The 288,358-nt window shown below is 42.4% G+C and overlaps 2 protein-coding genes and 2 non-coding genes across 4 annotated transcripts; 3 read left to right on the top strand and 1 right to left on the bottom strand.

The window, feature by feature from the left end:
• Window positions 1-65,662: 65,662 nt before the first annotated feature.
• On the top strand, window positions 65,663-192,050 carry LOC124595668 (pickpocket protein 28-like). The gene is made up of 11 exons (XM_047134514.1): window positions 65,663-65,711; window positions 75,249-75,446; window positions 94,148-94,381; window positions 111,996-112,095; window positions 136,611-136,762; window positions 154,545-154,749; window positions 157,418-157,688; window positions 163,398-163,457; window positions 177,199-177,391; window positions 182,057-182,148; window positions 191,336-192,050. The coding sequence occupies exons 1-11, from the start codon at window positions 65,704-65,706 to the stop codon at window positions 191,476-191,478; spliced, it is 1,656 nt and encodes a 551-aa protein (XP_046990470.1). The 5' UTR covers window positions 65,663-65,703; the 3' UTR covers window positions 191,479-192,050.
• Window positions 192,051-238,656: 46,606 nt separating this feature from the next.
• LOC124594449 lies at window positions 238,657-278,104 on the top strand. Its single transcript, XM_047132825.1, has 3 exons — window positions 238,657-238,711; window positions 248,772-249,055; window positions 277,990-278,104. The coding sequence occupies exons 1-3, from the start codon at window positions 238,673-238,675 to the stop codon at window positions 278,102-278,104; spliced, it is 438 nt and encodes a 145-aa protein (XP_046988781.1). The 5' UTR covers window positions 238,657-238,672.
• Window positions 244,817-244,891, bottom strand: Trnat-ugu. The gene has a single exon. It is a non-coding gene; the product is annotated as a tRNA-Thr (tRNA).
• On the top strand, window positions 245,379-245,453 carry Trnat-ugu. Its single transcript has one exon. It is a non-coding gene; the product is annotated as a tRNA-Thr (tRNA).
• Window positions 278,105-288,358: the final 10,254 nt, after the last annotated feature.

Here is a 288,358-nt window from a genome sequence, read left to right as displayed (position 1 = left end):
ACAGTCCATGGTTTCACTACAGTCCATGGTTTCATACAATGCTGTGCTCCAAACGCAAAGTCTTAGAAATTTGTCATGCCGAACAATCGGCTTTCTTGCATGATATTTCAGTTGCGTGACTCGCAGTCTTCTTTAGGAGCTGTCAGTGCACGAAAGTCGCGAATAATCGGCAGAAACCCGATTGTTCAACATGACAACGATTCGCCGGGAAAGCCTGAAGAATTTCTTAGAAATTTCTTCCTGAAAACAAGGCCTACGTATGACACTAATACTATTGGCCAGGAATGGCTGTTTTGGCAATTCTAGTCTGCCTTTATGTCCTTCTTACTCCGTTCGTCATGGGTTATATTGCTACGTAGGTAGCAGTATTCATTAACTTCGTCTATTTCCTGAACCCAATTCTGGTGTTAAGATTCTCGCTGTTTTCAATTCTGCTACTCCTCGGTATATTCGTGTTACTCTTAATCTATTTTCTGTACTCACTAGACTGGTCATTCCATTCAGCAAATCATATAACTCTTCTTCACTTTCACTGAGGGTAGCGAAGTCATCAGAGAATCTTATCATAGATATCCTCTCACCTTGAATTTTATTTGCCCTCTTGAACATTGTACATCATGGTACGAACAATACATGAATAAATTAGTAGGTAAATTGAGCTTTTGTGCATGGTGCAGAATTAAGTACATAGAGCAACCACCCACGGGCTCTTCAACAGTTTTAACCCACTGGGTATCGAGTCGAACTGACCTTGGATGACACAACCGGAAAAGTCACTTCTCGCGGCTTCAGCTCTTTGCCAGAAAAGTGGCTGGCAATTTGTACTGTCTCTAAGTAACAACTTGTACTGTCTCTAGGTAACCCACGTCCAGATGTTTTCAGTGGGTGACAGACCTGGAGAACGTGCTGATATGTCCTTTCTTTCTGTTATATCACCCGAAATTTGCGCCGTGTATACCAATTAAACAGTTTTATTTGCAACACAAGAAATAACTGCACAGATTTGGTATGAGCATAATAACTAACTCCTGAAGAAAAAGAAAATAAAAACCTTCTTGACTGAACGAGTGCTCAAATAACTGAGTTCCGAAAAGTAACAGCCACGTGTCACATGTAACTTGTCTTGTAACTCATTGACTTTAGCCTGTTCATTAATTTGTGGTGAGCCTCTAACTTTTACGTATTAGACCCCTGGAACACAACGCAGCCACAGTTGGTGTCTCTGGTATGGGTGGTCTGACTGTTGTTACTACGTGAATTATGTTATCCAGCATCATTGCAATTGTTTTACTATTTGAGTACGTGGTAATTACTTAACTTGTCATCCGCAGCAAAGATTGTTACCTAAATGACACAGCGAATGCCCTCCTTGTAATCTAACTTCTTCATGTTTTTACAGTTTAATAAGTTTGCACTTATGTCTGCAGCCGCGCGGGATAACCGCGTGGTCTAGAGGGCGTCTTGTCACGGCCCGGGCGGCTCCCCCCCTCTTCCAACGACGGAGGTTCGAGTCCTCCCTCTCGGGCATGGGTGTGTCTGTTGTCTTTAGCGTAAGTTAGTTTAAGTTAGATTAAGTGGTGCGGAAGCTTAGGGACCGATGACCTCAGCAAAAAAAATGGCTCTGAGCACTATGGGACTCAACTGCTGAGGTCATTAGTCCCCTAGAACTTAGAACTAGTTAAACCTAACTAACCTAAGGACATCACAAACATCCATGCCCGAGGCAGGATTCGAACCTGCGACCGTAGCGGTCTCGCGGTTCCAGACTGCAGCGCCTTTAACCGCACGGCCACTTCGGCCGGCTGACCTCAGCAGTTTGGTCCCATAAGACCGTACCACAAATTTCCAAAATTTTCCCAAGTTTGCAGTTTTTTGTAAAATAAAAAAATGTCGTCACACAGAAGGTTATTTTATATCAGTTTGTGGAAACCGCAGCTGGTTGTAAAGCAGCTTCTACCTAGGCGCACATATGCAAGTGCATAATAAGAATAATTTTTAGTTTCTGCTTTAATAACTATTATACAATAATTTTAAAAAGTGTTAGGGAATCTTTTATCGATACGTAACGGGAATCGTGTTGTTCAAATGGTTCAAATGGCTCTGAGCACTGTGGGACTTAACATCTGAGGTCATCAGTCCCCTAGACTTAGAACTACTTAAACCTAACTAACCTAAGGACATCATACACATCCATGCCCGAGGCAGGATTCAAACCTGCGAACGTAGCAGCAGCGCGGTTCCAGACTGAAGCGCGCAGAACCGCTCGGCCACAACGGCCGGCGAATCGTGCTGTAATTAAAATATATAAATAATGTTAAGTATGATGTACATGAAACACTAGCCACACATTGCGATGCCAATTTTCAATTTTCGTCTACTAGCGGCCAGCACCTGCCGGTCTAGTAGTGCCCGGACTGCAATGAAGTACACAATAGTGTGTGGCGCGGAGCACGAACGTTTCACGAATTACTTTATATGCTGTAGTTTTAACTTCGATTTGCAAATGCATCCTTCGTCTTGCCCCTCACGTACCTGGCCATGTTTTAGAACGTTTTACTTCGCGTCACTTTTATTATTTGTTTAGTTTTGTTTTATTATTATTATTCGCGTAACAACTCATATATTAAATGAAATATGTTACTACGAAAAGAGACCCGAAATACCTTTTAGTAATGCTGTGCTATGCCTTTCTTTGGATCATTAATTTTCAACAAAACAGAATATATTGTGTCCTTATTGTTCTGGATCTGGCTTTCTATTAAAGGAACATTTTTCGTTACTGTAACTCGCCCTAAGGTTCAACATATCTTCCTTACTTTATAGTTATTGAAAATGTTAATGAAACTTTCGTCGTTATCAATACCGATGTTACAGTACGCAATGATTGTTCAACATCATAATTCTGCAGTGGATTTTTGTTAACAGTAAAATAACAATAAGTACCACGGCTAACACAAGAACATGAGACTATTATCGGAGAAAAAAGATGTTTCTATTGTAAGGTTGCCAGACCAGAGCTACGCACAGCAAGATTTCTTTTATGTGATGACAATAAATTATCTTTTTGCACTATTAGTAATATATTATCAGCAGCCCGCGTCAACCTGTAAAACATATCATAAAATCTGCTGCTCTGCTCTGCAACTTCGAAAGCTGAAAGAAAGAAATTTTACCTTCACTATTACCTGACCGCTTCTTTGCGGTATGATAGATTTCATTTACTGCAATTTAAATGAACCGCGGCAGCGGCTGGCTCGTTCGTAGCGCCGCTCTGCACCACGAATAATATTTAAACAACTGAAAATGTCTTAAAGGGATGGGATAAAACACCAGGCAAGCTTGATATAAATTATAATGCAAGGTTTCACTAAATAACTCTATTCAAAACATTTAAACAATTTGAATCATTACACACCTTTTTAACATCTCGCTTAATGGCGTCCCTCTTACAAACTTGACAAAAGAATGCTACGCTAGCATACAATATCACGTCACAGGCTATCCTTCTCACGTAACTCCAAGAAGAAGACAGAGAAATTAATGTTCGTTCTGTATTATTTATACTAGGCACACATTCTCATCTTTGTTTGATATTTATCGTCTGTGGCGGTTTCAGTACTCGCCGACACAGATATTATCTAAAATAAATAATAAAAAAATACATTATTTTATACAATAACAAAACATGATACACAATGTTTTTCTCTTTATCACATAATATGTCTTTTGCTAAGAGACGTTACAACACCCCCTGGCAGCAATTGACTAACGTTAAGAATGTTCGGCAATATGCTGCCACTAACGTTCGTTTTGTCATTGTCTGTCAGCTTATTTGGAATATTCACTATTCACTTGTTTGCTATTTTGCATTATAGTTTTAATCACACTCTTTATGGTTTTCTCACACTTTGCGAGGTGACCGTAAAACTAGTCCCAGGGTCATTACAGTTTTTTGGCTCCCCCATTCGGGCTACGTGCGGTCAGAAAACCTGGGAAAACTGCGCCGGAGCTATGGTCATCTCGCCTGGTTTGTCTTAAAACACAGTTCGATTGTTCATCAAAAAGGGTTGGAATTTATCCAATGTTCACAGATAACAAAGGTTATTTATGACAAAATGTTAAACTTTTAGTCTCCTGTTAAAAATGTACCTACTATACTCTTTCACATTTGTGTTCTGTGTCACACTGAAAGTCAACAGTTTTACAGTAGTGTAATGGACTGTCTCTGCGCTTACTCACGACAAATGTTCTACCATGGTATGACATTCGTGTCAGTTTGCTTCACTAAAATGACGAAAACATACAACATACATCATCGAACAAGTGAATGTTTTGAGTTTATACACAGTAAACTAAAGAAAAAAAATGTCTGTCACGTAATTTCGTGTCCAATAAATCATTTTCATGTTAGTACATTCACAGCGTAGTTGGTAAAGTTCGGTTGAATGTCAACAATGTTGTGCGGAGCGGGCGGCGCGAAGCAATTGTTGCGTAGCGTCGTCTGGAACGCAGCGTGCCCACGACCGCTGGGGTCGACGACCTGCTCGCCGTAACAGCGACGGTGTGCTGGGGTGGCGCCCGAGCAGTCGCGAACCGCGCCGAACCATTCACCAATGTCGGCGTGTTGCAGTGGTTTCCCGCGACCGGCTGGCTGGCGGCACGGCACCCGTCTCTGCTTCTCCGCATGGCTCCCCGTCACAATGCACGAAACAAATATTCCACAACGGTGTACTGTCTTTAAGGATACAGATTATTCGCTGTGGAAGAAAATGCAACTTGGTTAAAAGCGTTTATTGTTCAGTAAGCCGTCGTTTCGCTGGTATGCACAGGATGTTTTGGCGTGATAACAGGTTTCTTGTGACACTGGTATTCAGGGTTCGTCACACATACGTTGTACTACACACTTTTATTTGTTCTTACGGTCGATACGCTGCCAGAGCGTCTCTCAACACGCGAAAATGTTTCGGTTCACACACACTAAATGTTTCCGTCGAGCGATGTTTGTTTGAATCGACTCCGAACGGATCACTCACTACCGTTTTTACACACAGTAAATTTATTGTTCGTTGAGCACTGCACTATGACAGTTAGTCACTCAACACACGACTTATACCGACGTATATATTGGTGCAGATACAACAGTCATTTTCTGTCCCTACTACACACAATATTCCATCCTTTCCTAGATTGTTTATGCACACAGTTTATTTTTAATGCATGTCAACTGTTCTTAGCATAATCACTCTCATCTACATTGAGTCCATTGTGTTTACAATGTCATTACACATTTTTAATACTGTTACTAGGCATATATGGCTTTTTTGTAATTATTTAAAGGTGTGTGATTTGTGGTACATAGCTTTCTTTTCCTTTTTTCAGTGTAGCTTGCCAGGTTATCACCCATCTAGCAAACAGATTTTACCATGTGCATGACAGCTTGACTTGGGCATATTGCTCAATAAATACTTCATTTAGTACTAGTATTATTTTTAACGGTCTCTCCTACAGGACTACAGTGTAGTTTCCGCGTTGTTTGACTTGATTCGCGTACCGCGTAATTAATATTCAAGGACGTGTACCAAGTACACGGGCTTCAATCTAAGCATCGATACATACAAAGCGTAGGTTACACGGAACGGGTTTGTTTTTGATTGAATTCTGCTCCAGTGTCGTTCTCAGATCACTACTGGCAGTAAACGTTACATCACATAATCGTGTCGTACTGCAAAGTCAATTTTTGGCCAGTAGAGACTCTCTCTCAGGGTTCCTGAATTCTAATACAATTACATCTGTTACATTACTATATGAGATTGCATCATTAATTGTACTTACTTACTACAAATGAAAAATGATTCAAGAAATTAATCATTATTTTATCAACAAAAAGATTATTCATTGCTTGATAAGCATATATTATTTTAATGACACTAATTGTCTGTAAACAAGTCTTCCATTTGCATGCTATTGCACAGTTTACTGATTCTACTTTCATGCTATGCTTACTTATTTATGTCTTGCTTCCTCAAAATTTTAACTACACACAAATTCTTTCTTAAAACTAACATACTTATACTCTAAAACACAACTGAAATCGTCTTATAACTACTACTATTTACATCAGACATGTCATTTTTAGCCACTACTTCCCTCCTCGACCAAGGGATGGAGTAAGATGCGCGACAGTATGTTTTGTGGGGCATCACCTCTATGTGATAGTGGTACCCCTTGACTATTCCTGGTCGGTCGGTAAATGCCATGGTATATTCCGATAACAGCTGCGTCAACTGTTGCTTTTGTATGTTGCTTAAACTGTCAGATTCCTGTACTTTGGTCTGAAATGCACCAACATTTGTTTCAGAATTTCTATCTTCTATACTCGGATAATAGAGATCTGCCACAGGTGAGTAATCATCGAGGTGTAGTACCCAGGGATTCCTACATTTGATATTAATTCGGTTGCAACATGGCACAAGTATCTCCTTCGATTTCATCATAGACAACTCAATCCTCCTACCTTTATTAACTATGCTTAGTTTTCCCGAGGAGAGGTCGATCACTGCGTCCCTCTCACGGAGAAAATCTACTCCCAGAATGCAGGCCACCTTTAACCCTTTAACAATGAGGAACGAGCTCACTATGGCTTCGCCCTCCTTATAAATCTCCACCTGCACCTGGTACTTAACTAATTGGCTCTGTGCACTTATAGCTCCAGACACCTTGCAATTATTAACCGGGAAAGTCGGTATGCTACGTCCCTTCCCCAGCGCTTTAAACAATTCTGTACTCATTACACTCACTGAGGCACCTGTGTCGATGATTATATTCACGGCAACATCATTGATTTTCGCTTCTATTATGGCTTGCACATTCTCGTTGCTATCTTTCTTACATTCATGCGGTTCGGGCAGTAGATCTTTATCCATACTGATACCGTCGTTGTATCGCAGCACATGTACTCCAGGGATATTATTGTCATTCGTGTTGCTCTCACTCCACCCCTCGGCCAGCGATGGAGAGCATATCGAGGCCGATTCTAGTTTGTTGGATGGCTTGCTTGCGAGGTACTTGGACGGCTATTGTCCGCGACCTCTACTATGTTTACGTTTTGATTTGTAGGCCGCCACGACTGCGCAATAGGCGCGTTTTGCAGTGGTGGTCTGTTGTTGTCGTACCGGTCATTACCCTGCCGCTCTGGGCTTGGTCGCTGATTCTGATTCCAATTTCGATTACTGTCGCTGTAATTGCTATGCCACTGACCTCGCGCATTTTTCCAGCGGTTGGTCCCTGGCAGTCCGGAATCGTACCGGTCGTCAAATCGACGCTTTTTATTATGGGACGGCTGCCCATACCCGTTCTGACTTCTCCCATTATTACAATTTTGCGAGGCTCTTGCCGCTTGTTACCACCCCCACCATTTCCATGTTTGTGGTTTTGTGCACTATTATTTCTGTCATGTTTACACCCTGATCTATTATTCCGCGAGTTATCACACGCTGCTTTTGCGTCTTCCTGGATTAAATCTATTGAATCTAGAACAGACAGGAAATGTTCCATGTCGCTCTCTGATACGTGTATTAATTTCTCTTTGATATGAATGGGTAAATGCGATTTTAGGAGTCTTATTATGTCTCTTGGTGAGATAGGCTCGTCCCAGTAGCGCGTTTTGTTTATATACTTCTCGAAATACCGTCTCAGATTCCCAAGACGGGGTGAGTACGGTTCGGGATTGTATACTTCTTTTCTTAGCCGCTCTTGTATACACGGCGACCAGTATTTCGACAAAAACGCCCTTTCGAACTGTTCATACGTCATGCAGCTGTCCGCTACTTCCGTAGCCCACAACGCTGCATCACCCTGAATGTATGACATTACGTATTGAATTTTCTGAGCTTCGTTCCACACACTAGGCAAGATATTTTTAAAGCTTTTTATGAATACTACTGGGTGTACTGACTTCCGTTCAGTAGTAAACGTTTGAAACTGCCTATTTTTTATCAAACTTTCTTCAACCAATATTTTTGGACTATACTGGTTTGCTCCTGGGACATAGGCTGTGTGCTCCGAACCGAAGCTACAGCTCTTCACATTATCGCCTAAAGATTCACCATTGTTGCGTCGCGTATAAGTTTGTGCGTTGCCAAAAACATTGGCTGTTGGCGACATAGTTTCATGTTCAAGATGTTTGCTGCTCTGTGCTAAACCCTTTTCCAAGTCGGATATCCGTTTACTAATATTCACTTGCCACTGCGGAATATCCTCACTGAGTATTTGTTTGATGGTTTGCACGTCGTTCTGTACCTGACTATTTACTGCGGTACTGAACGATTCGGAATCTCTATCTGCCATGGCTGCTTGAACCTTAGAATTAATATTTTTGTCAATCTCACTCTCCTTCGCTTCTAGCCATGAGTTGAATTCGGTTTCAATTTTAGTCGCTTGTTCGTTCCACTTCTGCTCTACAAGCTGTGTGGAATCTATTTCTAGCTTTTCTAATCGGTTGGCCAAGACACCTATCTCGTCTACCCTGTTAGTGTTTGCTATTTGCAGGTTGTTGACCTGTACAGTCAACTCCTGCACGGTCTTAGGTATCGACTCATAATTCTGTTTCATACAGGCAATCTCTTTTTTCATAATTTCTAACGATTGCACAAGTTGCTGGTCCCGCTCAGCTTGCTGGCGATCCCGCTCAATTTGCTGGTGATCCCGCCCAGCTTGCTGGCGATCCCTCTCAGCCTGCTGGGCAAGGAAATTTTCTGTTAACTGGCGATCTCGCTCAGCTTGCTGGCGATCTCGCTCAGCTTGCTGTGCGAGAAAGATCTCAATTTTTTCGTCCTTTTCAGCTTGTTGTTGTGCAAATTTTGACTGGTAATCCAGCACGCGCTCTAATATCGCCTGAAGTGAATACCCACCAGGCAGATTACCACTCTCTGGTTCCTGCTTTTCTGGGGGTGGTGCAATTTCTTTATATACCTCTCCTTGAGCACTGGTGGGCGGTGGCATCACTTCCTGTGCCCCTGCCCCCACATTTTCGCATGGTATATCCTCAAAGAGAGTACTTGTCCTGCTTAATGCACCTGTTTCTACATTTCCTGCACTAACTAATGGCTGTTCCTCAGTGTCCATATTGCTCGGACGTTGACTACGCAATTTAACCATATTCATAAATTACCCACTCGGACACAAGATCTGACAGTAATGCTACTTGCACACAAAATACGTTAATTTATCTACAATACACTGCACACTAAAAATTACTATCTACACTCAACTTTGCCCTGTTATAAACACTAACGTCAAACTACGCACACCACTAGCGATATGAGACCACTTCACTGGAGTTAAGCTTCTACAAACAGGACAACTACACCGTAGTCTTACCTTTAGTTTATCTGATTTCGGGGTTCGGCTGCCCCCGGATTATGTAGTCGTTACAGAGTCTCAGTACTATCAGGATCGTTTCCTCTGACTCGCTCGCAGTGGTGCGTTTTTTCATGAAAGAATGTTTGTACATTCATTAATACATGGCATTAATCATGATACACATACATACATTCATCACTAAATACATACATGTATATAACAATAGACACTGAAAGAAAACACATAAAACAGTTATTATTTTCGTGGCCACTGCAAATTCGTGCCCCACGTTGGGCGCCAGTTTTACTTCGCGTCTCTTTTATTATTTGTTTAGTTTTGTTTTATTATTATTATTCGCGTAACAACTCATATATTAAATGAAATATGTTACTACGAAAAGAGACCCGAAATACCTTTTAGTAATGCTGTGCTATGCCTTTCTTTGGATCATTAATTTTCAACAAAACAGAATATATTGTGTCCTTATTGTTCTGGATCTGGCTTTCTATTAAAGGAACATTTTTCGTTACTGTAACTCGCCCTAAGGTTCAACATATCTTCCTTACTTTATAGTTATTGAAAAGGTTAATGAAACTTTCGTCGTTATCAATACCGATGTTACAGTACGCAATGATTGTTCAACATCATAATTCTGCAGTGGATTTTTGTTAACAGTAAAATAACAATAAGTACCACGGCTAACACGAGAACATGAGACTATTATCGGAGAAAAAAGATGTTTGTACTGTAAGGTTGCCAGACCAGAACTACGCACAGCAAGATTTCTTTTATGTGATGACAATAAATTATCTTTTTGCACTATTAGTAATATATTATCAGCAGCCCGCGTCAACCTGTAAAACACATCATAAAATCTGCTGCTCTGCTCTGCGACTTCGAAAGCTGAAAGAAATAATTTTTTACTTCACTATTACCTGACCGCTTCTTTGCGGTATGATAGATTTCATTTACTGCAATTTAAATGAACCGTGGCAGCGGCTGGCTCGTTCGTAGCGCCGCTCTGCACCACGAATAATATTTAAACAACTGAAAATGTCTTAAAGGGATGGGATAAAACACCAGGCAAACTTGATATAAATTATAATGCAAGGTTTCACTAAATAACTCTATTCAAAACATTTAAACAATTTGAATCATTACACACCTTTTTAACATCTCGCTTAATGGCGTCCCTCTTACAAACTTGACAAAAGAATGCTACGCTAGCATACAAGATCACGTCACAGGCTATCCTTCTCACGTAACTCAAGAAGAAGACAGAGAAATTAATGTTCGTTCTGTATTATTTATACTAGGCACACATTCACATCTTTGTTTGATATTTATCGTCTGTGGCGGTTTCAGTACTCGCCGACACAGATATTATCTAAAATAAATAATAAACAAAATACATAATTTTATACAATAACAAAACATGATACACAATGTTTTTCTCTTTATCACATAATATGTCTTTTGCTAAGAGACGTTACATAAGAGTACTTGTACAGTTGTTATAGGCAACATGTAATAACCTTTTATGGAGGTACGTTGTGACAAGGCTTTGCTGTTATTCGAGGTACGTTGTAACACGGTTTTGCTGTTACAGTACACCTGATACTACACTTAATTTTATCTCCGTATAATTTCACATTTAGTCGCAATAAAGATTGTTTACAAGCGACTTTGGCTAAAAAGTTCACCTTTTCTCAAGTAACAGGCACAGGTTCTACATCTACATCTAAGTGATTACTCTGCTATTCACGATAAAGTGTATGGCAGAGGGTTCAATGAACCACCTTCAAGCTGTCTCTCTACCGTTCCATTCTCGAACGGCACGCGGGAAAAACGAGCACTTAAATTTTTCTTTGCGAGCCCTGATTTCTCTATTTTATCGTGATAATCACTTCTCCCTATGTAGGTGGGTGCCAACAGAATGTTTTTGCAATCGCAGGAGAAAACTGGTGATTGAAATTTCATGATCCCGTCGCAACGAAAAACGCCTTTGTGATCGGAGGCTTTCTCGGCGTATGTGTTGTTTCCAGGGCTCTCGGGTGTCCAGCCGGATGCGATCGTTGAAGTCCCACGACATTTCGCCGAATAACCTTCCCGCCATCATCAGGTGGTTCCGATGGAATGGTCTGTCTGCTCATTGTCAGTGTTATTTATGTCCGTCAGTCGGGCTTCGATTCCCTGCGCCGCAAACGGAATGTTGGCGGCCGCAACCGGAAGTTCGACGGCCGCAATCGGACACCCGGGAGCCCTGGAAACAAAAACGCCTTTGTTTTAATGATTTCCACTCCAATTCACGTATCATGTCTGTGACACTACCTCCCCTATTTCGCGATAGTACAAAACGAGCTGCCCTTTTTTGTACTTTTTCGATGTCATCCGTCAGTCCCACCTGATGCGGATCCCACACCGCACAGCAATACTCCAGAATAGGGCGGATAAGCGTGGTGTAAGCAGTCTCCTGAGCAGACCTGTTGCACCTTCTAAGTTTTTTCCAATGAATCGCAGTCTTTGGTTTGCTCTACCCACAATATTATCTATGTGATCGTTTCAATTTAGGTTATTTGTAATTGTAATCACCAAGTATTTAGTTGGATTTTACAGCCTTCAAATTTGTGTGACTTATCACGTAATCGAAATTTAGCTGATTTCTTTTAGTACTCGTGTGAATAACTTCACACCTTTCCTTATTCAGGGTCAATTGCCACTTTTCGCACCATACAGATATCTTATCTAAATCATTTTGCAAGTCGTTTTGATCATATGATGACTTTACAAGACGGTAAATGACAGCATCATCTGCAAACAATCTAAGACGGCTACTCAGATTGTCTGCTATGTCGTTAATATAGATCAGGAACAATAGAGGGCCTATAACACTTCCTTGGGGAACGCCCGATATTACTTCTGTTTTATTCTATGACTTTCCGTCTATTACTACGAACTGTGACCTTTCTGACAGGAAATCACGAATCCAGTCGCACAACTGAGGCGATACTCCGTAGGCACGCAGTTTGGTTAAAAGACGCTTGTGATGAACGGTGTCGAAAGCCATCTGGAAATCTAAAAATATGGCATCAATTTGACATTCCCTGTCGATAGCACTTATTACTTCATGAGAATAAAGAGCTAGTAGTGTTTCACAAGAACGATATTTTCTGAAACCGTGCTGACTATGTGTCAATAAATCGTTTTCTTCGAGGTACTTCATAATGTTCGAATACAGTATATGTTCCAAAACCCTACTGCAAATCGACGTTAGTGATATAGGCCTGTAATTCAGCGGATTACTCCTACTTCCCTTTTTGGGTATTGGTGTGACTTGATCAGTTTTCCAGTCTTTAGGTGCGATCTTTCTGTGAGCGAGTGGTTGTATATAACTGCTAAATATTGAGCTATTTTATCAGCATACTCTGAGAGGAACCTGACTGTTATGCAATCTGGACCGGAGGCCTTGCCTTTATTAAGTGATTTAAGCTCCTTCGTTACTCCGAGGGTATCTTCTTCTATGTTGAATCCTTTTAAAGCCTGTATGAATGAATTTTGTAGTACTAAGTCCGACACTTTCCATTGTAGCAAAACTGGATACCAAGTCCTGTCCACTCGGCGGCGTCTTGTTTGGCGAAGTCCTACTTTACGTTGACAGCAAAGAGCGGTGGAGTTTAACGTGGTAGCATGTCACTAAGGCGAGGTCTACCCGATGCGATTAGTTGCGTTAGAACTGTCTCGTGGAGCGACACCTCTATTTGACTGGCTCAAACTTAGTTTCGGGGGAAGTAGAAAATAGTTCGGCCTCCGCGCGCTGATCGGAACTACACGCGGGCCTTGGAGACGCTGCACTTCCCGCCACTGGCGTCGTCCTCTGTTGATCGGCTAGCAAGCTGGCCGCTTTGAATTTGCGACTGATGTGAACTGGAGTACCGCCGCCGTGATGCCTGTTGCACCTGTCGCCACAGCCATACTGTTAACAGCAACAGTCAAACACTCCTTTCTGTATCGAGGCACGGGCAACAAGCGTTCTTTCGTTATCCTGCTCAAATACGAGGACAATTTCTTTTTTTATCCTGTGATTAGCCCGGAAACGGAAACCACAGTGAAATAAAAAAAATGTTTTATTTGCAACTTTTAGCGACACATTCCAGCTACTTCTCTAGAAAGTCACCGCTACGAAAGGTTCAAATGGCTCTGAGCACTATGCAACTGAACTGCTGAGGTGATCAGTCGCCTAGAGCTTAGAACTAATTAAATCTAACTAATCTAAGTACATCACAGATATCCATGCCAGAGGCAGGATTCGAACCTCGGCTCCAGACTGTAGCGCCTAGAACCGCACGGCCACTCCGGCCGGCAGTCACCGCTACGGCTTAGACATTTATCGTAGCGTCGTACGAACTTTTCAAGACCCTGGCCACAGATGGAAGCCGCCTGTGCGTTCCACCAATTCCCTATGATAGTGTACAACTCCCTGTCTGCGCCAAAATGCTGCCCTCTTAGTCAGCGGTTCATGTGAGTGAAGAGATGAAAATCAAAGGGAGCCAAGTCTCGGTTCTGCGATGGATGATGAAACACTTCCCGTCAAAAAGGTTGCAGGAGTGTATTCGTTGCACCTGCAGTGTGTGGGCGAGCATTGCTATGAAGGTGGAAATACATGACAGTTACGTTACGTGTGTTGCGTGAAGTCAGGCTGAACACGTCAGCAGGCACTTCACACATGACGGGAGACTATTGTTCTAAGCACCTTTACATGCTCACTGTGCACTCAGAACTGAAAAGAGCGACATGACGCGATCGACGGGCATACGGGAACACAAAGCTTCATCGGATTTTCACTTTGGTTTTAATTTCGGGAACGACCTGTGGCTAAAGGAACCTTTATGTTTCACGGAGACCTCGAAGATAGGGCACAGCCACCAGAAATGTTACACTTATTCTCCAAATTACCGGCTATGTGAACGAGAGACGATCGTGTTATGTACACCCAACGGCAGCCCATACGATTGATCCAAGCGCTGGGCACATTATTGATGACAAATGCAACCTAGCAACGTTCGTTCTCTTTGTGGCCTCTGAACACGTACGCAATCATCGTGATGCTGTATTCAGAAGTGCAGCTCTGAAAAGTGCCATTCCAGTTTGTCATCAGGCGATCAACTGTCGAAGTGCCTCTCTCTGCAGCCGCATAAAGGTAATCCACAAGAATGGCGACGGTGTTAAGAGTTAGTATTGCTCCAGAGGTCGCACTGACCGTGTGGATGTCTTGCTGCAAATATGCCCATTTCCTGAAGCAATAGATACGAATATGACGTGGCTGTACTATCCTGCACATTCGGGTGTAGAATATTCCTCTTGGGCAATATGTGGGGCCTTTATGATCATACACGGCGTTGAATATGGCACACCCGAACCCATCGATTCCATATTTACATGATAGCCATAGGATCCTGACCACTACAAGCAGCAATATCGTGGAACAATAAACCACTCTCGATAAGCCACGTTCCTGCTACTGTCGATCGCTGACATGTACTGGAAGACGCTCCTCCCTTTTACACGAGGCATACCACAAACAGCTCTCAAGCAACCAACATTCAGATGCAATGTCTGAATGACAAACCCTGCTGCGTTCTCTTACCTTATGTACAGAATGTATAAAGGCCAGTCAAATGAAAATGAGATGGATGGAAAAATGAGTATGTTGTTTATCATTTCAAAAGTAATCACCGTAACTGTTAATACATTTATCCTACTATGAGATAAGATGATCAATGCCTTCATGAAAAAATGTCTGTTGTTGCATATGGAATATTTTTTCGCCCGAAGCCAATCAGAGACCACAAATGTCCTTCTACAGGGCTCCAAAGATATGGAAGGCGCATGGGGAGCGATCAGGACTGCATGGAAGATGTGTAAGGACTTCCCAGCGAAATTTATGCAATGTTGTCGATACAACCTTGGCAGGATATGGGCCCGGCCACATGTAAAGGTGCAATAGGCCAAGGTCGTAAAAATTTTCCTCCAAATGTATTGCAAGGCTATTATTACTATACCAGCCAGGTCGCTTACAATCGCCGAGGTTATAGTCTCCATCCAATGAACGTATCACCACAATAGTTTCACAGGACCTTGTTTCATGAGAAATTGTGGAGAGGTTTAGAATTTAATCCAGGATATTGGCCCAAAGTCTTCTATTCAGGAAGTTTATGCCACCAGCTCTCCATCCCTTGCTGACAAAAATACTAAAGAAGTACAAATTCCGTCCATGACCAGGATTCGAACACACCGGTGCCACCGAAGAGGCGTGCGTTAACGACCTCGACTATGGAATCATATGAAATCTACAGCCAACTTAGAATAAACATAATTTCGCTTAAGTGAAGAATAAAATGATGGAGAATAATAAAAAGAAGAAATGTGACTTGTTCTTGTGGAAAGTGAAGTAATTCTTCTATTTAGAAAAAAAGATGGCACAAGATGACCAATGCAAGGGTTACCCGATTTTTCACCACTAGATATCCTATTTTAGAGATGTCTAAAGACTCATGTCGTCGAACCCACAGTGCCATAAAACGTCAAACATCGCACTCAGAAAGCTTGTCGTTCCGTGACACCAGCAACTTCACACCTCGTTTGTGGACCGTAGAGAAAGCGTGCTGAGCTGTGCATTCAGGAAAGCTGGTACTCATTTGAACACTTCACTTAATGAACATTCTGCCACCATGACATCAATCTGAACGCAACCGATTAAGATACATATAATTCCAGTTATACATGGTTATGATTCGCTCCGTGTGTTTATTTTGCTCTACAGTGAGGTGGGATGTCTCCTAATATCGTGTGGGACCTTCTTTTGCCCGTCGCAGTGTAGCAAATGGACGTGGCATGGACCCAAAAAGTAACTGGAACTCCCCTGAGGATACAGTATATTAAGCCACGCTGCATCTATAGGCGTCGATAATCGCCAAAGTGTTGCAGGTGCAAGATTTAGTTGAAGAACTAACCTCTCGATTATCTTCCATAAGTGTTCGATGGGACACATAGCGGACGATCTGGGTGGCCAGATCATTCGCTCGAATTGCCCAAAGTGTTCTTCGAATCAATCTCGTACAATTGTGGCCCCGTGACATAGTGCATAGTCATCCACGAAAATTTCATCATTGTTTGGGAACATGAAGTACATGAATGGGTGCAGGTGGTCTCCAAGTAGCCGAATAGCCCTTTCCAGTCAATGATCGGCTCAGTTAGACCAGAGGACCCAGTCCATTTCATGTAAACACAAACCACGTCGTTACGGAGTCACTACCAGCTCGAAAAGTGCGTTGTTGACAACTTGGCTCCACGGCTTCGTGGGTTCTGCGCCACACTCCAACCCTATCATCATCTCTTACTAACTGAAGTCAGCCTCATCTGACCAGGCCACGGTTTTCCCGTCTTCTATGGTCCAAATGATATTGTCACTAGCACAGGAGGGGCGCTGAAGGATGTCGTGCTGTTAGCAAAGGCACTTGAGTCGGTCGTTGCTGCCATAGCACATTAACGCCAAATATCGCCTCTCTGTCCTAACGGATACGTTCGTCGTATGTCCCACATTGATTTATGCGGCTATATCAAGCAGTGTTGCTTGGTCTGTCAGCGCTGACAACTCCACGCAAACGCTGCTGCTCTTGGTCGTTAAGTAAAGATCTACGGCCACTACGTTGTCCGTGGTGACAGTTAATGCCCGAAATTTTTTATTCTCGGCACGCTCTTGACACTGTAGATCTTGGAATACTGGGTTTCATAACGATTTGTGGAATGGAATGTGTGGTGTCACCGCCAGACACCACACTTGCTAGGTGGTAGCCTTTAAATCGGGCGCGGTCCATTAGTATACGTCGGACCCGCGTGTCGCCACTGTCAGTGATAGCAGACCGAGCGCCACCACACGGCAGGTCTAGAGAGACGTACTGGCACTCGCCCCAGTTGTACAGCCGACGTTCATAGCAATGGTTCACTGATAAATACGCTCTCATTTGCCGAGACGATAGTTAGCATAGCCTTCAGCTACATTTGCTACGACCTAGCAAGGCGCCGTATTCAATTGATAATTAATACAGGGTGATTCAAAAAGAATACCACAACTTTAAAAATGTGTATTTAATGAAAGAAACATAATATAACCTTCTGTTATACATAATTACAAAGAGTTTTAAAAAGGTTTTTTTTTTCACTCAGAAACAAGTTCAGAGATGTTCAATATGGCCCCCTCCACACACACGAGCAATATCAACCCGATACTCCAACTCGTTCCACACTCTCTGTAGCATATCAAGCGTAACAGTTTGGATAGCTGCTGTTATTTCTCGTTTCAAATCATCAATGGTGGCTGGGAGAGGTGGCCGAAACACCATGTCCTTAACATACCCCCATAAGAAAAAATCGCAGGGGGTAAGATCAGGGCTTCTTGGAGGCCAGTGATGAAGTGCTCTGTCATGGGCTGCCTGGCGGCCGATCCATCGCCTCGGGTAGTTGACGTTCAGGTTTCATAACTAACCTTTTTCGTAGGACTCTCCATACAGTTGATTGTGGAATTTGCAGCTCTCTGCTAGCTCTGCGAGTCGATTTTCCTGGGCTGCGAACAAATGCTTGCTGGATGCGTGCTACATTTTCATCACTCGTTCTCGGCCGTCCAGAACTTTTCCCTTTGCACAAACACCCATTCTCTGTAAACTGTTTATACCAACGTTTAATACACCACCTATCAGGAGGTTTAACACCATACTTCGTTCGAAATGCACGCTGAACAACTGTCGTCGATTCACTTCTGCCGTACTCAATAACACAAAAAGCTTTCTGTTGAGCGGTCGCCATCTTAGCATCAACTGACGCAGACGCCTAGTCAACAGCGCCTCAAGCGAACAAATGTACAACTAAATGAAACTTTATAGCTCCCTTAATTCGCCGACAGATAGTGCTTAGCTCTGCCTTTTGTCGTTGCAGAGTTTTAAATTCCTAAAGTTGTGGTATTCTTTTTGAATCACCCTGTATTATGAAGCATGTACCGTAACGAGAGATGTTCTACAATTGTGGACTAAAGTTAAGTATTACATCATCAACGTACTTTATTTGCAGTTCTCAAGATATTGTCCTGTTCCAGACCTCACGCCAGTCAGCGTGTAATTAAACGCGTGTCCCATGCGTCTAGCTCCAACTACCATTCCGCGTTTTAAAGTCTGCTAATTCCCGTCTTGCGGCCATAACCACGTCGAAAGCCTTTTCACATGAATCACCTGAGTACAAATGTCAGGCCCGTCAATGCGCTGCCCTTTTATATCTTGTGTGCACGATACTACCGCCATCTGTATACGTGTATATCACTATCCCATGACTTTTTTTTTACCTCATTGTAAAGTATGTAACAACCTTCAACTTCTTGGTAGGTCGATGAGTCGAACTGATGAACACTTCGAAATATATGTCTACGGTACATTTAACAGCTATGCACGTGGTAAATGCGTCAAGTTCATCTCTGTGAGAGAGAGCGTCAAGACTGCAGAAGATATCTCCTACATGTGGGTAACAATGTGATAGCAGGAGGAATACTGGGTAAAATCAGCAAGAAAGCATCTAAAAGACCCTTGATCATTCAATATAAATTTGGCTTAGCTGACGTTAAAATTGTTGCTTTGATGGAACAGCTGTCAGGAAAATCGCAGTATGTCTCGGTTCTTCCTCGGTGCCACATGATCAACTGTACGTCAGTAAGACTGTAACTTTGTCTTACCGCTTATCAGTCCAACCATTATTGAACTTATACTCCATTAGGTTCTTCTTTCCCTATAGCTTATGCTTATTTTCTTAGAATTTCAAACTTCTTTTCGCTACCTTGTCGAAAATTTACCTTTTTGACAGTCCAATATGCCACATACTATTCCCATCACTGTAGGAATGTGATAGGAAGATGCCCACTAATGGTCATATGTTGGAATAAACTGCGTGAAGTTGAACTAGAAAGTCTAACTCTTCCACCTTTCGTTTCATGTCCATACGTATACCGTGATGGTTTGGGGAATTATTTACCGAAATACTGTACCGGGTTGTCGTATTTAAACTTTCCCTATATCACGGAAACTAATTACCGTACGAGCACAAAACTTGGTAGCATTAATCTCAAGGAATTGGGAAGAGAAGAAATGCAGAATCAATTCAATTGAAACACTTCTAATGTGCTGCTACGGCACATCATACCGTTACATACTGGCACCATTATTGCTATAAAATGGGCTCAATATGGCGACCATCAGTGTTCAGAAGAGTCTGTGACAGGCAGAGCGAGAGCACCAGCAGCAGCGAGTACTGTTTGCATAAAGCGTTTATTTTGCATTTTATTTACGACCTTCCACTAAGGAAGGGATTCTATTTGTGTTTATCTGCTCTGCATAGTAACTAACAGTTCTTGATAAAACTTTACGTAGTTTTCGTGTTAGATTTCTTAGTGTTTTCTTGATCGTTTAGAACAGAAAGCGCCCTAAAACCGTCTTTTGTTTGTTTCGCGGCCGTTAGCCACTAGTCACTTGAATCAGCAGTTGTCTTGTGACAGGCAGAGCGAGAGCACCAGCAGCAGCGAGTACTGTTTGTATAAAGCGTTTATTTTGCATTTTATTTACGACCTTCCACTAAGGAAGGGATTCTATTTGTGTTTATCTGCTCTGCATAGTAACTAACAGTTCTTGATAAAACTTTACGTAGTTTTCGTGTTAGATTTCTTAGTGTTTTCTTGATCGTTTAGAACAGAAAACGCCCTAAAACCGTCTTTTGTTTGTTTCGCGGCCGTTAGCCACTAGTCACTTGAATCAGCAGTTGTCTTGTGACAGGCAGAGCGAGAGCACCAGCAGCAGCGAGTACTGTTTGTATAAAGCGTTTTTGTACTTATTTGCTGCGCTTAGCTTTTAAATAGTTTTTCTGGGAAAACCTAGCGTAGTTTTCGCGTCTCGTATTTCAGTGAGTGTTTCTTGATTATCAGAGTAGCTCATCAGAAGATTATCTTGGGAATTTGTCACCGTATTGAGTAGGGTAAACAAAGTCATGTGTAGGGACTGTGGTTGTTGTGAGCGGACGCAAGGAGAATTGGCCACTCTTCGGGGGCAGGTGGAGGCTTTGTCTGTTAGGCTCATCGAGCTCGAGGCGCAGGCGTCGGCTCGTAGTGGCGTTGGGGCAACTGTGGTGAGACCTATGCCTACTTCGGTGGCCTCGGAATGACATGGAACCCCTGATGTCGCTGCGTCTTCCGGCAGTGAGCATCTTACCAGTCCGCCATCACTCCAGGGTGAATGGCGGACAGTGGTGGGCTCGCGCGTGCCTGGCCGAAAGGCGAAGGTGGGATCTGGCCGCGTGGCAGCTGCCTTACCCCTTTCCAACAGGTACGGGGTGCTTCCTAGTGGTGATGACATCGTTTCCGAGCCACCACAGGATGCCTCGCCTGTTGGGCCAGTGGCCGATTCTCCGGCAAGGTCCCGACAGTCACAGAGGGCGGGCCTATTAGTTATAGGGAGCTCCAACGTTAGGCGGGTTATGGAGCCCCTTAGGAAAATAGCGGGTAGGTCGGGGAAGAATGCCAGTGTGCACTCGGTGTGCTTGCCGGGGGGTCTCGTCCGTAATGTGGAGGAGGCCCTTCCGGCAGCTATTGAACGCACTGGGTGTGACCGGCTGCAGATAGTAGCACATGTCGGAACGAATGACGCCTGCCGCTTGGGTTCTGAGGCCATCCTTGGTTCCTTCCGGCGGCTGGCTGATTTGGTGAAGACAACCAGCATCGCACGCGGAGTGCAAGCTGAGCTTAATATCTGCAGCATAGTGCCCAGAGTCGATCGCGGTCCTCTGGTTTGGAGCCGTGTGGAGGGTCTAAACCAGAGGCTCAGACGACTCTGCGACTATAATGGTTGCAAATTCATCGACCTCCGTTATTGGGTGGAGAACTGTAGGGCCCCCCTAGACAGGTCAGGCGTGCACTACACACCGGAAGCAGCTACTAGGGTAGCAGAGTACGTGTGGCGTGCACACGGGGGTTTTTTAGGTTAGAGGGACCCCCCCCTTGGGCGAAACGATAAAATACCTGACGGCTTACCAGAGAGGACATTATCATCGTTGATAAAGAACGTCCGTCCTCAGAGACCAAAAACAGGAAAAGTTAACGTAATATTGGTAAACTGCAGGAGTATCCAGGGCAAGGTTCCTGAATTAGTATCTCTTATTGAAGGAAATAGTGCGCATATAGTATTAGGAACGGAAAGTTGGTTAAAACCGGAAGTGAACAGTAACGAAATCCTAGACACAGAATGGAATATATACCGCAAGGATAGGATAAACGCCAATGGTGGAGGAGTATTTATAGCAGTAAAGAATTCAATAATATCCAGTGAAGTTATTAGCGAATGCGAATGTGAAATAATCTGGGTTAAGTTAAGTATCAAATGTGGGTCAGATATGATAGTCGGATGCTTCTATAGACCACCTGCATCAGCAACCGTAGTAGTTGAGCGCCTCAGAGAGAACCTGCAGAACGTCGTGAAGAAGTTTCGTGATCATACTATTGTAATAGGGGGAGACTTCAATCTACCAGGTATAGAATGGGATAGTCACACAATCAGAACTGGAGCCAGGGACAGAGACTCTTGTGACATTATCCTGACTGCCTTGTCCGAGAATTACTTCGAGCAGATAGTTAGAGAACCAACTCGTGAAGCTAACGTTTTAGACCTCATAGCAACAAATAGACCGGAACTTTTCGACTCCGTGAATGTAGAAGAGGGTATCAGTGATCATAAGTCAGTGGTTGCATCAATGACTACAAGCGTAATAAGAAATGCCAAGAAAGGAAGGAAAATATATTTGCTTAACAAGAGTGATAGGGCACAAATCGCAGAATATCTGAGTGACCACCATCAAACGTTCATTTCTGAGGAAGAGGATGTGGAACAAAAATGGAAAAAATTCAGAAACATCGTCCAGTACGCCTTAGATAAGTTCGTACCGACTAAGGTCCAAAGCGAGGGGAAAGATCCACCGTGGTATAACAATCATGTACGAAAGGTACTACGGAAACAAAGAAAGCTTCATCATAGGTTTAAGAGTAGTCGAATCATAGCTGATAAGGAAAAGCTGAACGAAGCGAAAAAGAGCGTAAAGAGAGCAATGAGAGAAGCATTCAACGAATTCGAACATAAAACATTGGCAAACAATCTAAACAAGAACCCTAAAAAGTTTTGGTCATATGTAAAATCGGTAAGCGGATCTAAATCCCCTATTCAGTCACTCGTTGACCACGATGGCACCGAAACAGAGGACGACCGAAGAAAGGCAGAAATACTGAATTCAGTGTTCCGAAACTGTTTCACTGCGGAAAATCGTAACACGGTCCCTGACTTCAGCCGTCGCACGGACGCCAAAATGGAAAATATTGAAATAAACGATATCGGAATTGAAAAACAACTGCTATCGCTTAGTAGCGGAAAAGCATCCGGACCAGACGAGATACCCTTAAGATTCTACAGTGATTATGCTAAAGAACTTGCCCCCTTTCTATCAGCAATTTATCGTAGATCGCTGGAAGAACGTAAAGTACCTAGCGACTGGAAGAAAGCGCAGGTCGTTCCCATTTTCAAGAAGGGTCATAAATCAGATGCGAATAATTATAGGCCTATTTCGCTTACGTCAATCTGTTGTAGAATAATGGAACATGTTTTGTGTTCTCGTATTATGACGTTCTTAGATAATACAAATCTCCTTCATCATAACCAACATGGATTCCGCAAACAGAGATCATGTGAAACTCAGCTCGCCCTATTTGCCCAAGAAATTCACAGTGCCGTAGACACTGGCGAGCAGATTGATGCCGTATTCCTGGACTTCAGGAAGGCATTTGATACGGTTCCGCACTTACGTTTAGTGAAAAAAATACGAGCTTACGGAATATCGGACCAGGTTTGTGATTGGATTCAGGATTTCCTAGAAGAAAGAACACAACATGTCATTCTTAACGGTTCAAAATCTGCAGATGTAGAGGTAATTTCGGGAGTACCGCAGGGAAGCGTGATAGGACCTTTATTGTTTACAATATACATAAATGACTTAGTTGACAACATCGGTAGCTCCGTGAGGCTATTTGCAGATGACACGGTTGTCTACAAGAAAGTAGCAACATCAGAAGACTCGTACGTACTCCAGGAGGACCTGCAGAGGATTAATGCATGGTGCGACAGCTGGCAGCTTTCCCTAAACGTAGATAAATGTAATATAATGCGCATACATAGGGGCAGAAATCCATTCCAGTACGATTATGTCATAGGTGGTAAATCATTGGAAGCGGTAACGACCGTAAAATACTTAGGAGTTACTATCCGGAGCGATCTGAAGTGGAATGATCACATAAAACAAATAGTGGGAAAAGCAGGCGCCAGGTTGAGATTCATAGGAAGAATTCTAAGAAAATGTGACTCATCGACGAAAGAAGTAGCTTACAAAACGCTTGTTCGTCCGATTCTTGAGTATTGCTCATCAGTATGGGACCCTTACCAGGTTGGATTAATAGAAGAGATAGACATGATCCAGCGAAAAGCAGCGCGATTCGTCATGGGGACATTTAGTCAGCGCGAGAGCGTTACGGAGATGCTGAACAAGCTCCAGTGGCGGACACTTCAAGAAAGGCGTTACGCAATACGGAGAGGTTTATTATCGAAATTACGAGAGAGCACATTCCGGGAAGAGATGGGCAACATATTACTACCGCCCACATATATCTCGCGTAATGATCACAACGAAAAGATCCGAGAAATTAGAGCAAATACGGAGACTTACAAGCAGTCGTTCTTCCCACGCACAATTCGTGAATGGAACAGGGAAGGGGGGATCAGATAGTGGTACAATAAGTACCCTCCGCCACACACCGTAAGGTGGCTCGCGGAGTATAGATGTAGATGTAGATGTAGAAAGCGCAGGATTGCATTTTGCACAGCAGAACAAAGCATGTCAATACGTATACTGGCTACCTCTCTTGATATGTTGTCCTTCAGATCAGAACATGTGCGAATGTTCCCCTGGTAAACACTGTCCTTCGCGTAGCCCCACAACCAGAAGTTACAAGGAGTGAGATCAGGTGATTGTACCGGACAAGCATCTGCAAACGATCAGCTGATAATTCGATCGTTTCCAAATGTGTTTCGGAGAAGCAGGTGAACTTCACGAACGATGTGCGTTGTGGCGTCATATTGCATGAAAACTGAGTTCAATTCATCTCTCTCATGTAGGGCGGGTATGAAATGGTGGCGAAGCATATCTCAGTAACGCTGGCCAGTCGCACTGCACCTCTTTGATCCTCGAGCGCCAACCTGTTAAAAGAAAGAATAGGCCAATGATGACCGTATCTGTGATGCCACACCATACACGTTCACAGTACAGAGGGATTTCATCCACAGTGACTGGGGGTGAAGATTCCCACACTGGACAGTTCTATGTGTTCACCTCACCCGACGGAGAAAAATGAGGTCGTCTGTCCATAGGAGAGCGAAGTCAACACGTCGTTGTACGTCTTGTGGTGAAAGCTGCTGTACGATATGGATTTTGTTCGGATACCATTTGAGAATGGTTCGAAGCATCTTCCGTACAGTGGACCGTGGTATGTTCAACTGTCGTGACACAGCACACGCGGTGCCTGACGATCGGGAATTGCGCATAGCGTTGTCTGTCATAGCAACAGCGATTTCATCAAGCACCTGTGGTGCAACCGGCCGTCGGCCTTTTCCCGGAGCGACGCCCAGTTCTCCAAAAAATGGTTCAAATGGCTCTGAGCATTATGGGACTCAACATCTTAGGTCATAAGTCCCCTAGAACTTAGAACTACTTAAACCTAACTAACTTAAGGACGTCACACGCACCCATGCCCGAGGCAGGAGTCGAACCTGCGACCGTAGCAGTCCCAGTTCTCCAGTTGATTCGAACTTCTTCATCGTGCTTCGCAGAGCAGGTAGAGAAAGAGGACCCTTCCGTAGTCCTTTCAGCCGGCGATATTCTCGAAGTGCAGCTGCAGCATTACTGCTGTTTTGATAACAGAGCTTCACCAATAATGCCCTGCTACTTGCGTTCAAGCTCATATTGACACGTCAACAAGTGCACTGCGACTAGTCAGGTGTGTGAGACTACGAATCACGATGACTGATCACGGCACCTAGTGGCTACATTTGGAACCGGACAGCTGCGCTGTGACACACGGAAGTCAGCACCCCGTGCTCTGGACATTAATTCTACCAAGTTTGGTACTCGTACGTTAATTAGTTTCCGTGTTATAACGTATTAAATAGGGAAAGTTTAATTATAGCCACCTGGTACTTAAAGGTTTGTTCTATGATATTGCGAGGCACACACGGGAGTGCTACTGATACAACAAGATAAAGTGCACTTGTCGGTGACTGACTTACGCTGTCATTACAGTGGGAACTATCAGACACTTTGATGAAGCAGATTCCTGCAAGTTAATACATATACGGTAACGTCAAGAAATACCGTAACCATGTTACGTCGTTTAACACGTTACGTTGCAGGTGAGCAAAAACGTGTTTGTAGACTTGAAATAGTATGGGGAAGGGAGTAGGACAGCTACAAATAGCTGATGGAATTAGCTTCTTGTTTCGATATGGCCATGCTGGTTACTACCTGTAGGGTAACGATATAGGGGAAGGTAGGCTAGAAATAGCACAATTCCATGTGTCCTATTCCAGTGCATCATAGAGCTTGTCTGGTAGCAATTCTACGCGCTGGTCAAATATATATGTGACGCTGCATCAGCTGTATTCATTTCAGATTTTTAGTTATTCTTCCTACATTAGGAGTTCCAGGAACTATGTATGCTGCCGTAACAATAGATACTGTACCTCTATATGCTTCTGGTAGATCTGTCACGGTTGTCTTCCGTTTTTCCCTGGTTCAAGTCCGTTAGTTCTGATGTTACGGACTATTAACGGCTACAGACGTACTAACAGTTACAGGATCAAGTGTGTGCCTAACTGGTGATCTGAAATTACACTCCAGAGAAGAGGTCGACTATAATCAACTGTTGTAACACAATTGTATTCTATGAGTTAAATTTCCTCGAGAAAAGACTTAGTACGTTTAGTATAGGACGGTTCAGAATGCCTCAAATTCTTTGGATACTGCTGATCACACCCAAAGATATTTTTCAGCTTTATATAAGATTTACACGCAAAATATTCTATTCTGCTGGCGTGTATGAAAACCGTTCTCATATTTATAATGTGGCTACGTCTTTCCAGAGACATAACACTTCTCCATCAACCGCTTTCACCACGCCATCTTGCATCGTTACTCGGTATGGTGTTTCCAAGAGACATGTATATCTCGATGGATATGCGCCTCCATCTCCAGTTTGTATGTCTTCTCTGATCACAAACCTATGACACTTACCTCAGTTCACCTAATAATCAGCAAGGTATAAGTTTCACCAATAAAAAAGGCTATTCTGTCACGTCTACAGTTATGGGCAACACTTCAGTATAAGACTTTCACACTTCTTCTACTAAGGTACAAACAGTGACCCTATAAAAGTGAGTATACGGACTGTGACTGTATACCAGTTAAAGAACACTACTCGAAAACTTTTGTCAACGTTAAATTCCTTGATTTTCAACAAAAAATTGAAAAATCAATCGCACTCCATACTGAAGTTAGTCTGGAAAAATCCATTGTTTTGGATCCATGAAATTCCATTTAAGTTCCTGGTGCTTATCTCTCACACTTTCATATGGGGTCGTGTTATAGGCATTATCACACAATTTATCCTTGTTTTTCTGCAATTCCTTACGATGTCCATCGTCACCGAACAATCTTTTAATGCTATTAATCCTACCTGCTAAATCGTTTGTGTACACTGATACGTGTGACATTCACCATCCAGTAACCAAAGGAAGTTTGCGTTTATGCGTTTGAACCACACAATAAGATTTTTCAGCCCTATGTAAGATTTACTCAGCGAGATTCTTTTTCCCTGCCATGCATGACAATGACTCTTAGTATTAATAGCGAGTGGGGATCAGACGGTCATGGCAGTGGAAGGTTTGTGCACTATAAATACCTCAAGTCAGAAGTGTATTGCTGAAAATAGCTTCTACAACCTTTACATCGTATTCCTTCCAGCACAGAGGACAGCTATCCAGCCCTGAGTCTGCGTTGTGACCTGACTTCAGCCCTAGGCGGCTGCAGTTTGCAGTGAATTTATGAAGTGTCATGACTAATGGAACATACAACTAAACTGCTACTAGCAACTCCACGCTAGGAACCAGTATTTGAAACGCGTCCTATGCCATATGCTTCTATGTGATGTAAACTGAATATTGTCTGCCAGTCTCTCGTGCATTAGCGGAGGGGTCGTAGTCTTCTGTGGCAGTCACTACAAGTCAACTCTGCTGTGTCCACAAGCGTTCGGGACACGATAGTGGCGGCCTTCCTTCTGCACATCGATGGATGTTGCAGTCTGCTGACGTCCCGGACAGACTTCTAAAATTATAAAATAAAATGTACCTATCCTATTACATACACTTGACGAAACATCTTCGGCAATGACGCAGCAGGACTTGACGGTGTAGCAATATCGACACGCGTTCTCTTTTTTCCCAGGAACAAACGTTCCTGCCCTATTCTATCGTAAAACAAACATACATACATCGTTAATGACATGTGCTGTAAAGAAAGACGCTAGTACGATCAATTACAGAGTGCATGACGGCAGATGGAAACAAATCACTGACATGATGTTAGGATCATAACATTTATGTATAGTCCAGACGAAGGTGTAGCGGTATGACGCAAAATTCGCTTCTTTATGTACAATTTTCGTTGATTTAAGCATAAAATTGGCCGATTTGGCTTGACGGTGTGCTGGATGAGCGAAAGTGATTTGTATTGCGAGTTGTGCACTGTGTTCTGGTTTCCAGTGTAGATTTTATTGGTCAGATTCAGATTGTAATCGTGACAGATCTGAGATAGCATTACTAGTGTGCAGCTGAAGATTGTGCCCCCCCCCCCTATTTAGTACCTAATTGCTCTCAATAATGTCTCGCGAAAAGAACGGCTGTACACAATCCAAATTGTTTCGACGTCTTCCTGATGTGTAGTGGGGAGCATGGCAACCAGGATCGATCGAAAACAGAGGAGTCTTAATTCAATGATCTGTTGTTGTTATTTTACGTATGCACTACTTTGTGTACGTCCCACATTGCTAATAGAAGCACCACTCCGTACCAATCGTTTACGAGCGCGATTCATAACGTGACCGGAAGGGTGTGAGCTGTCAGCAGTTGCCGGTCTCGTGTATCACGCGACTGCGATGTTTTTATAGAGGACGCCAAACTTTCTCTCATCCTGGGACAGCGCCAACCTCGAATGCATATTACGTCTGTCTTACCCCGAGTCTGCAGAAAGTGGGAGATTCGGGAGAAGTGGCATGACAGCAAGGTCAAATATCAAACATTTAGTATAGGAGACCTTCTACCATTTCGGAACCATCCACTGTCCGATGTACTAGAAAAGAAAGTGACGAAGTTCTATTTATTAGTTGACGGTCGTTTCATGGTAAAGAAAGTGGTAGGAGACTACTGTAACTTGTTGGGAGTTCCTGAGACCGGATCTGAAATGGGTTTTCAGGCTATTAGCAGTCTAAAGAAGTTTTTCAGTTAAGTACTAGCAATGAATAAAGTAAGGTCTCCCTTTTTTCCTTCCCTGATGACGCGTAGGAGATGTGGATTACATACTGAATTGAGTGCCTAGTTATTTAAATTATTGCTTGTATGGCGCTATAGAGAACAGAGTGTATCTTTTAATAATCTTGTTTTATTTAGCCGGCCGCTGTGGCCGAGCGATTCTAGGCGCTTCAGTCCGAAACCGGGCTACTGCTACGGTCGCAGGTTCGAGTCCTGCCTCGAGTATGGATGTGTGTGATGTCCTTAGGTTAGTTCGGTTTATAGTTCTAAGTCTAGGGGACTGATGAGCTCAGATGTTAAGTCCCATAGTGCTTAGAGCCATTTGGACCATTTGAACCTTCGGACAGGCATGCATCGTAAATCGGAACAACACTGTCACCGGTGTAGCGTATTGACCACGTAAGAGTTCTGCTGGCGAAGCATCGTAAGCATGCATGGGGCGACAGGTGCACATGTACAACAGAAAAGCATTTTCCCTTGAGCGCGAATGAGCCTTGGAAGTGCGAATGAAACGTTCGGCTACACCGTTCGATTGAGAAGAGAACGGTGCATGTTGCATATGTAGAATTATATATATATTCGGTAAAATTGTTTAAAGTCCGAGAAAGAAAACTGTCCATTGTCCGAAACAGTTGTTTCTGGCAATCCTTTTGTACAAAAGAAAGACAGAAGCGAGTGCTTTGAGGGCGCTAGCGCTAATAGTCGAGTGCATTGGAATGCCAAAAGGTTAATTAACCCAATTATACAATAAACTGCAGAGAACCGTCAAAGTTGAAATATTAATTTTCTTCATTACTTGATGACTGGTTTCGAGCCCAATCTTAAATCATCCAATAAACTACCCAGTAACGTACGTTATGACAACGACATGAATTTTCGTTATGGTTAACAACATGTTTAGTATAAAGCAGTAGAGGACTGAACTTCATTCGCCTAACTAGGTGAATGAAGCAGCTAGATTTCTGACTGAAGTTCAGCCCTGTACTGCTTTATGCTAAAGATGTGTCCAACCACGATGAAAATTCATATGGGTTTCGTAATATACGTTAGTGCATACCTTACTGGATGATTTGATAATGAGTTTAGGCTCAAAACTAGTAATAAAGGAAATTAATATTGGAAATTTGACGGTTCTCTGAAATTTGTTGCGTAATTGCCTAACCGGAATAGTTGCTGACGTCGTGCCTTCCAGACTTCTGGGAATTAGTAAAAAAGGAGAACTGCTGTGTGCGTCGTCGATAATGAGCCCTCTTGTGCTCCACAAAGGACAAGCATAATCTACTTTGCCATGGACCAACAGGTCGAGTCCAACTGAAAAATTCTTGGCGCGGCACTGCACAGTTATCGGTGGAGCGCAGCAACGGGTAGTCGTACCTTCTCTCTATTTATCAAGCTCAAACCACGAACAATACTGGCATTGTAGCTGCTTATTCTAGCAATTTCCCAAAGCCCTGCATGTAATAGTTGAAAAATGTGATGTTGCAAGGATGTGGGAATCAGTACTTGCGTTTGTAGATTAGGCAAAAATAAAACGACTTAATTCTTAAGCGAAAGGCAGTTGCGTTGTGCGAGCAATCGTAGTGACTGATAGTGTTCAGTAGCCTGTACAGTCAGCCGAGAGTCAATGGGAAAAGCATGCAGTGCTTGCGAATCATAGTGATGAATTTGAAGACAAGAAACTACTGATCATCAAAATCCGGATTACTTCCCATTGGTAAGCGAGACAGTGTCAGCATTTGCAAGCTGTGCAGTAGGGCGATAAGGATTTTCCCATCGATGATTCGAAAGAAGTAGTGACCAACGCTGTAACTTCTTTGCTGTACGATCAAGTAGCTCTGTCGTTGGATGAAAAGAGCAGGCAGCGGCTTATGATCCATCATAAGAAAAAAAAAAAAAAATTCTAGCGTGAAGATACTGATGAAAATTTGTGAGACCGTAAATGATGGCTAAAGCTCCCTTTTACAGTTTGTAGTTGATTTTGGCGTTGTTCAACGGTTTAGACATGATGTGATGATACGTCAATTGCAGGCACTAATGGTTTTTGCGGTTCGACATGCGTAAGACATGGACGACTAAGCGCTGCACGTTTAAATTTCTGAAAAGATTATCTGCATTCTCCAGTCCGTTTAAAGGAGATATTTTTATGACGGAGGCGACGCAGAGGAACGGCTACTTGCGCTGTGTTCTCAATGAGTTTGATGTGATATTCAGTTTACCAAAAACAGCTTGGAGTTCTCATGCATTTCTAGGAGAAGATGATCCCCGTCTGCCATCTAAACGCTTAGTTGAAGGACAAGCGCCCAGTGTAAGCAACTCCAAGTAAGATTAGTAACAAAATATTTTCATGAGGATCACTATATACAAATACGGGTCTGAAAATGCGTTGTTTCCATGCTACAACTCATTTTCTCCAACTCATTAATCAAGAGAAACACACAAGAAAAAACGCACCAGTATACCACATGCAACTCTTTCTCACAGGAGATGTTCAGTATATCCTCCGTGGGCATTGATAAATGCACCAACCCGCTGCCTTAGTGAATCTGAAAATGTGCTGATGTATCCCTGGAGTACTCTGCATGGTTTCGCAGCCTTTCATAACAAGGGCACGGAGACTCTGAATATCTTGTACCGGAGTTCCTTACACAAGAGCTTTCAAATGCCCCCACAAATAAAAGTCCAGTGGTATTAGATCCGAAGAGCGTGGAGACCAGGCAGTTGGTTCATTTTACCTATCCATCTGTCTCCAAATCCGTTATTTAGAAGCCGACGGACGGACATTAAAACTTAAATGAGGAGGTGCTCCATTGCGTAGGAAGCACATGTTTTGCCGTACAGCTGAAGGCACATGTAACAGATTAGGTGGAACATTCTCTACGAAATTATGATAATTTTGGCTGTTGGAAGAAAGCGAGGGCCTACTGAAAAGTCACGAACAATGCCCGCCCAAACATTAAGAGCAAATCTTTGTTGATAACTTGCATCAGCAGTTGCTCGAGGATTGACGTCTGACCATACAGGCTATTTGAAAATTTACAATCTGATCTCGCTGAAACGACGCATTATCTGCGAACAGCAACGTTGCACTAAAATTTGGGTTGACACTTTGTTGAAATTACCATTCGCAGTAGATTACCCGCGCAGGAAAATCACTTGGCCGCACACGCTCTAAATGGTATGTATACATCTGTGTAACCTCCCCACAAAATTTTTCAAATGACAATGATTTGATTGACAATGAAAATCGTGCTAAGTGTAACCTCCCAGCAAAAAAACAAAATTTAATGACAATGAATGAGAACTAGCAATCTGAGCCATGTGTAAGCTCCCCACAAAAATGAAAGTCAATTCAATAAAAAATGAAATCTCAGTGACAATGAAAACGCAAATAGACCGAAATGTCGATCTTAGGCCCTGTTCTTACCTCAGTAAAATTGCACTGCTCTTATTTTTCGCCATAGCTTGGAGGAAATGCATCGCAAAAATTCTTTGAACTTAAGTAAATTTTTTCTTTAAGGAAATGCATGGGAAATTTTCTTTCAATAAAATGTTTGTTTTGTTAAAATGCTTGGTTTGAAAACAAAATTATTATTGGGGCGATTCTTGAACAAATTAATTACACTTAAGATACATTACATTATCAGATGAGCGCAATGCTGCTTCATTACCTTATTTAAAAAATATACCTCGTCCTGAATCTTGACCACCCATGTCGACGCCCGCCGACTCCTCGCACACAACTCCGACTGTCTCTCGCGCGCTACTACATGCTCTCGCGACTCGCTACGTACAACTGAATTCTCTCGCAACTCGACCGCAACAGCAGACTCCCTACATGCAACTGAACTCTCGCGCGGTCAAGCGCAGAGTAGCAACGATAAATAACTCTCTGGTCAGAGATTCTGTCATGCCTCGCCATCGCTGTACTAAATACACACGCGTTTCATCTGGTCCTCGTGTAACACTCGCCAGTTATGGGGTCAACATTCAGTGTTGCAGCTACATGTCTTGTACTGACATTATGGTCGCTGTGAACCGCACAAAGTAGTGCCTCCTCCCGTGGCGGTGTCCTCGTCCTTCCGTATGCCCTAAGCCGATGATCAGATGCCAGTTGCTGCAAATGTTTTCCTGTCCAGGCACATTCATCCTGGAAAGCTATCCCTGTACAAACGCTGAGCGCGAGCGCCATTACTTGTAAACAAGCAGTGACGTACGTCGCAAGGCAACAGGAACATGTAAAACAAAACAAACATGAAAAACAAAACACTGCCGGTGCGCAATGTAGCTGGACGTTACCAAGAGTGCATGTTCTACATGATTCTAACGTTCTGTTATTGTGGTATTCCCATGATTAATGGGTTGGAGAAAATCAGTTGTAACATGGAAACAATGCGTTTCCAGACCCATTTTCATGCAACATAATGCCTTCGGCTACGTGTGATGAATGTGTGCTGCAATTTGTGTCGCACATTTTTGTTACACATAGATACGGTATGTTAAAGGCACACTGTTCTTTTATTTGCATAATCTTTCTGTCCTCAGACAGCTGAGCCTTAATATTTCCTTATCACGTGAATGGAGAAATTCACTCCATATGAAAAACAGATATTTCAGGCTCATACACTTCTTCCACAAATTGTGTTAATATTGGCCGGCCGCGGTGGTCTAGCGGTTCTAGGCGCTCAGTCCGGAACCGCGCGACTGCTTCGGTCGCAGGTTCGAATCCTGCCTCGGGCATGGATGTGTGTGATGTCCTTAGGTTAGTTAGGTTTAAGTAGTTCTAAGTTCTAGGGGACTGATGACCATAGATGTTAAGTCCCATAGTGCTCAGAGCCATTTGAACCATTTTTTTTGTTAATATTGAGGGGTTGTAACTATAACGCCACTACTCTTGCCATAGGATTGGATGGTATGAAGAAACAAACAACATTTATTTTATAAAGGAAGGTATTTTAGAAAATTCGCTACATTTAAAAATTGGTGCGGTTATTCAATTTTTTCGAATCTTACCTATTTTTCTCAGACCTGCATCTTCCAATTGAAGGTTGTCACAGCACATTCCGAGGTGTCGAAGGCCAGCACGAATCGTCGAACTACAACTGAGCAAGCCGTTCCCCATCCTGTTCCTAAACGAACGTTTGGCCACATACGTTTCACTAAAGCACCTCCATACCTCTGCACTTGACCAAGGCAGCACCACAAGTATCTCAGCAATATTTCAGAGTTCACTAAATGGCTTTTGTTTATCTGCTTCCTCATATTTTGACACTACAGACGAAAACCCAACCATGTCTGTCACATTCTCCCGCTCCGCGAAGTTATCTTCTACGACAGACAGGATGGCCGTTCTGATACCTATTTCAAAGCTAATGATGTGATCTTCTCCTTTAGTCTTATTAAGCAGTTTTCTGGTGCTGTAGATGATACCTTGCGTTGGACTTCAACATTCTTCAGGGAATAGGATTTAGACCTCCATGACAAGGGGTGCAATGAAGTAATGCCAATTTTTCGAATTCCCGTTTCATATCCCCTGTTTTTCTATCATTGGTACGCAAAATTCCTACTTGATTTGTAAAAGTGGAAATCACATATGGCTCGGGACAAAAACAAATCTTATCATTTACTAAACGCAGATCCTCTTTACACCCTTGTACGATTGCTATTTGTACAAGTGTGCGATTAAAATAGTGAGATCTTGCAGCAGCTTGATGGGCTCGGTAGATCTATACCAGAGGGTCGTATTTACTTCGCGCTCTCGCAGAATTTGTCGTGGAAATATGAGAAACAATTTGTTGTTATTGCCTTTAAACTCGCACGTTTTACAGTGTCTGAGAGGTATAGCATATTTCATTTACTTAGGCTTCCTTGAAGTACTCTGTTAGAGCCCCCCACTGATTAAGTACACGTTTACGTACAAGCTCAACTGAGATCCATCGTTTTCCGGCGATTTGTAGTATCTTCAACTGATCCTCATCATAAAGTGTGTTATACAAATCATTGTAGGAGTTTTGCCTTATGGGTGAAGAGCGGTGAAACCAGTATTGTCAGTTTCTGAAAAAATGAATCCCAAATGGGCTTTACAAGAACGAGAAAGGGCCTGCTGGATGTAGTGACAAGAACATGGTATGGGCATTAGATGTGGAATTTCTCGCTTAAGGTTAGCATAAACTCCGTTGTCTTTGCCGACGATAACAGATGCATTATCTATGCCTATACCAAGCATTTTCTGCAAATTCAGTTCAACGTCAGCTTATATAAGTTTCACAACGTCAACAGTTGTTTTGGCATCACCTGAGTCAACCTCTCCAGTTTGAAAGATGTTCTAACCACACACTCTTTGTTTTCTGAGAAGTACAAACTACAAACATCCAGTTGTTTCGTAATAGTAATGGTGCTCTCATCCACAAATATACTAAACGAAATATCACCAACATCATTTTTGAACAAAACTTTAAAGTGTTGATGCATTACATTTTTTATCACCTTACTGAATTTTGTGTGATGCATTTTCAGATCACTTACTTGAAAACACCTTTTGTTCAGCTCGCTGAGACGATGAACACACTATATAGCACAGTGTATGCTCGTATCTTTCCGGCCTCGGCCGGGAACAACATTCCTCAAGCCCTTGTGACTGACGGAACTTACGGCTGAAAATACAACTTCCACTGTCTAGCGCAAGAAAATGGTTTAGCTGCTTTGACATGCTTGTCGGATTTAGAATGATCTCTCAGTCTTGAATACTTGTAATTGAGAAGCCATTGACGAAAATGACATCACACCTTTTTTTTATCTATCGGCACCTTTTTAACTCATCCTTGAACCATTCAGATATGGGCGTGTGTTGTAAACTGTTGCGTGTTTGGAGACTTCTTCCACATCTTTAACGATGCGTTCACACGACTAAGGAAACTGACTTCTTATTCAAAATGAATATAGTTAAATAAAAACACTGAAAACAATTACAGACCGCTGCCTGTGTACTGTTGATAATAACAATGGATGTAATAGCACTGCAGACTGTATTGTAGAAAGTGGTCCAGCTGCAGTCTATTATTGCGTTAGCTGTCACGCAGTAGGTAGTAACAATCAAAATATTGATTGGCAAACAATGTAGTTCTACAAGTGCATCGAAAATATTAATTTCGTTATTAACTCAATGTAATTTCTTATTTGAATGTTAATTTTAATTAATCGCAGGAATTACGTTACTTAAACGAAACCATTTATTTGATTATATTTAATTTATTAAAATAAGGTAAAATGAGAAATCTACCAGATTCTCGGCTGTCGGCTGAGAAGAATACATTCAGGTTTAAGGAGTACAAATGTTACAGAATACTGTGAGCGCCTTAGGCGACAGTGACATGCCCAAATATTCATTGTGAGTACGGAAAAATGAACGTTTATGTAAACTACGTTTGAGTCCTTGGTTAGTGAAAACCTGAAAAATGGAAACTCCAAATTTTTGAGTTGCTGTTCCGTTGTTTGCCCACCTACAGTGATGTCGGCTAAGTAATTTGATTAGGAGGCAACTTTCGACGTCAGTCATCAAAGAAAGTATCGAAATAACGCAGGAGCAGAGGTGCTTCTGAAGTGAAGGCGCTATTATTGATACGAGCCGACGTGTGTGTTAACCACCATAATTTGTTTTTTGTTTCTTCGCCCAGGGGAAGTTGAAAATGGCTTCAAATGACTCTGAGCACTGTGGGACTTAACTTCTGAGGTCATCAGTCCCCTAGAACTTAGAACTATTTAAACCAAACTGTTGTTGTGGTCTTCAGTCCTGAGACTGGTTTGATGCAGTTGTCTCTAATGTAACAATGGTATTTCTACTGAGAGTTCAGACTGTAACACTAAACATACTAGCGACGCTATTTTACAATATCTGCCTTCTCCAGATGAAGCTCGTGCAATATAAACTCAGCAGACATCACTTTCAATATAAATCTTGTAAGGTACGCGTACTAGCGCTGAAGTCCCATTCAGCGCCGGCCGCACACCATGCCATCCTCTACCAATGGCGTCATTCGAATGCGGTATGGAGGTGCATAGGGTTAGAACATAGTTCTTCTGCCGTTGTCCTTTCCCACACCTTGCAGCGACTACTCTCACTCAAGAAGCTCCTCAACTGGCATCACTGGTTCTGCACTCTGTTCCCTTCCTCCCACTTAAATCCTTGGCATTACTTGGAATTGAACCTGGGGAACTTCTCATATCAGCCAGACACGCTGACCTCTTTGCTACGGAGTTAATTATCGTGCTCGTCAAACCAATGTAGCACGATTCTGTCATCGTAACATGGACAGTTATCTTGTTGGAAGATACCATCGCCCTCAGGGAAGACGTCAAGCATGAAAGGGTGCTGGGTGCTGTTCACGTTTATAAATGCGTTGTCTTCCATGTTGTTGTTGTTGTGGTCTTCAGTCCTGAGACTGGTTTGATGCAGCTCTCCATGCTACTCTATCATGTGCAAGCTTCTTCATCTCCCAGTACCTACTGCAACCTACATCCTTCTGAATCTGCATAGTGTATTCATCTCTTGGTCTCCCTCTACGATTTTTACCCTCCATGCTGCCCTCCAATACTATATTGGTGATCCCTTGATGCCTCAGAACATGTCCTACCAACCGATCCCTTCTTCTGGTCAAGTTGTGCCACAAACTTCTCATCTCCCCAATCCTATTCAATACATCCTATGTAGTTATGTGATCTACCCATCTAATCTTCAGCATTCTTCTGTAGCACCACATTTCGAAAGCTTCTATTCTCTTCTTGTCCAAACTATTTATCGTACATGGTTCACTTCCATATATAGCAACACTCCATACAAATACTTTCAGAAATGACTTCCTGACACTTAAATCTATACTCGATGTTAACAAATTTCTCTTCTTCAGAAACGCTTTCCTTGCCATTGCCAGTCTACATTTTATATCCTCTCTACTTCGACCATCATCAGTTATTTTGCTCCCCAAATAGCAGAACTCCTTTACTACTTTAAGTGTCTCATTTCCTAATCTAATTCCCTCAGCATTACCCGACTTAATTCGACTACATTCCATTATCCTAGTTTTGCTTTTGTTGATGTTCATCTTATATCCTCCTTTCAAGACACTGTCCATTCCATTCAACTGCTCTTCCAAGTCCTTTGCTTCTCTGACAGAATTACAATGTCTTCGGCGAACCTCAAAGTTTTTATTTCTTCTCCATGGATTTTAATTCCTACTCCGAATTTTTCTTTTGTTTCCTTTACTGCTTGCTCAATATACAGATTGAATAACATCGGGGAGAGGCTACAACCCTGTCTTACTCCCTTCCCAGCCACTGCTTCCCTTTCATGTCCCTCGACTCTTATAACTGCCGTCTCGTTTCTGTACAAATTGTAAATAGTCTTTCGCTCCCTGTATTTTACCCCTGCCACCTTTAGAATTTGAAAGGGAGTATTCCAGTCAACATTGTCAAAACTTTCTCTAAGTCTACAAATGCTAGAAACGTAGGTTTGCCTTTCCTTAATCTTTCTTCTAAGATAAGTCGTAAGGTCAGTATTGCCTCACGTGTTCCAGTATTTCTACGGAATCCAAACTGATCTTCCCCGAGGTCGACTTCTACTAGTTTTTCCATTCGTCTGTAAAGAATTCGTGTTAGTATTTTGCAGCTGTGGCTTATTGTTCGGTAATTTTCACATCTGTCAACACCTGCTTTCTTTGGGATTGGAATTATTATATTCTTCTTGAAGTCTGAGGGTATTTCGCCTGTTTCATACATCTTGCTCACCAGATGGTAGAGTTTTGCCAGTACTGGCTCTCCCAAGGCCGTCAGTAGTTCCAATGGAATGTTGTCTACTCCGGGGGCCTTGTTTCGACTCAGGTCTTTCAGTGCACTGTCAAACTCTTCACGCAGTATCACATCTCCCATTTCATCTTCATCTACATCCTCTTTCATTTCCATAATATTGTCCTCAAGTACATCGCCCTTGCATAGATCCTCTATATACTCCTTCCACCTTTCTGCTTTCCCTTCTTTGCTTAGAACTGGGTTTCCATCTGAGCTCTTGATGTTCATACAAGTGGTTCTCTTATCTCCAAAGGTCTCTTTAATTTTCCTGTAGGCAGTATCTATCTTACCCCTAGTGAGATAAGCATCTACATCCTTACATTTGTCCTCTAGCCATCCCTGCTTAGCCATTTTGCACTTCCTGTCGATCTCATTTTTGAGACGTTTGTATTCCTCTTTGCCTGCTTCATTTACTGCATTTTTATATTTTCTCCTTTCATCAATTAAATTCAATATTTCTTCTGTTACCCAAGGATTTCTACTAGCCCTCGTCTTTTAACCTACTTGATCCTTGCTGCCTTCGCTGCTTCATCCCTCAAAGCTACCCATTCTTCTTCTACTGTATTTATTTCCTCCATTCCTGTCAATTATTCCCTTGTGCTCTCCCTGAAACTCTGTACAACCTCTGGTTCTTTCAGTTTATCCAGGTCCCATCTCCTTAAATTCCCACCTTTTTGCAGTTTCTTCAGTTTTAATTTACAGGTCATAACCAATGATTGTGGCCAGAGTCCACATCTGCCCCTGGAAATGTCTTACAATTTAAAATCTGGTTCCTAAATCTCTGTCTTACCATTATATAATCTATCTGATACCTTTTGGTATCTCCAGGGTTCTTCCATGTATACAATCTTCTAACTGACCTAAGGATATCACACTCACCCATGCCCGAGGCAGGATTCGAGCCTGCGACCGTAGCAGCAGCGCGGTTCCGGACTGAAGCGCCTAGAACCTTTCGGCCACAACGGCCGGCTTCCAGTATGTGACTGAGATGGTAAAGATTGACTATAAATTTGCAGAAAGGTGAACAGTTTGTCCTCTGAATGTTACTATCTATTCTGACTTGCGGAAGACTGTATTCGTCTGAGATGCGATTGACGGAGCGCTTAGCTGCACGTCTATTAGAGGAAAGCTGGTAACCATGAGGCAAGTTTTTTACTGTGCTTCCCACTGTACGATTCTGTCGCTTTCTTACACGGTTGGATTGCCAGGAGAAGCGGACAGAGGCTCAGGCTGAGAGATCGTATGCATTTCCATTTGTATGGAGTGGAATTTACTTTGCATTTCTTTTGCATGCTCACTTTCTGTGTATGTCTTGAGTTATGGTAGTGTCGGCATTTGTGTGGTAGTGAAAGCAGTTTTTGCGTTTTTGCGGTCACACGTTACGTAACATGTCACACAAGACTGCAGAAGGTGTGAACTAGCCGAGAAAGTGTCTGGTCGCCTCGTGCTGTGCTTATGCTGTCGCTTGTGGCGGCAGCTGTTCCGTGTCATACCAAACTCGGCCGGTGCGAGCTATCTGCAGTCAGCGTTCCAACAACAGGCACATTAAAAGACGAGTTATGAAAAATCTGGTTACCATGAGGCAAGTTTTGTACTGTGCATCTCACTGTGATATTCTGTCGCTTTCATCCGCTGTTCATTTGTGGGTTGCCAGGAGAAGTAGGTACATATTCACTCTAAGAGATCATATTTATTTCGATTTGTATAGAATACAACTTCCAGGGCTTTACTATAAGCACGCCGGCCGCGGTGGCCGAGCGGTTCTAGACGCTTCATTCCGGAACCATGCGACTGCTACAGTAGTAGCTTCGAATCCTGCCTCGGGCATGGATGTGTGTTATGTCCTTAGGTTAGTTAAGGGGACTGATGACCTCAGATGTTAAGTCCCATAAGGCTCAGAGCCATTTGAACTTTAAGCACGTCATTGAAATCAGGGCTACGATGCTTCAGAATCTCATCCCATATTCTGTTATCAGCAAGGTTCTGAATAATGGCATCACGAAGCAATTCATCCTGAAATGCGGCTGCACAAGAGTAGTTAAATTTACAGTTGGTAGTCACGCCCTCCAGCTCAACGATCCATTCTTAGTAAGATTTGTTATTATGACGAAGCGTACGAAACAATTTGAAACGAGCAGCAGCAACATGAGTCTGAGCTTCAGAGAAGTCATTCAGTTTGCTAAAAGTGGCTCCGTACGGTAGAATTTGTTGGGGCTCTGACTCAGGGAACGACTTCCTTCCTACTAACGAAGAAATGAAAGAGCATCGTGATACACCTGTTATGTTGTATACTTGAAAATGCTGTTTGAGCCGCTGGTTCTGTCCATTCTTCTTGTTTTGGATCAAAAGACTGGAAGGGAGGAGATAGCTCCTATTCGCTGGCATTCTGTACTTCAGTTGTGGCTTGCTCTGAGGCTGTTGTGCGACCATCAGCCTGCCAATAGCAGTGAGCAAAGAGGTGATTTGTTGGTTCTGAAACTGAATAAGTGCAGCGAGCGATTGCTTCTCAGATGTTGTCATTGCGTACAAAAATTTATTTATTTAATCGTATGGCTAGGGCTCCCCGTCGGGCAGGCTGTTCGCCGGGTACTGGTCTTTCAATTTGACGCCACTTCGGCGACCTGCAGTCGATGAGGATGACAGGATGATGATGAGGACAGCACAACACCCAGTCCCTGGGCGGAAATAATTCCCCGACCCAGCCGGGAATCGAACCTGGGCTCAGAGGATTGACAATCCGTCACACTGACCATTTTTTTAAAATCTCATTTTGTTCGTTTTTATTCGTTGTATCTGCTCTGGGCGGAAGTCGAAAGACACCCGTTTCAGTTCGTTGTTGATCCAGTTTTTTTATTACAGAGGGCATCTAGCCTTCTGAGGCTGAGCTACCGTGCCGGCTTCCATTGAGCTACCGGGGGCGGACGTACGGAAATTAAACACTTTTTAAAATATATTCCTAAAAAAAAAGGAATTTGAAAATTTTACGAATTTCCGACAACTGCTGTTCCGGCGTAACGACAAGCGGCGGCACGAATATCAAGAAAGTTACAGCAGAGAGGGCTGTGAGAAGACGTCAGCCAATAGTACGCTGTTTAGGAGGACACCATGACTGAAGCGGCATCTACACGAAGGGAGTAAAAGCGACGCGCCGCCTAGCCTTGACCGCACTATAGTTCAATTCTTTTATCTTGGTGGTTCGCAGACGCGGGAGATTGCTGCGTTGCCAGCTGCACACGCCAAGCAAACTTACGTTGAGGGGGGAGTGCGCAGTTTATGAAGTAAAGCCACCACGGCCGCTTTAACCCTGTCGCTGTTACAGAGACGTGCTCCCTGCATTCCGCGCTGTGCGTGATTTTGTCATCACTGCACTGCTCGCCTGTGCAGACACATGGTGTTCCGACTGCTTTGACACACTTATCATTCGATTTCACAGGAACTATTTGGCCCAAAAATTTGATTTTTACACATCTTCTTGACTGATACCTTCCCCCCATAAATGACTTAATTTTGTTTCGATGTTCAACGCAGTTATTGTGCAGCATTAAATGTAGTAAACCACTGCACGAAATTTTGAAGAGTTTGCAGAGGTAAAAGTCCATAGCGTATACTTTCCGTATGGTTGATTTCAGTTGCCACTAGAAATTTCAAAAAATTACATCAAACGAATAAAATTCACGAAGTAACACACTTTGATATTGTTTTTAAATAAAGAAAATATTAAGCACCAAACAAAGTTTGAACTCGAAACTTTTCCCTTAGTAGTCAAATACTTCAACCATTACGCCAATGTGGCTCATCTTTCAAGACACTTCCTGAAGGATTTTAAAATGGACGCAAAATACCGACAAACACTGTTGGTATGACTGAATTACTCACGTTTCGTCGAAGTTCAATAGGAAATAAACAATTACCGCTGTTCTTTATTGCGAAAAATCGGGTAGTGAGAATGATACAAACACCTTTGCTTGCTATCGCCTGAATTAGGAGGCTTATTGCTTGTTTGGTTTAATTAATTCGTAGAATATGAAGCCATTGGTATAAAAAATGCTTATTCCAAACTTTCTATAAAAGAAACTCTGCTATCAAGACATTGCTTTCGTTCAGTTACTTTATTCATGACTGAACGTATCTAAAACTGAAGACACTTGTCTGTGCTCTGTACTGCAGTCGAGCTCTGGCAACGTCGGTCTCTGTTCATTGCCTGACTGTGTTTTGTGACGTCAGATGCGCAGAACGAACCTAAACTCGGCCGTCGTCATAAATGACGCGCACTTTAGTAGATCCGCACTAGAAGAGCCGCACTGGAAGGCGAGGTGAACAGTACCATTTACTCTCATGGAAATTGTATACATTGAAGGCCATAGATTATTTGCATGTCGCCAATTGGTTGCGACCCATCTTTGTAAAGACGCCAAGTTAAGTATTGTTAGTCAACTTAATTGTATAAAAACCATCAATGTGACTTGCTTGAATTGTTGTTTAGCTATTCGAGAAAGCAGCATCCTAGGCACCCTATAAGAGATGAGTGGGCAGGGTTCCACAACTGCCACGCCTGCATCTAAATCTACATGATTATTCTGCAATTAACAATTAAATGCCTAACAGAGGGTACATCGAACAACGTTCAAAGTATTTCACTGATATTCACAACATGTAAAGCTTTCCGTAAGTCCTGATTCCTCTTACTTTACGATGATGATCATTTCTCCCTAGTTAGTGGGCGCCAGCAAAAATATTTTCACAGTTTGAGGAGAAAGTTGGTGATAGAAATTTCATGAGAAGATCGTGCTGCAACGAAAAACGTTCTTGTTTTAATGATTGCCACTCCAATTCGTGTATCATATCCTTGGCACTCTATCCCCATTTCGGGATTGTACGAAACGAGCTGCTGTCTTTGAACATTTTAGCTGTCGTCTGTCAGTCCTATGTGATGCGGATCCCACACCGCACAGCAGTACCCCAAAAAGAGGGCGGACGAGCGTAGTCTAAACAAACTCTTTCGTAGACCTCTTGATTTTCTAACTGTACTGCCAATAAATCACAGACTTCGGTTTGCTTTCCCCACATTATGTGATCGTTCTAACTTAAGTTATCCGTAGTTGTAATCCCTGAGAATTTAGTTGAATTTACAGGCTTTAGAATTGCGCGATTAATCGTGTAATCGAAATTTAGCGGATTCCTTTTCAAAAATGGTTCAAATGGCTCCAAGCACTATGGGACTTAACATCTGAGGTCATCAGTCCCTAGACGTAGATCTACTTAAACCTAACTAACCTAAGGACATATCACATATCCAGGCCCGAGGCAGGATTCCAACCTGCAACCGTAGCGGTCGCGCGGTTCCAGACTGAAGCGCCTAGAACCGCTCGGCCACAACGTCCGACGGATTCTATTTAATGCTCAACTAGATGAATTCACATTTTTTAATTATATCGACTCATTGCCACTTTTTCACCATGCAGATGACTTATGTATATCATTTTGCAGTTGGTTTTGATCGACTGATGACTTTACAAGACGGTAAATGACAGCATCATCTGCAAACAATCTAAGATGGCTGCTCAAATGGCCTCCTACACCTTTCATGTAGATCAGGAACAGCAGCGGCATTATAACAATTCTTTGAGGAACGTCAGATATTACTTCTGTTTTACTCTATGACTTTCCGTCAGTTACTACGAACTGTGGCCTTTCTGACAAAAAATCATGTTGAATGCTGCCTACCCGTCGCATATTGGGTGTCTAGGAAACCTGCTTTCTCGGATCGCTGTACAAACAGTTCAAGTAAATGAGTTTCATTACGTAAAGAAAAATGACAATACTTAAGGGAACTCGGGGCAGAACGGGATAGTGGGATACAATGGGAAATTGCTTTTTTCTAGACTGGACAGTGCTGCAACCTTTTGTATGGGCATGTAACTATTTCTCCGAATGGAAGGGAAGTCAGGGCAACCATTTTGATTTAGTTTGAAGTGCGAGATCTAAGTGAATTGTTGTCCGTCACGTTTCCACTTGCGTTGTTCTAACGTTTGGTGAATTTCAACGCCAGGTAAGCTGTTAATTGTTAATTGTATACCCTAAGTGCAGAGCATTTGTTATACTTTAGTTATTAAATGCGTTTAAATAAGTCAGTTATTACACTTCATAGAAGCTGTTAACCTCAAAAGTGCTCTTGGGGCGGAACGGGACGGGGCAGAATGGGATAGTGTCCCGTTCTGCCCTGTCATACTTTGATGCAAGTACAAAGCAAACTATATTCTTTTTTCTTTCCCCCTTGCTGTTCCAGATGGTGCGAATGTACATGAAACAGACTGATAGACAGCAGTGGGACGTAAAAGCGATGGAAATGGCAGTTTCAGCCCTTTCATCTTCCCAAATGGGATTCTTAAAAGCATCTAAACAGTTCAACTTACCGAAATCAACATTGGAAATCTTGACTACATAATCGACAAATAAAATAGGAAATTTAAAAAGGTGTTCACTGCAGAGCAAGAACATGAGCTGGTAACATATCTCAAGTCAATGGAAAGCAGACTTTTTGGTCTAACAATGACTACATAATTGACAAATAAAATAGGAAATTTAAAAAGGTGTTCACTGCAGAGCAAGAACATGAGCTGGTAACATAACTCAGGTCAATGGAAAGCAGACTTTTTGGTCTAACAATGAAAGATCTCAGATCACTAGCCTATCAACTAGCCGAAAGAAATGGCTTAACACAGATTTGACAAACAAACTTGTCTAGCAGGAGAAGACTGGTTTAAGGGGCTCAAAATCATGAAATGTTCAATTTTTACTTTTTTGCGTTTTCTGAATCTGCAGACTATTACCTTTTAATAGATATTTAATTTATTCAATTCCGAAGACTACAGCTATTTTTAAATTTTTTTTGAAATGTGTTCTACATGGGCATGACCCACTGTGACGCTGTTAAACTGCTGTCAAATGGTGTTATTATTAACGTCCGTGTTCATCAGGTACATTTTAGTGATGTGAGATAAAGTATGTGTTGTGGCTAATCTGTGATGGTTCAATATATATCGCTGGTGTGATCGTCGATTGTTTCATGTTTATTTACTCTGTCGTTATCTCGAAAATATTCGTAATTAATTCTGTTTCTTGAGTCTCTGTTTTGTTGAAGTATAATAATGAGTAAAAGTAAAGTTATTAGAAATCCTCTGAAGGCTTTTAAGAAAAGGAGAAATGTTGGAAAGCCAAAGGTATGTGTTATTACTGTAAACAATAAAGACGATAACCAAGTGAGTGAACCTAACCTCTCAAGTACACCTGCCCATAGCAGTCAAAGTATCAGCGCACACTCCGCTGCAGAGTGAAAATCTCATTCTGGAAACATCCCCCAGGCTGTGGCTAAGCCATGTCTCCGCAATATCCTTTCTTTCAGGAGTGCTAGTTCTGCATGGTTCGCAGGAGAGCTTCTGTAAAGTTTGGAAGGTAGGAGACGAGGTACTGGCAGAAGTAAAGCTGTGAGTACCGGGCGTGAGTCGTGCTTCGGTAGCTCAGTTGGTAGAGCACTTGCCCGCGACAGGCAAAGGTCCCGAGTTCGAGTCTCGGTCGGGCACACAGTTTTAATCTGCCAGGAAGTTTCATATCAGCGCACACTCCGCTGCAGAGTGAAAATCTCATTCTGGAAACATCCCCCAGGCTGTGGCTAAGCCATGTCTCCGCAATATCCTTTCTTTCAGGAGTGCTAGTTCTGCATGGTTCGCAGGAAAGCTTCTGTAAAGTTTGGAAGGTAGGAGACGAGGTACTGGCAGAAGTAAAGCTGTGAGTACCGGGCGTGAGTCGTGCTTCGGTAGCTCAGTTGGTAGAGCACTTGCCCGCGACAGGCAAAGGTCCCGAGTTCGAGTCTCGGTCGGGCACACAGTTTTAATCTGCCAGGAAGTTTCATATCAGCGCACACTCCGCTGCAGAGTGAAAATCTCATTCTGTGTAAGATGTACTCATTGTAGTGAAGTTGGTCTGGAACTCTCCATAATAAAGCACGTAGGACTTGCTAGTGAAATACAACTGAAATGTGATAAGTGTTCATACACGACCACCTTTTGGAACAGTGTTGCAGTAACTGCAACTGAAGAAAATGGTAGCAAAATCTACGAACACAACAACGAGCGATGCTTGCTTTGGACAAGGAACGCCTTCGGGCTGCAGACAGGGCTGTAAAGAGTCTAGAAATACAAGCAAGAGTAAACAGGAGGAGGAACAAGAGGAAGCTGGAGGAGGAGTTTGCAGAGGATGAAGATAATCCATCCTATGGACCTGGAATGCACTAAAAAGTTAATCCAATCTTTGTCGCTCGATTCCCAAAACTTTTATTTTCTCATACTAATTACATGTTTTCTAAGGATCTTCCAAACATATTTGTTTCAAACTTTCAGTAAATGTTACACAGTACCTTCTGCATAATTTAACACAGCCTTTTTCCAAAAAACTGTATATTTTTGAATATATAAATAAAAAATTGCAAAAAAATGTTGTGAATTTTCATTACAATTGAAAAAAATCATCTTCAATAACTGAACTAAAATTTTGTAAAATCCCTGTGTTAAGTTGTAGCCCATATTCCAATAAATAATCTGTAAAAAGTTCAACTTCCTACCTCAAATACTTTGTGAGGAAAGATGTAGTTTATAAACGTTATTTTAACATTGCAAATATAGGGCGTTCCGGAGCCCCTTAAAGGATTTATTACGAGGCATCCTACATTGTCTGTTCGCAAGCCAGAAAATACTTCTGGAGCTCGAGCAATGGGATTCAACAAAGTAGCAGTTTCACAGTTTAACTCTCTTCTCAATAATGTTCTTGATGAGTAAAAGCTGACTGCTGACAAAATATTCAACTGTGATGAAAGTGGCTTGACAGTTAATCCTAAAAGTCACTCGAAAATAATAGCACATAGGGGAAAAAGGCAAGTAGGAGCGGTAACATCTTCAGAATGTGGAGAAACCGTTACAGCAGTCATCTGCATGTCTGCATCTGGGTTATACATGCCGCCCATGCTTATCTTTCCAAGGAAGAAGAAGAAACAAGAATTTGAGCTTGGATTGCCTTCAGGAGGCTGGTCTGAAGTTCGCCTTCGGGGTGGATGACTAGCGAATTATTTCTAGTATGGTTTAGAAAGTTTGTGGGATTTTTTAAGGCCACAAAAGAATCACCTGTGCTTCTAATTGTTGATGCACATTCACACTAAAATCCTGGAGCTGCTTGATATGGCTCGAGACAATGGTGTAGTCCACTTTGTTTACCGCCACACACCTCACATAAATTACAACCCCTGGACGTAACATTTTTCAAGCCCCTGAGTTGTTATTACAGTGAAGAGAGAAAAAAATGGCTATGGAGCCATCCAGGAAAAGTTGTCACTCTTTTCCAAATATCATCGCTATTTGGGGCCGCGTTTTTACTTGCTGCAACGATGCCGACGGCTATAAATGGCTTTAAGAGAACTGGAATATGGCCGTTTGACCTAAATGTGTTTTCAGACGCAGACTACCTCCCATCAGCGCCAACAGATATTCAGTTCGAAAACTGCGAAAGCCCCACTACAAACTCGACAGACGGACAATCTAACACATTGATTACAGTCTCTCCAGTGTCTACTGAACCTGCCACTAATAGGCCTACGACTAGGACTGACCAAGGCTCAATCATTGACCCCCATCTTGGATATTCATGGATGCCAGACTCTCCCAACCAGCTATGTTCGCCGAACTCAGCCAACTCAGCTTTCCAGATATCGCCTGACGCTGTCATTCCAATCCCACTAATCTGTCGAAATACTCGGCGGACTACAAGACGAAAAGGAAAAACCGTCGTATTAACAGATTCTCCTTATAAGAAGGAACTGCAGAATGCTGTCGCACGTAAAGTAGGCCTACAGAAAGGAGGTGGGTGCACAAATATGAACAATGTCAGGACAGAGACGTCATGTGCAATGCAACGAAGGCAAAAATATCAAACTGTACACACAAAAAAAGTAAAACAGAGGACCTCAAAGACCTTAAGGAAAATAAAAGGAAGAAGATGATACAGAAGAGAGAATCAGAGAGAGAGAGGATGCTGAGTGTCTCTACTGTGGGGACTTCTACTCCGTTTCTGATGAGGGCTGGGTCGCATGCCAGAGGTGTTTCAAGTGGGCACACAATTCATGTGCTAGCATAGATAGTGAAGATGAAAAGGAAATACTGATTTGTGACTACCGTCGAAAGGACTAGTAGTTAGTCGTTTGGTGGTTGTTAAGCATTGTTCATTTTTCAGAATGACATTAAAATATTTTCTTATTTTGAAGAATGATTTTTTAATTGTTTAAATTACACATTCCTTGGTCTGAATTGCCTTTGATACAACATTTTGTCATAGTTTAATAGGATATTCGTAATTCAAATTCAATGTTTATGCAATAATTTAACAAAAAATAACCTTATCTCTTTCTGCCCCGTGGGTGGGGCGGAAAAGGAAATGTGCAAGACTTTCTTTGAAAAACTGTAAAAACTGCAAAATGTATTGTTTTAAGTGATTTTAAAATAAGGTACATTAAGTTACACTACAATTCGTTTTTTTTTATAACTTTAAGAAGTGTTTCCTTGTGTTCCCTTGTTTTATACAAATTGTTAAATATTAAGTACCCCGTTCCGCCCCGAGTTCCCCTATCTTTGGCAATAACACGGAAGCATCGCACTGAAGAAATCTCTTCAGTATATACAATTTCTAAGTCGCTGGTCTTGAAGTGCCTAATGGTTCAAATGGCTCTGAGCACTATGGGACTCAACTGCTGAGGTCATTAGTCCCCTAGAACTTAGAACTAGTTAAACCTAACTAACCTAAGGACATCACAAACATCCATGCCCGAGGCAGGATTCGAACCTGCGACCGTAGCGGTCTTGCGGTTCCAGACTGCAGCGCCTTTAACCGCACGGCCACTTCGGCCGGCTCGAAGTGCCTAATCCTGACGCAGTTGTAGAACTGGGCCGCAACCAGCCGGCGCGGCGCGCATGTCCTCCCGGCATAGAGGTCGCTGCTATCGTGTTGTCGCCCTAGAGTGCAGTCGGCCAGCGTGCAATTGGCTTACGTCTTCTTCACACTCCTCTCTGCTCTCTCGTTTCCGACTGGCGTTCCGGCGCTTGACTTTACGCCGTAACAAACCACGTACACAGTCGCACATCGGAGACGATACTCCAAAGGCACGCAATTTGACTAGAAGTCTCTTGTGAGGAATGCTGTCATAATCTGAAAATATGGAATCAATTTGACATCCGCTATCGGTAGCACTCATTATATCTCGAGAATAAAGAGCTCGTTGTGCTTCACAAGAATAAGGTTTTCTGAATCTATGTTGGCTGTTTGCCAATAAATTGTTTTCTTCGAGCTGATTCATAATGTTCGAACTCAGTATACGTTCCAAAATCTTACTTCAGATCGACGTTAGTGATATGGGCCTATAATTCATTGGATTACTCCTGTTTCCTTTTTGGATATCGGTGTAACTTGCGCAACTTTCCACTCTTAACGTACGAGCGAGTATGGAGCTATTATATCAGCATAACCTGAAAAGAAACTGGCTAGTGTACAATCTATACATCAGGCCTTGCCTTTATTAAGTAATTTAAGGTGCTTCGCTGCATTGAGGATATCTGCTTCTATGTTACTCATGTTGGCAGTAGTTCTTAATTCGAATTTATTACTTCGTTTTCTTTGGTGAAGGAATTCGGGAAAATCGTGTTTAGTAACTCTGCTTCAGTGACACTAGTCATTAGTAACATCACCATTGTTATCGCACAGTGAAGGTATTGATTGCGTCTTGCCGCTGGTGTATTTTACATACGAACAGAATCTGGGCTTTCAGCCATATTTCGAGACATAGTTTCGTTGTGAAAACTATTAAAAGCATCTCGCACTGCAACAGTGTTCTGACCTATTTTGTGTACCTTGGTGGATCAGTGCCATATATTATTAATTTATTTGGTATATGTCTCTCAGCTGCCGTAGATGTGATTTCTTTGAATCCAAACCACATCTGGTCTCGCTTACATAGAGTGGAAGGAGCGGAGATTGTATCTTAGGATGGAATCAAGCGAATTTTTATCTGCTCTTTTTAAATAGACGTATTTTGCAGAATGAGATTTTCACTCTGCAGCGGAGTGTGCGCTGATATGAAACTTCCTGGCAGATTAAAGCTGTGCGCCCGACCGAGACTCGAACTCGGGACCTTTGCCTTTCGCGGGCAAGTGCTTTACCATCTGAGCTACCGAACCACGACTCACGCCCGGTACTCACAGCTTTACTTCTGCCAGTATCTCGTCTCCCACCTTCCAAACTTTACAGAAGCTCTTCTGCAGAGTGAAAATCTCATTCTGGAAACATCCCCCAGGCTGTGGCTAAGCCATGTCTCCGCTGTATCCATTCTTTCAGGAGTGCTAGTTCTGCAAGGTTCGCAGAAGAGCTTCTGTAAGTTTGGAAGGTGGGAGACGAGATACTGGCAGAAGTAAGGCTGTGAGTACCGGCCGCGAGTCGTGCTTTGGTAGCTCAGATGGTAGAGCATTTGCCCGCGAAAGGCAAAGGTCCCGAGTTCGAGTCTCGGTCGGGCACACAGTTTTAATCTGCCAGGAAGTTTCAGACGTATTTTGCATTTATTTTTGGTGGTTTTGGCTGTTACGGTATTCAGTCTCGCTACAACAATCGTGTGGTCACTAATCCCTGTAACCGTCATGATGCTCCTTATTTGTTGAGGATTATTTGTTGCTAAGAGGTCAAGTACTCATATGTTTTCGCAGCCATTTACACCTAGCGTGGGCTTCCAAGCTAACTGTTGAAAGTAATGTTCTGAGAAAGCATTCAATTCAATTTAGGAGACAGTTTTATGCCTACCATTTTTATGTCTAATACCGACATTAAATGTGCATTTTGGCCAATAGGTCGAGGGTGGATTGAAGTCACCACCGACTATAATTGTATGAATGGGGTACCTATTTGAAATGACACTCAAGTATCCTTTGAACTAACCAATTAAGCATCAAATACACCGCAAATCGATTTGTCGGTAGCTGAGGTTACCAATAAGACCTCCAGACATCTAAAGAAAGGTTTATTTACCAATATGTGCACTTAATAATTAAGATATACATAAGTTTGAAGTGCTGCGCGTCCTTTTGTGGTGCTGAATTATATACGAGGGGCGTTCAATATCTAAGGCAATAAATTTTTTTTTCGGTCAGTTTCGCTTGAAAAAATGAGGAAGTTGTTGGACATCGCGAAATATTCGCGCTTCAGCCCCTGTAGTTTCATGAAGTTTCGATAGGTGGTGGCGCTTTACGTAATGGCTTCTGTAATGGTGGTGCGTTCCAAGTTGAGAGCTGTCATTGAGTTTCTTTTGGCGAAAAACCAGAGCATTGCAATTATTCGTAGGCGCTTGCAGAATGTCTATGGAGAGAAGATGGTGAACAAAAGCACGGCGAGTCACTGGGCGAGGGGACAAGCAAACCTGTCCGATCTCCCGCGTGCCGATAGGTCGCACACAGCTAAGACTCCTGCAACGTTGAAACGTGGGACTCTCTGATTCGAGGTGATCTTCTCCTTCTCCCTGTCAAAGCAGAGCCACACACAAGTCTGTAGACCCGAAAGGAGCTCACAAAACATTATTGTCCTGTCTTCCCTATCCACCCTACAGCCCGGATTTCCGAACTGCTGTCTGTTTGGCCTAATGGAGGATGGAATATGTGGATGGTGGAGAGGGTATTGGTGGAGTAAGGCGTTGGCTTCAACGTCGACCAGTAGATTGGTTTAGGCCATCCTAGTAAGGTGGCACAAGACCATCGCATTCAACGGAGATTATGCTGAAGAATAGGGTATTGTATTCGAAAGAGCGGTGAATAGTAGGGAGTATTGTAACTCTGAATAAATCCAACCTCCTTTCAGAAAAAAAGTGTAGCCTTACTTACCGAACGCCCCTCATACAATGAGAATGATGTTCTTGATTGAAACAAATTATCTTGAAAGCTGATATAGTCAGATAAATTAATGATAACGCATACATTTTTGCTCACTGGAGTACTAAGCTAAATATGAGTCTGTAGATTCACTAAATCTGCGGTGAAGCCTCATGGAGGCCTTCAGTGTACTTTTTACACCTATCCGCTATCTCCTCTGCAATTAACAGTGGAATTGCTTCTGCACTCTTAATGTTACCAGCCTTGCTTTTAATTTCGCCGAAGCTTGTTCTGACCCTCTGTGCAGATTTAGTCCTTCCAACAATCATTTCTTTTTCGATTTCTTCACATTTTTCATGCAGCCATTTCTTCTTAGCTCCCCTACACTTCTTATTTATTTCATTCCTCCGTGACTCGTATTTATTTATTCCTCAGTTTCCCTGAACATTTTTGTACTTACTTCTTCCATCAATCTGTTCTGTCAGCCATGGTTTCTTCGCAGTTGCCTTCTTTGTACCTATATTTTTCTTCCCCACTTCTGTGATTGCCCTTTTTAGAGTTGTCTATTCCTCTTCAACTGTATCGCCTACTGAGCTGTTCCTTATTGCTGTATCTATAGCCTATCTCGCCATTACTTAGCACTTCAGTCTCCCACTTCTTTGCATATTGATTCTTCCGGACTAATCTCTTAAACTTCAGCCTACTCTTCATCACTGCTACATTGTGACCTGAATCTGTAGCTGCTCCTGGGTACCCCTTACAATCCAGTATCTGATTTCGGAATCTCTGTCTGACCACGAAGTAATATAACTGAAATCTTCCGGTATCACCCAGCCTTTTCCAAGTGCACCTCCTCCTCTTGTGATTCTTGAACTGAGTATTCTCTATTAATAGCTGAAATTTATTATGGAAATCAACTAGTCTTTCTCCACTCTCATTCCTTGTCCCATGCCCATAGTGTCCTGAAACCTTTTCCTCTACTCCTTCCCCTACAACTGCGTTCCAGTCTCCCACGACTATTAGATTTTCATCTCCCTTAACATACTGTATTACCCTTTCAGTATCCTCATACACTTTATCTTCCCATCTTTAGCTTGCGACGTTGGCATGTATACCTGAACTATCGTTGTCGGTGTTGGTCTGCTGTCGATTCTGATAAGAACAACCCTATCACTGAACTGTTCACAGTAACTCTCTCTCTGACATACCTTCCTATTCATAACGAATCCTACTCCCGTTATACCATTTTCTGCTGCTGTTGACATTAACCTATACTCATCTGACCAGAAATCTTTGTCTTCTTTCCACTTCACTTCACTCACCCCTACTATATCTAGACTGAGCCTTTGCATTTTCCTTTTCTAGCTTCCCTTCCACGTTCAAGCTTCTGACATTCCACGTCCCGAGTCGTAGAATGTTATTATTTCATTGATTATTCAATCTTTTTCTCATGGTAACCTCCCCCTTGGCAGTCCCCTCCAGGAGAACCGAATGGGGGCTATTCCGGAATCTTTTACTAAAGGAGAGATCATCATGACACTTCTTCAATTACAGGCCACATGTCCTATGGATACACGTTACATGACTTTAATGCAGTGGTTTCCATTGCCTTCTTCATCCTCATGCCGTTGATCTTTGTTGATTCTTCCGCCTTCAGGGGTAGTTTTCCACCCCAGGACAAGACAGTGCCCTGAACCTCTGTCCGCACCTCCGCCCTCTTTGACAAGGCCGTTAGCAGAATATGGATGACTTCTTATGCCGGAAGCTTTCAACCGCCAATGCTGATTATTAATCAGTATTAAAGAGCTGCTGTATTTGAACCCACGACCGAAAACGTTTTGATTATGAATCAAAGACGCTACCCCAAGACCACGGGTGCAACTGAGTTACTGCTCCATTAATATTCCTAGTACTGTGCAAAGTCCGCTGAAGGGGCAGAACCACTTGTTATGGCTTGAGAACTCCAGGCAAGCAGTTTACGCCCGGCTGCGCACCGCTTAAGGACACAGCAGGAAGGGTACAGTCGTCGCAGATGGAGCATTTCTTGTTACAGGACCTTCAAGACAGGCGTTTCATGTATGATGCAACAGGATGTATTGCACGGAAATCAGAAAGAATGTACTCAAGAAATCTTCGCAATAGGCTTCACCCTAAGCTAGCCATATATATATCATTATGTCAATGCTAGGCAGTCACTGCTCCATAGGCAGATAGCTACTCATCGTAATTAGTAATCTACACCAGCATATAAAGAGAAGTCGTTGTTAAACATTGTTACCAAAAATCTCGAAAAGCTCTTGATGGATTTACTTAAAATTTTTCACGATATTCTAATAAACGTTCGGACAGACATAGGCCACATATTTTTAAATATATATGGTATATAACTATATATGTATTACCTATAAATTTGAAACGTTGTTAGGAACAACCCGAAAAGTTTTTGGCTGGTTTACTTCAAATTTTTGCACCATATCATGATAAAAAATCTGATACATATTATTATTAGACTATCGTGTAAAAATTATGTATATAATAAACACTTGGACGAAAGCTGACTATATATTATTTAATATATATAATTACATATATTTCACGTAAAAGAGAAACTTTATTAGGAAAAATCTCGGAACTTTCTGGAACGATTTACTCATAAAAATTTTGGAACGATTTACTCTAATAAATAGTTGGATGGAGTGTGTGTGTGTGTAGCTGTATATATATATATATATATATATATATATATATATATATATATATATATATAGGTAGCTCATTCCATCCAACTGATATATATAAAAGAACGGAAGATGGATACAGGTTACAGTCTCGGAAAACTACAGAAAAATTATCTAACCTCGCCGCAGACATCCGGAAAAGAAGACTAAAATTTTACGGTCATATCCACAGACTCCCAACACCCAGACTCTCCCACAAAATTTTAATATACATTGAAAAATTGAAAACCATACCCTGGATACAAGAAACCAAAACAGATCTAGCAAATGCACAAATAAATTCTTCAGAAGTTATAAACAGAAATGTATACAGGCAAAAAATCAATAGTTGGAAAGTACAACCCGAGAATGAAGTTTGCAAGAGACAGGGGACAAAATGGACAGAGGAAAGAAAGAGAATTCATGGGGAAAGAATGAGAGAAGTTTGGAGAATTAAAAAATTGAATCGGAAAAGCTTTGCGTGATCCGTATGGGTCCAATCGCACATAATATATATATAAAAACCACTCGCAAGATTTTCATATTCTCTCAGTCGCTACGCTGAAACTATCAGTTCTACAAGAAAACAGGACCTTCTTCTAGGAAATTACAAGTAGTTAAATTTTGTACTGGATTGCTTTTGCGCTTGAGGCCAGTTTTTTCGAGTTATTAAGGAAGAACGTATGAAAGTGACCTTGAAACACACCTACACCTCCGTACTCATCACTCACCAATCTGAAGTTCTATATGTCGTTCGTGGCACCCCCTCCTACCACTGTAAAAAATTTCCAACTACCCGACGGGTTCCCGGTAATACACCATTTTTGGCCTCTATTGATTGGGCTATTATGCCACCAGCATAATCTGCTATTTCGTTAAAATATGCCCTTGAAGGTAATGAGAGAAAAACACGTTTGTAAACGTTACGCTAAAACTAATTACATTGACATTTCTATCCATACTTAACCCTTACAAGCACTTTAGTTTTGTAGTCAGAAGGCATGACGGATAAAATGATGTAATTGTTTATTTTATACTGTTAATTCTCTAAACTATTAGGTAAAACTTACAGTTTTTTCGACTAAACCGGTGGCGTAAAATAGGTAGTCAGTGTAGACTAACAGAGGTCGTACGTGTGAAAAAATTCGTGCAGTCGCAAATTGTTTCATGGTGGTAGGAGGGAGTGTAACGAACAACATACTAGAAATCCTGAGCGATGAGGGAATAATTTGGGGTAGAGGTGCAGCTGAAGGCCAATTTATACGTTTTTCTAGAATAACTCTAAAACTGTGGTGAGGTACACCAGTACAAAATTTAATTACATTAAATTTCCTAGAAAAAGGCACTGCTCATTTTTTTCTGTAGCACTCATCGTTTGTGTTTGGTGAGCGAGAGAATATGAAAATCAAGCACATGGTTTTTGAAAGCGTTGCGGATTGCATAAAACCCAAAGGTAGGGGTAACTGAACGGAAATATCGTAGCCAAAAATATTGAAAAATTCTTGACCGATTTACTTGAGATACTTATATGGTACTCTAATAAACCTTTCGGTGGATGTAGGCTATATATTTTTTTAAACAACGTTGTACAGATTTTCAGTTACAAACGACTGAGGGAAAGAAAATGCTCTGCTATACTGTGCTGTAAAAATGTGGGGTTTCAGTTTCATTCTCGCAGACGATAGCAGGGTATTTAAACCGTAAGACAAATAGTTTCTGTCATGTTTATTTAGTTCATCGTAGTCGGCATTAACAGACAATAGGAAAGTTGTATTTGTATCTTATCGGCTCACACTGAGGTGACAAAAGTCATCGAATGCCTCCTAATATCGTGTTGGGCCTCCTTTTGCCCAGCGCAGTGCAGCAACACGACGCCGGCCGATGTGGCCGAGCGGTTCTAGGCGCTTCAGTCTGGAACCGCGCGACCGCTACGGTCGCAGACTCGAATCCTGCCTCGGGCATGGATGTGTGTGATGTCCATAGGTTAGTTAGGTTTAAGTAGTTCTAAGTTCTAGGGGTCTGATGACCTCAGATGTTAAGTCCCATAGTGCTCAGAGCCATTTGAGCCATTTTTGAGCAACAAGACGTAGCATTGACGCAAGTCGTTGGACATACCCAGCAGAAATACTGAGCTGATATCCCTTAAATATTCGATGGGATTCATTTTGGGGGATCTAGGTGGCCAAATCATTCGCTTGAACGATCCTGAATATTCTTCGAACCAACCGCGAAAGATTGTGGCCCAGTGACACAGTGTATTGTTGTCCATAAAAATTTCATCATTGTTTGGGAACATGAAGTCCACGGATGGCTGCAAATGGTCTCCAAGCAGCCATTTGCAGTCAATTTTCCATGTGAACACAGCCCACACAATTATGGAGCAACCGCCAGCTTGCACAGTGCCTTGTTGATAACCCGGATCCATTGCTTGACGGAATCTGCGCCACATTCGATCCCCATCATCAGGTCTTATCAACTGGAATCGGACTGATCTGACCAGATCACGGTTTACGAGTCGCCTAGGGTCCAACCGATACGGTCACAAGCCCAAGAGAGGCCCTGCAGACGATGTCGTGCTGCTACTTAAGGCACTCGCTTCAGCCGTTGGCTGCCGTAGCCCGTTAATACCACATTTCGCGGCACTGCCTAACGGATACGTTCGTTGTACGTCCCACATTGATTTATGCGGCTATTTCATGCAATGTCGCTTGTCCATTAGCACTGACAACTCCATGCAATCGCCACTGATCTATATAGCTAAGTGAAGGCCGTCGGCCACTGTGTTGTCCGTGATGAGAGGTACTGCCTGAGGTCTTGTGTTCTCGGTACGGTCTTGAGACTGTGGATCTCGGAATACTGAATTCCTTAACGATTTCCGAAGTGGAATGTCCCGTGCGGCTAGATGCAACTAGTATTCCGCATTCAAAGGCTATTAATTCCCGTCGTGGCCATAATCACGTCGGAAACCTTTTCACATGAATCACCTGAGTACTCATGACAGCTTTGCTTTTTTCTTATTTTTTTCTTTAGTGATTTTCGATTCCCCCCGAAGGGGGCGGGCTGGCAGCAGCTTAGTACGCCGCTCTTCAGCTTACAGAATTTTTAAAACATAAGAAGAAGATAATAAACAATAAAAGCAGGCGACGAAACGGCGACTTAAATTGTAAAACGGCGGAAAATTGTCGAAAGTAAAAATTAAAACAAAGGGTTGGCGATGCTAATAAAATACACAGGAAGCAGACAGATAAAATAGTAGACAGACATGTAAAAAAACACGGCGATAATCTGGTTTCTGTTCGCAAGAGATATAAAAATCATACCCAGCGACAGTATGATTTCCATTCGCAACACTTAGGAAAAGACACACAACACTAAACACTCACTAGAAACACTGCAATAAAAAGTCGGCACGAAGATGACACACCGCAGCCAAGGGCAGTTGGGGGGGGGGGGGGAGGACCTGCACAGATGAGGGGAAAAAAGGGGGGAGGAGAGGAAAAACGAAGTGGGGGGGGGGGAGAGAACTCATAAGGGAGGGGGGGCAGGGCAGACGCAAGGGGCATGGGAAAAGGCAGACGGGAGGGGGGGGGGGAATGCAAAAAGACTCGGGGATGAGAAGGGAGGCAGAGAGAGGGTAAGTGGGGAAAAACAGGATGGAAGGGGGGGGAGAGGGAGCCCAGGAAAAGGACAGAGAAAGGGAGGGGGGTGAGGATCAGAGATGATAGGAGGGATAAATGGAGGTGGAGAGGGCATCATCCAGGAGGGGGAGTTGATGGAAGCCACCTTGGGAAAGGAGATGAAGGGTGTAGAGACAGAGGGTATGGGGGGGACAACGGTGAAGGCATGGCAGAGGGTGGGGGTTGGAGAGGAGAGGAGCAACCAGGGGATGGGGGCATCAAGGCGGTGGGAGGTACATGGATATGTTCGAGGAATAGGAGCAGATGGGAGAAAGGAATCAGGTCCTAGAGGATCCGCTTGGGGGTTGGGAGGCGTATATGGAAGGCGAGGTAGAGTGCATGGCGCTCGAGTACCTGGAGGGACTTACAGAATTTGGGGGGGGGGGGCAGATATCCAGGTAGGACTGGCATAACAGAGGATGGGACGGATTAAGGGTTTTTAACTGTAGGGAATGGTAGAGAGGTTCAACCCCCATGTCTGGCCAGATGAGGTGTTGACAGCTCTGCCGAAGCACTGTCCTTTTATACCTTATGTACACGATACTACCGCCATCTACATGCGTGCATGTCGCTATCCCACGACATTGTGACTTCAGTGTATGATTAGAATACTGCTATAGAACCTGAACTGCCAGAAAATTTGTAATGCCATCCACATTAAGATTAGAAGTATGCTAAATACTGTCATTGAATCTACTATCTTCAGAGATCCAGCAGCAGGAGAGGTCTTTCGTAACCCACATACCAATGATTTACCCATTCATTTTAAGCGACTTCAGTTATCAATAGGGTGTTCGCTGGCTATAGCAAAACATAAGGCTCAAGGTCTGAGAGAAGGGAAAGAGGGCATGGACAGAGAGGGAGGGAAGGTCGAGAGAGATAGGAAAGAGGAGGACACACACACAGAGAGGGGGAAGAGGTTGTGGGCACAGAGAGGGAGGGAGGAGCAGGATAAGGATTAAGAGAGGGGGAAGAGGACGAGATTAACAAAGAGAGGGGGAGGAGACAAGGAGAGTCGGACATATATCCAGTTCTCATACATATTTAGCAGTTTTGGAGCATTGCCGGGCTAGCTAGTATAGTCATAAAAACTGCCTAAAAAATAACACAGTGTGACTCATTATGGTATACACATTGCCTATTAAGCAGTTTAAGAGAGGCATGTACCAACGTAGTAATATTAAGTGCGGACAGACTTCAGAAGTAGTCTTGGGATGTGAAAGAAAATTGTTACATTATTTTAGATGTAATATTCGACGCAAAAAAAAAAAAAAAAAACATTAGCTGTCCACATCGTGACTTCTACACTGCATCACTGAACCAAAAGTATTTGCAATTTACATATAAAGGCGGAAGAAGAAGCTAAAAGTTGTTACAGAACCCTAGTAAGAGCATGTAATATTTAATTAATTAATCAAATGAGAGGATTAATTAACTAAGAGGAATTACATACATTGGTATTAATAGAAATCAGTGGGGAAATTTGGATACATATACAATGAAGCGGCAAAGAAACTGTCATAGGCATGCATATACAGAGATATGTAAGCAGGCAGAATACGGCGCTGCGTTCCCCAATGCCTATGTAAGACAGTTGTTAGGACGTTCACTGCCGTTACAATGGCAGGTTATCAAGATTTAAATGAGTTTGAACGTGGTGTTATAGTCGGCACACGAGCGATGCGACACAGCATCTCCGAGGTAACGGTGAATGGGGATTTTCCCGTACGAACCTTGGTCGGCCGTACAAGAACACTTGCAGTGATCAGTAAAGACAAACAACATCAACCCATAAATCAGATGCAACTTATTGCTACAACGGCACAACATAGAAGCGTTTTTTCATCGCTTGGTCACTGGAAATGAAGTACGAGTCCTCTATGACAATCCAAAACGCATAAGGCCGTGGCTCCCTCCAAGTGAAGGGAGGACGACGGTTCAAACCCGCGTCCAGCCATCCTGATTTAGGTTTTCCGTGATTTCCCTAAATTGCTCTAGGCAAATGCCGAGATGGTTCCTTTGAAAGGGCACGGCCGACTTCCTTCCCTAAGCCGATGAGACCGATGACCTCACTGTCTGGTCTCGGCCCCCAAACAACCGAACCCAACCCGTATTGCCTCACCCGCCACACTCGTCCGCTGCTGCGTCATTGGATTTCCATTTATTCCGATCGCTACAAAATTTTCTAAGTAGCAAAAAATTTGAAAATGTGGATGACACTCAAAATGCCATCTCCGGATATTGTGCTCAAGAACAACTTCATTTTTATCGATCGGGGAACGAAAATTTTCACACTAGATGCCAAAAGGTTGTTGATAGCGCTGTTGATTATATCACTGAATAAAAAAAAGTTTGTTAACAGTTTATATGTTTGAATTTAATGTAAATAAACGACATTACTTTCCGGTCCCCCTTATATACAAAGGGCGTTCAAGTAATGCAACACATTTTTTTCTGAAGGCATGCTGGTTTTATTCAGGAATCCAATACACCATATTATTGCACCATGCTATTTCCCACTCTTGTGGTTAAAATGCTCTGTCTCTACATAATCTTCGTTAAATGAGACGACCGTATGCCATCTTACTGGCAGGGTCTGTATGGCCTCACGGTACCACTCTACTGGTGGACGTCGTAGCCAACGTCTTGGTGCATCAATAACCTGTCAGTGGACAGACAGATGGAAGTCGGCAGGTGCGGGATGCGTGCTGTAGGGTGAATGAGAAAGAACAGTCCAATGAAGTTTTGTGAGCTCCTCTAGGTTGCACGGATTTGCGTGAGGGCTTGTTCTGGAGAAGGAATAGTTCGTTTGCATTTTTGTGGCGACGAGCACGCTGAAGTCGTATATTCAGTTTGCTGAGTTGATCGTTGTACCATTAGGGAGGACATCAGAGTCCCAGAAGACCGTCACCATGGGTTTACCGGATGAGGGTGTGGATGTGAATCTTTTCTTCAGAGGAGAAGTGGTATGGCGCCATTCCATGGATTGCCATTCTGTTTCCGGTTCGAACCCATGTTTCATCGCCTGTGACGATGTTCGACAAAACAAGTGACACGCTCAGCCTCGTAACGCGCAAGCAATTTCGTACAGACGGCACTTCGTTGCTCTTTATGGTCTTCTATTAAGCAGCGAAGAACGCAGTGGGCACATACCTTTGAGTACCCATCTGGTGGACGAGGGACGTCCAGTTGGGCAGAGAGGTGTTTGATTGTGATCCATCGATTATCTCGAATTAGAGTGTCCGCACTATCCAACATTTCAGGAGTCACAGCTGCTGAAACATCCCCTTAGAAAAATTTTATAAATGACAATGCTGGAAAACCTCTACGTTATTTGATTTTCAAACAGCTGAGCAAAACTGAACGTACTCAGACATTTCTCTCTTTACTTATTCTGGTCATCACTAAACTGACTTTCAATAATCCCTACAAAGGAATGGCCCTAATACCTTTCATGAATCACTTACCTCACAAAAATCTTTGTTACTCAAACTACTGCAATACAGCGTGCGCCAATGCTGCCAGCTGAATAAAAAATTCTAACTACTGAAGGCACTAGCTACTGATAGGCATAGTTAGCAAATGAAAGATTTTGATGAAGAACAAACAGTGTATTTACCTAAATAATATTCAAGTCATCATATATATACAGGGCTATTACAAATGATTGAAGCGATTTCATAAATTCACTGCAGCTCCATTCATTGACATATGGTCACGACACACTACAGATACGTAGAAAAACTCATAATGTTTTGTTCGCCTGAAGCCGCTTTCAGGTTTCTGCCGCCAGAGCGCTCGAGAGCGCAGTGAGACAAAATGGCGACAGGTGCCGAGAAAGCGTATGTCGTGCTTGAAATGCACTCACATCAGTGTCATAACAGTGCAACGACACTTCAGGACGAAGTTCAACAAAGATCCACCAACTGCTAACTCCATTCGGCGATGGTATGCGCAGTTTAAAGCTTCTGGATGCCTCTGTAAGGGAAAATCAACGGGTCGGCCTGCAGTGAGCGAAGAAACGGTTGAACGCGTGCGGGCAAGTTTCACGCGTAGCCCGCGGAAGTCGACGAATAAAGCAAGCAGGGAGCTAAACGTACCACAGCCGACGGTTTGGAAAATCTTACGGAAAAGGCTAAAGCAGAAGCCTTACCGTTTACAATTGCTACAAGCCCTGACACCCGATGACAAAGTCAAACGCTTTGAATTTTCGGCGCGGTTGCAACAGCTCATGGAAGAGGATGCGTTCATTGCGAAACTTGTTTTCAGTGATGAAGCAACATTTTTTCTTAATGGTGAAGTGAACAGACACAATGTGTGAATCTGGGCGGTAGAGAATCCTCTAGCATTCGTGCAGCAAATTCGCAATTCACCAAAAGTTAACGTGTATTGTGCAATCTCACGGTTTAAAGTTTACGGCCCCTTTTTCTTCTGCGAAAAAAACGTTACAGGACACGTGTATCTGGACATGCTGGAAAATTGGCTCATGCCACAACTGGAGACCGACAGCGCCGACTTCATCATTCAACAGGATGGTGCTCCACCGCATTTCCATCATGATGTTCGGCATTTCTTAAACAGGAGATTGGAAAACCGATGGATCGGTCGTGGTGGAGATCATGATCTGCAATTCATGTCATGGCCTCCACGCTCTCCCTACTTAACCCCATGCGATTTCTTTCTGTGGGGTTATGTGAAAGATTCAGTGTTTAAACCTCCTCTACCAAGAAACGTGCCAGAACTGCGAGCTCGCATCAACGATGCTTTCGAACTCATTGATGGGGACATGCTGCGCCGAGTGTGGGAGGAACTTGATTATCGGCTTGATGTCTGCCGAATCACTAAAGGGGCACATATCGAACATTTGTGAATGCCTAAAAAAACTTTTTGAGTTTTTGTATGTGTGTGCAAGGCATTGTGAAAATATGTCAAATAATAAAGATATTGTAGAGCTGTGAAATCGCTTCAGTCATAGCCGCCAGCAGTGGTGGATGTGGGGAGAGAGATGGCAGAATTTTGAGAGCGGACGATCTGGACGTGTGTCCATCAGATATATATATATCATGACTGATATATATATATATATATATATATATATATATATATATATATATATATATATATATATATATGTCATGATATATATATATATGTCATGATATACAGTATTACAAATTTACTGATGGACACACGTCCAGATCGTCCGCTCTCAAAATTCTGCCATCTCTCTCCCCACATCCACCACTGCTGGCGGCTCACCTCGAACTGCATCTCGAACGCTACACGCTGTTCACATCCAACTGCCCAACACAGCAATAGCAAAAATTCCAACAATGCAAACCAGCCACAGACTGCACACAGCACAGTCAGCGATTTTCATACAGAGCGCTACGTGGCGTTACCAACATAAGAAGCTAAACAGCCTACTTACACTGTATGCGGCCGGCTGATATGCAGGAGATAAAAAAAAAAAATGGCTTTGAGCACTATGGGACTTAACATCTGTGGTCATCAGTCCGCTAGAACTTAGAACTACTTAAACCTAACTAACCTAAGGACATCACACACATCCATGCCCGAGGCAGGATTCGAACCTGCGACCGTAGCAGTCGCGCGGTTCCGGACTGAGCGCCTAGAACCGCTAGACCAACGCGGCCGGCTGCAGGAGATCGGACTGGTTTACACGACCTTGTTGCGATGATGACAAACTCTTCGCCCAGCAACTCATCGTGCTTTTTTTCACTGGCAGCGCCTCTGAATATTTGCGATGCTCTGGCTTTTCTGGCAAAAGAAACAGCTCTCTGCTCGGAATGCGGATCCGTTACAGACACATTTTGAAGGCGTACAGCTCCACCATGTATTGGAACTTCGTTAAACTATAGGGGCTGAAGAGTGAGTGTATCACGATGTCCTACAACAAATTCAGCATTTTTCCAATCGATATTGGCCGAGAACGAAAACTTGTTGCATTACTTATTTATCGCCCCTCGTAATTTTAACCGTAAAATGCGCAGATATCTTGTATAATTCGTTTAACAGCTTATTGTAAAAAATATATAGTTTTTGAAATATCATTAACGCTTTTGGTACCAACTGCAATTTCGTATTCAACGATTTCCGAATATGCAATCACTGGTTATTAGTAGTAGAAGGAAAAACTTGTGACCGTATTGCTGATGGTAGGATGGTGCTCAGAAACGGATGGTCGCGTGGAGAGCTTTTTGGCCTTTCGGTCTCGTGCTTGCGAAAGGAACGAGGCGCACGGATGCCTTTTGATCGTGACGTCAGTGTGGATGGGCGTGCGCACAGCAGTGGTTGGGCGGCGGCCTCGGAAGCAGCAGGGGTGGCGTGCGTTGGCCAGTTCACTTGTCGGCAGTGCGTCCAGCAGAGCGCGCCGCGCACAGCACACGGCCGCGACGCGATGAACGGGTGAGTCCACGACGGGGGTTACGAGAGGCAGGCTTCACAAAAGATGTATGCAGGAGTCTGCGGCTCTCAAGCCCCTGTAGAGTTTTCTACAAGAAACGCAGCTTCTGAGTGCATAATAGCACATAACATTATTCACGAAATTAAGTAATTTATATATTGTTTCAGAGTATGCTTCCTGGGATTATGTATGAAATTACTCAAATGCCCTCCACGACTCTGGATGCACCCTCTCGTTCTTTCGATAATTTTTTTCATAATTTTAGGGTTCCGTGCCTTTGTTAGTAAAAACGGAACTTTTATAGGAAGCTTTGCTGTCCGTCCCCCTGTCTGTCTGTCTGTTGGACTGTTAAAAACCTTTTTTTCTCAGGAACGGATAGACATATCGATTTGAAATTTGATAGGCCCCTGGCGGTTTAATAAATGTAAGCTTAGCGGTGCAAAAAATTGAAGCTTCCAAGTTAACGCAGTCAAAAGATAAGTCCATTTATGTCACATATTTTAATACTCGCTAATTCACTCACTTTTTCTCAGGGATGAACACACAGATCAAGTAGAAATTTATGTCCCGTTGGCCTAGAATCACGAAATTTGACAGAAAGGGAGGTTTTACAATACAACCAAAGGAAAAATGTCCGAAAACAGTAAATTTGTGACTATATTACACGAGAGATTATTGTTCGTTTCTTTTCTGACTTTCTGTTTGTTCGTCTGTCGGTTAACACCTCTTTTTCTCAGAAAGGGATAGTCGTGTCGTGTTGAAATGTATGTCACGTACTAAGGTCTATATGCCCTTGGCGATGTAACAAATGTAAGCTTCTAAGTCAATGCAGCCAAAAGCTAATGCCACTTGGGGTCACATATTTTGATACTCGCAAACTCACTCATCAAAACCTATAGGGTAGTTCCAGTTCGCCTAGTATCATGAAATGTGGCAAGAACCAGGGTTTCACAGTGCAACTAAGGGAAGAAATTCTGAAAACTATAGATATGTAATTACATCACACGAAAACAAATTTTTGTCATTTGTTATACGACTGTGTCTAGCCGTCCGTCAGTCTGTTAAGAACACTTTTTCTCAGGGATGAGGACACACATCAAGTAGAAATTTATGTCACATATTAACGTCTACGGACCCTTTGTGGTATAATAAACGTTAGCATCTGAGTTAATTCAGTCAAAAGGTACGGCCATTTATATCATATATTTTGATACTGGCGAACTCACTCCACAAAGTGCATAACGGGCTTCCCGTTGATCTACAATGATGAAATTAGGGAAGAAGTAAGGTTTCACAGTACAATTAAAGGAAAAAAATCGAAATTTGTTAATCTGTAGTTACATCGCACGAAAAAAAAACACATTTCTCTTGTTATTTCTTATCCGAGGTCAAACTTGAAATAAAAACAGTCTGTATTTCTGCATTCCGGCGGAATGGGTCGCAGTGGTTAAAGTCAAACATCAGGCAAGGAATGACATTATTGCTCATGTGACGACTTTCGGAATTTATCCATCATCAGATATCCAAGAGCGATTAGTGTACGCAGATATGGCGTTTCAAGCTGTATGTGAAACAGATTATCTCAGACTATTCTGCGAATGTTTGTTTCACATAAAACCTGAAACGCCATAGCTATGTGCAGTAATCGCTTAAGTCCTGTAAAGCTCTCTTAAATTCTGATTCTAAAACTGGATCTCTTATATCTACTAAATCGACTCCTGTATCATCTCCTATCACATCGGACTATCTTCCCCTAATAGAGGCGTTAAATGTACTCTTTCCATCTATCCGCTCTCTCCTCTGCATTTAACAGTGGCATTCCCGTTGCACTCTTAATGTTACCACCCTTGCTTTTAATTGCACCGATGGGTGTTTTGACTTTCCTATATGCTGGTCAGTCCTTCCAACAATCATTTCTTTTTCGATTTCTTCACATTTTTCGTGCAGCCATTTCGTCATCGCTTCCCTGCACTTCCTGTTTGTTTAATTCCTCAGTGACTCGTATTCATGAATTTCCCTCAACATTTCTGTACTTCCTTCTTTCATCAATCAACTGAAGAATTTCGTCTGTTACCCATGGTTTCTTCGCAGTTACCTTCTTTGTGCCTGTATTTTTCCTTCCAACTTCCGCGATTGCCCTTTTTAGAGATGTCCATTCCTCTTCAACTGTACTGCCTACTGAGCTATTTCTTATTGTAGTATCTATAGTCCTAGAGAACTACAAGCGTGCGTCGTCATTCCTTAGTAATTTCGTATCCCACTTCTTTGATTATTGATTCTTTCTGAATAATCTCTTAAACTTCAGCCTCCTCTTCGTCTCTACTACACTGTGATCCCAGTCTATATGTGCTCCTGGGTACGCCTTACAATCCAGTACCTGATTTCGGAATCTCTATCTGACCGTGATGTAATCTTCCCGTGTCACCCGGCATTTTCCAAGTATACGTCCTCCTCTTGTAACTCTTGAACAGAGTATTCGCTATTACTAACTGAAATTTATTAGAGAATTCAATTAGTCTGTCTCCTCTCTCACTTCTTGTCCCAAGCTCATATTCTACTGTAAGCTTTTCTTCTACTTCTTCACCTACAACTGTATTCCAGTTCCCCATGACTATTAGATCGTCATCTCCCTTTACGTACTGTATCACCCGTTCAGTACCCTCATATAGTTTCTCTGTCTATTCATCTTCGGCTTGCGATGTCAGCATGTATACCTGAAATATTGTTGTCGGTGTTCGTTTGCTGTCGATTCTGATAAGAACAACCTTATCACGGAATTGTTGACAGTAAGACACACTCTGCTCTACCTATTCATAACGAATACCGCTCCCGTTATACCATTTTCTGCTACTGTTGATATTACCCTATACTCATCTGACCAAAAATCCTTGTCTTCCCTCCACTTCACTTCACTGAGCCCTACTATATCTAGATTGAGCCTCTGCATTTCCCTACCACGTTCAAGCTTCTGACATTACACGCCCAGACTCGTAGAACGTTATGCTGTCGTTGGTAATTCAATAGTTTTTCCATGGTCACCTCCCCCTCGGCACTCCGTTCCCGGAGATTCGAATGGAGGGCTATTCCGGCATCTTTTGCCAATGGAAGGATCGTAATGACACTTGTTCAATTACACGCCACGTATCCTGTGGACATACGTTGTGTGTCTTTAATGCAGTGATTTCCATTGTCTTCTGCATCCTCATGCCGTTGATCATTGCTGATTCTTCCGCCTTTAGGGGCAGTTTTCCACTCCAAAGACAAGAGAGTGCCCTGAACCTCTGTCCGCTCCTCCACCCACTTTGACAAGGCTGTTGGCAGAATGAGGGTGACTTCTTGTGCCGACTATTAATCAGAATTTAAGACGCATTCATTACTAATCAATGACGCTACCCCTAGACCACAGGTACCCTACCGAAGAACTAAATATCCTTAAAATAGCTGCTTACAATAATGGCTACAATCCAGGTTTAATAGACGAGTTAAGGTCCCACATGACAAAGACACAACCACCTCAGATAACACCACAACACAGCCGACAGAAAGATACATGTACGTGCCATAATTGACAGAACTTTCACTTAAGTTACCAAAACTTTTCGAGATACAACTATCAGATTACGCAGTTACCAAAATAAAGGTGAAAGCCATCACAGTATTAAAAACACCACCAACCCGTGCAGTAGATCAGGTACATACAGAACTGCAATTTATGTACGAAAAATTCCATATTTCAAAATACGATTCTGCGGACACACGTATGCGCTTGGTGTAAAAACCTAAGCAAATCCACCTTTGTCTTACATGTTGCTGCAGATGAACATCATCGAAAAGCAACATGCAAAGAGTAAGTCTGGCAAACAAAGTCAAAAGAATGAATCTACGCAAAGAAACAGATATTTATTGGCGCATGCGCATATTCCCAAATGAGATTCGACATACTCAAAGAGAGTTACTCATCAAAATGAATCTTAGAAATTTCCATAAATCATTTATGTAACCTGCACATGACATACAGTTGTGAAATAAAACGTAATTGTAATAATAAAGAAAAGACCACAATTTTCTGTTCTCCTTCCCTTTGCGACAAGGTATTCATTCTAAAATATTAATCCACTGTGTAGTTCTAATAATGTGTGTAGTAATAACTCGGCTTACAAGTAAAATATCTCATAACATTTTAGTAACATTCAATATAATTCAGTTACAATTCTGTCAATGCTAGTCACTGACTACTCCACTAAGTGTATAACCAATCATCTTAAATGCCGATAGTCATTTTACATCATTAAAAGAACACCTGTTCGAACCATTACAGTATATAAATTGTATATTACGCAGTTTTTCACAGGATATCTGCTGCATTCAAAAAGCAGTCGATAAAATAGTTGTACTGACGAGGATATAAATGTACTACGTGAACTGAAGATGCGCGAAATCCCGAAACGTGTCTCGGCATAAATAAATCAATGCAGAAAAGATGCTGATTACTACATTTCTTGAAGTAAGAACATTACGTGTATAGTGTCTAAATTAACGTTTGATGTCGATTCTCTGTCCCCTCGTAACAGAGGCACTGAATCTCTTCTAAATTTACTGAAGTACAACGCACTAGCTTTGAAATGCGACGTAATAAATGACCGACGACTATGAGGAAGTATCCAGGATAGATTTTCATTCTGTGGGCTGATCTGAAACTTCCTGGCAGGATTGAAATTAAGTGCCGAGCCGGGACTCGAACCATGATTTTTTTTGTATTATACGTACTGTGTGCTACGCTAGAGAACTTCTGTGAAGATTGGTTGTAAGGAGAAGAGGTTCTGGTGGAAGTAGAGCTCTGACGGCTACTGATAAGTCGTTCTTGGATAGCTCAGTCGGTAGAGAACTTGTCCGCGAAAGGCAAAGATCTGTTTCATGTCTCAGTCCGGCAGACAGTTTTAATCTGCCACGAAGTTTCATGTCAAAGTTCTGGGATTTGTCGTATCCTCGAGGTACGCCTTGTTACGTTCGAATTAGACATTAGGTTTTGAAGGTTCTGGGCCACATTCGTTATTGAGCGTTTGTGGAAATCTAACTGCAACTTTTAATGGCTCCGTGAAGCGTGCCCATGTAGTGCAATCGGCAGCGCACTGTGGAGGAAAGGCACTCATTCTGGTTTAGAGTTCCAGTGCGGCAAACTACAGCTAATATAAGACAAAAACAGCCCCACATCAATAACACGCACATTCACTCATAGAAAAATATCTTTTACTTAAACCTGGGGAACGCTTATAAAATTACAAAGATTCTAAATCACAACATACACTATTCTGGTAGCCTGCAACTCTATCTAGTTTTGTGCTCGTAATATCACATTCAAAGTTACTGTACGCGGCAGATAATTTTCAAACTAGGGAGCCACAACCAAAGTAATTACACATACTGATTGACCATTCACACAGTGTTTCACAGGTTTTTATATACACGTGTTCAAATATAAAAGCGAATCAAAAGTCCCATAGTCCGCAATAGCTGTATTTACTGCAGTCGGTTAGAGACTCACACAACCGGTATCGCAATTTTAAGTTCCATCTTCTGGCGTATATACTGCTATATCATATGGTATAGGGAGCTATTACAGAATGTCGCAGAGTAACGGCTGGCGTGGGTAGGCAAAGTTCTCAGCCTCCTTCTGTTGGTAAACCACCATCAGTAATGAATGTCCAGTCTGTGTTAAAATCGCGGCGAACTCTTATCACAAAATGGTCCAAATGGCTCTGAGCACTATGGGACTTAACATCTGAGGTCATCAGTCCCCTAGAACTTAGAACTATTTAAACCTAACTAACCTACGGACGGCACACACATCCATGCCCGAGGCAGGATTCGAACCTGCGACCCTAGCAGCAGCGCGGTTCCGGATTGAAGCGCCTAGAACTGCTCGGCCACAACGGCTGGCTACTGTTGTCACCAAACCGATTAAAGTACGAGGGTGAGTCAAATGAAAACCTTAAATATTTTTTTAAATATTATTTATTGTGCAGAAGTGATACAAAGCTGTATCACTTTTCAATATAATCTCCCCCACGCTCAATGCAAGTCTTACAGCGCTTGCAAAGTGCATAAATTCCTTTGAAAATTAATTCTTTTGGTAGTCCGCGCAACCACTCATGCACCGCGTGGCGTAGCTTTTCATCAGAACGGAACTTCTTTCCTCCCATTGCGTCTTTGAGTGGTCCAAACATATGGAAATCACTTGGGGCACGGTCTGGTGAGTGTGGTGGATGAGGAAGACACTCAAATCGCAGGTCTGTGATTGTTGCAACTGTTGTACGGGGAGTGTGGGGCCATGCATTGCCATGTTGCAAAAGGACACCTGCTGACGGCAATCCACGTCCCTTTGATTTGATTGCAGGCCGCAGATAATTTTTTAGGAGGTGTGTGTATGATGCACTGGTGACAGTGGTCCCTCTAGGCATGTAATGCTCGAAAATGACGCCTTTTTCGTCCCAAAAGAGAGACAGCATAACCTTTCCTGCTGATGGTTCTGTTAGAAACTTCTTTGGTTTTGGTGATGAGGAATGGCGCCATTCCTTGCTCGCCATCTTCGTTTCCGGTTGGTGGAAGAGAACCCAGGTTTCGTCCCCAGTAACGATTCTTGCAAGGAAGCCATCAACTTCTCGTCCTAAGCGCCGAAGAAGTTCTTCACAAGCATCAACAAGTCGTTCTCTGATTTCAGGAGTCAGCTGCCGTGGCATCCACCATACAGGCACTTCGTGAAACTGGAGCACATCTTGCGCAATGTGGTGTGCTGACCCATGACTAATCTGTAAACATGCTGCAATGCCATTCAGTGTCACTCGGCGGGTTTCTTTCACTATGGCTTCAACTGCTGCAATGTTCTGTGGAGTCACAACTCGTTGTGCCTGACCTTGACGAGGAGCATCTTCCACTGAAGTCACACCGTTTGCGAACTTCCTACTCCATTCGTAGACTTGCTGCTGTGACAAACATGCATCACCGTACTCAACCTTCATTCGTCGATGAATTTCAATAGGGTTCACACCTTCACTAAGCAAAAACCGAATAACAGAACACTGTTCTTCCCTGGTGCAAGTTGCAAGTGGGGCGGCCATATTTATACTGATATTGCGACGGTATGTGTGCATCTGCAGCATGCTGCCACCTACAGGCCATTCTGCACGCTGTTTGTAGCAGGCTTACCAACTTACAGGATAACGGCGCGAAATTTCGATATGTTATTGCAAATTTAAGGTTTTCATTTGACTCACCCTCGTATGTTCCTATGGGCCTATGCCAAGCAACGGACGCTGCCTCTGGTAAATGCTATCCAGGAAAATATTGGATCCGGAAGATGACACGCTTATGTGCGTGTGTCACCAACGGCTGACAACCAGTGTGTTGCTGGAGCTTGTGCGGTGGCTGCAGTCCGGGTACTGACCGCTAGGTACGAATTCTACAAAGATATACATATACAGGTTGAAACGTCCCCTTAGAAAAATTAATGAATACTGTGCTGATAAACCCCTTACTTTATTTGATTTTCAAACAGCTGAGCAGAACTGAACGTACTCAGACATTTCTCTCTTTACTTATTCTGATCATCACTAAACTGACACACAATATTTTTAGCGCAACACAATCTGACTTTCAATAATCCCTACAAATAAATGGCCCTGACTAACAATAACCTATACCTTTCATGAACCACTTACCTCACAAAAATCTTCATTACTCGAACTACTGCAATACAACGAACGCCGATACTGCCAGCTAAATAAAATATTCTAACTAGTGAAGTCACTAACTACTGATAGGCATAGTTAGCAAATGAAAGATTTTGATAAAGAACAATGTATTTACCTTGATAGTGTTCAAAAGTCATTATATATATATATATATATATATATATATATATATATATATATATATACTTTTTCTGATGGACACACGTCCAGATTGTCCGCTCTCAAAATTCCGCCAACCTTCTCCCCACATCCATCACTGCTGGCTCAAACTGTGCAACGCTACGCGCTGCTGTTAACAGCCAACTGCCCAACACTACAATAGGAAACAACAATGCAACCCAGCCACAGACTGCACACAGCACAGCCAGTGATTTTCAAACAGAGTGCTATGTGGCGTTACCAATAAAAAACCTAAACAGCCTACTTACATAGCCCCCATGCTCCCCACAAAAAATTTTACAAATTGTTTTGGGCAGTGGCCTATGCAGATTTGAAAAATTTTTTCGTAATTACAATAACAAAGATATCAAATGCACACACTTATTGATATAATGTTGGTCAAAAGCTAAAATTGTTCTCATAAAGACAGTCCTGATCTTTTTTTTTTTGCCAAGTCTCATTAGTAAAAGAAAATACACACAGAAGTAGTGCATTTCCATGCAGTCTTGAAGAAGTAGTGTTGTCCTTCCAACAGTGCTGACTCTTGACATGCAGATAGGTAATGGGCCCCAACAGAGCAAACCCACAGCAGAGTCAGTCGAAGTTGAAGAATATTGGCAAGTAGGTCATCACAGAGCAGACCACTGTAGTCCTGTTAGACATTACGGTAGTGGTGGGCCACCAGAGGTGCAGACCCACTGGAGTCCTTGTAGAAATAATGGTATTGGTGGATCATCAAAGGTGCAGACCCACTTCAGTCCTTGTAGAGACGGCCAGCAGCCATCTGTCGCGACTGTGCAGGTGCCCAATCACCATCGAAGAGTCTTGCGGACAATATAGCAAGTCTATAACCACCACTTGTGGACTCACAAAGTTTTTGGAATTGTCCTTAGAACCAGCAATGCTGTTAATCAGTCCCTTGCTGAATTATTAACACACGTCAAGATCGTCCGCTCTCAAAATTCCGCCATCTCTCTCCCCACATCCATCACTGCTGGCCGCCGGCCACGGTGGTCTAGCGGTTCTAGGCGCTCAGTCCGGAACCGCGCGACTGCTACGGTTGCAGGTTCGAATCCTGCCTCGGGCATGGATGTGTGTGATGTCCTTAGGTTAGTTAGGTTTAAGTAGTTCTAAGTTCTAGGGGACTGATGACCACAGATGTTAAGTCCCATAGTGCTCAGAGCCATTTGAACCACTGCTGGCCGCTCACCTCCAAGTGCGCAACGCTACGCGCTGTTAACAGCCAACTGCCCAACACTACAATAGCAAACAACAATGCAAACCAGCCACAGACTGCACACAGCACAGCCAGTGATTCTCAAACAGAGCGCTACGTGGCGTTACCAATAGAAAAACCTAAACAGCCTACTTACAAGGTTTAGGGGGGTGACTACTAATTTGTGCTGTGAGCTTATTACTTAGGTGTCTGGTGATGATCTGTAATGTCAGAAACTGCTACCGTGAATCTCTTCATCTTTTGATATCAGTTTGGTCCTACATAACGTTCATGTAGCCTACTTGATTATCTGGTGTAGGCTGCCTGCCTAGATCAGAGAGCCTTGGCTCGGACACTGCATTGACCGGTACACATACGGCAGCGGGTCTGAAGAGCGGTGTGGCGGTCTTTTGCAGACTGAAGGAAGGCGCGCTGGACGGCGCAGTGAAGCGCGTCGTGCCGCCGCTGGAGAAGCTGGACTCTCGCCGCAGCCTGCGCAGCATCCCCGGCGTCAGCGTCAACCACTCCGTGTCGCACTTCTCAGAGTACTGCCGCAACACCAGCATACACGGCCTGCGCTACGTCGGCGAGGTCGGCCGCCCCGCTGCCGAGAGGTCAGTACCTTACCAAGCTACTAGCACTGGCATAAACTGTTAATTACAAGTACTATTAGCAACAGTCCACTTCTAACCATCTACGTCAGTGTTCCCAATCTTTCTTAGACTATTACTCCTGAGTGAAATCAGACATTACCTAGTAACCTCTTCCCCCACCCTCCCCCCGCCAATCTGCCCCCCCCCCCCCCCGGCATGTGTTGCCTCCCTCTCCCAGATTATCACCAACTTTAGCACCTAACGAAAATGTAGAATGAATGTCTCCGTGGAATACTTATTTTTAAAATGATTAATGATAATTTGTGTCTGTGTGTGTGTGTGTGTTATGTATGTATACCACTGGCCATTAAAATTGCTACACCAAGAAGAAAAGCAGATGATAAACGGGTATTCATTGGACAAATATATTATACCAGAACTGACATGTGATTACATTTTCACGCAATTTGGGTGCAGAGATCCTGAGAAATCAGTACCCAGAACAACCACCTCTGGCTGTAATAACGGCCCTGATACCCCTGGGCATTGAGTCAAACAGAGCTTGGACGGCGTGTACAGGTACAGCTGCCCATGCAGCTTCAACACGATACCACAGTTCATCAAGAGTAGTGACTGGCGTACTGTGACGAGCCAGCTGCTCGGCCACCATTGACCAGAAGTTTTCAGTTGGTGAGAGATCTGGAGAATGTGCCAGGGCAGCAGTCGAACATTTTCTGTATCCAGAAAGGCCCGTACAGGACCTGCAACATGCGGTCGTGCATTATCCTGCTGAAACGTAGTGTTTCGCAGGGATCGAATGAAGAGTAGAGCCACGGGTCGTAACACATCTGAAATGTAACGTCCACTGTGCCGTCAATGCAACAAGAGGTGACCGAGACGTGTAACCAATGGCACCCCATACCATCACGCCGGGTGATACGCCAGTATGGCGATGACGAATACACGCTTCCAATGTGCGTTCACTGCGATGTCGCGAAACACGGATGCGACCATCATGATGCTGTAAACAGAACCTGGATTCATCCGAAAAATGACGTTTTGCCATTCGTGCACCCAGGTTCGTCGTTGAGTACACCATCACAGGCGGTCCTTTCTGTGATGCAGCGTCAAGGGTAACCGCAGCCACGGTCTCGGAGCTGATAGTCCATGCTGTTGCAACCGCCGTCGAACTGTTCGTGCAGATGGTTGTTGTTTTGCAAACGTCCCCATCTGTTTACTCAGGAATCGAAACGTGGATGCAGGATCCATTACAGCCATGCGGATAAGATGCCTGTCATGTCGACTTCTAGTGATACGAGGCCGTTGGAATCCACCACGGCGTTCCGTATTACCCTCCTGAACCCACCGATTCCATATTCTGCTAACACTCATTGGATCTCGGCCAACGCGAGCAGCAGTGTCACGATACGATAAACCGCAATCGCGATAGGCTACAATCCGACCTTTGTCAAAGTCGGAAACGTGATGGTACGCATTTCTCCTCCTTACACGAGGCATCACAACAACGTTTCACCAGGCAACGCCGGTCAACTGCTGTTTGTGTATGAGAAATCGGTTGGAAACTTTCCTCATGTCAGCAGTTGTAGGTGTCCCCACTGGCGCCAACCTTGTGTGAATGCTCTGAAAAGCTAATCATTTGCATATCACAGCATCTTCTTCCTGTCGGCTAAAATTCGCGTCTGTAGCAAGTCAACTTCGTGGTGTAGCAATTGTAATGGCCAGTTTATGTATGTGTGTGTGTGTGAGAGAGAGAGAGAGAGAGAGAATGAGTGACGGAGGAATTCGTAGTGCATCGGAAGTGCTACCCACAACTCCTTCTCAGAAAAGAAAGCTGAGTATCCCCAGTGAGGGTACACACTTGCTACAAAACGTGCTTCCTCTGCATTACTCCTTACCATTGTGACACTTACGTGACATGAACAGTGCAACCCCATTTAAAATCAAACAAGTTCACAAGTCTCCACTATACTTGTTGTTGTTGTCGTAGTCTTCAGTCCTGAGACTGGTTTGATGCAGCTCTCCATGCTACCCTATCCTGTGCAAGATTCTTAATCTCCCAGTACTTACTGCAAACTACATCCTTCTGAATCTGCCTAGTGTATTCATCTCTTGGTCTCCCTCTGCGATTTTTACCCTCCACTCTGCCCTCCAATGCTAAATTTGTGATACCTTGATGCCTCGCATCATGCTCTTTGTAGTAGCTTACCCGCACTCCTGTTTTTTAATTCATTATTAAACCTACTCCTGCATTACCCCTATTTGATTTTGTATTTATAACCCTGTAATCACCTGACCAAAAGTCTTGTTCCTCCTGCCACCGAACTTCACTAATTCCCACTATATCTAACTTTAACTTATCCATTTCCCTTTTTAAATTTTCTAACCTACCTGCCCGATTAAGGGGTCTGACATTCCACGCTCCGATCCGTAGAACGCCAGTTTTCTTTCTCCTGATAAGGACGTCCTCCTCAGCAGTTCCCGCCCGGAGATCCGAATGGGGGACTATTTTACCTCCGGAATATTTTACCCAAGTGGACGCCATCATCATTTAACCATACAGTAAAGCTGCATGCCCTCGGGAAAAATTACGGCTGTAGTTTCCCCTTGCTTTCAGTCGTTCGCAGTACCAGCACAGCAAGGCCGTTTTGGTTAGTATTACAAGACCAGATCAGTCAATCATCTAGACTGTTGCCCCTGCAACTACTGACTGTTCATACATCACTTCGTTACTTCTGATCTGGCAACCTAAGAAAACTGGAAACATGTAGACCACATTTCATCCAGATGAAAATAATGAGCCTACCGAGCCTTTACATATATGAGTGTATGCTGTTCGCAAATGAGTATCTTTTAAACCAAACTGGACATCTTCAATAACTTAAGCATATATACAGTCACAACACCAGAAACACAAATAATATCCACATGTCACACTGTAGAACAGCACTGTACCAAAAAAGTGTATCACAGATAACAGTTCAGCTATATAACAGCCTACCCAGTGACTTAAAATCGCAGCAACATAAATTTTTTTTTAAACATAATCTTAAGTCGTTTCTAGTGGAAAAATGTTTTTACTCTGTAAAAGAACTTTTAAATTGCAAAAAAAAATAGCTTTGTAAACAATGATTATCTAATAATGGTTAAATTCAAATTTTCAAATTGCTATATTTGTCACTTGTAATTTATGATTGTTATCTGTAATTAATTTTGTCATGCGCTCTCTTTCTCTCTCTCTCTCCCTCTGTGTGTGTGTGTGTGTGTTTCTGCTCATTTCGCAATTTTGACTTGTCTTATATTCAATGTACTGTTTAAGTATGTAATGGATCAAATGGATCAATAAATAAAATAAAAATAAACTGGCAGAAATTGGAGGAGTTCAGGCTGTTAAAGCTTTGTGTTTAACCACTCTAATAATAATAATAACAATAATAATAAAATTTTGTGCAGCACTATAGTAGCCTTTGTGTAGTTACCGCTGTGTCGTACTATCAATAAATTCATTTATTTGTTTCGAAGTGAGTAATGAAGCAAATTCTGGACTACTGCAGCTACTATCTACAATTTGGAGAAGACTATCTACAACTTGGAGAAGTTTTCTTGAGATATTTAGCATTTGTTGCGTGTCTGTCTCACTTTTATCTTCTGCATTGTACTGGACAAAGTATAAAATATGTGTGTAGTGGGTGGACTAAGTGAGGAACCTGTAACCTTCACGACGTTAATGCTGCTAATTGATAAAAATTTCTTATTGATAACTTATATAAATAATATGACAGTCTTACAAAATTGTAATAATAATGATGATCTTTTGAACATAGTTTAGTTTCTCGACTAAAACAGAATCGAATTGTTTAGTTTTTACCCCTAAAATTTCATTTTATCTCTCAGGGGGTGATTACCCCCATGTTGGGAGCCACTGATCTAAGTGGTTACACAAATCTCTGAATACAGTACTGGTTGTTAAAATTATAACACCAGGGAAAACGGTGAGTAACCAAATGTTACTAATTATCTATACGCAGTTGAGTCGGCCATCTCAGCCTTCAGACTCGCTCGTAAGTCCCTCGCCAAAGAGTCGCATACTCGCAGCCAGAAGAGGTGCACTGGGGCCAAAACTGGCAGTCGGTAACTGGAGCAGCGAGCCAGTCAGTCCCCACTGTGCTCATAGAACTCGAAAGACATGTTGACATTCGAGTGCCGCTTGTGCGAAGGACGTTCTACGAAAGTTAACAGATAGGAATTGCATCCTTCTGGAGAGACCCGAAATAAGACGGTAGTTCCAGCCGCGGGAAAACCGGAAAAGAAGAAAACAGAAACTGTTTGAGATGCGATAATGTAGAACGATGTTGAATATTGGGTTGCCTGATTAGAAATGAGGAGGTTCTCCGCAGAAACACCTAGGAAGGTGACACATTGAGAACAGTAACAAGAAGAAGCAGCAGCATGATAGGGCATGTGTAAGACACCAGGGAATAATTTACGTGGTACTTGAAGGAACTGTAGAGGGTGAAAACTGTAGGGGAACACAGAGATTGGAACACATCCATCACATAATTGAGTGTGCAAGGTGCAAGTGCGAAGAGCGAAAAAAAAAAAAAAAAAAAAAAGAGAAAGCTTCGCCACGAAGGAATCACCTGAATGGATGGAAATCGGTGGACATGATGTACGTGAACAGACAGACTAATTATTACAACGTCAGAAAAATCGGATGATTTATTGAAGAGGAAGAGCCTCACAAAATGAGCGTGTCAATATAACGCGTTGGTCCACCTCTGGCCCTTAGGCAATGACACATTCGGCTTGGCATTGATTCATAGAGTTGTTGGATGTCCTCTAGACGGCCTTTTTCCTTGAAGGGAACCGGCCGGTGTGGCCGAGCGGTTCTCGGCGCTTCAGTCTGGAACCGTGACCGCTACGGTCGCAGGTTCGAATCCTGCCTCGGGCATGGATGTGTGTGATGTCCTTTGGTTAGTTAGGTTTAAGTAGTTCTAAGTTCTAGGGGACTGATGACCTCAAATGTTAAGTCCCATAGTGCTCAGAGCCATCTGAGCCATTTGAGCCTTGAAGGGAAAAAAACGGGGCGTAGAATATCGTCGGCGAATAGCTGTACTGTAGTGGTGCTGCGGAAAACAATTAAAGGGGGTCCTGCTATGAAAAAAAATGGTTGTGGGGCCGTGTGGCGAGCGACAGTGAGGTTTGTATCCACCACTGTCCAAGGGGTCTCCAGATACATCTCCGGTCTGGAATCTCAATGAATGGAGTAGAATTAAGTGATGAGTCCCGCTTCGAACTGAGCCCCGAAGACCAGCAAAGACTTGTCTCGAAACGCCCTGGGTAGCGGTGGGGTACCATACCAACATGCCAGTCGTCCCCTGTATGGTCGACAACCAGCAGTGATGGTCTAGGGTGCCATTTCTTTTCATAGCTGGATTCCTTTGATTGTCATTCTCGGCATCCCTACCGCACAGCTGTACGTCGACCATACTCTACGCCCCGTTTTGATGCCCTTCATGGCAAGCCATCCTGGGCTTACGTTTCAGCAAACTAATATCCGCCAATACACGGCGATGTTTTCTACAGCTGGTCTTCGTGTTTGCCAAACCCTACGGTAGCCAGTAAGGTAGCTGGATCTCTCCCAAATTGAGAACGTTTCCATCGATTGGCAGAGTCCTTCAAGCAGTTCGGGATTTTGACGATCTAATGTGCCAATTGGACAGAATTTGGAACGATATCCCTTAGGAGCACACCCAAAAATTCTATCAGTCAATTCCAATCGGTATGACTACTTGCATAAGGGCCAGAGGTGGACCAAAGCGTTGTTGACTTGTTCGATTTAAGTTCTTTCTCTTAAATAAATCATCAATTTTTTGAAATTTTAATCATTTGTTTGTCTTACATGCGATTTCCGTTCTATTCCGAAATTCGTACATGGTCTACCTTCATGGTCTTAGAGTGTGGCCAGTATTTGAAAAAGTGCGATGATGATCTCTCCATTGGAAAAAGAATCCAGATTAGTCCTCCATTCGGATCTCTGGGAGGGAACTGCCAAAGGGAGGCACGAACGAAGGAGTTACCTTCTGCGAGTCGGAGCCTGGAATGTCGGAAGTTTGAATGTGGTAGGTAACCTAGAAAACCTGATAAGAGAAATGCAAAAGCAGAGTCTAGATAAAGTGGGGGGTCACTGAAGTGCAATGCAAAGCAGATCAGTATTTCTGATAAGACGAATATAGGGTAATAACAGTAGAAGAAACTGGTGGAACTGGAGTAGGATTTGTTGTGAATAGGAAGGCAGACCAGAGAACGAGTTACTGCGAACGGATCAGTGAAGGGGTTTGTCTCATCACAATCGACAGCAAACTAACGCCAACAACACTAGTTCAGGTATACATGCCGACGACACAAGCAAAGGCTGAACAGATAAAATATGTGAGGATACTGAATAGGTAATTTCGTATGTAAAGGAAAATGACAATATAATAATTATGGGGGACTGGAACACGGTTGTAGGGGAAGAAATAGAAGCAAGAATTGCGGGAGAATATGAGTTTGTAATTGGAATGAAAGAGGAGAAAGATTCCTTGAATTCTGTAATAAATTCCAGCTAGTAACAGCGAATACACTGTTTAGGAATCACAACAGGCTGTACTTGGAAAGCCGGCCGGTGTAGCCGAGAGGTTCTACGCTCTTCAGTCTGGAACCGAGCGACCACTATGGTCGCAGGTTCGAATCTTGCCTCGGGCATGGATGTCCTTAGGTTAGTTAGGTTTAAGTAGTTCTAAGTTCTAGGGGACTGAGGACCTCAGATGTTAAGTCCCATAGTGCTCAGAGCAATTTGAACCATTTGCATTCGGAAAAGACCGGGAGACACGGGGAGATTTCATCTGGATTACATTATGATCAGAAAGAGAGTCTCAATTCAGCTATTGGACTATACTGTGTATTCAGCAGCAGATATAGATTCAGATCACAGTTTGCTAATGATAGAGAGGGGACTTAAGTTTCAGAGAAATGTGCGAAAGAACCTATGTGGAAGGGGATGAGATACTGAAGTACTGCGGAATGGTGAGATTTTTTTGATGTTCTCTAAGCCTGTATGCACTGCGATAATGAAGCTGAAGAAGAGTGGACATCTATGAAAAGGGCAATCACAGATGTAGGACAGACAAACATAGTTACAAAATGGTTCAAATGGCTCTGAGCACTATGCGACTTAACTTCTGAGGTCATCAGTCGCCTAGAACGTCGAACTAATTAAACCTAACTAACCTAAGGACATCACACACATCCATGCCCGAGGCAGGATTCGAACCTGCGACCGTAGCGGTCGCTCGGCTCCAGACTGTAGCGCCTAGAACCGCACGGCCACTCCGGCCGGCCCAAACGTAGTTACAACGATGGTAACTGCGAAGTGTCATTGGATAACAGAAGAAATACTTCAGCTGACCGACGAAAGAAGGAGGTTCAGGCAAAGACAGGAATGCAGCTATATATAAATCACTTAGAAATGAAATAAATAGAAAGTGCAGGGAACCCAAAGCTATATGGCTGCTGGAAAAATGTGGAGATATCGAAAAGGAAATGGTCCACGGAATGACTGATTCAGCGTACAGAAAAGTCAAAACAGCCTGCGGTAAAATTAAAAGTAAGGGTGTGCACTGTGTATCGAACCGGCGACCTAGAAACGAGGGAGCCCTTAGTGTTCCACAACGCCACAACAAGCCACAGCAGTCCACCCATCACCGATCCCTCCGCCGCCCCACACCGAACCCAGGGTTATAGTGCGGTTCGGCCCACAGTGGACCATATCACCCCCCCCCCCCCCCCCCCCCCCCTACGGGAACGTCTCAGACCAGACGAGTGTAACCCACCAAATGCCAAATGTTTGCTTGGTAGAGTGATTACGGTGTACACGTACGTGGAGACAGTGTCTGCGCAGCAATCGCCGACATAGTGGAACTGGAATAACTGGAACCAGCCCCCATTCGCCGTGGCAGACGGAAAACCGTGTTAAAAACTACCCACAGGCTGCTTGCACACCGGACCTCGACACTAATCCGCCGGGCGGATTCGTGCCGGGGACCAGCACCGCGTGGCTAACCGGGCGGGCTAAAAGTGAGGGTGGCAACATTAAGAGTGATACGGAAATTTTGTTAAACGCAGAAGAGCGATTGGATAGGCGGAAAGTGTACACAGAACGCCTCTTCGGGGGCGAGAGCTACGACATTCTGTATTGTTCACATTGTCAGTGTCATTAAATACAAAATGCTTCTGTGTGCTAAATTGCTATAGCTTCGATCAACAGACACCGTAAGGGACAGTATCTCGCATTATGTGCAATCGTTAATGGTCTCATTTCTGAAAAATCTCGGTAGTACATGTCGTATGTCTGTTTTTTCTCTCTGTTGGCTGGCTATTTTTTGGAACCGCTGAGGCCGCACAATAATTCACACCATGCACGCAACACAAATTTTTTGTTTGGGTCAATTAAGTGAAAAAAGTATGTCAAACAAACGGCCATTTTGTGAATTAACGGCTCCCCAGAGGCTGCTGGTTCTACACATGAGTCCGCTCGCAGAGAATCCAGTGCACCTGCCATTACGACAAGATGGCGCACACATGCTAACCCGCCACATCACGCCACCCTCTTTGCATGGCTGTCAGACTGAAAGCACTCTGCCGAGTGCTTTTATTTAATTAGAACGCAAGAGGCTTTGGTGAGGTCACCGCACTGCGACGCATAAATGTGTCGCGCAGTGCGTTGTTGACATGGATTTCATTACTCACAAAACTCGCTTGGGTCACTGAGAGGATGTACAGTGGATCGCTGATCTTGTCTGTTTCATCGTTCGCAAGTGGTTGATTACGGGATTAGTGGCGAACTACTGGAGCACGTCGCAGCTTTTAAATATTTAGGAGCCGGCCGAAGTGGCCGTGCGGTTAAAGGCGCTGCAGTCGCAGGTTCGAATCCTGCCTCGGGCATGGATGTTTGTGATGTTCTTAGGTTAGTTAAGTTTAACTAGTTCTAAGTTCTAGGGGACTAATTACCTCAGCAGTTGAGTCCCATAGTGCTCAGGGCCATTTGAACCAGTTTGAAATATTTAGGCTTAATGCCAAGAAGCGATATCAAATAGGACGAGAACTTAAAATGGGTGTTAGGGACGGAGAATGGAATTCTGATATGTTGGATTGATTCTGAAGAAGGTGCATTTCGTCTGTGAGAAAATCATACAGAAGACGCTAGTGCAATCTATTCTAGAGTATTGCTCCAAGTTTGGAGTCTTTATCAAGTAAGCATGTGCGCAAATATCGAACGAATTCGAATGACGAGCTGCTAAAGTGTAACAGATCATAATTGACCATATGAAAATGTAAGAGGCAGACTCGGGGGAATTAAATGGCAATAAAGAAAACATTTACCTCACGATACTGTGTTAATTTATTAATTTATGAAATACATATCCGAGTAAGACTGAGCACCAATTCAGTTGCCAGCTTTATATATAATGAAAATTTCGCCGCCGGTTCGAATCCTGCCTCGTGCATGGATGTGTGTGATGTCCTTAGGTTAGTTAGGTTTAAGTAGTTCTAAGTTCTAGGGACTGATTACCTCAGATGTTAAGTCCCAAAGTGCTCAGAGCCATCTGAACCATTTTTGAAAGTTTCGCTACTTGAGTCAGTGTACTGTTTACCGTACAGGCACATGTTAATGACCTAGTAGATAGTGTCGGAAGTTCCATGCGGCTTTTCGCGGATGATGCTGTAGTATACAGAGAAGTTGCAGCATTAGAAAATTGTAGCGAAATGCAGGAAGATTTACAGCGGATGGGCACTTGGTGCAGGGAGTGGCAACTGGCCCTTAACATAGACAAATGTAATGCATTGCGAATACATAGAAAGAAGGACCCTTTATTGTATGATTATATGATAGCGGAACAAACACTGGTAGCAGTTACTTCTGTAAAATATCTGGGAGTATGCGTACGGAACGATTTGAAGTGGAATGATCATACAAAATTAATTGTTGGTAAGGCGGGTACCAGGTTGAGGTTCATTGAGAGAGTCCTTAGAAAATGTAGTCCATCAACAAAGGAGGTGGCTTACAAAACACTCGTTCGACCTATACTTGAGTATTGCTCATCAGTGTGGGATCCGTACCAGATCGGGTTGATGGAGGAGATAGAGAAGATCCAAAGAAGAGCGGCGCGTTTCGTCACAGGGTTATTTGGTAACTGTGATAGCGTTACGGAGATGTTTAGCAAACTCAAGTGGCAGACTCTGTAAGAGAGACGCTCTGCATCGCGGTAGCTTGTTCGCCAGGTTTCGAGAGGGTGCGTTTCTGGATGAGGTATCGAATATATTGCTTCCCCCTACTTACACCTCCCGAGGAGAACACGAATGTAAAATTAGAGAGATTCGAGAGCACACGGAGGCTTTCCGACAGTCGTTCTTCCCGCGAACCATACGCGACTGGAACAGAAAAGGGAGGTAATGACAGTGGCACGTAAAGTGCCCTCCGCCACACACTGTTGGGTGGCTTGCGGAGTATGGATGTAGATGTAGATGTAGATCGAACACAGCACTGCCGACGGAAAAATGCTCCTATCGGAGCACAAAAAATGGCGAACGTCCTATCTTCCTCAGCACCTTTGAAAATTTTCCTAGAAATTCTGGCGTGCAAACATAGTCGCACTTTTTCTAACAGAAACTCGTCTCAAACTTCCACAAACTCCCCAAACTGTAACTCACTCACACACATTAGGCCATCGCTATAAATTGCTCATACCCATCCACTCCCAGTTTCTCTTTCTGTCATTCAGTTTAGCTCATTGTCATTATCTCTTTGTGACTCTGTGTCATTGTGTCCTGTGTCACTGCAACTGTCTCCCTCTCTCTCTCTCTCTCTCTCTCTCTCTCTTACTGCTAATATCTGATTCCTTCCTTCTTACTGTTGCTCTCACTGTCACAATCTCTCTCTTCCTCTTTGTCATTCTCATGTACTCTGTATCTCATTATCACTGGCTCTTACCCACTTTCAAGTCCACTTCCGCTTTCTCTTTCTCCTTATGCCCCCCCCCTTCCACCCTCCCTCCGCATTGTCTCCTTCACTCTTTTCCTAGCACTGTTCTGTCACTGTCAACTGTGCTCCACTGCCACTATGTCCCTCTCTTTCTCTCACACTGCCACTGTCTCCTACGCTCTTTCAGTAGCACAACCACTGTCTACTACCTTCCAATATTCATTACTTATCCGTCTCTTTGCCACTGCCAGTGTTAGCTTCTCTCTTGACATAAAAAAAGTAAGTCAAAATTTTTAAAGGTACTGAGGAAGGTAGAATGAGACTGAGACTTTTAAATAAACACGAACGTATTCATATTTTTTATTCTCCGATGGGAGCATTTTGCCGCTCTTTCCCTTCTTTTCCCTACTGCAGCATGGCATGTATATCATGTGAAAGAAATGTATTGACGGTAAAATTTAGAAAGTTTACTTACGTAGAACTGCAGTAACGCAAAATTAATTTTACACCTTGGACAGGATTTTACGTGCAAAAAAAAAAAATGTTGTATGTGCCTCAGTACTACAACATGGCGTTCACAGATGATAACTGAGAGACCTCTCCGTGCTATGTCACTTTATATACTACGTTTTCGCCTCATATCTGATTTTACGTGTACGAGTAGGATAACTTTGAACCTCTGTGTCTCGGAAACGGGTAAAGATGTAAATTTTCAATGTTGTTGAAGATTGGGATCTTCAGAATTCATCGTAAAAATTACAACTATTTGCTGCTCATAGCCGTCTCGAAACCTGCGGTTGGGTTTTAGTGCCGAAAAAACAAGTTTCTCAATAACGGATAAAAATTTTTCAAAACGGGAGATGACTCTTCTAGATAGATGCCTAGAGTACATAGCATTAAAATCTGAGCAATGTTCTGCAATTATTTCGTGTCACACCAGATTTTACGTGTAGAAGCGGGGTAACTTTGAACCTCTGTATCCTGGAAACGGATAAGGTTCATATGGCTCTGAGCACTATGGGACTTAACATCTGAGGTTATCGGTCCCGTAGAACCTGGAACTACTTAAACCTAACTAAACTAAGGACATCACACACATCCATGCCCGAGCCAGGATTCGAACCTGCGGCCGTAGTGGTCGCGCGGCTCCAGACTGAAGCGCCTAGAACCGCTCGGTCACAGCGGCCGGCAACGGATAAGGATTTCAAGAAAATTTTCAAGGTTGTTCGAGGTCGGGCCTTTAAGGGCTTTGGCTGCTAGAGATTTACCATAGTGTCCTGTTGATACTAACATGTGATATATTTGCATCTGTAGGGACCTTATACATAATAAAATTATTGTTGCTTTCACAAACAACGGTCGTGGATGTACTTCATTCGTTACAAAATAAATTACTACACGTTACTATGGCATTCTGTGATCTGTCAAAGGCATCTGACTGTGTAAATCAAAACATTAAGTAAATTATAATTGTGGCGTAACAAGAAAGGCAGTAAATGGTTCAAATAGTATCTGCCTGACACGAAACAAAAGATTTTAATAGTAAATTGTTCTGTATTATGTTCTCAGTCCTCATTCAACTGGGAACTAATTACACGTGGTGTTCCCCAAGGCTCCATTTTAAGGACATTATTTTTTCTTGTGTACTTTAACGACCTTCCATCAGTAATACTAACAAATGCCAAATTTGTTTTGTTTGCAGATGACACAACATTGCAGTCAACGGCAAGTAAAGTTTAGTTTTAAAAAGTGCAGTTAACGAAATTTTTGTAGGATGTTTTCTAGGCAACTGTTTCTCATTACACTCTGAAAAGACACTTTATACGCATTGCATTATACGCACCTGAGACTTATAAGGGATCTCTTCTCAGTGTATGTCTAAAACATGACGAAAAGAAGATAGAAGATATCGACAATGTTAAATTCTTGGAATTAAGTCTTGATAATAAATTCAGTTGGCAGGAGCATACCACATAACTGCTGACAAGCTTAAACAAATATTCATTTGCAGTGCGAAAGTTGTCAGGCACAGGTGACAAAAAATAATAAAAAAAAGGTAGCATGCCTGGCTCGGTTGCTTCCAGAATGTTAAGCAGAATCACCTTTTGCGACAAATCATCAAGCCAAACTAAAGATTCCTGAGCTCAAAGTGTGTTTCTGTGCGTAAGAATTACTTGCGGTGTAGGCTCAACAACATTCTGCAAGGCCTTGAAGCTGGTGCCGGGTTGTCGTGGTCTTGTCTTGACTGTAGATATTTTAAAATGTGGTTCTGTAGTATTCTTGGGCTGTGACGTCATCGTGTGAGCAGATCTCGACCTAAATCGTACGCAGTGTTGCCAGAGTATGCTACCTCTTTTTTTGTTTTATCTTAATTACACGGCGACGAAGCTGGTTACTAATAAGAACACAAATTAAGAACCAACACCTTGCCTCAAGAAGACACGGGTCGTTTAAGTTTAATTTAAATAGTTTGTAGTCCTCGTGCGATACTAATGAACCGTTTGAAAAAAAAAAAAAATGTTCAAATGTGTGTGAAATCTTATGGGACTTAATTGCTAATGTCATCAGTCGCTAAGCTTACGCACTACTTAACCTAAATTATCCTACGGACAAACACACACACCCATGCCCGAGTGAGGACTCGAACCTCCGCCGGGACCAGCCGCACAGTCCATGACTGCAGCGCCTGAGACCGCTCGGCTGTTTATTACAGACACTACAGAACAGGCTGCGTCGACGTAATTATATAGCACGTACTATTGACTCTGATCTTTAATTGTAGGTTTAGCAAAGTTTATTGTTGTTTCTATTTTTAAGTTCTTTATATAGGCCAATAAACGTTCGTTAACAAGTTATCAAAATGTTCCATCTAGCTCAAAGTTTACGTCCGACGAGAGATTCTAACAGTCTTGAATACTGAAATTTTATACTTATACTTGAATGTCGATATGGATACTGTTTGAAAATATTCACTCTAAAATGCAGTTAATATCTCCTTTTACTTTTCTCTTATAATTTCATTTAGAGTCAAATATCTTCAGTTCTAATCAGTGAAGAATCTATCTTTCTCTCTCTTTAAATAAATTCAAGTCACTGAAACATATCTTTGGATGATGAAAATTATGCCACTTGGCGCAGGCAATACTTTTGTAAAATTATCGATACAGGAGGAGGGGGAGATTAGTGTTTAACGTCCCGTCGACAATGAGGTCATTAGAGACGGAGCGCAAGCTCGGGTAAGGGAAGGATGGGGAAGGAAATCAGCCGTGCCCTTTCAAAGGAACCATCCCGGCATTTGCCTGAAGCGATTAAGGGAAATCACGGAAAACCTAAATCAGGATGGCCGGAGACGGGATTGAACCGTCGTCCTCCCGAATGCGAGTCCAGTGTGCTAACCATTGCGCCACCTCGCTCGGTTTACCGGTACATTTTTTTAAAATAACGTAGTATATTTTCAGCACTTCACTCTACACAACGCGCAGTATTAGCAGCCGCAACAACAGTAATAACAGTAATCACAGAACAGGACTCGGAATAGTAATCGGAATAGTAATGAGCTAACAATAATCGTTACGTACTTGTATATGCAAAAACAAACTACGGTATTACAGCTTGCTTCACTTATAACTTTGTGTTCTTGTATTGTATGTTAACCGGGGACCTAGAAACGATGGGGAGGCTCCGTCCACGCCGCAGCCGCAGTGGTCCACAACCCCACGACGACTACTGCAGTCCACTTCACCCCTCCGCCACCCCACACCGACCCAGGGTTACTGTGCGGTTCGGCTCCCGGTGGACCCCCCAGGGAACGTCTCACACCAGACGAGTGTAACCCCTATGTTTGCGTGGTAGAGTAATGGTGGTGTACGCGTACGTGGAGAACTTGTTTGCGCAGCAATCGCCGACACAGTGTAACTGAGGCGGAATAAGGGGAACCAGCCAGCATTCGCCGAGGCAGATGGAAAACCGCCTAAAAACATCCAGAGGCTAGCTGGTTCACCAGGCCTCCACACAAATCTGCCGGGCGGATTCGTGCCAGGGACCAGGCGCTCCTTCCCGCCCGGGAAGCCGTGCGTTAGACCGCACAGCCAACCGGGCGGGTCACTTTGTGTTCTTACTCACTTTAATTCCTTTTAATTAAAATTTTTACTTAAATATTTCAAAAAATTCTTATTAAAATTATTGTGAAAGAAAGAATGACTGTAATATAACACTGACGGAAATAAGAGATTGGTTACACCCTGCTGAATAGACTGGGTATACCAAATACTGCTCTCAAATATATTTTTTCCGTAATGAAATTGGTCATAAAAATACACCTCTTTTCAATTTAACAGCTCAGGTCATGGTGTTAAATAGTAATAATCTTTATAAAGCTTTCAAGTCATATAGTTTCGTCCAAAAAGGTGTCCATTATTAAGGAACACTCATTGTCAATAACTTGCCAGCAGCCATAAAAAGTTTGTCTACTGGTAGCGTTCAGTTTAAAAGGAAAACCTTCTGCAAATTTTTAGTAGAAAAATTAAGGTCTGTATTGTAAATAACATCGATTAACGCGAATGTTACATAAAATCAGACCTCAGCTCATCTTCAGTGCAGGAATATGGCCACAGTTATATGGTCAGTGAAAATAAGTGTTATAAACTGCTTGTCGCCTGATGATGTGTGGTTACAATGGCTCAAGATTTACCTTACATGCCTTCGCATAAATAAATTTAGATGCTCGTGATAACTTCATTATTCCGCTTTGAAAGAAAATGTGTTTAAGATCTGATAAAAAGTATTTGGACACCTGTTAGAGGAAATTAATATGGGGTGAAACCAGAGGAGGCAGTAATGATGAACTCTGGGATCATCTCAGAGATGCTAATCACAAAGCTATTCGATTGGGTTCAGCCCGGGACTCTGGGCAGGCCAATCCATTTCAGGCATGTTATTGTCCACAGACCACTGCCTCACCCATGCTGTTGTATGATAGGTTATGTTGTCATGCGGATACTATCATCGTCCCCGAACTTTTCCTCTATGGCACGCACAATCTTATGCTGTAAAATATGTTCATATCCTTTCGCATTATGTATTTTCTCAAGAGCGAGAAGACCACATCCCCAACGACGAAAAACACTCCCGTACCTTAACACCACTTTCTCCATACTTCACTGTTAGCACTACACATGACAGGTAACGTTATCCAGGGATTCGCCAAACCCAAACACTTCCATCGGATTGCCACGGGTATGACGTGTTTCATCACTCCAAGTCACTCTGTTGCAATTATCCATTGTCATCTGGCATCGCTCTTTACACCATCTCAGGCATAGTTAAGTACTGACTACAGTAATGTAAGGCGTATGAGGACTTGCTCGACCATCGTACCCAATTTACACATAGTCATTGCACTAGCTGAAATGCTAGTTGCACTTTGTAACTTCCGCTGATTTTATGCGATTTTTTATAACCACTCTCTACAAAGCTCGACAGTCCCTCTCCGTGCCACGTGGGATTAGCCGAGCGGTCTCAAGCGCTGCAGCCATGGACTGAGCGGCTGGTTGCGGCGGAGGTTCGAGTCCTCCCTCGGACATGGGTGTTTGTGTTTGTCCTTATGATAATTTAGGTTAACTAGTGTGTAAGCTTAGGGACTGATGACCTTAGAACTTAAGTTCCATAAGATTTCACACACATTTGAACATTATTCCCTTCCGCCCGAGTGGGATGTCCACCTGGTCTTGGTTAGCTGTGGTTGTTCTTTCCCGTTTCCACTTCACAGTCACGTGACTAGCAGTCGGCTTGGGCAGCTGTAGAACTGTTGAAATGTCGATGACGGATTTCTTACTCAGGTGACATCCAATGACTAGTCTACGTTCGAACTCACTGAGCTCCCCGATCGACCCATTCTGAGTGTTATTACCTCTCTACTGACAACAAAATACTCGCCGCCTACTTTTATACTAGCAGGTCACCGTCCCATAACATCTATTCGTCAATCCCACTTAGCAGAGGAATGTTTTGATCGGATAATGTATTCTACCCTACTGGCCATTAAAACTGCTACACCACGAAGATGACGTGCTACAGACGCGAAATTTAACCGACAGGAAGAAGATGCTGTGATATGCAAATGATTAGCTTTTCAGAGCATTCACACAAGGTTGGCGCCGGTGGCGACATCTACAACGTGCTGACATGAGGAAAGTTTCCAACCGATTTCTCATACACAAACAGCACTTGACCGACGTTGCCTGGTGAAACGTTGTTGTGATGCCTCCTGTGAGGAGGAGAAATGCGTACCATCACGTTTCCGACTTTGCTCAAGGTCGGATTGTAGCCTATCGCTATTGCGGTTTATCGTATCGCGACATTGCTGCTCACGTTGGTCGAGACCCAATGACTGTTAGCAAAATATGGAATCGGTGGGTTGAGGAGGGTAATACGTAACGCCGTGCTGGATCCCAACGGCCTCGTATCACTAGCAGTCGAGATGACAGGCATCTTATCCACATGGCTGTAACGGACCGTGCGGCCACGTCTCGATCCCTGAGTCAACAGATGGGGGCGTTTGCACGACAACAACCATCTGCACGAACAGTTCGACGACGTTTGCAGCAGCATGGACTATCAGCTCGGAGACCATGGCTGCGGTTACCCTTGACGCTGGATCACAGACAGGAGCGCCTGCGATGGTGTACTCAACGACGAACCTGGATGCACGAATGGCAAAACGTCATTTTCTCGGATGAATCCAGGTTCTGTTTACCGCATCATGATGGTCGCATCCGTGTTTCGCGACATCGCAATGAACGCACATTGGAAGCGTGTATTCGTCATCGCCATACTGGCGCATCACCTGGCGCGATGGTATGGGGTGCCATCGTTTACACGTCTCGGTCACCTCTTGTTCGCATTGACAGCACTTTGAACAGTGGACGTTACATTTCAGATGTGTTACGACCCGTGGCTCTACCCTTCATTCGATCCCTGCGAAAACCTACATTTCAGCAGGATAATGCACGACCGCATGTTGCAGGTCCTGTACGGGCCTTTCTGGATACAGAAAATGTTCGACTGCTGCCCTGGCCAGCACATTATCCAGATCGCTCACCAATTGAAAACTTCTGGTCAATGGTAGCCGAGAAACTCGCTCGTCACAATACGCCAGTCACTGCTCTTGATGAACTGTGGTATCGTGTTGAAGCTGCATGGGCAGCTGTACCTGTACGCGCCATCCAAGCTCTGTTTGACTCAATGCCGCGGCGTATCAAGGCCGTTATTACGGCCGGAGGTGGTTGTTCTGGTTACTGATTTCTCAGGATCTGTGCACCCAAGTTGCGTGAAAATGTAATCAAATGTCAGTTCTAGTATAATATATTTGTTCAATGAATACCAGTTTATCATCTGCATTTCTTCTTGGTGTAGCAATTTTAATGTCCAGTAGTGTACATGCATGGCCACTATTTCACTAATATCATGTGGAAGCAATATTAAAATTTTTTTTGTAAATATGTACTACATATTCTTGTTTTGTCATGTTGCATACCCTTGAGGATTTTCTCACTATGAATCTATCGGTTTATAAGTATAATCTAATCTAATACAATAAAGACTAGTTTCGAAAGATCCGTATAGCCTAACATAAATAAACTACTACCATTTGTTCTGCACACGGTGCTTTGGATTTCCCTAGATTTCTGTGGCTGATGCTGTTCGGCCTGAGCCTGGGGGTGTGCAGCAAGCTGATCAACAACGTGTGGATCAAGTGGGATCGGTCCCCCGTCATCGTGACGTTCGCAGAGTCCTCGACGCCCGTGTGGCAAGTGCCGTTCCCGGCGGTCACCATCTGCAGCGAGACCAAGTCGCGCCAGAGCATCTTCAACTTCACCGACGCCTACAACAATGAAGCCAACCTCACGGAGGAAGAGTGAGTACAGCGTTGCCTATAACATAATTTTCGTCAAAGAGTTTATACTTCCAGGCTGACAGGGCGATGTATGAAAATAATTTCGCTGACGTTTCGTCCCCATCTGCGGGAAACGTCTTCAGAGATAAACTGTCCCGGGAAGAATAGTTAATAATCAGGGATTTGACAGGAAGGATCATTCGAAGCAAAAAAGTCTAGTAAACATAAGCTCTGAAAACTTCCATACTTGTGAGTGTACAGATGTCGATCCCAAACCCGGACAGATCGAATCTAGCATGATGCATCTTTGATGCACCGAGTTAGCGGCGCTGACTAGGAAGTCTCATTGTCTTAGAAGAGTGATCCTTGGTACCCCTCATTTGCTCTTGCAGGTAAATGGGTCACTCTGCCTAAGCCTTCTTAAAGAGAGAATCGCGAGAGTGCGTGCGGTACGCAGTTCGAATAAAAGACAATAATCTTTGGAAATTTGGTTATTTATACAGTCAGGGGATGATTTTAAATTACAGACAACCAACAATGACATCTATTCAAAAAGTGTTAAGCGCATGAATACCTTTGCAGAGCGAAAGTGACTGGGCTCTTAGGGATAATCTTGCTTGTGACTCAAATACAGTAAACCGAGTGCTGTCAAATTAGTGTGAGCTTCATTTAACATTGTCATTTTAATGACAGAATTTTGAAGGGAGTTCAGATTAACATTATGGGAACTGTAGATAGGGCATGTATCAGCAGGCCCACGGTTAAGAACTATCTCGTTGGGAGTAAGTAAGCCGTCACAGCCATTAAGTTCGATTGTCTATTAAAATTCAGACAACCCAAAATATGCGTGTTAGCTCAAGAGCGTCAAAAAATTTCTTTTACTGTAAGCTTTTTGCTTTCCATATTTGCGGAGGAGGTAGAATGGACCAAAAAAGAAAAAGTCTAGTAAACATGAGATCTAAAATAGATACCTTAACGGCTACGAGCACTTGTTCAGTAGCAAAGATTAACAAGTGCTCATAGCTCATGAACCATGCACTTTAGAGCCCATGTCTCCTGGATGTTTTTGCTTCGAATAATTATTCCTTTCATGGCCCCGCATACGACCCTCCCTCGAGGGACACCCTGTGCATGAAGCACTACACTTCGTCATATAATTCCGACTATGTGGTTATCTCTTGCTGGCAACATTTTTCTCGATTGAAAGTAATCGTTTATTACTCTCTTGGCGCAGACTCAGAATTCATCTTTTACTTTCTTTCAATTTCTCGTCTTTTATGTGAAAATTATAATGGTGTTTATAAATTCCTACTTCTCCTCCACATCATCATGTAAAGCATGTTCCCCGACGGTCGATTTAACAGCACCACTGCCTTTTATGCCTGTCTAAGCGAGTTGTAGCTCAACTCTTCGTGGTTGTGATACATACTTACAAAGTGCCAGTAGAGAATCATATACTGTACATCTTTTGCAGTTATCAATTTTTTTTACTTTCCTCTTGAGGTTAAAAATTGCTCGATGCTTGGCTAGAACCTTTGCTATGGGCTCAGTAACTTTGTCGACAAAAGGGAGGAAATCTTTCCCTGTTGTCGGCCGTTGCTCCTCATTAGCCATGTAATTCTCTCTTCTTGGACGTGTGTTCATTGCAAATTATTACTGGAGCAACCATTTTTCTTAAAAGTCGAAAAACGTGGAGCAGCGCAACAGCTGTTCTGAAGATCCCCCCACCTCTCGTTTTGACTGTTCCTTTGTGATTGCCAACCGACTGAGATGGCGCACTTGTAAGACAGTGGAATCGTATTCGGAAGGACGGTTGTTCGAATCCACGTCCAGCCACCCAGTTTTAGGTTTCCCACAATTTCGCCAAATCGATTAAGACAGATAACAAGGGCGATTTCGTTTTGCGTCCTTCCCTAGTCCGAGGTTTTGTGCTTCGTTTCAAATGACTTCGTCGACGATGGAATGTTGAACCCTAATCTTCTTTCCTTTCCAGTTTGCAGAATCAGAATATCTGCGGTAGGTACCTGCTGATTTCTTGTAAAGAGTCGGCTGCCTGTAAACCCCTGCCGCATATGCTCGATAATGTCGTAGTTGATTTAACGGCGTCCACTCGCAGGGTCTTTGACTTTCTACGACTTACGAAAACTACCTGCGCCGTTAACGCAGCACCTTCTTGTTCATCTTGTCATACTAGAGGAACCTGACAAATTTCGATAGCCACAAAGTACTGTGCTCTCAAAGATATAATCGTCGACCTACGAGGGTGATTTAAAAAAAAACCTGAATTATTTATTGTTACGCAGATGGTGTAATACAGAATCCCCACGATGTGTAAAACACACATCCATCGCTTCGGAAGTACTCTGGTATCTTGTGAGAAAAGTTCTTCTGGTTTTGAATGCAGCCACTTACATCTTCATCGCTTCTAAAACGCCTGCTCCCAGCGCCTCCATGAACCACCGGAACATATGGAAGTAACTCGGGGTGAGGTTTGCAGTGTTATCTGCTGCAACAGTCTCGAAATAAGGAGACAGGTACTCAAAAAAGCAGAAGATGGCAATAGATACTTAGACATTCTATTCTCCATTCTAATACTGGATTATTATACATTAATAAATATAACATACATACAAAACTCGAATTAAATTAGGAAATTACTACTACAGTGGTTTCATAAACAACTTAAAATAAAATTATCGCCCTTTTACTACATAACTGTTAGCAGTATGCACATCGATAACAGAATATATTTGCGTTTTTAAACCCTTCACTCATAGCACTCCAAAAGCTCTATACAGTTGACACGAAGTGACACATCTTACCACCACCATTATCCTAAAAAAATTTGCTTCACAAGCATGTCAATCACTCTTATCCACGTTTTTTCGACAAATTTTACCAGTGAAAATACAATACAGACACCACGTGAACAGCTTTACTTTCTTGGAATGAATAAGGAAGGGGCTACAGCACACTTATTTTGACAACACTGTAGGGAAATAAATGACAGAAATTTTATTTTCATCTCCGACCGTTATGAGTCGTTACACAGTACTATAAGAATAGTTTTAGGGTCTCGTGGTCAGGCGTAGGGAGGGTTGTCGGTGGCCAGGCACCTGTTATGAACAGATACATAGATGTTTTAAATAACAACCATGGGAGGAATAAACTAACAGCAACTTTTTGACCCAGCACTTGGAGCCGATAAGAGAAAAATGTCTCTGGGGTGAGGAATTCACAGGAGGAATGTTCAAAACTTAATTAGTACCTCAAGGAATAAAGAGTTAATCAGCTGCTGTACCTACATTCAACAAAATGAAAATTGCTTTGAAGGAACAGACATGAATGTAATAAATAACTAGAGATTTGTCCTTTATTTGGCTTTTTAAAAAGCAGGAAATCTCCTGCAGAAACAGTACACCTGATAACTCCGGCCGGCCGGAGTGGCCGAGCGGTTCTAGGCGCTACAGTCTGGAACTGCGCGACCGCTACGGTCGCAGGTTCGAATCCTGCCTCGGATATGATTGTGTGTGTTGTCCCTAAGCTAGTTAGGTTTAAGTAGTTCTAAATTATATGGGACTGATGACCTCAGAAGTTAAGTCCCATAGTGCTCAGAGCCATTTGAACCATTTGATAACTCCGGAAGTCTGGTCATTAAGTTGGGTGTTCGACATACGCAGAGTTGTTGCTACAGTTGAATGGACAGGGCCGGGACGAGCACTGTCGTGATGCAACAAAACACCTACAGTCAGAAGTCCTCGTCGATTACTCCCCATTACAGGGTGAAGGTGATTTCGTAACAGATTTGAGTATGAATTGCTGGTCATGTGGTGTTCCAAAAGTATCCATTTTGCATCCTAAAAGAGAGTGAAGCATTTTTTTCCAGCCGTGGGATACTTTTTTTCGATTTGACGAAGAGCCACGGCACAATTCCTAAATTGATCTTTTCGTTTCAGGCTGGTGATAGTGCATCCAGATTTCATTTAGTGTAACAGTTCTGTCCAGAAATCTATTCATCTACATCTACATCTAAATCTACATCTACACGATTACTCTGCAATTGACAATTAAGTGCTTTTCAGAGGGTTCATCAAATCACGTTTAAGCTACTCCTCTATCGTTCCATTCTCTAACAGCGCTCGGGAAAAACGAACATTTCAGTCTTTCCGTGCGAGCTCTGATTCCTCTTATTTTATTATGATCATCATTTCTCTCTATGTAGGTAGGCACCAATAAAATATTTTCACTCTCTGACGAGAAAGTTGGTGATTGAAATTTCATGTCAACGTCCTGCCGCTTTTGTTTTAAAGACTGACACCCCAAATCGTGTATCATATCCATGGCACTCTGTCGCCATTTCGCGATAATACAAAACGAGCTGCCTTTCTTTGAACTATTTATATGTCATCTATCAATCTTTAGTGATGCAGATTGTACACCGCACAGCAATACTGCAGAAGAGGGCGGACAAATTTAGTCTAAGCCGACTCCTTAGTAGACCTCTTGAATTTTTTTAAAACTACCCTGCCTATAATTCACAGACTTCGGTTTGTTTTTCCCATAACATCATGTGATCGTCCAAACAAAAGTTATTCTTAATTATAATTCCTAAGTATTTTTTGAATTTACAGGCTTTTGAATTGTGTGATTAATTGTGTAACCGAAATTTAGTAGAGTCCTTTTAATTCTCACGTGGATGACTTCACATTTTTCGTTATTAAGAGTAATTGCCACTTTTGGCACCGTATAGATACTTCGTGTAAATGATTATGCGATTGGTTTTGACCATCTGATGACTTTACAAGACGGTAAACGACAGCGTCTTCTGCAAACAATCTAAGGTGGCTGCTCAGATTGTCTCCTACATCCTTTATGTAGATCAGAAACAGCAGAGGCCCTATAACACTTCTCATTTACTTGATGACTTTACGTCAATTACTACGAACTATGGCATTTCTGATAGGAAATCAGGAATCCAGTCGCAACAGGACAAAAACACGAGCAGGAAACGAACCAGTCACAATTCAAATTGCTCTAAGCACTATGGGACTTAACAAAATGGTTCAAATGGCTCTGAGCACTATGCGACTTAACCTCTGAGGTCATCAGTCGCCTAGAACTTAGAACTAATTAAATCTAACTAATCTAAGGACATCGCACACATCCATGCCCGAGACAGGATTTGAACCTGCGACCTTAGCAGCTGCGCGGTTCCGGACTGAAGCGCCTAGAACCGCCAGTCACAATTATCACGCTCACAGCGGGGAGCAGGTTCAGTCTTTACGAATGCTGCTTGGTCTCGGCACCGAACGAATTAAAAGTAGCTCACCGAGCATACAAAGTCGCTGTTCAATGACGAACAGTGGAAAAACTTGGAGCCACCAGGAGATGCGTAGATGACGGCAACCCACCGCTCGGCTCCAGACCTGTTCGTTCAAAGGAATGTGTCCACTCCAGTTTCCGGAGCACATCCCTCGTGTCCGGAAGATGCTCATCCAGACAAACTTGGAAGTCCCACGGGCGGTAGAGCAAACAGCTGGCCCGTTACCCCGCAGACCTGCGCTGTGCGTGCTGCGTCAATGTTTGCGTCTCCCGTAAAACGGGCTCAACACCATTCGCAGCAAATGTGCAAAGCCCCCTTCACGGCAAAGATGGTTTCCCAGGAGGCGTGGCGCGAGCTATCGATCGCGCAGGGGTTTATCATCCTCCACATTTAGACAGTTGGTGTGAGACAGAACCATAGCTACCATTTCAGCCGCTACTTCCAACGATAGGGAATTTCTGTCGAATCCTACAAGCCTTACGAATGCGCGTTCGGTTTTATCAATGATAGGGTGCCATCTTTAAGCAGAGTAGGCATCTTTCTTTCTGGCTAGGTCTAGTGTTTCCGTAATTCGTGGTTAGTCGAATTTCAGATTCTAATACAATTGATGTATTTGCAATATGCTCACGCCAAAATCCCATTGCAGGTTACCGATGAAGGACGCTGAAGGTATCTTATTAATAGGGAACGGAGGAGGGCGGGGTGAGAGCGAAGGAAGAGTTTTTACTTATTTATAGCGGGGCTTTCGGATTGGTTCTAGCCTTCAAAGAAGACGTCATATCGGCACAACATTCAGCTTAATGCCATGTTTGTTTACTTGGTAGAAAAAAAAAAGAATGAAACTAGAGCCCTGCCCAGTGTCTACTATCCGCGAGAAATGTCCGCCACGAAAGCTGCGTGGTCAGCACGACGGATTACTGACCGAAGAGGCACGAGTTCGATTCCTGGCCAGTACTGAGATTTTCTCCGCTCGGGAACTGGGCGTTGTGTTGTCCTTACGTTCGTATCGTTATAACTGACATTCCACTATTGAGACAGCTGTATGGGAACGGGAAAAAAGTCAATAATTAAAAAAAATATTGTTCTTGAGTAGCACTGTGAGGTCCGCCAAGGTTCAGGTCCACATTTGAAGGACAGATAGGTGTTACGTAGCCTCACTCCACGAGATATTGCAGAAAGAGTTGGGATTTAATCCACGACACTGGCACAGTGTGAATCTTAATTACATTTCCTCACACTGACAGCCAAATACTGGTGAGAAATATTTCTTGCACCATCAGGATTCGAACTAGATACCTCCAGCTAGAGCGCATCTAACAATAAAGTAACTGTGTTAGTGACTGTGGTTATAGAAAAAACGTGATACAGAGATCAGTCCGATGCACATTATAAATACCGTAGAATATTACCAGCCATGGTGCCAGAATAATACTATTGGCCTGACTGCAGCCAGAGTGTAGCCTTTCTTCGTCGCGGCTCTAGGAGGGGGAGGGTGGCGGGCCAATGCCCCTGACCACCTTTTACCCCCGGGAAATATTACAGTAGTCATTTGATAGCAGACTGAGTGGACCTGTGGCCGTACAATGTCTCGAATACTTGGGTTAAATTCTGTTTCAGCGACCTAAGCAACTCTTTTTACCTTTCGCTCTCTATGTCGCAAGCAACCGATCGCTGTGGCTTGGTGGCTACACACTCAACTGCAAACTTGACACTCACACTTGAAGAAACATTTTATATAAGCATGCTTGTTCGTCTGTAGGACAATTCTGAGCAAGGAGTTTTACTGTTTACGCTTCCTGCGGATTGATCGGTTTTTTATTAATGCGAATTTGTCCAAGCCTGCTTAATACACATGCCTGAGAGCGCGTACTGACATTGCGAAGACTTGTACAAGCAATCGCCTGGTGTGAAGCAACTTTCTTGGCGCATTACATCGAGCGACATAAAGCAAATTAATCGCAGACTGTTGGCAAAATTTATGTGACTGAGGGAAAACCAACCTAGCTTCAGAAATAGTAAATCGAATGCTAATCACGGGAAGCCGAATAATTATTCCATTTGCTATATTGCTAATAATATAAGAAACCGAACAAGTGCAAGTAGGAATCGCGCTCTGAGGGTTCCGTACAAACTTAATTATGTACACTCACGTTCAGAAAAAAAAGCAGAACACTTTGAACGATTAGGGATAGGACATTCATATTCGCAGGACATATACATTCGTATGTTCTGCAGAAATAAGCACCACTTCAGTCACCTTGGTTCAGCATGTTTGCCGGCCGTTGTGGCCGAGTGGTTCTAGGCACTTCAGTCCGGAACCGCGCTGCTGCTACGGTCGCAGGTTCGAATCCTGCCTCGGGCATGGACGTGTGTGCTGTCCTTCGGTTAGTTAGGTTTAAGTAGTTCTAAGTCTAGGCGACTGATGACCTCAGATGTTAAGTCCCATAGTGCTTAAAGCCATTTGAACCATTTTTCAGGATGTTTTCTGTTGCCTGATAGGCACAGGGTCCGCCATGGGCCCTGATAACTTGTTCCACGCGTGATAGTATCGACACGTATAACACGCGACTGGCGGCCTGTGGTATAGCTATCCATGCTGCATTCACTTGGTTCCAAAGTACATCTGTGGTGGTTAGTATTGGGTCACAGGGCTGCAGCCGTCGTTTCGCCTTATCCCACACATTTTCGATTGGCGACAAGTCTGGTGATCTGGCGGGCCAGGACAAAAGGTTGACAACCTGTGACACCAAGAAGGCAAGTGTTCTTACAGCAACTGGTGGTCGTGCATTGTCTTGCTGAAAAATGGGGTCTCGGATGTACAGAAAGGGTATGCCTACAGGTAGCAGGATGTCGTTCACGTAGGTCACACTGGTCGTAGTGCCCTGGACACGCACCATTTGTGATTTGTAGCTGTAGCCAATAGCACCCCATTGCAAAAGGCCTTCAGTTGTCAGTGCGATGCCGCTCTGCCTGTCTGTGGCGAACCAAAATGAGGCCATCATTTTCAAACAAGCAAGCAAGCAGTCTGACGCCATCCCTGTCCCCAGCAGCGTCGTTCCATAACCCATTGCCGTCTAGCATGTTTCTGTTCGCTCGCCAAAGCTTGGCAGAGAAGTGGACGACGCGTACGTAACCCATGCCATAGTAAACGGCGACGGATTGTCACCCCTGATAGCGTTCGATGTGTTATACTGTTCCGCTGTTACGCCAGAGCAGAGAAGGACGTAGATCTGTCCTGTAAAGCCATTCGAATGAGATTCTGCACACACCGTTGCACCGCCGAAACACTACGTCCCACATGAGTAGCAGTTTCCAGGATGGATGGATCACATTCTCTCAAGCCATTAACGCACCCTCTGTCGAACTCACTGAATTGACCGTACAATTCGCGCATACGTCTTCAAGGCATCCTGCACGTCAAGTCTCACTGATCCATTAGATTCAGTTATAGCGACGAGAGCCACTTGCACATTTTACCGGTGGATGGTGTTGCGCCTCGCTATCGATGTTGACGTTGAACCCGCGGGCCGCCATGAGTATAATGCTAATCATTTCTGCAGAAAATACTAATGTACACTACTGGCCATTAAAATCGCTATACCAAGAAGAAATGCAGATGATAAACGGGTATTTATTGGACGAATATAATATACTAGAACTGACATCTGATTACATTTTCACGCAATTTGGGTGCATAGATCCTGAGAAATCAATACCCAGAACAACCACCTCTGGCCGTAATAACGACCTTGATACGCTTTGGCATTGAGTCAAACAGAGCTTGGATGGCGTGTACAGGTACAGCTGCCCATGCTGTCCATGCCCACAGTTCATCAAGAGTAGTGACTGGCGTATTGTGACGAGCCAGTTGATCGGCCACCATTGACCAGATGTTTTCAGTTGGTGAGAGATCTGGAGAATGTGCTGGCCAGGGCAGCAGTCGAACATTTTCTGTATCCAGAAAGGCCCGTACAGGACCTGCAACATGTGGTCGTGCATTATCCTGATGAAATGTAGGGTTTCGCAGGGATCGAATGATGGGTAGAGCCACGGGTCGTAACACATCTGAAATGTAAAGTCCACTGTTCAAAGTGCCGTCAATGCGAACAAGAGGTCACCGAGACGTGTGACCAATGGCACCCCATACCATCACGCCGGGTGATACGCCAGTATGGCGATGACGAATACACGCTTCCAATGTGCGTTCCCCGCGATGTCGCCAAACACGGATGCGACCGTCATGATGCTGTAAACAGAACCTGGATTCATCCGAAAAAATTACGTTTTGCCATTCGTGCACCCAGGTTCGTCGTTGAGTACACCATCGCAGACGCTCCTGTCTGAGATGCGGTGTCAAGGGTAACCGCAGCCATGGTCTCCGAGCTGATAGTCCATGCTGCTGCAAACGTCGTCGAACTGTTCGTGCAGATGGTTGTTGTCTTGCAAACATCCCCATCTGTTGTCTCAGGGATCGAGACGTGGCTGCGCGATCCGTTACAGCCAAGCGAATAAGATGCCTCGACTGCTAGTGATACAAGGCCGTTGGGATCCAGCACGGCGTTCCGTATTACCCTCCTGAACCCACGTATTTCATATTCTGCTAACAGTTATTGGATCTCGACCAACGAGAGCAGAAATTCCGCGATACGATAAACTGCAATCGCGATAGGCTGCAATCCGACCTTTATCAATGTCAGAAACTTGACAGTACGCATTTCTCCTCCTTACACGAGGCATTGCAACAACGTTTCACCAGGCAACGCCGGTCAGCTGCTGTTTGTGTATGAGAATTCGGTTGGAAACTTTCCTCAAGTCAGCACGTTCTAGGAGTCGCCACCGGCGCCAACCTTGTATGAATGCTCTGAAAAGCTAATCATTTGCATATCACAGCATCTTCTTCCTGTCGGTTAAATTTCGCGTCTGTAGCACGTCACCTTCGTAGTGCAGCAATTTTAATGGCCAGTAGTGTACATGACCTGTGAATATGAACGTCCTATGTCTAGTCGTCGAAGATGTTCGGTGTTTTCTGAACATGAGTGTATACGAAAAATTGTTCAAATGGCTCTGAGCACTATAGGACTCAACTTCTGATGTCATCAGTCCCCTAGAACTTAGAACTACTTAAACCCAACTAACCTAAGGACTTCACACATATCCATGCCCGAGGCAGGATTCGAACCTGCGACCGTAGCAGTCGCGCGGTTCCGGACGGTAGCGCCTAGAACCGCTCGGTCACCCCGGCCGGCTGAGTGTATACGGTCAGTTCATCTATAAGTTTTTAACGAGTGGGTTTGCAACTATCAAAATATGGGACATAAATGGCCGTATCTTTTGATTGCATTGACTTAGAAGCTTAACTCGTTTACACTGCCAGAGAATTATGGATTTTAGTATTTGATATAAATTTCAACCAGATACCTCTATCCGTTCTTGAGAAAAAGTGGTCTTCACGGTTGAACAGACAGACGGACAAAAAAGAGATCCTTTAAGGGTTTTGTTTTTACCGATTGAGACGTCGCGCCTTCAGGTGGCAGGGCGTCATAGGTCAGAGCACCATGAGTTGCAGGGTCGTCATCCTGTGCGGACACCCGATGGACGCATTCATCAGACGGGGCGTTGTCTCTTCCTTTTCCTCGACGACGTTTGATTTCTAACATGCTGTTCCCTGTCGGATGGCGGGCGGCTATCGTCCGACATGTGGCCAGATGGCAGAAAGGCAGAGGTAGGTCCATTGTCAACAATCATGGAGTCGGGGCAGACAGTTTGTGCCTGCTGACGGTCGTCATTCATTTGTAGCAACTCCGGCAGGGGTGTAGGAGAGACTGGCGAAAAGACAATCGCGTCATCGAGAGGGGCCGACACGGTTACCGACTGATTCAGAGGGGGCGTAGCAGGCAGCACCGCCGCAGACGCGTAAGTCAGAGTAACACAGTGGGCGCCGCAGCGAGAGCGACGTCTTCGATCGGCGTCTGAACCGGTCTACGTCGCAGGCAATCAGAACGGACATGGTCTTCCTGGTCGCAACCTCAACAGGTGCATTCCTGGCCACCGTACATGACGACAGCCCGCAGCCGGCAGTAACCAAGTAGCAAGGCACATGTTTCGGTAGTTCAGTTTTTATCTGACGGACACCATTGGAAATGGAAATGTCGTGTGGCTAGGGCCTCCCGTCGGGTAGACCGTTCGCCTGGTGCAGGTCTTTCAATTTGACGCCACTTCGGCGACCTGCGCGTCCATGGGGATGAAATTATGATGATTAGGACAACACAACACCCAGTCCCTGAGCGGAGAAAAATTTCCGACCCAGCCGGGAATCGAACCCGGGCCCTTAGGATTGACAGTCTGTCACGCTGACCACTCAGCTACCGGGGCGGACCACGGACACCATTGAGGACACGGTACGTTTCGAACGTCTTCCACGTTCGTGAGTGACGACGTTGCCGTATGGTTTAAAAGCGGCCACCACAGCGTCCGACGGTACTTCAAACGGGAGTTCGAAATGCCGCAACGTTCGGAGGCCAAAACCAGCGTGATCAACCACTACAGTCGCTGTATGTCCGTCAGAGTATCGGAACTTGAGGTCATTAGTGTGGCGTCGCACAACGTCGGCGTACAGCTCGTCATTCGCCAGCTTTATGTACGCAGTAGTACTAAGGATTGAAAAATGTATTCCGAGAATGTCTTGTGGCGGGAGACGCATTTCATCCCAAATAAAACATTCAACTTCATACGCCTTCTGTTGTTCGTGATCTAAGGGAAAATTTAATTTAATTGTGGCGTGGGGGTAAGAAAACGCCGTGGTGGTCAGTGTAGTCGGACTCTGAAACAAGCCGCTACGCGGAAGTAAACAAACGCGCGCTCGTTCGCAAGCAGGACAACAGGCGAGACGCAAACAAGGCGCGCGCGCCTCACCACAGCCAAAGGCCGACTGCCACTTAACCACAACGCGCCTGCTAGTTCAGTCTGCCTCATATTGCATTTCTTATACTAGGACCGCCCACTGTTTTTCGCCGTTCAGCACACCTTCTTTTGTTTTCATGCTTGATCTGTGTTCAGTTTTTGACGGATCATCCACTGGGCCATGTTCCCACTGAATCTGACGGATGTGCGAAGGGGAGTTTCCCTTGTCAGTTACACAATTCGCAAACATTTCTTAAACTTTTTCACACTTTCGCATGGATAACACTATACGCAGACAGATGGGGTACATGTGTTTTGCCACGGTCGGTAACGAGGTGACGGCGGGAAAGGCATGTGGCCATTCTCTACCACCAACTTCTCTAAATCCAGGATTACATACTGACGCCGCCAAGACTTAGGATACGAGTAGGAAAAAGAAGAAGATTAACAAATTTTTTCTGGCATAGAGAAGCTTGTTAAAGATGAAAATGCGGAGAAAGAAGCAACCATATATCATCACAGCCAAGGGAAGGAGGTGCCAGAATAACGAGACAACAGTTCCATATATTTCGCTATATGCGATCCAGTATAATGAACACCTGTAGGTTACAATACAGTATGCTCATTGTAAGAAAAAAGCATGTCTACTGGAGGCCTTTCTAGAGAAATGATTTTTTTAGTCTGAACGAGATAAAAGCTAAAACACATCTTAAGGAAAATTTAATTTCATCTCTTTTTCTTTTCTGTCTCTTTGTTATCACCCTCTAGACACTATTATTGATTTCAGTTCTGTCTCATTTTTGTTTCCTCTTCCTCCAATATTTACACGTCATTTTACTGTCTATTCCTTTGAAAAAGAAAATCACTTCACTCCTGTTTTATTTCTGTGTTGAAATCGTACTTCTGCCGCTTTCGTTCACCTATACCACTCCTTTTTCTTCCGTGTTGCTTATTTCTACGTCTTTTCAAACTAGTTCTTCGTGGGACTAAAATTTTATTTATAATTGTTGTTCCCAATATTACTAATATCCGTGATACGTGTTTTAATGTTAACCAACCGTCTGCACAGATGCATTCTGTATTCAGTATACAGGGTGGTCCATTGACGGTGACCGGGCCAAATATCTCACAAAATAAGCGTCAAACGAAAAAACCACAAAGACGAAACTTGTCTAGTATAGCGTCCCCAGTGCCATATTACGAAAAGACCATATTTATAAAGAAGACATTCATAATTTGTAAGAGATTTTTTTTCTCATGTAGCCTTAAAATAATAATTTCTCTGTGTAGGTTTAGATTGCAAAGAAATAATTTATGACAGAATGATCTAAAGAGACGCCCAGTTACACTCTTTTGTTAATTTTTTAGTCAACCTTACTTCTTCGCTTGTCTTGAATGTGTCTAGAGGGACATCTTGCGTGTGCTGACAAATGTAAGCATATTTGTATGAGTTAAGCAGATAATATATTAATTGAATGTTATTGTGCACTTTTAATTTGTAAGAGGTGATCCCGATTTCATGTCCGCCTTCCTTGAATTAACCTGCATTCAAGTAATTTACAGCTCAACAATCGCAGCGGCCGATGCAGCCAACGACGCCATTACGTGGCGATATTAACTTATGAAAAATTAGCGGAAGCGGAAAACTCGCCCGCTATTAGCATAATATTAATTTTTCTCCACAGCCGCACAAAGTTGCAGAAATACTTAGGTTTAAGATTCTTATTTTCAGTAGCATAGCCGAGACCCAGAGCCAGGACTCTGACTACAATACAATGGTTAACGGAGGTAAGAAAAATACTCTCGCGCGTGTGTGGGCCGCAATTGTAATTAATAACTAAAGATCTTTTGCTTTAACGTCAACTGACTAGCCGAGGAAATTTATATGAAAAGTTTATTACACTGTTCAACTTAAATATCATTTTTATGAAGGCCCGCCACGTAAGTCGGCAACAATCAAAAAATAATAATAACAATAATAATATATTAAATTACGACGGCCGACGGACGCGAGACTAGCTTGAAGGGGGAAAGCAGATGGCGCTATGGTTGGCCCGCTAGATGGCGCTGCCATAGGTAAAACGGATATCAATTGCGTTTTTTTAAATAGGAACGCCCATTTTTTTATTACATATTCGTGTAGTACGTAAAGAAATATGAATGTTTTAGTTGGACGACTTTTTCGCTTTGTGATAGATGGCGCTGTAATAGTCACAAACATATTGCTCACAATTTTAGACGAACAGTTGGTGACAGATAGGTTTTTTAAATTAAAATACAGAACGTAGGTACGTTTGAACATTTTATGTGATACATGTACCTTCGTGAACTTATCATTTCTGAGAACGCATGCTGTTACAGTGTGATTACCTGTAAATACCACATTAATGCAATAAATGCTCAAAATGATGTCCGTCAACCTCAATGCATTTGGCAATACGTGTAATGACATTCCTCTCAACAGCGAGTAGTTCGCCTTCCGTAATGTTCGCACATGCATTGACAATGCGCTGATGCATGTTGTCAGGCGTTGTCGATGGATCACGATAGCAAATATCCTTCAAATTTCCCCACAGAAAGAAATCCGAGGACGTCGGATCCGGTGAACGTGCGGGCCATGGTACGGTGCTTGGACGACCAATCCATCTGTCATGAAATATGACCGCACGCGAGCTATGGCTCGGCTCTGAGCACTATGGGACTCAACTGCTGAGGTCATTAGTCCCCTAGAACTTAGAACTAGTTAAACCTAACTAACCTAAGGACATCACAAACATCCACGCCCGAGGCAGGATTCGAACCTGCGAGCTATGTGCCGGACATCCATCATGTTGGGAGTACATCGCCATTCTGTCATGCAGTGAAACATCTTGTAGTAACATCGGTAGAACATTACGTAGGAAATCAGTATACATTGCACCAATTAGATTGCCATCGATAAACTGGGGGCCAATTATACTTCCTCGCATAATGCCGCACCATACATTAACCTGCCAAGGTCGCTGATGTTCCACTTGTCGCAGCCATCGTGGATTTTCCGTTGCCCAATAGTGCATATTATGCCGGTTTACGTTACCGCTGTTGGTGAATGACGCTTCGTCGCTAAATAGAACGTGTGCAAAAGATCTGTCATCGTCCCGTAATTTCTCTTGTGCCCAGTGGCAGAACTGTACACGACGTGCAAAGTCGTCGCCATGCAATTCCTGGTGCGTAGATATATGGTACGGGTGCAATCGATGTTGATGTAGCATTTTCAGCACCGACGTTTTAGAAATTCCCGATTCTCGACCAACTTGTCTCCTACTGATGTGCGGATTAGCCGCGACAGCAGCTAAAACACTTACTTGGGCATCATCATTTGTTGCTGGTCTTGGTTGACGTTTCACATGTGGCTGAACGCTTCCTGTTTCCTTAAATAACGTAACTATCCGGCGAACGGTCCGGACATTTGGATGATGTCGTCCAGGATACCGAACAGCATACGTAGCACACGCCAGTTGGGCATTTTGATCACAATAGCCATACATCAACACGATATCGGCCTTTTCCGCAGTTGGTAAACGGTCCATTTCAACACGGGTAATGTATCACGAAGCAAATACCGTCCGCACTGGCGGAATGTTACGTGATACCACGTAATTACACGTTTGTAACTATTACAGCGCCACCTATCGCAAAGCGAAAAAAGTGGTCCAACTAAAACATACATATTTCTTTACGTACTACACGAACATGTAATAAAAAATGGGGGTTCCTATTTACAAAAACGCTGTTGATATCCGTTTGACCTATGGCAGCGCCATCTAGCGGGCCAATCATAACGCCATCTGGTTTCCCCCTTCAAGCAGGACGAGTTTCGTTCTTTGTAGTTTTTTCGTTTGACGCTTATTCCGTGAGATATTTGGCCCGGTCGCTATCAATGGACCATCCTGCATATTATAACTGCTTATTTTTACGTTTCTAGAGATGCAGCTCTTTATTGTAAACAGTCTTAGTTATTCTGTATGCTCTTCCCATTTTATGGATTCTATAATATGTTGTTGATGTTTCTCATTCTTTTCTTGAAGTGTTGCTCCACGGTACCTTTTGCTCTTTTCTGTTTGCATAATATTTGTTTCTCAATATTTTAGCGCGCTTTCCACGTCCATGAAGAATTTAATTGTGTCTCTGCAGATTCTTAAACCAACTGGACGAGTACTTGCTGTCTCTTTGAAGAGACTAATTATCTGTTTGTTGTACATGAAATCCGACGAAAACTTACTGGGATTTCTCCTATCACACTAGAGCACAATGTAGACGAATAGCTAAGAGAAGGCTTCATACATCATTATATCGATGCACTGTTCTGTAGAGTGATCTTGATCAACAACAGAGGCGCTAAAAAAAGAAAGTTAACTCGAAAATATTTTGCAAGAATATCACAGAGCTGAAACCAGCCTCCGTAGCGAAGGTAGCTAACGCACGCCTGTGCGGTGCCGTTCTGCTTGAAGATAAGCTGGTCTGAATCCTGGTGATGGAAGAAAATTTCACTGCCAGTATCAGGCCGGCAACACGAGAGCAGGTAGTTCTACATCACATGTCTTTGCGCAAGTGTCCAGCATAAAACTCCAAAGTTCTCCGCCGTGCCTCATGAAATGAGGGCATGCGACACTGTTGACGGTGATCCGCCAATCGGATGGGGACGTTAACCTTGGCGGCTTCCTTAATCGAGAGAAATACGCTATGTGTGCCGGGACCGAGTTTCACCTTCTTCCTCCTCTCATCGTCATCCTACAACAAAAACTTAACACTACACTATACGCTCTTCCCTTACTCTCATCTGCACTTCCTAAGAACGTACGACACAACTCTCACATACCCCTAAGCAGAGACCAATGCGCGCGGAGGAAGAACTCATTTTCCAACAGACAAGTTCATCCCGTAGGATATAAAGTTTTTGTCTAGGTCGAAAATTTATACAGTGCGAAGACCGGTTTCGATTGCGTAACAATCATTTCAGATTTACAGTAGATAGAAAAACTCTTGTTCATAAAAAGTTCTACCTACTTACAATAAATACGGTATAAACAGCAGATAAAGTGACTGAGAACGTAACATAAAGTTATCCATACCGCGTGTACCTCGCGACATTTTGTACAATCGAATGCCGCGGGGAGTGGCCTCGCGGTTTGAGGCGCCGTGTCACGGATTGCGCGGCCCCTCACGCCGGAGGTTCGAGTCCTCCCTCGGGCATGACTGTCTTTGTTGTTCTTAGCATAAGTTAGTCTAAGTAGTATGTAAGTCCATGGACCGATGACCTCCGCAGTTTGGTCCCTTAGGAATTCACACACATTTTAACATTTTTGTACAATCAATTACTGATTCATTAAACATAATATGTTAACTGTCGTACTGTTTATCTCTTTTTTGTAGGCAGAGAATGTACTCGGACGTATCCCTGGTCTGCGATGCTCACGTCTACAACAAAGGAGACTTGTTCACCAACTACAGCACCGTCGAGTTTCTCAAGGAGGTACGCCCAGCTTATAACAGCAGACGTGACTCTCTTTGTCATCCCATGCTACTTGCTCGTTGTACAAAAATTAGTCATCCACATAAAAGAACAATGGTTGGTTTGGAGGAGTTGTAAAAGGTGGTGTATAATTGGTACCGGCGGACATGTAACCCTTCAACAAGTAAAGCCATCGCAGTGAGGTGATTAGTATTTGCCAGGTTGTTTTATGGAATCGGTGGATCGGCGCAGTAAGGTGATCGAAATGGACACGTCCCAGAATAGCAGAAACGAGTTACCGCGTTTGGACATGCCCAAGATCACACCATGAAATGAAGATGGCCGATTTTTAGTTCTACCAATGCGAAATGTCCAACGTGACCACAAACAATGGTCTTCGTTGATCCATTATGGATCGTGGGACGACGGCTGGCATGAACTTCTTGATGCAATAATTTACCAACAGCCGTATGTACTGTAGAATTTATTTTATTTTATGAACTTCTACGTGCTACCAGTTTCGGCATTTCACTGATGCCACCTTCAGGCCCCACTCGTCATAGTCGTAAAACCGCTATACACGGAAGGAGCCATATAACTGGACCCGTGAATCGCCCGTCCTGCAACAGCTCTTGGTGTCCAGGCAACATGGACTGAGCACTTGATCCATTATGGATCGTGGGACGACGGCTGGCATGAACTCAGTTGCAGGACGATTGATTCACGGATCCAGTCATACGGCTCCTTCCGTGTATAGCGATTTTACGACTATGACGAGTGGGGCCTGAAGATGGCATCAATGTAATGCCGAAACTGGTAGCACATAGAAGTTCATAAAATAAAATAAATTTCTACAGTACATACGGCTGTTGGTAAATTATTGCATCAAGAAGACAAACAATGGCGTACGACTTGAAGCCTTGTAGCATGGGAGAAGTTTACTTGCCGGCTCACATGTCTGCTCGCAAGCAGGCGTCGTTGACTGCTATGCTTCCTGGCCTACCTTTCCGATACATACAGCACTGCTTCAGGGCCCTATACTTTACAAATAATTGTACATTCTTACTTGTCAAAGTAGGTGGTCTGCATGTCATATATTTGGGACAATTCTACACTTGTCTAGCAGTGAGCAACAAATTCTTTCAAACACCCTTGGATCATCTCATAAATCCTGTCAGACTTGTAGAATTCGCTGCTCCAGTTCTTCAAACGTAGCGAAGGAAGCGCTGTACACTTTACTTTAGAGGCGACCACAGACAGTAAAATACAGAGGACATAGCTAAGGTGTTTTGGAGGCCAACGGACAAATGCTCCTCAACCTATTCATCTTGAACCATAGTGGCGCTTTAGGGTCGTTTACGCTGCCGCCTCACTGCACGCTGGCACGATCCGGCGATGATGAAACAAGCCCACTGAGTCTTACTGGCCCATTTAACTTGCACCAGAGCTCCTCTCTGAGACCTTTGCCAGGCGATGATATTAACGTGGTTTGCCTTTCGCGCTGCGATCATCACCGTATATCCTGAAACTTGAGGTGAGGATGTAGCGTAAATGAAACACGGCTTCCGGGTACCTGTGAGGTAGAGTGTGCCAGCGGCGAGCAGCGAGAGGCTAACAGCGAGGCTGCGGCATAAACGGACCCACAGATGTCGTCTTACATCAGCAGAATAAAGTGACTCTACCTCATCACACGTGTACCACATTCCCCAATGTTGTGCACGGTGAGGTAGTTCATGGCTGAAATTTGAACCCAGTTTAATGAGAAACTTTATATACACTATTTAAATCGTTGTAAGTAGGACGGTACTCCATACTCAAATCGGTGGTGGCCATAACTACACATTCGCAGTTTTTGCACAAATGGCTAGTTAGCGTACTCGTTTTTAATGATATCACTTTAGCTACCAAGTAGTGTTTCGTTCCATGTGAGGCACATCCGTTGAACATCGTCGTGAACGATGCAGTGCTGTTATGTCCTGTTGTGAGCTTTGCATAAAAATTTATCTGTAGTTGAAAAAAAACTGAATATTCGTTTTTCGAAAACATTCTCCGCGTATGACACGTGCTTTACATATCGTATTCAACTGTTGAGCAATACTCGTTGTTAGCCCTGTGTTGCGCTTGTGAACAGTGTCGTGAAACAAAAGTTTAATCCAAGGGAAACGATGAATTTGAAAGAATGAAAATAAATCTTATTAAATTCCAAAATAAACTAACAGTATACTCAGTGAAAACTATTTAACTGTAACTCAGTACTGAAGCCCGTTATGAAAGTTGCGCCGCACGGGATTAGCCGAGCGGTTTGAGGCGCTGCAGTCATGGACTGTGCGGCTGGTCCCGGCGGAGGTTCGAGTCCTCCCTGGGGCATGGGTGTGTGTGTTTGTCCTTAGGATAATTTAGGTTAAGTAGTGTGTAAGCTTAGGGACTGATGACCTTAGCAGTTAAGTCCCATAAGATTTCACACACATTTGAACATTTTTGAAAGTTGCGTAACATGACGTGCACAGTTTGGCTTGAAATATCTTCGAAACAAAATACTCCTCAACACGGTTCAAAATAACTGTTTACTATTACCTACACTGTTCACTGTAAATTAATCTGCTTAATAAGCACATTTCCAGAAAATTCTGATTGTATGCTATTTGCTCAGAACACTGCAAAGTGAATCTGCCGTGCAATAAAAGCAACTTACCTGATGCACAGCATGCTTTTTTGTGTCTGCTGTGCTGACGTTCTCGGAAGCAAATTGAAATCAGCAGAAATCAGAAATCAGAAGAAAAATAATCTACTCACTACAAAATTAGTTTTTTGCTTTTCAGAAACAGTCTGTGGCTTCGACTGGCGTAATATGCAGTTCACACACGACAGAATATTCAACACTTTACTAAGGATGATGGAAGAGGGTTTCACTTTAAAGAAAAACGCGTTCTTGAAAAACTGAACTCTGATTATTGCCAAAAAGATAGAACAACATACGAAGACTGTAACAACTACAAAATTCTCTCTTTGTTAAAAAGATTGCGGACATTTAAACTGATTGTCCTACTTGTGATGTAACCTAAACAAAGAGATTAAATTAACGCTGACCATGAATATTTTTAGTTATTTAAGGGAGTAAGACTTCTTGCAATTAGTAGCTCTGACAAACATACATTTCATTCTTGCATATGCATTGGCTGCCTTGAAATATTCCTTCAAAAATCTTCTTCGTTAGTAGAATGAGTAACACATTTTTACAAACAAGTTTTCATATCCATAATAAAGTATTTCAGATAATTTTCCCCGAATTCACAAAAATTAATTCTCTTTCTCCGAAAACAACTCTTAGCTATTAAGTCTCAAATAAGAATACCCAGGCACTGCACAACTGACCGGCGACCAGCTGCACCACAGATTACATTCAACACAGAGTCGAGGATCGTATCCACTACTCAGGCAGGGACCTCATACAACTTTCTCCCAGTTAAGTTGAGTTATATACAGTGGCAGAACACAGATGAAAACCTTACATTATTCCCTGAGCCCCAGAAAAAGTTTCATACGGATTGTCTTAGCTCTGGTGGGACAAGGAGAATGATTTTTCTTAATTACAAAAAAGTGAGTACAATAAACTACAATTATAAATAATATTAGAAGTGTTAGGACCTTAGATTACGAAAGGTACAAGAAAATACTCCGAGCTGTTTTTTACATGTGGAGATTGTCTTTGCACAGGAAGGGAGCTGACACACTATTTGTCGAGTTCTGTACATTGTAGATACATACTGCATCAGTTGTGACCCTTGAAGATTTGCTTTAATGTCTCATATCATTAATCCTGAGGCTACTATGGGAATACGCTTGAAGGTAAAAATGTTGCATCACTTAGCACCAACAAAGATACTGTTCAATATCTCTTTTCATCATGCGTGTGGGTAAGAAGGGGAATGCAACTACCACCATACTGACACATTTCCTGAAGATTGATGAAGTTTCATCAGAGGCAGCCTCGGTAAGGCACTTGTTTACCCATTGCAGACAACACTCTGAAGATTGATAGTAAATGTAGAATCTAATTTGAGCGGACTCAAGGAAATAATTTACACTGACAGCTCGTGTGTCCATTTGAAGGCTCATACGTATCTTCGCACTCAGTGCTACTATTTCCTTTAAGTGTGTGCAAAAATTAGTTCAGCTCATAGTAACTTCATTGATTTTTTTTTACATGACAAAAATCGGAACTGGACATGCAGTATTGTCTCTAAGAAATGACCTATAAATATCTATGTGAAATAACCAAAATATATGAAGCTTTCATATATAGTAAAATACGACCTTATTCCTAGCGAGTACGTAAAATGGTACAAGAGTGTTGCATGAAAATGTAAGACGAAGCTTATGTACAAAACACGAATATTTTTAGATTACAATAATCAGTGTGATAAAAAAACATGTATACACACAAATAATTGTGCAGTAGTCTGTGCAAGACACAAAAGTAAAGTTTAACAAGTGGAGCAACTGGAAAAACAGCAACATCTGTTGATTCATCGTGGATACGGGACAGTGGCTGGTCAAATATTTATCAAAGAGAAATCGCCAAACAACCATATGTTTTCAGAATTTATTTTACGTAGAGACCAGTTTCGGCATCTCATTAATGCCATCTTCAGGCCCCAAGTCGTCAAGTCTTCAAAATAAACACTCTAAAAACGAATTCACGGAATCCAGATGTTGATGGCTCCAGTTATGCAAGTATCGATATGTGTGATTGTCTACACATGGAGTGCACAGGCACCTGAAGAGGGCATTAATGAGATGCGGATACTGGTCATTTAAATAAAATATTTTCTGAAAACATAAGGCTGTTTGGTGATTTTTCTTTGGAGAACATCAATATCTTCTTACGGTGACAAATGACGATGATACTGTACGAGAAAATCTAAGTGGGCAAAAATATCTGATTACGCAGAATTAACGATTAACATCTAAAACATAGGAACAGTGGTAATAAAAATACATGCATGAAAACTACTCACACAACGTAAGAGCAAGAAGGTGTACAGATCATAAATAAAGGACAAACAAAAAAAATGTATGATAGTTCATGTATTGGGAAAGAAAATGAACTGAGTGCACTTCAGAGTCAAAGTCTCAGTCAGTATGTGTGATATTCTATGCTAGCATCATATACTACTCCAATATACTGACCAGCTTTCTAACTTATGTATACGTACTTCATAAATTTATTATTTTGCTGAATTCTCATACTTTTTAGTAATATCTTCTATTTCAGTTTACCTGCCCCAAATATCATATTCAATCTTCCTTCAAATATTTCGTTATCTCACCATTATAATCATATAATATAACCATTATTCATCCTGGGTACAAGCATTTAAATTTCCATATTGCAATCAACATCTTTCTGCAACCAAAGAATATGTGCAATTTTATTCGACCTTCCTGCTCACACATTTTACTACTTCCATTTCTATTTCATGTCAAAGTACACCTGCTATATTCTTTATTTACTGTCTTCCTGTACCCATTTTTCATCATTTTCTTATTAGTCATGACATTTACCTTATTTATAGCCTCTAACAGTAATCACTTATCCTAAATGAACTCTCGTAAAACTATAGGCGCCACAATATACACATATTCACAAAAATATTTCATAGACTAGCAATGTAGCCAAATTCATTGTTGTACCCAAATGAACATGACAAATGTTTCATCAGAAGAGCAATACAGCGAAGTATCTTATACTACATATATGCAGCAAAAATTGTTGTAAAACAGTAAACAAAAAGAAGTACACATTCTTATGCTAAGACAGAACACAAACAACACGTTTCATCATAAAAACAATGCAGCAAAAAAAGCAAAGTGTATTATCACAACCGGCCGGAGTGGTCGAGCGGTTGTAGGCGCTACAGTCTGGAACCGCGCGATCGCTACGATCGCAGGTTCGAGTCCTGCCTCGGGCATGGATGTGTGTGTTGTCCTTAGGTTAGTTAGGTTTAAGTAGTTCTAAGTTCTAGGGGACTGATGACCTCAGAAGTTAAGTCCCTTAGTGCTCAGAGCCATTTTTGTATTATCATAAAAATGCAAGGTACCAGCGTCATCACAAAATCCCAATAATAAGTCACTGTTAAAAAGGTATGGTGGTGCACCAATAATCATGTATTGCAATAGTTCACTTTATTATACATTACTATACAACACTGCCTAAGGTGTACGTTTGACGTTAAACAAAGTGTACTATTCAATGTATATGGGTGTACAGGTGTGATATTGTTAATTACGTAAGCCTATCCATCACGGCAAGATCATATCACATCGAATGGGAAAAATCGGTTTTTTGCTATGTTAAGCAATAGCTATATTATGCAAGGAAATTATATACATTTCACAAAATTAAACTAATCCATGGCAAGATAATTAGTTAAGCGCTAAAAATGTGAAAAAGGGGGAAAAAGCATTACGAGTTGGTAGCATATGTTCATTAAAATACTCATTTTAGCACAAAAATACATCTGTATATCAATCAATAGCCTTCTCATTCATGTTTTCCATCTCCGCCTATTGTCATCATATAGTACTAAACAAAACTTTTCATTCAACAGTGCGTGTCTCATATGTCTACAATATGTGCATAATTACCAAATTCGTTTCAACATATTGAATTTTATCATACTTGTCATAGTATGACCTGATGAAAAAAAGTGCGTAATTAGTTACAACAGAAAGAAGTACATATTTCAACAGGATAATGCTCTCGTATCACATATACTGCAAGTAAAAACAAAATTATCACAAAACATTATAAAGAACATAATATGTCAGAAATGTATGCCATACCAATAACGCTTCACGATAGTATTCAAGACGATCATACCTGAGCGAAATACAAAAGTCACTATTCCATAAATGGTTTGATATATATTACATGATGTAGTCCTTTACTTTTTTTGGTACATATTGTTTATTGTAGCCATTTCTACTGCATTGTCATGTGCTATTTGACGAATTCTGTAATGTTCATTGTATATCAAGAACAACCTATGACTTAGATGCTTATTTTTCTGTGATACAGGATGAGATTTCACAAGTACTTCCTGACCAATGTATAGCTTTTTGGCATTTAGCTTAGCACATTGTGAGTTCTTCCTTCGCTCTGTAACTTCCTTGATGTTAGGTTAGTTATCGCTGACTCTGTTGCCTCCTTCTGATGTAGCCTGCGTGAGTCAGGAAATGGTAGAAGCTCTCTAATCAAGGATGTACCCACGATTTTGTCAAAGGGACGGTCCAATCTGTTAAAGAGGATCTTATAAAGGCCCATGTTTTTCATTTTATGCTGAAAACACATATATTTATTTATTAATTTTATGTACATAATTTGCTTTTTGGATATATCAAGAAAATGTATCGATAAAACGGCGGAAAAATTATCGACGTAGCTGCCTATAAAAATATCGGCTGTACATTGTAAGTATACTGGCAGTTTTAGGGCTGTATATTTAAGTATTGATTTATTATTAGATATTCTGTAAATCAACAAGCTAGCAACCAGCCCATCCACCTTAGAGCAAGAATTGAAAGAAAAACGATGCACGTTCGCGCTTGCCGATGGCCACATTGCTAACAATGCACTCTGCATGTAAGTGGCACAATAAAACGTATCTGATGGGTCCATCGTTCGGCCTCGTCACATATCGGATTTGTCAGGAGCACTTCATGTCGACTTCACTGTTTTTTCGTTTCTTTAAAAGCCAGCTACCTAGCAGTTGTAGTATCAGAACTACATGGTGAAGCTAAAAGCTTCAGTTTCTGTTGGTAGCGCCGAGCGCCGATTACGTCAGCATTTCCCGTCACACGTCTCCGCCCACCGCAACGACGAATTTAGATTTTTGTCCATCATTTTCAGCAGCTGCTTTTGAAGAAATGTCGATGTCCAGCAGAAGTAGCCGACTGGTTGCCTTGAAAATATATTGTAACACGACTGGTGTGCTGTCTCTTCACATCGGAAGTCTTATTATTCCTTACCCCCCCTCCCAGTGCAGCCGGAGTTCCTCTGTGTGCCGCCTATACTTCCTTCACACAGTCAAAGAGAAAGACTGGGCGTGACGAACGCTTAAAAGGTAGTAAGACTCCCTTCTCACCATGAAAGTAAAATTATGTCCTACTACAATTTCAAAAGGACAACTTCATATATTTTCCGAAAATTGTGAAAAAAACGTAACGTAAAATAGAAATATCGGTACTGTCGGCACTCGATATTGTCGTTTCGATGTCGATATATCGGTAGAAATATTAGCGCCGTTATACAGGGTGATTATAATTAAAATTAAACTTTCTGACCACTGGCCAGAATGACGCCAAATTGCAACGGAATATTTTCGGAGAAGGGGGTAAACGTATGGCAGAAGAAAAATAAATAGCTATAAAATGTAACAACAGATGGCGCTGTAAGCATCGTAATTTAATTGTGGTTGATCAGAAATGACCAATGAATTATACAACACTGCCTAAGGTGTACGTTTGACGTTAAACAAACTGTACTACTCAGTGTATATGGGTGTACAGGTGTGATATTGTTAATTACGTAAGCCTATCCATCACGGCAAGGTCATATCAAATCGAATGGGAAAAATCGGTTTTTAATTGTCCTGTGCCCAAAATCGGCATAAAAAGCATCAATCACATCGGTTTTTAATTGTTCCTAGGCCAAAAACCGAGTAAAAGCATCTATATAAATCAAATCGGATTATTAATTTCCGTGGGACTATCGCAAACCATGTTTAATATGCTGTTCACCGTTTTCTGCAACAAGTTGAAATCGAGAAACAACATGTTCCACAACTGATCGAAGTGTTTCCGAGGACATGTTCAGAATCTGTTGTGGAATGCGTGCCTTCAGTGCAGCTAAGTTTGCAGTCGGAACACTGAACATATCTTTCAGATAGCCCCACGGCCAGAAGTCACAAGGATTAAGATCAGCTGATCGGGACAGCCAGGCTGTAGGGAAATGGCGGCTGATAATTCTAGCATTTCCGAAATAGCGTTTTAGCAGCTGCTTAACTGGATTTGCAATGTGTGGAGATGCGCTATCTTGCATAAAAATGATATCCACGCTGTTGGAGAGCTGGAATGACACGGTTGCATAAAAGACTTACAGCGCATACCAGTGAATGTACAGGAGACTGGACCGGAAGCACTTGTCTCTTAGAAAAAATATGGCCCAATGACAAATGACGCCGTAAACCCGCACCACACAGTGGCCTTTTCAGGATGAAGTGATATTGGTTGATTTTCGTATGGATTTTCCGTTGCCCATATTCGACAATTCTGTATACTGACATATCCTGTTAGACGGAAGTGGGCTTCGTCTGTCTACCAAATTTTCCATGGCCAGTCATTGTCCACTACCATACGAGCAAGATATTCTAAAGCAAAGGTCTCTCTTGCTGGCAGGTCAACAGGAAGCAACTCGTGCACATGGGTAATTTTGAATGGATAGCGAAGGAGGACGTTTTGTAGGATTTTACGCACCGTGGCCAAGGTATGTCCAATGGTCGGGCAATTCTCCGTGCGCTACACGTTTGCACACCACTACTCGTCTCCTCCTGAATTGCTGTGTGAACTGATGTTGAATCAATTCGTCTCCTCCCTCTACCAGGTTGCACACCAAAACAACCTGTCTTCTCCAATTTCCGAATCATTTTCTCCAGACCCAAGGCAGTCATCGGACCAACGCCTTTTTCCAAACCGTTCAGTGTCCGGAACTTCTGCAGAGCCAAATGTGCACAGTCATCATTGTTGTACTTGTAATAGAGCTTTACAAGCAGAGCGCGATCCTGCATTGAGACAGTCATGGCGAACGTCGCAGACGCGAAAGGAGGAAAAGCAGTGTACCCGGCGTACTTATACCAACTGCAATGGGTCGTGCGCATAACAGGTCATTTCATTTACTTATTCTGACACACACAGCGCCTTCTATTGATCAATTTTCACACTGTTTTTTTTTTCTTCTGCCATACGTTTTCCCCCTTCTCCGATAATATTCGGTTGCAGTTTGACGCCATTCTGACCAGTGGTGTCATTTCTACAGCGTTTTGAAAGTTTAACTTTAATTACAATTATAATCATCCTGTATATTGATATTTTATAGAAAAAAATCTATATAACGATATTTTATCAACAGCACTACTAGGAAGGCCTTTGGTTGGGCTTTTATCTCACAGTGCCTTTCAACTATCGCGGATGCCTGCACAGTGGAAGGAAGAAACTATTACTGAGTTGATTGATGCGTATAGGGAAGAATTGTGCTTATTTGCTGAGAAAACTCACAATTACTGTAACAAACATGTGTACCTGAAGCAGCATTTTTTAATCACATAGCTTGTCGTGTGACAGCTTAGGGAACGACCTAGCCGTCCCCGATGCCTGCTAGCCAACAGGTTTCCGCCCCGTCAAGCAACTTAGGGCAAAACGTGTCCGTGTTACATGAGCTTGGAAATTATGTACACAAGCACCTCCTATCTTAAAAGAAAATGCATCATCAGGGCGTCGATACACGCGATGCCTGCATCACTTGAAAGGAGACGAAATCGTGACTCATCGCACCGTACCACGCGTTTCCTTTCAGCTACTGTCCAGTTTCTGAATTGTTTGGCTTCTGAAGACATGCAGCTTTGTACAAATTGTTAATCTATTTTTTCAGAAATAAACGATAGCTTTGGACTCTTTTTGAATACAGTTGGAGCCGTGTTGATGATTTACCTGATCCTGTGAAAGAAGCACTCCTGTTCCCTAATACAGACTTCAAGAGGAACATATTGAGAGTTGCACTTCTGTTTTATGGCAACAGGATATACTATTGGGCTGCAAGACTTGTCTTTTCCGACGTACCAGAGTCCAGATGTCTACTGCGTGCAGTTCCCTTAGCAGTGTTGGCTCAGAAACAAAAACGGTTATTGTTATCTCGTCAGACTGCTTAAATAACACTGGAATACTGCTCTCTTACATTCTACGTCTGGTGGAATGACTGACAACTGTCACTATCAATGCCTGACGCTTGAATTACCACCTGCACACCAGCTTCTGTTTTTATTAAAATCAGTCATATCTGCCCAGATGCCTTAACTGCACTCGTACGAAACCAAGCCTCACGTTCATACTTGCAGCTGAACAGTACACCAGAGTTCACACACAGTCTCAGCCGTACATAAACAGAAACAAATACAGCATAACAGTAAGGTTTCGAATTTTATTATGAAGAATGAGCAACGTCTTGCTTCAGAGAGAGGTAGTGTGTATTAATGTTCCTACGGCAAATTTTCCTCTGCAAACTGATGGTTGCTAGACTTGCTAGAAACTTATTAGAATTTATTGAACAATTTGTATGTAAATGGTTGCAAACCGAATTTAAACTGTTCTGTGGGATGACTATAACAAAATCATAACTGCTGCGTACGTACTTGCATGTGTTCACTGCCGTCTTTGAATGCTATATTGACACAATGGCAGAAATGCATCAAGCTCTGGAAACAAAGTTAAATTACGAAGTTGAACTGTCTTAATCTAGCAAGATGTAATAGTACTTCTTCGAGAAAACAAAGTTTCCTCACTTGACTTTTACCGTAACGAAAATATTCTGCTGCAAGTAATAGTCTGTGACTCCTGTAATTCTTAAATGCTCTTCACTGGTGGTGACTGATTGCTAGTGAAAAATTTTACCTCTCGAAGTGTTTTCAATAACTGAGCTTATAATTGTCATTATGGATCTGTTGCGTCTTGGCCGGCCGGTGTGGGCGTGCGGTTCTAGGCGCTTCAGTCTGGAACCGCGTGACCGCTACGGTCGCAGGTTCGAATCCTGCCTCGGGCATGGATGTGTGTGATGTCCTTAGGTTAGTTAGGTTTATGTAGTTCTAAGTTCTAGGGGACTAATGACCACAGATGTTACGTCCCATAGTGCTCAGAGCCATTTGAACCATTTGTAGCGTCTTGTGCTTGCGACTGTGTTTCTGCTGCATTTGTTCCAGTGAGAACTAACTAAGATTCATAAAACGTACTGCCAATGTTCCCTTGTCTCCGCTCGTTGCGAGGAACGTCTCTGGTTGCCTGCTCTGCTGCCATCAGCCACTTGTCAGTATGGCTATGATGCGTTTCGTAATGATAAAAATTACACTTCTGGCCATTAAAACTGCTACACCACGAAGATGACGTGCTACAGACGCGAAATTTAACCGACAGGAAGAAGATGCTGTGATATGCAAATGATTAGCGATTCAGAGCATTCACACAAGGTTAGCGCCGGTGGCGACACCTATAACGTGCTGACATGAGGAAAGTTTCCAACCGATTTCTCATATACAAACAGCAGTTGACCGGCGTTGCCTCGTGATACGTTGTTGTAATGCCTCGTGCAAGGAGGAGAAATGCGTACCATCACGTTTTCGACTTTGATAAAGGTCGGATTGTAGCCTATCGCGATTGCGGTTGATCGTATCGCGACATTGCTGCTCGCGTTGGTCGAGATCCAATGACTGTTAGCAGAATATGGAATTGGTGGGTTCAGGAGGGTAATACGGAATGCCGTGCTGAATCCCAACGGCCTCGTATCACTAGCAGTCCAGATGACAGGCATCTTATCCGCATGGCTGTAACGGATCGTGCAGCCACGTCTCGATCCCTGAGTCAACAGATGGGGACGTCTGCAAGACAACAACCATCTGCACGAACAGTTCGACGACGTTTGCAGCAGCATGGACTATCAGCTCGGAGACCATGACTGCGGTTACCCTTGACGCTGCATCACAGACAGGAGCGCCTGCGATGGTGTACTCAACGACGAACCTGGGTGCACGAATGGCAAAATGTCATTTTTTCGGATGAATCCAGGTTCTGTTGACAGCATCATGACGAGCGCATCCGTGTTTGGTGAAATCGCGGTGAACGCACATTGGAAGCGTGTATTTGTCATCGCCATACTGGCGTATCACCCGGCGTGATGGAATGGGGTGCCATTGGTTACACGTCTCGGTCACCTCTTGTTCGCATTGACGGCACTTTGAACAGTGGACGTTACATTTCAGATGTGTTACGACCCGTGGCTGTACCCTTCATTCGATGCCAGCGAAACCCTACGTTTCAGCAGGATAATGCACGAACGCATGTTGCAGGTCCTGTACGGGCCTTTCTGGATACAGAAAATGTTCGACTGCTGCCCTGGCCAGCACATTCTCCAGATCTCTCACCAATTGAAAACGTCTGGTCAATGATGGCCGAGCAACTGGCTCGTCACAATACGCCAGTCACTACTCTTGATGATATGTGGTATCGTGTTGAAGCTGCATGGACATCCAAGCTCTGTTTGACTCAATGCCCAGGCGTATCAAGGCCGTTATTTCGGCCAGGGGTGGTTGTTCTGGGTATTGATTTCTCAGGATCTATGCAGCCAAATTGCGTGGAAATGTAATCACATGTCAGTTCTAGTATAATATATTTGTCTAATGAATACCCGTTTATGATCTGCATTTCTTCTTGGTGTTGCAGTTTTAATGGACAGTAGCGTAGATGAAATCTTAAGTATCTCAAATATGGCTCCGTCTCTCATTCCAACCTCCGGAATTTCATTAAAACACTTCAGATAGGATCTCAACATGGTACTAGCCAGGCTATCTACATATGTACGCAGTTCTACATCTACATCTACATTTATACTCCGCAAGCCACCCAACGGTGTGTGGCGGAGGGCACTTTACGTGCCACTGTCATTACCTCCCTTTCCTGTTCCAGTCGCGTATGGTTCGCGGGAAGAACGACTGTCTGAAAGCCTCCGTGCGCGCTCTAATCTCTCTAATTTTACATTCGTGATCTCCTCGGGAGGTATAAGTAGGGGGAAGCAATATATTCGATACCTCATCCAGAAACGCACCCTCTCGAAACCTGGCGAGCAAGCTACACCGCGATGCAGAGCGCCTCTCTTGCAGAGTCTGCCACTTGAGTTTATTAAACATCTCCGTAACGCTATCACGGTTACCAAATAACCCTGTGACGAAACGCGCCGCTCTTCTTTGGATCTTCTCTATCTCCTCCGTCAAACCGATCTGGTACGGATCCCACACTGATGAGCAATACTCAAGTATAGGTCGAACGAGTGTTTTGTAAGCCACCACCTTTGTTGATGGACTACATTTTCTAAGCACTCTCCCAATGAATCTCAACCTGGTACCCGCCTTACCAACAATTAATTTTATATCATCATTCCACTTCAAATCGTTCCGCACGCATACTCCCAGATATTTTACAGAAGTAACTGCTACCAGTGTTTGTTCCGCTATCATATAATCATACAATAAAGGATCCTTCTTTCTATGTATTCGCAATACATTACATTTGTCTATGTTAAGGGACAGTTGCCACTCCCTTCACCAAGTGCCTATCCGCTGCAGATCTTCCTGCATTTCGCTACAATTTTCTAATGCTGCAACTTCTCTGTATACTACAGCATCATCCGCGAAAAGCCGCATGGAACTTCCGACACTATCTACTAGGTCATTTATATATATTGTGAAAAGCAATGGTCCCATAACACTCCCCTATGGCACGCCAGAGGCTACTTTAACGTCTGTAGACGTCTCTCCATTGATAACAACATGCTGTGTTCTGTTTGCTAAAAACTCTTCAATCCAGCCACACAGCTGGTCTGATATTCCGTAGGCTCTTACTTTGTTTATCAGGCGACAGTGCGGAACTGTATCGAACGCCTTCCGGAAGTCAAGAAAAATAGCATCTACCTGGGAGCCTGTATCTAATATTTTCTGGGTCTCATGAACAAATAAAGCGAGTTGGGTCTCACACGATCGCTGTTTCCGGAATCCATGTTGATTCCTACATAGTAGATTCTGGGTTTCCAAAAACGACATGATACTCGAGCAAAAAACATGTTCTAAAATTCTACATTAGATCGACGTCAGAGATATAGGTCTATAGTTTTGCGCATCTGCTCGACGACCCTTCTTGAAGACTGGGACTACCTGTGCTCTTTTCCAATCATTTGGAACCCTCCGTTCCTCTAGAGACTTGCAGTACACGGCTGTTAGAAGGAGGGCAAGTTCCTTCGCGTACTCAGTTAGAATCGATTTGGTATCCCGCCAGGTCCAGTGGACTTCCCTCTATTGAGTGATTCCAGTTGCTTCTCTATTCCTTGGACACTTATTTCGATGTCAGCCATTTTTTCGTTTGTGCGAGGATTTAGAGAAGGAACTGCAGTGCGGTCTTCCTCTGTGAAACAGCTTTGGAAAAAGGTGTTTAGTATTTCAGCTTTACGCGTGTCATCCTCTGTTTCAATGCCATCATCATCCCGTAGTGTCTGGATATGCTGTTTCGAGCCACTTACTGATTTAACGTAAGACCAGAACTTCCTATGATTTTCTGTCAAGTCGGTACATAGAATTTTACTTTCGAATTCACTGAACGCTTCACGCATAGCCCTCCTTACGCTAACTTTGACATCGTTTAGCTTCTGTTTGTCTGAGAGGTTTTGGCTGCGCTTAAACTTGGAGTGAAGCTGTCTTTGCTTTCGCAGTAGTTTCCTAACTTTGTTGTTGTACCAAGGTGGGTTTTTCCCGTCCCTCACAGTTTTACTCGGCACGTACCTGTCTAAAACGCATTTTACGATTGCCTTGAACTTTTTCCATAAACACTCAACATTGTCAGTGTCGGAACAGAAATTTTCGTTTTGATCTGTTAGGTAGTCTGAAATCTGCCTTCTATTACTCTTGCTAAACAGATAAACCTTCCTCCCTTTTTTTATATTCCTATTAACTTCCATATTCAGGGATGCTGCAACGGCCTTATGATCACTGATTCCCTGTTCTGCACTTAAAGAGTCGAAAAGTTCGGGCTGTTTGTTATCAGTAGGTCCAAGATGTTATCTCCACGAGTCGGTTCTCTGTTTAATTGCTCGAGGTAATTTTCGGATAGTGCACTCAGTATAATGTCACTCAATGCTCTGTCCTTACCACCCGTCCTAAACATCTGAGTGTCCCAGTCTATATCTGGTAAATTGAAATCTCCACCTAAGACTATAACATGCTGAGAAAATTTATGTGAAATGTATTCCAAATTTTCTCTCAGTTGTTCTGCCACTAATGCTGCTGAGTCGGGAGGTCGGTAAAAGGAGCCAATTATTAACCTAGCTCGGTTGTTGAGTGTAACCTCCACCCATAATAATTCACAGGAACTATCCACTTCTACTTCACTACAGGATAAACTACTACTAACAGCGACGAACACTCCACCACCGGTTGCATGCAATCTATCCTTTCTAAACACCGTCTGTACGTTTGTAAAAATTTCGGCAGAATTTATCTCTGGCTTAAGCCAGCTTTCTGTACCTATAACGATTTCAGCTTCGGTGCTTTCTATCAGCGCTTGAAGTTCTGGTACTTTAACAACGCAGCTTCGACAGTTGACAATTACAATACCGATTGCTGCTTGGTCCCCGCATGTCCTGACTTTGCCCCGCACCCGTTGAGGCTGTTGCCCTTTCTGTACTTGCCCAAGGCCATCCAACCTAAAAAACCGCCCAGCCCACGCCACACAACCCCTGCTACCCGTGTAGCCGCTTGTTGCGTGTAGTGGACTCCTGACCTATCCAGCGGAACCCGAAACCCCACCACCCTATGGCGCAAGTCGAGGAATCTGCAGCCCACACGGTCGCAGAACCGTCTCAGCCTCTGATTCAGACCCTCCACTCGGCTCTGTACCAAAGGTCCGCACTGTCGACGATGCTGCAGATGGTGAGCTCTGCTTTCATCCCGCTAGCGAGACTGGCAGTCTTCACCAAATCAGATAGACGCCGGAAGCCAGAGAGGATTTCCTCCGATTCACAGCGACACACATCATTGGTGCCGACATGAGCGACCACCCGCAGATGGGTGCACCCTGTACCCTTCATGGCATCCGGAAGGGCCCTTTCCACATCTGGAATGACTCCCCCCGGAATGCACACGGAGTGCACATTGGTTTTCTTCCCCTCTCTTGCTGCTATTTCCCTAAGGGGCCCCATTACGCGCCTGACGTTGGAGCTCCCAACTACCAGTAAGCCCACCCTCTGCGACCACCCGGATCTTGCAGACTGAGGGGCAACCTCTGGAACAGGACAAGCAGCCATGTCAGGCCGAAGATCAGTATCAGCCTGAGACAGAGCCTGAAATCGGTTCGTCAGACAAACTGGAGAGGCCTTCCGTTCAGCCCTCCAGAATGTCTTTCGCCCCCTGCCACACCTTGAGACGACCTCCCACTCTACCACAGGTGAGGGATCAGCCTCAATGTGGGCAGTATCCCGGGCAACCACAGTCGTAGTCCGATCGGGGGATGCGTGGGACGAGCTGGCCGTCCCCGACAAACCCCCATCCGGACCCCCACAGTGATGCCCATTGGCAACAGCCTCAAGCTGTGTGACCGAAGCCAACACTGGCTGAAGCTGGGAGCGAAGGGATGCCAACTCAGCCTGCATCCGAACACAGCAGTTGCAGTCCCTATCCATGCTAAAAACTGTTTTGCAAAGAACGTCTGAACTAATCTACAGAGAGCGCAAACAAATCGACAAAATTTAAACGGTTATTAAAATACAAGATTGCCTAGTAAATGCAGTAATGCTGCTACTTGCGCACTGCTGACACTGCTCGGCGGCGGAAGGAGACTACGCGATTTTACACTATTCAGGTACTAAAACGCGATGCTACAACTCTCAAATACTATAATACGCCCGAAATTTATGAATTAAACAATGCAAGTACCAAAAACACGCAAAGAAATTAGGAATTAAACTATGTAACAAATGAGTGAGCTAGGAGTAAACGACTTGCTGCTGCAGCTGCTTATCCAACGGCGGCAGGGAGCACACTGTTGTTATTGCAACAATTGGCGATCATGTAATAATTTGAATAGCGTGGCCTCAGCTTATTAAAACTTCCACTTTCAGATCATTGAGTGCTTTGGCCCCCCAGAGTAAATGATCGTAGCAAATGATGTACTGTTCCGTGTCTGTTGTCAGTACCGCAAAGATTACTTAATAGTCACTGTCTATTGTAACGCTGTCACCGCCACTTATCTCACCCTCTCTCTTCACCTATCTTGGCCAAAATAAGAGTTGCCGTCAACACTATACACCATCGCTGTCAATGCACCATATGTGTACTCGCGTTACCTTCGTGACAGGCGCTCACGATCCACGTTCTTTCGATATCTTGAAATCGTCCTCCTGTCGTCTTCTGCTTAGATTTCACTGCTGAACCTTCGGTTCGTCTTGTCTTCAGTCTCCAGCTTTCTCGTCGTCTCTCTTTGTTGGAAAGCTTCGAATCAATTTTTCTTCTTGAAATTAATGATTCCTTGCAATAATGATGCCCTGATGTGTCTCTGGAAGATTCCCCATTACGTTTACCATGTTCTATAAAAAACTGTTTCCGTCTCCTTGTTCGGTATGATTGTCCCTTCTCGTTTTCATCTGCTAACTGCTGTGTAAACTGGTCCTGAAAAGAAATTTATGCCGAACGTAACTTCAGCGAAGACGGTATCGATCTTTCTCCGAATACCGACTTTCAACTGTCCGCACATCAGTTTTTTAATTACAAAGTCCTGTCCTACCGGGCCACAGCATTTTCTCTTTACAGATGATGCTTATACAGAGCTTTACATTTGATCGTACGTAGACATATATTTGGAAATAACATTCGTAAGCAAGAGCGAAATAAAAATATCGTACTGCATTCGCGCGTATATTGCAATATTAAATGTAAGATATACACTAGGGACAAAATCTCCGTCACAAAACCAGTTGAAATGGCCGTTCAGTCAGTGACAACATCATTTGCAGGTTTGAAACTACTTGTCACTGACAAGGAGCGATAATCGCTCCGGTCTTCTCTGTTAGGATTTTTTAGTGCACTGTTCTTACGCTGTGTTGCAAACTTTCGAGTGGTACACCATTCCTGTAAACACGTTGGCCATTCTGCGCCGATACGCAAAGATGGCCAACTTCACTCATGATGTGGTCATTATTACGTCCAAACACGATAGCTCCTTTCTGTCATTCGCCCCATCTTCATGAGGACTGGAAATTAGACTGTATGATAACAACTTCAGTAGAGGCACCTGGTATACACTTAGCAACTCACGGTAGAGTACACCTGATGAAGGGTCACTGAGGAAGACTTCATACAGTGTACCGCCTGACATGATTTGTGTTGCTGCAAACGTCACTGGGCAGCGGGCACTAACATAATCTGTGGACGTAGAGGATGTCACTTCAGAATTTGCCACCTCCGTGACGTAATCTAGCCAACCAGTTGCCATAATCCGGGCATACAAGTGTGCGCCTCTCCTGTTCCACGACGGTCTTAGCTTCTGACGATGACAATGGAGGCACTCAAGGAACTTTGCGATTTTATCCGGAAATTTGACGCTGGAAGTTAATTGAGAGCTTTTTATTCATAGAATTTACTTCTTTGTTGTGTGAAAATCAGTAACAGTTTTGTGGGCAGATGATGGTTATTAAAAATGATGAAATGTCTTTTAACCAGAACATAGTACACAAGCAGCTGTGCAGGAGGAGAGGAATGGAACAATGGTTTACCATTAGCGGTTGCTGAAAGGCTGTTCATGGTGTGAATGGCTTGCTGTTTCTCTGCCTGTATCTTATTTGTTGAAACCATTTCACTGTACGATGGCTGCTCAAAAAATTTTGATTATCAATTCGAAAAAAGTCATGGTGCGGCCACGAAACTTAGTGAGGTTTCTCTCATCTACGTATTCACCCTTCAATGCGACACATTTTTCCCAGTGATGGCTGACTTGGTAGAGCCCTCCATTCTAGATATCTGCATTTTGGCTTTTGAGACAACGTTCTACCCGTAAAGCATCTCTTCGGCATTCTGGAAATGCTTCCCACACAAGGTTTCTTCATCCACGGACTAGGGGAGAAGTCACTGCATGCCATGTCCATATAATACAGTCCGTGAGTTCCGCTCGGATAGCCGGATAGCACCTAGTTCCGGGATGGTTGAATTTCGCTGGTACCGGTTCGAATCAGCCCGGCGGATAAACGACACGGTCCGGTGTGCTAGTCAGCCTGGATTTGGTTTTTAGGCGGTTTCCCACATCTCAGTAAGTGAATACGGGGTTGGTACTCGCGCCCTGCCTCAGATAGACGCTACGCAAACATTTAGAAAGCTTTCTCACACTTACACATACATCTATAACTAGATGGCTACTTTCAGATTACACTTAAGTACCTGGCAAAGGGTTCATAGGACCACCTTCACACTAATTCCCTATTATTCCACTCTCCAACTGGTGACAGGGAGGGGGGGGGGGGGTAGGAGGGGGGGGGGACGAACATCTATATCTTTCCATGCGAGCTCTAATTTCCGTTATTTTATTATGATGATCGTTTTTTCCTGTGTAGGAAGAAAGTTGGTGATTGACATTTCGTGAGAAGATCCCAACACAAGAAAAACGCCTTTGTTTTAATTATTTCCACCCCAAATCCTGCATCATGTCCGTGACGCTCTCCGGCCTGTTTCTCGATAGTACAAAACGTGCCGCCATTCTTTGAACTTTCTCGGTGTACTTCATTAGTGCTAGGATGTACGCCGGCCGGGGTGGCCGAGCGGTTCTAGGCGCTACAGTCTGGAACCACGTGACCGCTACGGTCGCAGGTTCGAATCCTGCCTCGGGCATGGATGTGTGTGATGTCCTTAGGTTTTTAGGTTTAAGTAGTTCTAAGTTCTAGTAGACTGATGACCTCAGAAGTTAAGTCCCATAGTGCTCAGAGCCATTTGAACCATTTTTTGCTAGGGTGTACAAGTGCAGTGTAGGCAGTTTCTTTAATGGATCTCTCTCTCTCTCCTTTTTTTTCTATCTTCAGGCAGATGGGGTACATTGAGTCCATCCTGGGAGGTGAACAGGTGACAGGTGACCAGAGGCAGTCAGCTGCCATGTGCTACAACACATTGTAAATATCGATCTACATTTAAAATTATGCCATTTCTCTTCGAATGCGAGCCAGATATGTCATAATAAAACAGACGAGAACATATTTTGTAGCGCTCTCTCCGCGATATCTAGAAACCAGTGTAAAATGATGGTCAGCCGCACTACGATCAACTCAGAGAAGGGACACAGCTGTCTGGTTTCGAGAGCGCATGCTCCGATTTGACGTCATCCCCTCCGGCATTATGAGATCTACGTTGCTCACAGCACAGTGTCAGTATTTTTCTTTGAAACTACGTATAGAGTACTGTGCAGGTGCAGATGTATGACGGAGTTTTGAGGAGCCACTGTCGTAACCGGGCTGTGGTATAATGGTCTAATGCACTGACTGGCCGTTCGTCGACTCGGGTTTATTTTATTCCCCGCATTGTTAAACGATTAATTATAAAATGTGTGAGTATTTAAAAAAGTACAATTTGTACACGTAAAATTAATATAGTCTATGTAGTTATGATTACTGTCCTTGAAAGTGATAAGCTTATAGGCCAACACTTTGTAGCTCACTGGTAAAATTCTCCACGAGCCATCATTGCTGCTTGTCTTAGATGTTTAGTATCTTTTCATTATCGGCAGCAGCAATGAAGAGTTGCGCGAAATATGATACTTCAAAGAATCAGCATGTGTATATCGTGTACAGAATGGGCCAGGGCATTATCATGGAGCAAAAGTTCCCCCTCGAACAACTGTCCGTGACCGCTACATTAAGGCTATCCAAAAAAACATTCTGCATCGCCTTGCCCGATGCAGGCTGCGTCTTCGCCTTTCCGGTGTTTTCCACTTTTTGCTGTGCTCCTCTCCCTTGGGGTCATAAATCTAACTCTTCCATGGTGATGTTACATAATCTGAGGCTGAGTAAGAGCATTCACCTCCCAGGACTGAAGCTGTCTACCCAGTCTGTCTGCATACAGAGTAAATTCTGTGTGCAAGTGTGAGGAAGAGTTTTAAATGTTTGCGTAGCTCGTATCTGAGGTGTAGCCCGGTATCACTTCTCTTGTGAGTCCCAGTTCTGCAACAGTGAGATGTGACACTTTGTTCTCTATCATTCAGTCTTGTTTGACGACACTGCAAGTGTCTGCGCCACCTAAGCATTGCGTCATTCATGGTGCATTGTCGCGCTACACTTGCACCAAGTAAGCATACACCGTTGCAGCGTAGATACTATTCAAGTGCAGGAAACAAATCACCGCACGATAATACAAGTTACCAATGGTCTCCCAGCCGCGTGCTAGGGTACGGTGGCACGGGGGTTTCAGTATGTAACAGGGCTGCAGACATGTACCTCCAAAAAAATAAAAAAGTAATTGCGTGATCTTAAGTTTTTCTGAGAATGTAGTTAAAACTTTATACATACCCCTCGAACATTATAGTTTTGAACGAGAATCAAAAAATTGCCTGCAGAAGCTGTCAGTTCATCTAAATGCCTAGGAATTACAATTCCGCGTTACTTAAACTGGAACATACTACGTAGATACTGCTGTGGGGATGGCAAGCTGCGTTTTACTGGCAGAACACTTACATCTACATCTACATCTACATGGTTACTCTGCAGTTCACACTTAAGTGCCTGGCAGAGTGTTCATGGAACCATTTTCATACTACTTCTCTACCATTCCAATGCCGAATGGCGCCTGGGAAAGAGGAACACCTAAATCTTTCCGTTCGAGCTCTGATTTCTCTTATTTTATTATGATGATCATTTCTCCTTACGTAGGTGGGTGGCAACAAAATATTTTCGCATTCGGAAGAGAAAGTTGGTGATTGAAATTCCGTAAACAGATCTCACCGCAAAGAAAACCACCTTTGTTTCAGTGACTGCCACCCCAACTGGCGTATCATATCAGTGACAGTCTCACCCCTATTGCTTGATAACACGATACGAGCTTCCCTTCTTTGCACTTTTTCCAAGTCCTCCGGCCGTCCCACCTGGTAAGGAGACCACACCGTGCAGCAATGTTCCAGCAGAGGACGAACAAGTGTAATGTAGGCTGTCTCTTTAGTGGATTTGTCGCATCTTCTAAGTGTTCTGACAACAAAGCGCAGTCTTTGTTTCGCCCTCCCCACAACATTATCAATGTGCTCTTCCCAATTTAAGTTGCTCTTAATTGTAATTCCTAGGTATTTCGTCGAATTTACAGCCCTTGGATTTGTGCGATTTATCGTATATCCAAAATTTATCGGATTTCTTTTAGTATCCATGTAGATGACCTCGCACTTTTCTTTGTTTAATGCCAATTGCCACTTTTCGCACCCTGTAGAAATTCTATCTAGATCATTTTGTAACTGGAATCGATCGTATGATGATTTCACTAGACGGTAAATTACAGCGTCATCTGCAAACAATCTAAGGGGGCTGCTCAGATGATCGCCTAGATCATTTATATAAATCAGGAACAGCAGAGGGCCTATGACACTACCTTGCGGAACGCCAGATATCACTTCTGTTCTACTCGATGATCTACCGTCTATCACTACGAACTGTGACCTCTCCGAGAGGAAATCACGAATCCAGTCACACAACTGAGACGATACTCCATACGCACGCAGTTTGAATAACAGTCGCTTGTGAGGAACTGTATCAAAAGCCTTCTGGAAATCTAGGAATATGGAATCGATATGAGATCCCTTGTCGACAGCACTCATTACTTCATGGGAATAAAGAGCTAGCTGTGTTGCGCAAGAACGATATTTTCTGAATCCGTGTTGGTTATGAATCAATAAGTCATTTCTTTAAGGTGATTCATAATGTTCGAGTACACTTAGGAGATGCTACAGATCTACCAAAGAGGTCGTCTATACTATGCTCGTCGACCTGTGCTAGGGTATTGCTGTGCTTCATGGGATACTCACCAGATAGATTGCACGGAAGATACCGAAAGGTCCAAAGAAGAGCAGCGTGTTTTGTATTATTGGGAAATAGGGAAGGGAGTATCACCTATATAATAAGTGAGTTGGGGTGGCAATCATTAAAACAAAGGCGTCTGTCATTGCGGCGAGATCTTTGCACTCTCTCTTTTGAATGCGAAAATGTTTTACTGTCGCCAGTCAACATAGGGAGAAATTTTTGTCGTGATAAAATAAGAGAAATCAGAGCTCTCGTGGAAAGATTTAAGTGTTCATTTTTCCTACTCGCTGTTAAGAAGGTAGAACGGTAAATTAGTTCCTCGATCCACCTCCAGAGTACTTCTGCTCTTCCAGGCATGCAAGTGTGGATTGCAGAGTGGTCGTGTAAATATAAATGAGATGTGGATCGTAGCACTTGGTCCGCTGATAAGCCACGCCTGAATGACGCTAAAGATGCATTTGAAATCAGTATTTTTTATTCAGGAAAACGTAACATAGCATAGTTACCTTATCGAGCAGCGGAATGGGACTGAATATTACTCGCGCTAACAATAAAAAATTAATCAAAAACTGAACGACGATTTGTTCTAATTTCTTCTTTAGCATCATTGTATTTAGTAAAATGTAGCTGTCGTTATCGTTTGCAGGTAGCTCCGCCCTTTGATGAGATGATGTTCATCGTCAAGTGGAAGAACCGTGTGGTGAACGCTTCCGACCTCTTCAAACCTCTGATTACTGAAGAAGGACTCTGTTACTCATTCAATATGCTGGACGCCGAGGACTTCTTCACCGAGGAAACGTAAGATACTTTCAGACACCTGCATGCTGTTTGACTGCATTTGTTTTTTTGAGTAATTCAGTTTACGTGATGTTTCATTATTTTCCTTTAAATACAAAGGAAGCCTTGTTGTTGTTGTTGTGGTCTTCAGTCCTGAGACTGGTTTGATGCAGCTCTCCATGCTACTCTATCCTGTGCAAGCTTTTTCATCTCCCAGTACCTATTGCAACCTACATCCTTCTGAATCTGCTTAGTGTATTCATCTCTTGGTCTCCCTCTACGATTTTTACCCTCCACGCTGCCCTCCAACACTAAATTGGTGATCCCTTGATGCCTCAGAACATGTCCTACCAACCGATCCCTTCTTCTGGTCAAGTTGTGCCACAAACTTCTCTTCTCCCCAATCCTATTCAATACTTCCTCATTAGTTATGTGATCTACCCATCTAATCTTCAGCATTCTTCTGTAGCACCACATTTCGAAAGCTTCTATTCTCTTCTTGTCCAAAATATTTATCGTCCATGTTTCACTTCCATACATGGCTACACTCCATACAAATACTTTCAGAAATGACTTCCTGACACTTAAATCAATACTGGATGTTAACAAATTTCTCTTCTTCAGAAACGCTTTCCTTGCCATTGCCAGCCTACATTTTATATCCTCTCTACTTCGACCATCATCAGTTATTTTGCTCCCCAAATAGCAAAACTCCTTTACTACTTTAAGTGCCTCATTTCCTAATCTAATTCCCTCAGCATCACCCGACTTAATTAGACTACATTCCATTATCCTTGTTTTGCTTTTGTTGATGTTCATCTTATATCCTCCTTTCAAGACACTGTCCATTCCATTCAACTGCTCTTCCAAGTCCTTTGCTGTCTCTGACAGAATTACAATGTCATCGGCGAACCTCAAAGTTTTTATTTCTTCTCCATGAATTTTAATACCTACCCCGAATTTTTCTTTTGTTTCCTTTACTGCTTGCTCAATATACAGATTGAACAACATCGGGGAGAGGCTACAACCCTGTCTTACTCCCTTCCCAACCACTGCTTCCCTTTCATGTCCCTCGACTCTTATAACTGCCATCTGGTTTCTGTACAAATTGTAAATAGCCTTTCGCTCCCTGTATTTTACCCCTGCCACCTTCAGAATTTGAAAGAGAGTATTCCAGTCAACATTGTCAAAAGCTTTCTCTAAGTCTACAAATGCTAGAAACGTAGGTTTGCCTTTCCTTAATCTTTCTTCTAAGATAAGTCGTAAGGTCAGTATTGCCTCACGTGTTCCAGTGTTTCTACGGAATCCAAACTGATCTTCCCCGAGGTTGGCTTCTACTAGTTTTTCCATTCGTCTGTAAAGAATTCGCGTTAGTATTTTGCAGCTGTGGCTTATTAAACTGATTGTTCGGTAATTTTCACATCTGTCAACACCTGCTTTCTTTGGGATTGGAATTATTATATTCTTCTTGAAGTCTGAGGGTATTTCGCCTGTTTCATACATCTTGCTCACCAGATGGTAGAGTTTTGTCAGGACTGGCTCTCCCACGGCCGTCAGTAGTTCCAATGGAATATTGTCTACTCCGGGGGCCTTGTTTCGACTCAGGTCTTTCAGTGCTCTGTCAAACTCTTCACGCAGTATCGTATCTCCCATTTCATCTTCATCTACATCCTCTTCCATTTCCATAATATTGTCCTCAAGTACATCGCCCTTGTATAGACCCTCTATATACTCCTTCCACCTTTCTGCTTTCCCTTCTTTGCTTAGAACTGGGTTTCCACCTGAGCTCTTGATATTCATACAAGTCGTTCTCTTATCTCCAAAGGTCTCTTTAATTTTCCTGTAGGCGGTATCTATCTTACCCCTAGTGAGATAGGCCTCTACATCCTTACATTTGTCCTCTAGCCATCCCTGTTTAGCCATTTTGCACTTCCTGTCGATCTCATTTTTGAGACGTTTGTATTCCTTTTTGCCTGTTTCACTTACCGCATTTTTATATTTTCTCCTTTCATCAATTAAATTCAATATTTCTTCTGTTACCCAAGGATTTCTACTAGCCCTCGTCTTTTTACCTACTTGATCCTCTGCTGCCTTCACTACTTCATCCCTCAAAGCTACCCATTCTTCTTCTACTGTATTTATTTCCCCTATTCCTGTCAATTGCTCCCTTATGCTCTCCCTGAATCTCTGTACAACCTCTGGTTCTTTCAGTTTATCCAGGTCCCATCTCCTTAAATTCCCACCTTTTTGCAGTTTCTTCAGTTTTAATCTACAGGTCATAACCAATAGATTGTGGTCAGAGTCCACATCTGCCCCTGGAAATGTCTTACAATTTAAAACCTGGTTCCTAAATCTCTGTCTTACCATTATATAATCTATCTGATACCTTTTAGTATCTCCAGGGTTCTTCCATGTATACAACCTTCTTTCATGATTCTTAAACCAAGTGTTAGTTATGATTATGTTGTGCTCTGTGCAAAATTCTACCAGGCGGCTTCCTCTTTCATTTCTGTCCCCCAATCCATATTCACCTACTATGTTTCCTTCTCTCCCTTTTCCTACACTCGAATTCCAGTCACCCATGACTATTAAATTTTCGTCTCCCTTCACAATCTGAATAATTTCTTTTATTTCATCATACATTTCTTCAATTTCTTCGTCATCTGCAGAGCTAGTTGGCATATAAACTTGTACTACTGTAGTAGGTGTGGGCTTCGTATCTATCTTGGCCACAATAATGCGTTCACTATGCTGTTTGTAGTAGCTTACCCGCATTCCTATTTTCCTATTCATTATTAAACCTACTCCTGCATTACCCCTATTTGATTTTGTGTTTATAACCCTGTAGTCACCTGACCAGAAGTCTTGTTCCTCCTGCCACCGAACTTCACTAATTCCCACTATATCTAACTTCAACCTATCCATTTCCCTTTTTAAATTTTCTAACCTACCTGCCCGATTAAGGGATCTGACATTCCACGCTCCGATCCGTAGAACGCCAGTTTTCTTTCTCCTGATAACGACATCCTCTTGAGTAGTCCCCGCCCGGAGATCCGAATGGGGGACTATTTTACCTCCGGAATATTTTACCCAAGAGGACGCCATCATCATTTAATCATACAGTAAAGCTGCATGCCCTCGGGAAAAATTACGGCTGTAGTTTCCCCTTGCTTTCAGCCGTTCGCAGTACCAGCACAGCAAGGCCGTTTTGGTTATTGTTACAAGGCCAGATCAGTCAATCATCCAGACTGTTGCCCTTGCAACTACTGAAAAGGCTGCTGCCCCTCTTCAGGAACCACACGTTTGTCTGGCCTCTCAACAGATACCCCTCCGTTGTGGTTGCACCTACGGTACGGCTATCTGTATCGCTGAGGCACGCAAGCCTCCCCACCATCGGCAAGGTCCATGGTTCATGGGGGGGAAGGAAGCCTTATATTACTTGATTAGGTAGTATTTTTATTTTCGATTCGCTCTAAATGTTTTATTTTCTTCTTGTGTATTAATAAACCACTTCACCTGTATCTAGATCATTACCAGTTTTGATGCACTTAAAGCCACATCTTCAGGTGAACATCTGCATAACAGTAAATTCAGAAGGAATAAGAACCCAGAAACATCCATTGATATGATAATTTTCTAAAACTATTTTTAAATTTTAAATATTTAAAAAAAGCATTAGAAATTTTTGCATGAAAAATTCACAACATTTGTACTCACATAACTAAAATGTTAGAGATAGAAAGCTCGGAACTTTGTACCCAACATTCGTTTTCCGTCAGAAGAACGGTATGTCAGGCCACATGTCGTGGAATAAACAGCCGGATTCGAATCCAGTATTGTAGATGGATCCTAAACAAATTATACCACACTGGTCCACTGATAAGGTGAAAATTAATGAACAACTGTTAAATTCTAATTCGCGGCTAGCATTAAAAACCAAGAAGTCTTTGCAACAACATGGAAGGATGTTCCACCTGGACCAAACCCGTCATGTAAATAGCTACTGATGGAAAAGCAGTACCTGAAAACCGCACTTAATGGTTGTCCGGTGTATCCGTAATCACCAGCAGGGGACGCGGTCGCTTATTGTGTTATACTGACGGCAAGAAAGTAAACAGCTTGCCTATAGACGGCACTGATGGGGCACGGGCTCAACCGAATGATCGGCTGTCATTAGGGGGTCACACGAATGGTGAATGAGAACAGCTGAATTATATTTGCACATGAAGAGGTGGCTTTTAGTGCAACGAAACCAGTAGTGATCTAAAAATAAAGGACTAAATACAGCTGAAGAGGTTTATTAACACCCAAGATGATTTCTCATACCTGTGGTTGCTCTACCTACAAGGTTTTCTCAAGTTTCATTCTCTATTTTCGTCTATCTTACTGCATTTTGTATTTTAAGGAGTATATATACATTTCTTGCCCTCATTCCTCTGCCTGTCCAGTAGATTGCATTCGCTCGCTTTCCGTAGGAAAGTTGGCTGCCTGTGATTTTTATTTTTCCTTTTGAGAAGGCATTTTACATCTTTACAATACTGTAGATCTTACTGAGCATAGCACACTGGACCTGCATGCGGGAGGACGACGGTTCAATCCCACGTCTGGCCATCCTGATTTAGGTTTTCTCATGATTTCTCTAAATCGCTTCAGGCAAATGCTGGGATGGTTCCTTTGAAAGGACACGGCCGACTTCCTTCCCCATCCTTCCCCAATCCGGTGAGACAGATGACCTCGCAGTTTGGTCTCCTCTCCCAAATCAACCCAACCCATTACTGAGCAACGTTTCTTTTTATTCTTGTGTGTTAGTATTCGGCACAACGAACAACATGTCTATTTAAATCACAATATTTTATTTTTATGTCATGGTCTTCAATGTTATTATTTTATATTTACTAAAATAACTATAAATTACAATAACGTAGGAAACTAGTCAAACCTGTATTTCATGGAAATATAGCGAGACCCACTGAAAGTGGCAATACGTGCTGAAACTTGTCTGCGCAAGAAAAGAAAGGAAAACGTTTGGAGTTTTGCAGGTTCCACCTACTTTTTGCGATATGGCATGATAGTTACGCATTGTAAGTTTACAACAATAAGCTCATAGCAAAACATCGCTAATGCGCCAATGTTGTCTTCAACTGAAAGAATCACAGTGCTCCTTAGTACTTATCTTTGTCCTCTTGTTTTCTTGGTTGTCGTCGTTGGTGGTGCTCTATAAATTTATTACAAACTAGGTTATTTGCTGGCGTGCGAGAAAAGAATATTAGGCCGGGAAACAACAATACTAGCATTGTGTAACATATCTAGTCGCGTCACTCACTACTGTCTAGTTATAATTGTGTCATAGCTGAAGACACACTCGAGCCCCTAGTCCTAGCGGCAAGGAAGCCATTCGTAACTTAAAACGTCATGTGTGCCATAACATTTACGTATGTTCTTCATCCCTTTTCTACTTAACTAACGAAACAGTTATTACAGTTTTGCGTCCTAAGCGCCAGTAAGATATGGAGAGGATTGAATAATCGTAATATAGGAGTATTCGCAAAGTAAGTTCCGGTCGGCCGCGAAATGGAAACCAGAGCGAAAATCAAAGACGTTTCATTTGCAACAGTCAGCGACAACTTCCAGCTACTTATCTACAGAGTCGCCAATCCGAGTTAGACATTTCTCTAAGCACTGTACCAATTTTCCAATCCCTCGTCATAGAAGGCAGTCGCCTATGATTTCCGCCAATTCTCTACGCTGGTCTACAGCTCGTTGTCTGTGCCAAAATGTTGTCTTCATGGCCTGCGGTACATGTGAGCAGAGATGCAACGCAGAAGCAGCCAGTTACGGGCTGTATTGTAGGTGAGGAAGCACTTCCCATCGAAAACGCAGTAGGAACATCTTCATTGCCCATGAAGAATGCGACTGGGAATTGTCTTGAAGAAGGAATCGCATGACAGCTATGTTATGTTGGTTGCATAGCTTCAGGCATAATTTCTCTCCAGGCCCTTGTAGTTAGCGGGAGATCTTATTTACTAGGCATCTTTACGTGTTCACTGTGCGCTCAGAACTGAAGAGAGCGAGGTGACGCGATCGGCGAGCGTGCTAGAGACACACTGCTCAACACATCTGTGCAAAGCTTCATCGGATTTTCACAGTGGTTTCCATTTCGCGACCGATCGGAACTTACTTTTCGAATAGCTCTCGTAATTGTAAACAGAGCCAGAAAGTAAGCCGGCCGGGGTGGCCGACCGGTTCTAGGCGCTACAGTATGGAACCGCGCGACCGCTACGGTCGCAGGTTCGAATCCTGCCTCGGGCATGGATGTGTGTGATGTCCTTAGGTTAGTTAGGTTTAATTAGTTCTAAATTATAGGGGACTGATGACCTCAGAAGTTAAGTCCCATAGTGCTCAGAGCCATTTGAACCAACCAGAAAGTGAAGACTGAAATAACATAAGCTACAATGTCTTCATAAAGAAATATTCTCGAAAATCCGTATAAATGGAACTTATACCTACTGAAAACACGGTCAGGTTGGGCAGCACTTTGGAGGAGTAGCTATCGCGTGAATCTAGTAAGAGGCGCTATTGTGACATGGGGAAAACAGTCATCACTCAGACGAGTGTTAGGGCGATACACAGATTGATCGAGTGATGGTGTTACAAGCTTTCAGGGGTGATAAGTGTGAATGTATCAAGATGAGATAAGGGACCCTGGTCCAGAAACGGCCGAGTGGCAAGTTAAGAGCGAAAATCATTCTGATACTTCTGACAGTAGAACACAAGTACTGGTACTGTTGTTGCTAAGGTTATAGGTTAGGCAACTTGCAGAGGTAGTAGTAAGGACCAAAACAAGCAAAAAGCGTATAGTAAACATGAGCTCTAAAATGCATAGCTCAAGAGCTATGGGCACTTGTTCAGCCAAGGAGATATGTTTCCTGCATAACTTTTTCTTGTTTAGGTCCAAATCTGAAAGTTGCCTATCCTAAACCTTAGTAACAGCAATACCATTACACGTCAGGTTACCTTCCATTAGTAAAGTGGGTGCACTCAGCGACTGTTGCGTAATTCATAAATGACTGAGCGCAGCAATCAGTCGTCCTTTTGTTTTTGCAGATTTTATTACGCAAATCCAGATTTGTAAAAAAAAAGAAAAGAAGACGACTGATTACTGCGCTCTCTCATTTACAAACCATTACATATGTTCCACTGCCAGAGGTATCAGAACGATTTTAGCTTATAAATTTCTGCTCAGACGTTTCCGGACCGGGATCCCTCATCGCAAATGACACATTTACCCTTGCCCACAGTTCCTGAAAATTTGAAACATCATCACGGACTCACTCTATGTAAGCGAGATAATCCGGAATAGCCGAAGCCTAGGGCGATAGGTATCGTGATTCCCAAATCCGGAATCCTGCCGAGGCATGTCCAATCTGTGGTCTGCAGGCCACGCCAGCAGTAGGCAACACTGAAACGGCGGGTACGTGCAAGATACTGACAGGACGTCAGCAATTCACACTGAATTCACGCTTTAGAGACATGCGGGACGGTCGTGCTGTGAATGAATCAGAACATGACGTCTTCATCAGATGAAGATATTGGTGCAATCGATCTTTTGTAACTTGTAAACGTTAAACACCGAAGAACATACTGGATACATACTTTATGGCTGAAAAAAGGGAAGAAATGTGGCACGGTGGATGTAATGCAAGAAATGAACATGTATCCCGATCGTTTCCAGCATTTTTACACAATATCTCAAAAGCGCTTCTACACTGAGTTAGACAAAGTGAAGGACACAGCATTCAGAGAAAAGCAACGAAACTGTAATGTTTTGATCGTAACTCCTAATTTTCACATGATTTTCATTTGAACGTAAACCTAAACATTGCTGATTTTTTGAGAGATATTCAAAATATAACGACACTTTTCAAAAATCTGATCATCCATAAATGTTTCACCGCTACAGACCAGAAATTCCTCTTTACAAGACATAGTTTCCTACCATGAGTTAAAAATTTTGTCCTTACAGAGAGGAACAAAATATCCTGTTACCCAGAAAACTGTATTCCAGTCATTGCTAACGCCAAGAACAGCGGATTCCTTCTGCGCGATATCGAACCAGAGAATTTCGAGGATCTTAGCGCACTGGACCACGGGCTGCACAGAGGCTCACTGAAATAACTGAGTTTGTTTGGCTACACGTCTCATGTGACAACCCTACTACACTAAGAGGAAAAGGCTAAACATCCAGCAACCGTGCATTTGTCGAAGCATTGCAAGGAGGCTCAGTGGTGCTGTGAAAAAAAAAATCTGGCGCTAGATAACATCACAGTTTTCCCTATCTTGTGTGATAAAATTCTGCCAGTTAAATGTGCCATGTGACAGTATACCCCCATCTGAGAAAAGGTATTTCTGTGAGCAAGTCACAAGCGAATAGTGGATTTCTCCAGTTATCGATTTTTAATAAGACGTTGATTTTCTGCACGGCGGTCGGAAACGGTGCGAATGAACTGACCGATTTAATTGCTACGCGCTCTCATGGAATGCTGTAAATCCCAGGAATTCTGAGCCCCAGACTATCGTTAACAGGGAGTAGCATCTGATTTATCTTCTTAGGAGTTCGGAAAATTAATCTGCTTTTGGAAAAACAAAAGTTTTGTCTCAGGCCACCACATACTGGGACTCTATAATTAAAGAGGCTGTAGGAATAATAATGTGTGAGGAAACCCTCGAATGGGACAGCGAATATTTAGCTACTGACGAAGACTAAGGTAGAAATCATCGAAAACTCGAGGTTTCACCCTGAAACGGCGCGACAAGAAGTCCGACAACGTTTCAGACAATGTCGTCGCGAAAGACTTCATTCTCGCGTTTAGTGTAATTGTAACACGAATAGTGTTAAATTTTTCCGTGTCTTTTGCTGATGTTTGTGCAGAATTGTACTGCAGTAAACACTATGTGTTTTGACCTGTGTACACTACTGGCCATTAAAATTGCTACACCACGAAGATGGCGTGCTACAGACGCGAAATTTAACCGACAGGGAGAAGATGGTGTGATATGCAAACGATTAGCTTTCCAGAGCATTCACACATGGTTGGCGCCGGTGGCGACTCCTACAGCGTCCTGACATGAGGAAAGTTTTCACCCGATTTCTCACACACAAACAGCAGTTGACAGGTGTTGCCTGGTGAAACGTTGTTGTGATGCCTCGTGTAAGGAGGACAAATACGTACCATCACGTTTCCGACTTTGATAAAGGTCGGATTGTAGCCTATCGCGATTGCGGTTTATCGTATCGCGACATTGCTGTTCGCGTTGGTCGAGATCCAATGACTGTTAGCAGAATATGGAATCGATGGGTTCAAGAGGGTAATACGGAACGCCGTGCTGGATCCCGACGGCCTCGTATCACTAGCAGCCGATATAACAGGCATCTTATCCGCATGCGTGTAACGGATCGTGCAGCCACGTCTCGATCCCTGAGTCAACAGATGGGGACGTTTGCTAGACAACAACCATATCCACGAACAGTTCTACGACGTTTGCAGCAGAATGGACTATCAGGTCGGAGACCATGGCTGCGGTTACCCTTGACGCTGCATCACAGTCAGAATAGAAGCGCCTGCGATGGTGTATTCAAATAGCAAAACGTCATTATTTCGGCTGAATCCAGGTTCTGTTTACAGCATCATGATGGTCACATCCGTGTTTGGCGACATCGCGGGGAACGCACATTGGAAGCGTTTGTTCGTCATCGCCATACTGGCGTATCACCCGGCGTGATGGTATGGGGTGCCGTTGGTTACACGTCTCGGTCACCTCTTGTTCGCATTGACGGCACTTGTAACAGTGGACGTTGCATTTCAGATTACGACCCGTGGCTCTACCCTTCATTCGATCCCTGCGAAACACTACGTTTCAGCAGGATAATGCACGACCGCATGTTGCAGGTCCTGAACGTGCCTTTCTGGATACAGAAAATGTTGGACTGCTGCCCTGGCCAGCACATTCTCCAGATCTCTCAGCAATTGAAAATGTCTGGTCAATGGTGGCCAAGCAACTGGCTCGTCACAATACGCCAGTCACTACTCTTGATGAACTGTGGTGGCATGTTGGAGCTGCATGGGCAGCTGTACCTGTACACGCCATCCAAGCTCTGTTTCATTCTGTGCCCAGGCGTATCAAGGCCGTTATTGCGGCCGAGATGGTTGTTCTGGGTACTGATTTCTCAGGATCTATGCACCCAAATTGCGTGAAAATGTAATCACAAAATGGTTCAAATGGTTCTGAGCACTATAGGACTTAACATCTGTGGTCATCAGTTCCCTAGAACTTATAAACTACTTAAACCTAACTAACCTAAGGACATCACACAAATCCATGTCCGAGGCAGGATTCGAACCTGCGACCGTAGCGGTCACGCGGTTCCAGACTGAAGCGCCTAGAACCGCACGGCCACACCGGCCGGCTGTAATCACATGTCAGTTCTAGTATAATATATTTTTCCAATGAATACCCATTTATCATCTGCATTTCTTCTTGGTGTAGCAATTTTAATGGCCTGTAGTGTAGTTGTGCTTTCTCAAAACAAGGTTTCTATTTCCACAGTGAGACACAAAACTAGAGTGTTTCAGCAGCACAATGTTGTAACTGGACGTATTCTTCGTTGTTCATCCACAAAAATAAAAAAGATAGTACTATTTTTTCAAAGGTAACAAAGTAATTGCATAAAAACTGTTACAAAAATATGCAGAATGGTCTCATCAAGAAAAGCCAAATATGTGAGCAGAAAATAGGTACGCATAAAACATCCAGAACAAAGAACGCTTTAGTTATATCAATAGCAAAATCCTATTTCTTATTCGTTGCTCGCTGGAACACACGCCGTTTGTTCGACAATATTTAAGCGAAGACAGGTATTCCATGTTTCATGAACGAAACTCTGAGTGTAGACAAGGGAAATTTATCTAATTCTGCCGCTGCATTTGTGATTGCCTACCACTTGTTTTAAAATCAGAATGACTCTTATGGCAGTATTGAATTAGAATATGATTGTAACTGACTTAATAAAGCACATACGAAAGAGAAACACGAACCCAAATCCGCATAGCGCGCTCCCATAAAGTCGAGTGTAGCGCGTCGTAGCTTGTCGAGCCAAATTTCACACTAAATCATTTATTTAGTCGGAATTGGAAAGAGATATCGCACACCTTCCACACTGAAAACAATTTCGATATCTTAGCTGCATTTCGTATGCAGCAACCTATGTCTTAAAACACACTAAACGTAAACTGACCAGCTACTACATTCTTCACTGCGAATGCAAGACATTGTGCGCATTGTGATGATGTAGAGAGTGAATTACGACACTAGATGGTGACAATTAACGAAATGTCATCGGATCTACAGCGAGCAAAGACGGTACCAATGTCATGAACTAGACGAGATGTGGACTGGGAGAGATATTCCAGATACCTAAACAACACTACCCTCGATTTGTGAACACTAGAGTTTCAGATCAATAGACTATACGAGTCAGAAAATAAAGGACCTAGCATCTACTGCAATACGATCTAATGATCTAAAGAATGAAGCCTCACCGCCGCTTCAGTAGGAACTTAAGCAGCAAGAAAATATAATCCGTAAGCGTTTGTAAGAATTAAGAGCCCTTAGGGACTGCAGAGAGCACTTGGCAAACTCTTGATAAAATGGAGATAAAACAAGTTGGACGAAAGAATGACTAATTTTCTGTTACAAGCACAGGAGGAGGAATGGCAATCACTCAAAAGATTACGGTCGCAAAAGCTATCCAAGAGCTCTCTCCGCACCAAGCAAGGACACATAACAAACAGTTTCGCCAAGGCAGAAACCTTCGCAGGTGCATATGAAAAGCAAAGCACACTTACTGAGGAAGACCTCACATTGAAATAAAGTGAACGGTAGAGCACAACCAACTAGAAAGCGGCGAGAATAACATCTACGGACATAAAAACAACCGACTTACAACACCAAATGAAGTAAGGGTAACGATAAGAAGAATGAACAGCTCCAAAACAATGGGACCAGACCGGAAAAACAACAAACAGCTAACAAATGTACAGAGCAGACCGGTGGCCCTTTAAACCTGTATTTTAAACAGCTGTTTACTGAACTGCTACTTCCCGGAAAAGTGGAAGTCAGCATGTCCCCACTCGTAAACCGAACAAGGACCTCTCGCGAGCTGAAAACTATCATCCAATAAAACTTCTTAGCAATATAGGCAAAGTGTTTGATAGTAATTCAAGTAACGGGTCCTAGAACCATTCGTCAGCAATAAAACCATGAGAGCAGGACAGTTTGGTTTCCAGCACAAGGCTACTGCGGAGCTCCAAGTACGTAGGCTTATGGAACACAATACCAGAAACCTTCCAGCGACGGTGTTACCCGGCGTCGAGAAAGCGTATGATAAGTTTTGGCAACCTTACATGGAAGATACATGAACAAACCTCAATACAAATCTGCTGCACCCAGCTTGTTAACAATTTCCTAAAAGACACGGCGATGATAGCTGAAATCGAGGGAAAAAGTCAGCAGCAAAAAGGCTACAGGCATGTTAAATCGTAAGATTCTGTCTGATCACTGATTTGTACACAATTTACCCTCAAAACATACCGACCATAAGGCATCAGGGAGAAACTATGAACATACAACTCTCTTTCCATAACCATGTACAAGACCTCTGGCACAAGGCACCAGGGATGGTAGAACAATTGCTCTCTCTATTTATAAGTACTGAGGTTTCTACCCACATTACAGTGCGATTATATAGGCTGCCATTCAGTCAAAAATTTTATGTGGTAGCAGTACATGGGGCCTGGCCAGCAAACACACAGGAGAAAAATACAGATCGCGCAGAACTAGAGCCTCTGGTGGATTTTGACAGAATTCAGACACGCCAGAATAACAGAGTTCTATGCAGAGAACAAACTGGAAACTATAGATCAGATAATACAGAAGCGTACCACCACAATACACAAAAAACTAGACCAGTTTAGATGGTTCAAACGGCTCTGAGGACTATCGGACTTAACTTCTGAGGCCATCAGTCCCCAAGAACTTAGAACTAGTTAAACCTAACTAACCTAAGGACATCACACACATCCATGCTCGAGGCAGGATTCGAACTTGCGACCGTAGCGGTCGCGCGCCTCCAGACTGTAGCGCCTATAACCGCTCGGTCACTCCGGCCGGCACCAATTTAGAAACACAACTCGATATGTCCAGTACGTCGGAGTCATCGATGTAGCAATTTGGCACAGATTTAAAACACCCGACTCCCTGATACAAGAGGACTAAATAAAAAATAGGAATTATACATAACTGAATAAACAAAAGCAACAACATAGGGGCAGGTTTTCATATTGGTTATCATAGAGCACAGATTATTAGGACAGGTATCTGATTGCTATCATAATATCGATGCTACGTTTCCTATCTTGTGAATGTACACCTGAGGATGTGATATGAAGTCACGAAACCGGTCGTGTTCCTGTAAAAGTTCATCTACGGCTGAAAGTGGTATATTTCAGAAACACCATTTCGCACTTTTCTCACATAACATCCTGAAAGCTATGGATCAAAGCTGTCGGTCAGACGCAAGTACTTATCGATTTCCGAAAAGTAGTTGACACAGTACGACACCTACGCTTGTTATCAACAGAACGGACGCATACGAAACGAAGAGAAATTTATGTTGAGGATTTCTTGGTAAGGAGGACGCAGCATGTTATCTTGAATGGAGAGTCATCGACAGTTCTACATCTACATCTACATCCATACTCCGCAAGCCACCTGACGGTGTGTGGCGGAGGGTAACTTGAGGACCTCTATAGGTTCTCCGTTCTATTCCAGTCTCGTATTGTACGTGAAAGAAGAATTGTTGGTATGCCTCTGTGTGGGCTCTAATCTCTCTGATTTTATCGTCATGGTCTCTTCGCGAGATATACGTAGGAGGGAGCAGTATACTGCTTGACTCCTCGGTGAAGGTATGTTCTCGAAACTTCAACAAAAGCCCGTACCGAGCTACTGAGCGTCTCTCCTGCAGAGTCTTCCACTGGAGTTTATCTATCATCTCCGTAACGCTTTCGCGATTACTAAATGATCCTGTAACGAAACCCGCTGCTCTCCGTCGGATCTCCTCTATCTCTTCTATCAACTCTATCTGGTACGGATCCCACACTGCTGAACAGTATTCAAGCACTGGGCGAACAAGCGTACTGTAACCTACTTCCTTTGTTTTCGGATTGCATTTCCTTAGGATTCTTCCAATGAATCTGAGTCTCGCATCTGCTTTACCGACGATCAACTTTATATGATCATTCCATTTTAAATCACTCCTAATGCGTACTCCCAGATAATTTATGGAGTTAACTGCCTCCAGTTGCTGACCTTCTATATTGTAGCTAAATGATAAGGGATCTTTCTTTCTATGTATTCGCAGCACATTACACTTGTCTACATTGAGATTCAATTGCCATTCCAAGCACCATGCGTCGATTCGCTGCAGATCCTCCTCCATTTCAGCGCAATTTTCCATTGTTACAACCTCTCGATATACCACAGTATCATCCGCAAAAAGCCTCAGTGAACTTCCGATGTCATCCACAAGGTCATTTATGTGTATTGTGAATAGCAACGGTCCTACGACACTCCCCTAGGGCACACCTGAAATCACTCTTACTTCGGAAGACTTCTCTCCATTGGGAATGACATGCTGCGTTCTGTTATCTAGGAACTCTTCAGTCCAATCACACAATTGGTCTGATAGTCCATATGCTCTTACTTTGTTCATTAAACGACTGTGGGGAGCTGTATCGAACGCCTTGCGGAAGTCGAGAAACACAGCATCTACCTGGGAACCCGTGTCTATGGCCCTCTGAGTCTCGTGGACGAACTGCGCGAGCTGGGTTTCACACGATCGTCTTTTTCGAAACCCATGCTGATTCCTACAGAGTAGATTTCTAGTCTCCAGAAAAGTCATTATACTCGAACATAATACGTGTTACAAAATTCTGCAACAGATAGACGTTAGAGATATAGTTCTGCACATCTGTTCGACGTCCCTTCTTGAAAACGGGGATGACCTGTGGCCTTTTCCAATCCTTTGGAACGCTACGCTCTTCTAGAGACCTACGATACACTGCTGCAGGAAGGGGGGCAAGTTCCTTCGCGTACTCTGTGTAAAATCGAAGTGGTATCCCATCAGGTCCAGCGGCCTTTCCTCTTTTGAGCGCTTTTAAAATGTTTCTCTATCCCTCTGTCGTCTATTTCGATATCTGCCATTTTGTCATCTGTGCGACAATCTAGAGAAGGAACTACAGTGCAGTCTTCCTCTGTGAAACAGCTTTGGAAAAAGACATTTAGTATTTCGGCTTGTAGTCTGTCATCCTCTGTTTCAGTACCATTTTGGTCACAGAGTGTCTGGACATTTTGTTTTGATCCACCTACCGCTTTGACATAAGACCAAAATTTCTTAGGATTTTCTGCCAAGTTGTAGAAGTAACTTCTGGTGTATCCTATGGAAGCGCGTGGTGTCCCTTGTTATTCATCTTATATATTAATGATATTGCGGACAATATTAATAGTAACCTCAGACTTGTTGCAGACGATGCAGTTACCTGTAGCGACCGAGCGAGGTGACGCAGTGGTTAGCACACTAGACTCACATTCGGGAGGATGACGGTTCAATAACGCGTCCGGACATCCTGATTTAGGTTTTCCGTGATTTCCCTAAATTTCTGCAGGCAAATGCCGGGATGGTTCCTTTGAAAGGGCACGGCCGACTTCCTACCCCGTCCTTCCCTAATCCGATGAGACCGATGACCTCGGTGTTTGGTCTCTTCCACAAAACAATCCAATACCTGTAGCGAAGTACTATCTCAACGAAGCTGCAGAAATATTCAATCAGATTTCGATAAGATTGCTTTAAACGTTGACAAATGTAAAACTGTGCACTTCTCTAAACGAAAAAAATAGTATCTTATGAATATAGTACCAGTGAGTCACATGTGGAATCGGTAAACTTATACAAATCTGGGTTCAACACTTAGTAGGGATATGAAACGGAACGATCGCATAGCTCAATCATGGGTAAAGAAGGTAGCAAACTTCGGGTTATTGGTAGAATACTGGGGAAATGCAATCAGTCTACAAAGAAGATTGCTTACAAATCACTCGTGCGACCCATCCTAGAATATTGCTCAAGTTTGTGCAACCCATGCCACGTAGGACTATCAGGGGATATTGAACGTATACAGATAAGGGCAGGACGAATGGTCACAGGTTTTCTTTGACCCACGCGAGAATGTCACAGATTTGTTGAAAGAACTGAATTGGCGGGAACCATCCCAAGAACTCTATAAAACATTTAAAGAACCGGCTTTAAATGATTACTCTGCATATCTCCCCCATAGGGATTGTGAGGACAAGATTAGATTGATTACAGCACGCACAGAGGCATTTAAAGAATTATTCTTCCTGTACTCCATACGTGAATGGAATGGGAAAAAGCCTTAATAACTCATACCGTGGGATGTACCCTTTGCCATGCACTTATTAGTCTTTCGAAGCGTATCGATGTAGATGCAGATGCAAATGCACACAAACATTCACCGATTCCTAGGAGCCTGTGAGATCGATAATCCCTTCGCCACCCTTCAGCTGTGTTGCTATGCCTCTGCACTAGCGCCGTTTGTCGCATGTAAAATCTGAGCTGTGTCGGAGGATTTCCTATTCTGCAGGTGCCTGAGAATTGGTGAATACTTGTCTCTGTTCCGGTACATTTTAAAAGTGCATTTGGGACCGAGCGGGTTGCCGAATTGGGGGGGGGAGGGGGTTATTAGAGGGACCCTTTGCCCTTTTATTTACGAACATGTCAATCTCGCACCGTCCCCCTCACATCCACATGCCACAGAAGGGCGCGAAAAACTATTTTGATCGGTCCCTAATGATTTCACCCTCCATAGCAGAGGAAACATTTCGTTTGCTACAATCCAAAAGGACGAGATCGTGTTCCATGAGGTTGCAGCTGGACGATTTACGTAGAGGAGGGGGGTGGGGGGGGGGTATCAGCAGTGTCAAAGATTGTCGAGGACGTCGTCCTACTGCACATTATATGGTAAACTATCGTTTTTGGTGGCGAAAAGTATGAAAATGAATGTTCCAATTGAAAGGATCATTTCATTGACACCCTTTATGAGACCACTTGAGACCTCCTCTTGCCGATTCTGGGCAGCTGTCTGTCCCAAATGTTTTCCTCGTTACCCACATGAAACTCGTCTGATTTCAACACTGTGCATCACGGTTCCAACTTCCATCACAACAGAGTCAGGAGAAGGGGTGAGATGTGAGTAAGGGGAGGTGAGATGATCTTCTCACCGTGCGACACCTCCACGGTGGCGTTGGGTAGAATTGTGATGAAATTTTGTGCCATTGTGACACCATGAACCCACCCTCCACCTCACATGAACTCTGGCCTTGTTTTCGCCTCTGTCAACACGTTCTTGCTTGAAGCATCGTTGAGTCCGTGGGTGACGTCGCACGCTACCACGCTTCCGCACCATTGCAGAGAAAGGTAGGAGGCACTTTTGAGCCAAATTTCAGACTTCTGCGTCGTAATAGCAGCAAATGACAGGCTTTCAAAAAAGTTGCCCTTTAATATTGTTGGACAGTTTATTACTACCTGTTTGGTCTATCATGAAGCGTGAAGTGTGTATCTGTGTCATATGGATGATTGATGAGGATAGCTAGACATGTTTGGTGTGCGCAGCATCCAGCGCCAGGAGGGGAACCTGCAGTATGGGTACCGAGCGCACAGCTGGACGCTGGAGGATGGCTACACAGCGGACTCCGGATATGACACGTATCCAGAGCGAGCACTGGGCGCCGGCGCGCGCAACGGCATGTTCGTGCTCCTCAGAGCCTTTTCCTACGACCTAGACTACATCTGCAGGGGCCCCGTGCAGGGGTTCAAGGTAAGATTCCGGCCTGCGGGCTTTCACAAGTGAGAACTAAAGCGATGAGTGTGCTTTTGCGCTACGTGTCTTTTGTTTCCGATCGACATAATTTTCAACATCAGTCAAAGTCAATGTAGTCATACACTCAGGGAATGAGTGTGGGCGCAGACGCAGGAATCGTTCATCGCCGCTGTTGGTAAGGTCCTTCTGTAAGTGATTTTCCATTACAAAATTGTTAAGGCTTTCGTGGCCACTTGTAGACAAACTGCCCATTTGCTTTTGTCTCGGTTTCTTCGGCCGACGTTCGTCTGATGATTTTACTGAAGTTTCGCCAGCACCATTGGCTGGCACTGTCAAAGCTTCACCCTCTATTGCCAGTTCACCACCGGGATTGGAGAGTGAAGCTTTGACAATGCCAGCCACTCGTGCTGGCTTAAATGTTTCAAATGGGTCTGAGTACTATGGGACTTAACATCTGAGGTCATCACTCCCCTAGAACTTAGAACTATTTAAACCAAAGGACATCACACACATCCATGCCCGAGGCAGAATTCGGACTTGCGACCGTAGCAGTCGCGCGGTTCCAGACTGTAGCGCCTAGAACCGCTCTGCCACACCGGCCGGCCTCGTGCTGGTGAAACGCCTTCCTCTGACGTGTTATAAAGTGCTAAGTGTGTATCTGTGTCGTGTGGATGACTGACGAGTGCTTGTATGGTGTAGGGTTGGGTTTGTATTGTTATAAACGAAGGGAAGGAAGAGTGCGAAACCTAGGGGAAATGTTTGCAGAATGAATTTAACTCTGCTGCGAAGTGTGCACTGATTTGAAATTCCGTGGCAGATTGAAACGGACCAGGACTCGAACCTGTGACGTTTGCTTTTACGGACAAGCGTACTATCGACTGATCTACCCAATTATGACTCACATACGTAGTAGAAGAGGTACTACCGGAAGTGGAGCTGTGAGGGCGAGTCGCAGATCGTGCTTGGATAATCAGTCAGTTGAACGTCCCAGGATCGAGTCCCTGTCTGCCAGACACTTTTAACCTGCCATGAAGATTCACAAATTACACTACTGGCCATTAAAAATGCTACACCAACAAGAAATGCAGATGATAAACGGGTATTCCTTGGACAAATATATTATACTAGAACTGACATGTGATTACATTTTCACGCCATTTGGATGCATAGATCATGAGAAATCAGTACCCAGAACAACCACCTCTGGCCGTAATAACGGCCTTGATACGCCTGGGCATTGAATCAAACAGAGCTTGGATGGCGTGTACAGGTACAGCTGCCCATGCACCTTCAACACTTTACCACAGTTCATCAAGAGTAGTGACTGGCGTATTGTGACGAGCCAGTTGCTCGGCTACCATTGACCAGACGTCTTCAATTGGTGAGAGATCTGGAGAATGTGCTGGCCAGGGCAGCAGTCGAACATTTTCTGTATCCAGAAAGGCACGTTCAGGACCTGCAGCATGTGGTCGTGCATTATCCTGCTGAAACGTAGTGTTTCGCAGGGATCGAATGAAGGGTAGAGACACGGGTCGTAATCTGAAATGCAACGTCCACTGTTCAAAGTGCCGTCAATGCGAACAAGAGGTGACCGAGACGTGTAACCAACGGCACCCCATACCATCACGCCGGGTGATACGCCAGTATGGCGATGACGAATACACGCTTCCAATGTGCGTTCCCCGCGATGTCGGCAAACACGCTTGCGACCATCATGATGCTGTAAACAGAACCTGGATTCATCTGAAAAAATGACGTTTTGCCATTCTTGCACCCAGTTTCGTCGTTGAGTACACCATCGCAGGCGCTCCTGTCTGTGATGCAGCGTCAAGGGTAATCGCAGCTATGGTCTCCGAGCTGATAGTCCATGCCGCTGCAAACGTCGTCGAACTGTTCGTGCAGATGGTTGTTATCTTGCAAACGTCCCCATCTGTTGACTCAGGGATCGAGACGTGGCTGCACGATCCGTTACAGCCATGCGGCTAAGATGCCTGTCATCTCGACTGCTAGTGATACGAGGCCGTCGGGATCCAGCACGGCTTTCCGTATTACCCCCCTGAACCCACAGATTCCATATTCTGCTAACAGTCATTGGATCTCAACCGACGCGAGCAGCAATGTCGCGATACGATAAACCGCAATTGCGATAGACTACAACCCGACCTTTATCAAAGTCGGAAACGTGATGGTACGCATTTCTCCTCCTTACACGAGGCATCACAACAACGTTTCACCAAGCAACGCCGGTCAAATGCTGTTTGTATATGAGAAATCGGTTGGAAACTTTCCTCATGTCAGTACGTTGTAGGTGTCGCCATCGGTGCCAACCTTGTTTGAATGCTCTGAAAAGCTAATCATTTGCATATCACAGCATCTTCTTCCTGCCGGTTAAATATCGCACCTGTAGCGCGTCATCTTCGTGGTGTAGCAATTTTTAATGGCCAGTAGTGTATATATACAATCAGCTACTTGACATCCACGTCTGGGTATATGCCTCACGATCTTGATCTTATCTTGCCACTCAGAATGCAGCAGAGAATTCCTCAATCCATCTACAGTCAAAGTTATGTCGTCGACTCCAGTCTCACTGCATACGATTGTTGAGTCAGTGCTGTCAACCCACGAGCGTAGAAAGGTGTACTTACTGTTCTTCTGCTGGGGACAGGTGCTGCTGCACAACCCGGCGGAGGTTCCGCGCGTCAGCCTGCAGTACCTGCGCGCGCCGCTCAGCCAGGAGGTGGTGGTGGCCGTCAAGCCCAACATGATGACCACCAGCGACGGGCTGCGCTCTTACTCGCCGCACCGGCGCCAGTGCTACTTCCCGTACGAGCGCCACCTGCGCTACTTCAAGGTCTACACTCAGCAGAACTGCGAGCTCGAGTGTCTCACCAACTTCACACTCAGCCGCTGCTCCTGCGTGTCCTTCCACATGCCACGTGAGTCATGCGCACACCAGCATGCACTACAGTCGACAGCTGCACAATCCGTTTACATGTAAGAGCATAAGTTTGGTAGGCTTTTGTTGCCGTTGTCATTCATAATAAAATCTTTTTACAAGGGAAGTGGATAGGCCTTGAAAAACTGAACACAGATCAATCGAGAAAACAGGAAGAAGTTGTGTGGAACTATGAAAAAAATATGCAAAATATACAAACTGAGTAGTTCATGCGCAAGGTAGGCAACACCAAGGACAGTGTGAGCGCAGGGGCGCCGTGGTCCCGTGGTTAGCGTGAGCAGATGCGGAACGAGAGGTCCTTGGTTCAAGTCTTCTCTCGAGTGAAAAGTTAACTATCTTTATTTTCGCAAAGTTATGATCTGTGCGTTGGCTCATTGACGTCTCTGTTCGCTGTAATAAGTTTAGTGTCTGTGTTTTGCGACCGCACCGCAAAACCGTGCGATTAGTGGACGAAATGACGTGCCTCTCCAGTTTGGTCGCAAGGTCGTAGGTCAACCGATTCCTCCACAGGATAACACGTCTGATATATTCTATACGACACTGGTGACGGCATGTGCGTCACATGACAGGAATATGTTGTCGACCCACCTAACTTGTACACTTGGCGAACGGGTAAAAGATTCTTCTACCTTGCCCTATTTAGGTTTTCTTGTGGATGTGATAATCACCCCCAAAAAAGTGATGAAAACATAAGAGTTTGTCACATAAACTGCAACAAATGAATGAAACAGTTTCACAGTCGCGCAGTTTTCCCTATGCTCTGTCAAAACATATGTTTTTAACGTTTTCAGATTTTGTGTGTACACCGCCAAATCCTGCATATGTCCAAGCAAATCTGAACACGTCCTGGAATTTTGGAGAGCGAAGTTGATCATGTGTGAGTGCCTGAACTTTGATAACTGACACACGTTCACGTAAACAATACTGCTCTGTGTACCTGTGCAGCTTCGCAAAATCATAGAATCTTTTCAGAAAGTATTTCACTTACCGAAAACCAAACACTTCTAACGGTTGCACAAGGAATGGTAATCAAGTCTACTCTCACACTAAAATTGTCTGAAAATCAAAAATTAAACTTTTCACTCGAGGGAAGACTTGAACCAAGGACCTCTCGCTCCGCAGCTGCTCACGCTAACCATGTGTTTTTTTTTCAGTTTATTGGTCATAACATTCCACAGTAGGACGGGAACACGGCGCTCCTGAGCTCAAACTATCCTCGATGTTGCCTATCTTGCGCACAGACTGCTCAGTTTGTATATTTTGCTTATTTTTTTCATAGTTCCACACAATTTCTTCCTGTTTTCTCGATTGATCTGTGTTCAGTTTATCAAGGCCTATCCACTGTGCTAACTTATAACTAAATCTGAGGGGGGTGCGATGGGGAGGTTCCCTTGTTAGTAGTTAGGCAGAGTCATATTTCTCTTCAGATGTCTTCAATGGCGTTTCGATCGCTATGTTGGGCTCTTCTTTAGGATTTCACAGGTGCCCATTGATGGCTGGTCTATTTTCCCGGGCATTTTCGGAAATGCGGGGTTACTGGGTGAAATTTTTCAGGCTGCCGTTGGTGGGCCACCGACACCGAATAATTACTGGGAAGCAGATATTCAACGAGAAACTTGTCATGTCGCCTCAGTGATTTGCTGGTAATGTTCCTCGCTGCCGACCCAGGGAGAGAGGCACGACAGCCTCGAAGAAGAAAGTCGAACATTCGTGGTGGCGAACCGAACCAGATGGCACATTGATGTTGATGATCCTGACGCCACCAAACTGACAGCCATATCTCTGGCATCCCGGCGAGAGGCAACTGCATCAGCGAGGATACCATCACGTAAGAGAATCGCCATCCCACTACCAGTAGAGTAGGGCAAGCATGGGAGACACATACTGTAAAGCTGTGGGGAGCACAAAAAGTTGTAGAATGCACCTCCTAAAGGAGGGCAACTTCAACATCCACAGCATACAGCATTTCACGAACGAATACCAGTTTATGGCGCACATGAATGGATTGACAGTGACAGTGACCGTGGCTATGCGATGAGTTAGAAAAGCTGACATCGCCAGTAGGGAGGACGACGCAAAAGCGGAGGAAGCATGGGCAGCTCCGCATCAGGACTCCGTGGAGGGGCACATCACTGTGGTGGGGAGGCGCTGTTCTCACTAAAGGGGTTCCATCGCTCTGCAAACCTCCAGAATGTCCATCCCCAGCTTCAACTTAGCCTACCCAGGAGACAGACATCTCACCAGGCCAGTTCAATGGCACACTGTCAGAGATGCGCCCGCAGGTAGCGTCAGGCACAAAAAGATGGACAACCACTTCAGACACATGGTAAGATCAGTGGCCGTAAGTGGATGCTGACTGGAGACAGAGGTGACAGAGATGTTGCATCATCTGGTGTCAGGTTGTCCAAAGACAGGGCATCGTCTAAAAGAGGGTGCACAAATCCGATGGAGGTAATCATCAGAAGAGGTATGGCACTGCCTCTTCCGTTTCCTCGGCGTCTGTTGCTTCCTAAAATATTATTACATGTTAGACGTCGGACAGCTGTTGTCTAATATGAGGCCAGACAGCAGAAAAGCAAATGTTGGTAGAGCTCTATGATCAAACCATGGTCAGGACAAATGGCTTGCGTCTGCTGACAGCCATCGTTCATTGACACTGGTTCGGACGGCAGTTTAGGAGAGACAAGCGAAACGTTCATAGCATCGTCGAGAGGAGTCGAAGCCAGTGCCGACTGATTCAGAGTGGGCGCAGCAGGCAGCCTCGCCATGGACACGTAAGATAATGGTAAGACGTTTGGCCCTGCAGAGAGAGGACATCTCTGATTGATGTCTGAACCAATCTACGTCAGAGACATTCAGAATGGACTTGGCATTCCTGGCTACAACCGGGTTGGCCAAGCGATTCTAGGCGCTACAGGAACCGCGTGACCGCTACGGCGCAGGTTCGAATCCTGCCTCGGGCATGGGTGTGTGTGATGTCCTTAGGTTAGTTAGGTTTAAATAGTTCTAAGTTCTAGGGGACTGATGACCTCAGATGTTAAGTCCCATAGTGCTGAGAGCCGTTTGAACCATTTGAACCACCCTACATGACAACAGTCCTGCAGCCGGCAGTAACGAAGTGAGAAGGCACGTATTTCGTTAGTTCACTTTTTATCTGACAGTCACGATTGAAGACATGGTAGATATCGAATGTCTTCGACGTTTCAGCAGCGTGGCTGACGTTGTTGTCATAAGGTTTAAAGGTGGCCACCACAACATATGACGGCACCTCAAATGGGAGTTCGAACACCCTCAACTTTCAGAGGCCAAAACCAGCATGATCAATGACGACAGACCCTATATGGCCGTCAGAGTACCAGAACTTGAGATAGATAGCATGGCTCCACACAACATCGGTGCACAACCCTTATTCGCCAGCTTTACGTAGACAGTGGTCCCCAAGACCGAAAAATGGATTCCAAGAACAGCTTGCGATAGGGAGACGTATTTCTTTCCATATAAACTGTTCTACTTCATACGCTTTTGGTCGTTCAATATCCAAAGCAAAAGTTAATTTAAACGTGGCTTGGCGAGAGGAAAATGCCATGATGATCGATGAATTTGGACACAGAGATAAGCCGCTATGCGATAGTAAACAGAAGCTCTCGCTCGCAAGTAGCACGACAGATGAGATACATTGCGGACAGCAGACTGACCGACAGAGCTACCCAACCACGACTCACGACCTGCCCAGCTTTACTTCCACCAGTACCCATCTCCTACGTTCCCAACTTCACAGCAGCTTTCATACGATCTCTGGTGTCTTGACAGTTCTTCCCTGGTGGTACCAATAACCACTACTACTGCTTGGGTAGCTCAGTCGGTAGACCACTTGCCCGCAACAGTTCGAATAACAGCCTAGCACACAGTTTTAATCTATCTGAAAGTTTCAAAGCCACGTTTAAAGCAGGGAAGGGGAAGCTAATACTTTTCTCTCTCAGCACCAAAACACCTGCTTTTCTCAGCCATCATCTTTCGCAGAATGGAAGAACAGCCTCTGTCCTCTACACCCCTCGTTTACAGGTTTAAAGAAAGCATGACGTGAACATATGTCTTACATCCGTCAAATGGCTAAGAAAGTAGCATACATCAATTACTTAAGTATACACGTTAATGAGTGAAGTGCACATTGAAAACAGAGAAGCATACACCCTTTGAGACAAAATAAGCAGAAAGAACACAAAAAATAAATATTGATTGCAACAGGTTTGATTCCATGTGGAATCAGACTGTGAAGCAACTGCACATATTTTAAGAAATAAAGACTACAGCAATCAGTCGAAAACACTGTTTACTGCAAATCCAGACTTTGGAGGCTTTGTAGCCTTCTTCGGTGCAGTAAAGGTAAATAAAAACTTTGGAACCACTTATACGGTGTGGTTGGAAAGACTGAAAAACGTGTAAGGTTCAAAAATGGCTCTGAGCTCTATGGGACTTAACATCTATGGTCATCAGTCCCCTAGAACTTAGAACTACTTAAACCTAACTAACCTAAGGACAACACACAACACTCAGTCATCACGAGGCAGAGAAAATCCCTGACCCCACCGGGAATCGAACCCGGGAACCAGCGCGTGGGAAGCGAAAACGCTACCACACGACCACGAGCTGTGGACAAACGTGTAACGGTTTTGCAGGATAGGCCGTGCTGAGAAACAACTGTTAAGAAAAAAATCGATATGTTGCGCCGTTTCCGAGTTAATTAGTATTGAAGTTAGCCAGCCAGGCCATTGCGTACGCAGACCCAAGCGGCCCGCCAGAGACGGTGTCAAAATGGTTCAAATGGCTCTAAGCACTACATCTGAGGTCATCAGTCCCCTAGACTCAGAACTACTTTAACCTAACTAACCTAAGGACATCGCACACATCCATGCCCGAGGCATGATTCGAACCTACGACCGTAGCAGCAGCGCGGTTCCGGACTGAAGCGCCTAGAACCGCTCGGCCACAGCGGCTGGCGAGACGGTGTCGCCAAACATGTTCTTAGTTTAGCTTCCAATAACCGAACAATGACACAAAAATTGGACAAGGGACTGTAGTAAGGGTCGAACCAGAGCCAAATGCTGAGCAGTCTTGTATGCTCTCATCTGCGCTATGAGAACAGCTGGCTGGCCACTTGAATTTGCGTTTGCAACGGTCTGATTGGCTAACTTCAATGCTAATTAACTCAGAAACGGCGCAACGTGTCGAATTTTTTTCTTTAGAATTATTTCTCAGCACAACCAACCGTGCTACACACTTACAACATTTTCATACTCTTTTTCGCCACTTTGAATATACACATAGTCTCAACTGGACTATCCGAGGTGTCAAAGGCTGAGTTCACACTCGCATTAACTTACGTTTAGTCTCTGAAGATGACTGCATAGTGACCGAGATATGGATTTACAATAAAGATTATTTGTGACTGATTGCTGTAAACGTTATTACTGAATATATATTTTAGCACGGATTTCTTCAGAGAGTTCGAGTTCGTGTTTTTTAACTAGCTGTTACGGTGTTTTGGTGAACCTATCTCTGTGAGTACTTTATGTGTCTTTGTTCTGCTGAGTTGTGTAGCGTGTACTCTGTGATCGCATCTAGTGGCAGTTAGATGCAATGTCGCTCATAGTGAATGCATGTTGATGTATTGGGTTTGTATGTGTTTCAGGTACCGAGGAAACGCCAATATGTGGCTCTGGCAGTACTCCATGTGTGCAGAAAAGTGCTGGTAAGAAAGTACAGCATATCGAGAACCACTCTTTTGTACAGAACTGTGTTCCAACACAATAAACATTGTTTCGCATTAAAAAAAAAAAGTATCACAGCTTTCATATGCTGTCAGATACATGTTCGTCTTGAACATGTAAGTTGCAATATTTGCATGACCCCACTGGTGCATAGTCGTAACTTACTTTTAGCAACCACTTGCATTATTTCCCATTTCGCCTGAAGTATGGTGTGTACTGGAATAGCGCCATTTCTTTTACGAAAGATAACAAGAAAAGTACACTCCTGGAAATTGAAATAAGAACACCGTGAATTCATTGTCCCAGGAAGGGGAAACTTTATTGACACATTCCTGGGGTCAGATACATCACATGATCACACTGACAGAACCACAGGCACATAGACACAGGCAACAGAGCATGCACAATGTCGGCACTAGTACAGTGTATATCCACCTTTCGCAGCAATGCAGGCTGCTATTCTCCCATGGAGACGATCGTAGAGATGCTGGATGTAGTCCTGTGGAACGGCTTGCCATGCCATTTCCACCTGGCGCCTCAGTTGGACCAGCGTTCGTGCTGGACGTGCAGACCGCGTGAGACGACGCTTCATCCAGTCTCAAACATGCTCAATGGGGGACAGATCCGGAGATCTTGCTGGCCAGGGTAGTTGACTTACACCTTCTAGAGCACGTTGGGTGGCACGGGATACATGCGGACGTGCATTGTCCTGTTGGAACAGCAAGTTCCCTTGCCGGTCTAGGAATGGTAGAACGATGGGTTCGATGACGGTTTGGATGTACCGTGCACTATTCAGTGTCCCCTCAACGATCACCAGTGGTGTACGGCCAGTGTAGGAGATCGCTCCCCACACCATGATGCCGGGTGTTGGCCCTGTGTGCCTCGGTCGTATGCAGTCCTGATTGTGGCGCTCACCTGCACGGCGCCAAACACGCATACGACCATCATTGGCACCAAGGCAGAAGCGACTCTCATCGCTGAAGACGACACGTCTCCATTCGTCCCTCCATTCACGCCTGTCGCGACACCACTGGAGGCAGGCTGCACGATGTTGGGGCGTGAGCGGAAGACGGCCTAACGGTGTGCGGGACCGTAGCCCAGCTTCATGGAGACGGTTGCGAATGGTCCTCGCCGATACCCCAGGAGCAACAGTGTCCCTAATTTGCTGGGAAGTGGCGGTGCGGTCCCCTACGGCACTGCGTAGGATCCTACGGTCTTGGCGTGCATCCGTGCGTCGCTGCGGTCCGGTCCCAGGTCGACGGGCACGTGCACCTTCCGCCGACCACTGGCGACAACATCGATGTACTGTGGAGACCTCACGCCCCACGTGTTGAGCAATTCGGCGGTACGTCCACCCGGCCTCCCGCATGCCCACTATACGCCCTCGCTCAAAGTCCGTCAACTGCACATACGGTTCACGTCCACGCTGTCGCGGCATGCTACCAGTGTTAAAGACTGCGATGGAGCTCCGTATGCCACAGCAAACTGGCTGACACTGACGGCGGCGGTGCACAAATGCTGCGCAGCTAGCGCCATTCGACGGCCAACACCGCGGTTCCTGGTGTGTCCGCTGTGCCGTGCGTGTGATCATTGCTTGTACAGCCCTCTCGCAGTGTCCGGAGCAAGTATGGTGGGTCTGACACACCGGTGTCAATGTGTTCTTTTTTCCATTTCCAGGAGTGTATATTCTCATGAGGCGATTCTGTCCTTTACTATTCTCTACTTTCAATGCATCGCTGTAAAACATAATACAATTTGTCTATGTCTAATTTTGGACCTTGCTTTGTAATTCTTCTTGTTTTTGAAGGGATCCAGTCTCCCTCACTACTAGTAGCTATCCTCTTCAGCTTTGTCCTTTCTAATTGTGTCATCTTCTTCCCATTAAATAATATAATAATAAATTATAACAAATTCATGTATTCATACGTGAAACTTCCTGGCAGATTAAAACTGTGTGCTGGACCGAGACTCGAACTCGGGACCATTGCCTTTCGCGGGCAAGTGCTCTACAAACTGAGCTACCCAACCACGACCTGTCGCCACACCTTCAGTGCTGCTAGTACCTCGTCTCCTATCTTCCAAACTTCACAGAAGTTTTTCCGCGAACCTTGCAGAACTATCACTCCGGGAAGGAAAGATATTGCGGAGACATGGCTTAGCCACAGCCTGGTAGAGCACTTGCCCGCGAAAGGCGAAGGTCCCGAGTTCGAGTCTGGGGCCGGCACACAGTTTTAATCTGCCACACTCCGCTGCAGAGTGAATATCTCATTCTGGAAATTCATACGTACTTACCTATGATTTTTTTCTCCTGTGGTGGCAATGTGGCAAAATCCTTGTTATACATTCCACATATCTCATTCCAAGCTTCGGCCTTTTTACTAAGTTGCACTTCCGCTATGAAACTCTCTACGTCTAACACACTGTTTTTTTATAGTGTTAGACACGCACGACAGACCTTTACTAGTGATCTAGACTGGTCATTGAGCAGAAACAATAGAACCGCTGTGTCAATTATGTGTAACGAAGCTGAGCGCGGAAGGAGACAAGCAGCTCACAGTATCCCGTGTGAAAGCTCCCATGAAGCTCTGTGTAAAGGGTGTGCCGGGCGATTCACTTGACAAGCTACACTGTGGCTCACTGAGCCTAAATGGACGTCTGCGTCTCTCGTGTGAAAGGTCACGTAATGTACAATGCAAGGCGAATCGTTTCAGCTCTCTGCAGCTAAATGCACCGCCCCCCGTGTGAAAGCGCTCTTACCCCACTGAACTATTGTTGCTATTTATAGCCGAGTCAGCACTGCTTCGATTCTCGAGCTCTTCGATGCTCTTTTGTTCTTCACAGTTCGCACTGGTTCTCCGTGAAACGTATGTTCTCTCAGCGTCTTCCAGCTTTGGTGGATGTGATGGCCGGTGAGATTTTAATAAACTGAGTGCCGGATCCCAGGCCTTATTTAAATTGAACCCTCCGGCCCTGTTTGTCCGGTTTTCTGACTTCTTTATTCCGACAGACTCATTAATTATCCTGTCCCAGAAACTTGGCGTTTGCACCCCATATTTCATTTCATGATTATATTCGAGGCAATAGTGGACGTTGGGAATTGAATTCGGCTATAAATGGCAGTGTGAGAGCAATATTTTACAATCCGCAAAAAACTTTATAATCTGGGACACTATTGCCACGATAAATCATGTGAGAAATAAAACTGCTTCAGCCGTAAAATCCTTTTATTCTTAGGTACTCCCGGTTTCACAGCACTTAACAGCTGCAACTTCAGATGCAAATCTGCATATAAGTGGAAGAACAACTACGTAGAAAAATATGTAATCACAAGCTAAGATGAAACTGTAACGAAAAATGCACTCACTAGAGTATAGTAATGACATACGAGGGTCAGTTTTATAGTTAGATCCGATTTGTGATGAGAGTAAGAGGAACTTTATGTATGAACGTAAATTGTATCACAAATTGCAATATGCACATTTTTTTCACTTTTAAACATAGTCATCATGAACATTTGAACATTTGTCAAGACGTGGCACCAGCTTTTGGATCCGAGCATCAAAGAACTCTGCGGCCTGACCATCAAACCAGTTAGTAACAGTTTCTTTCAACTTCTCATCATTTTACAAGCGCTTTCCGTGTTTTGGAAACAGATGAAAATATGGTGGTGCTAAGTCAGGGCTGTACGAAGAATGATCTAGTAATTCCCTACGAAACTTTCCCGATTGCGTCTTTGTTCTTGCCACAATGTGAGGCCGAGCATTGTCGTGGAGCAAAACGCCACCGCTAAAAGCCGGCGATTTTGAATAGCACGCTTAAGCTTTAATAATTTTCACAGTACCTCTCAGCGTTTATTGTCACTCCTCTTGACAAGAAGTCTAACAGAAGAATGCCTTACCGGTCCCAGAAAACAGTGGCCATTATTTTCCGTATTGAAGATTCTTGTTTGAATTCTCGTGTTTCGTCGGGGAGTCTAGATGATGCCACTCACTGGATTGATATTTATTCTCTGGACTGTAGTGCCCCTTCCACGTTTCATCACCAGTCAGAGTGTGACTGAAGAACTCGTCATTGTCATAGTGATAGCGCTTCAAACCGGACAAAGAATGTGCCATTCGCTTTGTTTTGTGTTCTTTTGTCAACATTTTCGGCCCCATCTCGCACACACTTTTGTAGTGAAGTTTGTCAGTAACAATGTGATAAAGGACTGATGTTGAAACTTGTGGAAATTTCTAATGCAGCTCATCAATAATGAAGCGCCTGTTCTGGCGAGTTGCCTCATCAACTTTTTGTGTCAAATCTTTACTCATCAACTTCTTGTGTCAAATCATTATTCATGACAGTAGGCCGTCCAGATCATTCTTCATCATGAGCATTTCTGTATCCTTCATTAAACAACGTACACCATTTACGCACATTTCCACCATTCATTACAGCTGCATCACAAACTTGAACAAGTTGTCGATGAATTTCAGCAGGACGAATTTATTTTGCATTTAAGAACCGAATAACCGAGCACACTTCACAATCGGCGGATTACTGATTCGCACGGTAACAATTGAAGCGATATAACCATACAACTAAGACCGGCAGACACATGAGCGTATTGGCGGCATAGTGAGAGATTAGCCAAGAATGTCCGACCGTGAACGGACATCACGTGACAGGAAACGCGGACACGGTGCGCTACCGGTTCTTACTGTCAAAATGACCCTCATACATGAGAAATTACGCGAAGACCCAGCCTTCATAGTCAGTTCCATGGAATAGATTGTCCGCAGAAAGGTGTATGTCTTAAAAATTATAACATATGACAGGGAACGCTTCCGTAAAACCTACGGAGAAGGGCAAAAAATAGTGAAGAGAAATTTTACGCAGTGTTACATGGATTAGAAGGAAATGAAAGAGGCAGTCATCGAACGTCATCGTGTATAAGTGAGCACCCACTATGACTTGTTGGCTAGGTGACAGTCCACCGGCTAAAAACTTATAAACGTCGTAATAGTTGTCAAGGAAAATGGAAGGGCATATCTGTCTTCCCATTAAAACCTAGATTCCAACATGATACCGAGCGGGGTGGCGCAGTGATTAGACACTGGACTCGCATTCGGGAGGACGAAGATGCAATCCCGCGTCCGGCCATCCTGATTTAGGTTTTCCGTGATTTCCCTAAATTGCTCCAGGCAAATGCCGGGATGGTTCCTTTCAAAGGGCACGGCCGACTTCCTTCCCCGTCCTTCCCTAATCCGATGAGACCGATGACCTCGCTGTCTGGTCTCCTTCCCCGAACCAACCATCCAACATGATGCTATAATAAGGAGCTGCGATCCATGACGTGAAGGTTTAGCTAGCAAACAAAATAAGTTGCACAAAGCATGAACATCAGACAGACGTAAAAGGAAAACACTAACATGTAATGCAGAAACGATAGATACCATGTTTCTTGACTTCCGCAAGGCGTTCGATACAGTTCCCCACAGTCGTTTAATGAACAAAGTAAGAGCATATGGACTATCAGACCAATTGTGTGATTGGACTGAAGAGTTCCTAGATAACAGAACGCAGCATGTCATTCTCAATGGAGAGAAGTCTTCCGAAGTAAGAATAATTTCAGGTGTGCCGCAGGGGAGTGTCGTAGGACCCTTGCTATTCACAATATACATAAACGACCTTGTGGATAACATCGGAAGTTCACTGAGGCTTTTTGTGGATGATGCTGTAGTATATCGAGAGGTTGTAACAATGGAAAACTGTACTGAAATGCAAGAGGATCTGCAGCGAATTGACGCATGGTGCAGGGAATGGCAATTCAATCTCAATGTATAGAAGTGTAATGAGCTGCGAATACATAGAAAGAAAGATTCCTTATCATTTAGCTACAATATAGCAGGCCAGCAACTGGAAGCAGTTAATTCCATAAATTATCTAGGAGTACGCATTAGGAGTGATTTAAAATAGAATTATCATATAAAGTTGATCGTCGGTAAAGCAGATGCCAGACTGAGATTCATTGGAAGAATCCTAAGGAAATGCAATCCGAAAACAAAGGAAGTAGGTTACAGTACACATGTTCGCCCACGGCTTGAATGCTGCTCACCAGTGTGGGATCCGTACCAGATAGGGTTGATAGAAGAGATAGAGAAGATCCAACGGAGAGCAGCGCGCTTCGTTACAGGATCATTTAGTAATCGCGAAAGCGTTACGGAGATGATAGATAAACTCCAGTGGAAGACTCTGCAGGAGAGACGCTCAGTAGCTCGGTACGGGCTTTTGTTGAAGTTTCTAGAACATACCTTCACCGAGGAGTCAAGCAGTATACGTATATCTCGCGAAGTGACCATGAGGATAAAATCAGAGAGATTAGAGCCCACAGAGAGGCATACCGACAATCTTTCTTTCCACGTACAATACGAGACTGGAATAGAAGTGAGAATCGATAGAGGTACTCAAACTACCCTCCGCCACACACCGTCAGGTGGCTTGCGGTGTATGGATGTAGATGTAGATGTAAATAAACTAAATCGTACCCAAGAAACAGCCTGATATACTGGGAACACAGAAGGGATGGTAAAGATTGATTTCAAAAGAAGGAACTTACAAGAAAGAGAGATACGCATCATTGTGGGCAGTGCACATCAAAATGCCCAAGCACTACTGGGAAACACGAGTAACAGGCCAGCAAGTAGCGCGGGCATGCGCGATGGAGTGTGTACATGAATACGGACCGCTACGGTCGCAGGTTCGAATCCTGCCTAGGGCATGGATTTGTGTGATGTCCTTAGGTTAGTTAACGTTTAAGTAGTTCTAAGGTCTAGGGGACAGATGACCTCAGAAGTTGAGTCCCATAGTGCTCAGAGCCATTTGAGCCATGAACACGGAAGCGGGAACGATGTGGAATGTCTGTGTCAGACTCTCGCGGGTTGGACGAGAAGGCTGCGTAGATCCCTTGCATTTAATAAACAATACAAATGTTCTTACACGTCTAAGTGAGTCTACGATATCGTATGTCAATAAATCAAAGAGCCAAAATATCCAAAACCACAAAAGTTGCCTAATTTATGTTTTTAGCTAGCATTAAAAAGGAAAAATTAAACATGTAATTGTTATAAACTGAGGTGACAGAAGTCGTGGGCTACCTCCTAATATCGTGTCGGACCTCTTTTGCCAGGCGTAGTGCAGCAATCGACGTGGCATGGGTTCAATGAGTCATTGGAAGTCCCCAGTAGAAACATTGCGCCATGCTGCGTCTATAGCCATCCATAATTGCGCAAGTGTTGCTGGTGCAGAATTTTGAGCACGAACTGGCCTCTCTGTTCTGTCCCATAGATGCTCCACGGGTTTCATGGCGGGAGATCTGGGTGGCCAAATAATTCGCTCGAATTGTCCAGAATGTTCTGACATGGCGCTTTGTCAACCATAAAAATTCCATCGTTATTTCAGAACCTAGGGGGCCATGAACGGCTGCAAATTGTCTCCAAGTAGTCGAAAATAACCATCTAAAGTCAATGATCTATTCAGTTTGATCAGAAGACCGAATCTCTTCCATGTAGACCAAACCCACACAATTATGGAGCCACCACCTGCTAACAAAGTGCCTTGTTGATAACTTGGGTCCAATGAGTTCGTGGGGTCTGAGTCACATTCGGTTCCTACCATCAGCTCTTAACAACTGAAACCGGGACTCATCTAACCAGGCCACGTTTTCCAGTCTTCTAGGGTCCAACTGGCACGGTCACAACTCCAGGAGAAGCGCTGTAGGTGATATCGTGCTGTTGGCGAAGGCACTCGCGTCGGTCGCCTACTGCCATAGCCCATTAACGCCAAATGTCGCCGACTGTCGTAACATTTGCGGCACAACACAGCAGTGAATCTGCAAGGCATGGATTTGACAAGTCCACGGTAGGTTTCCGGAAGTATGTACGTCTACCCACCGATCGCGCAACTCCCATAGCTGGTCAGGGAGCTGCCGTCCGGTGGCGTCTCAATTGCACGAGCTCTAACTATTGTCACCTTACTGGAGACATTTCTAAGTTATGTAATGATAATCGTATGATATGTGAGATTGTGGAATACTGTCTTGCAGTATGTAAGGAATCTACTTGCTGACGACTAATATGAAAAAAGAGCTGAATTAGTTACAAACTACGGCGTGCACATACTTTATTCAACATGGAAACTTCACTACAGATATTCGGATTCAGGTTATGACATGTTCGGTATTCCTGTCATTTTTGGCGATGACGTGGCGCAGACGAATAGCGGAATTCTGCATGGCCCGCTGAAGTGTCGGAACATTGGGTTGGGTTGATTTGGTGGAAGAGACCAAACAGTGAGGTTATCGGTGTCATTGGATTAGGAAAGCACGGGGAAGGACGTCAAAGGAACCATCCCGGCATTTGTCTGAAGCGATTTAGGGAAATCACGGAAAACCTAAATCAGGATGGCCGGACGCGGAATTGAGCCGTCGTCCTCTCGAATGCGGGTCCAGTGTGCTAACCGCTCGGTTGTCGGAACATTGATGCTGTCGATGACCTTCTCAATGGTTGTTTTCAGTTGAGCAGTAGTTTTGGAGATTATTGCTGTACACCTTGCCTTTAATATAGCCCCACAAAAGGTAGTCGCATGTGTACAGATCCGGAGAATAAGCGCGCAATCGAGGCCCATGCCAGAGGCGTATGGGTGCCCCATAGCCAGAATGCGGTACCAAAGCGCTCCTCGAGGACATCACTCTCCTGCTTCGATGGAGTCGATCTCTGACTTGTATGAAACACATTTTGTCAAAATCAGGGTCACTTTCGATAATGGGGATGAAATCATCTTCCAAAACCCTCACGTACCGTTCGGTAGCTCTTGTGCCATCAAGGAATATCGCACCGATTATTCCTTGACTGGATACTGCACACCACACAGTGAGCCGTTAAGGGTGAAGTGACTTCCCGATCGCGAAATGCAGATTCTTGGTCCCCTAAATGCGCCATTGCCTTTTGACGAAACCATTCAAATGAAAGTGGGCTTCGTCGCTAGACCAAACCATAATCTGTATACTAATTCCCATCTTGCCCAGTTGGTATACTTGTCTCTGCCGCCATATACAAGGGCTGTATGAGCTTTCCGACCACGGTATTTCCTATCGTTTTGTAGATGTCACAGCTGCCGAGGGACTTCCAACCAAGTAATTTTCACCTTGCAATTTCCGACCAGGGCCTCCCCCACTACTGATTTATGCCAGCCATTCAACTGCTGCAGCCGGCCGTGGTGGCCGAGCGGTTCTAGGCGCTTCAGTCTGGAACCGCGCGACCACTACGGTTGCAGGTTCGAATCCTGCCTCGGGCATGGCTGTGTGTGATGTCCTTAGGTTAGTTAGGTTTAAGTAGTTCTAAGTTCTAGAGGACCGATGACCTCAGATGCTAAGTCCCATAATGCTCAGAGCCATTTGAACTCACTGCAGCAGGTATGTTCTCACTGTCAGTGAAGCGGTGCCCTCGTCGACAGCGTTCATTTCTGTATGCGAGGGGCGTCCAATACGTAATGCAACGTATTTTTGTGGTTGGTTTGATCTGGTTTGTGGGCACATTTAGGGGACCAAGAATCTGCATTTCGCGATCGAGAAGTCGTTTTTTTTCTGAAAGCAGAGTGTTTTCAATCAAGATTCCAATACACCATATTATTCCCCAGTTTTTTGGCTACAAAACCCTATTTTTCAACATAATCTACGTTCACTGCGACCGCCTCACATCACTTTACTTGGAGAGCCTGTATGCTCGCATGGTACTACTCTACTGGTTGACGTCGAAGCCAACGGTTTCACGTATCAATTACCTCTCCATCATCTACATACTGCTTTCCCACAGAGTGCATCCTTCGCAGGGCCTAACAGATGGAAATGAGAGGTGCGAGATCCCGGCTGTAGAGTGGATGAGGAAGAACAGTCCAATGAAGTTTTCTGAGCTCCTTTCGGGTGTGCAGACTTGTGTGAGGCCTTGCGTTGTCATGGAGAAGGAGAAGTTCGTTTGCATTTTTGTGGTGACGAACACGCTGAAGTCGTTTCTCCAATTTCGTGAGGTTTCCACAATAGGTTCAGAGCTGATCGTTGGACCATAAGAGAGAGGACATCAAACAGAATAACTCCTCATAGTACCGGAAGGCCGTCGCCATGACTTTACTGGATGAGAATGCGGTTTTGAACTTTTTCTTTGGAGTCGAAGTGGTGCGGCGCCACTCCATGGATTGCCGTTTCGTCTCCGGTTCGAAGTGATGATCCCATGTTCAATCTCCTGTGACGATAACTGATAAAAAATTGTCACGATCAGCCTCGTAACGTGCGAGCAGTTTGGCACAGATGGTCTTACGTTGCTGTTCACGGTCTTCTATTAGTCGCTGAGGAACCGAGCGGGCACACACCTTTGGCTGATGGATGATTGTATCAGCACTACCAATAGAGACGTCCATTTGAGCAGCGAGGTGTTTGATTGTGAACCGTCGATCATCTCGAATGAGAGTGTCCGCACGTTCCAACTCTGGAGGAGTGACAGTTGCATGCGGCCGACCGGCACACAGGAGGTCAGACAGGTTCTCATGACCCTGTTGCGATGGTGACAGACGCCTCACCAAACGACTCGTCGTGCTTTTGTTCATTGGAAGGTCTCCATACATTCTCTGCAAACGCCTATGAAAATATGCTATGCTCTGGTTTTCTGCTAAAAGAAACTCAACGACAGCTCTCTGCTAGGAACGCACTTCTTTTACACGCGCCATTTTGAAGGCGACGTATACCGCCATCACCTCTCGCAACTTCATGAAACTGAAGGGTCTAAAGCGGGACTATTCCACGATTTCATACAAAAAAAATTCCTCAATTTTTCAACTGAAATTGGCAGTGTTCACCGAAACATCCTTTTGCGGCTGCAATTTCCACTTCTGCCCCTGTGGAAGAAAATACAAGAACTGGGATCGACGGAGCGATACGGGAATAGCGAAGAAGTCCGGTTGTTTTGCTGCATATGTGCTGCTGTGGTACATCTTCCAGAAAACTGACTTGATGAAGCGTGGATGGCAACAATGGCCGAAAGGCCTAGTGGAAAATAGGTCATGAAATTTGCAGACTGTATGGTCAATCAACGGGCGGAAAATCCTAAAATATCAATTGAAATGTGGAAAGTTCTTAAACAGCAGCACAGGACCATGAATACTGTTGAAGGATGGCATAGGAAACTAAACTCGTTAATGGTTCAAATGTCTCTGAGCACTACGGGACTTAACATCTTAGGTCATCAGTCCCCTAGAACTTAGAACTACTTAAACCTAACTAACCTAAGGACATCACACACATCCATGCCCGAGGCAGGATTCGAGCCTGTGACCACAGTGGTCGCACGGTTCCAGACTGTAGCGCCTAGAACCGCTAGGCCACCTCGGCTGGCAAACTCTTTAATAAATCAGAAACATCCGAACGTGTATTTCCTGATAAATAAGCCGAAGGTGGAAGCAGTAAATGCTATACTGAAATAAGATTCCTTTGGCCTTCCTCCTCAAAAAAGAAGAAAAAGACAGATATTGACAAAAGGTTAGGATATCATAAGAACATATACTGAACTGACGAAAGTCATGGAGTACTTCCTAATATCGTGTCGGACCTCCGTTTCCTTTCCGTTCAGTTCAATACCTTCATCATTCTAAATATAAAATTCATGAAATATGTGATAATTAACACATATATAAATGTCATTTTTACGAAAAATGCTCGTCTTGTTACTTCTAATTACATATCTCACTCTAGAATCCAATTTTCATTGCAAATATAATTTCTTAATTACTGATCTTTTGCAACAGACTGTTAGTAAAGACTGTTTAAACTTAAAAAAAATACAAATTAATTTTTTTCATGCTTGTGTTTTTTACGATTCACAGAAACGCTAATGAAACATGCACCTTTTTAAAAATATTTACCACGGCTGCGAATCGAGCCTGCGCCGAGCATTCCATCAGAGGGGCATGCCGTCGTTCTGGAAAGCGATGTCACTTTACGGTGTTAAACACGCACAGAAATTTCAGAGTCGATTTTCTCGAGAATTTTAAAGAGTTGCATAGAAATGCCTTTGGGTGATACACGCCATGTGGTCTCCTTGTTAGTATAATTTGCATGGTTACTTCATGGCGCGGCGTAAGAAAGACTGTATGAATGAGTGGTGTCCTTTCTTTCGGATGTACGCAAACGGACACCACACATTCATATAAGTGATTCATCTCGATGGGCTGTGAACCCGCCAACTTCAGTGGGGAAGCACAATTACGTTCGATCTCCTGCGAGAATCTCAAAGTAGAGAGCATGGAGGACAGTCCATGTCTTGCAGTATGTAAGGAATCTCAAAGTAGAGAGCATGGAGGACAGTCCATGTCTTACAGTATGTAAGGAATCTCAAAATAGAGAGCATGGAGGACAGTCCATGTCTTAAAGTATGTAAGTAATCTCAAAGTAGAGAGCATGGAAACAGTCCATGTCTTTCAGTATGTAAGGAATCTCAAAGTAGAGAGCATGGAGGACAGTCCATGTCTGGGAGTATGTAAGGAATCTCAAAGTAGAGAGCATGGAAACAGTCCATGTCGTGCAGTATGTAAGGAATCACGAAGTAGAGAGCATGGAGGACAGTCCATGTCTTGCAGTATGTAAGGAATCTCAAATTAGAGAGCATGGAGGACGGTCCATGTCTTACAGTATGTAAGTAATCTCAAAGTAGAGAGCATGGAAACAGTCCATGTCTTGCAGTATGTAAGGAATCTCAAAGTAGAGAGCATGGAGGACAGTCCATGTCTTGCAGTATGTAAGGAATCTCAAATTAGAGAGCATGGAGGACGGTCCATGTCTTACAGTATGTAAGGAATCTCAAAGTAGAGAGCATGGAGGACAGTCCATGTCTTAAAGTATGTAAGTAATCTCAAAGTAGAGAGCATGGAAACAGTCCATGTCTTGCAGTATGTAAGGAATATCAAAGTAGAGAGTATGGAGGACAGTCCATGTCTTGCAGTATGTAAGGAATCTCAAAGTAGAGAGCATGGAGGACAGTCCATGTCTTACAGTATGTAAGGAATCTCAAAGTAGAGAGCATGGAGGACAGTCCATGTCTTAAAGTATGTAAGTAATCTCAAAGTAGAGAGCATGGAAACAGTCCATGTCTTGCAGTATGTAAGGAATCTCGAAGTAGAGAGCATGGAGGACAGTCCATGTCTTGCAGTATGTAAGGAATCTCAAATTAGAGAGCATGGAGGACGGTCCATGTCTTACAGTATGTAAGTAATCTCAAAGTAGAGAGCATGGAGGACAGTCCATGTCTTACAGATGTAAGGAATCTCAAAGTAGAGAGCATGGAGGACACTGCACGTCTTCCATGCTCTCTACTTTGTAATTCTCGCAGGAGATCGAACGTAATTGTGCTGACGGGCTGATGGGTGGCTTTATGTGGGAATGTGGCTCGGTCGGGGAACGTGCAGAAATAGTCCACGCAAATGTGAATTGTGATAAATACTGTGTCCAGTTGGCGCAGTGCTTAACGCAATTGCCTACTAAGCCTGGGATCCCAGGTTCCAATCCTCGTGCGACACACATCGGCGCTGATTCGCATAAAGTCCTGATGCAGCTGACATCAAAAGTTCCTCCCATTTCCTTTCGTTTCTTCCCTATCCGCCTTCAGTTTACATAATAGTAAGAGCGAGTGTGGTGTTGTGCAGACGAGCTGGTCGAACGCGAAGTGGTGAAGAACATCGAGGCGACGAGCGGCGGCGCGGCGGCGCTGGGGCGCACCGACTGCGACTGCCTGCCCGCGTGCACTGTGCTCAACTTCGACGCGGAGACGTCGCAGGCGCACTTCGACTGGGCCAATGTCTTCACCGCCTACGGCGAGAACTTCAGCGAGATGCCAGGGTCAGTAGCACAGTATTTCTGCTTATTGCTCATTACAGTAATTGCATCCCGTTGTTGTACTTTCTAGTCAAAAGCAATTTGTTGTTGTCGTTATTGTCCTCAGTCCGTAGACTGATTTGATGCAGCTCTCCACGCTAGTCTAGCCTCTGAAAGCCTCTTCGTCTCTGCATAACTACTACAATCCACATATATTTCAACTTGCATACTGTACTCAAGCCTTCGCCTCCCTCTGCGATTTTTAGCTTCCATACTTCCATAGCCAAAGGACAAGCCAGCAGGCCGGCCGGAGTGGCCGAGCGGTTAAAGGCGCTACAGTCTGGAACCGCACGACCGCTACGGTCGCAGGTTCGAAACCTGCCTCGGGCATGGATGTGTGTGATGTCCTTAGGTTTAAGTAGTTCTAAGTTCTAGGGGACTTATGACCACAGCAGTTGAGTCCCATAGTGCTCAGAGCCATTCGAACCATTTTGAACAAGCCAGCAGGTGCGGCAGTAAGACGTTCACTTTGGGAAGCTGAATTCAGTGTAGGTGGCTAAGCAGTGTTGTGAAGAGTCAGGTGACATCGCAACTGATGGGTTGGTGTATAGTGATGTGTAGTGCGGGAAAGTGAGTGGCGGGAGCCATTGGATTTGTCACAGGTGTTTATGGAGAGGAAAGATACAAATGTGAAAGCAGATTCCATCGTTTTGGGGGGAGGATGCTGTTGAGGTTTACTTGGACGGGAACATGATGTTTGTGTAGGTGTAGGCTCGATATGATGCACTGGTTAAAATTCAAATGGCTTTGAGTACTATGGGACTTAACTTCTGAGGTCATCAGGCCCCTAGAACTTAGAACTACTTAAACCTAACTAATCTAAGGACATCACACACATCCATGCCCGAGGCAGGATTCGAACCTGCGACCGTAGCGGCCTCGCGGTTCCAGACTGTAGCGCCTAGAACCGCTTGGCCACTCCGGCCGGCTATGCACTGGTACCGGCTTGTTAGTATGACAGTATTCGTATTTTGGGGCCATTTGAGTTGACTTCGTTGGGTGTATAGGACACAAGGAAATGTGTGGATGAGGAGAAAGTTCAAATGTGTGTGAAATCTTATGGGACCTAACTGCTAAGGTCATCAGTCCCTAAGCTTACACACTTCTTAACCTAAAGTATCCTAAGGACAAACACACACACCCATGCCCGAGGGAGGACTCGAACCTCCGCCGGGACCAGTCGCACAGACCATGAACGCAGCGCCCCAGACCGCTCTGCTAATCCCGCTCGACGTGGATGAGGAGGGACAGAAATTGGTAAAGGAGTCCAGTAGGGTAGGGTAAGCAGTCACAGTTAGATGAGGTACCCAAGAACTTTGAGAGATTCACGCTGGGTAGAGCAAAAGTACAGGCGACAGTGATATGGGAGAGGATGTTTTAAATCAAAGCTATGAACTTGGAAAATGGTGGAGTGATGCAGTCCCTATGTTCAGCTTGTTAATAGTTTCAGTATATCGTGGGTTTTCGTTGGATTGCCGAGGGGTTTCTTTGTTACAGTTGGATGTTAGTGATTCAGATAATTGGATAGAACAGTAAGGAATGGTTTGCACAAGTCATAGGGACTGAAAATGCAGGCGACTATCTCTATAACTATGTCTGTCTTTCGGAAATATTTATCTTGAGCAGGCACGTCATACATCAGGAGGTAAACTAGCTAAGGTGGAGTTGGAGGTGCCTTTCGCATTTCTGAAGTACAGGGCAGAGATTAGGAAAGCGCATCAGACTAGTTACACATGAGGAATTTTAGACATATTGAGAATAATGAAGATTTTCAGAGAAGGAGAGATGACTGGGGACTTGGGACATCTTGAGGTGCATCTGCAATGGTAAGGAATGTATGCGAAATGATACCGTTCACGGTTACAAAGGGTAGATAAATAGAAACAATGTAGGAAAGTGAACATAGCTAAATGCAAGTGTATGTGTCTGGAGCCTGCCTCAGTAGCTGTGCGGCCAGTGTGCCAGCCACTTCTTAAACTTTGAATAGAAAGCATCATTAATGGCAGTCAAAGACTTGTGGTATAAGGAGTCAGCCTCCTTCTGCCAGTGGTCTTGCCGAAGAGGGCAAAGGAGTGGACAGATTTTCAGGGAAACCTCTAGGTCTTTGGTGGGAAATTTCCCCTAAAAGGCGAAAGAATAAACAATGATCATCAACGGCATGGGACTGCAGGTGGCAATGGAAACAGCTCCGCACTAAAGACACGCGACGTAAATCGACAGGGTATGAAACGAGTAACTTTAAAAAGAAAAAAGTGATGATCTGTCCATTGGCAAAAGATTCTGGATTAGTACCCCTTTTGGACCTCGGCGAAGGGACTGCCAAGGGGGAGGAAATCATGAGAAAAAGATTGAATGACCAACGGAAAGGTAACATTCTACGAGTCGTAGCGTGGAATGTTACTAGTTTGAAAGTGGCAGGGAAACTAGACAATCTGGAAAGGAAAAGGCATAATTTAGATAGAGCAGGTGACAGCGAAGTGAAATGGAGAGAAAACAAAACGTAAGTGGAGCACCGGGTTGCATGCAAGTGAATCATGGACTATGCGAAAACCAACAAGAAGAGAATCGAAGAGTTTGAGATGTGTGCTGTAGAAGAATGTGGAAAATCTGGTGGACTGATAAGATAAGGGACGAAGTGGTTCTCCTCAGCATCGACTAAGAAAGGAACATACGGAAAACATTGACAAGAAGAAGGGACAGAATGAGAAAACATTTGTTTTGACAAGGGAACAACGTTCATGGTACTAGGAGGAGGCTGTAGAGATAAAAGCTGCAGAGGGAGACAGAGATTGGAACATATCCAACAAATAATTTGAGAACGTAGGGTGTAAGTGGTACTCTGAGATGAAGTGGTTGGAATAAGAGAGGAATTCTTGACTGGCAACGTCGAACCAGTCAGAAGAATAGTGGGACAGGTGTTGATCATAAAAGTAGATGTTGAAACGATTGTGGTCGAATTACAGTTACAGTCAATAGTGAGAAATAAAGAAAATTACCTACGTGATGATTCTTGACTTTAACGTTGCAACATGGACAAGGCATGTTCAGTCCCGTCTGTGTTACAACTTTAATATCATGATTCACCGTGTAAGTAATTTGCTCTATTTCTCGTTATTGATTGTAACTATAGTTCGGCCACAATTTCAGTGAATGCTTTTTGTAATTTAACAGATTTAATCTGCTTATGTTGCTTTTAGGCTACGAAGCCGGTTGTTACAAAATTATTTACACCAGCAACCAAGCGATTATTATTGAAGATGTTTATTTTAATTAATATGCAGAGGGTTTGGTGTCAGGTATAGCAGAAATATCGATACAGAAAAGCTAGTCAACGAAATGGCGGATTTCAAATACCAGCAGAAACACTGACACACTTACGATTTGGATACTTTGAAGTTTTGTTTCTTCTTCAAAGCATATGCTTATCCAAACATCGAAATAGCTGTCAAAATATTTATGACAATTCCACTGACGGCAGCATCATGTCAACGCTGTTTCAGGAAATTAAAAATGATAAAAAATACTTAAGTGAAGGTAACAAGGCAGGTAAAGTTTAGTGTTCTGGTCCTAGAAGAACAGTCGGGCCCGACCGACCGCATGTCATTCTCTGATAATGGCGTGTTGCGGTATGGGGGCAGCAGAGTCAGCAAATAGCTCTCCAGGCGTTATCGAGTTTCTTGACCTTGCAACAGCAATTAATCTGTCGCGTGTCTCCTCAGTTGTTTTAACGATGCTGAGTGCACACCGTTCCAGTCCTCTCACAATGAAAATTCTCTGGCAGTACCGGGAATCGAACCCCGGTCCACCACATGGCAGTTAGCCGCGCTGAACGTTCTGCTGCGGAGGCGGGTGAGTTTAGGTGAAGCAGACTGTCGAATTCAGCTGTCTTGTAGATAGAATACGACACATCTGATAATTTCGACTTCAGTGACACAACCAATGAGCCTGATTCCCTGAAAGCAAGGAAATGGAAAGTAAAATTATAATAAAAACACAGTTCTTGGAAAGGAATGTGTTATTCACACATAATTATAGCCTTTTTTCTTTTATTTCTAATTAATGATTTAATTATTATTGATCATTTGATCTTTATTATACATCATACTAAAACTAATGTACAGTAGCTGCCATAAACAATAAGACATAGAGTCTGCTTTGTTTTCTACTTCTTTAGAAAGGTTGTATAATTTGTAATTTATTCATTACAATGGTACTTTTAATTTGTTTTGCGTCGTATTTTTCATCTACAGAGCTCATTTAAGTAATATTTCTCAGTAAAGCTTCTTTCTTATTAAAACCGCCTTATAAATTACAAAATTTCTTAAATCTATGCGGAAAAAAAGTATGGGAATGTAGTTTTTCTGGAGGGGAGCAGCACAGCTTTGGCAGTTCTGCCAGTGGTCCAGAATCAACTCGGTACTGCACTGCCCGTAACGCTTTGTCAAACGCTTCCTTCTTACTGGCTGTAAAGAAAACTGCGAGTCTGACGAATCTTCATTCTTTTGTAGTTGGTTCTGTAATCCTACAGCAAGCCCTCGTGTTTTAGTGCAGTGAACTGTACTCGTAATAAAGTTGCGGTGAGGAAATGCTATATTTATTACAAAGTTTTATTTTCTTCTTTCTTTACAGTGTTGATATGGCAAGAGTTTCAATATACTTCAAAGACATGCAGTTCATCACCAGTCGTCGCAGCGAACTTTATGGAATAACAGATTTCATAGGTAAGTTTAATTTCATGGATGCATTCTATAGACTTTTTTTGGTGCATTCAGTTACAGAATTCTGCAACTGATTCTGTCAGATGTTTAGAACTTCAGTTCACATTTGCCAGGCTGTGACAGCCTGGGACCTAGTATCCCACACAACAATATCGATGACTCACAACTGTAATCAATAAACTCATACAAATATTCGCGCCTAACAGTTCTTAGGGATATGAAAAGGACTGGTCATTTAGGCTCACAAGGGAACCACCAGACTTGTCACGGAAGGATTTTGATTGGTCTTGATTATGTTCTAAAGGAATCTGTCCTGAGTGCCTGGCTAGCGGCGTTTCGTGCGACGACCCCTTGTTTATGAGAAATTCGATGTTGAAGTTTCAAGCTTACCTCCTGTATTCCTAGCATTTGTGATGTTTTGACAAATCTAGCTTAGTGCAGAGGCTAAGGTTTAGTGGTATCACGGTGCTGATACGGATTTGCCAATCCTATGCTGTTTACGTTTACTAGCAGGTTAAAGTTTTGAAGAAAAAAATCCAAAATGCTCCATACTTGCTAAAGACTATGAGAGAAATCGCTTGGATGAAAGATTCAATAAAAATACAGTCTTTAATTTTGCATCCCTCCCTCCATGAACAATGGACCTTGCCACTGGTGGGGTGGCTTGCTTGCCTCAGCGATACAGAGAGCCGTACCGCTGGCCTAACCACAACGGAGGGGTACGTGTTGAGAGGTCAGACAAACGTGTGATCCCTGAAAAAGGGAGGCAGCCTTTCCAGTAGTTGCAGGAGATACATTCTGCATGTTTGACTGATCTGTTCTGGACGTTAACGAAAACGGCCTTGCCGTGCTGGTACTGCGAACGGTGAAAGCAAGAGGAAACTACAGACATACGTTTTCGTGAGGATATGCTACATGCAGCCTCAGTTCTGCATCAGTTTAGTGCATCTGCTTTTACAGGAACTATCGAGTACGCGTGGTTCGCATCTAAATTGATCAAAGAAAGAGCAGCCTCTTTGAATCCACACGAACTGTGCTTTCCGTGTGTCTGCAAGGCAGTAGTTTTCTTTGAATGTGAATGGTGCTCAATGAATTTGTGCTTCGATTGCTTCTCCGACAAATACCATCCGGAATTATGTTATAGCACAGCAATCTATGTAACCGACAGCGAGCAAAACGATTCGATCGGTATACACTTTTGAAGAACGTTTGTTGTAACGACTGATTTATCAATGAAATTATCATGGAAAATGACCATTTTGAATAATTTTGTTGAACATACTCTTTAGTGATATTCTATTCCATGAAACTGAAAAAAGATACAGATGCAGATGCAAATGAAAAAACGCGGGTTAGCTCAATTTTTCCAGCATCCCCGTGAGGCTCTGCCCTAGATCAAATAAATCCCTGATCATTCATGCTGGCGTTCTTTGTATACCGGGTGATCAAAAAGTTAGTATAAATTTGAAAACTTAATAAACCACTGAATGATGTAGATAGAGAGGTAAAAATTGACACACATGCTTGAAATGACATGGGGTTTTATTAGAACAAAAAAAAACACCCCATATTGCTAGACCCACCATAACTCCGGACATGCTTTACAGTGCTGTTCACAACATTATTCCTCGATTACAGCTATTGTTGAGGAATGATGGTGGAAATATTGAGCATTTCCTGTAAAGAACATCATCTTTGCTTTGTCTTACTTTGTTATACTAATTATTGCTATTCTGATCAGATGGAGAGCCATCTGTCGGACATCTTTTGAATGTTTGTATTTTTTGGTTCTAATAAAACCCCATGTCATTCCAAGCATGTGTGTCAATTTGCACCGCTCTATCTACATTATTCCGTGATTTATTCAGCTTTCAAATTTATACTGACTTTTTGGTCACCCGGTATATGCAGTATCCTCTGTTAGTCTTATCTGGTATGGGTTCCGAACACCCGAGCAATATTCTAGGCTGACTTGCACAAGTGTTTTGTTACAATCTTCTTCATAAGCGAAAGGCATATGTGAGTGTCAATTCTTGTTCTGGCCACTATCCTTAAAGATCGGAAATAAAATTCGTAGCACTTTGTTGCAAGGGGGATTAAGTTCTTCTCAATTAATAACCAACGCAAAGTACAGCTCTTACGAACTTAGAACAACAAGCTGTCTCTTCCAGCAGCTTCCACTGCTGACATACACGTGCCAACAAACCAAACGATTATATGTGTTCAGGCATGACTTACCCAGTAGTGCTGCTAAGCCACCTTCACTTCAGGAGGTAGATTTCTGAAGTGAGTGTCATGTGTGATACTTTCTCGCACGGTATATATTTCAAATATTTTTCAACAATTAAAGCTGAAGAGTATTTAAGTAAGGCCACAAAAGAATAACCAGTATGTAGTGTTTTCAATTTCATTTTCGAATTCAGGGCACACAACTTATCAAAGAGAACTATTTACATTCTTTTAACAAAAATGTTATTGGCCGGTGTTATCATATGCACCCCAGTGTATTATTGTATATTTACATGAGTGACAAGATTGTCATTGCCATATCGCTTAACTGAATATATATGTAAGATATTTTGACTTATTCGACATCCGTGAAGGCCACTTCACACAGGATTTGTGCAAGGGATATTAGCGAACGAGGTGTGTGAGAAAACTAATGAGAATGACTTTTTATCTATTGAAAATTTTATTTTTTTCTGCAAAGAACAATATCGTCCTCTTGAAAGTAATTCCCTTCGGTAGCTACACACGCCAGATTTGTTGTTTCCAGTCTTGGTAGCAGCACTGAAAGGCTTCAACTTGTAGAGCCTTTAACGTATTGTTCACATTCTTTTGAATGAACAGGGTGTCCCACTCAACCCTCCCTGATTTCAAACACCCAGGAAAAAAAACCACAGTAGATACGACAGTGAAAAATGCATCACATCTCAAAGAATTTATTTATTTATCATCAATACACCACTACATGTGAACCATTCGTAGCATGTGTCCCACTCAAACCTCCCTGATTTCAAAGCCACAGGAAAAAAAAAAACAGTAGATACGACAATGAAAAATGCACCACATTGTGGAGCATCTCAAAGAATTTATTTATTTATCATCAGTACACCTCTACATGTGAACCATTTGTAGCACGAAGAATATCGAGTCTATATTCAATTTCTTGCCAAGTTCTTTGTAACATTTCCTCTGTTATTGTTGCATCGCATTAGCGATACGATGTCGCAATGTAAGAATATCGTCCACTTTGGTCGCATAGAAGCGGCCCTTCACGAATCTCCACACGAAGAAATCAAGGGGCGTAACGTTGGGTGAACGTGGTGGCCAGTCAATGGGTCCTCGGCGTCCGATCCAACCACTAGAAAATTTCCTATCCAGGAACTTGCGAACAGCCGTTGACCAATGTGGAGGAGCTCCATCTTGTTGCAAAATGATGTTGGGTTGCAAGTCTTGCATCTGAGGGTACACAAACTGCTCCAACATGTCCAGATACACTGACCCATTCACTGTTTGTTCCTCAAAGAAGAACGGTCCAACAATCCTGCCGTGCATTAGCCCGCACTAGACGTTTAGTTTAGGACTATCATGAACATGTTCAATGACAACGTGCGGATTTTGCGAACCCCAAATCCGAACATTATGACTATTAATTCTTCCTGATAGATGAAAGGTTGCCTCATTTGAGAACAAACATGTTTCCAGGAAGCTGGTAGCCATATCAATACATTGCAGCATATCTGCAGCAAATTGTTGTCAGCGTGGTTTGTCGTTCGGCGTCAGATGTTGCAGAATTTGCACTTTGTAAACACTCATATGAAGACGCCAGTGAACTATGCGTTGCAATGTTGATAGAGGTACATCAAGTTGCCTAGATGCTTGACGAACTGACTTACGTGGTCTAACAACCCTACCACAACAAAGGTCAAAAATTAAGTACGATTGTAGTGTTGCTCACGCTGCTAAATATTGCATTTTCGGGCAACAACAAAGTTATATTATGTGGCAGGTATCATTAGAGCACAGTTAATAAAGTTATTTCTTGAAATAATGGATAAACTAGGCACTCATCTTTTCGTGTTTCCCACGCTGGTCTCGTTGTGAACTCGCGGCTCAATCGTCGAAAATCTAGGTAGTGATGATTCCAACCTCGGATGCAAAGAGGCCTAGGTGTTATTCTGTGATATTCAAAATTTTAATAGACGTGTTTCATAAACCATTCTTGAAGATTAAACTTTTGCAATTTAGGACAATGGTGATGTAAAAAAGTAATCAGCACTCCGAATTTAAGTTACACTTCTTTTTTATTACTTTTGTTGCAATATCACGTAACTCGTTTCTAAACATCACTTCACAATATAAAACATACTTGAAAATATCTTCCTCACTGTTGAAGTTCGCATTTCATAAACTGACTACAATTTGCGTCTTTTTAACATGACGACCAAAGCTTGACTCCCTAATGACCGCTTACGCGCCCAAAAATCAGAGTTACAAGTACGGCAAAGATCATAGTGACAAAAGAAAGAATGTACATGTGAATAATATCATTGCAATATATACATATCGATGTATCAAAGTACCTCTACGTTAATGAAATCAAATCTGAATGTTGTCACAGAAATATGTTCACCATTTTACAGAAACACAGTAGAATATTGCTGGTATCGAGAGGTTGAGGTGAGGTGCCGTAATGGTTACGTAATTCAAGTACCATTACAGTGGGCTTGTGAGAAACGTTTGTCTGATGTCCTCCATTGTCTCTTCTGAAACTCCATAACATGCACTGCCAGAATGTTCCAGAGCGCTTCCTGCTGCCAGAAACATCCTAAACCATTCCTTAATTGTTTTTACATCATGTGGATCACATTCATACACACGACGATAATTTCTTTACGCAGTAATCAGTGATTTTGTTTCTGTAAACCACACTACTGCTTGTGCGCACTGCTGTGGAGTCGCCATTTTCACTTCATGCGACCATGCCGCACTCTGGCGACGATACTTGGCACTTCTCACGCGGGAATATAAATTCTTTGAGATGCTCTACAATGTGGTGCATTTTTCACTCTCGTATCTGCTGTGGTTTTTGTCTCCTGGGTCCTTGAAATCAGGGAGGTTTGAGTGGGACACCCTGTACTTCAGAGTTCCAAAATGATCTTCTTTTAAGACATTTTTCAGTTTTGTCAAAAGAAAAACGTCACAAGGACTCAGATAAGGTGAATAGAGGGGCTGTGAACAACAGGGATGGTTTTTGAGGTCAAAAATTCCTTGACGGAAGTGGTACTGTAAATATAAATGTCATGGAACTAGGGCCTCCCGTCGGGTAGACTATTCGCCAGGTGCAAGTCTTTCGATTTGACGCCACTTCGGCGACTTGCGCGTCAATGGGGATGACATCATGATTAGACAACACAACACCCAATCCCTGAGTCGAGAAAATCTCCGACTCAGCCAGGGAATCGAACCTGGGCCCATACGATTGACTTTTTTTTTCCGTTGCGTTTGGTCTGGGCAGACGTCAAAAGACATCCGTTCAAGTTGATCGTTGATTCCTTTACTCAGATTTTAATTACAGAGGGCGAGCAGCCCTCTGACCGAACATGCTGAGCTACCGTGCCGGCGACATTCTGTCGCACTGACCACTCAGCTACCGGAGTAGTTGTGTGATATGGGGCGTTATCATGATGCATCGTCTACTAAAGTGCGCGTCATTTATGTTGGCGGCCGAGTTTAGGTTCGTTCTGCGCATCTGGCGACACAAAACACAGTCAGCCAATGAACAGAGAACGACGTTGCCAGATCTCGACTGCAGTGCAGAGCATGGACAAGTGTCTTCAGTTTTAGAAACGTTCAGTCATAAATAAAGTAATAGAACAAAAGCAATGTCTTGATAGCAGACTTTCTTTTATAGAAAGTTTGGAAAAAGCATTCTTTATACCAATAGCTTCATATTCTATTAATTAATTAAACCAAACAAGCAATAACACTCCTAATTCAGGCGATAGCAAGGAAAGGTGTTTGTATCAATCTCACGAACCGCTTTTTCGCAACAAAGAAAAGCGGTAATTGTTTATTTCCTATTGTACTTCGACGAAGCGTGAGTAATTCATGTCATACCAACAGTTTTTGTCAGTACTTTGCGTGACATGTTAGAGTCCTCATGGCATTCTGTGCGTAGACAAGCTGCGTTATCATAATGGTTAAGGTGTTGGGCTTCTATGCAAAAGGTTGTGAGTTCAAGCCTCGTGCAGTGCTCAATATTTTCATTGTTTGAAAACAATATGGAAGTGCATTACTTCACGAATTATATTCGTTTGAATGCAATTTTTTGAAATTTCTAGTGCTTTGTCTCTTCATTAACCCTTTCGCTGCTGCAGACACGTGCTCCACGCATTCCGCGCTGTGCGCGATTTTGTCATCACTGCACTGCTCGCCTGTACACTGCTCCCACTGCTTTGACACACTTATCATTCGATTTCACAAAAACTATTTGGCTCAAAAATTTGATTTTTACACGTCTTCTTGACTGATACCTTCCCCCCTCAACTTTTACCTCTGCAAACTCTACAAAATTTCGTGCAATGGTTTACAATATTTAATGCTGCATAATAACTGCGTTGAACATCGAAACAAAATTAAGTCATTTATGAGGGGAAGGTATCAGTCAAGAAGACATGTAAAAATCTAATTTTTGGGCCAAATAGTTTTTGTGGAATCGAATGATAAGAGTGTCAAAGCAGTCGGAACACGATGTGTCTGCACGGGCGAGGAGTGCAGTGACAAAATCGCGCACAGCGCGGAATGCAGGGAGCACGTCTTTGTAGCAGCGAAAGGGTTAATGCGGCCGTGGTAGCTTTACTTCATGAACTGCGCGCTCCCCCCTAAACGTAAGCTTGCGAACTATACTATACTATGGCGCTGCTTCTATTGGCGCGTGCGTCGTGTGCAACTGGCAATGCAGCAATCTCCCGCGTCTGGGCGGGCATGCGCGAGCCGCCAAGATAAAAGAATTGAACTATAGTCTGCAATGTCCAGTCTCACTCGATTCACCCTGTTCCTGAGCCTTTCATCAAATCTTTGTAAAAAAACTTGGTGGAGAGTTTGTCCTGGAGGAACAAATCCTTTATGCACTATACACCTACTGCCAAAAAAGCAAATCAACACTGTTTTGATCTTTGATTTGCTCACTGAAGCTTTTTTTTCGGTCGAGTAGATGTCTCGGTGGGCGACTTCTCACTTTGCCACTTTGTCTCAGGCTCGTACTCAAAAATCCAGGATTCATCAGGTGTGGTCTCATGACTGAACCATTGACAATCCTCTCAAGATTATCAACACAGACATTTCTTCGATTGTCCTATTCAGCTATGTATTTTTCGGCATAATTTTGGCATAAAGCTTTTGCATGTGCAAAAATTCGGTCAAAATTTGATGTACGCTGAAAATGTTGAACAGGTCACCAGTCATCCTTATTGTTAAAAATCGGTCTCATTTCACAAGGGCACGCACATGTTCGACGTTTTCGTCTGATTTTGAGCGAGGTTCATCGCCAACGTGTTCTCGGCCTATCAAAAATTAGCTGTGTCAGCGTAAAACTTGCGTTCTTGATAAACAATATTAGCCATAGGCCTGTTGCAGCTTTTCAAAGGTCACACTGTCGGATTCCCCAGGTTTAACAAAGAACTTGATGGCATAACGTTTCTCTAAATTCCACTGCTCCATTTTCATAATACACAACAGAAACACAACTTCAATTAAGGCGCTCTCAAAAATCTAGCGATGGTTGTATGGAGCTGAAAAGTCGCAAGGGATGAATACAGCGGTCTACACGAGTAAAACAACACAGCATTACCATGTAAACGTAGGCTTACGCGGCCGTTGTCACAGTCAATAAAATTCTTCTGGGTCTGAGACCGCATTGTCATCTGTAAAATTCCGACGTTTCGGCGACTGTTGCCAAGCGCCTTCCTCAGAGTGTATTGCTAACTGGTGAATGAGCACTAGTTTGGATACTTATATACTATGGAGGGGTGCTGTCATTGGATGTGAGGGTGAGGAGGAAGGGTATTAGGAGTTCATTTTATTTGTCTTTGCATTGCGTGTTGTCATTGGCGGAAATTGGCGTTTTCCATTGGAGTTTCCTTTACTGCTTGCCATTGGTGGAAATCGGTGAATAGGAGACTGAGCGGCGGCTACAGCGTAGCATTGTTTACTAACTGCTTAGTATCGACTAGGCCGCGTCAGCGCTCTGCGTACCCTCCACTGCTGTGGCCTACCGCGCGCCTGTTGTTCTGCGTAAGCTGTCCTTCCGCAAAGCCAGTACGCGGGCCTCTCGAAACAGCCGTTTAGTTTGAGGAGGAAGATTATAGAGGCTATAGAAATAGCCAAGCGACCCGACGATATGAATAGAGAAGACGGGTACCGACTTCCAGTGTCTTGGCTGCCAGCTGTGACAGCTTTGCGGAAGGACAGATCTCACAAAGCAACAGTCGCGCGGTAGGCCACAACAGTGGAGGGTACACAGAGCGCAGACGCGGCCTAGTCGATACTAAGCAGTTAGTAAACAACGCTACGCTGTAGCCGCCGCTCAGTCTCCTATTCACCGATTTCCACCAATGGCAAGCAGTAAAGGAAACTCCAATGGAAAACGCCAATTTCCGCCAATGACAACACGCAATGCAAAGACCAATAAAATGAACTCCTAATACCCTTCCTCCTCACCCTCACATCCAATGACAGCACCCATCCATAGTATATAAGTATCCAAACTAGTGCTCATTCACCAGTTAGCAAAACATCCTGAGGAAGGTGCCTTGCATCAGCCGCCGAAACGTCGGAATTTTACGGATGACAGTGCTGCTTCAAACCCAGAAGAATTTTATTGATAGCATTACCAGATCGCTCGCAGTATTGTCAGTCTACTATTCTCACACACGTCGTAAATCAGTCTTGTTTCAGATATATATTATATATTCTTGTTTTATTACGTGTTCTGCATCCTTGAGAATCTCCTCATGATGGATTCGTGGAAAAAAGGAGTATATCTGATGTCATCTAACCCAAGATTTTCCCTTCATATGTTTTCGAATCATAAATTCATTGCTTCTAATAGCCGGAATAAATGAGACTTTTGCATTGTTTAAGAAAACAAATTCGCTGCCTGACTACCCTCTCTGTTTCTTTTCAGCAAACTGCGGCGGTCTGCTGGGTCTGTTCATGGGCTTCAGCCTTCTCAGCCTCGTCGAGCTCATCTACTTCTTCACAATACGGATTGGCTGCACCTTTGCATCTAAGCGCAATGCGGCCAAAGAAATGTACTCCGTATCTTAACACGACCCTTAACATTTACGAAATGGGTCCATTTCACAAACTTCGCCGAAGCCCTATAACAATATTACGTAACCACTGCAGTCTTGTCTTATGTAAACATATATTTCAGGCAGTTGCAGACCATTAAAAACTTAATACTATGCACCTAAGCTGCACGCTTTCTTTTCTGTATCTATTTATGACAAGGGGAGGTCACGACACTGGATCATAGATTTACTTCAAACTTTGTACACTTTTAATAGGTCACTAAAAAAATATAATGTGCAAGTAATAAGGTACACTAACCTGGCAATTCCGAGAAAATCTCAAGAGGAGTTTTACGCGTTTATTACGTAAGTGATGTACCTGTGCGTAGGTGCCAGACGATAGAGGCCATGGTGGTCAAGTCATTAGCGTTCAAGCTTCTTTCCTGGAACGTGTGTGAACCAACGGTTCAACACCCGCAACGACTTAACTTTTAATCTATATTCTTTTTCATCACTTGTAATATTATTTAATTTGTATGATACTTGAGATGTAACATAATTTAAAAAAAACCGCATGTATTTGCTTGAAGTTTTAGTGAATTTCATATTATTTGACTACTTACTACTTTAAATTAAATTTAATTATTAGCACAAGCATATTTATAACTATCGATAAGTACATGAATAAACGCATAGAGTTTTCCTGAAAAGGATGCCTGTCGTGATTTGCGAAATCCCTTACACATGTAATCTGGTAATGTGTCCGGAATTACTTCGTACACAGAGACATGCCCCATTTGGCAGTTAACATGCGTAACGGTGAGACGTTCCTAATTTGCAACAACAAATAGTGTACGTGCAAAATTTTGAATATCACAAATTTTACTCTTGTACTACAAAAATGAAAGTCTGAGCGGGAATCGAACTGTCACTTCATACACGTTCATCTTACGAAGCTCAAACGCTAACACTTTTTTTTTTTTTTAACTACAACTCAAGGAACCTTCCCGGCTCCCAAAGGGAGGGTAGAGGCAAAGTGGGCAGGGCTAGTAACCCGAGGACTGATGTCCCGTTCCCACCCTCCAGGAACCAAGGAAAGCGTAGGGAACGCGGAGTAGGAGTACAATGAACATCGTTTATTTATTTATTTTTCTTTCCTTTTATACTTTTCTTTGTTTATTTTTGTCATTAATAACCCCGGAATACCAGGAAAGTGGCATTGCGTGAGGAGGGCGCAGCAAGACGTCAGACTGATTGACACTATCAACGTATAGTTTTTCCGAGAAGAACATTCCGATGACCAGTGAATATATCGTTTGTGAGTGTGTAAGAGGCGGGGATCAACTCTTCATGACAGGAACACCCCAGATCTGGGGTGGGTTAAGGAAGACACAGCAAAATAAATTGGAGAAAAATTGCCTTTATCTTGGATTGAGGATAACTGCACAATGACGTTCATTAAGGAACTGCCAAAAGTAAAGGATACTTTTCTAACCATCAGCAATCAAGTAATGTGCTGCATGTCCACAAACCCACTTTACAGAGTTCGTGTTCGCCTGCGGGAAGTATCCCGCGTCCGGAAACAGGAGCAGTTGAGTATCTGATGAGGAGTCGTACAGGACAACATCTGTAGCACCAAGAACCAGACACCTCTCGCCGATCTGCACACCAGGTGGTGCTCGTCTGTGTCCATAATACCACAGTCGACACACAACGGGGTGTCTGCGACGTGAATCCTGTGAAGAGTGACCGGCAGACTTGCTTTCCATTGACAGTAGCGTACCATGCTGACTGGACGTTAGTGTCAAGATAATTTTCACCTGCCTCGAGATGACTGGGTGTTTGTGTTGTCCTCATCATTTCATCATCATTCATGAAAGTGGCAGATTGGACTGAGTAAAGGTTGGGAATTTGTACGGGCGCTGATAACAGCGCAGTTGAGCGCCCCAGAAACCAAACATCATCACCCGGTCTCAAGATAAGGAGCGCACACCGATCGCCAAACGACCCACCAGTTGACATGGGGAATCTTCGCCTCAGCTACATTCGGTGACCTGTGCTTCTGAAGGAAACCACAGATCGCCTTCGTGAATATCAATTGCGCTGACAGTAGAACAGTACATACAAAGCTCAGTTCAAGGAAAGAGTGGCGGAAGTAAAAGGGTGGAGGGACATCCGATAGCTGGATAGATGTGGTGCAAAGGCCTCCAGTAATACGCTGGTAAGTAACATAGGACTGCGGCACCACAACGTCATATAAAAGCCAATGAAAAGGACTACCGCTCTGGAAGACACATGATACCACCGCTGCACCGCGGGAGGGTGAGTGTCCTTATCTTGAACAGCAAGCCGTGGCAAACAAACTAACCCAATGCCGCTAGCATGCGGGGCGCCATGGATGGTGGGATAGGAGTATCTGTGCCACGTAAGGGATACGTGACGCCAATTATACATTTACGTTTTGTGTCAGCTGCAGAAAATCGACTGCTCGTAAACGGTGATCTGAGAACCCAGCTCCTAGTTGGTAAAGTAGACGTCGACAGTTGAGCGCAACTGTCCATCGTAGATAACTTGCGAAATCGAGTCCTAAGCGTCGGAGAGTAACACTTACACGCAAAGGAGTAGCACTGTTCGCAGGAAGTCCCGTACTTACAGCCACGGCGCTCGATTTGCGGACGTTGAGGCAGCTAAAGGAAGTTTTACCATAGATGGTAACCCATGGCAGTGACTTCCTCACCTCAGCACTGCTACGATGAACGATGATGAGATCGTCTGCATAAGCAGTGCAGCTGAATACATGGTCAACAAGAGAAACCCCAGAGAGGTGTTGACGGAGGCCGCATAGCAACGGTACCATGGCATATTACAGTGCATAGAGCTGGCATCCTTGACGCACTGATCGACGGATCGAGATTGGAGGAGTAAGACGGCCATTGCAGAGTACACGAGACGTAGCTCCACGTAGGAGACGCATTACGACGTCGACGGTAGTATCAGGGTAGCTTATATGCGGAGCACCCATTCCAGGGAGTCGTAATCGACTAGATCGAACGCCTGGCTGAAGTCAAGAGCTACCAAAAGCCCAGGCATACGACGAGCGTGAGCAAGAGCGAATATGTCCCGAAAGCGGCAGAAGGCCATGTGGATGTTATTAGCACCTCCCAAAGAAGTTTGATCGGGGGGAACCACGTACCGACCTGCCCGTTTAAGCCGTGCAGCCAACAGCTGGGTAAAGATTTTGTATCGCTGTTGAGTAACGCCAAGGGGCGGTAATCGCATATAGTGAGGTACACGAGGCTTGTGGATGGGAATGAGGAAACCATCGAGGAAACCATCTGGAATCGGCACAAAAGTTGACATAAAGTCCTGACAAATTTTCGTCCACATTGGCTCAAGAAGAGGACGAAATATCCGATAAAACTCCAGTGGGAGGCCGTCAGGGCCAGGCGACCTGTTCATCGAACCCGCCTGGATAGCGTCATGACCTTCGACCTCCGTGACGTTAACAATCAAATCTATCGTCGCATCCACGGGAACCGAGCCAAAGGAGAACATGGAGACCGCCTTAATGTTGGCAGGACGGTGACGTTGTTCAGAGTACAGCCTAACATAGTATGCGTGAAGGGCAGATCCCATACTTCGTTGGGCATCAAAAGTCTGCCCATCATCAGTCGTAAGAACGTTAATCAAATTCCTCCGACAGTGGTGTCGTTCCGCTGTGACATGATACATAGATGGACGCTCTTGCACTAACCCATCGTGTGTGCGCGCCCTGACCATAGCTCCTTCAAGGTGGCGGCGAGAGAGGTATGTAAGCTGTGCCTTGGCACGATTCACCATCGCCTGGCGCTCTGGCGAATACGTCATCATAGTACACTCCTGGATAATGGTGAAATAAAATTTCTGAGTCCGTCGCCGCCACGCCGCAACCTCCCTTCCGTAACCAATCAACGCCTTGCGGAGAGCAGGCTTTTTACAGAGCATCCACCATAACAGGGCAGACTGATAGGCATCACGGCGTCGACGACAAGCTGCCCACGTGGTATTGATGAGCAGCCGGCAGTCGGGTGAAGTAACGCGGATCTTGTTCAGTTTCCATGGTCCACGGCCTCGCCAAACCCTTTTGTGGCAGAAATTGATGGGGCGGATATATGTGTCATGGAGAACGCAATGGGCCAGATTTCAGCAGCCTGCATCCCACTCACAATATCGCGGGAGATGTAAACATGACAGAGTCGGCTGGAAGGATGGTTAGTGAAGAGCGTAAATCCCCGACGATCACCATGAACGTGCTCCCAGGAATCCACTAGGCTGAGATGCTGGAGAATTGTCACTGGCGCCGCCCGCGTAGAGTGACGTGGTATAAAATTTTTGAAACCATTATCAGCGATTTTTATAATTAAAATATAAAGATTAAAAACAGTCTTGATGGAAACTTTTTATTTTTATTGGAGTGACCGGTTTCGATTCTATTTAAGAACCATCTTCAGTCTCTGAAAAAAACATATTACCAGATAGAGGGATCGTTATAATAGTAAGTATATATAACAAAGTGTAGAACCAATAAATAAATATACCCAGAACGGTGGGTGGACTCCGTGGTGAAAGTTGCGCCGAGCCTTGTAGTTGGTGTTTGGGTGCTTGGATACAATTGAAATCGCCTCCCATGATCAATGCATCCTGCCGATCCAGGAAGAGAGGCATAGCTGTCTCTGAGAAGGAGGCGGAACGTTCACGGCGGCGACCCAAACCAGATAGCACATAGACATTGACGATCCTGACGTCACTAAACGCGAGAGCCATACCTCTGGCATCAGGAAGATAGGCAACTGCATCAGCGAGGATACCGTCACGTAAGAGGATCGCCACCCCCCTGCCAGTAGGAGAAGCATGAGAGACATGTACTGTAAAACAATGCTGTAAAACCAGGAAGTTGCGACATGTGCCTCCTGCAGGAGAGCTACATCAGCATCCGCGGCAAACATCATGTCGTGGAGCAAAGCCAGTTTGTGGCATACACGAATGATGCTGACATTGACCATGGCTATGCGATAAGTCTGGAAAGCTGTGATCGCCAGGAGAATAGGCGATTCAAACACGGGGGAAGCACAGGGAACTCCCTGTTAGGCCCCTGCGGAAGGACATATCACTGTGTTGGGGAGGGAGCCAACCTCATCAAGGTGGGTCCATCGTCCTGTACACCCCAGGATGTCCATCTTGAGCATCGACGTTCTAGCCCGAGGAGACAGACCTGTCACTGGGCCTTTTCAGTGGAACATTATCTGAGGTGGGCCCACAGGTAGCGTCAGACACAGAAAGGGAGGCAACCGCATCAGCCGCAGGTGGTGGAAGATCGGTGTCCGGAGGCGGAAGCTGACTGAAGATGGAGGCGGGGAAAGACGTCGCGTCGTCAGGTGTCAGGGCGTCAGAGGACAGCACACCATCATTAGCAGGGTCGTCAACCTGTGCAGATGGACGCAATCGTCGTCCGACATGTGGCCAGATGGCAGAAAAGCAGAAGTCGCTACAGCTCCTTGATCAAACCATGAGTCAGGACAGACGACTTGAGTCTGCTGATAGCCATCGTCCGTTGGTCTGACTCAGGCGGTTGTACAGGAGAGAAAGGCAAAACGTTCATCGCGTTATCGAGACGAGTCGACGCCAGTGCCTACTGATTCACAGCGGGCGCAGCAGGTATCCCTGCCATGGAGGTAGTTACAGCTCTAACAACCATGAGGTCAGGACAGACAGCTTGTGCCTGCTGACGGTCTCCGTTCAGTTGTATTGTCTCCGGCAGGGGTGCAGGAGAGACAGTCGAAACGTCCATCGCATCGTCGAGAGGAGGCAACACCGGTACCGACTGATTCAGAGGGGGCGTAGCAGGCAGCACCGCCGCAGACGCGTAACAGTGGGCGCCGCAGCAAGAGCGACGTCTACGATCGGCGGAGACACTCAGAACGGGCATGGCCTTCCTGGCCACAACCTTAACAGCTAGCCATCGTACCTGACGAGAGCCCTGCAGTCTGCAGTAACCAAGTAGGTAGGCACATGTTTTCGTAGTTCAATTTTTATCTGACGGACACCATTGAGGACAAGGTATGTTTCGGACGTCTTCCACGTGTCAGTCACGTGACTGACGACGTTGCCTTAAGGTTTAAAGACGACCGCCACAGTGTCCGACGGTACTTCAAACTGGAGTTCGAAAACCCGCAACGTTCGGAGGCCGAAACCAGAGTGATCAGCCACGACAGTCCCTCTATGTCCGTCAGAGTATCGGAACTTGAGATAGTTAGCTTGGCGCCGAACAGTGTCGGCGCACAACTCGTCATTCACCAGCTTTATGTAAACAGTAGTACTGAAGATCGAAAAATCAATTCCGAGAATACTTATGGCTGGAGATGTATTTCATCCCGTATAAAACGTTCAGCTTCAGATGCCTTCTGTCGTTTGTGATCTAACACAAAAGATAATGTAATTGAAAACGCCGTGATGGTCGCTGAAGTCAGACTTTGCGACAAGCCGCTACGCGTTTCCAAACAAACGCGCGCTCGCTCGCAAGCAGCGCAACAGGCGACACGCAAACAAGGCGTGCGCGCCTCACCACAGCCAAAGGCCGACTGACACTTGACCACCATGAACTCCAATGTCCAGCACCAACGCACAGCTACATCAGTTACGTAACAGACGCGTAAAACTTCCCCTGCGATTTTCTCGGAAATGCCAGAGTAGTGCTCCTACTACTTACGTATTATGTTGCTTTAATGGCCTACTGAAGGCGTACAAAGTTTAAAGTAAATGCGTGATCCCAAAGTCGTGGCCTCCCCTTGTGAGTTACTAAGCGTGGTTAGCTCAACGCAGCTGCGTAGTTTCCAAATTCCGTCGGGTTCTTAAGTCATGTTATCAAGCACTTCACTTCCTCAGACATATTTAACTGAAATAGCTGCATAAAACTCCAAACAGTCAATACTTGAGAGAGCACACGACAAATGACGAAGAAACAGAAGCTTCTTGCAAAAGAAAATCTGGACGCAAAAGTCGGTCAACCTCTAATGTATACAAACACGCGAAATTTGTTTAGATTACAACAAAGACATGACTAGAAAGGTAAATAGTAGCGAGCATCCTATATCTATAGAATTCACTGAAAAATCCTAAGTTTATTCGTTTGTGACGTCTCCATGGCGGTTATAAACAACAATAATTCTTTTAAAGGCAGTAAATAAAATTCCACCTCTGCCACAGTCTCTTTCAATAAATTCTACTGGTTTCGGATAATTAATTCTCCATCTTGAGGCATTTTTCCACGACAAAATACATGAAAGAGTCACCCTTCAAAACCAGTACATTTAAAATGGCCGAGATGGAATGTTATTTGCTGTCATTAACATTTGTGCATGACAGGATATGGTAATACTGCCGGTAAAATAAAATCATTAACTGGAAATACTCTGGTAATCATTTTATAGCAAGGAGAGACTGACGATGATGATGATGATGAAGAAGAAAGGACGAATGCTAATGATATGAGGCGCTAGGTGTTCAGTTTTTTACCGAACTGTTTGGTATTTCAGCCCCGTGTTCGGTGCCGAAATATGTGTGGTGCTGTAGTTTTAGAATTCCGTTCATATCTCTAATTTATTTATTGACTTGCAAAATCAAGTCAATAAACATCCTTAAAGCTCACTGCATTTTCCGCGTCTTACATAATGCAGCAAAACACTGCTTGAAGTTATTATCTTTCGATGCTGAAAGTCTTGTGCTAAAGGTTTTTGTGAATTTTCTGTCAATGCTAATGGAGTGGAGGTGCTTTGCTTTTGTTAATCAAGACTGTCATGCTGTTTTTCTCCATATAACACGTGGGTAATTTTACTGCCAGCTGTGAAGAGGCTTTTGCTTGATTGGAAAGCGATCAAAATGTATTTCCGCCAAGAGTGTGAGAATGAGGCAATAAGCTTATTTGGTCATTTGTCGCTAATGAAGAAAGTGGATATCCAGAGCGCTGCATTTATTTTGTACATTAGTTATTAATTTATTTCTGGAATCCAAATATATTAATCCTGTACGATTATATCATGTTATGATCACATTAAAAAAGAATATTGAATCAGGTAAGAATGACTATTTCTTCGTAGCAAAAGCTAAACAATAAATGTTAAAACTAAACAAGGCTGGGCGAAATAAATTCTAGAATGATGGTCTCGTAGTCTCTGAAAAAGTCGAATATTGTCTTAAAAAGTGATTTGATTGAGAAAGCTATCCTTTTAAGATTTTCAGTTACGTGTATGTAGGTAAAGTAATCCTACATATGACGAATGTGTAAAGCATCAAAGGTGGTTGATGTTGAAGAAGGTGTTGATAAAGATAGTTCATACGAAGAGATCCACATACTAAATAAAAATTTCGGACATTTACAGAATGAAGTTTCTATGTTTACAACCTCATTGTCAAGGAAAACGTTCCTAAACTGAGAAATACCTAAGACAAAAAAATATCAAAAAATAGTGGCTGTTCCATGCGGCAATGCCTATGCGGAGAGAGTCTTGACTCTGACGCTAGAAACACACTGAGTTTCGATAAATAGCAGAATTATGTATTCGTTGTAATTTGAAGTTTTCAACATGCAATGACTTTTATCAAAAAATTAAAGGTAACAAATTTTTTTTGAAAACTATAATTATCGATAATAAATATAATTTTTAATGTTTACTAAGTGTTTTATTGAGTTCCCCTCAGCCCTCGGATCAGCAGATCCTTTCGCCGGACAATGCTCGGCAATTTTGTCGGTTTAATCTTGCAACCTAGCTAATGATATGCAGGGTGTTTCAAAAAGACCCATCCGATTTCACAACTGTTCGATGTTCGTGGTCTTACGCGTAGGTTAAAATATACCCCAAGTTTCTGTCTTCATTCCGGTACAAGATGCAGAGTGTTCAGAAATTCCCGTTACCAATCTGTGGAGGGGTGTGAGTACATAACAATTTGGATACGAAACCGTGTCTGCCGCGAGGTCTTACGCGTCTTGTCACGGTCCGCACGGCTTCACCCCGTAGGAGATTCGAGTCCTCCCTCGGGCAAGAGTGTGTGTGCCGTCCTTAGCGTACGTTAGTTTAAGTTAGATTAAGTAGTGTGTAAACTTAGGGACCGATGACCTCCGCAGTTAGGTCCCCTAAGACCTTACCACAAATTCCAAATCATGTCAGGAAAGGTACCGCTTCCGTCCTAGGACTCTTTCAGTTCACATTCGTAACGCATCCACGTCTGCTGTGGGAAATAGAAAAGCCCAGAGTTGCTTGTCCTGGCACGCAATAAGGTAGACAAGATGACGTGTACTACTTCTTGTGTGGTCGTAGGCAAAGTTTAATTTACGAGATTCCTGTAGAGACAGTTGAAGATCTGCTGGTACGACTTGTGGCCACTGTACTAGAGTTTGTAGAGCCACCAGGTGAGATAGAGAGTGTGAATCAGAACATGCTTCGTAGGTACAACAAACGTTGGTGGTCGCCACATCGAACCGCTATTATTATGCATCAGTACTGTTCTGTGTCTACCGTAGGCTGGGTTCTTTTTTGTTTTGGACTAATGTAAACACATATTGTGTAAGTATTAAAGCAAACAAATGTGCTTAAGTGATAAATGGATATTTCGTTATGTTTCCTTTCAAATTTTTACGTAATAGTTGTACTGCGTCACGCCTAATTCAGTTTCTCAAGCAGAAGTGGATGAATTAAACATATGAAACGGTCACAGAACGGAAACGGTAATTTTCCGCACATGGATTCCTATTCAAAATATTATGTACTCACTCTCCTCTATAAGTCCTAGTAGTTTGTAACGGGAATTTCCTAAACAAACTGTATATTTTTTTCAAATCTGAAGAATTCTTTTGGGACACCCTGTACATGTAATTCTCCTTTCGGTTGCGGGGTTGTGTCATTGGCTCTTCGTTGTTATCTCTCTTCAGTTAGCACCTCTGCAGGACGCTAAGCAGCTGGTTTGCACTAGGAACGTCATTATCTCGAGACCAACAATTCACCGTGGAGAATACATCGTAATGTCTTCCAGACATAATTTTACTTTTTGGATACTGAGTACGCTGGACTTGTCTGGAAGAACTCTAACAGTTTCATGTCGTAACTGAGGAGACAGAGCGAGCAGTAACGAGTAGCTTAAGATCCACTTCTACAACCAAAATTCCCTCTGTGCTCCGGTTGTCAGAAAAGTAGCGGCAGAAATGGAAAAGAAAAATAAGGTGACAGTGAATTCAATGTTTGGACTTGACTTCAATCCTTCAAGGTGTCGAAAATCTAGTGATTTGCATCGCCCTTCCCGAAAAATACGCTGTGCAAGTTTTGTTCTCTACTCATGACAAAGCCAATCAGACAGCAGAACTTTGGACACCAAATATGTAATTCTGCTGCACTGTAATTTTAGCTGTTATGTTTTGTGTAATTCTTGTATGTTTCAGACTCCGATAAATAAGTACATTAGCTCAGTAAAGTGCGTGTTGCTACTCCGAAATCTTTTCATAATCACAGAAAGTCAATCCTAAGGGCCCGGGTTCGATTCCCGGCTGCGTCGGAGATTTTCTCCGCTCAGGGACTGGGTGTTGTGTTGTCCTAATCATCATCATTTCATCCCCATCGACCCCAATGTCACCGAAGTGGCGTCAAATCGAAAGACCTGCACTCGGCGAACGGTCTACCCGACGGGAGGCCGTAGTCGCACGACATTTATTTATAAAAACAATTTTACCATCGGATCGCTTCATCTTGCCAATAACTTGTCAAAAGACGAATATTATCTGTGACTCTTACGACGTAACGTAAAAATGACCAGGCTCTGATATTAATGAATTTCTACTAGCAACTGTGTATTATCTATCGGGAAATCGATCATTTGAAAAGTAATATAGGATGGATCCGATCTGTGTGGCTGTTTTGAGATTTTTCTTACTTTTTTGAGATAACGGACGTGTAGTCTGCAGTGGTTCGTTACAGAGGAATTACATTTCACCTAAAAATACCCGGACAAGACAGCAAAAATTGTCACTATGCATTGGGTATTTTGTTTGCGAACAAACCTCTTTCATTCACTCAAGATACTTGCTGTTGATAACACCGAAGCCCACTGTACTCTTCGCCTTCAAGCATGCAGTACTGCTCGCTCCTATCTCAGGTATGTTTTCCTGGCAGTGTTAGTTGTACGTTAACAGTGAAAGAGTATGGAGAGAGTTGGCTGATAAGCGCCTCGTGCGTGGGTTAACTGAGTGCAACGTAGTAAAAGCGATGCAACGGCAATATGCTGATCTGATCCCGTAGCGACACCAACCACAAGACTACGTACGATATTGCAATGACCGTGTCCTTCAGAATTACGATGCAAGGTTACAGCCTTTGTGAAATACTTGAAACGTATTCGCAGTTGCAAATATGGACAACCACCAGCTGTTTAATGGAATGACAACAATAAAAATTTGGGCCGGATTCGAACCCGGATTTCCCCCTTATTACGAGCGGTCGCCTAACTGTGAGGCTACCAGAGCATACTCCACGCCTATAAACAAACTTCCATATGTCGTCAACCATGTGTGCACAACCTGCACTTATACATCCATTATGTGTATTCCCGTAGAGCCTGTGTTGTTCAGAATTACGATGCGCCGATACCGAGCAAAATGTCTCCCTTTACGGGATTATACATAATGGATGTACGAGTAGCCGGCAGAAGTGGCCGAGCGGTTCTAGGCGCTACAGTCTGGAGCTGCGCGACCGCTGCGGTCGCAGGTTCCAATCCTGCCTCGGGCATGGATGTGTGTGATGTCCTTAGGTTAGATATGTTTAAGTAGTTCTAAGTTCTAGGGGACTGATGACCTCGGATGTTAAGTCCCATAGTGCTCAGAGCCATTTGAACCATTTGATGCACGAGTGCTGGTTGTAGACACATGGTTGACGACATGTGGAATTTTGGCTGTGACCGTGGAGCGCCTTTGGATAGCCTAATATGGTATCGCGACCTCTCGCGATAAGTGGGAAATGCGGGTTCGAGTCCTGGTCCGGCGCAGATTTTCACTCTCGTAATTCCATTATACAGTTGGTGATTGTCCGTATTCGCAGCTGCGAATACATTTCACGTAGTTTCGCTTGATAATTATTGCATTATGTTGTGTTTAACGTTGATCGTTTTGATGACTACATATTACAAGTTTTTTTTCATTGTTATAAAGGTATTGTATGGCGTACCCAGGAGCAGGGATTCAGAACACAATGAAGTAGTAATCAAGAGAAGACTGAAGCTTAAAAAGTTCGTCAGGAAGAATCAATACGCAAAGAATGGTATACGGAAGTGCTAGGGAATGACGACGTACGGTTGAAGTAGCATAATGCTATAGATACAGGAATAAGGAATAGCTCAGTGGGCAGAACAGTTGAAGAGGAATGGACACTTCTAAAAAGGACACTCACAGATGTTGGAAAGAAGAACCTAGTTACAAATAAGGTAACTGCGAAGAAACCTTGGGCAACAGAAGAATTACTTCAGTTAATCGATGAAAGAAGAAAGTGCAAAAATGTTCAGAGTAATACATGAATACAGAACTACAAGTCACTGAGGAGAGAAGCTAAGACGAAATGGGTGCATGAAAAATGTGAAGAAATCGAAAAAACTGATTGTCGGAAGAACTGACTCAGCATACAGAAAAGTAAAAACAACCTTCGGTGAAATTAAAAGCAAGGATGGTAACATTAAGAGTGCAACGGGAATTACACTGTTATATGCAGAGGAGAGAGCGGACAGGTGGAAAGAGTACATTGAAGGCCTCTATGAGAGGAACGATTTGCTTGATGTGATAGAAGAAGAAACAGAAGTCGATTTAGAAGAGACAGGGGATGCAGTATTAGAATCAGAATTTAAGAGAGTTTTGGATGATTTCAGTTCAACTAAGGCAGAACGAATAGACAAAATTCCATCAGAATTTCTAAAATCCTTGGGGAAATGGTAACAAAACGATTACTCACGTTGGTTTGTAGAATGTTTGAGTCAGGCGACACACCATTTGACTTTCGGAAACATATCATCCACACAACTCCGAAGACTGCAAGAGCTGACAAGTGCGAGAATTATCGCACAATCAGCTTAAAAGCTCATGCATACAAGTTGCTGAAAAGAATAATATACAGAAGAATGGAGAAGAAAATTGAGGATGTGTTGCAGGACAATCAGTGTGGCTTTAGGAAAGGTAAAGACACCAGAGAAGAAATTCTGAGGTGCGGTTGATAATGGAAAAATTAAATTATTAATTAAATAATTATTAATTAAATAATAAAGAAAAATTAAGACACGTTCATAGGATATGTCGCCATGGAAAAAAACGTTCGACATTGTAAAATGGCGTAAGATATCCTCATTTCTGAGAAAAATAGGGGTAAGCTATAGGAGAGACGGATAATATACAATATGTACAACAGCCAAAAGGGAATAATAAGAGTGGATGACCAAGAACAAAGTGCCCGCATTAAAAAAGGTGTAAGACAGGGATGTAGTCTTTCGCCCCCACTGTTCAATCCGCACATCGAAGAATCAATGATGGAAATAAAGATTCAAGCGTGGAATTAAAATTCAGAGTAAAAGGACATCAAAGACTCGATTCGCTGATGACATTGCTATTCTGAGTGGAAGTGTAGAAGAATTACATGATCTGCTGATTGGAATAAACAGTCTAATGAATGCAGAATATGGACTGAGAGTAAATCGAATAAAAACGAAAGTGATGAGAAGTAGCACAAATGAGAACAGTGAGAAACTTAACATCGGGATTTGTGATCACAAAGAAGATGAAATTCAGGAATTCTGCTACGTAAGCTGCAGCAAAATAACCTATAAAGGAGGGAGAAAGGAGGACATTAAAAGCAGACTAGCACCGGAAAAAAGGGCATTTCTGGCCAAGAGAAGTCTACTAGTGTCAAACATAGGCCTTAACTTGAGGAAGAAATTTCTTAGAATGTACGTTTCGAGCACAGCATTGTATGGTACTGAAACATGGACTACGGGAAAACCGGAGACTCGAAGCATTTGAGGCGTGCTATTACAGAAGGATATTGAAAATTGGGTGGACTGATAAGGTAAGGAATGAGGAGGTTCTGCGCAGAATCGATGAGGAAAGGAGTATGTGGAAAACACTGACAAGGAGAAGAGACAGGGTGATAGGACATCTGTTGAGATTTCAGGGAATGTCTTCCATAGTACTGGAAGGAGCTGTAGAGGGCAAAAACTAAAGAGAAAGACCGAGGCTGGAATACGTCCAGCAAAATAATTGAGAACGTTGCAAGTGCTACTCTGAGATGAAGAGGCTGGCACAGGATAATCATTCGTGGTGGTACGCATCAAACAGAAGACTGATGACTAAAAAAATAAGGTATTTTCACGAAAATAAATGTAATTGGGGTAGCAACGAATAATCATAACTATACTCTAATAGTCCGCCTGCTTAGCCGAGTGGTAACGGTTTTGCATACTATGCAACGGGCCCGGGTTCGGTTCCCGGCCGGGTTGGAGACTTTCTCGGCTCCTGGACTGGGTGATGTGATGTCCTCATCATCAATCATCATCACCGACACGCCCGTCCAATGTGGCCTTACCTGAAGTAAGACTTGCAACCAGGCGGCCGAACTTCCCTGGGTGGGGCTTCCCGGCCAACAATGCCGCACGCTCATTTCATTTTTTACACTCTAAGACAAGAAAATCGACGCACCACTAAGGAATTATGCGAATGGGACGGAAATCGGTAGATGTGACGTACATGAACAGACAAATAAATGATTAAAATTTCAGAAGAAACTGCGTGATTAATTCATGAGAAAGAATTCCACAAGGTCGATTACCCTTATGCAAGCAATTGCTCGGCTTGACATCGACTGATAGAATTATTGGTATGTCCTCCTGAGGGATATCATGCCAGATTCTGTCCAATTTGCGCGCTATATCTTGAAAATCCTATAATGGTTGGAGATCCCCTTCTTCATACTGCTCCAAACGTTCTCAGTTGGGATGAGATCCGGCTGTCTTACTGGCCAAGTTAGGACTTGGCAAGCATGAAGACAACTCTCACCATATGGGGCAGGACACTATCCTGCTGAAATGTAAGCCCAGGATGGCTCGCCATGAGGGACAACAAAACGGATATCGTCGGCATACCGTTGTGCTATAAGGGTGCCGCAGATAACAACCAAAGGGGTCCTGCTATGAAATAAAATGACACACCATACCATCACTCCTTATCGGGCCGTTTGGCGAGTGACAGTTTCCCACCGCTGTGCACGGCGTCTCCAGACACGTCTACGCTGGTCATCGGGCCTCAACAGGGTACATAGATTAGAAAGAAAGACAATTTCGGTGAGTACGCATCGACTGGTCAGCGACGTGTTACGTCTCTTGGTAGCCAGCGCTGGCGCAGTCGCGCGCTCACTAATGGAAACGGATCCTGGCGGCGTTTCGAGTGCTCCCTCAGGCATGGATGTGTGTGTTTGTCCTTAGGATAATTTAGGTTAAGTAGTGTGTAAGCATAGGGACTGATGACCTTAGCAGTTAAGTCCCATAAGATTTCACACACATTCGAACATTCGAACTAATGGAAATCTCAAACAGTAAAACAATTTTTCAAGTAACTTTTCATTCGATTTTGAGCGTCTCGTTGATGGGGTTCAAGATTATCGAAAGAATCAGTTTTTTGAAAAACTCGAAAGGAAATATTAAGCGGTAAAAGCATTGATGACTACACTTGTAAATATCCAAAGCTAGCTGTTGATGATCTTCATTACTTACACGGCTTAAGAACGTTGCTACGCTGAATATTTTACAGTTTTACGCTCTGATTTAGACCAGACACATTTAGAGAATATTATGATAGAGACGACGAAACTTACCTGATGATGTTGACTCGGAAAATTTAACTCGAAGTCGCTGAAAACGGTGGAGTCCAGCGAATATTTCTTTCCGCCGAGGCCCGGTTCATTGCATTCTATTTGGCCCTTTTATGCAAGAATCTTATACACTCCTGGAAATGGAAAAAAGAACACATTGACACCGGTGTGTCAGACCCACCATATTTGCTCCGGACACTGCGAGAGGGCTGTACAAGCAATGATCACACGCACGGCACAGCGGACACACCAGGAACCGCGGTGTTGGCCGTCGAATGGCGCTAGCTGCGCAGCATTTGTGCACCGCCGTCGTCAGTGTCAGCCAGTTTGCCGTGGCATACGGAGCTCCATCGCAGTCTTTAACACTGGTAGCATGCCGCGACAGCGTGGACGTGAACCGTATGTGCAGTTGACGGACTTTGAGCGAGGGCGTATAGTGGGCATGCGGGAGGCCGGGTGGACGTACCGCCGAATTGCTCAACACGTGGGGCGTGAGGTCTCCACAGTACATCGATGTTGTCGCCAGTGGTCGGCGGAAGGTGCACGTGCCCGTCGACCTGGGACCGGACCGCAGCGACGCACGGATGCACGCCAAGACCGTAGGATCCTACGCAGTGCCGTAGGGGACCGCACCGCCACTTCCCAGCAAATTAGGGACACTGTTGCTCCTGGGGTATCGGCGAGGACCATTCGCAACCGTCTCCATGAAGCTGGGCTACGGTCCTGCACACCGTTAGGCCGTCTTCCGCTCACGCCCCAACATCGTGCAGCCCGCCTCCAGTGGTGTCGCGACAGGCGCGAATGGAGGGACGAATGGAGACGTGTCGTCTTCAGCGATGAGAGTCGCTTCTGCCTTGGTGCCAATGATGGTCGTATGCGTGTTTGGCGCCGTGCAGGTGAGCGCCACAATCAGGACTGCATACGACCGAGGCACACAGGGCCAACACCCGGCATCATGGTGTGGGGAGCGATCTCCTACACTGGCCGTACACCACTGGTGATCGTCGAGGGGACACTGAATAGTGCACGGTACATCCAAACCGTCATCGAACCCATCGTTCTACCATTCCTAGACCGGCAAGGGAACTTGCTGTTCCAACAGGACAATGCACGTCCGCATGTATCCCGTGCCACCCAACGTGCTCTAGAAGGTGTAAGTCAACTACCCTGGCCAGCAAGATCTCCGGATCTGTCCTCCATTGAGCATGTTTGGGACTGGATGAAGCGTCGTCTCACGCGGTCTGCACGTCCAGCACGAACGCTGGTCCAACTGAGGCGCCAGGTGGAAATGGCATGGCAAGCCGTTCCACAGGACTACATCCAGCATCTCTACGATCGTCTCCATGGGAGAATAGCAGCCTGCATTGCTGCGAAAGGTGGATATACACTGTACTAGTGCCGACATTGTGCATGCTCTGTTGCCTGTGTCTATGTGCCTGTGGTTCTGTCAGTGTGATCATGTGATGTATCTGACCCCAGGAATGTGTCAATAAAGTTTCCCCTTCCTGGGACAATGAATTCACGGTGTTCTTATTTCAATTTCCAGGAGTGTATGAATGAAAGTTCTCGTTCTTACCTATAAGTCAATCATTTCCTTTGACGATTGCGCGGGATTTTCATTGAACTAGTGCTGCTAATATATTTCATCACACGTTTGCAACGTGAAGTACACTATTTGCTCCATGAAGAGACGCAACAACAATTTCGAAATCTGATGTTGTAGCAGATTACTCAGGTGGTGCAGAAGTAAGCCCACATGTCGAAAGTATACACATCCAGCCTTGTTTACCTGTTAGTTTTGCACGGACATGACAGCTGGCTATTGCAGTTCCAAATGAAATGTGATGTTTTTGCACTTGGATATAATGTACCATGCCAAGTGCTTTAAGACATCTCGAAGCAAATCTTCTTCATCTGAAGTATCGTGACGTGAAGTGTAAGCTACTTTGTTGCACAACTCACTACAAACAAAAGTCTCAAATTCGCTTACTGTTTCTTTTGTATAAGTTTGATCTTAGTCCTCTGCAATTGAAGCACCAGGGGGTATTTATGGTAATGCCAGCCGTATTAGTAGGCAAATTCTACATTTAACCTCGAAGGGCGTCGAATTATTATAAACTGCACGAATTCCATAAAAGAAATTTTCGAGAAAATCTTGATTCAGCCTGGCACTCAGGATGTAGGTTGCCCCGGCATATTTCACATCTGTGAAAAGTCCAAAAAGTGAATTTATTGGTGTAAATCGTTTTTTAAGCAGGCGGAAACAGTTTCTTTTCCCTATTCATATATTCGAGCAACTTTCCAAAAACCTCTTCAGGGAATTTTCTTGGTTTCTGAGGTTAAAACGATAACAACTTCTAAGAGGTCATTTCTGATCTTGGGTGTACGTTGCGTTCAGCACATCGAAAATGTTTACCAATCCAAGCTTCCTATGCAACATTTATGGAGGACGTTTCTCACACCTTGGGCAATGTGACGTTAAAGCAACTGTGCAGCCATTCTAAGGTTCGGACGTGTACGTCCACTCACATTCGTACGAGGTTCCGATATGTCATACGTGATCGAAAGATCACTTGCTGATGCTGCAGAAGATTTTCTATTACATTTCTTATAAACACTGTATGGGCAGTCAACGTGATTCCGCCGTCAACGAAGTGATACATTAAAAATTTTAGCAAATGCGTTACGTCGTAAAAAAAAATTTGCTTGCGCTTTCCACAGGTTTCGAAAAATACGTCTTAGTTGTGGGTAAACTAAGTTGTTTCCATACTTTTGAATTTCTTGCTCCCATATCACATGCAAAAGAAAAAAAAGAAAATTTGGAGTAGGAATTAAAGTCCAAGGAGAAGAAATAAAAACTTTGAGGTTTCCCGATGACATTGTGATTCTATCAGAGACAGCAAAGGACTTGGAAGAGCAGCTGAACGGAATGGACAGTGTCTTGAAAGTAAGACATAAGATGAACGTCGACAAAAGCAAAATGAGGATAATGGTATGTAGTCGAGTTAAATCAGGTGAAGCCGAGGGAATTAGATTAGGAAATAAGATACATAAAGTAGTCGATAAGTTTTGCTATTTCCGAAGCAAAATAGCTGATGATGGTCGAAGTAGGGAGGATATAAATTGTAGACTGCCAATGATAAGGAAAGCGTTTCTGAAGAAGAGAAATTCGTTAATGTCGAGTATAGATTTAAGTGTCAGGACGTCCTTTCTGGCAATAATCGTATGGAATGTAGCCATATGTGGAAGTGAAACATGAACGATAAACAGTTTAGAAAAGAAGAGAATAAAAGCTTTTGTAATTTGGTGCTACAGAAGAATGCTGAAGATTAGATGGGCGGATCACGTAACTAATTGGGAGGTACTGAACAGAATTGAGGAAAAGAGAAATTTGTCATACAACTTGACTAGAAGCAGGGCTCGGTTGGCAAGACACATTCTGAGACACCAAGGGATCACCAATTTAAAACTGGAGGGAATCGTGGAGGGGTAAAAATCGTAGACGGCGACCAAGAGATGAATACAGTAAGCAGATTCAGAAGAATGTAGGTTGCGGTAGTTACTCGAAGATGAAAAGGCTTGCACAGGATAGAGTAGCATGGAGAGCTGCATCAAACCAATCTTTGGACTGAAGATCACAACAGCAATGCACCGCAGATGGCTTCTCCCTGTTCGTATTGATAGATGGCGCAGTTGACTCACATTTGGGAGTATGAAGTTCAGATTTTCGAGGTTATGCCGTTTTTCTAAATCTACATCTACACACGACAAACCACAATGAAGAACATGGCAGAGAGTATCTCCTATTATACCATTTGTTAGTGCTTCTTCCCCTTTTATTCGCGTACGGAGCACGGGAAGAATGACTGCTTAAACGCCTCTGTGTGCGCTGTAAGTAATCTAATCTTCTTCCCCACGCGAGCGATACGTAGGGGAGTTTGTGGTATATCGCAAGGTTCCTCATGTCATGCTGGTTCTTAAGGGAGTTATGGCATATCCCACGGTTTCTCATGTCATGCTGGTTCTTAAACTCTGTAAGTATACTTTGTTGGCATGATTGGCGTCTATCTTCAGTTGTCTACCAGTTCAGGCTTTCAGAATATCGGTAACGCTTTCCTATGGGTGAGTCAAACCAACCTTGGGACCGTTCGTGCTGCTACATGTAGAATACGCTCAGTGTCTCCAAGTAGACCTTTTCTGTAAGGATCCCATGAGCTTAAGTAATGTTATGGTATTGGTCGGAAGAATGTTTGGTAAAAGCAGTCTCCTTTATACATTGATAGCTTTTTGCCAGTTTTCTACCAATTAATCGAAGTTCACCCGCTGCTTTACCAACGATTGAGCATTATGCGATCATTCCATTTCGATACCGAGCGGAAGGGAAGCTGCAGAGTTGGACTGATTGCTGCGACATATTTCACTTTATTCCCAACTAATTTATTAAATAGCGAACATGGCAAAAAATTAAACTTCTTTTATGTCAACTGCCCTTATTTGCTCCAAATTTTGCTCCAGAATTTAAATAAATCAAACTATGTAACCACGAGAAAATTACAAGTTCTATTCCAGCGAGGAACTTCGACGCTAAAACTGTTTGAAAATCAAAATAAACCTTGCGAGGTTTAAACTACAAAATACAGATTTACTTCAGTGTCTGGAAGGTGAGGGCTTGCCTTTCGTCGCAGCAAAATGACCATACAAAATCAGCTAGGGAAATAGCTTTATTAAAAAGATATCAGCAAGAGTATCAACAAAATTACACCAGCAGAGTATTACGGCTCGGGACCGTCATTTAAGGCAGCACTTAGACTGTGGTGGCACAATGTAATTGACTTAATAAAATTACTTCCAGAAACACTCGACCAGAAATACATGAACTCTCACTGGAGGAACCCAACAAAATTTCATGGCAGCATCGCCGACTCATGGACGTTCGTTACGTCAAATCAGTGACTCTCACACCATTACAGTCACGCCTGGCGTTGCACGCCGGTCTGCTGGATGCTGATGCTGTGGAACTCCAGCGGAAGAAATTTCACGCACGGCACCTATCCGCCCCCTTCTGCCATGGCAAGGACGACAGCGCCCTCTCGAATTGTCCAGCTGTCCCGTTTTGTAGCACTGAAGTTGAACGATGCTGTGTCCATCGCGGCACTAAACGGTGTTACGAAGTCTTTTTGAAGGTATTTGTCTGGAATGTAGCCTTGTATGAAAGTGAGAGTTTAGACAAGAACAGAACAGAAGCTTTTGAAATGCGATGCTACGAAAGAATGCTGAAAATTAGATGGGTGTATCGCGGAACTAATGACGTGGCACTGAGGGAGAAAAGAAATTTGTGGCACAACTTGAAGAAAAGAAGGGATCGGTTGGTTGGAAACATTCTGAGATATCAACGGATTCCAATTTAGTATTTGAGAGTATGTGCGCGATTGGGGGGGGGGGGGAGGGGGAGGGAGGTAAAATGGTGGAGGGGAAACAAAGAAACGACTACAGTAAGCAGATTGAGTAAGTTTTTGTTCTAATGTTAACACCTCAATAAGTGCTTACGGAAGTTACTTGCTAGTGGACGCATCTAGGGCGGCTTGACGGTGGTAGCGCTTCGAGACAAATCAGTATTTTTCAAGTAGTTCGATGTTATCCGCTTCTGGCAGCGCTATCGAAATCGTCAGGTTATTGTGGCCGAACAGTACCTTCTCATACTCTGGATCGTCGGAGGAAAAACGGAAGCAGTTGCGTGAATTTTTTTCCTATTCAAGTATCAATTATTGGGTAAGAAATTGCTAATTTATAGCACTGCCTTTCGTTTAATAATGGACTTAAATAGCTGAGTTCATATGATGTAAGTAAATGTGTAAATTTCTTTCTTATTTGTAACTGTTGTTCCACTGAGCGCTAATCATAGAAAGATGGTCACAAATGACGTTGTTGTTGTTGTAGTCGTCAGCCCTTAAACTGGTTTGATGCAGGTCTCCATGCTACTCCATCCTGTGCAAGCTTCTTCTTCTCCCAGTACCTGCTGCAACCTACCTCCTTCTGAATCTGCTTAGTGTATTCATCTCTTGGTCTCCCTCTACGATTTTTACCCTCCACGCTTCCCCCCAATACTAAATTGGTGATTCCTTGATGCCTCAGAACATGTCTTACCAACAGATCCCTTCTTCTAGTCAAGTTGTGCCACAAACTCTTCTTCTCCCCAGTCCTATTCAATACCTCCTCATTAGTTATGTGATCTACCCATCTAATCTTCAGCATTCTTCTGTAGCACCACATTTCGAAAGCTTCTATTCTCTTCTTCTCCAAACTATTTATCGTCCTTGTTTCACTTCCATACATGGCTACACTCCATACAAATACTTTCAGAAACGACTTCCTTATAGTTAAATCTATACTCGATGTTAACAAATTTCTCTTCTTCAGAAACGCTTTCCTTGCCATTACCAGTCTACATTTTATATCCTCTCTACTTCGACCATCATCAGTTATTTTGCTCAATACCAACTCATTACTACTTTAAGTATCTCATTTCCCAATCTAATTCCCTCAGCATCACCCAACTTAATTCGACTACATTCCATTATCCTCGTTTTGCTTTTGTTGGTGTTCATCTTACATCCTCCTTTCGAGACACTGTCCATGCCGTTCAACTGTTCTTCCAAGTCCTTTGCTGTCTCTGAGAGGGTTACAATGTCACTGGCAAACTTCAAAGTTTTTACTTCTTCTCCATGGATTTTAATACCTACTCCGCATTTTTCTTTTTGTTTCCTTTACTGCTTGCTCAATACACAGATTGAATAACTTCGGGGAGAGGCTACAACCCTGTCTCACTCCCTTCTCAACCACAGCTTCCGTTTCATGTCCCTCGACTCTTATAACTGCCATCTGGTTTCTGTACAAATTGTAAATAGCCTTTCGCTCCTTGTATTTTACCCTGCCACCTTCAGAATTAGAAAGAGAGCATTCCAGTCAACATTGTCAAAACCTTTCACTAAGTCTACAAATGCCAGAAACGTAGGTTTGCCTTTCCTTAATCTATCTTCTATGATAAGTCGTAGGGTCAGTATTGCCTCACGTGTTCCAATATTTCTACGGAATCCAAACTGATCTTCCCCGAGTTCGGCTTCTACCAGTTTCTCCATTCGTCTGTAAAGAATTAGCGTTAGTATTTTGCAGCCGTGACTTATTAAGCTGATAATTCGGTAATTTTCACATCTGTCAACACCTGCTTTCTTTGGGATTGGAATTATAATATTCTTCTTGAAGTCTGAGGGTATTTCGCCTGTCTCATACATCTTGCTCACCAGATGGTAGAGTTTTGTCAGGACTGGGCCGCCAGTAGTTCCAATGGAATGTTGTCTACTCCCGGAGCCCTGTTTCGACTTAGGTCTTTCAGTGCTCTGTCAAACTCATCACGCAGTATCATACCTCCCATTCCATCTTCATCTACAGTCTCTTCCATTTCCATAATATTGTCCTCAAGTACATCCCCTTTGTATAGACCCTCTATATACTCCCTCCACCTTTCTGCTTTCTCTTCTTTGCTTAGAACTGGGTTTCCCTCTGCGCTCTTGACGTTCATACAAGTGGTTCTTTTTTCTCCAAAGGTCTCCTTAATTTTCCTGTAGGCAGTATCTATCTTACCCCTAGTGAGATAAGTCTCTACATCCTTACATTTGTCCTCTAGCAATCACTGCTTAGCCATTTTGCACTTCCTGTCGGTCTCATTTTTCAGACGTTTGTATTCCTTTTTGCCTGCTTCATTTACTGCATTTTTATATTTTCTCCTTTCATCAATTAAATTCAATATTTCTTCGGTTACCCAAGGATTTCTACTAGCCCCCGTATTTTTACCTACTTGATCCTCTACTGCCTTCACTATTTAATCCCTCAAAGCTACCCATTCTTCTTCTACTGTATTTCTTTCCCTCATTCCTGTCAATTGTTCCCTTATGCTAACCCTGAAACTCTGCACAACCTCTGGTTTAGTCAGTTTATCCAGGTCCCACATACTTAAAATCCCCCTTTTTGCAATTTCTTCAGTTTTAATCTACAGTTCATAACTAATAGATTGTGGTCAGAGTCCACATCTGCCCCTGGAAATGTCTTACAATTATAGACCTGGTTCCTAAATCTCTGTCTTACCATTATGTAATCTATCTGATACCTTCTAATATCTCCAGGGTTCTTCCATGTATACAACCTTCTTTCATGATTCTTGAACCAAGTGTTAGCTATGATTAAGTTATGCTCTGTGCAAAATTCTACCAGGCGGCTCCCTCTTTCATTTCTTACCCCCAATCTGTATTCACCTACTGTGTTTTCCTTCTCTTCCTTTCCCTACTATCGAATTCCAGTCTCCCATGGCTATTAAATTTTCATCTCACTTCACTACCTGAATAATTTCCTTTATCTCATCATGCATTTCTTCAATTTCTTCGTCATCTGCAGAGCCAGTTGGCATATAAACTTGTACTACTGTAGTAGGTGTGGGCTTCGTGTCCATCTGGGCCACAATAATGCGTTCACTATGCTGTTTGTAGTAGTTTGCCCGCACTTCCACTTTTTTATTAATTATTAAACCTACTCCTGCATGACCCCTATTTCATTTTTCATTTATAACCCTGTATTCACCTGACCAAAAGTCTTGTTTCTCCTGCCACCGAACTTCACTAATTTCCACTATATCTAATTTTAACCTATCCATTTCCCTTTTTAAATTTTCTAACCTATCTGGCCGATTAAGGGATCGAACATTCCAAGCTCTATCCGTAGAACGCCAGTTTACTTTCTCCTGATAACGACGTCCTCTTGAGTAGTCCCCGCTCGGAGATCCGAATGGGTGACTATTTTACCTCAGGAATATTTTACCCAAGAGGACGCCATCATCATTTAACCATACAGTAAAGTTGCATGCTCTCGGGAAAAATTACAGCTGTAGTTTCCCCTTGCTTTCAGCCGTTCGCAGTACCAGCACAGCAAGGCCGTTTTGGTTAGTGTTACATGGCCAGATCAGTCAATCATCCAAACTGTTGCCCCTGCAACTACTGAAAAGGCTGCTGCCCCTCTTCAGGAACCAAGCGTTTGTCTGGCCTCTCAACAGATACCCATCCGTTGTGGTTGCACCTACGGTACGGCTATCTTTATCGCTGAGGCACACAAGCCTCCCCACCGACGGCAAGGTCCATGGTTCATGGGGGTGGGGGGTGGGGACAAATGACGTATACAGTTACAATTTAAAAATTAGTTCCCAGTGAGGATATAGCTAAATGTCACATGTGCTTCAAGGCGGCTTATTCACTGTAGAATAAAAACTGCACACGCACAGATCTGTGATTTCAGAAATGGGCATAATCGTAGTTGCAAACTAGTGAAGTAGAGAAAATTTAGGACGAGGGAAATGCTTATAAAAATCTGTGAGACGTATTTTGTTACAGTATTGTAATTAACATAAAAAGAGAAAATTCATTATCAGTGACGGTTAGTAGCTTCGCACACTATCAGTATCACAACAAATATAACATATGGTTATGCCTGAAAGAATGCTCACAGCTTGTGCTACGTACCACCTGCCTTATTTTATCATGACGCTCGTGCTCGCCAAGCCACATCGTGAACACGCCTTATCCATACGTGTAGCTCCGGACACCATTCTTGTAAAGCATAGTATGCACTATTCATTGTTCCGACCTATTGTCGAAATTTTTTGTCGCGGGCTGTGTGGTAGACGTTTTTGCCCTACCATGCAAAGAACCAAGGTAGCCGAAGTATTTGGTGATTCAAGAGGATTTATACCGCATTCAGGGGAAGTGGAAACACATCATCCGCTAAGGTACAACACGGACGGAAGTGTGGGTTGAGTGAGTGTGACAGACAATCATTGAAGAAGATTGTGACGAAAAATTAAAAGGACGAGGCTCCAAAAGTCACGGCAGAACTAAATGTTGCACTCGTGAACCCTTTCAGCAACAAAACAACGCTTGGTGTCAATAACGCAAAGCAGAAAGCTGAATCATTTGCTGCGCTGCTAAAAAGAACTTCTTTATGTAAACGAAGCAAAGCTGCATCCGTTCCTGAAGCAGTTTTTCAGAAAACTTTTTAATTTTTGTATGAAAAATTAAAAAACACACATTTTGGGCATGCATGTTTCTTTGCTATGCATTAGCTCCCAAATGATTGCTGGAAAACCATTCGGTAAAAATTCTTGACTCTTTCGCATAGTATAGTCTCACATATCAGTTTGATGATGAAGTGGCTATCTTTTCCTTATTGGTCATATTTGTTAACGTACTTAGAAGTAACTCACTGCCTGTTATTCAAAGAATTTGCAGTGAACTATATAAGTGAACAAACATGGAAACACGACGCATTACTGTGCTTAATACGGTGTACGGAAACCCACAGCATTCAAAATAGCTTCCAGGCCTCTCGGAATCAGGGTTGCCATATATAAATGAGACCTCGTCGGGGCACTCTGAGATGAGGGTGTAGAAGTGAAGTAAAACATTTATTTGATATACAAGGCCAGATCAGTCAATCATCCAGACTGTTGCCCCTGCAACTACTGAAAAGGTTGCTGCCCCTCTTCAGGAACCACACGTTTGTCTGGCTCTCAACAGAGCTGAACACAACACTATTCTGACCGCAAGTCACTTGCAACTTATCGACAACATTGCACAGATGCCGTTCGTAGTCAAATACAACAGCGGAACCTGCAGATTGGCTAGTATATGCATTTATCTTCAAGCATGAATATCTCTCGGTGTTTCCATATTTTTGTTCAACCACTGTATAATTGTGATTCCTAATCAGAGGGAAGTAGGAACAGGCAATCTGAATCTGTCGTCTTTCTTCGAAATGCGTCTCCCAGTCGAAATCTTCTGTAGCCATTCGCAAGGAATGCATGAATACTGGTCAATCCTAGATTCAAAATTCTTAAGAATTCTGATTTCATTTACCACAGCATGCAGGTGTGAAAGTGGATAAAGAAAAGAACCAATTTAACTTAGACATACAAATAATACGTTTTTCCTGTTTTAATTTCAGTGATATACTAAACTCTAATGGGTTTATTGGTTTCTGTATGATCTCGTTCAGGGATAATGTTCACACAGGAGTTGGGAACCATTGCTATAGTTGATTGCCCAAACATGCCGATGTATAGTCATTAAGGAACGAATTTTTTTCATATCGCTGTGTAGATAACTTTTGTCAAAGACAGGCAAAATACATCTAAATTTTATCTGATTATAGAAGATTTTAAGGGGCAGCTATACTGAAACTAGGATTTCGATTCTGTATAACCTGGGCCTGCGATGAGACACATACTATTTGCTAGAAGTGAGACAAAGGCATTAAGAGCTTAAAAGTTAAAAATGTCATCGTGAGCATCACTGAAATCATTCCAGCGACCTAAACAAAATCGAACAATTTTTCCACGTCCAATAACATCATCCCCGTAGGAGGCTATCTACTTTAGATCGAAAAACATGATTGATAAATTATACAGCGTCCAACGTGAAATTCTAACTTCCTGGGAAAGAGAATTTTCTTAGCTCGGCGGAAATCGTGACATTGGTTGGATTGGGGATTAGGGGAGAAGAGGCAAGGTCAAGCTTCCATCTTTGTAACGTAATTCCGTCGCCTCCTCAGATGTGAAGCCGACTGAACGTACTTCTAGACAAAGCCGCAGAAATAAAATAACTTTCCGTCGAAGTTTATAGACGATGGAATAGTTCTCACATTACAACACAGTGCCGCAGATCAACTATTGTTGCAGTACGTATTATATAACAATCACTAGTTCTCATTCGATGGGATCCTTCTGTTCATGGCTGTTAACGAAATACCTATTCGTCTGAATAGTAGGTACACAGATTATCTTGATTGGTTTTTCAGGTTTTCTGGAACATGTAATAGCTACTGGTTAACTTACACCACGAGGAGGTAAGGGCGTGTTTCCTCTGCAAATTCTATTATTTTGCAGTGTGTAAGTGGCAAGTACGCGAGGAAAACAAGAATTAATTTAGATAAGTGAATAGCTGCGTAGAAATCCTGATTGTCAGGCTTGATGGGTTGCGATTCTCAGTTGTTAATTCCTTTAGAACGTGTGTTGTATAAAATGTTGTCACCTAATCAACACATTTGATCGTACTTACCTTAGGTACTTGTGTTATTTCATTATTTTACACACCCTTAATTCGTTTATAGAGGAAAGGGACCCTAACTTAGTTGAACAAAGAATGGAGAAGGACTTGCCCGGTCATGCATTCGTCGTGGTCTGACGTCAAGTTTAGTTGCTCCATATCGTTTAAGGCGTAATCTGCGCTTCGACCTAAGAGGGAAATAAAATCTCATATGCAGTATGTAACGAATATCGGATTAGGATGCTACGTCACATGTTCGCGGAAATAATCGTTAACGGACTTAAACGACTCTTTTTTTACCTGTGCCCCGTAGTCTAGTTTTGCGTCGCGCCACCGCTAGTTTTTGAAACAGAGTAGCCTGTATGGTAACGTACTTTGCATATTTCCAGACACCAGTGTCTAATGGTGGTACGTCTTTTTCGTTTACATATACCCTTGCAACGAGAATCGCAATTGCGTGAAAAGGAGCGGAGAAAATAATGTGACAGGTCAAGAACAATAAAAAAGGCACTTTTCTCTGTATTCTCCCTCCTCACATTTTATAGTCCTTTTTTGCGTCTAAGAATCTTGAGAAGTAATTGTACCAGCAGTTCATACACGTTCACGGTGCAAGTTCCTACCTTAGCGCATGCGGTTTTTCTGTTTTACTTGACACAGTACTGAACGAAAAACTAGTCTTGTGTCTAACTAAACGTGCTGTGTGTGATGCCCTTTCTTTTAAGATTACCTGTTAGAAAACTGTTATGTAATAGATAAAATGAGGAATAAAGAATTTCTGTCATGGTGATTGTTGCCGGTATATTTCTTTTGTTGTGCTCCAAAAATTAAGATTAGCTGCGACTGCCTCCTTCAATGTTGCACAGTAAACTATTTACGTTTAAATATCCTTTACTGTTGGTGCTACCCTGCGACTCGTGTTTACTGTTGAAAAGCCAATAATAAGTGAGTGGTTTAAACTCTGCAACTAGATTCGCTGGCTACACTGTTGCCGCGAGCGAACCCGAGTATCATCAGTTTGTGCGAGTCTAGTTAAGCGGTAAGAAGGCTGTGCGGCATGGGCGTCAGAAAACTTCTGAAAAAATTCAGGGTAAGTAGGATATAAACAATGCAACAGCAACATTTGTTCGTGTTAGAAATCTTCGCGATCAGTTTGCTGCAAACGATTAACTATACCTTGCATGTGGTCTCACATGCTTTCAGTGTAAAGAAATTTTGAGAACTTGTGTGTAGCTTTGTTGCTGCGGTAGCATAACTGAGTTTCCATCTATTCACCAGTTTATGCGTTGACAAAAGAGGAGCAGTAAACCTGGCCACTATCGCTAGATATCGTCTTTTGTTATCAGGATCTTAAGTTTTTAGTTTATGAGGAATGTTTTTGTTAATCTTTCTGGGAGTTATTACTACCTTTGCTCATGACGACTTTTATACAGTTTATGCTACTCTGCGTTTTAATATTTGCTATCTAAAGAACAGAAATGACGAAAGTGTAACATCGCTGCTTTTGGTGAAGTTTAATTCCGCAAACGCGATGACCAGTATCATTAGCGTGCAGTGATACCATTGTTTGCATTAAATGGATGCTAAACTACTATGCTAGGTCATACGTAATCACAAGAATTAAAGGTAATTAAATTTAAAGAAAGCCATCATTTCCTTCTGGCTGTTTGGTGAAAATGGGTGCTTTACTGCGGAGTACTGACTAGTTCCGAGCTTAACATGATTTTCAGATCCACAGATGGAGGTGGAGATATCATCGTAGTATGTATATCAAATCATATGTATGGCATATTCGTAATTCCGATGTTAGGTCTGTTGTCGACTATGTCAAATGTGCATAGCACGTGTCTTTTCATACGTACTTACTAGGAAGCTGTGCCCATATCCATTTGAGCACCCGGCCATCCTGATTTAGGTTTTTCCTGATTTCCCTAAATCGCTTCAGGCAAATGCCGGGGTGGTTCCTTTGACAGGGCACGGCCAACTTCTCCCGATCCTTCCATAATCTGATAGGACCGATCACTGCGGGGTTTGTTTGGTCACCTTCCCCACATCAGTCAACCAACCAAGCATTTGCGCACTTGAAAATGAGTTACTGCTCGAAACCGGCCAGAACTCCTAAATAAAATACTTATTATATCCAAACTGGAAAAAATTATGTCTTTTCCTTGAATTTATCGAGGCTGTGGTGCCCAGCCGGAAGAAATTTGTGCTTTAATTAATTATGAATTACTTGCTTGAAAACTAACCACGAGAGTTTCGAGAGATAAGTTATCGTAGTAGTAATATGAGGAACAATTGGCAAGTGCGAGAAATGAATCTGGTAAAATTTACGTAAAATACTGCTCTCGAGGGAAAAAAGGTGCTCTCATCAACTACGTATTTCGTATGAATAAGTTGTTCCTGTTTACTTCTTGGTTCAGCGTAACCACAATTTTCAGTGACTTTTTAGTCTGTGGAATCTACATTATATTACAACGGATATCCTTAGTATTAAGATTTCCGCTACTTTTTATCAGTTACTGTGCGGACGTGAGGAAGAATATCATCATCATACTTTCATCGAAGGGTGGAACCAGCACCTCCGTAATTGTTGCATGAAACGTCAGTCGTATTCCGTAAAACAGTGAATCGAAGCATTACTTTTCTTCCTGTTAGTTCATAATAAGAAAATGTTTTATTTTCGATTTGGTGTACAGTAGTTGCGAAGGAAACTGGTTCCAACATGAGAAGTTAGAAATGTCTTGCACGCAGCGTATCAGCCGAAGCTTTTAGAATCAATTCAATAACAGTTTTCTGTGGCAAGAAATTCGTAAGAGAACAAAAGGCTTTTCATGTTCACTGCTCACTGTTGTATACTGTCACCATTCTTGAGGCAGCGGTTGTCCACAACAAATAATTGTAAAAGTATCAGTTCTGATGGGAAACAAATGTGACTGTCTTGCATTGTACCCCGAAATAAGCTAGTATAAAGAGTTTATACTGTATGCGCACCTAGAATAGGTGACAGATCACGGAATCGTTTTGTTTTGTCAGTGCTGTTCTATAAGGATACGCCAATGGATAACCGAAAAATCGGGTACTAGTGAAATCTGACAAGACACACAGTTACCAGTTTATTGCATCAAGCATAAAGTTTTGCATGTCTTTCCACGCTTTAGTTGGTTTTAGTCAGCCGGGATTGAGTTACATTATGTGGATATAATTCGAGACCTATTTTACGTATTGACGTTCTTTACCTATAGTGATTAAAATTCTTCTGGGTATTATGCCGCGTCATTGCTAAAAACTAACAACAGTAATAAACTAAAACCGACGTTCCGGCCGAATTGCAACGGCCTTCCTCAGGGCCGAAACGTCGGTTTTAGTTTATTATTGTTGTTAGTTTTTAGCAATGACCGGCATAATACCCAGAAGAATTTTAATCACTAAGACACCGGCTGCGGAAGCCTACGTTCTTCTTTACTTATGTTTCAAGTTCAAAATAAACAACATCCATCTTACTGAAATTAGAAACGTGTTTTGGTTCAAATGGCTCTGAGCAATATGCGACTCAACTTCTGAGGTCATCAGTCGCCTAGAACTTAGAACTAATTAAATCTAACTAACCTAAGGACATCACACACATCCATGCCCGAGGCAAGATTCGAACCCGCGACCGTCGCGGTCGCTCGGTTCCAGACTGCAGCGCCTAGAACCGCACGGCCACTCTGGCCGGCAGTGTGTTTTATTTCAAATATGTTCTTACGTCAGGGCTTTCAGTTCTACCAGATCGATATTTTGGCGTAGTTCCAAAATTTCGATAGGCGTGATCTCAATTCTTTGCAAGCCCTACTTAACTGATGTAGAGGCCTTACCAAAAAATTTATACGTGATTTCTTCTCTTCTAACGTCATGACTATAATGTAAGTACTTGATATCATGTCAAAACGTATGTTTATCTGAACTGCAGTGTGTATTGTGCTACAATAAGGAACGTGTGAGGGTTATAATGATAGTCGCGCAATAATATCGAGCACATCCAAAATTTGAAAATGTATTGTGCTGCCTGGAATATTGTGCAGTCTGTTGGTAGTATTGACAGTATCCTTCGCCAGTCTGTCTCGCTTGCTTTGGGCACATTTGTGTTCGCTGTTTGTTATGCTGAAAATGAGTTCAAATAAGACGAAAGAACATTCTCATTAGACCGACCGAAATATATAAATCATTCCCAGCGTTGTAGGTCGATAATTCAGACAAGTACAGTAACAGAAATATTAAAGAGTGAATCATTTGCCCACAAAATACAAGAAGCAGACACATTCGACACCAAATGACGTAAATTTAGTGGTTCTAGATGAAGCTCAGGGCTCTTAACCTAAAAAGAGGGACGCCATCAAATCACTGGAGGAAGAAGTGTGCTGTAGCCTGAAAAATCAGGAGAACTAAATTGCTCTTTCGATTTAAAGGACAGGAATCTGATTGTCTTTTTTTCTGAAAAGCGGGCGCTGAGGGTTTTTTTCTGAAAAAGTGGGTAGTAGGCCAAGAAAAGTTGGAAGGTTATGGTTTTCCAGCTACGAGTAATGACGCAGTACGTTCCTGATCGTTCTGTAACTTCGTTTATCATGTTATTTAGCAGTCTTCTTCTCTTTTACTCATGGGATGAGTCGGAATTGTTATTGCCACTCGAGTGGCAATAGCGTCACATGGATATATCCACTCCGTGCGGGTCCTCGGCCACGGAGGCGAGTTGCTTACATTTAATAAGTCAGAAATAATCACAGAGAAAGAAAATTGTTTTGTGTAGCCTACTCAAAAACACTGCGCAAGCAATTTATCGTACGGTGATTTTGAAAAAGAAAATCGTGTAAAAACGATTGTTATACAAATATGAAGTTTTTCTTTGTTTCTCGCTGTCATTTTTAAAGGAAAACATGAAAACTACAATGGTACGAATTTGAGACATCTGCCGATCAGAATAAGGATAGCAGGGCACTTCAAACATTACACAGTTTGTTTCCTTACGGCTTATGCAGTTGAATTTACGGGTTTCACACCCTCTGCCTGTTGACATTGTCCTGAGACAGGCGATTTACTGTATCTTGTGCAAACTTGTTTTCGATAAGCCAACGTATGATATCCCCGACAATTTCACGAAAACGTAAGAATAGCCTGTCTTGTTATTTTTGATGTCGTTTATTAATTATTTGTTATCTCACTAGCCTTATTGAAATTTCTTTATAATTCCATATCAGAAATGGATTAACAACTCTAAATATTTAATATTCATTCAAAAACAATAGGGGCCAGCACTGATGAATTGCACTGATGACTATAATATAGTAAAAACCTAGAAATTAGTTTAAAGATCACTGGAAAATAGCGACTTTGGTGTTTTGTGACTTCCTTTTGTCTTCAACGTTATGAAGCAGCTTAAAACGCCATAGTTGCCACAGCGTGTGACGGAATTTCTAAGGTGACCAATCGCTGTATTTTTAAATTTCTGAAATTTCTGCTATATTAATTAACAATATTAAAGCTAAATTATTTTTGCATGTTTTTTAAAAATGTTTTTCCAACATTGCTACATGCACCTGGCGTTTTTACCATGTGGTGTAACGTCAGAAGTGTGACAAGAAACCCCCTATCAACGTGTAACTTAAAACACCCCTATTTCCCTAATTTTGGAATAGTAAATATTGACCTACAGTTGTATATTGTAAAACTCAAGTGGGAAGTTGACACAAATTTGGAATTCATTTTATTGTGTTTCCATTCATTCCTGTGATACACGACGGATTTAGAGTTCAAGGTGCGGCGTATGTATTCAATTTTTATGCTGCAAGATGGCAATGTATCCATGTCCTTGCCTGAGAAATGCTTGATCCACTTGCTTCTCTGGTTCCGTGACTTCTCGTGTGTCTTACTTCTGTATATTATTTCCCTTACACTTGTTTGTCGCCAATAATGACATAAAAAGACGTACATCGAGTATCACTAGAATCTTACAGTAATAGTAAATCTTTCGTCTCAGGTCAGTATCAGCAGGCAGAGGGTGTTATTTATTATTATTTTTATTTACACGCCAAGTTCCGTAGGACCAAATTGAGAAGCAAATCTCCAAGGTCATGGAACGTGTCAGTACATGAAATCACAACATAAAAGAAATAACAGATAAAAATAAAATGTTTATGAACCTGAGAAAAGTCAATCAATAAGTTTAAGTAAACGCAATCATCAATACAACAAGAATCAGCTTACTTTTTCAATTAACTCCTCAACAGAATAGGAGTGACCCACGAGGAAACTATTCCGCTTGCATTTGAAAGCGGGTGGATTACTGCTAAGATTTTTGAATTTGACTGGTAACTTATTGAAAATGGATGCAGCAGTATACTGAACACCTTTCTGCACAAGAGTTATGGAAGTCCGATCCAAATGCAGGTTTGATTTCTTCTGCTGAGTATTAACTGAGTGAAAGTTGCTTTTCCTTGGGTATAAGCTAAATATTGTTAACAAGAAATGACTGCAAGGAATATATGTATTGAGAGGCCAATGTCAAAATACCCAGGCTCGTGAACAGGGGTCGACAAGAGGCTCGTGAACTTACTCCACTTATTGCCCGAACCGCCCATTTTGAGCCAAAAATAACCTTTTAGAATGGGAAGAGTTACCCCAGAATACCATACGACATAAGCGAATGAAAATAAGCAAAGTAGACTAATTTTCGTGTCGAACGATCACTCACTTCAGATACCGTTCGAATAGTAAAAATGGCAGCATTTAGTCTTTGGACAAGACCCTGAACATTGGTTTTCCACGACAGTTTACTATCTATCTGAACCATGAGAGCCCTTAGTCTTCAGTGATTTAATTATTGACTCAATCTCTTGTATGTATTGCAGAGGAATATTTCAGACATCAATCTCGGAAAGGCATTTGCCAAGAAAGTTATATGATTCCCTGTAGAAACTAAATTTTTATTTAATTCACCAGCAATGATCAGAAAATGATTGTTAAATACTGTAAATATATCTGATTTTATCAGTAACAAATATTTTTACTACGAACTTCTGCTGCTGACCAGACACTTTCCTCACAACTGACCATATGGGTTTCATTTTATCTTGTGAATTAGCTATTCTGTCTGCATACCACATACTCTTTGCCTTCCTAATAACATTTATAAGCACGTTGCAATACTGTTTGTAATGGGCTACTGCAGCTTGATTGTGACTACTTATAAAATTTTGATGTAATCCCTTTTGTATGCCGCCTGGAAGGCGGCGCGTGGGTTGGATCAGGAAAAGGTAAAACACGTCGGTACTGCTGTATGAATTTAAATCCCCTTTACTCAAGCAATAAGAACACATAACTTGGAATGAGGTGCGAAGCTGAAGCGAAGTGTCCTGGCTGGCTGCACCTGACGAAATGGGCGAATCTGTAGCGATGCTCGTAGAGCTCTCCAGCGCCGGCTAGAGGGCGCTGTCGTCGGTGTCTGTCGTAGTGCCAAACTAAACAGTGGCATCGTAGCTATCGATACCACAGTCCCTCTTTGTTCTACATGACATCCTTATCCCACTAATGAGCCACCCGGGCTGCCTATTACTGATAGTACCCCGTTTAGAACGTTCTAATGGAAAGCAGCTCTCGAAGAGCGTGAGAAATGTGTTAAGGAAAGCATTATATTTATCATCCGTAAATTCATTACCAGTATAAGGATAAAATGTGCATAATGTCTTAAATGCCTTGTCATCCTGGTTCAGATCGTAGATGTCGGAAAAAGTCTTGAATTCGTGCCTTTCCCGTTTACAGGTGTTCTGTTAAAACTGAATGCGGGAAACAAAGCAAAACATAACATTTTCATAATTTCGTAGTTATCGCCTTCTAAACAGTTTTTACCAAGAACACCACATCATATGAAGCCTATGTAATAATGAGTGTTTTTGAACACACAAAACAGTTTGGTTTCTCCATGAGTATTTCTGAATTATTAAATGTGATGAACCCGCCCCCATGGTCGAGGACCCACACGGAGTGGTCGATAAATCCATCTGGAGTTCAATAATCTCCTGTAACCACATTCTAAAAGCCTATTTAATGATCCATCCGAAGCCACATTTCAAAGATCTTTATAACAGTGATGAGACCTTTTCAGCTGTAGTTATAGGCCTAGGTCTAATTTTACTTTGAATTCATTTCATACTGCATCATTTTCCGGCTCCTCTATATTTCCTTGTGATGGGGCATGAGAATGATGCAAATAAACACCGAAATCAACTGCAAATGAAATGATACCTGCAAATACAGCTAAAGGAGTCATCTACTACCTGAAGATATAGTAACGGCTGTCTTCTTGTAATACGTCGAAGGTGGATGTACGGACTTTTAAAAATGTAGAAATGGCTGTCGTCCTATGGTCTATGAGAAGATGGATGTTCCGATATTCTAGCCCTTTGGGTTCTCTCTTCCCACTGTTCATCTTTCGCAACCGACCTATCCATAGATGAGTTATGCGCTCTAATTGTTCTCATGCGGTTGATAAATGTTCAGCGCACGCTGTTTGCAAATATCTGGCGAGTTACGTCGACCGACATCCGTTATGCATACCTAGCCAGACTCGGCTAATTTTAGAGGGTCTGCTGGAAGAAGAGGAAGCCAGTCTCGACCTGCATGTTAGTGTTGACTCGCAGGTTGACTACCGTAGTGGGAAGAGAGGTCCGGAGGGAAGAGGTGCCACGATTACTACATCATGTAGTAAGCTAAAAGACAAACACCGTGTGCAGTGTACGTTGTCTAGTGATCTTCAGTCCGAAGACAGAAATGATGCAGCTCTCCAAGCTAGTCTAGCGGCTTTACTTTAGCAGACTTTTTTATTGGCTTAAAATGTACCTTGGAGAGTCTGTTTTGAAGATTCATTCATATAAAGTGTACCATACATCCAGAATGAGATTTTCACTCTGCAGCGGTGTGTGCGCTGATATGAAACTTCACGGCAGATTGGACCGAGACTTGAACTGGGGACCTTTGCCTTTCGCGGGCAAGTGCTCTATCATCTGAACTACCCAAACACTGCTCATGCCCCGTCCTCACAGCTTTACTTCCGCATGTACCTCGTCTCCTACTTTCCAAACTTCGGAGAAGCTCTCCTGCGAACCTTGCAGAACTAGCGCTCCCGGAAGAAAGGATATTGCGGAGACATGCTTAGCCACAGCCTGGGGGATTTCCAGAATGAGATTTTCACTCTGCAGCGGAGTGTGCGCTGACATGAAACTTCCTGGCCGATTAAAACTGTGTGCCGGACCGAGACACGAACTCGGGACCTTTGCCTTTCGCGGACAAAGGTCACGAGTTCGAGTCTCGGTCCGGCACACAGTTCTAATCTGCCGTTGCAACATACTGTAATAATAGTTACCGACGGAATAGGGGTGCTGTTGGTTTCGGTTAGTAGCGATGAGGATATTTGGGTCAACCAAAAATGCGGTTCTCTACTAGATTTCTCTAAGTAAAATGAATCGTTTATGGTAAACTGAAAGCACATCTTAACCTCCCTGCTTAACTTGCCATTTCGCTAATTTTTATAGGAAATAAAATGTCAGTGCTTGAAGATGACAAACATATTTACACGGATAGAAAAGTTTAGAAAAGTAAACCCTATCCTGCAAAAAACGTTTCGATTGGCAAGCGGAAGCCAGTTAATCGAAGTAATTTCGTCAAATTGAGAGTTCTATGACATTGCGAAAAAAAAGACCATCTGTACGGTGCTGACATTTTCGATCAAAGATTTATTCAGTTTCAGGATTAAAAACCACAAGATGAAACTTTAAAGGCTTGTTTTTTCAAAATATATTTTTAAAGTTAGGAAATATGACACATGAAATACAGATGCAGGGGGGGGGGGGGGGGGCAAACGGGGTATCTGCCCCGGGTGGCAATTTCCCTACTGGTTTTTGAACACATTCTAAGTTGATCTCTGAACGAGTAATAATTTGATTTTTGAATGCGTGCATGATGTACATGATGTCTCTGCCAGGGGAGTCCTCATCGCATGTAGAAATAACAAAAGTCCCAGCAGACATAAGGGGGCGGGGCTATACGAGCTGAGCCGAATAAACCCGAACGCTGTTAATGTGGTTGACTGGGTGTGAGAATGATCAGCTTTGTCATAATTATTAGCGAAATCCATAGATTCAGACTACCAGGGTGGAAATAACAGTAACAGGAATAGCAGGTAAGAAAGATTACATATTATCTTCTAGGTGTATCCAAGAAAACAAAATTTTGACAGAAAATTTTTGCCTGATTGCTACACTGCCAAGGGCAGTTGCACTAAACGCGCAAAGTTGACACCTCGCGTGGTCGTTAATGATCCGCGGCCAACAGCCGCTTAACTCGCAATAATGCCTAACTGGAGAATAAACGCGGGATAACGAAACCGGCCATTCTGACAGGGTTAGTGAAGTTACCCGCAGAGTAAGTTTTGAGAATGGTAGGAACAGTTACAAAATTAGTGAGGACAAGATAGTTTATGGAAGAATTGACGATTCCAAACTGATACAAAAATTTCGTACTATTACTTTTCTATCTCATGCTTGAGAAACTAGAGCAAATGAATGAAATGTGAAACTATTTTCTAACACAAAACTTTTTGGTTGTAGTAGGCCTAGTAGGCATTTGATATTGGTACTTCGTGAATTATATTCTGACGTGTTATTTGTGTAAACGAGGTGCATAAAAATGACCGTTCGTGCCAAAACAGTCTCACTTATTCGGCGTCTATTACAATTGCTGCAATATTAGAAAGGCCACTTCGTTTCATCTAACAGTGACAAAGTAGACGTAATTAAATCAAGAAACCACGCCAGGCATGGGTACTATTCGTATTAACAGCTTTTTCAGTAAATACACGAAATTAGATCGAGAAACGACACCAGTCTTGGATACTATTTGTATTAACAGCTTTTTCCAGTATTAGACGACGACGTTTTGATTTTTCATGTAGCAAAGCGTTTGACGATCTTCGATGAGGTAATAAATTCTTTCTCTGAAAGGAAAGCATGCAGTGTAAAGCTGTAGCAAGATTAGAGAAAAAAATGTTGGGACGTGAGGAAAGGAGAAATGTGAACTGTCTTGGTTGTCTCTTGTCTTTACTGGTTTTATGTTTCGAATATTTAATTTTATATTTAATTTTATGTCACACGAAACAAAGTTATTAGCTAATAGAGTGCAAATTTTCTGAAGAGTTTTTATTGTCCCGGTTACAAATAATTCCATCCAGTATTAATTGTTTTTTTTTTATGGGGGGGGGGGGGGGGGGTAGGATGTCAAACCGATCAACTGGGAGTAGGAGAGGCACCACCGAATTTTGATTTCCACTGTCCTGAGTACAGGTGTGATGGCTTCCATTTCAAAACATACGCATTTGAATACCACAAGGCGAAATACAGTGATGCGCGGTAGAAAATGCTGTGTGAAGAGAACTGGCTGTGTACTTTGGCACACTTAAGACTAAATAACATGTCTTACATTTCCTCGAACATACATGTTTTATATATCAAACTTATCAGAAATATGTGAGCTACAAAATGAACATAGTTTTGAAAAACCGATTTTATTTTTTTATTTTTGACGTCCTATCTCAAACACTCGCATGGGTGGGGGCGCCACTATCATGTTTTTGCCCATGTTCGGAAATAAGATCCGGGGCTGCATGAGAGTCGCCGTTCTTTCTACTGCAGTGGTAGGATTTTGGCTATATATTTTCTGTTCAATTTTTGATGCACGTTTTTACCACGACTTTTTTGTTGAAAACATTGAGTTTTATTTCAGAGTGCCACCATGTCGTTAAAAACAGTTTTTTTTAATATCCTAAAGTACTACCTTAGACAATACCATCTATTTCAAAGCATATTTTGAAATTTTGTTCTAGGTTGAAAATCGTTACCAATTCCTTTATGCCTCCGGATGTGCCCTATCAACTTAACCCCCTTTCTTTAGCAAAATTGTGCCATAAATTTATTTTTTCCCAGATTCGATTAGGTACCTCTCCACTTTTTACGTGATAGAGCCATTCTTTAGTGTTCTTCTTTTTACCACATTTTAATGCTCAAGGCTGCACACCAGATAAATACTTTCAGAAAAGACTTCCTTACGCTTACATTTATATCAAGTGTTGACGTGTTTTTTTTCTTTTTTCTTTCCAAAAAAAAAAGCTGCTCTTGCTGCTGCTATTCTACATTTTATATCCTCTCGATTTCTGCTGTCATCAGTTATTTTGCTTTTAATAAAGATGTAGCTACAAGCTTGACACGCGCTTTTTTGACGCGGATCCAAGACCGCCTTCTCCACATGAAATACGTAGGTTGGAACTTAAATAGTGGCAACACTGCTGTGGAGACACTATGCAATGGAATCTACTATTGTCGCTGATAGCAGACGTTGTTGAGATGCCTACCTTACCTCCGAGCAAATGGACTCGCCCGTCCCATGTCACCGATGTGCGCACAATGGAGGGAAACACAGTCACTTGTGAGAGAGCGGTCTTATGTTACGGTGTCACTATGTTTTCGAAACAGGAACAGCGGAGTTGGATCAAGATTGAATGTGGCAGAGGTCCTACAGCACGACAGTGTGATCACGGTTTTCAAGAGGCGTTCGGGCAATCGGCATTGCCGTACAGAACAGTGGCATGTGGGGTAAAAGCCTTCAACGAAGGTCGTCAAACTGTGGCAGACATGCATGGGGCTGGTCGTCCTAGCGTCTCTGAAGAGGAAGTGCCTGCTGTTGCCGCGTTAGTGGACAATGATCGACGCCATACGATTCGTCAGCTCGCCCACGAAACCGTATTAGCGCGTACGACTGTGCTTCGCATCCTGAAGGAACGCTTGGGCATGCGAAAAATTGCATCACGATGGGTTCCGCATGACTTGACGGAAATGCAGAAATGGATGCGCTACGACGCTGCTCAGACGCACTTCGAGCGCTATGAGCGCTGAAAGTTATGGTGATTCTCGTGTACGACTGTGATTAACGCATTACGGTCCTCCACGGAGAACCGTCAGTGCACAGTATTACTGTTCGTTTTTGGAGCATCACCTGCGACCAGCTTTGCCAAAAAAAGCGGCGACACTTTCTGCACAACCCACCCATCATTTTGCACGACAATGCGCGGGCGCATATAGCGCAAGCTGTGGCTGCTCTCTTCCGTCGATGGGACCGTGAAGTACTGTACCATCCACCATACTCTCCGGACTTAAGTCCTTGTGACTTTGATTTGATTCCGAAGACGAAGAAACCACTTCGTGGCATTCCCTTCAGAACTGTTCCAGAGATTCGACAGGCAGTAGACCGTTCCATTCGCACCATCAACAGAACAGGCTCTGCTAATGATAATATTACGCCTTCCACATCGGTGGCAATGGGTTCTGCACAACGCTGGTGACTGCTTTGAAGGACAGTAACAGGTGCAAACATGTAACTCTTTTGTATCGGCTGTGTTGCCACTTTTTTAAGTTCCAACCCTCGTATTTTAGTAAAACCGTTTATATGCACATCAGTTTTCAAATTTCTCAGTTAACTTTTTTCTTGCCCTTGTGGATGCCTCCAGGCTGCCCTGCGGTAAACATTCCAAGGCGCCCATTTATACACTGAGTACTTTAGTAAAAGCGTTTATATCCACATCAATTTTCAAATTTCTCAGCTAACTTTTTCTTGCCCTTGTGGATGCCTCCAGGCTGCCTGCGGTAAACATTCCAAGGCACCCATTTACACACTGAATGACCGTACTTGATGATAGCACTAGCGAAGCACGGAAAGTTAAGTGAGCCGAGAAAAAAAAAAAAAAAAACAGAAAGACTGGCTTCCTCAACAGGCAGGCATAGGCATAGTCTGAAGACTTACGTTCAGAGTCATAATACTAAATGAGATACCCATTACTTATGACGAACGGAGCAAGAAAGCAGACTGGCATAGGCAAAGAGAGCATTCCTGGCCAAGAGAAGTCTACTGGTGTCAAACATAGCCCTTAATTTGAGGAAGAAATTTCGGAGAATGGACGTTTGGGGCGCACAGAATTGTATGGTAGTGAGTCAAGGACAGTGGAAAAACCAGAACAGAAGAGAGTCGAAGCGTAAAATCAGGTAAACTGACAAGATACGTAAAGAGAAGGTCCCCCGCCGAATCGGTGAAGAAGGGAACATATGGATAACACTGATAATAAGAACGGACAGGATGGTAAGACATGTGTTATGCCATCAGGGATTAACCTCCTTGGTCCTATAGCAGACTGTAGAGGGTAAAAACTAGGGGCCGGCAGAGAATGGAATACATCCAGCAAATATTGAAGAGATATGGTACAAGTGCTGCTCTGAAATGGTCTGGCGCAGTAGAGGAATTCGGGGTGGGCCGCATCAAACCAGTCACAACAGTCGCTATTATAGTTCTTAAATCAGTTGACTCGATTTTTCAAATGTTGTTTTCCTTCGAATTGCATCTACATCTACATCGATACTCAACAAATCACATTGAAGTGCCTGGCAGAGGGTTCAGCGAACCACCTTCACAATTCTCTATTATTCCAATCTCGTCTAGCGCGCGGAAAGAATGAAAACCTGATTGGAATTTCGTGAGAATATTCCTTCGCAACTAAAAACGCCTTTCTTTTAATGATTTCCAGCCCAAATCCTGTATCATTTCTGCGACACTCTCCCCCATATTTCACGATAATACAAAACGTGCTGCCTTTCTTTTAACTTTTTCGATGCACTCCGTCAGTCCTATGTGGTAAGGATCCCACATCGCGCAGCAGTATTCTAAAAGAGGACGGACAAGCTTAGTGTAGGCAGTCTCCTTAGTAGGTCTTTGGTTAGCGTTCCCCTCAACTTTTTTTGCGTGTTCCTTCCAATTTAAATTGTTCGTAATTGTAATACATAGGATCTTAGTTGAATTTACGGCTTTTAGAGTAGACTGATTTATCGTGTAACCGAAGTTCAACGAGTTACTTTTAGCACTCATGTGGATGACCTCACACTTTAAATTATTTAGGGTCAACTGCCACTTTTTGCACCATTCAGATATCTTTTTCTAAATCGTTTTGCAGTTTGTTTTGATCTTCTGGTGACTTTATTTGTCGATAAACTACAGCGTCATCTGTAAACAACCGAAGACGGCTGCTCCGATTGTCTCCAAAATCGTTTATATAGATAAGGAACAGCAAAGGGTCTATAACACTACCTTGGGGAACGCCAGAAATCACTTCTGTTTTACACGATGACTTTCCGTCAATTACTACGAACTGTTACCTCCCTGAGAGGAAATCGCAAATTCAGTCACATAACTGAGACGATATTCCATAAGCACGCAATTTCACTACGAGCCGCTTGTGTGGTACAGTGTAAATACGGAATCGACCTGATATCCCTTGTCAATAGCACTCAACACTTCATGTGAATAAAGAGCTAGTTGTGTTTCACAGGAACGATGTTTTCTAAACCAATGTTGACTGTGTGTCAATAGACCGTTTTCATCGAGGTAATTCATAATGTTCGAACACAATATATGTTCTAAAATCCTGCTGCATATCAACGTTACCTATATGGGTCTGTAATTTAGTGGATTACTCCTACTACCTTTCATGAATATTGGTGTGACCTGTGCAACTTTCCAGTCTTTGGGTACGGATTTTTCGTCGAGCGAACGGTTGCATATGACTGTTAAGTATGGAGCTAATACATCAGAATACTCCAAAAGGAACCTAATTGGTATACAGTCTGGACCAGAAGACATGCTTTTATTAAGTGATTTAAGTTGCTTCACCACTCCGAGAATATTTACTTTTCTGATATTCATGTTGGCAGCTGTTCTCGATTCGAATTCTGGAATATTTACTTCGTCTTTTGTGAAGGAATTTCGGAAGGCTGTGTTTAGTAACTCTGCTTTGGCAGCATTGTCTTCAATAGTATCTCCATTGCTATCGCGCAGGGACGGCATTGATTGTTTCTTGCCGCTAACATACTTCACATACGACCAGAATCTCTTCAGATATTCTGCCAGGTTTCGAGACAAAGTTTCGTTGTGGAAACATAAGCATCTCGCATTGAACTCCGCGCTAAATTTCGAGCTTCTGCAAAAAATCGCCAATCTTGGGGATTTTGCGTCTGTTTAAATTTGGCATTTTGTTTCGTTGTTTCTGCTGCAGTGTTCTAACCCATTTTATGTACCAAGGAGGATCAGTTCCGTCGTTTATTAATTTATTTGGTATAAATCTCTCAATTGCTGTCGATACTATTTCTTGAATTTAAGCCACATCTGGTCCACACTTATATTATTAATTTGGAATGAGTGGAAGTTGTCTCTTAGGAAGGCGTCAAGTGAATTTTTATCTGCTTTTCTGAGAAGGTATATTTTTCGCTTATTTTTCGAGGATTTGGTGATTGCAGTATTCAATCTCGCTACGACAACTGTGTGTTCACTAATCCCTGAATCATGCTCGTTATTAACTCAGGATTATTTGTTGCTAAGCTGTCAAGTGTATTTTCACAACCGTTTACTATTCGTGTGAGCTCATGAACTAACTGCTGGAAATAATTTTCAGAGAATGCGTTTAGCACAATTTCGGATGATATTTTATGCGTACGTCCGGAATTCGCCAACATATCGAAGGTAAATGAAAGTCACCACCATCTATTATCGTATGAGTCGGGTACGTGTTTGAAATCAAATTCAAGTTTTCTTTGAACCTTTCAGCAACTGTACCATCTGAACTGGGAGGTCGGTAAAAGGATGCAATAATTATTTTATTCCGGTTGCCAACAATGAATTTCTTGGAAGCTATGCCAAAGGGATATACACGGTATTGAAGAAAACAAATAATTACTACGTCTATTATGATTATACTATCTTATTGTTATCATGGATATTTGTAATCGTAGGCAATTGGGACATTACTTTTTAAATTAGAGTAACAGCAGTCAAACAGTTAAATTTGTAGTGGTGGCGGGCGAGAGGCTGATTGTAACAACACCCCTTCCTGCCCTAGCCCCCCCCCCCTCCCCCCCCCCCCCCCCCAAGAACTGGATCCTGGATCCGCAGGACCATGATGAAGTACTAGAGAACACTTTAATGCTCTGAAAAATGAATTTCAAGGTGAAGTTGCATCTAAAATTAAGAAGGAATACAAATCTAGGAACAGTTGCCGACTTACAAGAAAAGGTAATAATATATTGTCGTGCAAATTATATTTATACATATTGCAGTTAATAGAGCAACAAAATATACATATACCATTAAGATTGTAGCTGCTATGGACCATTAGAAAATGAGATATCAGTCATCGAAGTTGTGAGAATACTGTAAGTATGAATGATTTCTTACACAAATGAATTGTTTGAGACAAATAGTCAATAATATGACATGAAGCACTCCACAACAGAATTTAATTACGTGACTACACTATCGGAGTAAAAAAAATATGCATGTCAGCCATACAGCATGGTCACTGCGTTAACAGTCCTCACAGTGTGCATGTTTGATGAAAGTAGGTGGGTCACAGTTCTCCTGTTAATACTCCTCCGTTAATCCTTCTTTGAAGCAGCACTCCATAGGTGTTTGAAATGCACCAGGAAAGTCTTTGGTGTAGCTACATTGAAAAAATGCAAATTCGCTCACGAATTCGTCAGCTTTTTGTTGAATATCGATAGCCCTTTCAAGTAGGTAGTCCAGTGAAAGCATCCTTTGTGCTGAGTGCGAGAAAAACGTTGAAAATAAGGAATTCACTGTTTTGTGTGGACTGTGGTGTGGAAAATCGTTTCACACGGAATGCGTGGGGCTCACCAACTGCGAAGATTGCATTAAGTGCTCAAAAGGTCGCTTAAAATACGTTCGTGACAACTGTGAAGTGAGGCTAGCTGACGACATCTCAGAAGATATTAACAAAACTTGTACTCTAAAGAGCACTGCAGTGTTGATCTAATTGCTTCAGTGAATAATCTTACGCAAATTGTGAAAAAACTTACCAGTGATAACAAACAAATAAAAGAAAACCTAGACACTGTGATTGCCACAAACCGTAAGTTAGAAATATTGGGTCTAGTGAAGCAGGTGATACAACCCGTGGGCTTTGACCAATGACGTCATACATTAGTCATAGATAGTAATGTCTTCTTCGAGGCATAGATAATAATACAGTTCTGTGTTCCGGATAAGCGCTATCATTGTACAATAAAATAATTGAATGTTAATATAAAAGCAATCGCTTGGTATTCCTTAAATTATTCATCGTGTGATGTAATTAAATTAATTGGTTTTTTCTTATTCAAACGGTACTTAATTTTATTGATAATGATATTGAGGTAATTTGGAGTGTTAGTTTGTTATTGTAGAACAATTTTTAGTGTCTTACTTTCGTTTATAGGAATGAATTTGTCTGTTGAAATGAATCTTGACGATTTAAGAGAAGCTCTGGGCGAAGACATGTTGACCACAATTTGTTTCTTGCAAGTGTGTGGTCTTATTGCTGAATACGTCCGATGTCGTGAGTGCGGCGAACATATGCGCCTCACCAGTGTATCTATATAGTCGCCGTACTCACGACTTATTTGTATGGAGGTGCAGCAGAGACCAGTTGTGGCGATCTATTTGGATGGGAATGTGGTTCGAGAAATCTAAGCTCGCTCTGAGACACATAATGAAAATCACTTACTGTTGGTGTTTAAGATATCCTGTGTGGCTCTGTGTGCATGAATGTCGGGTTAGTAAGTGTACGGTAGTGGACTGGTACTCGTTTTGTAGCGAAGTTTGTGGGGAATATATGAAATATAGGGGGCCGTCAGGGCGGTCCCGGTGTTATGGTCGAAATTGACGAGTCGCATTTTGGGAAAAGGAAGTACAACAGGGGGGAACCTCCGGTGGGATTATGGGTGTGTGTGTGTGTGGGGGGGGGGCGGGGGGGCAGTAGTTTCAGGTCAGCATTGTGACGATGTAGTGTTCAGAGTAGTACCAAATAGAAGTAAGGAAGTTTTGGTTAGGTTAATTGAAGATCGGTTCCAGAGGGTTGTATTGTTATACCAGACGGGTTTTCTTCATTTAGGGGATAGGGGTTATCAACATCTTGTAGTAAACCACAACATTGAATTTAGATAATTATCCACAGGCGCCTGCACTAACAGTAAACGTCAGATTTCGACACTTCAAAGCCACTTAGATGAGGCGAGCTTCAGTTATTCCTCGATATTTCCGTGTGGTAAGTTCACTTTTCCATTTGCTTCTTTCACTGTATTTCACTATTTTGACATATTTCACTGGTTTATTCCACCAATATGTGTATTTTCTTGTTGTGAAGTACGTATAGAAATTTCTCAGATGTCGATCTTCTTTCGTTTCCCAGCACTAGTATTAGTATGACATTTTCGAATTTTGACTTGCTATATTAAAGGCGAAACCCTGACACAACTGAAACTTGTATCCCGTACTTCACTTCGCCTTTACACTGACACTATATATGTCAATTTGCGAGCAAGATACAAATGTTGCGTATAGCTATATAGCTCAAGTAACGAATGGGATACTATTTGCATAGAAGGCAACAGAAAAACTGTACCCCATAGTGAAGTACGGGATACAAATTGTACATGTGTCGTCTTCTTATCTCCGTTCAATTGAGGTACAGGTTGCAAATGTAACGTACGTCTATTTCCACCTTTTTGTTACCAGTACACATATAGAGAGGTCAACGGAAGGCTGATATACGTATATTACATTCCTAGGTCCTTCTGTCATCAGTAGTACTGATATGTACGTAAGAAAAGACTGTTAGTAAAAGCGGAGACGAAATAAACAACACATCTACAATTTGTATCCCATGTTCCATTTAGGGTTTACTGAAGCGGAGGATACATCATTCAAGTGAAGAACGGGACAGTAAGTTAGTGAAAACGAAAATTTTAACCTGTACTGCACTTAAGCAATACAGTTCGAAAGAGTTTCGAGATAACAACTGACATACATGTAACATGATGTATACTTTGCTAGTAATATATTTCATTCATTTCTTTCCATTGTATTTTGCGGAGAAATACTAAGATACAAACATGCGATATCGTTAACGTGAAAATACTATTGCCCCTTATATACACTATTGGCCATTAAAATTGCTACACATCGAAGATGACGTGCTACAGACGCGAAATTTATCCGACAGGAAGAAGATGCTGTGATACGCAAATGATTAGCTTTTCAGAGCATTCACACAAGGTTGGCGCCGGTGGCGACACCTACAACGTACTGACATGAGGAAAGTTTCCAACCGATTTCTCATACAAAACAGCAGTTGACCAGCATTGCCTGGTGAAAAGTTGTTGGGATGATGCCTCGTGTAAGGAGGGGTCGGATTGTAGCCTATCGCGATTGCGGTTTATCGTATTGCGACATTGCTGCTCGCGTTGGTCGAGATCCAATGACTGTTAGCAGAATATGGAATCGGTGGGTTCAGGAGGGTAATAGGGAACACGGTGCTGGATCCCAACGGCCTCGTATCACTAACAGTCAAGATGACAGGCAGCTTATCCGCTTGGCAGTAACAGATCGTGCAGCCACGTCTCGATCCCTGAGTCAACAGATGGGGACGTTTGCAAGACAACAACCATCTGCACGAACAGTTCGACGTCGTTTTGTAGCAGCATGGATTATCAGCTCGGAGACCATGGCTGCGGTTACCCTTGACGCTGCATCTCAGACTGGAGTGCCTGCGATGGTGTACTCAACGACGAACCTGGGTGCACGAATGGCAAAAAGTCATTTTTTCGGATGAATTCAGGATCTGTTTACAGCATCATGATGGTCACATCCGTGTTTGGCGACATCACAGTGAACACACTTTGGAATCGTGTATCTGTCATCGCCATACTGGCGTATCACTCGGTGTGGTGGTATAGGGTGCCATTGGTTACACGTCTCGGTCACCTCTTGTTCACATTGATGGCACTTTGAACAGTGGACGTTACATTTCAGATGTGTTACGACCCGTGGCTCTACCCTTCATTCGATCCCTGCGAAACCCTACATTTCAGCAGGATAATGCATGACCGCACGTTGCAGGTCCTGTACGGGCTTTACCGGGTACAGAAAATGTTCGACTGCTGCCCTGGCCAGCACATTCTCCAGATCTCTTACTAATTGAAAACGTCTGGTCAATGGTGGCCGAGCAACTGGCTCAGTACATTACGCCAGTCACTACTGTTGATGAACTGTGGTATCGTGTTGAAGCTGCGTGGGCAGCTGTACCTGTACACGCCATCCAAGCTCTGTTTGACTCAATGGCCAAGTATATCAAGGCCGTTATGACGGCGAGAGGTGGTTGTTCTGGGTACTGATTTCTCAGGATCTATGCACCCAAATTGCGTGAAAATGTAATCACATGTCAGTTCTAGTATGATATATTTTTCCTATGAATACCCATTTATCATCTGCATTTCTTCTTGGTGTAGCAATTTTAACGGCCAGTAGTGTATGTGAAGTACAGTTTTTCTCTCTTGCATTCCTTTGTTTTCAGAACATCTTGTAATACAAGCTCTATGGCCAATTCTGAAGTCATTGGTCAAAGCTGACAGGTTGTATCCCCTGCTAAACTAGACCCGAAATATTGGTACCACGAAGTGAAGAAGCAGTTCAATCATCACGAAACACAGTAAGACAGTGTGCAGAGGGTGTAGAAAACAGCATGCCATGTATTATAGCCGGAAATAAAGAGTTAAACAGTGCTAATCTGAGGCAAAGTTCAAATACTGGTCTGGAGTGTGTCAGAGAAGCAGCACCTACCACCATCACCAATCACAACAGCAGCAAAAAGCCTGCAAATTCATCACGTCGTAATTTTCCAATGAGAAATAACGTTGAAGACCCAAACATTGCTAGAGTGGCATCTGGTACAAATGTAAACAATGAGTGTGTCAGTGAAACTGAATCCCACATTAAAAACAAACCAAATACAGACGTAAACAATCTGATGGATGAAAACTCTTCGGAAGGCATCAATACAGACTGGCAAGAAGTGAAAAACAAGCGAGGAGGCAGAAGAAATTCGACTGTAGCGAAACAAGAAAATGAACTGGCGAAAACCACTGAAGACACAGAAAAAGAAAACAAAACATCTTACAAGACTGTGCTACAAAATGGAAAATCTGGTGAACAGTGTTTGAGGCCCACTATACAAACGTTTGTGAATGCCAGTACTAAAAACAGAAATAATGCCATAATAGGTATTGGCGATGAAAAAGGAATGCTGTTTGGTGACAAAAAGTCTGGTTCCACCTAATCAAACTAAGAGGTGGCACCACAGCTGAAACTCTAACTTCTTACAGAACACTTTCCGAAATCACAACAATTTTACAGTTGAAATACTGGAAACAAAGGGAATAAATAATAGCTTCAAAATTGGTGTTGATTTCGACCTAAAAGATAAAATAATGGGCAACAGTGTATGACAGAAGAACATTGTGATAAAACTTTTTTTATTCCGGAGGATGCCCAGTGCACCAGTGTGATAAACTCCCAAGGCCAAGAACATTCCAATGAAAAAGTAAATGATATCATTGAAGAAAATGCTGTCTTAGTTATAGCGAGTGTAAATGTGCAGTGCCTCAGAACAAAACTTGATACATTATCACTGTTTGCTGACGAAGTGAGACCTGATGTATTATGTATATGTGAACACTGGCTAGCCCCACCACAAACAGAATACTACAGAAACATTGAATATTTAGAAATAGTGAATGCATGGTGTAGAGAAACTACTATCCATGGTGGTGTGGCTGTGTATGTAAATAGTAAACTCAGTGCCAGTACAATTGACCTTAGTAAATTTTGTGTAGATCTAGACCTAGAATTAGCTCCTTTGGGACTATCAGATGTCAACTTAATTGTTGTTTCTGTCTACTGTTCCCCAGATAGAAATTTTGAAAATTTCCTCAACCAGTTGGAAAACTGTCTGTGTTACCTAGTGCACTTTGGGACAAAAATTGCTTTGTATGGAGACTTCATCATTCATATTGGAGAAGGTAATGATAAAGAAAGAGCTGTCATGATCTTAGTAGACAGCTATGGGCTATTTATAGGAAACTCTCTATCAACAAGAGCAGCTATTTGTCTCGACACAATTGTGACAAACCTAAATAGTTGGGACTACAAAGTAAGTGTGGTGGACCCTATACTAGCAGATCACCAATCATGAAGTTATGGACGAACTCAGTAAATACACAACAAATTCCCAGCTGGCAACCAAATTATGTATTCAGAAATAGAGTTATTACAAAGAAAAGTTTAGATGATTTCAAAACTACAGTGTCTTCTATAGATTGGCGCCAAATAATTGATGAATTACCACCAAATTCTGCATTCAATCACATGTTCCAGACCCTTAAAATGAAATTTGATGAACATTTCCCATTAAAACCCAAGAGATATTCAAATGCTAAATCAAAATGTAGAAAAAAAACTAACAGAGTAAAGAGGTGGTATACTCCTAGACCAGCCAAAATAAAATGTATTGTGCAAATACTAAACGACGAGGTTAAAGCTGCTAAAGATATAGATATTAAGGATAGACTGTACGCTAGTTGTTTACAGACCAAAAGGACCTACAGAAAGGAAGTAGAAAAAGCAAAGAAGGAAAGCAATACCAAATTTATTGGAGAAGCTCACAATCCTTTTAAAGCAGCATGGTACCTGGTTAATGAGCACAGGAAAAAACCCAGCTCTCACTCTAATTCTTGCAGTCCAGATGAGTTTAATGACTATTTTATAAAAATAGTGGAAAACACAGTAGATGAAATTCCTGACTTTGGATTAGATCCTGCAGCTGCTATGAAATTTGAGAATAACTGCAGCATGGTAATGTGGAAGAGAGTGTATCCAAAAGAAATAATAAAAATTGTAAAAAGCTACAAATCTGCAGGGAGCCCTGATATTTATGGCATGTTCTTTACTATGTTAAAAACTATAATCAGTGAAATTGCACAACCATTAGCAGTAGTAATAAATAAAAGCCTCCATGCAGGGGAATTTCCAGACTTCCTAAAAGTAGCACGCACAGTGCCTGTTTACAAAAAAGGCAGTCCACATGAAGTGTAAAGCTACAGGCTCATATCTATAATACCAGTACTAGCGAAGGTGATGGAATCGATAATGAAAGAATAACTGTTAAGTTACTTTGAAGGAAATAGTCTCTTAAATGATGTGCAACATGGCTTTCGGGGTTCGATTCCCGGCGGGGTTAGGGATTTTCTCTGCCTCGTGATGGCTGGGTGTTGTGTGCTGTCCTTAGGTTAGTTAGGTTTAAGTAGTTCTAAGTTCTAGGGGACTGATGACCATAGATGTTAAGTCCCATAGTGCTCAGAGCCATTTGAACCATTTTGAACCATGGCTTTCGGAAGGGCAGATCAACAACAACAGCTGTACTTGACTTAGTTACAAACATAAGTCAGGGTTTTGAAGACAAAGAGTCTATAGCACTAGTACTCTGTGACCTTAGTAAGGCATTTGACTGCATCCCACATAATGCCCTGCTCAGAAAGCTAAAAACATATGGTATAGGGGGATCTTGAATCCTACCTGAGAAACAGATGACAGATTGTCTCCGTGCAAGGAGCTGATTCAGGTGAGAAGAAGCTACAGCATGGTGTGCCACAGGGATCGGTAATAGGGCCCCTGCTGTTCCTTATCTTCGTAAATGACATAGACTCCAATGGGCACACCTTGCAGTTTGCGGATGATACAACCTTGTTCTCAAAAGGAGAGAATGTTCGACAGGCAATCCAACAAGCAGAAGTCGTGTTCAATGAAGCTAAGGCCTGGTTTATCATGAACAAAATGAAAATTAATGAAGAAAAAACTCAGATGATGATATGCAGCCTCAGCAGTACTGAAGCACTGGGTAATGCAGCAGATGTTAAATTTCTGGCCTTTCTCATTGATACCAAATTAACCTGGCAACAGCACACCAAACATGTATGTTCCAAACTTTCATGGGTCCTGTACCTCTTGGGGAAACTGAAAAGTATAGTACGAGAACAGTACCTTCTAACTGTGTACTATGCAATGTTCCACAGCCACACCAGTTATGGGCTGTTCTGGAGCCATTCTGCAGGCTGCAAGAATGTGCTTTTACTGCAAAAGAAAGCAATGAGGATCATTACTTCAAGCAAAAAAACAGACCACTGTAAACCACTTTTCACCGGGTTAGGAGTTCTGACTGTTTACAGCCAGTATATATTGAACTGAAATGATAATTAATTGGACACCCTAGCTGCAAGCAGGCGTTGATACACTTCATTGGGGACATGTTGAAAATGTGTGCCCCGACCGGGACTCGAACCCGGGATCTCCTGCTTACATGGCAGACGCTCTATCCATCTGAGCCACCGCGGGCACAGAGGATAGTGCGTCTGCAGGGACTGATCCCTTGCACGCTCCCCGTGAGATCCACATTCCCAACATGTCCACAACACTACATTCGTAGTGCGCCTAATAGATATTTGCCCATCATACTCATTACTCGTGGCAGATTAATCTACCAAGTCCCGTACGAGTTCGGGCATAGCGTGTCCAATTAATTATCATTTCATTTCTAGCAAAGCTGCATGGTCATCCACGGTAACTGTTCTTTCGGGAACAGATTATACCGTCATATATACAGTTAAAAATATGGGTTCCCGGCCTTTGACCTTCTTGTGCGAACGCACACGCTATGCCCGAACTCGTACGGGACTTGGTAGATTAATCTGCCAAGAGTAATGAGTATGATGGGCAAATATCTATTAGGCGCACTACGAATGTAGTGTTGTGGACATGTTGGGAATGTGGATCTCACGGGGAGCGTGCAAGGGATCAGTCCCTGCAGACGCACTATCCTCTGTGCCCGCGGTGGCTCAGATGGATAGAGCGTCTGCCATGTAAGTAGGAGATCCCGGGTTCGAGTCCCGGTCGGGGCACACATTTTCAACATGTCCCCAATGAAGTGTATCAACGCCTGCTTGCAGCTAGGGTGTCCAATTAATTATCATGTCATTTCTAGCAAAGCTGCATGGTCATCCACTGTAACTGTTCTTTCGGGAACAGATTCTACCGTCATATATACAGTTAAATATATTGAACTGCCTCTTCCACATAAAGAGAAACCTTGATATTTACATCTGACTGTTTACAGCCAGTATATATTGAACTGCCTCTTCCACATAAAGAGAAACCATGATATTTACATAAAGAGACATGAAGTTCACAAGTACAGCACTCACAACAAAGACAGTATTAACATGCCAAGGTGTTGATTAGCAAAGACACAAAACAGCTTCCCAATGGTGGCCCTAAAACTGTTTAATGCTGCTGATCACATTCAGTCTTTACCATAAAACTACTATTCTGTGTAAGCTGAAAGAGCAACCCTTCTACAATATTGGAGAATTCTTCTCTGGTAATAGCATAGTGTTTACTTGAGCTGCAGCTCAGTTCCATGACTCCATCAGCAACCGTTATATTTAATTTCATTATATACTTGAATCTATTTTATAGTTGTGATATTATTGTAATCTAATTTATAACTTAAATATGTCTTGTGGTATTAAATTACTATCATAGTAGAGTTGTATTCATGTATTTTGATAATGCTGTATCTTGACGCTGTCTGTCCAGCTGTGGCTGGTGAATGACAGAGAATTGGTAATGAAAGGTAATAAAAAGTAACTACTTTTTAACTTGTGGGTTATTTTGCGAAGGACAATCTTATTCTTACATTTAACTTTCTTTACGCAGGGGTTGGTGGCTTTGAACTCCGTGAATAGTGAGGGTCAGTGTCCTTTTTTCTTTTCAGTGCCCAAAGTCTCAATGGGTGGTCACGTGTTATTGCATTTTCCTGTCTTTTGCTATAAAATTATCGTATCCTGCAGAATTTTTGGGTTTGACAAATTGCATTGTTTTAGCCAGTTTTCAAAGTTTTGTGACACATCCTTGCACTTTATATTGCGTTTTTGTGCCAACAGTGTCATAATTTTCAGGTGTGGTACCATATCAGTTGCTAATCCAGGATGACACAGACTGGGAGGGTCAACATCGCCATCATTTTCCCTTGGTTCTTGTCCATGTTTTCTACACATGAGCCATACATCCGTCTGCAAATTGCGTTCATTTTCTTGGAGGTGATGGCTGATAAGATGAACCGCTGCTCCCTGGAAATCGGCGACTGGTGTCATTGGTTCATCCGTCACTCCCATGACACTATCATTTTCTTCTTATGACACCTTTTTGTTTATTAAGAGTTTAATAACCTCTGCTGTTACAGCACCCTCTTTTGCCAACTGTTGCTTTATTTGTTCATAAATAACACACTCTTCTCTTGTAGGTGCATCTTCTACAGTATCAAAGCTCTCCACCAACAGTTTTACAGTTGCTGCTTGTCTCATTGTCCAGGGTGTAACACTCACTTAGTCTGGAAACACACTTTCATGGCACAAAGTTATTCTGATATACTCTAACAGCAAACACAAACCCAACTGACTTATTGTGACCACTGTGCTGCTTGCAGAACTATATGTAAACAGAGGGCTATTCCTCCCTTTCCTGTCAATACCACTGCCGCATAACAGCTAAAATTTTAGAGTTTTTCTTTCTAGTCAGTAACAAAACAAAAATAGTTTTGTCCTGTTCTTTGCAACAACCACTATGACTTTCCCTTGTTGAGTTTAGAAATACTGGTTGTTGTGCTGTAAAAGTAGAAATTCATTGGAAGTCACAGCATACTGGGTTCCAACTACTGGTTTTGAGTCATCTTTGAAATAATTAGACACATTGTTGCATTACCTGACAAAAAATTTAATCACCCAGAAGACACAGTTGGATGTCAATGTCACTACATACACAAACAGACTGTTGGCAGGTTGATAAAAAGTTGCAATTCTCTGTGACAAGTAGAATGACTGTCGGAATGTGTTACTGTTGTTTGTGTTTAATTTTGTTATTCATTATAAGAATCAAACACATGTAAACAGAACACTAAGTATTCTTCCACGATTTCCAGAACCTCATCGGATTTTGGTTCACGTCGAGCGGAAGCCAAGCTCAGGGTTGCCATTGGAAATCAAGGAATATCAGGGAATTTCAATGACATCAGGGAAATTTGGAAAAAAGAAAGCTGTAAAAATCTCTTTCTCGTCTCAGTAGATGGTTTATTTACTGAGGTGTCCTACACCATCACTGGCTGGGTGCAGCTGAGTACGTGCGCTGCTTCCCCACTCCCTCATTCCTACTGCTTCTCCCCTTCCTACCACACCCATCAGCTTGGCAGTCAGTGCTGCCGCCAATTCTTGCCGCTAGCCTAGCAACAGCCAACAGGAGGCAGGGAGGCATGAGGAGTGGTTTGTTTGGATCTGATTTCCAGAGTCTGTAGACACAGTGACCAGAGACAGCAGTCATGTGTGCATGAGTTGTGTCTCAGTGACAGTGTGAATGTGTGTGTGCCCTCTTTTTCTGACAAAACTACGACTGAAAATTTAGTTGAGAGAGTGTGATTGTCTTTTCTATGTGCCTGCCTGTGACTCAGCAATCATCTTTGCGGTGAGTTGCCACCTGTCCTCCCTCTGTTGTTACTGAGTTGCAAGTTTTATTGTTATAGGAAATAAACACACTAGAGGTTCTCTAACCGCATCTGTTGCATTGGACTGCCTTTCACCTATTCTACCATTACATAATGGATGAACATTCTTTTAGTGTAGGTAAGTTCCTTAACTATTTATAGTTGCCGAAATCTCATTAGGCTATCTTTAAAGTTGCGAAAGACCTTATTGTCTTGAGATTGATAGAGTCTCATTCTCCTAATGTATCAAAATAGCAATTTTATTTATGTCATCAGGAGCCAAATATACTGAAGCTGAAGTTCACATGCCTATATTTCTGCCAACACACATACATAATCTGTATCTCTTGCATTATTAAAACTCACTAACAGTATCTGTAACAATTGGTGAAACATTTATAGCCACGTTTGTTAAAATGTATTGATATCCACAGAATGGTTAATATTTTTTCTGCGTGTGAATATAAATGCCTCTGGAGCAAACTGCCTTCATTATTTATTTCTAATTTTGTTATAACTTTCTGAAACTGTCTCCTGTTACGTCTTTTCCACTATTTTGTTGCACTTTTATTTAGCTTATCTCAGAATAAATGTTTCAGTGTAGTAATCTAATTAATTTAAATTTCTGAAAATCACTGTTTTAACTCTTCTGGTACATATGTTAATGACATGCATTGTTCTTTAGGAAGCTGAGGCAGAAGGCAACAAGCAAATTTCTCATGAGGCATCCCATCGCTTGAGAGTCAACATGTACAATTTAGGAAGCAGAGTGCTGAGTGCAGTTATGGATGTATTTTCATATGGGTCACGTTCAACTATTCACCTGCTGAGGCTTCTGATAGCTGCCCAGAAGATGCGCAAGAGGCTTACACCAGCTGTGCTTCCACACAAATTTTATTACACACTACGCAGTCTGCTTGATTCCATAAATGATGTTGCTATAAAGCAACTAGCTGTCTCTTACGCCAAGTATGTAAATATGTTATGAATTTTGTTTTAAGATTTAAATATAATGTTTTATAGACTTAAGACAGAAACTTTAAGCAAGTACAGTAAATATTGATTTACAAAACGTATCCCTCAATCATATGTTTCTATTGTCTTAACACTATTCTTACCAGGAATACTTTGTTATATTTATTTAATCATGTCTGAGCTGCATCTGTAATTAATTAATAGGCTATATATACTAGACTACAAATACATATATATATTAATGATCTTCACATATCGTAAGTCATCATTATTGTCAATAGCAAGGCTCATATCTCTCTCCAGTGTGCAGCACACTTCACTGCAGCATCGTTGGCCAACTGCAGGTCTTGGAAAGTGCATGGAGCCAGCAAGGATGGACAGGTCAACAGGTCAGGGCTCTTCTTCGGCGTATCTCCATTTGAACAAGTTATCCTTTGATCTTCTCATTTGACACCTAAGTCTATTTAGACCCTTCCAGACTCTCGATTCCAATTGTGATCCAGCGAGAAGTTTTTCTTTAACGTTCCAACTTTTCAGGCTGCCTTTATCCAACTTCTGTTACCACATTTATTCTCTGGTCGTAGATTGACTTTCATTTAGTGGACGTTCAAGTTTTATGATATCTTCCCTCGATTTAATTCTTGCCACCGCTGGCTGATGTACGTACAGGGGATGTCTTCTATCTTCGCACTGCCTGCTTCGTTCGGTCATCACCAATGTTTGCCATCTGATCTGCGTGGGGGGGGGGGGGGGGATATTCTAGAACACATATAAAGGAGATCATGGTTTGTTGTAGGCTTCAGGCATCCCATAAGTAATCGACATGAGTCATTCAGTGCTGCATCTAGCTTCTGGGCATGTGTTGATCTTCTCCATACAGGGCATTCATATTCAGCTGGAGCAAACCACAATGCCAGGGATGATGCATGTAGAATTTCAGGATTTGCTCCCCAGTGTGAGTTGGTAAGTTTGCGGTTTATATCGCTCTGTGAGTTGACTTTCGCTCTAGTTTTTTCTACAAGTTTCTTGTAAGACAATGTTTGATCTAACGTGACTCCCAAGATAAACTGGGTTTGGACAGTGTTTAAGTTTAATTGAGTTCCATTCCAATTGTAATTCTCTGTTTGCTCCCTTATTGTTCAGATGAAATAAAAAAGTCTGCGTCACTGCTGGATTTGGTCGAAGCTGGTTCCTGTTGTAATATTCAGTTAGAACTTCTAAGGCATCTGTTAGATTTCTCTCAATCTGTTTGATTGATCTGGATTAGCAGGCAATGGCTACATCATCAGCATAGATAAAACTTCTTGTTGTTGATCCAGTTGGTTGGTCATTTGTATACAGATTGAAAAGTAGAGGGGACAAAACACTACCATTCTTCAGGCTTCCAGCGACTTCTTTGCTCTTGAAATTCCACATAGTATCTTCTGTTGGAGATCAGTGTGGTTTATCGTGTCGTATGCTGCTGATAAGTCGACAGACACCACACCAGTTTTTTCTCCCTTCTCAAAACTGGGGCCTGTGTTTTGAGTTAGACAGAGGACTTAGCCAGTGCAAGACTTACCGGGTCTGAATCCTACTTGTTGTGGAATGATTTGGCTTTCTAGTTGTGGTCCTATTTTATTCAAGATTAGATGTTCATATAGTTTGCACAGCAGGGATATTGGACGATAGTTCTTAGCATCATCTCTTGATTTACCTGGCTTTGGGATAGCTACTACTTTCACCTTCAGCCATAGATTAGATACCGTCTTTTTAGACCAGCAGAAAGTATAGAGTTGTAAGAGCCATTCCTTAGCTATGGGCCCTATATTCTGTATAAATTCATTAATGACATCATTGGGACCATGGCCTTCCTGGGTTTCAAGGAACTGATAGCAGCTTCCAATTCTGTTGAAGTGAAGTATGACCTGCGTGGTATTTCAGCAACTTGTTGCCTCTTATACGAGGTGGCAATCTTGCTGTTCCTGGTTGCTTTACCATTCAAAGTGAGCTGATGTGCGATTTAATCAGCTGTCATGAAAACCTGATCCTTGGAAGCTGCTGAGTTGCTAGACAATCGTTTTATGAGGTTCCAAGCTTTTCTGCTACTATGCTTCATGTCAAGATTCTCCAACATATGTTTCCTGGACTCTTGTCGGTCTTTGCTTATAGTTTCAGTCAGCTGATCTCCAAGTTTGTTATATGATACTTGTTTATGTAATTCCTTTCTAAAGAATAGAAAATCTAATGCAGTTCAGTAATCTGACATGCTGGCAGAAGGTTCACAAAATAATGTGGCCTGTACATGCACAGATGGTGTTGTAGGGGAGGGGACAATGGTGGCGATGGGGGTTCCACTGTGCAGTAGGTGAGGGGAAGGCTAGTCACAAACAGGATTGGCAATCAACAGCTAACGAATCTGTAAACAGTCTTATTAATCAATTATACCAGTACAACCAGTAATTTGACAAGTCATTCATTTCTTTTTAAAACACATGGCATTACAGGATTATGCTAAAATTCAACAAAGAAATGATTTTTTGCTTGCTTGTTAACCTTTCTTCTTATTAAACAAGTAACTGAGGACAAGTCAAGTCAATAGCTTAAGAAAAGCTCATTCTCGAAATAAAAAGAAAGTGTAATTTCTTCACTTACATGGCAAATGCACACTAATTCTCATTTCACTAACTGCCTACAGTCATAAAATTACATTATTTTACTGAAAAAAATCTGTAGTTACTCAGATACTGCAGCAGATTGGATATTTCACTTCTTAACTATATGGTGAAATATTTTTCTCATTGCCTGCTACCATTTGCCAAAAACTAGTTTGCTATCTCAAATTGTTTATGAGATATGAGGGCTGAACACTAAGGACAAGAATGCATTTCAAGAATGCATTTTTACACATGGTAGGCCAAGTTATTCAGTGCAAGCTCTACCACTTGAGCTTTGAAAGTTGTGTATTGGTTGTAAGATATTGAGTTGGAGTTATGTTGAGACCCTACTCACGCAATAGTTTTTTTGATTACGAAGACTGTAAGAAGTATGCTGATGTGTGAGCTAATGGTTTCAAAGCAGTGTGAGCAAATAATATTTCCTTGGTCTTCCAACTGTGTCAAGTGGTGTACATCCATGAACTTAAGGTTGAGTACTCCTTAGCCATTGCAGACAGCCAAATAACACTCATCCAAAAGCTCATGGCATTTTGCTGAGTTTTGAATTTGGAGAAAAATCCAAATATTGCAAAGTCACCAGTTTATAAACTGGAATTTGAATCATCACAACAAATGAAAAATTGGAACTTTTTAGACTGCACTCAAAATTTATTTTACAGAACTTGGAACAAACACATGAAATAATGTGTCATCAGGTACTTGGAATCAGAGAAGTTCATTGTAGGCAAAGGCAGGTAGGTCATGCCGAGAAAACTTATTGCAGTCCAAGCACAAGTTTTGTGCCAGTGCTACCACCCCAAAGGGCAACACAAACACAGTACTTGAAGTTTGCACAGTCTTTTATGAAGAGCGTAGTGGTATCACTGTAAGACGTAGGCAAATGTAAATAGCAACATGGCTTCCGGTGGGCTATGGCTGGCTTTATATAGGTTCAGGCAACCAGCTCACACGGAACATGGCCACAGACATTACAATGGGCAGTTCACAACTCCTCAGTAGACAAATTTTTTTTTTTTAGTCATCCTACATCCTTCCTCAGTTACTTGCCAGATGTATTCCTATGTCTGTCTTCCCATTCAGTTTTTACCCTCTACACCCTATTCCAGTACATTTAAGGTTATTCCCTAATATCTTAATACATATCTTATCATCCTGACCCTTCTTCTTGTCAGTGTTTTCCATCTGTTCCTTTCTTCACTGATTCTGCAGAGAACTTCCTCATTCCTTATCCTATCAGTTCATCTAATTTTCAACATTCTGCAGTAGTACCAACATCTCAAACACTTTGATTCTCTTCTGTTTCAGTTCTCTCACAGTCCATGCTTCACAGTGCTCTGCTCCAAATGTACATTCTCAGAAATTTCTTCCTCAGATTAAAGACTATGTTTGATACCAGTAGACTGCCATAGTTCACATCATGTAGGAAGGCGGCCCAACTTTCAGCTGTTCTGCGCATCCCCCACCATTAACTGCTAGCAGCCAATAAAATTCATTCTTTCATTCTCTCTTCCAGCGGCTAGCCACAAGTTACAAACTGGACTGCAAGAATCTCTCTACCGCATGCTGTGCTGTTGCCATATTTTGTGACAACGCAGTTTCATTCACAGAGCGACCAAATTATTCATTGAGATGTCGATGTTGCTTTCTTGTAGCAGTATAGTTTTGAATGTTTATCTGTAAACGTTTTAGTGTGATTTTCAAATGAACATGTCAGGTGACGGCAATAAATTTGGAGTTTCCCACATGCAGTTGCAATTAAATTGCGTGCCTATGGAGTATCGTCTTAGCTGTGCGACTGGACTCGTGATTCCCTGTCAGAAAGGTCACATTATATAGTAATAGATGGAAAAATGTCAAGTAAAACAGAAGTGCTATCTGACGTTTGCAAGGAAGTGTTGTAGATCTTCTGCTGTTATTGATTTACTAAACAATTTAGGAAACAATCTTAGCAGCCCTCTTAGACAGTTTGCAGATGATGCTGTGATTAACCACCTTATAATGTCATCAGATGATTAAAAAAAAATTACAAAATGATTTAGATAAGATACGAATCTGTATGGTGAGAGAAGTGACAATTGACTCTAATTAATGAAAAATCTGAAAGTCTCCACATGAGTACTAAAAGGAGCCCACTAAATTTCAGTTTACAGGATAAAACACACAAATTTAAAGGCTGTAAAATTCAACTATATACTTAGGTATTACAATTATGAATAACTTAACTTGCAATGATCGCATGGATAATGTTGTGTGGAAAGCAAACCAACAACTGTGATATCGGTGGCCTTCGACGTTGTCGGTCAGCGTTCCATCGGGTTATTCACAGATGGTTAATTGTCTGTTTGTTCAGTGGCTCATAAATCTATTCTCCCACTGTAATGTCGAACAAATTGGCTTAAACTCATAATTCCTGCTGACACTGAAAAATGTGAAACATTCTGACCATTTTTACAGTAGTCTTGTGCACTAGTCCTTGCTACTAGTAATTCTTTTTTACTTTGAACCCACGTAAGCGCCTTACACACATTAAAAACAAATTATATTAAGTAGAAGCAGTTTCCAAACCAATATAATGATTTTGGTTTGTGTTTGAAGTTTATTTTGTTGAGTATTACATTTTTTCTAATAATACAGTCCAAATCGCAGTAAATGGCAATTATTGCAACCATTTTTGATGATTTAGTCATTAGACAGTCATTGTTTTGAGAAAAATTGTACTCGACATCTTCGCAAAGCTGTCAGCTGTTCTCGTATTACGACATCACACAGACAATTGCTGTACATCAGTGGACACAACCTCGAGACATGAAGCGAGATTCCTCACGTGTAGACGAGTAATCGAAATTGGTTGTAAAATGTATTGTTCCCTCATAGATTTGAACATACAATACAATGTGCCAAAGGCAAAAGATCCTGATTGTTGTCCACAGCAACACAGAGTTTGTTTGACCGCTCTTGCCACCACGCATGTGCAGACCTCATCCCCTCCACACTTCCCTATCGTCCCGCCTCTATGTGCGGAAGCGCCATCCTATGTGAAATGGGGTGTGGTCTGCTCATTACGTCCTCCTTGCTTTATCCATCATGGGTTATTTTACTTACAAGGTAGCAAGATTCCTTAACTTCTTCTTCATAATCACCAATTTTATATTAAATTACTAGTGTTGCTACTTTTTTCTGGTTTATTCTCAATCCGTATTCTATACTCTTTATATCAGTGGTTCCCAACATTTTTGAGCTGTTACCCATAAGTGGAGTTAGTTATTAGCTGCTACCCTCCTGTCCCGCCGTCATCAAAATTAGCGATTACCTCAACTTAGGAAAGAAAAACAATTCCATTTTAACACTTTTATTTTTAAAAAGACAAATGATATTTAGTTGTAGGTGGTTTACTAAACCATGAACTAATGTCCCCTCCAAGAACCATGGACCTTGCTGTTGGTGGGGAGGCTTGCGTGCCTCAGCGATACAGATAGCCGTACCGTAGGTGCAACCACAACGGAGGGGTATCTGTTGAGAGGCCAGACAAACGTGTGGTTCCTGAAGAGGGGCAGCAGCCTTTTCAGTAGTTGCAGGGGCCACAGTCTGGATGATTGACTGATCTGTCCTTGTAACACTAACCAAACCGGCCTTGCTGTGCTAGTACTGCGAACGGCTGAAAGCAAGGGGAAACTACAGCCGTAATTTTTCCCGAGGACATGCAGCTTTACTGTATGGTTAAAAAGTGAAATGGATAGGTTAAAGTTAGATATAGTAGGAATTAGTGAAGTTTGGTGGCAGGAGGAACAACACTTTAGGTCAGGTGAATACAGGGTTATAAATACAAAATCAAATAGGGGTAATGCAGGAGTCGGTTTAATAATGAATAAAAAAATATGAGTGCGGGTAAGCTACTACAAACAGCATAGTGAACGCATTATTGTGGCCAACATAGACACGAAGCCCACGCCTACTACAGTAGTACAAGTTTATATGCCAACTAGCTCTGCAGATGATGAAGAAATTGAAGAAATGTATGATGAAATAAAAGAAATCATTCAGATAGTGAAGGGAGACGAAAATTTAATACTCATGGGTGACTGGAATTCGATAGTAGGAAAAAGGAGAGAAGGAAACATAGTAGGTGAATATGGATTGGGGCTAAGACATGAACGAGGAAGCCACCTGGTAGAAATTTGCACAGAGCACAATTTAATCATAGCTAACACTTTGTTCAAGAATCATAAAAGAAGGTTGTATACATGGAAGAAGCCTGGAGATACTGACAGGTTTCAGATAGATTATATAATGGTAAGACAGAGATTTAGGAACCAGGTTTTAAATTGTAAGACATTTCCAGGGGCAGATGTGGACTGTGACCACAATCCATTGGTTAGTAACTGTAGATTAAAACTGGAGAAACTGCAAAAAGGTGGGAATTTAAGGAGATGGGACCTGGATAAACTGACTAAACCAGAGGTTGTACAGAGTTTCAGGGAGACCTTTGGAGAAAAGAGAACCACTTGTATGAACATCAAGAGCTCAGATGGAAACCCAGTTCTAAGCAAAGAAGGAAAAGCAGAAAGGTGGAAGGAGTATATAGAGGGTCTATACAAGGGGGATGTACTTGAGGACAGTGTTATGGAAATGGAAGAGGATGAAAATGAAGATGGAATGGGAGATACGATGCTGTGTGAAGACTTTGATAAAGCACTGAAAGACCTGAGTCGAACAAGGCCCCGGGAGTAGACAACATTCCATTAGAACTACTGACGGCCTTGGGAGAGCCAGTCTTGACAAAACTCTACCATCTGGTGAGCAAGATGTATGAGACAGGTGAAATACCCTCAGACTTCAAGAAGAATATTATAATTCCAATCCCAAAGAAAGCAGGTGCTGACAGATGTGAAAATTACCGAACAATCAGTTTAATAAGTCATGGATGCAAAATACTAACGCAAATTCTTTACAGACGAATGAAAAAACTGGTAGAAGCTGACCTCGGGGAAGATCAGTTTGAATTCCGTAGAAATATTGGAACATGTGAGGCAATGCTGACCTTACTATCTTAGAAGCTAGATTAAGGAAAGGCAAACCTATGTTTCTAGCATTTGTAGACTTAGAGAAGGCTTTTGACAATGTTGACTGGAATACTCTCTTTCAAATTCTGAAGGTGGCAGGGGTAAAATACAGGGAGCGAAAGGCTATTTACAATTTGTACAGAAGCCAGATGGCAGTTATAAGAGTTGAGGGGCATGAAAGGGAAGCAGTGGTTGGGAAGGGAGTAAGACAGGGTTGTAGCCTCTCCCTGACGTTATTCAATCTGTATATTGAGCAAACAGTGAAGGAAACAAAAGAAAAATTCGGAGTAGGATTAAAATCCATGGAGAAGAAATAAAAACTTTGAGGTTCGCCGATGACATTGTAATTCTGTCAGAGACAGCAAAGGACTTGGAAAAGCAGTTGAACGGAATGGATAGTGTCTTGAAAGGAGGATATAAGATTAAGATCAACAAGGCAAAATGAGGATAATGGAATGTAGTCAAATTAAGTCGGCTGCTGCTGAGGAAATTAGATTAAGAAACAATTAAAGTAGTAAAGGAGTTTTGCCATTTGGGGAGCAAAATAACTGATGATGGTCGAAGTAGAGGGGATATAAAATGTAGACTGGCAATGGCAAGGAAAGCGTTTCTGAAGAAGAAAAATTTTTGTTAACATCGAGTATAGATTTAAGTGTCAGGAAGTCATTTCTGAAAGTACTTGTATCGAGTGTAGCCTTTTTATGGAAGTGAAACGTGGATGATAACTATTTTGGACAAGAAGATAATAGAAGCTTTTGAAATGTGTTGCTACAGGAGAATGCTGAAGATTAGATGGGTAGATCATATAACTAGTGAGGAGGTATTGAATAGGATTGGGGAGGAGAGAAGTTTGTGGCACTTGACTAGAAGAAGGGATCGGTTGGTAGGACATATTCTGAGGCATCAAGGGATCACCAATTTAGTATTGGAGGGCAGTGTGGAGGGTAAAAATCATAGACGGAGACCAAGAGATGAATACACTTAAGAGATACAGAAGGATGTAGGTTTCAGTAGGTACTGGGAGATGAAGAAGCTTGCACAGGATAGAGTAGCATGGAGAGCTGCATCAAACCAGTCTCAGGACTGAAGACCACAACAACAACGAACTAATTTGTCAGTGACACAATTGGTATTGTGTGCTTCTAAAAATGTTTTTAAATCTGACTACCCACCTTGAAGGTAGAAGCATCTTACAAAACACACATCCTCTCCCCTACTCCTCTTTTTAGTGATGCTTGCTTCATCCATGCCACACACCCTCATTTAAAATCACTTAAGTTAAAATGTGTGCTGTACTTACTGTCTTTAAATCACCTGATTGTTTGACTTCTCTACTGGGAGAAATTTAAAGACATCAGGCTGTCAATATTTTGCTCCTGACTACTGACACTAATAATAATGTTGTTGTTGTTGTTGTGGTCTTCAGTCCTGCGACTGGTTTGATGCAGCTCTCCATGCTACTCTATCCTGTGCAAGCTTTTTCATCTCCCAGTACCTACTGCAACTTACATCCTTCTGAATCTGCTTAGTGTATTCATCTCTTGGTCTCCCTCTACGATTTTTACCCTCCACGCTGCCCTCCATAACTAAATTGGTGATCCCTTGATGCCTCAGAACATGTCCTACCAACCGATCCCCTCTTCTAGTCAAGTTGTGCCACAAACTTCTCTTCTCCCCAATCCTATTCAATACTTCCTCATTAGTTATGTGATCTACCCATCTAATCTTCAGCATTCTTCTGTAGCAACACATTTCGAAAGCTTCTATTCTCTTCTTGTCCAAACTATTTATCGTCCATGTTTCACTTCCATACATGGCTACACTCCATACGAATACTTTCAGAAATGACTTCCTGACACTTAAATCAATACTGGATGTTAACAAATTTCTCTTCTTCACAAACGCTTTCCTTGCCATTGCCAGCCTACATTTTATATCCTCTCTACTTCAACCATCATCAGTTATTTTGCTCCCCAAATAGCAAAACTCCTTTACTACTTTAAGTGCCTCATTTCCTAATCTAATTCCCTCAGCATCACCCGACTTAATTAGACTACATTCCATTATCCTTGTTTTGCTTTTGTTGATGTTCATCTTATATCCTCCTTTCAAGACACTGTCCATTCCATTCAACTGCTCTTCCAAGTCCTTTGCTGTCTCTGACAGAATTACAATGTCATCGGCGAACCTCAAAGTTTTTATTTCTTCTCCATGAATATTAATACCTACTCCGAATTTTTCTTTTGTTTCCTTTACTGCTTGCTCAATATACAGATTGAACAACATCGGGGAGAGGCTACAACCCTGTCTTACTCCCTTCCCAACCACTGCTTCCCTTTCATGCCCCTCAACTCTTATAACTGCCATCTGGTTTCTGTACACATTGTAAATAGCCTTTCGCTCCCTGTATTTTACCCTTGCCACCTTTAGAATTTGAAAGAGAGTATTCCAGTCAACATTGTCAAAAGCTTTCTCTAAGTCTACAAATGCTAGAAACGTAGGTTTGCCTTTCCTTAATCTTTCTTCTAAGATAAGTCGTAAGGTCAGTATTGCCTCACGTGTTCCAGTGTTTCTATGGAATCCAAACTGATCTTCCCCGAGGTTGGCTTCTACTAGTTTTTCCATTCGTCTGTAAAGAATTCGTGTTAGTATTTTGCAGCTGTGACTTATTAAACTGATAGTTCGTTAATTTTCACATCTGTCAACACCTGCTTTCTTTGGGATTGGAATTATTACATTCTTCTTGAAGTCTGAGGGTATTTCGCCTGTTTCATACATCTTGCTCACCAGATGGTAGGGTTTTGTCAAGACTGGCTCTCCCAAGGCCGTCAGTAGTTCCAATGGAATGTTGTCTACTCCGGGGGCCTTATTTCGACTCAGGTCTTTCAGTGCTCTGTCAAACTCTTCACCCAGTATCATATCTCCCATTTCATCTTCATCTACATCCTCTTCCATTTCCATAATATTGTCCTCAAGTACATCCCCCTTGTATAGACCCTCTATATACTCCTTCCACCTTTCTGCTTTCCCTTCTTTGCTTAGAACTGGGTTTCCATCTGAGCTCTTGATATTCATACAAGTCGTTCTCTTATCTCCAAAGGTCTCTTTAATTTTCCTGTAGGCAGTATCTATCTTACCTCTAGTGAGATAGGCCTCTACATCCTTACATTTGTCCTCTAGCCATCCCTGCTTAGCCATTTTGCACTTCCTGTCGATCTCATTTTTGAGACGTTTGTATTCCTTTTTGCCTACTTCATTTACTGCGTTTTTGTATTTTCTCCTTTCATCAATTATATTCATTATTTCTTCTGTTACCCAAGGATTTCTACTAGCCCTCGTCTTTTTACCTACTTGATCCTCTGCTGCCTTCGCTACTTCGTCCCTCAAAGCTACCCATTCTTCTTCTACTGTATTTCTTTCCCCCATTCCTGTCAATTGTTCCCTTAAGCTCTCCCTGAAACTCTGTACAACCTCTGGTTCTTTCAGTTTATCCAGGTCCCATCTCCTTAAATTCCCACCTTTTTGCAGTTTCTTCAGTTTTAATCTACAGGTCATAACCAATAGATTGTGGTCAGAGTGCACATATGCCCCTGGAAATGTCTTACAATTTAAAACCTGGTTCCTAAATCTCTGTTTTACCATTATATAATCTATCTGATACCTTTTAGTATCTCCAGGGTTCTTCCATGTATACAACCTTCTTTCATGATTCTTAAACCAAGTGTTAGTTATGATTATGTTGTGCTCTGTGCAAAATTCTACCAGGCAGCTTCCTCTTTCATTGCTTAGCCCCAATCCATATTCACCTACTATGTTTCCTTCTCTCCCTTTTCCAACACTCGAATTCCAGTCACCCATGACTATTAAATTTTCGTCTCCCTTCACAATCTGAATAATTTCTTTTATTTCATCATACATTTCTTCAATTTCTTCGTCATCTGCAGAGCTAGTTGGCATATAAACTTGAACTACTGTAGTAGGTGTGGGCTTCGTATCTATCTTGGCCACAATAATGTGTTCACTATGCTGTTTGTAGTAGCTTACCCGCATTCCTATTTTCCTATTCATTATTAAACCTACTCCTGCATTACCCCTATTTGATTTTGTGTTTATAACCCTGTAGTCACCTGACCAGAAGTCTTGTTCCTCCTGCCACCGAACTTCAGTAATTCCCACTATATCTAACTTCAACCTATCCATTTCCCTTTTTAAATTTTCTAACCTACCTGCGCGATTAAGGCATCTGACATTCCACGCTCCGATCCGTAGAACGCCAGTTTTCTTTCTCCTGATAACGACATCCTCTTGAGTAGTCCCCGCCCAGAGATCCGAATGGGGGACTGTTTTACCTCCGGAATATTTTACCCAAGAGGACGCCATCATCATTTAATCATACAGTAAAGCTGCATGCCCTCGGGGAAAATGACGGCTGTAGTTTCCCCTTGTTTTCAGCCATTCGCAGTACCAGCACAGCAAGGCCGTTTTGGTTATTGTTACAAGGCCAGATCAGTCAATCATCCAGACTGTTGCCCTTGCAACTACTGAAAAGGCTGCTGCCCCTCTTCAGGAACCACACGTTTGTCTGGCCTCTCAACAGATACCCCTCCGTTGTGGTTGCACCTACGGTACGGCTATCTGTATCGCTGAGGCACGCAAGCCTCCCCACCAACGGCAAGGTCCATGGTTCATGGGGGGGGTCTAATAATAATAGCAATAATAATAATAACACAGAAGAAACCCACAAAACCAGCATGGCAACACGGGCTACAGATCAGAATAGAAAAACTGAGAAAAGACTTCGGACAGCTAACACAATTTATAAGAAATGAAATATCAGACAAAAAACAAAAAAAGGTTAGGTAAAATATCACAACAAGAAGCGATAGAGCAATTAGATGAAAAGAAGCAGAAATTACAAGCATTGGCCAAACGACTTAGAAGATACAAAAAATGTGAAAATAGAAGGAAACAAAACTAAACATTCAACACAAACCAAAAGAAATTTTACCAGATAATAGATAACACACACATTGAAATAGACAATCCACCAAATATAACAGACATGGAACACTTCTGGAGCAACATATGATCAAACCCGGTACAACATAACAGACATGCACGGTGGATACAAGCAGAAACAGACACATACAAGATAATACTACAAATGCCTGAAGAAATAATTTTGCAACATGAGGTCACCCGAGCAATTAATTCTACTCACAATTGGAAAGCCCCTGGAAAAGATAAAATAGCAAATTTCTGGCTAAAGAAGTTCACCTCAACACATTCACATCTAACTACATTATTTAACAGTTACATTGCAGACCCATACACATTCCCTGATACATTTACACAAGGAATAACTTATCTGAAACCTAAAGATCAAGCAGACACAGCAAACCCAGCTAAATATCGCCCCATAACGTGCCTACCAACAATATACAAAATATTAACTTCAGTCATTCCACAGAAATTAATGACACATACAACACAGAACAAAATTATAAATGAAGAACAAAAAGGCTGCTGCAAAGGAGCACGAGGATGTAAAGAGCAACTGATAATAAATGCAGAGGTGACATATCAAGCTAAAACTAAACAAAGATCGCTACACTATGCATACATTGATTACCAAAAAACTTTTGATAGTGTACCCTACTCATGGTTACTACAAATATTGGAAATATGCAAAGTAGATCCTAAACTGATACAGTTCCTAAACATAGTAATGAAAAATTAGAAAACCACACTTAATATCCAAACAAATTCAAATAATATCACATCACAGCCAATACAGATTAAGCATGGAATATACCAAGGAGACTCATTAAGTCCTTTCTGGTTCTGCCTTGCTCTGAACCCACTATCCAACATGCAAAATAATACAAATTATGGATACAATGTTACTGGAGCATACCCACACAAAATCACACATTTGCTATACATGGATGATTTAAAACTACTGGCAGCCACAAATCAACAACTCAACCAATTACTAAAGATAACAGATGTATTCAGCAATGATATAAATATGGCTTTTGGAACAGACAAATGTAAGAAAAATAGCATAGTCAAGGGAAAACACACTGAACAAGAAGATTACATATTGGATAACCACAGCGACTGCATAGAAGTGATGGAAAAAACAGATGCGTATAAATGTCAAGGATACAGACAAAAAATAGGAATAGATAATACAAATATTAAAGAAGAACTAAAAGAAAAATATAGACAAAGACTAACAAAAATACTGAAAACAGAATTGACAGCAAGAAACAAGACAAAAGCTATAAATACTTATGGTACACCAATATTGACCTACTCATTTGGAGTAGTGAAATGTAGTAACACAGACCTAGAAGCACTCAATACACTTAAACGATCACAATGCCACAAATATAGAATACATCACATACATTCAGCAACAGAAAGATTCACATTAAGCAGAAAGGAAGGAGGAAGGGGATTTATTGACATAAAAAACCTATATTATGGACAGGTAGACAATTTAAGAAAATTCTTTATAGAACGAGCAGAAACTAGCAAAATACACAAAGCAATCACTCATATAAATATGTCGGCTACGCCATTGCAATTTCATAACCACTTCTACAACCCTTTAGATCACGTGACATCAACAGATATGAAGAAAGTAAATTGGAAAAAGAAAACACTACATGGCAAACAACAGTATCATCTAACACAGCCATTCCTTTGCAACTGAAATGCCTGCTCCGTTATTCCTTTGTCTCAGTATCCACATAATTAGCAAACTTCAAATGCCTCTTATCATGTCTCAGTACTTAAGTATCCCATTTTCTTCCACAATGATTTTTCTGGATGATTCTTTTAAACTTCAGTCTACTCTTCATTATTAGCAAATTGCGATCTGAGTCTGTATTTGTTCCTGGGTACACGTTAAAATCCAATATCTGATTTTGAAATATCTGTCTGACCAAGATGCATTCCACATGGAATCTTCCCATGTCTCAGGGTCTTTTCCAAGTATACCTCCTCCTCTTGTGATTCTTGAACTACCACCCGAAATTTATTGCAGAACTCATTTAGTCTTTCGTCTCTCTCATTCCTACTGCCAAGCCTATATTCTCCCATAACACCATCTTATATTCCTTCCCCTACAACTGCTTTCCAGTCGGCCGTGATTATTAGATTTTTATCTCCCTTTACATACTGAATTATCTGTACAGTATCCTCATATATCTGTACAATATCCTAATATACTGTACTTTATGTATATCCTCATCTTCTGATTGCGATACCAGGATGTATACTTTAACTATCATTGTCAGTGTTGATTTTCTATCAGATCTAATGAGAACCATCCTGTCAATGGACTGTTCACAGTAGCTAACTCTCTGCTCTACTTGTCCGCCTGCTTAACTGGGTTGTAATATGCTCACCTCCCATGCAAGCAGGTCCAGGTTCGATTACCAGCCGGGTTGGAAATTTTCTCCGCTTGGGGACTGGGTGCTGTGCTGTCCTCATCATCGCAAGTCGCCCAATGTGGTAATGACTGAAATAAGACTTGCACTTGGCGGCCAAACTTCCCCAGACGGGGCCTCCCGGCCTATGATGCCCCCCCCCCACTATATCTTGATTTAACCTGTGCATTTCCCATTTCAGACTTTTTAGCTTTACATGCTCCGACTCGTAGAATGTTGTCCCATCATTGGTTAGTCCTTGGCAGTCCTCTCCTAGAGATCCAAATGGGGGACTAGTCTCAAAGAGTGGTTGCTAGGTGTCTTGGGGACTCACAGGTGATGGTGGGCATTGTAATTGTGGAGAGAGCTGTTGACAATATGTCTGAATGGCATAATCACACCTGACTTCGTTGTCATTGTAGTTTCCCCTGGGATGTTACAACCATAATCAACAGATGGCTACATCAACCCCTGATGGATCCCTAGATCCAACATGGTGTGGCCACAAAGTGGACACCAACTGTGGAATGCCAACTTGGAATAATATATTGTAGTCCTCCTCCCAATCTATTGGTGGGAGGAACAGTTCAAGGAGTGTCCAGTAAGAGAGGGCATGAAGCAGCCCAGGGAGATTGCACCTATTGAAGGTTGTTCCTATGTAAAATTTGCTATAAATACTAATGGAAGCACTTTCAGAAATGGGCACTCATAATTATTAAGGATTTGAGCTTTAAAAGTACCCACAAATCTCCACCTTGCCAATGGATGTGGAAGAAATGTGGGCGTAGACAGGTGCTTCATTCATGTAGATGCAGAAGCGCTTAAAGATGGCTGTCACAAAGGTGATGGTTGCACTGTCAATGATGAAGACCTATGACAAAGCCATGGTGATTCCGACCACCGTCGTTTGCTGCTGCTTGAAGACATATAGAAAATAAATGTGTGACTACTGCAGTGAGCAACATGGCTTCCAGAAAGGTTCTAGTGAAATCAGTACAGAGATGTTCCCACTTTCTTTGGCCTACAACAGTGGTTTCCAGCCTGGAGGTAAATACTCCCTGAGGGCTAAAATGAAATTTTCTGAGGAATAAAAAGTGAATGATTCAACACTGTTTCAATCAAGAAGCTAAATTATTTTGAATAGATCATTACTATTATCACAATTTTGTAAGACTGATATTGATTATATGAGTTATCAATAATTACGTTTCCTCAATTAGCAGCATTAATGCTGTGGAGGTTACAGGTTTCTCACATAGTTCGCCCACTACACACATGTACTTTGTCCCATACATCGTTGATGATAAAAGTGAGACATATGCATAACGAATGTTAAATATCTCAAGAAAATGTCTTCTCCAAGTTATAGTAGTCATTGCAGTAGTCCAGAAATTGCTTCATTACTCGCTACGGAAGAGATAAACGAATTAAATTAAAACAATGCACAGCAGTAACTATATATATGGGTTACTATAGCGCTTTACACATAATTATTATGACTAATGTTTGTAACAGGTGTCTACCCTCACTCTTTCTTATCTGAGGAGTTGCGAGCAGGACTTGCTATGTACCACAAATTCTTCGTCATTCATTCTAGCAGCCCCCCTTTTAGTTAGATGTTGAAGTTGGTGATAATGTGGGGGAGGGGCAACAGATAGCAGAGAAGGGGGAGGGGGGGGGTTACTAGCTAATGTCTGATAGTACTTAGGGGTAACAGTCTAAGAAAGTTCGGGAACCACTGGCCTACAACCATTAGGAGAGAGTCCAGGGAGGTACTGGTTGATGCCTTCTGTATGCCTGACAGTACTGCACAAGATGTGTAATTTATTCATCCATTTTGGGCCAATAAAAATATTTACTAACAAGAATTTTCATCCTAGTAATTCCCCGATGCAAAATGCAGCATTGCAAGGATAGAATAACAACCCTGGATACTTCATTCTCAGATGTTAGGCGAGGGATGCTTTTGAAAACCAGCTGTTGATGCTGTTCAGCTATTCAGCAGTGACGTTCTGCTGTTGATGTTGCAGGTCATGCTTGTTGTGTGTAACACTGTACTTTGTCAGAACTTTATCTTGCATTGTTCCAATTGTTATGTTAAAGACTTAATAGGGAACTTCATTGAGGTTAGGATAGTGTGAGGATCTATGTGGCTATTTAATTCTAGATCAAGTTCCACAGCCAACTTACATAATGCCTCTTCATTTGAATGTTGTGATAGAAATAATAAATGGAATACTGAAACTTCAACACATGAATTATCATTATATTCACATTATCATATCTAAAATGATATTTACTGGCTTCTTTTAAATAGCAAAACTATAAATGTTAATAATTCAATCAATTATCACGAAATATCTCTAGACAAATTGTGTAATAATCCACCATTTATTATCACAATAATAATAATAATTCATCTATTTCTAGCATTATTGGCAGTAATTAAATTTTCTAAGGCCAATCAAGAATCCATCCAAGACAATTATACTAATGAATAGACGTTTATGTTTGAGACATGCCCCCCCCCCCCCCACACACACACACAAAATGACCACTGTGGTCATGTGTTTTCTGACAGTGTTTTTGTTGTGACTTTCTGTGACTCAGCGTCTCCAGTATATGGTGAGTAGTAACTGTTCTTTCCATAATACTAATACTATAAATGTAATTGCTGACTTAAAAATCAAGTGTTTATAATGTGTGTACTCTAATATCTACTAATTGTAATACACATACTTAAAGATGTAGGTGAGAATCTTAAACCATGAATCAGCATGTAGCATACTAACATCAAGTAGCATGTAAAGAAATAATGAAGAATAGAGTAATATGATTATCAGGGTATATACGACCTGGGACAACCGGGAGATTCAGGAAAAACCGGGGAATTTTTTTCCATTGGGAGAAAACCTGGAAAAACCAGGGAATTTTTTAGAATTCTGGGAATTTTTCATTGTTTTACTTCTCACTTAAATTTTTGTGATGTTGACTGGTAAGGACTGATACTCTAACAAAGGATATTACTGCATCAATGCTACTGCAGAATAATACTGCAGCAATAAAACATGAACAAGAGAAAAAAACGAAAGTAAAACTTAAATTGCAAAGGAAGTGTGCCATATACAACAACAAAACACAGTGTTTGTATAAGTGTATACCAACAGTAAAATGTGTCAAAGGCTTTAGAAAGACTATGCAATGCTCCAATGAGCATAACGTCACAACTGTTTACATTGGAGTTGTTTGATCAGTTACAAGTGGGCTCACGTGCATACGCAGTTGAGTAGCATATGAGTAGTACCTTCTCCCACTTCTGGCTACAGAAATGTGGCCGTTGGTTGTGTAAGCAGTAGCAGCAAGTGGCCAGATGCTACCTGGAAAAATTTTACTGGCACACCCAAGCTGCAGATTCACACATGCAAAGCAGGTCCAGAAAAAAGGGGGGGGGGGGGCAAATTCATATTCTTGAGAAAAGAAACCTTGTTTCACAAAGTCCCTATAGCATCCAGTGCAATTTGGTCTATCGATTATTCACATGACAATTTAGCCTATCGATTATTCACATGATTTTAAGCGCATCCCTGTTGCTTTTTGAACATATTCTCAACTGATTTTTGAATGAATCTAAGTTGATTTTTGAATGCATGCATAGTGTACTTGATGTTTCTGCCAGGAAAATCCTCATTGCATCTAGAAATAAACTTTCCTGCAGACAAAAGGGGATGGGGCTATACGAGCTGAGTGGAATAAAGATGAACGGATGAATGCCAATTGCTGTTTATCTATGTGATTGACTGGATTTGCAAATGGTCAGCATTGTTATAATTACTAGTGAAATCCATAGATTCAGACTACCAGAGTGGACACAAATGACTAACAGGAATAAAGATTGTGTAATATCTTCTCGGTGTATTCAAGAAAATGAAATTTACACTAGTAAGGGATGGTTGTACAGTTCCTGGCTAGAAGCTGCTTAAGTTCTATTCTGCGAGTAGCACGGAAAATGTGTTGTTCGAACATGTAATAATGCCTAACTGGAGAATAATTGCGGGATAACTAAAACGGTGATTCTGGTGGGGTTAGTGAAGTTAACTGGAGAATAAGTTTTGACAATGGCAGGAATAATTACAGAATTAGTGATGGAAAGATTGTTTGTTAGACCAAGGAAGGAGCAGAAATGGGGACATCACACAGATCATGGAAGAATATGACAATTCCAAATTTATATAAAATTTCATATTACTACTTTTTGATCTCATGCTTGAGAAACTGGAGTGTATGAGTGAAATCTGAAACTGTTTACTAACAAAAAGCTTTTTGCTTGTAGTAGGCCCAATAGACATATGGTAATGGTACTTTGTGAATATGTTCTGTCGTGTTATAAAAATGACGTTTCGTGCCAAAACAGTTTCGTTTATTTGGTGTGTGTTACAATTGCTGCAATATTAGAAAGGCCTATTTTGTTGGGTACTATTTGTATTAACATTTTTTTCAGTAATAGACAACGACATTTCGATTTTTCATGTAAGAGAACGTTTGATGAACTTTGAAGAGGTAATAGATTCTTTCGAACAAAGGAAAGCACGCCTTGTGAAGCTGTAGCAAGATTAGAGAGAAAAAAATGCTACGACCTAAGGATTGAAGAAATGTGTACTGTCTTGCTTGTCTTTTGTCTTTGCTGGTTTCATGTACCATATATTTAATTTTATGTTAACAAAACAGCAAGTTATTAGCTAATAGGCAATAAAGGGTGCAAATTTTCTACAGAGTTCTTGTTCTCCTGGTTACAAATAATCCCACCCAGTAGTAATTGCGAGTTTTTTTGAGGGGCAGGATGTCAAACTGGCCGACTGGGAGTAGGAGAGGCACCACAGGACATAATAATTTCCACTGTCCTGAATATAGTTTGATAGTATCCATTACAACATAAACACATTTGAGTTCAACAGAGCGAAATACAGTGACATGCAGTAGAAGAATGCTGTATGAAAAGGTGTGGCACTGCACTTCGGCACACTTTAAACCAAATAACTTGTCTTACATTTCCTCGAACATATGTGTTTTATGTATCAGACTCTTCAGAAAGATGAGTGCTACAAAATGAATAGATATTTGAAAAGCCGATTTTTGTAAATTTTTGATGTCTTATCTCAAACGCCGGGGGAGGGGAGGGGGGGGGGGGGGTATGGTTGGCGTTACTAACTTTACTAACTAGTATTGCACCAATTGGAAACGTCATAGTTCAGGGGCTGAAGTGCTGAGTAGTGGGGAGGTGGGTAGTCTCCACGTGACCCATGTTTACAATTAGTGATTTTGCTGTTTTCTCTTTGTTTAAAGCTCTCACATGAAATGGAAACAAAACGGACTTCTGTGGCTGGGAGCTATCAAATGAATTAAAATACATTCACATAATTATGGAATGGTAAAATATGTTATTAGTTTTAGATTTTATTTTATTCCCACCTTTCCGACAATCAAGCATTAATCACCTTGCAGAACAATGAGGTCGATCTTGTCGGTTAGCTAAAGAAATTTGGCTTCTATTAATCTTTACCATTGAGGCAGTCAATTTATTTGAAACAAAGTGTTTAATTGCACACTATTGGCTAGTTTCAACTGTTCGCTGCATTTCAAGTGCATGTTTTCATCCTCTAGCGTGTATGGCATTATGTCATAATAAAGAACCAAACATGAGATAATACAGTACTGGTACTCCAAGAGAATTTACATTGTGAAAACCACATCCAAAAGCTTAACATCAGGTTGAGGCTTATGGCCTACATCATTGGGAATCTGGAGATATGAATGTGCGCTATAAACCAAATTATGCATTTTATATGGTTCACGAAATTCTGATGCTCTTTGAGTATCCTCTGATGTCTTGTTTCTTTTACGACATAATGTAAGATCTTTTAATGTTTTACAAGTTTTAATGTTTTACATATGGGCTTCCTGCGTCCTCATAACTGCACAAGAGCAGTGACGCCTGTTATCTGGCGCTCTCTGGCAACTGCTGAAGCGAACCTATTGCTAACAAGTCGCGGGAAAATATTTGGTTCCTTTTACGCAAGATGAACTATGTGCAAGAATGTACAATGAATTTCTTAATCACAGAGCGTTTGACTCTCATTTAAGGAGGAAAGTATAATGTCACTTAACTCGCCCAGGAGAAAGTGTATTTGTAACCGGAAAATCCAGGAAAAAACCGCGATTTTCTTTTCCTTGTTCGCATATACACCCTGAATTATAAGGTGTGATCAAAAAGTTTCCCTGTGAATGCCCTACAGTTCAGAATTGGTGTGCCAATGAGGCAAAATCACCATGAAAACTGAGGCAATCATCCTGCTGATGCACCAGGTTGAAGATACCTGTTGGTAAAATACCATGTCCTGCATTGTGAATAAGTCCATAACTATCTGCTGCACATCCTTGTCTAATAGGAATTGTTGACCCTTCAGGGCCTTTTTAAAGGGGCCCGAGATACATGAGGAGAGGTCAGGACTATAGGGTGGGTGCTCGAGTGCCTCCCGTTTGAGTAAATTAATGGATGGCCTCCAGATCAGCTGGTGTCTTTTGTTGAATCATGACTAGCACAGAACTTGTGCACCATTCTACGATGGTTTTTGGCTGATGTGCTGCTCCATACACGTTCTTCATTTTCCTATGTAAGTCTACTGATGTTTATTCTTCAGCAGCCAAGAAAAGAATAACAGCATGTTCGTTCTGTTTGTAACAATTTGCTAATAACGTCGTCACAGTTCATGAGCCCACATTTTCCACATACATGCCATAAAGACATGAATGTCACACGAATCCCTTGCCTACACATTGGTGCTTAAATACTCGCATCGGAGTTGCACTGCACTGCATATGCCCTGCAGCAATGCCGTCAGACTGGAACCTTTTGATCTCTCCATATACCTTTCATTTTAAATGTCTCAAGGCTTGTACAAGTAAAGTATCAGTTAGTTTCATGAGCTTAGTATGAGACAGTAGTTGCTACTGATGCTATTATAAAATGTTTTTGTATCTTTATTTTACTAAAATTCTCTTTAATGTCTTGAAATATATTTGAAACTTCTATTTCAGTTGATGAAATGAACAGATCAACTAGTCTTTCTCGATTCATCATTGGATGAAGATAATTTCTTATTTATTTCAATTGAGAAAAATTTCTCTCACATTAAGTGACTTCGACACAAATGGTCAAGAAGTATTTGATTGTAAGTGGCACACAGGGTAATGAACTATTTCAGTTCAGTTTAACTATAAATTGGAAGACTTTTTGGGCAGTCTATCTAGCAGCAGCATCCACACTTGTATCGATTCCTTGTAGATGCCTATGATACCTTCTTATTTCTTGGAGCACTTGCTCCTTATCAAATTCATCGTAGATTTCTATGATATTCTCCTGTACTACAGACAGAGTACAGAGTGTCTTCAGAAACTTCAGGTATAAATTTTGTTTCAACAGTTTGAAAAAATTCAGGGATTTACTTCATAGCAGTGTATTGTTGTGATAGTTGTATAAATTGGTCTGTGCATTCAAACATTGATTGACAAACTTCTTTTAGAATTGATAATCCAGTGTCATGAGCTAGTTCACCCAGCATTGTTTTATTTACCCTTCTGATTCCTCCTTGGTCAATGTTAATGTGTATATCATTGCATTTTTTAGTGCTGGAAATAACAGCATTGTCTATAACTGTAATTCGTTGACTCATTTAACCTCATTCATGGTTTTTAATTTGGCGAGCCTTTATGCAAATTAATTTTTGGAGTCCGTTCATATTGTTGGGCTAAATTTTCTTCCTCCAGTATCGTGTACCAAATGTTGATGTAGGTCGATAAGGTCGATATAGCTGGAAGGAGCAAGACTGCTGCAGAACTATATCAAGGTTTCCTTTGGATAGATCTTGCATATCTTACAAAGTGCCCACAATTGTTTTTCACGTTTTCTCCTGTGACTTCAACTGAATTGTAATGAACACTCCAGTATCAGACAACTGTTTCAAACTTTTTCCCATCTATATGTATAGAAGGCGAGACGAATGAATATAAATTCTTCTCTACGGTCCCAAAACAGGTGCTAGAGGGGAACACACGAGAATGCATGCACTTCACAGAAATTTAATAGACAATTAGCACAGAGACTGAACAGAACTTTTGCTTTGACTATTCAGATTCTTTGTTGTACTCTTCCATGTATGCCTCATGCTGATAACCTTGATTCCTGAACAATGCAGTATGCAGCATATCTTTTTGATGTGCTGTTGATTATCTTTTGAAACATCCTTTAATTCATCTAAATGGATTTTCATGTCATAAAACAAACTACGTAATAGTTATGTATAACCATTCAAAAAGTAATTTTTCAAATGTAATGTGTTAGTTAAAAAAATTAATAAATCATTGGTAACCTCTTCACTGTACTTGTGTGCGTATTTTTCACCATACTTACAGTACACCTGTGTTTCATGTAGACTAATGGCGTCTAGCTTTACAATAATTTTAAATATCCTGAACACCCCTATACTGATAGTTGCCCTGGCCTGACAATAGTTAAGCCTCTTATTTACTGAACATATTTTGGCCATGTTTGGGATTTGATTAAAAAAATGTGTGGTCCTGGGGGCTTCCTACTCTTGCCGCCCTAAAGGTTTGGTGGCCCACCAGGACTAGAGGCCTGGGATGGGCCACCCCTTCTTGGTTCACCCGCCATTGCATTGATGTTGAATGCTTTGGAGAGATCCAGAAACATTGCAAAACAATGTATTCTGTCCGACTGGCAATTGCTGATTGTGTAAATTTACCCTTCCTGTAACCATGCTGTGATGATACAAGAAAAACTCAATTTCTGAAATAGCTGTGGGCTATGTCTAGTAATTGTGTGATTTTTTCTTCACTTACTAGCTTTATTGTGATGATTTGATATACCATCATCACCAGCTGATTTCTTGGGCTTTAGTTCCTTTATAGTTCCTGAGCTACAGTCCCTTTATAGTTTTCCTCAATTCATCTCCTGTGACTTGTTTCAAGAATGATTTTTTGATTATTTAGTTATTTTCTCTTTTGAATCATAAGCTTTGAATTTATTATACAAAAGCCATTTTGAATAGAAAATTAATGATGGAAATATGCATTTTCCAAGAAAATTAGTTGCAATGGGCAGGAGTGCAATGTATCACAAATAAAGAAGTGGTATATAATATGATCAATAAGATAGGATACAAACCTGTAAGAAATTAGAGATGCATGATGTAGGAGCTAATGATAAAAGTAAACAGTAAATAATAATAATAATAATAATAATAATAATAATTTTATTGTCATTCGGCCATTACAGCAATAGACAACGTCATATACATACTAAAATACAATTAATAGTTTGAAAGAAACAACAGGTTTCTTGTTAACATTATAGTATTATATTACAGTTGGTAAATTCTCTTATGTCATACAATGGATGGAGGACTAGCCAGTCATGAATTGTTTGTTTGAATAATTGTTCAGGTAATTCTTGAACAGATTGAGAAAGATTATTAAATAATTTGTACCCCATGATTTCGTAGCTGTTGAGTGACTTTGACAATCTGTGGTAGGGAATACAGAGGCACCTATTCCTTCTTGTATTGTGGCTGTGTACATTTTCTCTGGTTTTTGTTTCTGGTAATTTCTTCTTCGTATAAATTAGAACATAGTATATGTACAAGTTTATATGATTTTCTGTTCACAGAACAATGGTTTGCAATGTGCCTTATATGCAGAACCAGTAATTATCCTAATAGCTTTTTTTTTTTCAGTATTAATATGTCATGTACACAGCTAGAGTTCCCCCACAAAATAATTCCATATGTTATTATACTTTGAAAGAAGGAAAAGTAGGATGTTCTAACATATTTTTCAGGAACACAATCCATAAGTCGCCTTAACAGGTAAATAACTCTTGACGATTTACCACTAATATATTGTACATGTTGACCCCAAGATAATTTATCATCAATGTATACCCCCAAAAATTTGACATAACTTGGATCATCTGACAGAAGCTTCTCTCTAAGACTACAGACCATCTGCTGTGTTTTGTTTTCATTCAGGAAGAATCCATTTGCCTTGAACCAATAGGATGCTTGGTCAATTGTCTTTTCTGCACAAATTTTAAGGCTATTGAAATCCTCACTAGCATGAAGAAATGTTGTATCATCTGCATACAACACAGTGGTGGACTTGATAAATGACGGCAGATCATTTATCATTATCAGGAACAAAAAGGGGCCCAGCACAGATCCCTGCGGAACACCTACCTTGACTTGCTCTATACTCGACATTTCTCTCCCTACACAAACAACTTGCTTACGATTCTGAAGATATGATTTTATTAATTTAAGGCTGTTATGTCTAATGCCATAGAATTCCAGTTTTTCTAGGAGTGGCTTATGCTTTACACAGTCAAAAGCTTTGCTTCGATCACAAAATGTGAGTTGAGCATAGCCCTTATCCTCAAACACTTGATGTAAGTATTTGACTACAAAGTCTATAGCATTCACAGTAGACAACTTTTTCCTAAAACCATACTGAGATTCACTGATTATTCCTAATTTTTCAAAATAGACAGATAGCTGTTGGTAAATTACACATTCCAGTATTTTAGAAAAAGCTGGGACTATGGAGATTGGTCTGTAACTGGAAGGTGAGTCCATATCTCCCTTTTTATATATTGGAATTACCCTAGCCACTTTGAGTTCTTCGGGAAAATATCCTTCAGATATGCATTTATTTATACAGAATGTTAAGGGGTACACAATATAGTCTATTACTTTCTTTAGTAAATTACAGGATATGTCATATATATCTACACTGTCTGAAGATTTCATCCGTTTTACAATGCTTAGGACGTGACTAGGTGAGACCTCGGAGAACATAAACGTACCTGTGTCTGTTGGTGTTCTGCAAACATTTTTAGAAAGTAACTCTGATGAACTGATATCAGGTTTGATTATAGTATTTCCTACATTTTCAACAGATTTAATAAAGAAATCATTAAATTTTTGGGGACTTATATTAATTTTTTTGCTTCTCACATCTTTAGCAACACCATTTATTAATTTCCATGCAGCTTTGCACTTATTAGTGGAATTATCAATGGTATTGAAATTATGTGCTTTTTTGGCTTCCACGATGGCTTTTTTATACTCATTCCTGCATTTTATATAGGCTAATCTGGCATGTTCTGTTTTCTGATTGCTACATATATTGTGCAACACCATAACTTGGTTTTTCATATTTGATAATTGTTTAGTGAACCATGAATTTTGTCTGTTTGTAGCCCTGTTTGTAAAGCCTTTGTCAGTTAATTTGCATTTCTTTATGGGGATGTTGTCATTAAATTGTGTCAGAAATGTTTTTAAAAATCTCTCAAATAATAGTTTCCCTGACAAATCAGCACTAAGACTATAACTTGTGTCACCATGACATTGGTTGAACCAGTCTCTCTCAGCAAGGGTCTTACAGAGCTGAACAATTTTGTCACCTCTCATTTTTATGTCCCTGTAGTCTTGGCACATTGCAGATTAAAAAGTATATGAAAAATTGAGGAATGGTTGTATTTGCTGTTCATGATATGAAGACAAATGAAAGGAATGTTAATCTACATATCATACTTATGATTAAATACAAATGATGCATTGAAAGTAAATTAACCTTCTTAACCTTCACATAAGACTAAGAATCTCCCTTAAGTATTTCTCAGTTTCAGGAACAATCACTTTTGTTATTCATGGTCCATTGATCCAATATGCAAGAGAATTGCATGGATATTGAGCAAGTCATAATCATACATCAGAACAGTGCTTATAGATGCTAAACAAATTTTAATATTATATAGGAATAAAACCTGCTAATAATTGCAAGCTTAGGCATTTCTTACAGTGAAAAGAGGTATAAAACAAATCAAATAATAACTCAACAACTAGTCTACATTATCAGCTCAAAATTTTATTGAATTGAAATCCACTGTTTTGAAATGAAGAATAAATAATTCAGATGAGTAATATAAGTTGCCAGGTACTTTATTGCCAACTTTATTGCTGCAATTTCCAAAGTAGAAAATCTAAAATCTAGTTTGACCTACCAAAATTTGCAGACAGAATGTCGTCATCACTTTGTATTTTCTTGTATCTCTGATAAGAGGATTCATAGCAGACTGCTTGCGCAATGAGGTAACATGTGGACACGAGAACACCCATGCATAAATGCATTCTTTCCACAAATGCATGCCCTTTTATTCCCGCGCATCTGCAACTGTGCATGACCAAAAAGGTATCATCTGGACACACCTTTATAGGGACAGGATCTTGATAAGCCTGACTTAACAGGGCATGCTGGAATTACAGATGGATCAGCCATTCCGAATATGTGCTCTACTGCTCCATCAATGAATAGCATAATTTTAACAACATTAAGACTTTCATATGAATAGCTGAAATCTTCATCATGAGGATGGTAAGAGTGGTCTCTTACTGGAAAGGAAAGGGTGATGAACTGAAATCTTCCCTGTGCCACAACCACATAGCATGGTTTTTATTTTGGTCTCCACAAGAGTCAGAGAACAAGTGAAGGTGCTTAATAATGTTGGCCGACATTATCTGTTTGGAAGTCAATAAATTTCGTGTATAATTCTGTCTTGGAGCCTTCCATTATTTTAGTTGTGCTTCTCAAAACTGGAAATAGAATTACATATTCAAGTGAATTTAATGTTGTAAATTATTGTGTTCACCATGATTATTAAACCTTGATTTTAAAGCAATACTCACCTGCAGCCGTAACATAATTTCCAATTTATGTACGCTTCATTTTCCACTCTTACTCATTTTATGGCTGTATGTTTCAGAAACTGCACTCCGTCTTTCTTTTTTCAGTATTTCCTGACATTTGTCACTGGTGTTGTCACTATCTGACATTTTACCACCAGTAACAATAGAAATCAGTTAATCCAAAGAGTAAGAGGCAATTTCAACTATTCTCTCTGTTTAAAACAGTGCTGAAAATTTAAAATTTTAAAAATTCCAGTATCTTTTTGCTGTGTTGAGTTTTCTCTCAGTTTAGTTGAGACAATGGCTGCATAACAACACACAAAATGTCAACTCAATTTTTACTAAATTGCTTAAGGGTGTGGTAGAATGATTCTGTGAAAATGCTATGGCCGATTTTCTTCTGTACCCTTATCCAAATGAGATTTTATTCCATCTGTAATGACCTTGATATTGAAAGTTTATATGCAAAGATTCCTTCTTCCCCTATCTCTAAAGACCCTGCTGTTGACAGATTGTTAAACTGCAATTTTTCCCGCTCCCTTCATTCATTTCTATCACAGGCATTTACTGATATGACAAATGCTGTCCAATGTTGAGTTACTTTGCTTGGATATTAGTTCCTTGCTAACCTGAGTTATCACTGATGCAGCTGTTCTTAAGTTACTTTGGCTAGAAATATACACTTAAAAATGTGTAAAATAAATATTTTTTTCTTGGCAGCTAAATGACGTAACTAATAAGAGCTGAATTTATCATTTTTCCTCAAGGATGAGGATTTTAGATCACAATATTCATATCAGTAATACTATTGAAAGTAGCTTAATTACAAAGGTATGTTTTGAAGTCCCTTATTAAAAAAAATGTTCTCATTGTTACATCTTCCATAACTGCTATGTAATAATGTTTACAGACTAACAAGTATTGACTAAAATTATGGTGAATTATTTCTTTCAGGCCATTAAAACCTCACTTGGATGCACATGAACTTTATTTCCTAAGATCAAGAAGGCATAAAACCAGAACTTACATCTGTTGTCCAAAAGGTGTATGCAGCTATGATAAAATGTGAATGGTCCTGTAAAGATTACATGTACTTTTTTGTATTGATCAAAACACATAAATAAAGATGACTGTATTCTAATTTTACTATTTATTTGTCACCTGTATCGAAATTCTTAGATGGCTTTGTGTACGGCAGTTGTCATACCAGTTTCCTTTGCATTTAACAGCTAAAACTTTCATTTGATACATGCAATTAATAACATGTTGATATCATTATAATTGTGATTCTTGAAGTTTTCCTAGCGTACTGAATGTTTGATGAGGTTTCAGGATTGCAGCCGCATCAAGCTGACTTCATGCCACAGGAGCTGGAACATCCAGAATCGGCGTTCAGAGATAATGGTTACGCTCCACAACAGATTAGAACAGCACTAAGAAGGACTAAATGTGACTACCCACAACATCAAGAAGATAAGGAGCTGTTCAGGTCCATGGCGTTCCTTCCATATGTCAGCAATCTTTCATCTAAAGTAGGCAGGATCCTAAGGAAACATCAAGTTAAAGTAATCTTTCAGCCACCAGCGAAGATTAGTGCCCTTCTTGATTCGGTAAAAGACGATCTGGGTCTGTGGAAGGCCTGGATCTACAAAATTCCTTGCCAGTGTGGCAATGCTTACATCGGCCAGATGGCACGTGCAGTACATGAAAGGTATGTTGAACATGAGTGCCACACTCACCTTTCGTGGCCCAGTAAGTCGGCTTTGGCTAAGGATTGTATTACCACAGAACGTGCTATGGATTTTTCTGCCATGAAAGTCTTGGCCCCAGCAAAAACTTTTTGGGATTCAGTAATTAAAGAATCTGTAGAGATATGCCTAGCACAAACTCTTATAAATCTTGAGGGCGGTTTTCAACTGGACAAAGCTTGGGACACGGTAATCTCTGTAATTTCTTCTGAGAGAAGACAGTCTGTTCATAATGACACATCTGGCGATATCTGATGTCTGTTTTTAGCGATGTGTGTGTGCATTCAGATAGAGGGCAAACATGTATTTTTCACCTTTAGGCAAGCACCTGCACTCAACAGATTAAACAGTATTTCCAGAGGGTGCGGATTTCGTTAGAAGATACTCCTGTGATGGCTGCCAACGCGCATGCATTTTCGTGCCAATTTTTTGCTGTAAAGCTGACGCTGGGAACTTGCAGACACTTATCTGAAGATGGCTGGATGATTGCCAGGTGAAATATTGTGGCAAGAAGTCAACGTGATCCGGCTGCAATCCTTATACCTCATTGAACATCATTATAATTCTTTGTTACACAAGAAGTCTGCGTAGAATTTCAGTAGGTTTATCCACATTTATACTCTCTCTCTTCGTGAACTCAAATTTCAGCATATTATCAGTCATCTAGTAAGATATGTGTGGGAGGAAGCAATATGTTGCTCAACTCTTCTTGGCTTCACGATGCACAATTATTCCTATGCATTGGATGAGCATCTCATGACTCAAAATGACACCATGAGGAAACACACAGCTTTTTACAATCTCTGTAGCCTCTACTAATCCCACCTGGTAAATGACAGACTGAGCAGCAATCATTAAAAAACAAACATAGGTTTTGTAAGCCATCTCCTTTTTGAATATTTGCTCAGTTTCATCCAGTGAGCCACAAGGTAGCATATGCCATTCTTGTAAGTAATTTCAGGTACTATTTCTGTCTTAAAGTTCCGCAGATGCATAATTCTACATATTGAATAAAATAGCTTTTATACGTGACAAAATGCAATGGCAAATAGTAGTGTTGGTGGTGTCCTGTCAGTCACATTTGACAAGGTTCTACGTGTACTCGCAAAACAGCAAGGATGTGGTGATCAAGAAAGAACTATAGTTGACTGGTGGCAGGCTCCCATTGCTGAAGATGCAGGGCATTTCATGAAAGACACCCAGGAGGGGTCACGGGTCACATGGCACAGCCAATGGCTGCCGCCACTGCATCTGCAGCTGCGCCTGACACTCGGACACTTATCTGTCAGTAGTCAGCTGCTCATGCGCTTCCCCTGATTTCTTCACTAATCTGCACATCGTTGAAGCATTTGGAACATGCACATTGAGAAATTTCCGTATGAATTCAAGCCAACACTCGACATATGATCCTGCTTATGCATAGTTCAACACAAGAAATACTCCTTCATTCTTTGTGTATACCATACCAAATGGAAACTTGATCGGAAACACAAAACAAAACACTTGAACACTCAGTTGCTCAGTATAGGAGACACGTGCATAGTGTTTCTGTCTGGAGACCAGGGCCAGTGATACACTGACAGGGAAAGACTCAGCACAGTTGAAATAATGGCATCCAGCAACAATATTTGAAGTAATTAAACTTGACAAAAAAAAAAACAACAACAACAACTTCAAAAGAAAGCGCCAGTACAGTCAGTTGCATAGTGTAGGGAGAACGTGCAAAATATAGGTGTCCAAGAACTACGCATAGTGACAACCGGCAGATGCAGCATCAGGTGGCAAACATGCCGCATGACCCGTGCACTCCTCCCTGGTGTCTTTTGTGAGACACACTGTACAGATGTAAAAATGTTTTAATAGAACTGGGTGATGGAAATGACTTTCTTGTTACTGGTGAGTCTGTATTGAAAAATGTAGTAGTTTCAAACTATGAGGGTGTCTTTCAATAAGTAATGTCCCACATTTATTTTCTCAGAACATATTTATTGTTAAGAGTCAGAATTTGGTGAAAATATACATCAACATGTCTTGTCCATGTCCTATTTTCCTACATAGTCTGCATCATGTTCTATGGCCATATGCCATTGCCTGCCGGTAAAAGCTCTTGTCCTGTAGGCGTAGCCATGTTTTCACTGCATGACTGACACACTCGTCATCTTCAACGTGTGTTCCCTGTAGAGAATCCTTAAGTGGCCCAAAGAGATGTAAGTCCAAGGGTGCCAGATCTGGACTGTAGGATGGATGAGGCAATGATGTCCAACCCAATTTGGCGATATGTTCCCGGGTTCTCAGACTTCTGTATGGGCGTGCGTTAATATATTGGAGTAGGATTTCTGCTGGATTCATGTCCAATTGAATATGTCAGAAATGGTTCTTGAGTTTATTCAGTCTTCTTGTATGCATCTGAATTGATGGTTGACCCTCCTGGCATCACATCCACAAGAATGACGCCATCACAATCACAGAAGACTGTCACTGTGACTTTTCCGGCAGAGGGGGGTGTCTTGAATTTCTTCTCTTGTGGTGAATGAGGATGATGCCACTCCATGGACTGCCTTTTTGTTTCTGGCACAAAGTGGTGCACCCAGCTTTCGTCCCCCATAACGATCCGTGACAGAAAAGCCTCTCCGTCTGTCTCAAAACGCTCCAACATTTCAGATGAAATGGTTCTTGAATCTTGTGGTCTGCTGTGAGCATTTGTGGGACCCATTGTGAGTACTTCTTTGAATATCCGAGTCTCAATGATTGCAGATGCTCTTCCAATGCTGACTAACAACTGTAGAGCCAATTGTTAGAGTTGTGATGCACCAGTCGGCATGAATAATGGCATCCGCATGATTTAGCATGTCCGGAGCAGTGGCTGTGACAGGATGTCCTGAGTGTGGCTGATTATGGAGCTCTGTTTCTGCATTTCCTGAGGCTGTAACTTTCTTTACCCTTTGACCAACTGTACTCCAATCAACTGCAGCATTGCCATACACAGTACACAAACATTTTTGGATGTTTACCATGGTTTCTTTTTCTGCACACAAGTATTCAATAACAGCCTGCTGCTTGTAATGAGAGTCGCATGTAGATGTCATTTTGATGCTGTACTATGGCTCTGCCATCTGCCACAATGGTTCGTAATTTCACCAGTGGACAGAACAAACATCAAATGTGAAGCACCAACAAGGACATTTGTCTGTGTATATTAATGGCTTAAAAAATGTGGGGCATTACTTACTGAACAACCATTTTGTTCGCCTGAGCATCTGATGTGAGCAAGTCATCAAACATTTGAAAAATATCTTTAATGCAAAACAGTCCAATCTCATAAAACAGTAATGGCCTTGAGACAAATTTTCGTGAAGCAAGAAATCGTAAATGAAACCATTCAAGAAAAGTATGCATACAAGCTCAAGACTGGTAATCAGTGGAATTTTGCACAGAAGATCAGTGAGCAGTACTTACGCAAACAAAATAAACTATGATATTAGGGAACACTGCAATGATTGAGAAATGTCTGGAAAGGGTGAATGTGCACTTAAAAAGACTAGGTACGACTTATAGCAAAATACAAGAGTTGGAACTTAATTAGTAGCAACTATTTATTCACAACCCATACAAAAGAGTTACATGTTTGCACCTATTACTGTCCTTCAAAGTAGTCACCAGTGTTGTGTAGAACCTGTTGCCAGCGATGTGGAAGGCATAGTATACCGTTAGCAGAGCCTGTTCTGTTGATGGTGCGAAAGGAGCGGTCTACTGCCTGTCGAATCTCTGGAACAATTACGAAGCAAATGCCACAAAGTGGTCCCTTCATCTTTGGAATCAAATCAAAGTCATAAGGACTTAAGTCCGGGGAGTATGGTGGATGGTACAGTACTTCCCAGTCCCATCGACTGAACAGAGCAGCCACAGCTTGTGCTGTATGCGGCCGTGCATTGTCGTGCAAAACGATAGGTGAGTTGTCCAGAAAGTGTCGCCGCTTCTTTCTTTCTTACTTTTTTTTTTAGCATCACCTGCGACCAGCTTTGCGATTGGGGGAAGCGACAATTCACAAATGTCTTCCGAAAATAAAATACATTAATACAATGCATTTAAACTCATTCACAGTGACAACAAAACAGAGAAGAGGAAAAGCTAAATGTAATAACAAAAAGTGATAGTTGTTCACCAAAATATTCGGTGTCATATGACATATATGACAAAAAGTGATAGTTGTTCACCAAAACATTCGGTGTCTAACAAATAAAGTGCAACAGCTAGTGGTTGAGCTGGAGGTTGTAGATTGCTCTGTTGTTTATATCACAGAATATTTGTGCAAAGAATCAGAAATTAATAATTTAATCTTAAAGTCTGAAAATTTAGCATGTGCACACAGTAGATCATCCAAGCAGTGTGAAGTGTGTTGCATTTAAGTGAAACAGACTCATCCATTTAATGTCTGAAGTCATCTAAGTGCAATCAGTGAAAAGAAGCATTTTCTTTTGGTGGCACTACAACTAAGGGACCATTGTAAGTGTAGAAAATTGGCAATTTAATGTTTATACTAAATCAAGTGCTTGATGTGACATATAGGGAAACATCCTAACATCTGGAGACATAAATATAAATTCACTCAATCTTGATGCTACCTCTAACTTAAGCATGACTCTTTAAGTTTCAGTTTACTGTCAGTGGTTAACAGTGCAACAAGAGTAACAAACCAGTCAGTGACAGCTGTTGATCATATGTTAATAGTTTTGGACAAAGAAAACTTTAGAGTGGGTGTAGTAGATTAAGAATTATCTGATCATTCAGTCAAATAGTAAATACAAAATTGGCTGCAATAAAAACAAGGAAAATATATGTCTGTAGACTCATACCTTTTTGGTTTTGAACAAATAGCACATCAAACACGGGAAGTAATAGACACAGAGGTAGATGCAAATGAAAAATTCAAAAATTTAATGACATTTCAAACTGAAATTTGAAGAGACTTTTCCTGTAATATTATGTCTATTATCGACAGTAGGAAAAAGCAAATGGTTGACAAAAGGTATAAAAAAAGGATTCCAAACACTGAAGTACCTCAGTTCCATTACAACAGTCATTCTAATACACCTTTACGACACTTTTATAAACAGTACAGCAAACACACACGGAAGTACTGCTTACAGCAAAGAGATATTATAATTCTTAAATGATACTGCTGAAAATGAAAGCAAAGCAGTACAGAAGATAAGCAGGAAACAGATACCAGAAAGATGAATCAATCACACATAAAATCAAAGGGAAAGGCACTCGCCAAAAGATTTGGCAAACTATATAATTTTCTGCTTCAGCAATGTAGGAACAAAATTACACAGGAAAAGTTTCAAACAGCTGCTTATGTCAAAAAGCTAAATAAATGTGTACCACATTCAATGCTTCTACTTCCCACAACAAAGGAGGAAGTCTTGCAAGACACTTTGCAAACTAAAAAAATAAGATTTCAGCAGATTTGTACGAAATACCAATTAGTCTGATAAAGGACTGTTTAGAGAACCTAACACCACCATTAGTGGACATTATAAATCAATCATCCTAACAGAGTTGCTTTCTTGGCTACTTAAAATATGCTAAATTACAGCCTCTCTTCACTACTCTCAGGCACTGCAAAAATAATACAAACTGTTGTGAAAGACAGACTTATACAACCTTGTTTCCAATGATCAGTTTGGTTTCTGATCAGGGAAAGACACTGAAATGGCAAATGTCTATCTTACAAAACATGTCCCAGGAGCATTGGATGAAGGTAATTGTACAACAGGTATATTCCGTGATCTAACTGAAGCATTCGACACTGTCGACCACAAAATATTATTATACAAACTAGATGATGTGAGAAAAAGGGGGGGGGGGGGGGGGGGTGATGAAAAGGTGGTACCAGTCAGATCTAGAAAACAGTGTGCAGTGACTGAAATGTATCCAGTAGCTCTAAATATATTGAAAAATATACTTCTGACACTAAATATATTAACAGTATAGTGTGCTAGGTCTAGAATTGTTATTAATGAGCAAATAATATTTTTTGAACCAGAAGTAAGGTAGAAAAACAAGCACTCTGAAATTTTACATAAAAAAGAAACAGATTACAATAACCTGAAAATAAATAATGTCTTCATACAATACGTGGAAAGCAAAAAAGTTTTTTGGAATGCACGTTGACAGTCGATGAAAGTGGGAAGAGTTGTAAAGATACTTCCTGTTGGTAACAGAATTTCTACACCATCACATGTCCATTTGAATTCTTACACCATTGAGCAGTATTTACGGATCAGATCAGTATATTGTGTTTATATTCATTCTGTTATTACTTATGGCATAACTTTTTGGGGAGTGAATACGAAAAATATTCAAGCTATATTCAGACTATGAGAACACACGAAGCTTCAACCAGTCACTTTTATCAAAATAGTTATTTATTATTCCTTGAACTGATTTTTGAAGCTTTTCAGGGTAATTCCCATATTGTTTTCTGAAAGTTACATCTGAAGACGAGCCTGAAAAGGTTAGAAAACCTGTTCATGGAACAATAAATAACTATTTCAAAAAAAGTGACTGGTTGCAGTTTTATGTACGTACATTGAATAAATGGTCAAAGGTCCTAAAACATCCATAATGAATAAGCTTGACCTATATTCAGACTGTCTCAAACTTTTTATTGTGCTGGAAATCTTAATTGTCTGTTGTGGAATCTATTTTTCAAAATGTTACAAATATTAAAAAATCGACTACTGTGTTAAAAATTGTTTAGTACATAGTTACAAAACTAGAAACATCTATAAGTTGCATCAAGGCTGAAAAAATAAAGTTAAAACTCAGCCGAGTTTATTGCAAAATGGCATCAAATTATACAGGGTGCAGCAGCATTCATAGTAGGATATTAAAAACACACCATCAGGCAGTAACTAATATATTTATTATGTCTTATGTCAATTAGTATGCCATTTACTAATGTGTAAGTCATTGTCCATTGCATGGATTACTTTTTGAATATGACTCCTGTCAAATGATGCCCCCTCTGCACAACACATTCATCTAGGCGGCATTGGAAGTTTTCCATAACTTGGCATGACGTATTCCCTGGGACATTGCTGACAGCAGTTCTAATGCAATCCTTCAACTCAGGAATGGTGGCCAGAATTTGCATGAATTTCTTGCGACAGACATTTCATGGTAGAGTAATTTCCCGTTTTGGTGACATTTCCTGGCTGCCTCACTCACCTGACCTTTCATGTGCAGACTTTTTCCTTTGGAGCTACCTGAAGCAAGAAGTGTTCCAAACACGTTGTGCCACCATTCCTGAGTTGAAGAATTGCATCAGAACTGCTGTCAGCAATGTCCCAGAGAATACATTATGCTGAGTTATGGAAAGCTTCCAATGCTGCCTAGATGAATGTGTTGTGCAGAGGGGGCATCATTTGACAGGAGTCATATTCAAAAAGTAATCCATGTAATGAAAATGACTTACACATTAGTAAATGGCATACTAATTGACATAAGAGGTAATACATAAATTACAGTTACTGCCTGATGGTGTGTTTTTAATATCCCACTATGAATGCCGCTGCACCCCGTATAATAAATTACCAGAACATACAGGGGACATAGATACTATCTATTCCTTCAAAAGAAAACAAAAAGATTATTTACAAAATAAAAGTTTTATATAATATATAATAATTAGCCCATACAAAAAATTATAAAGCTAATAATAATTAGCTAATACTAAAAATACATGAAATTAGATTAAAAGAGAATTTGTTGTCATTTATTGTGTAAGAAATTAGTTTTAACCTGTGAAGTTACTCACTGTTTTTAATGTCAAAATCCATACAATGTAAACTGTTTCATTTATTAATATAGAAATCAATAAATCACAATGTGAATCACAAAGTTATTTTAGTCAAAGTACTGAACTAATACATTATAATTTGTCATTACAATTTGATCATTGATGGTGGTATTTAACAATAATAGGACTTTTTCATATTCATACATGCTACATAACTTTTGTGTTGAGTCAGCTGGCCACTTCTACATTGAATGTCGTCAATTCTTGGAGACCTTCTTGCATTTCACTACAATTTTCTGGTATTGCCACTTCATTGTCTATAAAAATATTGTATACAAATAGCCCATATAAAGAAGCTGACTTCCACAAATCATATATATGTTGTGAGTGCTTCCTTGAAGTACGCCAACAGCTATTTACACAGTTATGATTTCTCCCCACTGGGAATCTCGCAGTGAGTCCTGTTGTAAAGTCTTCAGTCTAGTCACACAGCTTGTCATACATTCCATTAGCTGTTATTTTATTCACTATGAGATAAAGTAAAAGCATATTAAAAGTATTCTGGAAGTCAAGGAACATGGCATCATCCTGGGCACTACCATCTGCAGTCTTCTGGATCTCTCATATGTGCAGAACACCTTGGATTTCACTGCTTGTGGAGTTCTTATGGATTACTGTAGAGGAGATTGGTGATCTACAAAATGCTATCCAACAAAATATTCTGAAGAGGATAACAAATTAAGAATTTGCGAAGCAGTAAAGTCCTTAAAGGAAAATGACTGATAGTGTGATTACAATGTGAGACTACGGTGTCAAGTGAATTATGTTAAATATTATGTGCTACCTCAATTTTGAAGTCGGTAGTGTAGATCATTGGGGGGGGGGGGGGGGGGGGCAAAGGACAAAAAAATTCTGGGATAATATTGACTGGTAGTGTAAACAAAAGAAAGTCAAGTTGGGAATAAAAAGGTTCTGGCAGTGTGCCACCCAGGAAGTACATTTCATAGACAAATGCTAACAACACTTAGGTGCAGCTTTCATTTCATGAAAGTACCACACAAATATTTATTTATTTATTATTATTTTGTTACTGGGAATTTACATGATTAGCATTTATGCATGGGAAGTGTATGGAACTGATGTTTATAATGATGTACAGACTCTAAATGACCATCACATGTATCATTGTGGTAGTGATTCAGTTTTTGAATGTGTTAGACATGCCAGCAATACTTTAGCAATTGAATTTGCAATCTGTGTGGGATAATAAAGGAATAAAGCACAGATTTACATGTAGTTACAATGATGTAGAGGGATATTACTAGGATATCATACAGGAGCTTCTGCAAGACATTAAAAATATTTACTCTCACATGTCCATAACATAATCACTTATGAGGCTTAGAAAATAACGGGTATGATTATCTGTTTCTCCAGATTTTATCACTTGACATTTGCCTCTGTGAAACACTGTTGTGATTTTTAATACTAACTTTATTTAACACTGTATTACTAATCTTGAAAGGCAACTGCACATAAATTACTCAACAGTGAGGGCTGCAACAATCAGTGTCTTATGTGTGTTCTTTTCTTCCCAATGAATACTCTGCAGAAGATACTTTATATACCATGGAGCACAAAAAAAAGTAAACATGATAGTTTCATCAGTCTTCCAAGTGACAGTGATATTTTGAGTTCCATTTATCTCTTGTATTCTGACACTATCACTGCTTGCTTCCTCATCACAGGTAGGGCATCCTAGTAGTGG

Source organism: Schistocerca americana, chromosome 2 (assembly GCF_021461395.2).
Source record: "Schistocerca americana isolate TAMUIC-IGC-003095 chromosome 2, iqSchAmer2.1, whole genome shotgun sequence".
Classification (NCBI taxonomy): domain Eukaryota; kingdom Metazoa; phylum Arthropoda; class Insecta; order Orthoptera; family Acrididae; genus Schistocerca; species Schistocerca americana.
Note: the sequence above shows the minus strand (reverse complement) of the source record. Positions and strands in the feature narration are given on the sequence as shown.

What these genes read in the sequence shown, in the direction of transcription:
- LOC124595668 (XM_047134514.1), top strand. An exon ending in CCGTCGAGTTTCTCAAGGAG is followed by an intron (nt 112,096 to 136,610) that starts GTACGCCCAGCT and finishes TATCGTTTGCAG; the next exon opens with GTAGCTCCGCCCTTTGATGA. An exon ending in TGGAATAACAGATTTCATAG is followed by an intron (nt 182,149 to 191,335) that starts GTAAGTTTAATT and finishes GTTTCTTTTCAG; the next exon opens with CAAACTGCGGCGGTCTGCTG.
- LOC124594449 (XM_047132825.1), top strand. Translation starts at nt 238,673, where the DNA reads ATGAGGCGAGCTTCAGTTATTCCTCGATATTTCCGTGTG. An exon ending in TTCCTCGATATTTCCGTGTG is followed by an intron (nt 238,712 to 248,771) that starts GTAAGTTCACTT and finishes ATTGTTCTTTAG; the next exon opens with GAAGCTGAGGCAGAAGGCAA. An exon ending in CTAGCTGTCTCTTACGCCAA is followed by an intron (nt 249,056 to 277,989) that starts GTATGTAAATAT and finishes TATTTCTTTCAG; the next exon opens with GCCATTAAAACCTCACTTGG.